We start from the raw sequence: 227307 nt of genomic DNA on the forward strand, positions 1-227307 counted from the left end.
CGCTGCCCTCCCCGGCGCTGTGCCTGCGGCCGGCGGGCTGGCCACTGCCCAGGCTCTGCAGGGAGCCAAGGCCCACGGGCGGGGGCGGGGGAGATGCGCGTCTCAAATGCCACCGTGATTTATAGACTGTGTTCCCGGGAAAGAGCAGAGATTTATTTCCCGGAGACAGGCTGTTTGTAAACACGCGCGCAGGTGGCTGTGTGGGTGCTGGGCGGTGCCGCCGGGCCGGGCGCCTGGCCGGAGGCAGAGCAGGGTGGGGCCGAGCTGGGGGCGCCTGGTGCCATCGGGCGCTGGTTTCCTGGCCCCCTGGAGCTGGGACTAGCCGATCGCCGCGCCTGACCCGCCCGCCGGGAGGCAGAGAGGAGGAAGCGGCGACACGAACCGTAAACGCGCTCGGAGGCTGGACCCGACTGCCGAGGTGCGGCGAGACGAGACCCCGAGGGGACCTGAGCCTGGGGCCCGGACGGCTGGGCCCGCCCGCACGAGGCCAGGATGGGGGCTGGGCACGTCGGGGCTCTCGGCACAGAACGCCGCCCGCCCAGCTCTGGCGGCAGGAGAGGGCCCCGCCTGGGCAGGGGACGCCCCTCAGCCCTCGGGAGCCCCGTCCTCACCGCAGAGACCCCACCGAAGCCCCACCTCAAAGCCAGACTCGCCACCAGCAAGGAACAACGCGGGAGAGAAGGTGGACCCCTCCTCGGGGACCCCGCACCCCGCCGCTCCAGCGGGCAGGGCACGCCGAGCGTGGCCCAGGACAAGACTCCCGCGGAAACCGGGCGCGGCCCTGGTCACGGGGCCCTCCCGGCGGCTCGGCGAGCAGCGCCCATGTCTGTGCACAGCAGGGGCCTCTCGGCCCTCCTCGCGCCAGGCCCGCGCGTGCCTGTGGGACTCCGCCTGACGCCCGCCGTCCGCACACCGGCTTTCCTCCCCCGAGTGACACGTGACTCGCCCGACACTGGACTTGCTCCTCCACTTTGAAAACGGCCCCGAGACCCCTCCCTGCTCCCCTCCCTGCTCCTGCTCGCGGGGCAGCTCCGCCCCCCAGGCCCTGCGGCCGCAGCGGGACGAGTCCTCTCGGCCTTCTGGAGGGGGCTGGGACGCCGCCCTGGGCCGGCCCTCGCTGCGCCTGCCCGGGGCCCGGGAGCCTGGGCCTGACCCTCTCCGCCACAGGCGCCAAGGAGATGCCCGGAGGGCGGCCTGGCCCTGGCACCCAGGGCTGCGGGGAGGTGGGGGGCGGCCCAAGGGCGGGTGTGGCAGGGCCGGGGGCAGCTCGCCCGGCGGGGGCTGAGAGGGCAGTGGGCAGAGGTGGGGGTGCCTGCTGGGGGCCCCTTCCTCCCCAACTCCAAACCTGGGTCCGGCCCAACCCGTCTGCCTGTTCCATTCCCTGCCCGGGCAGGGCAGCGCCAGGGCCGTCGGGGCTGAGCAATCACCGGGCCTCTCAGGCCCATTTTTCACGGTAACAAGTCATTACCGTGTGCCGGAGCCAGTCCTCGGCCTCAGCACGCGTGTTTATCAATCAATACCTAATTGATGTCTGCAAGGCGAGCGCGAGATCGGAGGTGAGCGCCGTGAGGCGAGCGGCCCCGCGGGTGGCGGCAGGACGGGCCAGCCGTGTCCACGACGCGCAGGACGGGCCGGCCGTGTCCACGGAGCAGGGCCCTCAGCCGCCCCCTGCTCCCCAGCGACCGCACCAGCATGTCCTCGTCCCCGCGAGCCTGTAAAACGGGCTCAGCCGGGCTCCGGGGCCGAGACCCCGCAGGATTGCTCGGCCGGTGCCGCCTCGGGGTGCCCGCTGTCCTTTGGAAGCGTGTGGACCTGACTGAAAGGAAGGCCAGGCTGTGCTGCCCGGCGTGGCACAGGGGCCAGGCAGGGCGGGCGCCCGGGGGTGCCCCTGCAGAGCAGCAAGCGGAGTCCAGGTTTGGGGGTTTGTGGGAACACAGGGGCGTGTCCAGGCCCGGATGGACGTGGCCATCTCTCAGGTGTCCGGGTGACCAGAGAGGCCTCGTCCTGCAGTCTCAGCCCCGCAGGAGGACCCCAGGATGGCCGGGTGCACAGGGACAGAACGCGGCCGAGCTCAGGCAGCTCCCGCGTCCTTTCTCTCTGGGACCCTCGTTCCAGGCGGAGCAGACCCCCACCCCGGGAGGAGCCGGCTTGACCCTTCCGGACCCCTGCCTGCTGCTCCGGCCACGCGGCTGCCCTGCCATCCCGGGCCAACCTGTTGGCGGACTGGGCATCCCCCGCCCCGCCAACCAGCCAGCGACAGCATAAACGGGGGGCCCGTGGATCCCGCAGCCGCGCGTGTGGCCGTGCTCCCATGACAGTGCCCCTGCCCAGCTGGGCCCCCGCGCGGCGCCTCGGTGCTTCAGCGCTGCGGCGGACGCTGTTGATGGATGTCTCCTCACCAGCCATCATTCTGGGATCTGTTTCGCCGTCAAGGAGGCCTCGCTGCGCTGGGCGGGGAGGGGCAGCGTGTGCTGAGGAAATGGCCGGGGCAGGGCGGGGAGAGGCTGCAGCCGCCGTCCTCTCCGTCTCTGTCCGCAGCGGCCGGCCCAGAAGCAGCCCAGGGCGACCGCCCAGCCGCCACGAGCGCCCATCCCCACAGGCCGCTGCCCTTTCTCCCATGCAGGCGGCCGGGCGCAAGGCTGAGCTGCAGGGCCTGAGGCTCCCTGCCTCCCCCGTGGGCTGCCCCACTCGGGATCGGGCTGTGTGGGCTGCTCCCAAGGCAGGGGCCGCATGGCCTCCCTGCGCCTCGGCACCGAGCACTCAGCCGCTCGATGCCCTCCAGGAATTCACACCAGAAACAACGCCGCCCTTCCTGGGGCCCGTGGACAGTGGCGGCAGGCCTAGCTGACCACGACCTGCCGGAGGAGGGACGGTGAGGGTGACGGGGCGCCCACGGCGTGTCCTAGAAGGCTCCGGCAGGGCGGTCGGGCCCCTCGGAGTGTAGGTGCGGGTGGGAAGCCGCAGCGGCAGGTACGGGGTGTGCACGGGCCGGGCTGGGCGGGGCCGCCTGGCCGCACAGGAGCGGGCCTCGCGGGCGGGTGGCGTGGACAGTCCTCCGCTCCAGCCAGCGGGCAGCGGCGGGAGGGCGTGGCCTGGGGCAGCTCCTGCTGCTGGTCTGCAGAGAGGCTCTTTCCAGAAACACACACACGGTTACAGACCAAAGCTCCCCCCACTGCCGCCGAGCAAAACCAGCCCCCAGCCCGAGCCGAGGTCAGAGCTGGCAGCAGGGAATGCACCGTGCCCAGCGCTGGCCTCGCGCGACCGCACTGACCCTCACGCCCGAGCACGTTTAGCTGCAGGCCCCAACGGCAGGGAGAAGGAGGAAGCTGCCCCCTCAGGCAGGCGTGCGGGCAGCCGAGGCCCCTGCTGGGCCGCTCCTGAGTTCGATGACGCCACGGCAGAGGCAATCAATCATCTTTATTGAATTAAGACAAATGGCTGGTTATTAATAGACTAAGACTTAATGAGGAATGCTCAGGGCACAGCGGGAAGGGAGGGCGCGCTCACAGCCTGCGCCCCCCGCTCCCGGCAAGGCCTGGGGGCGTCCTGACAAGGACAGAGGCTGGATGGCCCCAGGACATGCCGAGAGCACGGGGCCAAGCTCAGGCAGGCCTGGTCTGGCAGGTCGGGGTGACTGGCCTCTCCGAGGGGCCCCCTTCTCGGGGGTGCGTGGAGGTGCCAGGCAGCACAGGGCTCTGCTGGGTGGGGTTGAGGACAACGCCCCGGCCCCCGCGGCCAGCTGGGCAGCAGAAGGGGGTGGACGTGGCCTGCGGCAGAGTTGGGATGGGGTCTGGGGTGTCCCCGCAGCTCCAGCACTGCCCAACCAGGTAACCCCGCAGGCCACCTACCTGGGGCCCCAGGAGCCCCCGGGAGTGCTCAGGCCGCGGCACATGGAGCTGGTGCTGGTGGTGCTGCGGGAGCAGATGGTGTTGCTGGCGGAGGCGAGACCCAGCTGGGCGCTCCTGCGGCCTGTTAGCTCAAACCCACGCTCCGTCCATCTGCCCAGCAGGGAGCCCGGCCCCGCAGTGCAGCAGCCTGAGCCTCCGTAGGAGGGCAGGCAGCAGTCCCCAGAGGGGCATCCCCTGCCCCCATGGGGTCTTCTGCTGGGGGGTCCTGGGGGCCTCCCTGCAGTGGGGGTGCACTGGGGGAGCCGCACAGTGTGGGGGGCATGGCGGTGGGACGCGGGCTCAGTGGCCTTGGCCGGCCTCGTGGTGGCTGTGAGCCACCACAGCCAGAGCGTGGACAAGCAGACGGCCAGGAAGCGGGGCCGGCAGCCCATGGCCTCCCAAGAGTGACGGAGAGGCAGGACCGCGGGGCAGGCTGGCTTGGGGACGGGCACAGCCCCCATGGGCCCTAAAGATGGGAACGCATCTCCTGGCCAGCCCTCGGGGCGCGTGGTTGCCAGACCACAGAGCGAGTGCATCCCAGAGCCGTGCCCCACGAGACCTGCCCATGGGGAACCTGGTCCCGCCCCTCCCACCCCCGAGCCCTTCCCCAATGCACCTTCCCCCAGCCCGGAGGCTCCGTGGGCACCTCCCGTGGAGGGCGGCTGTTAGCCTCGGGGAAAGTTCCGGCCTCATCTCGCGTCCACAGGAGGGAGCGGCAGCCAGCAGGTGCACGTGATGTAAACCTGAGGCCAACGCCCTCCCCAGACCCGTGATGACCGGAGGACGTCACGACGGTGCTTCTCTCTGTCTTTGAAGACGCCTCTGAGAACATCCCTCATTGGACAGGAAAACGCGCGTCGTGAAATCCAGAGTCTCACACCTGCTCTGCTCAGGGCTCAGTCGTGTTTCTCGGAAACGACGCTGGGAATCCTGCCCGGCGCCTCCCACGGGGCCCTCACGGGACGAAAGTTCCGGCCGGCGCAACGGGCCGAAGCGAGTCCACCCAGACAGACACGAAGCGCCCCGACCGCAGGCCCGCGCTTCTCCGAGCCCGGAAAACTCAACACGCCAACCGCAAAGCGTACCCCGCAGAGCGACGCCGGCGGCCCGCGACCTGGCTCGGGCGGCCCACGCTCGCCCAGCATGTGAGAACCGGTTCCCACGGCCCTCGCATCGCAGGCCGAGGAGTCAGGGGGCGTCTCCGAGACGCAGGGAGCGTTCGCCAAAGGTGTCGCCAACTCACGGTTTAAAGCTCCTGGGAAGCCGCGTGGAGGCAGCTGCCAGCCCGCGGGGACGCTGTGGACGCGGCACCCGGGCGAGGCGCTGCGCTGCCAGCGGGGCCCGGTGGGGCTCTTCACCGCACGGCGCCTGCGTTCGCAGTAAGAACACAAACTGCCCCCCCAGTTTCAGCCTTCAGGAGAAGCGCACTCCCGGCCACGGCCCTGCTGGGGACGACGGTGGACAGACAGCACCTGGACGGCAGCGGGGCTCTGGGGCGCCGGGCCCTGGACAGCACACACAGGAGCGCGCTTGAGCGTGAGGGACTCGGGTCAGGTCTCGGCTCCTCCCGGGCTCATGAGCGCTTCGGATGTGGCAGCAGCTGCTCCTGGCCTCCAGCTCACCCGGGACTCGCTGCTGCTGCACTTGCCAGGAGCCCTGTGTCTGCGCTGGACACTGTCAGGAGCAGGCCCAAGGCAGGACGGCCGGCAGGCCCCGCAGCTCAGAACCAGGGGAGGCCCGGCTGGAAGCGGGATGGTGGCAGGGCCGGGCAGCGGCAGGGCCGGGCAAACCACCATCCACTCCGTCTCTCACTGACCGGCCACACCGGGCCCCCGCGGGCCCCCAGAGGGGGCTGCAGTGGAGGGGGTGGACGCCAGCACCGGTTTCCAGCTGCGGCTGGTTGGCTGGCGCCAGCGAAGATTCTGGAGCTGGACGGTGTCTGGGAAGGGCTAGGAGAAGGCGGGGCGGTGGCTCCAGAGCCTCGTCTCCTCTGCCGAGACGTCATCCCGAGTGAACGGACCTTCCGCAGAGGCGCGGGGAGGCCGGGAGCAGCAGGGCCGGGCGCGGGTCACAGCAGTTTTGTCACAAGCAGGCGGCTGCTGAGGGGGGCGCCCAGAAGTTTCTCTCAAACACCCGCTCGGGACAGTGGCCGGGCCCCACGTGGCTCGCGCCGCCCGACACTCACAGCTGCCCCTCGCCAAGGACAGGAGACCACCGAGCCCAGGCCCTGGAGGCAGCATTGTCGCTGGTGCCAGCTCAGGCCCCACTCTTGGCAGGGGTGCCCCGGCCTCCACACGCGACTGCGCCCTAGCAAGGCCTCACGGCGCTGCTGGGAGACTTGGTTTTGTCCAGCCCCTGCACGCACCCCTGAGCCCGGCCCGTGTGGCGGCCTCCCTGGCTAGTCCCGGGGGCCCTGCCCACTCCAGAGCCATTCCCCTGTGACCTGGGCAGGGACGGGCGGCAGGGCCAGGCCTCGGGGAGGGCTCAGAGCCTGAGGAGCTGGGGCTGGTCCACGGGACCTGTCCCCTCTGCGTGGGCAGTGTCCTGGCAGCATGTAGGGCAGAGGTCCGGGCGCCCTCCTCCGAGCCAGGGCAGGCTCTGTGGGCCCCTGGCCCGGCCCTAGTCTGCATGTGGGCCCGTCCAGGAGCGGCCGCCCTGCCCGCCCGCCCGCCCGCCCGCGTGGCTCTGCGCACGCCCGCGCCCGTCAGGCCGGGAACAGAACCGCCTGCTCTCCCGCCTCCCACAGTCGGCTCATCCATCAGCCACACCCCGGGGCCAGCTGCAGCTGTTTTGTGCAAACATCCATCCTTCCCTCTCGGAGCTGTGTTATCATCGTCCCGTGTCATGATTATTTTGACAGGATAATTTGAAAGATAACTTACTGAGCACTTAGTCATATTTGTCAAATAAACAATGGAAAACAGCCTGCTTCCTCTCAGTCACCGAGCACGCCGCCGCAGACGGGATCCACGCGGCCCGCGGTCGGGCCCGCCGCGTGGGCGAGGCCGGGGGCTGGTGCTGGCCGCAGGCGGCAGCCAAGAGAAGGCCTGACGTCCAGACGTGCCGTCCACCCTCCGGAGCCCGGCCCCGGCTCACTCGGCATTTCTGCTCGCGCTGGAGCCTGCTCCTCGCCCTGCTTAGCAGCCCAGCCCCGGCGGACACTCAGACCCCCGCCAGCCAGGCACTGGGCGGGCCTCGGTCACACCCACGGGGCAGGTCACACCCACCCAGCACCCCGCTCCCCGAGCCAGCACCCTCCACTCAGCGCCCAGCACACTCTGCCCCCTACCTCCAGGTGAGGAGCTGGGGCGAGGGGACAGTGGCCACTGTGTGCCACCCCTGGCTGGCCAGACGTCCACCGGGCACCTCCCAGACCCAAACAGCTCCTGCCCCTGCCAGGGGCGGCCAGCAGCAGCAGCATGTGCCATGAGAGTCCTCACCTGGTTCACAGGACGCTGCTCTCTCCTGCTCCCCCGTTTCTCCCCCGGCGGCCCCTCAGGCCCAGCTGCCACTCGGACTGGCCCGACCTCCTCTCTGTCCACACCAGCCGTCTCCTGTTCCTGCCAGCTGTGGGGGTGAGAGCCGGGACGGAACACGTCCAGGACTGGCCCCTGACCTTGAGACGGGCGCGTCCCCTCCCTGCCCGATTCCCAAAGGCACAGCCTGGACCCAGCCCCGGCTCCGGCCATCTCAGCAGGGCGGCAGTGCTGGGCCCTGACATTTGGGGCCTCCGGGCTCCTCGGCTCAGCGCCCCACATTCCCCTCGGCGGAGACCCCACCCGTGCCGGGCAGCAGGCCCTGGGCCATCCTCGCGGAACGGGCTGGGCACTGCACAGCGTGTGGAGCAGCTCCGGGCGGCGGGCTGACCCAGAAGCTGAAGCCAGGGGCACCGGAGGGACGTGATGGGAGGGGCGGGAGGGCCGGCGCGGACGCGGTGCTCTGCCTGCAGAGGGGGCTGAGCTGAGCTGGTGCGGCCAGCAGGGTGGCACCACCCTCTGTGTGCAGCCAGAGCCTGGCAGGGCGGCCCCAGCCCGCTGGGTGGCCACTAGAGCAACAGGGTGGGAAACCAGGGTGCTGGGACAGACGGGGTCACCCACCAGCCTCCACGTGACTCGATCTGCTCATCGGCCTCTCCCCTTCCCGCGTCTCGGCCCGCCCCGTGCTCCGGGCCAGTGCCGGGCCTGGCCCTCAGCGAGCCTCTCCTCACCCAGCTCCTGCCCCACCGGCAGGGCGAGGCAGCCGCGTCTCCTCCCCGCCCTGCCAGGACGGATGACGCGCTTCCCTTCATAAAGGCGTGGTCGAGCCCGTTCCTCCGTCCCCCCCAGTCGGTCCCCAAACGCCTTGGCCCAGCCTCTGCTGCAGCACCAGGAGGAACTGAGACCGATTCGTCCGTGTCCGCAGCCAGGACCTCGCCGGGCGCCCGTCCCAGCCGCCTCCTGTCCCCGGCTTCCCGCAGGCCCGGCCCCTAGGCGAGCTCAGTGGGTGTGCGCTGGCCTTGCCCGAGAGGCGGCAGGCGGGCGGGCGGGCAGGCGGGCGGGTGCATGGATGGGCAGGAGGGTGGGTGGATGGGCGGGCGGATGGGCGGGCGGGTGGGTGGGTGGACGGAAGGATGGGTGGGTGAGCGGGGTGGGCGGCCGGGACCCCACTCTCCAGCTTGAAGCGTTAGGCGTCTCTCGTTCCTGGACAGCTGGTCATACCCAAGGCTGCGGACGCGGAGCCCTTCCGGGCTCCGGAGAAGACGCCGAAGCCGGCGGGGCTGTATTCACAGGAAAGGGGAGTATGGATTGCCCTGAAAATTAATGAAACATATACAAAAAATTAATGATATGAAAAATGACTTATGAAAGCAGCAAATAGCTTCTATTGACCGCGTGCCGTGCGCGCTCGGCCTCCTGAATCCTAACAGCCGCTGCTCGGCGCCCCCACACCTGGGCAGGAGGCGCCGCGCCTGCCCCGGCCCGCCCTGGCCCAGCGCCCGCCCGGCACCCGCGGGCCGCAGACAGCGGTGCCCGCGCCGTCCGGGGGTCGGTCGGAAGATGAGCCGAGCTGCACCGTCCACAAGCTAACGTGACGTCGAGACACAAATCATGACTGTCAGACGCTGCTAGTTCAGTGTGAGCCGACACGGGGGGACCCACGCCCCAGGCGCGGCGTGTGGCTGAGGTGGCCCAAGACGCGGCCCGGCAGGCCACGGGCGAGCTCTCGGCGGGGGAGCCGCGTGGCCTCACGATGCCCTAGAAGCCACCACCTGAGCGAGGCTGGCGAGGCTGAGCCGGGCCTGGCGGGGTGTCCACAGCCACCCTCGTCCCGCGAGCTGCTGGCCCGCGGCGGTCTGTGCCGACAAATTTCTGATTAGAAAAATGATCGTCCAGGCTCTTCCCGGCCCTCCCGGCCCTCCCGGCCCTCACGGTCGCCGAGTCTCCTGCGAGAACCACAGCTGCCCTGGCCCGGCCCCTCGGGCCCACCCTGAGGCGCGGCCCGCCCTGGCCCTCGCAATCCCCCAAATGAAAAGCAAAACGAAACGAAGAACGCAGCGGGGTCCGAGCTGGGGCTCAGCCGCAGGGAGCGAGAGGAGCTCCTGGAAATTGAAACAGTCTCCAGCCGACAGACACCCAGGCAGAGCCCTGAGGAGACGCCCGCGGAGGACAAAAGGGCAAACCAGCCCCTTCCGGGTCCCGCCTCAGGGCCGAGGGCGCCGCCGCTGCCTGTGAAGCAGCCCGTCCCTCAGACAACGCAAACGAGCGCCGACACGTGGCGACCGGGGCCGGGCGCAGAGCGCACGGAGGAAAGAGGGGGCAGCCCCCCCGGAAGAGCCTGAGATGAGTCCCCGAGCCGGGGTGCGGGCGTGGCGGTGCCACCCTCGGGGGCCCGTGAACAGAAGCAGCGACGCCCACGGGGTCGCGGTGGCGTCTGTCTCACCGCCCGTGGGTTCCACAGCCGCTGCCCCGGCTAGAGGGACCCCGGGTCTCTGCCAGGCTCCCCGCCGTGGCCGGGCCGCGGCCTTGTCGCACCGTCACCTTTGTGCGTGCGGAGGCGGCACAGCCCCACCTGGGGACAGGGTGAGCCCGGGGCGCGGAGAAGGGAGATGCGCGGGCCCCGCGCAGGGGAGGAGCAGAGTCAGCGACGCGAGGAGAGCCCTGGCGGCGCGAGGGGTTGAGGCACAGCCTGTGGGGCTGTCCGCGGCCTCTGCAGCGCGAGTTCCATCCCCGGCCAGGGAGCCGCCCACAGGGCGCAGCAGACTCTCCTGTCGCCCGCGGCTCCCTCAGCAGTGGACTTCAGTGGATCCGCCTGTTCTGCTCCCCGCTCTGTCTCTGGGGAGTCCTCTGGCCTGTACCCCCACATCAATGGCCTGTACCCCAGCTCTTGTATGCATAAGTAAATAAATCTTTAAAAACAAATGTCTGTGCGGAAAGAGACAAACGGCGGAGACAGAGATGATGGCTGGATGGTGGGTGACAGACGACAGACGACAGACAGACGACAGACAGCCTTGCCTGGGGAGGGACGGGCACCTACGTCCCCACCGTGCGGGACGCGCCACAGCCGGAGCTGCCCGGGCCCTTCCCGCAGGGCGCGGCTGGCAGCGCTACCTGGCGCGCAGAGGCGAGGGGCAAGGTGGTTCCTCCCCCTGCCCTCCGCTCGAGCGCTGGTTTCCACGACAGGTGGTAATTTTACAATTTAAAACCAATTTACATTTCAAAATAATGACAGTATTTTAAAAACTGGAAAAGCTTAAATGCCCTACAACGGGAGACTGATGAGCTCCATTAGGACGCGCGGCAGCTGCAGGCGCTGACTCAGCCGCGGCGCGTCCCCGGGAGAGCGAGGGTGAGCCCCTGGGGCGCGGCGGCCTCGGGAGGGGCCCCTCGATCCCCTCCGCTGACCGAAAATCCTGCGGTGAGTAACGTTCCCCGGCGAGGAATTCTGGCATCAGGGAGCGGAAACCCAGCCAGCTCCGCCCAGCCCCGCCACTCGCCCGCCCCACAGCCCCGGCCCAGCCCCGGTGCCCGCCCTGCAGCCTGGACACGGCAGCCTGGACACGGCAGCCTGGACACAGGCAGCCTGGACACGGCAGCCTGGACACGGCAGCCTGGACACAGAAGCCTGGACACGGGCAGCCTGGACACGGGCAGCCTGGACACGGCAGCCTGGACACGGCAGCCTGGACACGGCAGCCTGGACACAGCAGCCTGGACACAGCAGCCTGGACACGGCAGCCTGGACACAGGCAGCCTGGCTGCCGCAACAAGAGGCCTGGTCCAGACCGTGACGCTGGGCGTGCCCCAGGCAAGCCCCTGGGAAACGAGGCCATCTGGTCCATGGACGTGCCGCGTGGACCCAGCCACCCTCCAAGGGGAGGTCTGCACCGGGCATCCAGAAGCCACTTCACCCGCATGGACGCAGCTAGAGAAGGGGACAGGCACCAGGGAGACGCCTCCGTCCTGGTCGGGCTGGCCCCACGCTGGCCACTGGAGACTGAGGGTGGATGAGACCCTGCGTGGAAGAAGGTTCCAGTCAGCAGCCCTGGCTCTGGGCAACAGCAGGTGCTCGTCCACAGTCCCGGATCAGAAGCCAAATTGGAGGGGTCAGCGCCGGCCCCTCTGGAGTCCCGGGGAGGTGCCTCCCTGCCCTCCGGCCGCTGCTGACCCGCGCCCTCTGGCCGTGGCCCCACCGGCCAGCCTCCCGCCTCCTCATGGCTTCCGTGCACTCAGACACTCCTCGTGGGGCCGAGGGCCCAGCCCAGCTGGTCTTGACGGGTCACATCTGCAAAGGCCCCATTTTCAAACAAGGCCCGTTTTGGGCATCCATAGGGCATGGACGTTTGAGGCATGTTCACCCCCAGGAGGTCTCCAAGTGCCAGGGAGCTGGAGCTGGAGCTGGTCGGTCGGCTGTCCAGGCGGGGACGCCGCCACAGAGGCCGGAGGAGGGACGAGGGTCAGTGGCCAGGCTTCCAGGCCCTTGTCCATTCTGTCCTCGAACGGAGCCTCCTCCCAGACACCCCCCTCCCACCCCGCATCCCCCAAAGCCCTGCCGGTCACTGTGGCCCCCAGGCAGGAGCTGCGGCAGCCCGGCCCCTGGCCTCAGAGGGACTGGGGTGGCCCGGATGTGCTCCTCCTCCAGGAGTCGCGAGCCGGCCGGCGCCCCCGCCGCCCGCTACTCTCCTGCATCACAAGGTGTCCCTGATCGGCAGAGCCGGGCGAGAGCCGTCCTTAATTTGAGGTTAATTATCGCTAACATTTCAAAGGCGGCAATCTCATTAATTTTGATTTGCTCCTAACCGTGCTGCGGCGCCCGGAAGACCACGTCCATTAACCGCGGGCAGGCGGCTCGGCCGCCACCACCGCACGCCCTGCTCCCCAGCCCCGAGGGGGCGCTGGAACCTGTCCAGAAACAGCAGCAGCCTCACGGAGGGTGCTGACCCCCGCCCAGGCTGGCCTCGCTGACCAGCGGGCGCGGCGGCGTGGGGTGAGCCGAGCAGGCCTGCCCGCAAGCCTGCCGCCACAGGGCCTTCTCCGGGGGTTCCTGACCCAGAAGCACAGAGCACGGCCCCATGAAGCAATGCGAGGGGTCCCCATGAAGCAATGCGAGGGGTCCCCTGGAAACCAGGCTCGGCTCCCCCTCCCTCCCGGACACACGCCCACAGTGGGGCCACGGCCACGGCCCCGGCGCTGAGGCCAGGCTGGGGTTTGCTGCCGACGCTCGGGGGTTTCCTCCGCGTGAGAAGCTCAGCCCTTGGGGTGCGGCGGCCCCGGAGCTGGCCACCTGGTCTAGTCAGGAGCTGAGGGTCGTGAGCGGGCCCCGGGGAGACTGAGGCAGGCACACGGACGGCGGCACCGTCGGCACGATGTCTGTGAGTGCACGGCCTGGAGAGAAGCTGTGACAGCAGCCGCCCTTCGGGGAGCACCAGCAGCAGACGCGTCCCAGTGGCCCCAGCCTGGACTCCCTGCGCCGGGGCCTCGAGCTCCCCTCCAGCGCCCCCCACGGGACCCCGGACGCCCGAAGCAAGGGCAGCCCCGGCCTCTGCTGCTGCTCCTGTCCTTGGGGGTGTCGGTGCTGGGGCCACACGGGGGCAGACCCAACAGGGCCCGCGTGGACGCTGCAGCGGGCGCCAAGGCCATCGGGGAGGTGCGGGGGGGGACAGGGCCGGACCTGCACTGTCAGGCTCCAACCTGCACCAGCCACGCCGGAGCCGCCTGGGGGGCTCCCCAGGGCCCGGGGGACCTGACACCGGGTGGAGGGGGCGCGTTTCCCTGGGGGGAGCACCCCACTGTGGGGCAGGGGCAGAGGGACGGAAGAGCCTGTGGCTTAAGGGGGGAGGACGTGGCTGCAGGACATGGAATCGGGGTTCCGGCCCCAGCCATGAGCAGCCGCGCTGACGACACACGGGGCGTCGCAGCAGCCCGGGCTCTCCCGAGAGACAGGACGGGGCGGGTGCCCAGGTAACGGGTGTTTCCGAGTCCGGGAGGGGAGGCTTTTGTTCCCCAACGAGCTCGGGTAATGAGGCGGCCGCTCGGGGGACGCGAGGCCGCGCTTTGCTCTCCCCTCAGAGGAGATCCCGGGCGCGCCGGGATCTAAAATGCTCCTGAAGGCTTAATTTGCAAGGCGGCCTTAACGGTTATTCTCCGTGCGGCAACGACACGTCGGGAACCCTGGCGAGCAGGCGCCGCCGTCTCTCCTGCGAGCTCCGTCACGGCCGCCCCGGGGGGACAGCAGGAGCCCTGAGGGACAGACAGCAGGACAGCAGGAGCCCCGAGGGACGGGCGGCAGGAGCCCCGAGGGACGGAGCCCGTCCAAGCTCGCGTGGAGCGGCCGGCGCCAGGGCCTCCTGTGTCCACAGAGCCCTGCCCACGTGGGGACAGGCAGACGCCCCAGGGCGAGAGGCCGGGCTTGCGTGGAGGGGCCTGTGGAGGCCGCCAGAGCCCAGGCGGCCGGGGGGAGCGAGGAGCCGCGGGGCTGGGCCGGCAGAGGGCGGCACCATCCTGGGCGGCCGGGGCTGGCTCGGCGCTGGGGCCGGGCACGCCGGCTGGGGCCCCGCTGGGCTGGGCGAGAGGGAGACGAGGCCCTGATCCGCCGGCCACAGAAGCCGCTGAGGCCACCTGAGCAGAGGCGAGGTCAGGGCCGGTCGTGCTGCGGGGCGGGGCGCGCTGGGGCGGGGCTGGGCGCCTGGATGGAGGCCGATACCCCCAAAGCCGCGTCCCCCGGCCTGCGCTGCCCAGATGCCCGTCAGCGGGCCTCAGCGAGCCGGCCCCCCTGAGCCCACAGCGGACAGCCCCGCCAGGCTCCCTGCCCCACCCGCAGAAGGCCGCCGGGAGGCAGTGGAGCCGGAGGAAGGCCCAGCGCAGGACGCTCCCACCCCGGCCCCCGGGAGGGCAAGGCCCTGCCGGCTCCAGCGCCGGACCCCACAGCCCCGCCCGGCCACCCACCGGGAGCCCCGAGAAACCCCGCACCCCGCAGCGGCTCCGCGCCCTGTCAGGCCTTGTCAGGCCGCACACGTGTCAGGTCCCTGGGCCCCGAAGGGCAGACGGGCTCAGCCCGCGGCTCCCGCGGCCGCTCAGGTCTGTGGTCTCCTGGCGCGGCTGTCAGGGGCCCCGAGCTGTGCCGCCCCCGCTGGGTTCCCCCGGCAGCCACAGGGGCGGCCTCCCCGAGGGGGCGGCGGCGGGTCCCGGGCCCGGGGAGCACAGGCGGGCTGCTCCCCCTGGGAGGTGCGGGCCTGCTGCCCAGACGCGCCCCTGCAGGCCGCACGCGCGGACGTTCCGTGTGGCCCCCCACAGCCTGCCTCCCGGCCGCCGCCCGCCTCGCGCATGTATGCACCCTGGAAAGTAGCCCCACCCCCCCCGGGCTGCAAACTGCTCATTCGCTTTTGTGGGCCTCGCGGTGAGTCTTCACGGTCGGTCAGTCGTCCGTCTTTCCTCTCACAATTAAAGATTCTTAATTGTCCAATAAATCACTTTTTAATCTCAGTCCTAAAGATCATTCACTTGCGTGTCGTGCCGCGAGCTTCGAGCTTCCGTTCCGCCAGGTCAGCGCTCGGCGCGGACGGCAACCTCCACGGCCACGTCCCGGCCGGACAGCTCGGCCTGGGCCCGCGCACCCAGCAGGTCCTTCTCGCCTCCTGCCCCGGCCCCTCCCGAGGGCCCGTCCCTCTCCGCCGAGCGCCCGCCCGCAGCACGGGAGCCGCCGAGGCCAGCCGGGCGGCTGAGACTTGGGGTCACTTCTCTGTCCGACCAAGTTTCCTCAAAGTGGTCTCCGGCCTGGGAGAGTCAACTGCCCCCTGCACAGGCCCGTCCCAGGTTGAGCGCGGGAAACCGTCCCCGCCTGATAAATGAACTGCTGCTTCGTGGGGAGGCGCAGCTGCCCCCCCTTTGCCTCAAGTGCGTCTCCAGGTCTCATCAGCGACACCCATTTCCCCCGTGGGGGCTCCCAGCGGCCCCCCACACTCCCCTTCCTGGTGCCCTTCTCTCTCTCCAGTCCCGACCCCAACATGCCAGCTGGTGCGGCCGAGGCCGGGGCAGGCGGGGCCCACGGCCGTTATTGGCGGGTGGATCAAGCTGGGGACAGCAGCCGGGAGGGTGTCCCGGTGGCCAGCGCTGGCAGCGTCCAGGCCTCCAGGCCCCCACCCCTCATCGCCGCCCCAGGGCCCAGTGTGGCCACCTGCCCCCTGGACAGAGGAGGCCTGGCTGAGGGTCAGGACGGGCTGGCCCACAGGGATGACTCCCTGAGCCGCGGGGAGCTGCCAGCACCCCGGACGGCCTGCCCTCGCCGCCCGCTCCTGCGGCCGGGGTGACACTGTCTCCCCGACCCCGCGCACGCCAACGCCAGGGAGTGGCGGCCCGGAAGCCGCCCTTTCTCCCCCGCGGAGCCGTCCACACGCACCCGGCGCCCTCGCGGCCTTTGCCGAGACGCGGGAGCTCAGTGTCTGCCGGTTTCTCGCTCCCCCACCAGGAGCACGGCCCGCTGCGCCCCCATGCTCCCCCGCGCTCCCCCGCTGGCAGCTGGCCGGGCCGTGGCGGCGGCGTCTGTGTCCGGGCTGCGGAAGCGGCTGCAGCGCACAGGCCCCGGCTGCTGACACCGGGCGCGTCTCCCCTGCGGCCCACGCGCCGTCTCGGCCAGAGTCCACACGACGGACCCGGGCTCTCCGCCTCCACTGGAGCTTTGTAAGCTCCCTCCACGCCGGCGCAAACCCTGCTCCCGGTGGGCGCTCTGCAAACCCGTCCTCCCGGCTGAGGCCTTTTCATCTCCCTAAGAGGCTCTTACACAGAGAAAAAGCTTTCAGTTGGGATGAATCATAAACACAGATCTCCTGCTTCGGTGCTCCTGGCCTCACAGCACAAGCCTCTACTCCTAGGTTCTCCTCCTCAAAATCGGGCCATTTTATTTTCATGTTTAGGTCCATGACTTTTTTTTGAGTTTTAATAGGACGTGTGAAGTCAGCTCCAGAGTCCTCTTGGGCCTATCAGGGTCCAGTTATCCCAGTACCACGGCTTGAGAAGACGCCCCTTGCTGCACAGCAAAGGTCACCCCATCGTTCTGGCCGACTCAAGCGCGTCTGTTCCTGCGCTTCCTAATCTGGTGGTTTTTCTTCCATTTGTTGCAGCGCCCCTCGCACTGTCTGAATCAGGCGTGGGGCTCCTTCCGGTGGGAGCAGTTTTGACTGTTCTAGTTCCTTCGGTTTTCCATGTTCATTTTTAAATTACCCAAAAGAGGGGCCCCCCTAGAGGCACAGGCCCCCCCTGAGCGCAGCGCTGTGAAGCTGCCCGGAGCCTCTGCAGCGCAGGTTCGATCCCGGCCAGCCGGGGAGGGTCCCATACAGCGCACAGACCTCTCCTGCCGCCCGCTGCTCCCCTCAGCAGTGTCCTTCGGTCCTTCTGCCTGCTCTGCTCCCCGCTCTGGCTCTGGTGAATTCTCTCACCCTCCCGCGCTTCTGACTGTGCCCAGTGCTTGTATAAACAAATAAATAAATCTTTAAAAAAAATAAAACAAATTACCCAAAAGCATGCCAACATTTTTTGTTGAAATTGTATTAAATCTATAGGTCCATTGATCAAGAATTTACATCTTGGTGACACTGAGTTTCCCATCCATGAATATGGCCTCTCCTTTTACTCAGGGCGTCTCGTTGTGTGCTCTGCCATATGCCGACTCCTGCTTTCTCACAGTCTAGTATTTCACTGTGTGTGGAACGATTTTATTTTATTATCTTTTAAAAGATTTATTTATTTATTTATACAAGCACTGGGTACAGTCAGAAGCGCGGGAGGGTGAGAGGATTCACCAGAGCCAGAGCGGGGAGCAGAGCAGGCAGAAGGACCGAAGGACACTGCTGAGGGGAGCAGCGGGCATGGCAGGAGAGGTCTGCGCGCCATGTGGGACCCTCCTCCGGTGGCCGGGGAGCAGCCGGGGATCGAACCGGCGCCGCAGAGGCTGCGGGCAGCTGCACAGCCCAGCGCTCAACCGCTGCGCCCCCGGGGAGGCCCGTGTGGAACTATTCTAAACACTAGTAATGCTACTCTCTTTAGCTCCTAATTATTCATTGCTAGAAGATAAAATGGGATTAAATCTGGGGCGCGGGCCTTGTAGCCTGCGTCTTCACTGAGCTCACTTAGTGACGTTTTGGCTGATTCTTGGCGTCTGCCTCGTGTGTGGGCACAGCACGCGTCTCCCTGCCCCAACGGGTCGCTCTGGGCTTCCGCCGTGAAGTCAGGCTCAGGTGCTGAAATGTGCCTTCTCGTCTTGCTGGGGACACGGAGTAAGGCTGTGCGGACTCCGCAGCTGTGGGCTTGGGAGTCGCCCTTTGTCAGGTGAAGGGGATTTCCTACTTTTCCTGGCTTGCTGAGAGGCTTCGTCATGAATGGGGTGAATTTTGTCGAATGTTTCCCCGGAAGAGCTTATGGGTTCATTCCGTCTTCTGTGCTTCCGCATCCTGGGTCCTATCAGCCGACCGGCTGTCCCGCAGCCACCCCAGGCCCACCGGTCACTGTGGCTCAGGCGGCTGAACGAGAAGCTCGGAGCCCTCGGCGTCGTCCCACAGGGTCTCAACAGTCCGCGGGGGAGACGGGCCAGCGGGAGACAGCAGCGCGGCCCCGGCGAGTCTGCACACGCTTGGCCCTGGGCGTCCCCTGGCAGCCGTGTCTGCCACCCCCCACGCCCGTGCCGCCTCCTCGCGGCCCCGCCTCCCGGCCGGGGCGCCCCCACACAGGCGACGCCGCGCGCAGGTGTCCCCCATCAGCCGCCTGCGTCCAGGACTGCAGGGGACGGCCCCAGAGTCCAGCAGGGCGGAGGCCTGACGTCTTCGGCCCCGAGTCGCCTTTCTGGTTTCACTCTCCAGGTGAGGCTCGGAGTGGGGAGGCGCCTCCGCAGCTCCCCGGGGAGACCCACGTGGAGGGGCCGGTCTCCTTCAAGGGCTTGATCCAGTTCACCCTGAGACCACCGCGGCCGGGGATTTGCTCCCCTTTTATCCTTGGGAAGACTTTAAACCACAAATTCAATCTCTTTGATAGATAAGGGCTCTTCAGGCGATCTCTTAATTCATCAGTGAACCGTGGCTGCTTGTGGCGCCAAGGGATTGATCCGCTTCATCAGAGCTGTCAAATTTATGTGTGTGAAGCCGCCCGCCGCACCTCGCCGGCCTGTCACCCTCAGTGCTTGAGGAGCAGGCGCCTCCCGCCCCCCGTCTGGCCAGAGGTGTGTCCGCTCCTGAGCCTTTCAAAACGCTCGTTTGGTTTCATTCCTGTTGTTTTCAGGTTTTTGCCTTCCCCTTCGCCTCACCTGAGCTTATTTTGCTCCATTCCCGGGGCCCGAAGGCCGGGGCCCCACTCCCGACGCCGACTCCTGCCTCGACGCTGGGCGCCCCCGCCCGCCCGCCGCACCTCACACGGCTCCCGCGGCCTGTGACGGCGTTTCCCCTTTTGTCTCATCCGGAGTCCCCCCGAGCCCATCAGACCCCGGGCCCGGCAGCTTTCCGAGCAGGGCGGGGTCCGGCTCAGCCCCCCACACCGGGGCGTCTCCTCATTACCAACTTCCAGGTCACTCCATTTTCTCGGGAACGTGCTTTCCTGTTGTCAGCTCTTTTAAGTTTGTAGAGATTTGTCCACGAGCAGGATAATCTGGACCGAACCTTGAGGGTGAGGGCGGAGTCTGCTGTGAGCACGCCCCTCACCCGCCCGCACCACCCCGGCCCCTCCAGCCTCCTCTCCTGCCGTCTGCGCCCTGGCCCGGCCACAGCCTCCGCACCTTGACTCCCCCAGAGCCGCCCCCGGCCTCTCTTCCCAGGTCTCCCCGAGGCCCTGGTGCCACCTGCTTTCCAGCCTCGTCCTGACCATTTCTGGCTCCAGCCTGGTCCCCACCGGGACAGGAAATCTCTCAGGACAGGTCAGGGGTGGCCATCGCCGAACCTCGGCCACCTGCACCGGCTGCCCACCCAGGTGCCCGGCGTCCAACACGCAGGCCTGAGCTCCTGTGAGAAACGGGCAGGAGCCGGAGGCCGCCGCTGGGAAAGCAACCACCTTTCGGTTTGTCTCCCGGGAGGGCCCAGAGCCCGAGGGAGACCCGGCCCTGGCCACAGGCTCACACGTCCACCTCTGCGCGCGGCAGGCCTCTGGCCCGCCCCGGCCCCTCGGCCCAGCCACCAGAGTCCACGAGGCTCCACTCGGGCCAGGCCCAGGGCCCCCCCACCTCCTAACAGACCCTCGCTCTGGTCTTGAGCAGGAGCCAGTCCTGCCCCCACAGCCGCAGCCCCTCCTGGGGTGGGGGGAGCCAGTGGTGGGCCCGGGCGCCATCCTGCAGGCGGCCCCCAGCCGGGCCCAGCCACCCGGGCCGCAGTTCCGGACCCCTGGATTCCAAGCAGGCGCCGAGCTTTGTGTTCCGTAAACAGGGTTTTTCTGGGTCAGGGCTCGGAGGAATGAAGCTTTCTGTGGCGCTACGGAGAGCAGTGGCTGGACGCCAGGGTCAGAGCCGGCCTGACGAGATAGCGGAGCCGCCTGGGGCTGTCTGCCTGCGGCTGATACGAGGGGCCGCACTGAGGGGCCGTGTGACCCTGAGCAGGCCCCTCCAACCCCCCGGGGGCACCCACATCCACAGGAGGTGCCAAGGCACGGTGCGGGCCTGGCGAGGTGTGTGCTCAGGGCGCGTGAGTGGGGGCCGCCCCGGGTATGTCCTCACCGCCGGGCGGGGCTCGCCTGCTGGCCAAGGCCCAGGGCAGGTGAGGGAGGGGCTCACCCCGGACACGCCGCTTCATCCGCAGGTGAGGGTGCCTGCAGGTGGGCGCAGTGCGGGCCAGGCCGTCCTCACCCGCAGCAGGGTCCAGGGGGCTCAGGAAGCAGGGGGCGCCCGGCCAGAGGAGCCGGGGGCCGCCAGGGCGTGTCTGGAGGGCGCTGGCCGGGCCCTGGGAGGACGCACGGGCCTCGGACAGTGAGGACCGAGAGGGCGCGGGACCTGGGAGCCGGCCCGAGCAGGGGTGTCTGGCGGAGGCAGGAAGGGGGGCGCAGCCTGGGCCTCCGGGAGGCCCCGCGCAGGCGTGGACGGGGAAGGAAGGGCCAAGAGGCGCAGGGAGGCGCGGGGGAGCCGCTCTGCCCAGCGGCGGGGTGACTCAGGGAGGCGCCGGCTCCCTCCTGCAGCCCCGGCGCCACCTGAATATAAATTCGCTGCTTTCCTTAATAACTGGAAGTAAAAGTTTGTGTAAACTCAATTGTCGGAGCACTAATAATGCGGCTCCTCTCGGCAGGTCAGTCCTCGGGGCTCCATCTATAAAACAAATGTTTGTCACCCCCCAGTAAGCACTTCTTAGGGATAAATAAATAACCAAGGAGCTAATCGAGTGTGCACCTTGCCACGCATTTGTGTATTCTTTCCTTTGCACATCAATAACCCACTGGAATTGGATTTATAAATTCAAATTATCTTCCCTATCTTTCTTCCAGTGGCAAAGCCAGCGGGGGGAGGGGAGAGGCGTGGGGGGTGCTCCCCGCCCCGCTTCAGACACGCCGGGTCCTCGCGCCCGCGCCGGCGGCTGCGTCCCACCAGCTCAGGGCCCAGGCTCCCCGCCTGTCTGCTTCTTCCAGAAATGAGGGGCCAGCATCATGGGGTAGGGGCGAGGAGAGGCAGGCACCCGGGCACCCCCTTCCCGGCCCAGGAGCCCACCCTGGCGCCCAGAGGGGCTGCAGCCTTGCGGGCAAGCTGAGCTCCGCCCCGGGTGGTGCCCCAGCTTCTTCGTCTCCTGTCCCGAGGAGCTGAGAGCCCAGCGGCTCTGGGGGGTTTGTTCCCAAGTCGCCAAATATTTCATTTGTGACGAGGACCCACTGGGGAGCGCGGGCCGGGCGAGACGGGGCGCCTGCCTGGAGGGTCAGTCGCTAAGGGCTGCAGGAAATGTGCAAAGGATGCTGGGAGCACAGAGATTTGGGGCTACTTCTGCCTAGAGAGAGAAGGTGAGGAGGAGGTGCAGGGAAGGGGTGGCCAAGAGGGAGGCAGCAGCCAGACACCGAGGGGCAGTGCTGGGGGCCCGAGCAGCAAGGACGGGCAGGAGCAGGTGCGAGGGCGGGTGCTGGGAGGGCAGGAGAGTGGGTCCTGCAAGGGCGGGGTCCAGGCGGGCCGCAGGCACGGGCACGTCCACCCGCAGTGAGTGACCGCTGGCATGGAGCCTGCTGGGGCCCTGCCGGGCCTGGGGCCTCGATGCCTCTCACAGCCCATCTGCACCCCTACGGGCGGCAGAGAAGGGGGCTCGGGTGGACGATGAGGCTGACAGCGTACGGGCACCACGCAGCGCCCAGCCGGGGTGGGCAGGATTGAAAACATTGACTGGGTGTTTTCTCCGGACCCCGGGGTGAGGAGATGAATTAGTCGTGGTGGAGACGGGCGGGCCTGGGCTGACCCCCACAAAGAGGGCGTCTGTGACAGCACAGGACGGGTGAGGGACACCTGGGCGGTGGCCACAGCCCCTGAAGTGGCCATGAGCACCAGTGACCCCGCCCCTAGAGGGGGGATCACGTAGCACGCACCACACACGAGACCGCTGCCGGCTGGCCGGGGGCGCAGGGCGGTGATGGGGCGGCGCAGCCGGCCTTGCCTCCTCGGACACGCACTGCCGGCCACCACGGGAGTGTCGGGGTGAGAGGCCGGTGCCGTGAGAGCCCTCGCTGGTCGCTGAGTGGACACCGACCCAGCCCTGGAGGCCCCGGAAGCCCTGTGCGTGCCAGCGTCGGTGGAGACCGGGGCCCCACCTGCGGGCTGTCAGATTTGGGCAGAGAGAGGTGCAGGCCGGGTGGGGGGACCCCCTCCCACCACCGCCCCCCCACACCCCCGGCAGCCCACACCCCTACAGCCGTGGCGAGGCCGAGGCCCGAGACAGTCACTCAGCAGCCGTAGCACACCTGAGCCCCCGGGGCGACCTGCTGGAGCAGCGATTGTGGGGGGCTGTGCCACGGACCCCCGGGCCAGAGGAGGTGGGAGGCCCCTCAGCCCCGGGCTGGAGCCCCGCCCCCCAGTCCTGGGCCGCACCCCGGGGCCGCGCGACGCCCGAGGCGCCTCACGTTGGATTAGCGGCAAGATGACAGCAAGGCGCTGCCCGGACGCATCTGCATGGTAATGGGGTTTTTTTCAATTTTATTTAGAGTTGCCGAGCGCTGACTCGAGCCGGGAAGAGGGAAGGCAAGTCCTCATCTCCCTCGGCGCTTCCTAATTTGTCCCACTGGGTGTTTTAATTTACAAGTCAGAGTTAATAAATAGCGGATGTGCAGCGACTCCCCGGCTCCAGCTCCCGCCCCCGGGCCGCGGCGCCGGCTCCCGGCACGGCTTGGCACAGCCGCTGGCCCGGCCTGCCCGGCCCCTCGCCCTCCCGCGGGCTCTGCTGGACACGCGCCCGCAGGCCCGGGGCGCGGACAAGCTCCGGCAGCCTGGCAGAACGGAGAGGGGACGCCGTCCGGAACCTGTCGAGGATGAGGATTAGCCACAGGCCCACGCCGGGCCGAGACCCCCCTCGCACACGCTCAGCGCCCCGGCGTGGCGGGGACCCCAGGGGGAGGCCCCTTGGGTCGCCGTGGGGGAGCCTGGGCCACAGAGCACCCAGTGGCCGAGCCGGGCTGGTCAGCCCCCGCCAGCCAGTGTCTGTCCCCCTCAGCCCGGAAGGCCGCGCTGGGCCGCCCCGGTGGGCCTGGGTCAGAACCGGCCTGCGAGGCTCTGGGGACGGCCGGCTGGAGCTGCTGTCCTCCCGCAGCGCCTGGTCTGAGTCTCCCTCCCCCCTCGTGGGGCCTGAGCAGTCCGTGAGGAGAGGACCCTCCTTCTCTAAGGGGCCGGGTGGCGGGCTGGAGACTCCCCTGCCGCGGGAGAGGAGACACAGCTGCCGAGGGCGCGCCCCGCGCCCGCCCCAAGGAGCTGCACCAGGGCCGACGCCCCGCCTCTCCTGCCCGTGTCCGCCTGGAAAATGCCCAGTCTGCTGCAGCTCTGGCCAAGTGTCACCGCCTCCAGGAAGCCTGCCTGGGCCTGGGCATGCCCGCCCTCCCCCGACCCCGGCCGCAGAGCCTACCCAGCCGGGTCCTCGTGGCTGATCTGCAGGCGCCTCCCGCGGCCCTGGGGGCGACCCCAGGGGGTCCAGCCTGCTCTGACCCCCACAGCCAGGGAAAGCCCAGGCCAGTCCCGATCTCGGGCCCTTGGCCCCTCGTGGCAGCGTCTAACCCTCTCCCGGTTCCCGTGCAAACCACCTGACCGAGGCGGCTCTGGGGGGACAGCAGGGCCGCTCGCGAAGCCAGACGCAGCCAGCTGTGGCCACCCCATCTCTGGGCTCCCTGGAGCCCCTGAATGCCCCCACACTTTTTGGAGAAATCAGGAGCTGGGGCCGAGGGGGAATCTGGCCGCACTGACCATCACTAGGACTCAGGAGCCACCTCCCCCGCCCGCCTTGACCAGGGTCAGGGTCGCTTCCTGGAGACCCTGCCCACGGGCCGCCCCGGGAGCCCCTGCGTCCTCAGGCACCGGGCGAGGGAGGCCGGACTCTGCAGGGCGGAGAGTGCACAGGCCGCTCACCATGGGGCAGAGCAGGCTGGCGCAGGACAGCCCTCGGGGTCTGGGACAGCCCCGGGGCCCGTCTCCGGCTCTGCGGCGCCCCCAGCGTCCTCCGGCCTCTCCCGGCACGCGCCTCCCCCCTTGGCCTCCGGCCGTTCCCGCGCTCGCTGTTGCATCATGAGAGCATGGGCGCAGGCCCACTCTCGGGGGGCCGGGGGGAGGCGTCGTCCAGCTCCCGCGCGGGGGTCTGCTGCCCGTGGCGGAGGCGGTCAGGAGGCCGGGGCCAGGGCGGCGGTCCGAGCACAGCAGCCTGAGCCGCGAGGCCAGTCAGCGGCCCTAAAGGGAGCGCGGCCCGGGCTCCCCTGCCCACGGCGGGACGGAGGGTGGGCGGCCTGAGCGCCGTCCACGCCTCGGGGAGCGGGCGCGGGCCAGAGTCGCCACAGCCCCTGGCTGGAGCCGCCTGCTCTCGCCGACAGCTGAGGGCGGCCCGGGGCGGTTTGATGGCAGCGATTTCTCCTCCTGGTGACCTTGGAGGCAGCCCTGTCCACGGCGGCACGTCCAGGGCGATGGGGTGCCCATGGGTTGCGGGAGGCCTAGAGAGAACTAGAAAGAGGGTGGTTCTCTCTGTTTGGGGTCCTCAAGAAAGCCCAGGCAGGGCTGGAGAATCGAAGGAGGTTTCCAGGGCTGCTGTGGCGGGAGAGAGGCCGGCGGAGGCTCTGGAGAGCTGGGGGCGCGGGGGGCTGGCAGGGCCCGCAGGGCCCGGGGCGTGGGCACCAATCGCGAGTGGGGGCAGCCGGCGCCCGAAGGCACCCCCAGCGCACAGATGCGATGGGATCTGCTTTTTCAAAGCCCCCTCAAGGCCGCCTGGCGGAGGAGTCACCGCAGGGGGAAGCCAGCAGGGAGGCTTGTCAGCCCCAGGCCCGGGGGACCCGCCCAAGGGGAACACAGCCTCATGGGTGCCGGGGCGGGGCCCAGGGAGAGCAGCTGAGTCTGGCGGGGAAGGAGGCACCTGGCCTAGCAGAGGCTGGGGCACCCGCACGCCCTCCTCCCGCAGAGCCACGGCGGGTGGCTTTGTTGGACTGGTCCACTGTCTGGGGGTCACGCTCAGCCTCCGCCCAGGGCTGTTCCGAGCAGAAGGGGACGAGGGAGGCAGAACCCGGGCTGACCCCCATGAGGCCCGGAGCCCACGGCCCCAGGACCCTCAGCCCTTCCGCCCCCACGGGGACCAACACCCTCCGCCAGTCTTTGCCCGTCCAGCCAGCGTCATCACCTCCGCTGCAAAAGCCACAGAATCCGAAGAAGTGAGCAAAGGCGGACACCACCCCCGCCCCCAGGGCCCATCGGGGCCGCTCACCCAGCACCTTCCCCTTAGCAGACCGCCCGACCGCGGCTGCCGGTGGAGGCCCCGGCTGAGCCGGGCAGCGGCCCAGACTCGAGGCTCCGGCGGCTCTGAGTGTTCGTGGACGTCCGGGGGGCCCTGGCCCCGCTCTGCCACGTGCCACGGAGGACACGGCCAGGCCCGAGCCCTGGAGGCCGTGCCCGTCCCGGGAGAAGCGACCTGGACATCAGACGGGCGCCCTGACCCTGGACGTCCTGGCCACGTGGCCTCCGGGGCCCCTGAGCCCCGCGTGGGGTGAAGCGCCGCCCCCCAGTGTTGCTCACGCTCGCCGCCCGGTCAGCTGGGAAGCAGTCGGAGGCCCAAGCTCACAAGTAAAACCCAACCCAGGAGCCTTTTAAAAAGTCCTCCCCCAGCAGGGACTCGGAGCGGCGGCGAGGCCATTTAACTTGTTGTGAAAATTGACTGTCCGCTCCGAGGCCGCTGCCGCTGGCTGGAAAGAGGCTGTGACCGGTGCTGCCGCGGGAGACGGCCCCACCGCAGGCCTGGCCCAGGGGGGCGTCTCCGGGAAGACACAGCCCCTCTGTCCAGCGGCAGTGGGGGGTGGGGGCGGGGGGAGGCCTGCTGTGAGGGCCCCACCGCCCTCCCGCCCCCCGCCGCCCTCCGGGCCCCGCCGCCCGCACCAGGGCTCCCGGGCGCCTCACACGGCCCAAGGCTCAGAGGGGCAGGAGCTCTCCCGCCGCCCGCAGCCCCGGTCCGACCAGCTGGACAGGACGGGGTGTCCGGGGCTTCTGCCGGGCAGCTGACCTGGAGCGGGGCGCCCTCTCAGGGTAAGAACCTCACCAAGGGCCGGTGCCCCAGCAGCAAGCGGGGCCAGGAGCCCCGAGGTGGGGACCAGGCTGGGGAGACCTGTTCCGACTTGGACCCCACGCTCCGGAGTCCTGCCGCATGGGGGCCACACTCGGGGGCAGCCTGGTGCTCTGTCCTGAGGTGGAGGGCGGGGTTTCCAGCCTCAGCCCTTGGCCGGCGGGCACCGTCCATGGGACACGGAGGCCACGGGGCCCCGCCCAGCGCTTTGCCAGGACCTGGCCTCGAGCTCCTGCGTGGCCTGAGCCAAGGACCAAGGAACCCCAAAGCCCGGAACCCCGGGGTGGGGCTGGGGCAGTGACAGCGGTTCCCTCTTGAGGGCAGCGGCTCCCTGGACAAGTGCTGGGCGTGGCGGCGCCGCGGGGGTGAGCTCGGACCACGAAACACGCCCCAGGGGCATCTTCCATCAGATGAGCTGGGGCAGGTCAGGGAAGCTGGGAGGGGGACTTCTGTGGGCGCGGGGGGGCTACCCCTCGAGGGCCGAGAGCTGCCCGACACCGTGGGGGGCGGCCACACGGGCTCAGGCCTTCGGTGAGCCCTGGGCCCGCTGGCTGCCCCGAGGAGGCCCACCCCATGCCCACCCCAGGCCGCTGTGCGCTCGGGCGGGACTGGCCCTGAGGCCGGCTGACCGAGGGAGGCCGTGCGGGCAGCGCGAGGGCCGCGGTGAGGCGAGGGGCTCCGTGGCTGGCCCCGGGCTCAGCTGTGGTGGCGCAAGCGTGGAGGCCGCTGCGGCGGGGCCGGGACCAGGGTCAGCCAGCAGAACGGAAGCAGGACGGTGCCTGAGTAATTAATTCCATCCAATTAATCATGATGCTGCTTTGGAAAACTCAGCTCCCTGCAGGAACCAGAATTCCACCCAGAGGTCAAACCGGAAATTCATGAGCAGAAGCCAGGGCTGGGGGGGACTGGGCCCTAGAGGCAGCCCAGCCCCCACCCCAGGGAGCCAGGGACCCCAGCAGGAGGGCAGCGGGCGGGCAGCGGGCAGGGAGGAGAGGCAGCCTGGCCTCCCGCTCCGCCGCAGGGGTCTCAGCCTGCGTGCGCCCCACGTTGCCTCCAGCCCCGTCCACAGTCCAGCCCATGGGGAGACACCCCAAGCTCCGCCAAGGCCCCAACTCTGCCGCCTGGGTCCTCGGGCCTGCCCGGCTCACCCAGCGGGCCTGGCCTCCTCTTCAAAAACAGCCAGAGGACGCAGCAAATCCCCCCTGCACCCGGAGCCCCCCTGAGGTCGCGCGCTGCCCCGGGGTGCAGGAGGGCCGTGATTGTCCCAACAGCCCCAGGCCCGACCCAGGGTCACCCCAGCCGGAAGGAGGCACAGAGCCGCAGGGCCCACGGAGCGGGGCTGACCCCGCGGGGCCTGGAGAAACGCAGGGCTGCGGGGCCGCTGGCCCTTTGCCCTGGACAGCAGGCCCCCACTCGAGCCGGCAGGGATCAGGCGTGGAGTGGCACCCCAGCGCCCAGGTTGCTGGACACTCAAGGGCAGCTGCCGTGGCCAGGGAGTCAACAGCAAACCAAACAAACCGGAGGGGCCGGGAGCTGAGGCCGAGGCGGGGCGGCCAGCAGGAGGGCGGACCACGGCCAGCGCGAGGTGCGGACACTCCCGGGACATAAATCAAACCAACGCCGGGGGGATCGGAGGCGCCAGCCCGTCTGTTTAGGGTTGATGAACGGCTCATTAATAGGAAACTTTGCTCCATTTAGCCTTTCTGATTGCCAATTAGAGCCGCCCCCACCGCGCTCGGCGAGATGGCGAGTGAGCGCTCACCTGTTTTCCTGGAACCGCGGGGCAGAGGCTCTGGGGGCAGCTCGGGCTGACCACGGACTCCGTGGGCGACTGCGGGGGAGCCCAGGCCACGCCGCTGGGGGCAGGGCCGAGGCCCCTCCCGCGCCCGCGCCAGGCCCCAGCGGCCGGGCAGCGAGTCTCCCTCCCGGAGATGAACGGCGTCCCGAGGTAAAGGACGGCGTGCGGGTGAGTCGTGGGCGGCAGAGCCGTCCCTGTCCCGGCCGAGCGGAGAGGGAGCCGTGTGGAGAGCGCGGGGCGGAGACGCCCTTTGTGCCTGGCCGTGGCTGTGGTCAGGGCTGGAAACCTGATAAAATGGAGCCGGTCTCAGCAGCCGCGGGGGCCCCCCCACCGCAGCCCCCCCACGCTGCAGAGCCCCAGAGCCGCAGCCCCCGGCTCCTGCGGGCTGGAGACAGGCGGCCGGTGGGCCTGGCCTGCCCCGACCCAGCCCCGACCCGGCCGGAGGCAGCAGGAAACGGGCTGGAGCTGTGCCGACCGGCCCTTCCCGCCAGGTCCCGGAGCTGGAGAGCGGGTGGCTCCAGGCGCTACCCACGTTGCCCTGTCGCAGCACCAGCGCCTGCCCCGGCACGGGCGAGACCGTGCCTGGGGGATGCCCTCCGACTGCACGCAGCGCCAGGCAGGCTCACCTGGGCGCCCGCGGGCCAGTGGGCAGCCCAGGCGCGGCCCGGCCCAGGCAGGGAGCGCCGGGGAGCACGAGGCGGGCAGCGGAGGGCCTGGGATGCCGGGGGGCGCCTCGGCCCCAGCAGAGGGGCAGCGGGCACAGCGTGGCCCTCACAGCCTCGGGTCTCCAGCAGCTCTGCCCACACCTGCCGCCGCCCAGGCCCCCAGGAAGCGGCTTCTGTGCCGGAAGCCAGGAAGGAAGCTTCCCCGGGTAGCTGCTCCCACAGTCGGGCCAGCACACCCCCCCACCCCAGGGTCTCCCCTGCGTCCCTGCCTGCCCCAATACACAGGCTGGTCCCCCAGGGGAGCAGAGCCGCCGGTGGGGGGCCGAGGACCGGGGTGAGAGCAGCTTCTGTGCGGGCTGGGCTCGGCAGCCTGCGATTTCGCGGCAGACCCGGCTAACAGCCGCCCCCCAGACGTTCCATCCAATTATTTAAATCCCAGCCTCTGTGCTTGCTCTGAAGATGGGACATTTATTAGCTAACTGAATGGCTGTAATAAGATAGCAAATCCAAAGGAGCAGAAAATTAAATGTTCCTGAGTTATCTTATTGAAATTTCCCTTCTACGGCTTTTATTGGAGGCGACAGCGCCAGAATTTCAAAGACGCATGTTAAGAGACTCCTTTATGGGGTTACCCCTCAACGTCCAAGGCCATCAGCGGAGGCGGCCGGCCGGCCAGGCTTCCGCCCCGACGTCCTGGCGGCTCCTCGGGCAGCTGCGCCCGGCCCCTCACCGCCCCGAGCTGAGCAGCCCGCGGGCCGCCCGGCGGAGGCGCTGCCCACGCAGACGCTGCACTGTTCAGGCGCGTCCACGCGTTGGTTCGTGGCGCTGTGATGGCTTATCGCCATAAGGAGACACACTGGTTCCTCCGCGCCGCAGGACAGGGCCACCAAGCTGCCCACCGCGGAGGGCGAGGCCTCCTTCCAGAAAGCAGGGTCCGCACGGGCGCCCGACGCAGCCACGGCGGGGTCGTTCGGGAAGACGTCCACGGCCTGGGGGGGTTGGCGAGGGGGCGCTGGGCGGCCCTCCGGCAGAGACCCCGCCCTGCCAGGCTCCCGGCCGCGTCCCCCTCTGGACAGCTCACCATACCCCCGGCTTGTGGACTTCCCGGAAGACGCAAGGTGGTAAAAGTCACCGTCACCCGTGGCCTGTGCCAGCGTGATTTGTGAAGGTGACTGACTGGGGTGCTGATGCCTTTGAGAGGAAACCGTAACCAGCAGCCCCCCAAAGGAGAGGCACGTCTCCCCCAGGGGAGTCCAGCGCAGGCCAGGGGGCAGAAGCGGAGCAGCCTCTCCTGGGGTTTCCGCTGGACGGAAGGGGTGGGGCGTGGTGAGCAGACTGGGCTGGTTTGAATAATGCCAACAGCCTCGGGGTGCAGAGGCGGCCCTGGTCAGGCCCATGGCCCCGTGACTGGGAGGGGGGTGTCTGCCACGCGGGCAGTCCGCTGTCTTCTGTCTCCAGGAATCCACTGGCCCCCGAGGGCACTATCTCCCCAGCCAGCCAGGTCCCCCAACTGTCGAAGGGAAAACAAGGACGGTGACCCCGCCCGGCCCGCGCCCTGCTCCCGGCGCGGCCTGGACACTGGGCTTCCGGGAAGGACGAGCTGGTCCTGCTTCTCCAGAGCGGGCGGGAAGCCCCTGGGGGGGCGGGGCGCGGGGCTCAAGGACGAGCTGGCAGCGGGGCGCCCCCCGCGCCCACGTCTGCTGAGGGCTGTAATGAAGCCGCCTCCATCTGACGCCCTCCGCGTTCTGCCGACGCCGCGAAATCCGCCCGCACGCGGCCGGGAGGAGTCGTTCCTGCGCCGGGAGGAGTCGTTCCTGCGCCGCGCATCACACGAGACATCTGTAAATTGGATACTCTTTTCCTCCCTTTAAAAAATAATTTCCCTCAACCACGATACACAGACAATTTTACACCGAGGAGCCCCGGCTGCGAGCCTGGAACTGCTGAGTGTGAGTGGAAAAGGCAGATGTGAAATGGTCCCCCAGCCACGGAGGTGCTTTCTGGAAAATGCAATCAAATACTTGATAACTTGCTAATGGTGTGGTTATTAAACAGGCTGCCGCGTCTTTCTCGGGGAGTGAGACAATGCACAGGAATTTGCAACGCAACGGGAAGGGGGAGAGGATGAAAAGGGGCCTCTCCGTGGGGACACTGGCAGCACCCTCCGTTCTGGAAGGCCCCCCGCCCTCCGCGGCCCCGGCCCCGCCCGGCTCCCGCGAGGCTCGATGCTGATGGTCCCCTGGCCTGGACCGGTCAGGACCGTGCTGCCCGGCCGCCCCTCCCGCCCCACACCCCTGCTCCTCCCTCCCCCGGTTGGGCAGTCAGGGCACCCCAGCAGCCAGGGACACTCAGGACCTGCCCTCAACCGGTTCTTGCCAGCCAGGGAGCCTCCTGACCCCCATCAAGGCAGCCAGCCTCCGTGTGCCTCAGTTTCCCTGTTGTGGAAGCAGCACCAGCTCCTCCAGCTGTGCTGGGTCAGGAGGTGCCTGGTGGCGGGTCTGGACGGAGGGCCTGCGCGTGACCATGCCAGCGGGAAGCTGGGTGCCTGGGTGGGGTCAAGTGCCATGCCATGCCATGCCAGCGGGAAGCCAGGGAGCCGTGGGGGGGTCAAGTGCGCTGGCGGGGGGCCAGGAGCCCTGTGGCAACTGCCAAGGGCCGGGGCAGCGGGAGGGAGGTGGGGGGCCCTGAGGTCTGGAGGCACATCCTCTTGCCATGTGCCGCCCACTCGCGCCTGCTCAGGGCCTCAGAGGTGCACCCAGTGCTGGGGCAGGGGGCAGTGCAGGCAGGCCCTGCCTGCCCCTCCCTCATTCCAAGGAGAGGCAAACGCAGGCCCCTGGGAGCTCCGGCCCCACCCGCCGCCACCTGACTCAAGCCCCACAGGCGGCTCCTCCCGGGGTCTGCCCCCTACACTCCCCCCAAGGGAAGCCCCGTGGCAGGGGCGCAGGCCGTGCTCAGGGTCAGCCCAGGGGCCGCGGACACAGAGGCAGGCCTCTTGCCAGCATGCCCCACTCCCCTGACCATCCCCTCCCCCGCGGCCCCACCCCCGCCCTGACCCCAGCCAGCTGCAGCCTCCAGGAGCAGCGGCCTCACCCCGGGTGTTGGCATGGCCCCTGCAATCTCCACGGCAACCCGGGACTCCCAGGGATGCCAGGGACAGTCAGAGGTGCCGCCGCCCCGCTTTGCAGGCGAGGAGACTGACGCTCGGCCAAAGCACCCCACCTCGCGCTAGCAGCCCTCCCGGGCTGGACACCGGAGGCAGCTTCCACCGGCCAGTCTCCGACCCCTGGGTGGGGGCGCTGGCGAGGGGGCGCTGCGGGGGGCCGCTCCTGCCACGTGGGGACGCAGGGACAAGCACGCACGTGTCTGCGGCTGCAGCCCCGTCTGCCCCACCGAGGGTCGGACATCCCAGGAGCAGGGAGCAATCTCGAGCCGGTCCCAACCCGGCCCCCTCGGAGGACCACGCACCTGGGACCCCGCAGGTTCCCGGCCTGGGGCAGGGGCAGCCGTGGAGGCGGAAACACCCGGACGAGCCAGGATGTGAGGAAAACTCGCGGAGTCACGGGGACACATCAAAGACCCAGAAGCAACGCCTGGCCCCAAGGCCTGCAGAACGACCCCCAGAGGACAATATATGAACAAGGGTGACCCTGAGAGACAGAAACTAGTGGGGGAGCCTAGCAGCGCCCCTCTGCGAGTCTGAGCGGGTTTCTAGGCCATGATCCCGGGGGTGCAGGGGCACAGCCAGGGTCTCCCTGCGTGGAGGAGACGGCAGGGTCTGGGGACACCGGGAGGCTGGACGCCACGGATAACGGAGAAGAGAGGACGGTGCAGAGAGCGGGGTCCTCTGCCGAGGCCCCCGCCACTCAGCCGACGGGCCTTCCCCGCCCGGAGAGGAGAGGACACAACCCGGGCCGGAGGAGCGGCGACGGCGGCTACAGCGGACGCGCCCGCCCGCCCCGCGGAAACGCTCCTCTCGCCAGCCGCGCCCCCAGAGGGGAGCGCCGTCCGCCGGACCCCGCTCCACTTCCCACCTAACAAGCCTTGAAAGCAGAGCCCGAAAAGAACAAACTGTTTCAAGTAATTTCACAGCATCCCAGAAAAAAACTCAAGGACATTTTTAGGAAGACGAGCGGCGCAGGCTCCAGCGAGGCGCGATCCGCAAGGCTTGGCGTCCAACCAAACGTTATCAGGCGCAAGACAAGTAGGAAAATGTGGCCCGGGGTGAAGAGATAATCAGTCGACACTAACCCGAAGCTGACGCGGAAAGCGGGAGGAGCGGAGAAGGCCTCGGAGCCGCCAGGACGGCTGCGTCCGTATGTTCCAGAAGCCGGCTCCATATGCTCGCCCAAGACAGAAACAAAATGTCCCAAATTGAACATTTACAGCGTGAGCTGGAAGCCACGACGCACGAGATGGAAGCACCGCGGAGGAGATTAAAGCAGAAGGAGAGATAGTAAACACGGAGCTGTGGCGGCAGCATCTACCCAAATTAACCACCAGGGAATAGAGGATTTTCAGAAAATGGAGCGCGGGGAGCCGCGGACAGCTCGGGCCGAGTCCCTGAGGAGAGGCCGGGAGAAGCGGGGGAGAATGTTCAGACAAACCCCGACCCCGCTGATGCAGACCCAGGGAGCCAAGGGGCTCACGCGCTCCGGCAAGAGAAGGACGGTGCGCGCAGGGGACACCCCGGGTCTGCGCACAGCGGCGGCCGCCTGGAGCATGTCACGCGCTGAGGAGCCGGGGGGCGGGGGGGTGGCAGAGCCTCCCCACAGAAGACGCGAGAGGGAGTCGCCTGTCAGAAGCGATGCGAGCGAGGAGACAGCGCCCTTCCGGAGCGCCGCGCCCACCCGGGGGGCCGTCAGAACTGGGGTTCTGTTCCCGCCACCCCCGTTTCACATCCATTGGCGAGTCGAGCCAGTGAGACAAGGCAAGAGAAGCAAAAGGCGTCCCATGAAGACGGCCGGGGGAGGGGGGCAGCCGAAGGCGGAGCCGTCAGATAAGAAGTGAGGTTGGGGCCTCCCCGGTGGCGCAGCGGTTGAGCGCTGGGTTGTGAAGCTGCCCGCGGCCTCTGCGGCGCTGGTTCGATCCCCGGCTGCTCCCCGGCCACCGGAGGAGGGTCCCACTTGGCACGCAGACCTCTCCTGCCGCCCGCTGCTCCCCTCAGCAGTGTCCTTCGGTCCTTCTGCCTGCTCTGCTCCCCGCTCTGGCTCTGGTGAATTCTCTCACCCTCCCGTGCTTCTGACTGTGCCCAGTGCTCGTATAAATAAATAAATAAATCTTTAAAAAAAAAAAAAAAACACCAAAGGCCCTCGAACAAACAACTCGAGCAAACAAACAAGAACAAAGCAGGGCAACAACATCCCGATTTCAAGACGCGCGACAAAGGGCCAGTCGTCAGGACAGCGTGGCGGGGACGCCAGCTGGACACACGGCCAGTGGAACAGGACGGAGCGTCCAGAAACAGACCCAGGGACCCACAGGCTGATGAACTGACGCGCTGTAAAGACCGAAGGATCCAGGCAGAGGGGACGACCGTCTGCAGCGACGGGGCGTGTTTTCCAGGCACCCTTGGCCGCCCCTGCATCCCACGTGCTCCTCCGGGTGGCCGTGACGCGCCGCCCATCGCACACGGGGCCTCCCCTTCCCTCGAAATGCCGTGGCCAGTGTGGCGCCTCGGCCGTGACGCCTGGGTCCGCACCCGCCGTGCCTCCCACCCGGCCTCGGGGCCACGCACGCCGGGGAGGCCGCGGCGCACGCTCGGGCGCCTCCTCCAGGGAGCGTGAGACTCCCACCCCCCTCGTTGCTCCCGTCTCGATGCGCTTCTTCCAAGCGTGTCATTCGTCACCCGAGTCTTCTGCGGCTCCTCTTCTTCCTCGGCCGTTTTGATTCTATTTAAGGCACGCGCTTGCCTGCATGTCATTCAGAATCCCTTTTTGTGATCTTCTCATGGGTTTGATCTCTTCAGCGAGGAATTCTTTGTTCCCGCATCTCCTTTCTGAGGCCCGCGCCTGCCTCTGCCTCTCGCCGACCTACTATCTCATTTAACGTTTCTAATGCGCTTGTTTTGAAGTCGTCGCCAGACAGCTCCTCGGGTCTGTCTCCTGCGCTGGCCCCGGGGCCCTGTCCTGCTCTTGCTTCTCCATCTTGTGCCGAGCTGCCCTCGCCTGCCAGGCCTGCGTCTCCTTATCTGCAGCTGCTTCTGCGTGTGTCGTGGTTGCGGCGCCGGAGAGCTTTGTCTGCTTCTTGGTTTACCCTGCGTGTGGGAAGCCGGAGGGGGCCTGGGGCCCTGTCTGGGTTTGAGGGCATCGTGGCCTCTGGTGTGGCCTGCAGTGACCCTGCGCCTCCTCCACCCCCCCCACTCCCTTCCCCCGAGGCCCTGGTGCATGACGCTTGGGCCCCCAGAGGGCAGGGCATTGTCGGGGCCACCAGCCCTCGAACAGGGAGGGTCAGCCCTGGCTCAGAGGCGGCGCCGTGCGTGTGGCGGGCACTGGTCGCCCACTGAGCCCTGCAGCCCGGCAGCCACCGCCCGGCCTCGCCTCTGCTCCGCTTCTGCCTGGCTGGGGTGTGCAGGCCCTTCGGTCTGCCTTCCCGGGGGCCTGTGGTCAGTCCTTGTTTCTCATGTTGGGCTTTTCATGGTGTCTGCCCGGCTTTTCTTTGACGTCCTCCGGGAGCGGCAGGGGAGGGCGCGTCCAGTGTCCACGCCGCCCGGCTGTGCGGTTCCCAATTTCCTGGGCCCGAGTCGGCCGAGCTCCCGCTGCTCCAGGGCTCACTCTCCTGTCGGGAAATTCCCCCACGGAGTTCCACTGTGTCCTGGGCCCCCAGTGTGGCTTGGGAAGTTGGCCCCCACCCGGACACACTCCCCCTCGCCTCCTCCTGGTCACCCCCCACCCCTCGGCGGCACCAGCCCTAGTCCTGACTTCCCCAGGAGCCCTGGGGCTGCAGAGCTGGTTTTGTTATAGGACAGGGAGAGGGACAGCCCAAACCCCGCAAACCTGCCTATTCTAAATGGGTTCTGCCATCCGCCGCATCAGCACAAAACATAGGAGACTTTAATGGGAAGGAACTTTAATAAAACTAGGAAACAATACAGGTAAGGCAAAGAGTCTAGTTTCTAAATGAAGCATCCAGAGTTACCCGTCCCCTCGTGGGTAAAAGTCCATCCAAATGGGATTGGCCCAGAGCAAGGCCCCAAGGCCTGCCACGAGTCTAAAGCATCTTCCAGTGGGACCCACAGAAAAGGGTCAGAAACAACCAGACAAGCCCGGAAGGAAAAGAGCAAAATCAACATCCAGATAAAAGCTGCCATTGTCACCTCCCCACGGGCCTCACCCACATCTGTGTCACCCAGTCCACGACCAAAAGACAAGCGCAGCTTCTTCACGTGTCTCTAGGCTCCATGCGCCTCCTCCAGGGCTCCTGGCTCCATCCTGCTTCCTTCCTCAGTCTCTTCTGCGGCTTCTCTTCCTGCTCAGCTCCACCCTCCCTTGGGTGGGGCAGGGAACCTCCCCCTTTCCTGGGGACCACCCTGTTACAGTTTGAAGCATCTGGATCTTCTGGGAGCACATATTGGCCTTTTTCTTAGTTATTTCGGGGGGCGGGGTCCCGCCTCTCTGCCGTGCTGTGGGGGGCATGCTCTGGGTAATCCCCACCGGCCTGTGAGGAGCAGGCTGAGGCCAGGGAGACAGATGGCCACCGCCACGCTCGGCTCCGCTGCGAGGCCCCTGGGTGGACGCCAGCGAGCCTCTCCTGATGGAGGGGGTCAGCTCCTCGCAGCGGGCTGGCTACCCAGCAGCAGCTGGCGGCCGGCCACGAAGGTTAGTGTCCTTAACAGCGGGGACATCAGCCTCACGGGGCCCCGACGTGACATGAGAAGCGCACGTGGTGACACCGGCCAGGGGATCTCGCACGACCGGTCAGCAGGCGCCGCACGAGATGGCCGGAGAGCTGAGACAGTCACCGAGGACGTGAAATCAAGGGAGGCCCGAGCAGCTGTTCCAGAAAGCCCCGAGGGGGACAGGACCCCGCAGCCTGCGGAACGTGCCTGGGGCGCTCGGAGAAGCGTCTTATTTTCGCCACCTTCCTTTTCTGTAACATTGAAGTTGCTTCAAAATGAAAAGGGGACGGGAGGGGAGAGGAGGCCCTGCTGGGGGAAGGCTGGCGGGAGGACGTGCGCGCGGCTCAGGGGGACGGGCGTTTCCGCCTCGCTCGGGCCCGTCCTCCGGCCCCGGGACTCATTAGGCCACGAGGCCCCGTTTAGACGCCTGGCCCGGGAGTCGCTGCGGCCCGTTAGGAAGCCGCTCAGCCGTAGGGGTCACGGCGCGGGGTGGGGAGAAGGCGTTGGGGGGACGGAGCCTCCGGAGGTCCCCGTTTTGCATATGGCTGTTAATAATGCAGCAGGAGTCTGTGGAGCTGAGAACAAGGTAACTGTGGCCGCGCAAGGACCATTATGCAAATTCAGGCAGAAGCAAGCTTTTTAAAATGCACATATTCAACTAGAGCGTCCAGAGTTCTGGTCATTAATTTCATTCAAAACTGTTCCCAAGAAGGCTTAGTTTGCACCAGCCGCCGGCGCCAGCGGGTGGGGAGGGTCTGCACCCGCTGGCCGCCCGGTGGCCGCGGTGGGCGCTGGTGTCGGCGCCGCCAAAGCCCCTTCAGCCCCAGTGACTGCCGTGAGGTTCCGGGCGGCGGGGCCGGGGGTGCCCTCGCGGGCTCGCCCCACCTGCGCCACCCACACCCGGGGCGCAGAGCCCGCGCCGCAGCCATGGAAACGGCTTCGGGAGAGCAATTAGAGCACAGGTGTGTGCTTTCGCGCTGTGATATTTTGAATTTATTTATAACTGTAAAAGCAATTAGTCTACATAATGAGCTAATCACTTGTTGGAATTTGGGGTTCTTTTGGATCTCCATGTAACACACATGTATCAAGTGAAATTTCGTTTTCTAAATGCTGATAATTAAATCAACTCCAATTTCATTTCAATTAGATCGAGCGCGACGGTCGTCGTAGATTCGAAAATTGCCGTGTGTTTCCCTCCCGCCCACCCGCGGGTTAAAAAAGTGACGCGCAGGGAGGAGGCGCCGGGAGGGTTTCTCCGGAGCCCCCGGGGAGCGCGGATCCACCACGTCTTACAGCACGAGGAGCTGCGGGCGAGGTCGGGGAACTTTGAGAATCGAGGCCTCTCATGAGCGAGTGGACACGCGGCACATCGGGAGGTCTGAGTCACGAGCGCCCACTACGTGCCTCGCGCGTCTCCGGAGGGAGACGCCTGGCCAGGGAAACCCCCGCAAGTCCTCCCCGGGCCGCGCAAGCCCACGTGTGGCTCTGCTGCTTCCGCGGGGCCCGGCGGGCAGGGAGCTGGGCCCACCCCGAGGGGAGCCGGGGGTGGGCGGTGGGAAGTGACCCTCCGGGTTTTGTCCAGGTAAGAGCAGGCCTGGCCTCCCGGCCCAGAGCTCGCCCCTCTGGACTCACGGTGCTGATGCCCAGGCAGGTGGGCCGCTCCCCGCCACCCACACTCATCGCCCGGCGGCCTCACCCGGGCCCGCGGCTCCCGCCACCTGCGTGCGCGTGAGCCACACGGACGCACCCCGCTTGGCAGCCCCAGCCCCGCGCCGGCCACAGGTGGGTCCGACCCCGCCGTGTCCGGCCTCCGCCGCGGCGCTCACGGCCTGTTCTTCCAGCGCCCCTGCGGGTCGGACACGCCCTTCGCTCCCGGCACCTCGCGCGCCACCCCGAGCCTGCCGGCCGGTCCTGTAGCCGCCTCCAACTTTGGAGGACGACGTCTCAACCGACCCCCTCTCGCCGCCCACCGCGGCCACTCGGGGCCAAGACGCACCTGCTCTTGTTCCCGCCACCTGCCCCTGGCCACGCCCTGGTTTCCACCTGCAGCCAGGGTGGCCTTAGACGTGCCCGGTCACGTGATGCCGCGAAACTGCCCCAGGCTTGGGCTTCAGACACGCGTGACCTGCCCCCTCACCTGCTCAGACCCCAGGGGGTCCCGCCCCCTCACCTCCCCTGCACCCCCGGCTGGCCTGTTTCTCTGGGCGGGGGCCGGCGGGAGCATCACACAGACCCCAGAGCGGACCGAGACAGGCACCGCCCGGGGCTGCTTGGAGCCGGGTGCTCGGCCGTCAGCAGGTGCCGCGGCCACTGCCTGAGCAGCTCTGGCTCTTGTCTTGTCTCGCTGTCCCAGCCCTGCGGGGCGGCCCCGAGAGAAATAGGGGGGCTGGGTCCACCTCCCCCCACACCCCGTGCCTAAAAATCCTCAGCACAAGACCCAAGGGCCGCACGCGGGAGGGTGATGCTAGGGCTCCTTACAAGCAGCCTGGGCCTGAAAAGAGGGGCAGAGAGAAGACTCTGGTGCTCAGCCAGCGCGTCCTGCCTGTGACGCCCCTGAGCCGGGACTGGGCGGTGAAGCCAAACCCAGCCCTGCAGTCCCGCCCTCCCTTCCCCAGGCCGCCTCAGCTGCACCCCCCACCTCCCCCCAGCAACCCCTTCAAGAAGTCAGGGGCCCGGCAGGTTCAGGGCGGAATGGGAGCTGCAGTCCTCGGCGGCGCCTGGGGTCTCTGCCTGGATGGGGTGCGTTCAGGGCACAGTCCCCCACAGAGCAACCAGCAAACACCAGGGCAGGTGCACCCCGCCGGGCTGCTCGAGGTGCCTGGGCGCTCCGGGAGCTGGGGTCGCAGCCCAGACCCCCGACACCCAGGCACTCATCCCCGCCGGGGGCAGGTGCACAGCGGGCTCACCCCGCCCTAAGAGAGGGGGTGTCCGCCTGCTGCCCTGCAGCCTCCGCAAGAACCACTTGCAGTCCCCGCTCCCCTGTTTGTACTCGTCACCCCATGGAGAGGAGAGGAGAGGCGTGCTGTGCTCTGGGACCCCCGCCAGTGCTCCCCGCACCCCAAGGGCCCTCAGCCCGTTTACTGCCTCCTGACCGCCGGCTCCGGGAGCCACGCTCACCCGGTTATTTAAACTCCAATAAAAGGTAAAATAAAAAAAGTTAATGGTCTAAAACTCGCTTTTTAGAACAACCTAATAGGACATTTTACTCATAAATGTGAGTCAGGAACAGGATTCCGTGTCTGGCTTGAGATAAATATCGGCCGAGCTCGGCGCTGTCAGGTGAGGGTGAGCGTCTCCGGAAACAGAGGACAGGCGAGTCCTCCGACTCGGGGACCTGACAAAAGGCAGCCCCTCGCGTTCCTTTTCTTGAAGATTTTATTTACTTAAAGATTTATCGGGCCTCCCTGATGGTGCAGTTGAGCGCAGCGCTGTGGAGCTGTCCGCGGCCTCTGCAGCACCAGTTCAAATCCCGGCCGGCCAGGGAGCTGCCCACAGGGCATGGCAGACCCCTCCGGACTCCCCGCGGCTCCCCTCAGCAGTGGGTTTCAGTCCCTCTGCCTGTCCTGCTCCCCGCTCTGTCTCTGGGGAGTCCTCTCACCCCCCCACACCTCTGGCCTGTGCCTCGGCTGGGTGCCGCCGCCGAGGCTGGGTCCTGCTGCCGGGCAGTGGCCTCCCAGGATTTCAAGAGAGGAGAGCGAGCGTTTCCCGCCTCGTCAGGGCTGCGGCAGGCAGGGACAGAGTCTCCGCGTCGCCGTCTGTGGGAAGCGTCACGGAGCGCCCAGCTGCTGGGGGCGCTGGTCAGCCCTGGCCCTGGGCGGGGGAGACCTCGCCCCGGGGAGGCCTCGCCCGTCTGAATCGTGGAGAGTGAACACCCCTCTCTGGAAATGCGCGGAGCCGCCGCGCAGCCTCTGCTCTCCCACAGGTGCGCCCAGCGCGGCAGCGGGGCCTGCCCATGCCCTGAGGCCGAGACCTCAACGGGTCAGCCCGGGACCAGCGGCCTCCTGCCTGCACGTCCTCCTTCGGGGCAAGCTTGTCTGCAGGCCCTGCCCTCCCCCCGGGGCTTGCGCTTGGAAATCTTTCGAGAACATTTTCTCACTCACTCTCCCAAAGGCCCACCCGAGAGGAGACGCGTCTGGCGAACGGGCAGCGACCGGGCAGCATTCAGAGGCGGTCGGTCTGGGTTTCTATCCGCATCCAGGTCTTTCTGAATTAATTCTGAATTCTTACTGGGCTTCCTAGTCATTAATTACAATTAACTCCATCAGTGGCCATGCCCCGGGCCTCGCCGGCCCTCCCGGCCCCTGGTCTGTCTGCACGATGGATGCGACCCCGGCTTGGCTCCTTGGCGGCCGGGCAGACAAGCGGGCGGAGCCCCGGGCACCCCGGCACTGGCCCCCGCGGCGCTGTCTTCCTGGAGCCCGAGAGGACGCAGCCTCAGGCGTGATCACGCCCCCGCCCGCTGCTCGGAGGCCCTGGGCTGACACGGTCACCCGCGCGGGCTCACAAGTCAGGGCCAGGAGGGAGGGACGCGGCCAGAGAAAGAGACCGCCTGGTAGCCAGCAGGATGCCAGGATTGGCCATCACGCCCCGGGGGAGCCCCCAGCCCGGCCCCGCGCAGGAACACGGTCTCCTGCCTCCCGGGACCTCCTCGCCAGGCTGGGGTGCCCGTTCGTGGGCCGAGGCGCCCGCGGTTCGCACCTGGACAGGCGAGCTCCGAATAGACACTCCGCCTGGCTCCGAGTCCCGCTACCCCGCTCCCTCGAAGATGCTAGATCCGCCCGGAGACTGGACAGGACGTCTGTCACGACCTCCCTCCCCACACGTGTCCGAGGCGAGAGCACACATCTCGCGTGGGCCCCGGACCCCGCCTTCGGGCGGAACCAAGGCCCCAGGACCTCTTCCCAATGACCGTGTTTTCCACTCCTGGACGCCCCTGTTTGGTTTCTGACTCTGTTCGCTCCACGATGTCCTATTTGCCGCCAGAGCCCCGGGCCTCCCGCCGGGTGAGCGGGTCAGCCCAGCCGTCTTCAGGCAGCTCCAGCAGGTGTGGCTCCTGGGGGCGCTGGGCCCGCGTCAAGCCCCCCCCCATGGAGGACTCGCACACACGCACGCTGCGCTCACCCTCGTGCGAGCACAGGCTGCCGGCGGCTGGACCCTCCCAGCCCCGCAGGACACGCTGCTCCGACTCCTGCCTGACCCAGCATGCTGGCCGCGTCCAGGGCTCGGTGCATTTGTGTTTGATGCTGCAGCGTGGATGACCCTTGAGGACGCTGTGCGGAGTGAAAGGGCCGTCGCCAATACCGCGAGACTCCACTTACGCGGGGCACGTCTGGGGCGGGGTACCCCGCGCACACGGGAGCCCCGTCAGTGGCGCGCACAGCGCAGAGCCCGGCTGGGGCAGGAGGCCGGTCCAGGGGGCGGTCACGCAAGTGAATCCCCGGGGACCTGCTGAGACTGGCCGGGCTCCACCCACGCAGCCGCCGGCGGCCCCGGAGGCTCGGCCCCCGCCGCGCCCCGGCCGGCCCGGGATGTGCAGCGCAGAGACGCTCTCAATCACGCTAATGAGCAGCCTCGGCGGCGGCGGCGTTGAGGGTGCGATTAGCAGCCCCGCAGTTACAGCCCAAATAAACTCCTCTTTAATGAGAATACTTCTCCTTCCATTATTTTATGGGCCGCTGGTTAGAGATGCTAAGTAAAAATCATTGAAAGCAGCAATAAGGCCCCGCGGCTGGCGGAGGGTGACGGCCGAGGGTCCTGGGCCTCCGTGGGCGCCGGGAACGCGCTGGAAGGAAGGGAGGCTCGGGTGGCAGCACGGGCGGGCCACGCCAGTTGGGGGTGCGGGTCCCGGGGGAGGCAGGAGACAGCGGGTCCAGCTGGGTGAGGCGGGGGAGGAAGGAGGCCCCGGGCCCCAGAGTCTGTGGGCAGAGCGAGGCCGGAGGGTGCGTGGCGGCAGCCCCGTGGGGCCGGCAGGGTGGTCAGGGGCCGAGGGCTGACAGGTAGCCATGACGGGGACCCCAAGGGTGACAGGAGCCCGCTCCCCGCAGCCACCCTCCAGCGCCGAGCCCCGCCGCACACCCACAAGCCCACAAACCCCATTGAGGGGAGATTACAAAGGAGCTTCCAGAAGATTCCAGGCACCAACCAGCCAGGCCTCTGTCAACCAAGTGCGTCTTCCCAACCGCGGCCCCAGGCTTCACGGGGAGGAGTCAGGTCCCCCAGGCGCCCTCCCCCAGAGCCCAGCACCCCGAGGCAGAGCGGGACAAGGGAGAGCCGCCTGGGCATTCCCGAGCGCCAGGACCGGCGGTGGCTGCGCTCAGCCTGGGCGTTTCTGGAGGCGCAAGACTCGCTTTTATGCAAACAACGTCACTGTCGCTCAGATGCTCTGGCCGCTGCCTCACGCCTGCAGTGAGAGCACGTCAGAGGCCTGGACCCCCGCAGAGCCGCGGTCTGCCCCGGGCCGTTAGAACCAGGCGGGCACCGGCCTGCCCTCCTCGGGCAGTCATCTGGGGGCACAGGGGCCGGCGGGCAGCCCTTTTCTGGATCCCCGCCCCCGCCAGCGAGGACAAATTGCCCAGACTGGCAGTGAGCGGGGCCGGCTCTCCAGATCATTCTGTGTTCCGGCTCCTCTGAACCAGGTGCAGCTGGACACGTGCTCTGTGCCCTGCCAGGCGGGCGCAGGGCCCGCTGCCCTGACAAGTGGGCGTGGCGGCCAGCATCCGCGCGTCCACAGGGCGTCCTGGTCACCAGCTCCCGGGCGTCACCCTAATTCAAAACCTCCCTGCTCCAAAGAGCTCCCCGCCTGCACCCTTCCCTGGAGGCAGAGCAGGGTAAAAGCCCCTGTTACCTGAGTCCCCGCCTGCCGCCCTCTAACCAGCGACCCCAGAACGAGAAAACGACACAGACCAGTCAAAATCTGCGCGTTCTTAGAGGAAAACACTCAATAGGTGCGCGGGGCGGTCACAGGGTCAGGTGCACGGTGCCAGGAAATGCCCCAAGGATTCAAAATAAAGGGGAGGCAACACTAATGATAAAGGACTGATCACAAAAATCTGCGAAGAGCTGATGAGACTCAACAACAACAAAGGAAATAATCCAGTCAAAAAATGGGCAGAAGAGCTAAAAAGAAACTTCTCTGAAGAGGAAATGCAAATGGCCAACAGGCATATGAAAAAATGTTCAACATCACTTGCAATCAGGGAAATGCAAATCAAAACTACCATGAGATACCATCTCACACCAGTGAGAATGGCACATAGTAAAAAAACCAGCAACAACAAATGTTGGCGAGGATGTGGAGAAAAAGGAACTCTCCTGCACTGCTGGTGGGAGTGCAAACTGGTCCAACCACTATGGAGAGCTGTGTGGAGATTTCTGGGCCTACTAAACATAGAGCTTCCATAGGATCCAGCAATTCCACTCCCAGGTATTTACCCAAAGGACACAGAAACATCCATTCCAAAGAACACCTGCACCCCTCTGTGTACAGCAGCACTGTTTACAATAGCTAAGCTTTGGAAACAGCCCAAATGCCCAAAAATAGATGATGGATCAAGAAGATGGGGTCCATATACACCATGGAATATTACTCAGCATTCAAAAAAGATAAACACATGCAGTTTGCAGCAACATGGGGAAGGGATCATGCTCAGCGAAATAAGCCAGAAAGAAAAAGAAAAATACCAGATGGTCTCACTCATAGCAGGAATCTAGAAAACTTAAACAAGGGACCAGGAAAATGAATATCTATAAGAAAGTGAAAATCAAAATCAACAAAAAACTATGAACCAGAGACACTTTTAGGGGGGCGGGGGCGGGAGGGGAGGGATTGGGGTCTGAATGGGGGGGCTGCAATTGTATGGGGAATATAACAATAAAATTTATAAAAAAAAAAAATAAAAATAAAGGGGCGGAAGGCAGCAGGGCGGGGGACGGCCTTGACCTTCAGGCATCTCCTGCCCCTCTGCCTCCGGGGCTAAACCCCAGGTGGTGCAAGGACAGGGGCCCCCAGGAAGCAGCAGCTCCAGGGACCAGGCGCAAAGCCCCCCAGGCGGGGAGTGAGCCCCACGTGGAAGACACTGGCACAGGCAGTGCCATCGGCACAGGCGCCCCGCGCGCCCCAGGGGGGCTCACCCCGGAAGGTGGCGAGCACCATAAATCAAGCCTTTCTTTCCCTTTTGTAGGGCGGCTGTTAATTCCTCACGGGCCCTGGTGGGTCCAGAGGCGGAGAGATGGGTGGGGAGGGCTTCGCAGACAGGACGCCCCCTGCTTGGGGCTGGAGCTCCCTTGCAGAGCCCCCCAGGCACCCGGGGGAGGACCATGGGTGGCGCCGCATCTGGGGCTGCATCTGGGACCCCCCCCACCCCACCCCGGCCCTCGCCTGTCGGGGAATCCAATGCCGGGGACTGGAGGGGCCAAGAGGCGCTTCCCACCAGGACTGAAGGAGGCGGCAGACAGACGGGACCCCCTGGCGAACCCCGAACCCCGCTGGAAGCAGCTGGAGAGAAGGGAAGGCAGCGCTGAGCTCCCTCCTCATGTGCAAGCGCTGCAGGGCTGGTTCTTTAACTGTTACAGGGAACGCGACGCAGCAGCCCTCCAAATTAAGGAAATAACTTCACAAACTCAAGTTTTACATTTTCTTATTTGAGAAACAGTCCTCCTCTCGTGTGTCCCTCCTCTGTGCTTATACAAAAGCATTTTTCTCTCCCGTTTGCCAATTTTTAATGATTTTTCTTCCTTCTGCTTACAACAAAGCAATCCTTCCGAATTAATTAAGTTTTCATTAAAATGTATTATTGCAACGTCCCAGGTACTGAGCCGCGATCTTGTTTCCGGGAGGCCAGGCCTGCAGAGAAACACCATCCATTTCGCAAGGAGACGTTCCAGCCCCTCCTTCCTCCAGCCTCTGGCTCGGCGCTGCTGCACACAGCAGGCGGCAAATAAACGCTTGCGTTAGCGCGGGAGCCGGCGTGGCCAGGAGAAGTGTCCGCACGGGGCTGGGGCAGCTGATGGCCACGCGCTTCCCCTCTGCGCCCTCCTCCGTGCGGCCCTCGGTGTTGGCTAATGAGAAACTGGGCGCCCGAGGGCCAGGTCATCCCGGGGTCTCTGGGACTCCAGATGCCTGGACCGGGGGCCGGGGGGCATATGGGGGAGGGGAGGGGGCACGGGCGAGTGGCGGGGGAGGGCCTGGGGAGCGGGGTGCTCTCCGAGGAAGCCCCGCCCGGAACCCCAGGCCACGGTCTTCCTCAGCTCCCAGCAGTGACCAGCCAGCTTGACTCCGAATCCGTCATTTCATGTTTAAGAATCTGGAGTTGCTCAGACAAGTTGAACCCCAAGGGGGACATAAAACTTTCCCAAGTAATTTGGAAAGAAGGAAACTGGCGTGGGACTCGAAGGCATTAACCCTCGGCTCTCTGGCCCTCAGGAGGAGCCGCTGCGCCAGGGTGGGCGGGTGCGGACAGTGCAGGGGCGTGTCCAGAGGCTTCTCAGAGGCCGCTCTTAGGTGGTGTCCGGGAGGCGTGCTCCCCACCCCCGCCACCCACCAGGTCAAGACCCCACAGCCCCTGGGCCCCGGCTCGGCACCCGGAGCAGCCAGCCCAAGTGTCAGGGCCGCAGGCCACGCTGGAACTGGCCGCCCGGGCCGGCAGGCTGCACTGCAGATGCCCCGCACCCTTGGAAGCAGGAGCTCGCGCCCGGAGGAGGCCCCAGGTTTATGCTCCTGGATCCCTGATGACGTTATTTAAATTGCCTCCGATTTATCACTAACTCAATACGCACTGTCATTTTTAAGTAATTACAGAAAATATTGTCATCTAAGTGCCATTACTGCAGAGCACAGCTCCGAGGAAACCCTGCCTCAGCCTTCAGCCCGCGGCGATAGGAATGGACAGGGACCCCTGGACAGGGCAGGCCAGAGCCCTGCTGGGCTGGGGCTGGGCTGGGGCTGGGCTGGGCTGGGCTGGGGCTGGGCTGGGCTGGGGCTGGGCTGGGCTGGGGCTGGGCTGGGGCTGGGCGGGGGCTGGCGAGGGCTGATGGGGGCAGGACTGGGCTGGGCCTGGGCTGGGTCTGGGCTGGGCAGGGACAAGGAGCAAGACTGGCTTCCCAAACCTCTCACCACCCCCTGGGGTCTCACGCAGCCTCCTAAGGGTGGGAGCCCCCCCATCTGCCCACCCTCCCCCGATGCTGAGCGTGCACCCTCCACCCCACTGGGGAGCACCGGCTTGAGCTCCATGCAGACCCGCGGCCTGCGCGTCCCTCGCCGCTGTGTTTGTTCCCGCGCCCGCTGCCGCGCACACGACGTTCGGGCGGCGCAGGAAGGGGCGCGGGCGCGGGAGGCCGGCAGCAGCCGGGGCGCGGCGACCAGGCCCTGCTCCGCCGTGAGGACTTCTCAGCTTCAGACAGACGCGAGGAATTCAGCGGCGGCTCGGGCCCGGCCTGTCACGCCTTATACATCCCCTGTTCCAATCCTGGGAAATCAGCCCCGGGTTCACATCTGCACGCAGCTGTTTGCAGGAGCTAAGACAACTGCCAAGCAGAGAGAGGGGCTTAGTCTAAAGGACTTGCATTACATTGGAAAGCTTCGTGTGGAATATTTATGTCTGGAAGTGTGAAGACAACCGCTGAGATGGTGTGATGACACAGCAGAGCCGCCCAGCCAGGGCCGGGGACGTGCAGGAAGCTCCCTTCAGCCAGGGGAGGACAGAAACCAGGGAACTACCAGAGACAGACCCGCAGGCGGCGTCTAGGGACGCAGGGATCCACCCCGGCCGCTCCCTCACGTCCTCAGTGACTGGATTCCCGGCTGCAGGAAACACGCTGACGGCGAATCACACAGACGCCTGCACGATAAGAGGCCGGGCGACGCGACGGTGCCCCGGCGTGCAAGGGAGGGGGCGAGCGGGCAGCAAAGAAGACCCGGGACGAAAGCTTGGGGGGGGGGTGAAAGACGGCCTCACGTCGCTCTCCGGGAGAGCAAACCAAAAATAATAAAAACTGTGAACTTGGAGGAAAATTTTCCAAATCCACAATTAGTATGAGAGCTTTTCCATCTATAGGAAATTCACTTCACAAGAGCTAATCAGGGTTGACGTGGACATGAGCCGGGGCAGAAGCCGCAGGCGTGCAGAGTCGGAGGACGGGGCAGACGGTGCTCGGTGATTTCGAGACTCGGTGCAAATCCAGTGATGGGGCGACGCGCGGTCAGCCCAAGGACGGGGGGGTCCGCGGGAGGAGGCCAGACGCCCCCCCAGGATGGGGCTTGATTTCTGACAACGGGGCAGAGGCATCGTGGAGCAGGAGCGTTTCCTCCCAGCGGGCAGGTGACGGCCGAGGGGAGGGGACTCGGCCCAACCTCAGGCTCTTGAGGGTTCCGATCCCCTGGAGGGCACAGCCCGCATTTCCCAGAGCCTGCCAAGGGGCATCCCTGCTGCCACGGCCCAGGGGACCAAGTTTTAGAAACAACACCCAGAGCACAAGCCACGTTGGTCAGGCTTCACGCAACTAAAGGCTTCTGCTCGGGCGAGACAGGCCAGGAGAAGGGAAAGCCAGGCCAGCCTGGGAGGAAAGGTTTGCAAATCGCAGGCCCAGCAAGGCGCGTCTCCGCAGTACTTGAAGAAGTAGCAGGAACGCGCGAGAGAAAACATCCCCGCGGGTGTGCAGGCTGGGGCGGCGCCACCTGGAAGAGCTGGTGGGCAGCTCTGTGCCGCTGTGGTCCGCAACGCCTTCCGCCCCAGTGCCTGGGGCCTTGGTGTAGGCAGGGGCTGTCCTAGTGCCCGGCACCTGCGCCCCCTGAGCCCATCTGGCACTGCTGCACCAGCAGCCCCTCCCCCTTCTCAGGACCGGGTACGGGTCCCAGGCGCCCGCAAGGACACATGGCATCCCAGGACCAGCATAGCCAGCCGCAGGGCCAGCCCCGCGGTGGCCCCTGTAGACCCTCGGGCCCCCCCACCCTGCATGCCAGTGTCCCGCCCGGCCACCCCTCAGATTCTGCTCTGCGCTCAGGTGGGCGGCTGGGCCCTGGCCCCGTAGGTAAGGTGCGCCCACCTCACGCTCCCGGCGCCAGGGTGAACTGCGCGCCCATGTCGGGGCAGGGGCCGGCCCACTTAGGCTGGCCGAGGCAGGGGCAGTGCTGGAACCAGCCGCCATGGGGTCAGGGTTCACGCCCCACGCCCAGGTCAAGGGCACGCGGGGGCTGCGTGGGCGTTGGGGGGGCAGAATTGACACTCAGAAGCCAGCTCCACGGGGACCACCAGCCTCGCCTGCCCGGGCAGCCTGGAGACAGGACCGCGTGGGGCCAAGGCGGCAAGGCCGGAGGCAGGCGGGGCTGGGCCATGAGCGGGACGGGGGGCCCGGCCCCCAGCCAGGTCCCCTCTGCAGCCACCGGGCCTGGGCAGCGGGGGGGTGAAAGGCAGAGGCCAGCCTCTGGGCAGGCGCCAGGCGTGTGAGCCGGACGACGGCCGCAGGTCAGCGGGCCTCACGGCCGGGGGATGTCCACACGTAGGGGTGAGACGCGAAAGAAGCGGCGGAAGGGTCCCGGCGTGGTGGCCGGCGTCCAAGGCCAGCAGCTCCGGGAAGGCGGGGGCCCCGCGCCCTCCGGGATCAGGGGCGCCGGGCATGTGGACAGCGGGTCCCCAGCCCTGCCCCCCGCCTGCGAAGACAGAGGAGGAAGGAAAGCAAACGAGGAGAGGCTCGGCTCACGCAGAAACCCTAACGACGGAGCCAACTGCGTTCGGAATTATGTAAGAAGGATAAACACATTATGACCTAATCTGCTCGTCCCCAGCATGCAGATTCATCTGCACATTAGCAAATCTATCAATGTAATTTGCCACATTAACAGATAATGGAGAAAAATCAAATGAGCATCTCAAAACATACAGAAACCGTCGGGTAGAAAATTCAATATTCGTTCATGACTTTGAAAAAAAGAAGGGAATCAATTTAGAAATAGAATAAAACGTCCTTAATCTGATCAACGGTGTCTTTAAAAACCCACACTAAGCGTCCGTGTCCAGCGCGGGCGCGGGGCCTCTGCGGCAGAGGGAGGACCGAGCCGCCCTCCCGCGTCCCCTGCCGCTCCCGCCGGACAGCCCAGAAGCAAAGCCCGGCCCCGGGGGGTGGCCGAGGGTCCCCCCGCCGCGGGGCCGCGTGACGCGCTCCCAGGGCACGTGGCCGCGTCCTGACGGCAGGTGTCTGAGCAACAGCGTCGGGAAATGAACCGAGCGTCGCTGTTCCCCTCGAGGGTGTGGCCCCCCCTCCCCGGCCCGCAGCGGGGGCCCCGCCAGGGTCAGCCCGGACGGCGCAGCCACTGCTCGCTCCGTCACGGGAGAAGCACTGAAGGGGCAGTTAGTGGCCGGGGGCGGCGTGGAGGGGGCGTCCCGCAGGCGAGGTCCCCGCGCCCTCCCAGGGCCACGCGGGACGATGCGCGGATTTGAGAAAAACTGGTTGAAACTTTTCTGATTTTGAGCAAACACATCAAGGACAGCCGCGAGCACCTCCACAAACCCCAACCGGAGAAACGCGAAGAGAGCCGTCGCCTGGGCAGCACCGGGGCAGCCAGCTGGAGAGGAAAGCAGGGGGGCCTTTAAATCAGCCACAGGTGTCCCCACTTGGGCGAGAAAGAAGAGCCGGCGTGGAACTTGCCTCCACGCGGGGAACGTTCGCGGTCCGGAAGGCGGCTGTCGCGCGGGGCCACGGGCCGGCCAGGGCTGCAGCCCCAGAAGCCAGCGAGGCCAGCCCGGCGGTCGCCAGCTCCCTCGGGGCAGAGCGTGGCCATCCCGGGGTGGCGAGGCGACGGGGGCGCGCGGGAGCCCGCAGAGCCTGAAACTGCAAGGCAGACCCCAGAGCGGGGCCGGGGAGCCCCCACGCGGCTCTGGGGAGCCTTGAGCGAGACACAGGCTGCCGCGTGCAGGTGAGACCCCCGGGGCGTCGCTGGGCACGGCAGGGGTGGAGGCCTCTGACCCCACCGCCCTGGAGCGGAGGACTCCGTGGAGCGCCTGGAGGGCCCCGGGGAGCTGGCTGTGCTGGGCAGCCGGGCGGCCGAACTTCTTCGACGCCACCTCAAGGCCAGGACCCGACCCACAGTAACTGTCTGTCTGTCTGTCTGTGCAAACCCCAATACCTGCTAAAGAAAGATGACGAACCTAAAAGGCTCCACAGCGTAAGCTTCAAACCGCCCGGGCTCAGGGAAGCTGGAAACGGCGCCCGCACAGGGACCAGAAGCAGCTGCTTCAGTTGTCCGAGTAGCCGAAGGGCAGCGCAGGCGCAGGGACGGAGAAGGGCCCAGAGCCCCGAGCATCACCCCGCAAATAGCGTCCCTGAGCGCAGCCAGCAAGACGCCGGCCCCGGACACGGAACTTGGTTAATTCAAACACGTGGCGGTTTAGAGTGCATGTGATCGAGACCCGGGAGGGGCGGGGCAGGAGAGTCCACAAAAGCAGGATGAGGTTAGAAATTATCCGCAGGAGGAGATTCTCCTCTGAACCCCAAACATGCGAAAGTTAAATCACACACATCCAAGCAACCCGTAGGTCAGAAGGAAATCCCAAAGAACGTGAGAAGATGTTTTCTGCTGCACAGTGCGCAGGAAATTATTGAAATTTGTGGGAAGCAGCTGATGCAGGGTGAAGAGAAAATTAAGAACGTTAAATGTTGATATTGGAAAATTGGAAAGCCTGAAGTCAAGAACCCGATTTTCACCTGAGAGGAGACGAGATGCAAAGTTCCGGAAGGAAAGAGGCTGCTGGGTGAAGAGCGCGCGCTGATGCGGTGGAAGCCGGACAAACAGCGAGAATCACGGAAAACCACCCCGGGCCCCAGGAGACCCTCGGAGGGGCGCTGAGCTGCTGGGGGCCAGGAGATGGAGGCCACTTGCCAGTGGGCGTGAGAGCTGCCCCTCGGGCGGATCTGCCACCCCCAAACGGACGCCCTAAAAGTGGTATAAGAATAGAATGAAAGGGCCTCCCCGGTGGCGCAGCGGTGGAGCGCTGGGTTGCGAGGCTGCCCGCGGCCTCTGCGGCGCCGGTTCGATCCCCGGCTGCTCCCCGGCCGCCGGAGGAGGGTCCCGCATGGCGCGCAGACCTCTCCTGCCGCCCGCTGCTCCCCTCAGCGGTGTCCTTCGGTCCTTCTGCCTGCTCTGCTCCCCGCTCTGGCTCTGGTGAATTCTCTCACCCTCCCGCGCTTCTGACTGTGCCCAGTGCTTGTGTAAATAAATTAATTAATTTTAAAAAAAGAATAGTATGAAAATGTTGTGCCGATATCGGCACCTGCGCGGATGAAATTGACGAATTCCTCGAAAACTCAAATGGTCAAAACTGACTCAAAAAGAAAAGGGGAATCTGAGTGACCCTATCACTAGGAGAGAAATTAAATTCACAATTAAAAATCTACCCGTGAAAAACTCCAGACGCAAATAACGTCAGGGAAGAATCACGGACACGTCAGGCGGGAGAGAGTGGAGCCGGCTCTCCGCAGAGACTTGCAGGAAACGGAGGGGCCGAGGCCCCGTCCATCTCATAGTCAGCATTGCCAGTGACCGAACCTGATTCAGACACGCCACGAAAATCATCAAAAACCTTGACAAGGGCCTCCCTGGGGCGCAGGGTTGAGGCTCAGCGCCATCAAGCTCTCGGGCCTCTGCAGCAGGAGTCCGACCCCCGGCCAGGAGCAGCCCCCAGGGCGCAGCAGACCCTCCTGTCTCCCGCAGACCCCGCAGCCGTGTCTTCTGTCCTTCTGCCTGTTCTGCTCCCCACTCTGTCTCTGGGGAATCCTCTCACCCCCGCACCTCTGGCCTGCACCCCAGCTCTTAGATGCATAAATGAATCTTTAAAAAATAAAAAACCTTAAAATCTTAGCTGACCAGATCTACCAACACATGAGATTTGATGAGCTCCAGGAAGGCAAGTTGTCCAGGCATTTAAACAGCGAGGTCGTCATGACGCTAACAGGCTGGGGCGGTGGGGGGGGGGGGCGGGCGGGGTCTCTCCCCAGCAGACCAGGAGCAGCAGTGGCCTGACCCCACCCATCCGCGTGACCAGTTCGCCTCAGGAGGGGACAGGGAGGGACTTCCACGGGGCCAGAAAAAGAACCTTCGAAGCCCCAGAGCTCACCGATCGCTCAGTCTGCCTCCGTCTGCAAACGCTGCGCCGCAGCCTGACCAGCGCAGAGGACCCCGCCTTGTTTCTACCCGACTGTCCCAGCAGCCGGGGAACGCCGAGGCCCTGGGGGCCCGAGAGATGAGAAGAATCCAGGTGGGGGGTCCCCCGGGAACAGCGGGCGCGTGTCCCAGGCGTTGCCTGAGGCGCATCGGAGCCACGTCAGTGCCAGGCCCGGCAGTCCCGGGGAGACCTCGGCCCCAGAGGCCGCAGCGGGCTTCGAGGTGCCCCAGGAGGAAGCGGCGCCATGAGGGGAAGCTGATGGGTCGGGCGTCCTCACCTTCCAAACAGCTGCTCCTCAAGACACGGTCCCCCAAAGCGACAGGCATGGGTGGTGGGGCCATTCGCGGCCTCCACCTCAGAGAGCTGGCGCCCGGAGCTTAAAGCACCCCGACAGCACCGTTCCAGGGACACGAGCACCCCTCACACAGAGATGAGACACGTCGCTGCCCGCGCGGACACCCGGGACAGGACTCAAAAGTCAGGCTTCCCCCCTGCACCCCGGAAAGGCCAAAGGTGACCAGGCGGGGAGCGCGGGGAGCGGCTGAGCTCCGGCCGGGAGCCTCTGGGAGTCGGGGGGCCGCGCACCCCACGCAGACCTTTCGCCCCACTGTTTGCAAGCACAAGAGGCAGCATTTGCTGGACCTGGATAAACATTCACAGGCGCAGGCAGGAAAGCAAACACCGGCCAAGGTGGGTGGTCTCTGGACCCAGGCGCTGGGTGAGAACTGCCAGATGCGACCACTGCCGCCCAAAGATGTGGGGGGCTGAGGGGCGCCCCATCCCCGTGTGGACGCACTGTGGGTACACCAGCCGACGACCCCAGCCCGCCACGGCAGGGATGGCGCCCCGGCCGCCGCAGCCGCTCCTCAAGTTGCTTTCACAGTGGATCAAAAACCGGACCCGGCCTCCCCGGTGGGCGCAGCGGTTGAGCGCTGGGTTGCGAAGCTGCCCGCGGCCTCTGCAGCGCCGGTTCGATCCCCGGCTGCTCCCCGGCCACCGGAGGAGGGTCCCCATGGCGCGCGGACCTCTCCTGGCCGCCCGCTGCTCCCCTCAGGCAGTGCCTTCGGCCTTCTGCCTGCTCTGCTCCCCGCTCTGGTTCTGGTGAATTCTCTCACCCTCCCGCGCTTCTGACTGTACCCAGTGCTTGTATACATAAATAAGTAAATAAATAAATCTTTAAAAAAAAAAAAAAAACGGACCAGCCGCTGCAGGAGACACAGGAGCGGCCAGCGGGCTGGGCACGCGCCCTCCCGGTCAGCAGGGACGCACGAGCACGAGGGACGGAGCGGCTCAGCCCTGTCTGGAGAGGCTGAAGTCAGCGTGGTGGAGAGCGGGAGCTGAGGGCGGGGGTCCCCAAACGTTGGTTTGGTGGGTGTGCGATGGGTTAGCAGCCCCACCTGGGCACATGGACACCCCATTTCTGGATAGTCACCCAGAGAGGGAGAGGCACCGCTCAGATGGTGACCGGCGCGTTGACGGCTTTGTTCGTCATGACCCAAATTAAACCAACCCCAAACCCGCCACGGGGATGATGCCTCGGGCGGGTTCACCCAGGGGCGCGCCTGGGGCAGGAAGGCGGAGCAGGCCCCGAGGGGTCAGCCGCAGGCGTGGAGACGAGCCGGGCCCGGAGCTCGAGCTGACGGGTCTGGTCTGCAGCGGGAGAGCGACAGCGGCCTCCCCCGGGCTGCGACAGCTGCAGGACCGAGCGCGGGGCGGCCACCGGGAGCTGCTACCCCAGGGCGCCGCGTCAGGCCTCACTGCCCCGCACTCTCGACTCTGCAAAACTCTCGTGTGCAAATCCCTCGACAGACCACGCAGGGGGGTGCACAGGAGCACCCGGAATCCTGAAGAAGAAACAAACCCAACCAGGATGAAAAGGCCTTTGTGCAGGACACTGTAGGACACTGAGAAGCTGAACGGGTCTCCTGCAAGCGGGGACAGGCCCGGCAGTGGTGGGGCGCCAGGGGAGCCGCAGACCCGTTCCCGTGGGAGCAGCTTCTCCACGATTCCCATCACACCCCAAAGACACGCGCGGTGGAGCTTGGCACTTGTTCTGACACTTCGTGAAAGCCAAAGAGCAAGAGAGACAGGACTCGGGGCCCGCCAGAGCCCAGGGGTAGGACGGCGCGCCAGGCCAGAGCTCCGGAGGGCACCCCAGGACCGGGGCAGAAGCCACGGCACCCTGAGCAGCCTCCTGGCGGGGTGAGGCCCAGACAGGCAGCGCGGGCACTTCACGGTGCTCTGGCGGGAGGACGTGACCTTCAGACGGGGGAGGTTTGTGGACAGGATTCAAAATGCAACCACCATAAAGTAGAAGCCGGATGACTGAGCCGCATAAAAGACAAGTGTTTCCGTTCACCTGAAAACACCAGCGAAGCAGCAGAAAGACAAGTCGAGGCGGGAGGCAGCAGCCCACGTCTCCTGCCTCCGTCTGCAACACGCTGCCCTGCCACAGCTCTGACCTCCGCAGAGGAGGGCGGCCCGGCCAGCCCAGACCAGGGAGGCCCCACGTGGTACGGGTGGGGAACGCCGAGGCCCCTTGGTGCTGACGGAGACAGACCTCAGGGAGAACCTGTGGGTGCAGCCCCGTGGGTGCGGGCCTGTGTGGGTGCAGCCCCGTGGGTGCAGGCCTACAGATGAGGGACAGTGGAGATGCAGCTAGACCAGCGCAGGGGTGAGTGAAGGAAGGCTTCCTGGAGGAAGAGGCATTTTATGAGCATTGGAGCGCGAATGAGCAGAGCCACGGCTCCTGGACCCAGGGGCTTCCCACCGGGATGCTGTTTCTGGGGCCACAGTCCCCCACAGGCACCTGACTGGGCCCAGAGGGTGGTCCAGCCATTGGGCAGGGCTCGGACCACAGGGCGGGTCCAGGGCTGCCCTCCAGGTGCAACAGGCCACGCGTGCAGAGGACAAGTCCTTCCCACGGTCCACCCCAGGCCTGTGGGCATGCCGTTCCCGGCCTGGGGAGGGTCCACAGGAATGTTCCAGAGCATCCCGGGCAGCACAACCAGCAGGGGCAGAAGCCCAAGACCAGAGGGAGCGTGCAAGTGGGTGCCGCCTGCAAGCGGGGCGGGGCACCAGGGGAGGCAGGGGAGCCAGACCCCAGGCCCTGGGGAGGTGGAGAGCCGAAGGGGTGCCCGTCGTCTCTGGGCTCCAGACCAGAAAGGCCTGTGTGTGTGCCCGGCCAAGGCCGCGTCGTCCACCCGGGGCTCCACCCCTGCGGAGCCCACCTCTGCGTCGTCCGCCTCTGCGGGGCCAGTCCGGGGCGGCCCTGTGGGTGTCGGGGAGGAGGCGCCGCACAGGGCGGGCAGGCGCGCCCGCACCGCCAGGGCCGGGAGCTGAGCTGACAGATCGGCCTTGGCAGGACGGCCTCTGGCTTCCTCCCAGCCAATTCCCAGCCCGCCCCCTTCCAGCCCCGCCGCCCCCCGTGGCAGGTACGAGCGGTAATTAACTCCCAAACCTCCGGTGGAAGCCAGTCGTCTTTGATTCTTGTTCAAATTCCTTTAATTATGGATCCCCACCGGCGGGCTCCGAGGCGCGGGCTGCGTGGCGCTGCCTTCGCGCGAGGTGTGAAGGGAAGAGTTTAATGAGCCCTGAATTCCAGCAAAGAAATGAACTTCATAAAACAGGCTGGCGCCGAGCCCCCGGAGCCCCGGGAGCCGCGTCCCTGGCCGGCCCGGCCCCAGGCTCCCGCCCCGGATCCAGGACCCCTGAGCTCCAGGGCCGGCCCCCCCTCCCGCCTGCACCCACAGTCACCGGGGGCTCCCCAGAGGAGGCGGTCTGCCCCCCCAACAGGGATGAGCAAGCCCTGGTCAAAAGAATTTGGCCAGCAGGGCACCGTGTGTCCACGCAGCCTGCGGGAGCAGCCCCCGCCCCCTCAGCCCCACCCCCGCAGCCCAGGCGAGGCCTGTGAGCAGCGCCCAGGCCCCCCGCCGACCTGCAGGTGCAGAGAGAGGCTCCCAGTTCCGCTGTTCCCTGCCCGGGTCCATCAGGGACCTCAGCGGGGGGCTCTGAGGGGGCGAGGTGAGGGGCCAGCCCAGGGCAGACGCCGCCCCAGGCCCCCGAGCCCCTGGGCTCTGTTTCAGGGCAGTGGCCTCCAGCCCAGGCCCAGGCCCACCTCCACTCAGGGAGACTGGGGACCCCGACTCCCGCACCACCCCCAGCTGCCCGGCTCCTCCTGACCAGCCCACCCGTCACGGCCCCCAGGCGGCGCCAGACCATCCTCTGACCCTCTGGGAGGGCCTCAGCTCTCCAGCTACGGCTCCACGGCCCCACCCCAGCGGCTGCCCCCACGGCGCCCAGGGGACGGTGCCCTCCACAGCCACAGACAGGACACCCCAGACTGGTGGGGGACGCCCGCCCCACCCCAGCCTCGGGGCCGCGTGGGTGCAGGGCACAGACAGGGCCCGCCCCAGACCCAGCGTTGTCCGCAGGCCCTCGCAAGCCCGCCCACCGCTGAACTGGAGGCCGTGAAGGTGGACTCCCGGCTGCCCGTCCGCCCGCCTGCCCAGGCCTGCGGGACTTGGGGGTGTGGACACGCCCCTTCCTGGCAGGATAATGAGGAGACAACCCTCAGCCTCTGCCTTATTGAAATTCACCCTGAACTCGGCCACCCACTGGGCTCGCTCCACGGCAGCTTCTGATCTCCGGTCACTGCTCACGCCAGGCTGGACCCGCTCCCCCGCTGCCCGACCCGCTCCCCCTGCCTGCTGCGCCCCCAGCCTCCCTGCACCCCATGGGCTCCCCTGACATCCACGTGGGGCGCAGGGCAGTGGTTTAACTGGCTGCCCCAACCCTTCCCATTGTTTTCTATCCAGTTCCTCTCAGCAGCCGAAGCAGCATCGGTATTAATCCGCCTCTGCGTCCCCTCCAGGGAGGGCACAGCCCTTCTCACAGGCTGGACGGCCCTGCGGGCGCTGAGGCACCTGCGGACTCCGGGCTCCTCCCCGCTCCTGGCCAGGGGAGCCGAAGCCGGCAGGACAGTCCGGGGTGTGGGGTGGGGTGTGCACCCCGCCCTGCCTTCGTCTGCACCTCAAAGGTTGAGGAGGGACGTGGGACGGTGGACAGTGGAGGCTGGCGGGGCCGGTGCTGGACCAGGAGGGTTCTCGGCAGCCCCAGCTCTGCTGACGAGAATCACCACAGCCCGCCCAGCACCGCCGGGACTGGCCAACGTGGGTGGACAAAGAGCAGCTCTCCTGCGAGCGCCCGCCCAGACGTGGGGTCCAGGCACCTCCTGGGTGTGAGGGGACGCGGCCGGGAGTATGCAGGGGCGGCGGAGCCGCCAGCAGGCGGGGTGGGGGGCAGGGCTGGGGGCGCAGGCCGTGGGCAGCGGGTGCTCTTGGTGGTCAGAGAGGACACCAGGCGGGCCGGGGACAGGGCGGATGTCCCCAAAGCTGGGGCGGACACTTCTCCAGAACCTTCCATCACTGGTTACAAAATCTGGCCCTCGGAGCCGCCTGCTCTAATTGCAGCAGCAATTACTCCCACCGTTTTGGGGCCAACAGCTGGGCTAAGCGGCCGTCCCCAAAACCCATTTCCTGCCTGGCTGGGCACAGAACGTTCTTCTCCTCTAAGTGAAATAAACAGGTCTGAACTCACTGGGCTTCTCTGCCCGCCGTCCACCAGGGCCTTCACGCCCTGGGTTTTCACACAACTGAGATTTATAGCGTCTGTTCTCCCCGGCGCAGAGTCCCCAGATAGTGTTAATAGATGGCGCGTTGGGCCAATAAATCCCTCCGGCAGCGGAGAGAAATATCTATTTCAGATGCGTCCTCGGAGCTAAGCCCACATTCCAGCTGGTGGCGGCTCTTGGGCTGCAGACGCGGCTCCAGGGGCGAGGCCACTGCGGCGGGGTCAGCGCGTCCGCCTCGCCCGTGTCCCAGCGCGCCGCGGGGGCCGCCCAGCCCCCCCTTCCCTGCCAGCGCCCGCGGGAGGCCAGAGGCCGCTCCTCCAGGAGGCTGCACGGCCTGGCCTCAGATGGACACACGTCCCCGGACGGCCGGGCCCCGACGAGGCTGCCTGCCCCCGCGGCCGCTTCCCGTCACTGCCAGCTATTAAATAAACGCCTCTGAACTGCAGATTTTCATCTGAAAATTGAGGTGGAAACAGCACTCCTGGCCATCCTGCGTGAGGCGCCCTCAGGCGGTGCCAGCACCCTCCAGGGGCCGGAGGAGAGGACCCCGGACGCGCTGGGCCCACGGCCCGCTGGTCTGTGAGGCGGGTGGGAGCTCCCCAGGGCTGGCTCCTCGGAGAGGACGGTCAAGCCTGGTGCCCAGGTGGGCAGGGGCGGGCAGACGCGGCTGTTCTTCACGGGGAGGGGCCCCTCTGGGCCCTGGCGCTCGCTGTTGGGCCCCCGCACCTGCCGCCCCCCACTGCCCCCCACATCCACCATCCACCCGCGTTGAGCTGTTTGCACGCTGAGCCCTGGTGCTCCCAGATGTGTCCACACGCGGGGCCAAACGACCCGGCCTTCCTCTCCCAAGCCAGGGTGTCCGGGGGCCCAGAGATGCCAGGGGGCCGCTGGGGCAGCCCTGGGTCCAAAACAGGGGCCCTGCAGCCTGGGGTGCCGCCTCACCGTGCCCCGCGCCCCCGCGTGACCACAGCCAGCAGGCGGGGGTCCCTCCGCCGTCGCGGCAGGCCGGGCTCGCGGCCTTGGCACAGCTGGCCGAGCGGCCACGGGTGATAGCTGCCGACAGGCGCGCCGAGGCCTGGGCGCTGGCAGAGCTACGAGGGCCGCGGGTGGGAAATGAGCAGCGGCAGAGCCTGATGTGCGATGCGGGGACGGAAACTCGCTCGGGGACAGACACCCCTCAGCCCGCCCGCGCCGGCCCGAAACCCGGGCGCTCCCGGCCTGGGCCGCAGGGGTGGCGACGGGGAGGGGCGCTGGGCTCCCCCACACACGTGGGACCGCGACCTGCTGTCTGCCCCCCTGACCCCACAGGCTGACCTTGGCGGGGAGAAAAGAAAACGAAGGAAAGACAGCGCAGGTGGACTCTTCCCTCATCAGGGCGCCGCCCGACTGGGGCCAGTGCCTGCCGCCCGCCCCCACCCCGGGCCACCGGGCCCCCCACCCCAACCCCAATGTCCCGCCCAGCGGGGTCCCGCGTCTGGCCCACTGTGCCTCTGCCCCGCGGGGCGGCCTCCCTCCTCCACGCAGTTCCCCGCTTCCGGGCGAGCGCGTGGCCCCCGCACAGCTGACCCCGCAGGCAGGAAGCCCCGTAGGTGCCCCGGGCCCCACAGGCGGGCCTGGGCCGGCGCTGCAGCGTGTGAGCGATCGTCCAGGTCATCACGGGCCCACGGAGGGAGCAGAGGCCGCCGCTCTCTGCCCCGACGCCACCCGCGGGGCCCGGGGCCTCCCCGCTCACCAGCCACGGCGCCGGGCTTGGGCCTGGAGACGCGGTCGGGCTCTGCGGCGGGCGGCCTCACCTCCAGGCTCCCGCCCTCAGCTCGACCCGTCCCACAGTCCTGCGGGGTCGTGCCGTCGGGGGCAGGGGCCTGGGGTCCCCCATGGGCCAGGCCTGAGCGGGCGCAGGTCTCCCCCAGCCTGTGGCCAAAGCCCTCCAGCCCCCACCCTCTTTGCCAAAGAGGCGTTTGTGCTGCTCTGCGGGCGCCCCTCCGCAGGGCCTGCCCCGACCCAGGAGCTAATGGTATTGACATTAACCTGCTTTAACAGGTCTGAAGTATCAATAAATCATTTTTTAGTAGCTCTTCCTATTACAGCACTTTGTTAATGTATTGCCCTAGAAGTGACAAATAGCCGGGAATCACCGCTTTCCTGCGATAGCCTTTGTCTTTGTAAGGCTTTTCTCCCCTCCTGGTAGCTCAGATACTTGCGAAGTTGATTTACAGGAGAGTGAGAACCAAGGCCAGGCCGGTGCTGGGCCCTGGCCTCATCCTCCATCACCTGGACAGCAGTCCCGGGCAGGGCCCCGCACCCGCCGCCTGGCCACGAGCAGCCGGAACTGGGTAATCTCCTGCTCTTGGCTTGTTTGTAGGGCACCGGGGGCTGCGTAGCCACAGACTTCTGGAAAGAGCCGGAATGGGATGTTCGGAAACCGCAAAATTCACAGGTGAGCAAAGAGATAAAAGGTGAAAAACTTCTGCTAATGGGCAGCTCTGAGCTTCCTGGCAGCCAGGGCGAAAAGAGAAATGCCCTTTGTACTCAATTTGTATTTGGAATGGCAGCGGAGCGGCTGGCACTCAGGCTCGGCGAACTCCTCCACGGCCTGGGTTCCACAAGGCACTACCCTGGGGTCCTCATGCAGAGCACCCCAGGGTCACCAGCCCTAGAGCTTCCTCCACGGGGGGCCCTGGGCCTGCTTGCAGCCACTGCATCATCCCTTGAGGCCCGCCAGAAGGCCAGGCCCTGGAGTCGAAGGGGCTGCCCGTCCCAGGTCTTCTGGTGGTCAGAGCTAGGGCTGGGCCTTGTGTCTGGGCACGAAGCAGGCGGCTGCCTGCCTGGCCCACAGCTGCAGAATGTCCCAGAAAATGCTTCAGAGTCTATAACGAGTGGATGATGGTGCCTTCAGCAGATGTGCGTGTGTCTGGGGTCCCTCAGATCTGAGATCCCTCCTTCAAATCCCCAAAGGACCGAAATTACTAAGGCCCACAAGACAAGGCTGTTTGTGCCGCAGACAGCAGAGGCGTGGCCATGCAGCGTGACAACCCCAGAGCCCTGGGTGCAACAGGAGAGGCCGGCTCTCGGGCCGAGGGACGCCAGGAGTCCCTGCTGCTTCAGGGCTGAACCTCCTCGACCAGCACAAGGCAGCACCTGCTGGACCGGGAACAGACGTGGCTCAGAGAGGTTGAATGCCTCGCCCAAGGTCACGCCGCACGGAGGTGGTGCCGGGACGTGACCCCGGGTCTGACTGTCGTCATGCAGCCACGACTTCCAAGCATCTGCCCACGCATTCTTCAAGGCCAGGTCTTGGGGCCTCTTGATCTCTGCCACAGCTGCCCAACGCTGCCATTCCAGAATGAAAGCAGCAGAGACCATATGCAATCAAATGAACAGGACTGTCCAATAAAACTTTATTGACAAAAGTAGACCGTGCTCGTCCCTCCACATGTGCGGCCTCTGTGGAAGGGTCCTGGCGTGGGGCCCAGAGGACCTGAAAACAAAGCAGAGTCAGGTGACAGGAGAGCCAGGAGCCATTTCAGGCCAGGTAGGCCAGAGAAGCCACTCTGAGAAGTTGCTGGAATCCCCCAAAGGGGAACAGAAGCTAATGGCTCAGCCAGCAGATTTAATAAATAGACTAAAAGTATTGTTCGGGGCCCTTGTGGCTGTGCAGGGCAGAATTTCAAGTCAAACCAGACTCAACAGCAACCACAGAGGATTCGCTGGCTCGTGTCTCTGGACCACTGATTCGGTGGGCGGCTTCAGGCATGGCTGGATCCAGCAGCTTGCCGACAGCGTGCCTCCCTTCTGCATCTCTCAGTCCCACTCCCCAGGGCCCACTGGGCTCTCTGCGCCGCAGTGACACTGACCGCCTGGAGCTACCTCGTCCCGTGAGCATTTTCAGTGACAGCAAATAGATTTTCGGGAACTGGGGTTTAAGAGGCCAGGGAACTTTCCACCCCTTTCAATGGTCCACCAAAATATCAATCGTGAGACATTTTAAGTTATAGGAGAACAGGAAAGAGACAGAGACAGTGTTGGAGCTGCAGAGCTTCCATGGCCAAATCTGAAGCCTCAGCCTGAAAACTTGAGAACCGACCGGACTGAGTGTAGTGGCCGCACACTGAGGGAACGTTCTGGAACCTGAGCCGAGAGGAGGGGTAACGGAAGTGCGGAGCACCAGGCAACAGCTGTGTGAAACGGGGAAACCCTGGCCGAGCGAGAGCACGAGGCTGGACCACGGCCTCACGCCGCGCGAGAGTTAACGCAGAGGGAACGTGGACGCTGAAGCCGCAGCCTCCCTGGAGGAAGACACGGGTGGGGGGCGCCGTCACATCCGCTCTGCTGCTTTTGATCTGACGCCAAAGCGAAGGCAACAAAAGCAGAAATCAAGCAGGAGGCCCACACGAGCCGCCCGCGTCTCCGCCGCAGAGCCGGCAGCTGCCGGGGGCAGGCGCCTCTGCGAAGCCCGAGCCGGGGCAGAGTCCATGCCCCCAACGCCGAGAAGTCACACGGCTCGGCAGCAGGACGCACGCGCTCCGGTGTCCGTGGGCGGATCTGGACAGACGCCTCCCGAGGACACCGCCGCGCGTGAGGAGCTGCCCGGCCCGCCCGTCACCCGGGCAGAGCAGACCCTCGCACCGCAGGACGCGCCTGTCCGGAGGTAGAGCCCAGGCCCGGGCCGCGCCGCTGGCGGGCGTGAGGCGGGGCCGCTGCTGTGGGGCGGGTATGGGGTTCCCGCACACGTCGGCCGCAGCGCGCCCCCACGGCGCCCGCGGGCCCTGGCCTGGGCGGGCTCCAGCCCCAGCTCACCCCGCGCCTCCTCCCGGGCACGCTGGTGGACCCGAGGGCCACTGCCCACCCAGAGCCGGCGGCCGCCTGACGGGACAGCCCTGGCCGCCCGCCTCCCCACGCGGCGTCCCGGCAGCAGCGCGCAGCACAGCAGGGACGGCCGGGCCGGTGGTTTCCGCCACGAAGCTGCCCGTTCAGGTCGTGTCTGTGTCCCGGCCCCTCACGAGCAGCCCCATGACGGGGCCCGAACGTCTCCAGGAATTCTGGTCCATTTCCAAATCAGCAGATCCACGGCGGGGACCGGCCCGGGCCCTTGGCCGCAGCCCGAAGCTCCTCCCCGGGAAAATCACTTCGGAAAACCAAGAATCACGATGACTCGAGGAAGAGGGTCCGATCTGTCATGACTGTCGATAGAATGCAAATGACGTGAAAATCTTAATGATGGCAACGTAACTAGGGACATCGCTGAAAGGAAGGCACGACGTGACTGTTCTGGGACCGCCGGGCGACTGTGACCCCCGCGCGCCGGCGCGGCCGTCCACCCGAGTCTCCCGGCCCCTCCGCGAGCCGCCGGGCTGCCGCCATCAGAGCGGAACTCGGGTCTCCCTGGTAGTTTGCCAGCCTTGCAGATAGCAACAACTAACCCGTCGTTGTATACGTCTTCTCAGTTCTGCCGTTACGAAGGTGTGTTTGTCAAGGCAGGCGCGACGGCAGCGACTAATCCAACTGAATTTCAGTTAGGGCGTGGGGAACGGGCTTCTCACCGAGCAGAGGTCATGGGGTACCAGAAAGGGGCGCGGGAGGGCGCCCCGCTGTGTCGGCGCTGGCCGGGGCCTCCCAGCTCAGCGGAGAGCAGGGGCTGGGGACGTGCCCCGCGCCCGGGTCTCACGCACGGTCGTGTGCGCCAGCTCAGCGCTGCCCGCCGTGAACGTTCGGAGACGAGGAACGCGAAGGTGCGCCCCGCTCTCCCCCCCGGGGCCCTCGCGTGGAGCCAGCGGAGCCGCATTTTTCTTTTTTAATGTCTCCGTCTTCCCATCCGTAATTTTGTGGGGTTGACATCAGCCTCTAAATGTAATTTTTTACCTTGTTTTTCTCACTTAATATGCCAGACATTTCCCGTGTTACAACAAACTCATTGTAAGCATCTTTGGCTGCATAATTTACTTAATCATTTCCTCATTACAAGGCATTTAGGCGGGCTCTAATTTTGCTCGCTCACAAATTACCCCAGATGAATAAACAGTGCTCCGCCCGACTCCGCCGCTCCCGTCTCTGCCCCGGTCGGCACCAGCCCGGGCCTCGGGACTCCCAGGGCGGCAGACAGGGCCGAGGAGGGCCCCGTCCACACCCGCGCCTGGCCTGGGCAGGCCGGCCTCTCGCCAGCGAGTCGAAGGCCGTGTGCGGTGCGGGCAGACGGTGGGGCCCGGCCCACGCGCATGCAGGTCGCAGCCTCAGGACGCGCACGCCCGCCTGGGCCGCCAAGCCGTGACAAAGAGGAGGAGCCGCCACCGCAGACCCGGGGCTGGAGAACGTACAGGCGACCGGAGGAGACGCCAGCGCCAGCCCAGGCCGCGCACAAAATGGCGACCAGCTAGAGCGCCTCCTCCCTGTCAGCCCCGAGAAGCCCCCAGGGCCGCCTCCGATGGGCCAGCCAGGCCCGTGTGCCCGCCTTGGAGTCAGTGACCATGGGCTCCGATTGGCCAGCCAGGTCTCTTCCAGGTCCCGAGGCGGGTGGACTTGGGGTCAGCCCTTCCTGGAGCACGAGGACTGAGCCCGTGTCCCTGGAAGGGACTCTGCTCCCGAGCGGCAGCGTCTGACCACAGGCGGTCAGACGGCCCTGGAGACTCGTCCCGGGGCGCTCGCGGGAGGGCAGGGCAGGACAGGTGCGGACACTGCGGGCTCGGAGAGGAGCGTGGAGGCCAGCAGGGACCGTGGGCCCGGACGTCCTCCCAGCCTGGGAGGCTGCATGTACAGGTAGGTTTAGGAGCAGGTGCAGGGCCCGGGTGCAGGGCCCAGGGCCAGGGCCTTGATGCCAGGAACGTCGCTGCCCAGCAGCCCCCCGCCCGGCTCCCGGCCTCCATCACATCCGGGCACACCTGGGTGCTGAGCTGCACCTGCCGGGACAGGGCTGGTCACCTCTCGGGGACTGGAGTCTGCGCTCCCGTCAGCTCTGGTCAGACACTGTGGGAAGGTCCCACCCAGCCGGCCAAGGAGCGCCCCAAAGTTGAAGACTGTTGGGGGCACTGGGGGCTCCTCCTGGGCCACACACGCTGGGCGGGGTCCTGGCACTCGGGTGGACCTGGCGACGGGTGGGCCAGCCCTCGGGGTTCGGGGCGTCAGGGAGCAGAGGGCAGGGCGGGCCCCTCCTGGCGGCCGCGGTGACTCCCGGGCGCCGTCCATTAAACGGCATTATTTAAACCCTGACAGTCACTCCGACTCGGAGCCGGCAGATTAATTTTATCTTAAATCTTAAGCCAGTGGGAATGTATCAAAATGCAGCTTTTTACAAGCAGACACAGTGACAAAACAGAAATTATATCTGTGTCTGCGCAGCGTCTGCAACGCGCCACCTGCCGAGGCCCTGCTGCGCCCTCCCTCTGCCGCCGCCCGGGGCGGGGGGCAGGGCCGGGCCGGCGCCCTCGCTGGGGACCGTGTGCTGGGGTGCAGGGGCCCGGTGAGGCAGGCAACGACCGGGGTCTCGGGAGACGCCCTGGCTCAGGGGCACCAGGGACAGAGCCAAGCGAGAAGGTGGGACCCCCAGGCCAGCGCTATGCCCAGGCCGGGGGCAGTCGGGACGCCCCGGGCATCCTGGGGGTGCAGGGAGACACCTGACCGCAAACCCCCCCCCCCGCTCCGGCCGTGCTGGGCCGGGCCCCAGGCCTCGCTCCTCCGTCTCGAGAAACCGCTGCATTCGGGAGGCGTCTGCACCTTCACCTCGAAATTCCAAAGTCCAGAGAGCTCCAAAGTCCAAAAGATCTTTCATAATTTATTTGGTAATAAAGCCTGAGCTGAATCTCGGGAGGCCGCTTCTCATCGCTGTTTACGGCCCGGTCAGCGCAGTCCCGGTTTGCTGCTAAAATAACCCATGTGATTCTGAAGAGCTTGCCCTGGCCCCGCCGCGGGCCGTGAACACGCAACCCCCGGCGCTGCCCACCCCGCGGAGCGCCGAGGGGCTGCGCCCGGGGCTCCTGCCTGAGGGGCGGCCGGAGACGTCGCTGGGCGGCGACCCCGCTGGCCGCCCGGTGCCGGGCACAGAGCTGGCCTCCACCCCCGCGGCCTCTCTCCGCCCGGCCTGGCCCCAGGGCCCCGGTGGCCCGGCTGGGGCAGAGGGAGCCGCTGAGGAGGACCCGGGACGCGGCTTCATCCCCGAGGGACGGGGACGGACCCCCGGGCTGTCTCCGGGGACCTCAGCCCTGGGTCTCGCGGCCCCTCGAAGCGGCGCCCCAGGCGGGCGGCAGAGCCAGGGGGCGCTGACTCCTCGCTCACCGCCAAGTTTAGTGAAAAGCAGGCTGGGTCTGCGGGGCCCGGCTGGAGAGCGCGCGACAGCCGGAGCCGGAACCGGAACCGGCACCGGAGGTCACTGCATCCCACGCGGCCCCTCTGCCGCTGAGGCAGGCGCCGGCGACAATGAAATCAGCGGAGAGGTGGGCGGCTGCGGCCCGGGCTCCCTGACTCAGCCGAGGGCGGGCCTGGCCGTGGGGCGGGGCGGGGGCGGCTCGGCCCACGCGGCCCGACCCCACCCAGCAAGGCCGCTGGCCACGCTGCTCCCCAGCGACCAGAACCTCGGATGGGCCGGGACGCCGCGTCCTGGCCGGGTGGCCGGGTGGCCCTGACGCTCGGCCGGCCCGGGAGCACCGGCTGGGAGGACGGCCCTGCGGCAGCCTGCACCCCTCCGACCTCCTGCCACCTCTGGGGGCGCCCGAGTGGGGGCCGGGACGCATCTCCGCTCTCCAGCCCCTCGGAGCTCAGTCCTCGTCACGGGGTGGGCCGGGGCTGCAGGGGCTCCAGGTTCAGGGGGGCCGCCCCGCCCCCTCCAGCCCCGCCTCCCCGCCGTGGAGGCCCTGGCCAGCCCCGGCGCGCTCTCGTGTCCAAGGCGCAGGACACGCGGACGCCGGGCAGCTGGCTCCGTCGCCTGCCTGGGAAACCCCGCTCCTCGCGCCGCTGCCCGCGCGGCCCCCCGCGAGCACAGGCCCCCTTGGCCCCGCAGGTAGAAATGAGCCTCCGGGACTATCAGGTGTTTTCAGTAAGACGCAAGCGGGCTCGGCGGGGCGTGATGAGCTCCAGGGCCCGCGGCTCCCGCTGGGTCTGCGCTCCCTGCAGGGGGAGGCCGGTGGGGCGCACGCGGGCCCCTCGGCCCGACTCCTGCAGCACGAGTGGCCGTGACAGGAGGTGAGTCTGGGCGTCCCCTGGCCTCGCTGTGCTCGCAGAGCGTGTCCCGGCCACAGCGTCCAGGCCGGAGGGGCCGGGGCTGGGGGAGGCGGGGAGCTGTCTCCGTTGCCCCTCCCACCCCCCCCAGGGGGCGCCACGCGTGTCCCTGCCCCTGGGTTTCCGCACCCGGGGCCCTGCTGGCGGCAGCTTCCAGGTCACCTCCTCCGAGGGCCAGCGGGCGTGTGTGCGACTCCTCTCTCCACGCCTCTGAGGTCAAGCGGCTCTGGCAGCGCCCTAAGACACTGACTTGGCCCAGAGATGGAATCAAGGGAGCATTCGAGGAAGGCTTCCTGGAGGGGGTGGACCTGACCAAGGCGAGGGACGAGGAGGGAGGCACTCAAGAGGGTGCTTCTGGAAGAGCCGGCCTCGCAGGCGAGGCCCGGGGGGGAGGCGGGGGGGGTGGCCATCACGCCCGGTTCAGGGAGGGCTGTTTTCCTGGGCCTGAGTTCTGAGAGGAGTGAGAAGTGACTGACCGGGGCTCCCGCGATGCCAGGGGCACATTTCCAAAGAAGCGGAGAGCCCCGGGGCTCCTGGGGGAGGCAGCGAGCAGGGCCGTGCTTCAGAGACTCATCAGAACCACAGATGAGCATTTGAAAAGGTTTTGACTCTTAAAAAATAATGAGACTCGGCCTCCCCGGGGGCGCAGCGGTTGGGCGCTGGGCTGGGAAGCTGCCCGCAGCCTCTGGGGGCCTGTTCGATCCCCGGCTGCTCCCCGGCCACCGGAGGAGGGTCCCCATGGCGCGCAGACCCCTCCTGCCGCCCGCTGCTCCCCTCAGCAGTGTCCTTCGGTCCTTCTGCCTGCTCTGCTCCCCGCTCTGGCTCTGGTGGATTCTCTCACCCTCCCGCGCCTCTGACCTGTACCCTGGCTCTTGTATAAATTAAAAAAATAATAATAATGAGACTCTAAGTGGAAACAATAATACGTCATTTCACATGAACTAAACCAGAGAACACTGGGGCCTGGTGCCAGCAGGTAGGGAGCAGGGCGCGGCCCAGGGCTCTGCTGTGGGGGATTCGCGGGCACTTGGCGGCTTGGCCTTGGCTGGAGACGGTCAGGCCCCACCAGGGCCCTGATAAGCATCAGGCGTCGCAGGGCAACTCCCCCTCCAGGGGCAAGGCTGGCCCGTCCCCAGCGGGATCCCAAACCAAACACGCCTAGAAGCAGCAGCGAGTCCACCCACAGGAGGGGACGCCCCACGAGCACCCTGCACCCTCCCAGGAACCCCACATCCCACCCAAGTCCTTTTCACACCCAGCGCGGGAAGGAACAGGACCATAAACCAAACCTCGCTCCTGGGGGTGCCACAAGAGGGGAGGGAGCCGGGCCGGCCCCTTCACCTGCGCTCCAGCCGCACCCCGGTAAACACAGCTGGGCCCTGGATGTTTAACCAAAAAAAAAAAAACGACAACAAAGAAAAAGGAACAAGAAAAACAGAATCATGGGGAGAGGGGCGGGGTCTCGAGCGCGGTTTTGTTTCATGTGTGGGAACCTGCCGGGTGGGGAACCTGCGTGTCCGAGACTCCGCCCCTCCCGCCCAGATGCAAACGCGTCGCCCCACAGGGTTCCGCACACCCCAGGCTGGTGCTCGCCTGTGCTTGCCTCCCCCTGCTCTCCCTGTGAGAACCCCCGGACAGCTGCCCTCGCAGGTGTGGGGTGCACACCCGGCGCCCCCCACCCGGCACAGCCAAGCTCTGCTCGGACTCGGCTCGCGGGATGGAATCTCGGGGATTCGGGGCTCAGTGGACAGAAAGGCGTGTTATTCAGTGTCACTCATGCCGTTCCTGAAAGGATTTGACGGCCCCCCAAACACACAAGCCAGCGCCGCCCTGTCCTTACCGGCCGCCCGGCCCGGAGGGGCTCAGGCTCTGGGGCTGCCCCGGCTTCCTCGAGGTCCCGCTGGGGTTCGAACTGCAGACACATACACGAGCGTCAGACGTGTCCACGCCTGCGTGATTTAAACGTCAGCGGCATCCACGGACCGATAAATTGGTTTTATGATGTTTGTGGGTCTCAAAGGGGGTTATTCAAACGCGCTTATTAAAAATAAATTTTAATTAAAAACTGAAAACACATCCACACGCATCAGAGCAACACGCTAGGAGCCTTTACATTATTATCTAAACATTGAAAACGAAAGGCGAGTGATTATTCTCGGGACAGATCTCCACACTTCAGGCACTTCCTCCTGTAAAGACCTTCACACCGTGTCGTGGTATTTTGCAGAAGAACGTATTTTTAATATGATTACGTGATCGTGAATCCTCCGCGCTCTGCTCGTGACGGCTCACATGCGTTCTTCCATTGCTCACACCGCGGCGGGCGCTGCTCGGAGGGCGCTGCCTTTCTTCTAGAAAACAGCATCTCGGCGGGAGCTCAAGGGCCAGGTACGCTCGCAGCACATTCTGTTCACTGGAGAGTATTTTCACGCGAAAGCCTCCGCCGCGAAGTGTGTAAATATTTCAGCAGCAGCCTTGTCGCGCCGTGGCCTCGAGTCACGGCTCCTTTGCTCACCACGGAGATTTTTTTCGCGACAAGACACGCCAAGCGGTTCTCTCCGCTCGCGATCCTGTTGAGCATTTCGCTGAGGGGAGAAGCCGCCGGGCCCTGGGCGCCTCCACCCGTCCCCTCCTGCCAGCGCGGGGCGGCCCCGGAAGCCCAGGCGCCTCCTCTGCGGATTCTCCGCGGGTGTCAAGACACCCCCAGGAGCAGGACGAAGCTCCCAGTGGGGGCTCCCGCGCTGCGCCCCGGAAGGTTCGGGTCCCGCCCCGCCCGGGAGGGACAAATCCCCCGGCCTCTGCCTGCAAGTTCTGTTTTCAATCATCGCGATTTGCCGAAGATGTTCACGGACACGCGCGGCCTCCCTCGTGGCGCGCCTCGGGGACCCACGGGCTGGCCGCGCACACCTCACGCAGCACGCGGGCGGCTTGTCCGGGGGAAGCTCAGCGCCTCAGCCCGGGGCCGCCGGGGAGGGCGAGGCCGCAGTGTCCGTGACGCCGGGAGTCTGCACCCCGCGGTGTTGGGGTGCGCTGGCGGGCGTGGCGTGCAGGCCCTGCGCCCCCCAATGCACAAAGCGCACGTTCTCGCTGCGAGGCCGACGTTGCCCAACTAACACGCGTGTTTCACGGCGACAGGACGCCAGCTGGACCTCGCCTCCCTCAACGAGGTGCAGACGCGCCAGCTGCGCTGGAAGCAACTGGTTTTCCTCTTTTAAGCACTTGGTGAAAATAAGGCCGCCGGCGGCGGGGCGCTGCTTCCGACCGCTCCGAGCAGAGCCCGCGGGGCCGCCGCCCCGGCCCCCGCTGTCCAGGCGCAGGCAGGCCGGACGCGCACACGCAGGTGGGAGCCGCCACCCGCCCGCCCGCCGCAGGAAGCCCCGGCCTGCCCCCAGCCCGGCGCCCAGAGCAGCAGGAGTGGCCGGTCCAGCGCACCCGCCAGCCCCGCCCCAATGCCCCAGACAGAGGGTCCGAGGCCGCACCAGCCCCTCCCCTGAGCAGGAGGTGCCGCAGTGTCCACCCGAGACCCTTCTCCCGTGACACCAAAGAGAAGGCGCCTCGCTGCCCAGAAGGCGGCCGGGAAGGGCAGGACGTCCTCCACGACGGATCCACGAGGCAAAGCCTCGTGCCAGGACAGGGCCCCTCGCAGAGGGGGGACATCTCCACCCCGGGGGCGCTGGCCCTGGCCAACAGCCACCCGGGCAGTCAGCCCCCCGTGACGCAGCAGGAGCCACGGGACTGAGTGGGTGCCCAGGCCCCGCCTGGCAGGTGCGGCTCAGGCCCCCCGGAGAGGCCGGCCTTGGCCCGGCGGTGACCCCGTGACGCCCTCCTGCACCTCAGTTTGTCTCCTGCACACGCTGACATCACCGCCCCAGAGCAGATGTGGGGCCGGAACGGAAGCAGGACGCGGGCCCTGGCTGGCCGGCGGCCACGGGCTTGGCGGCGGGCTCGGCTTGGATGCCGCGCCGTGAGAGAAGATGCTGTTTCAGACAAGAAGGGGCTGGTCCTTAATTGGTGCTTTAGCAGCCGGGACCAGAACCTAATTAATCTGTGTATCCAGCCGACATAAACACTCGCCACCGATAAATCCAACGCGCTGGAGGCAGCGGCGCTCTCAAGACCGTCTGGCGCTCAGCCCCCCGGAAGACGCGCACAGCCTGAAATGCCGCTGGCGGCCCAGCGTGTGGTGTGGGGTTGCCACACGCGTGCCGCCTCCTCCAGGAAGCCCTCCCTGGCCGCTCCTCCCCTAGACACGGCTTCAGCAGGACTCCGGCCCCGGTTTCGCGTCCGGGGTGGGGTCAGGGACGGGGCGAGCCCTCGGGGAGTCCGGGCCGCTGTGCCAGGGAGACGGAGCCCGCCGGGAGCCTCCGGGAGGCAGCAGGAGAGTCAGGAGGACGCAGAGGGGGAGGGGAGGAAACTGGGAGGCGCGGGGCAGAGGGCGGGGAGGGCAGAGAGGGGATGGGACAAGAGGGGGTGTACAGGCAGGAAGGGGGGAGTAGAGGGGGCAGCAGGGAGGGTGGGGCTGGGCCCTGAGCCCCAGGCGCGCTGGCTGGGCCCGGGGTGACCCTCCAGTCCCCTCTGCCGGACGGGGCTGCAGGCAGGGCCAGGGTTTGCGTCCTCAGCGCCCCCGGGGGCCGCGCGGCTCGGCCTGTGGGAACAGCGCGGAGCAGGCAGGCCCTGGCCCCCGGGCTGGTCACGTCTCACGCGCCTGGGCCCGCCCCACCGCGGGTCACATGCGCGCCCAACAAACACTCGAGGAGGAGGCTCGGGGCAGCCCACACGGCGCCCTCACACCGGGCGGCACCGGCAGCCCCGGCGGGAAGTAACCTCGAGGGCGCCTGGAGCCAGCCGGAGCCCACGGGAGCCGGCCACGCGCTGATGCCCCCAGACAGCAGCCCAGCAGTGCCGGACCCCGCGGGCCGGAGGCTCTTCTGCTCGAGGTGAATGAGGCCGAGCGGCGCGGCTGATGGGAGTGTGGCCAGCGGGTTGCGGTCAAGCCGCGTCCAGCGCCCGGGTCACCCCGTGGGAGCCAGCACGGAGCCACGCGGTGTCCGGCACGCCCGGGTCGCCCACGGGAGCCAGCACGGGCCACGCCGCTCAGCGGGAGCTGGGTTTGGCCAAGGCGCCGGCAGACGGACGAGTGCAGCCCCAGGTGTCTCCTCCAGCCCGGCCGCCTTAGTCCACGCAGAGGGGGCGTCCCGGCCGGGGCGTCTGCGCAGGACCCGGGTGCAGGGAGGTGTCCGGCGAGTCCAGCCACTGCCAGAGCCCGAGGCCCGGGTCCTCCCGCACCGCGAGGCCGGAAACCAGAGGCCACCTGGGCGGGTTGGACCAGACCCCCCAGCTGCCCGGTCTGCAGCAACATGACGTAACCCACGCTCTTTCCTGGGGAGCCTGTCTGCCTGCACCTGCTCACCTGTCCCTGCTCCTGCTCACCTGTCCCCGTCACCTGTACCTGCCTGAACAAGCCTTGCTTGGACCCCCGACTGCGGGTAACCCCAGCCGTGTGGGGCCCGGCCGCGCCGGTCCTGGAGCTCCCTCTGCAGGTCGGGGGCACGGCGGGCCCTGGGGCTCAGGCTGTCCCCACAGGAGTCACCCCAGCAGCTGGGCCACCCTCCCCCTTGGAAGCTGGCGGCTGGAGACGCTATTTTCGTGAACCCAGCTCTCCCCAACCCGGTGATGACTTTTTTTAAGTTTAAACAGCCATCATTTTCCCTTTATACCCTTGCATTTGTTTTCCGAGAAGATGATTACCCATTCATGGAGCATTAATGATCTATTAATATGGAAAGGCTGGGAGAGAGCTGGGTGGTGAGAGAACACATTTTTATTCAAATAAATTACATGGATTTTCGATTAAAATGCTCCACTTAGAACGGACACTTTGTCACAACCCTCGCTGGGCATCTGCCGCCCGCTCCCTCCTCATCACGGCCATGCTCAACAAAAGGCCTGTTCACACGCGAGCTATTTGCAAGCCCAGGATGCCCCCGCTCTCCGCGGTCTCCTGCTTGCTCATTTCGTACCTCTCGCCTCTCGAAGCTTCTCTGCAGAAATAGATCACCCTCGGCGCAGCCGGCAGGCTGGAGGAGACGCTCCTGCGGCGGGTGCTGCCTCCCCACAGCCGCCCCCGAGGCCGGACTCCTGCCGCCAGCGGCCTGCGCTCCCTCCCCTCTCACCAGACACCAGCGAGACTCCCGGTGGCCTCCATCTTGAGGGGGGCTGCTCCTCCCGGCCCTGCCTGGGCCACGCCCGCCGCGTCCTGCAGCGACAGTGCCACTGAAGCTGGCCAGGCCCCAGGGCCCACGGCTCCCCGGTCAGCTCAGGCCTCAGACTCGTCCAGCCCCTATGTCCTCCATACCGGGGACGCAGCCCCTGCGCAGCTGTGGTCGCCTCACAAGGAGCTGCGAGCACCACATAAAACCACAAAGGACACAGGGCCTCGTCCGTACTATCGTGGAAGTGTCAGGGCCAGGCGTCGCTTCTACTTCAGACCAGGGCAGAGGTGGCATCTCCCCGGGCAATGAGGACCCGGCGCCTGGAGACCACCCGGGCAGAGGAGGCTGGACGCCCCAGGGCGTGTCCCGCGGCTGCCCAGGCCCAGCTGCAGGCCCAGAGACAGGGCCCCCAGGCTGCCGCTGGGCTGGAGGAGAGGGGAGACCCCAAGGGCAGGAAGGGGTGCAGGCGGTGCTTCCTCAGCATGTGCATCGTGCTAGACACAACGTGAGCCCCGGCTCGAGCAGAGGGGACCCCGGGTGTTGAGGGTCCCGGGACAGCGTCCTTGCGGGCCCCCCGCGGCTCCGCGCTTGCCTCTGCGTGGCCGGGCGGCTGCCACCCTGGCTGGGAGGGCCCTCGGCTCAGGTCAGCTCACCCGACGGGACTCGTCCCCTGGTCTCCAGTTCCCAAAGCCCCACCACGGAGGAGTGCCCTGCCCGGCGGGCCTGCTGACCGCTCTGGGTCCACGAGGGCTGGTGAGGAGGGCGCTCCGCGGCAAGACGGGGGGCCAGTGAGATGGTGCGGGCAGGCACGTCCCGAGGGAGGCTGTGCGTCCAGAGGCGTCTGCGGGCAGCAGGCCGGGCGCGTCCGTGGACTCCGAGAGCCCTGGTGCCAGGCCCAGCTGCCCGCTCAGCCCTCAGCTCACTTGCAGGAGACGAATGGCGGGTTGGGGCGGCTCCATGGGCCAAAAAGTGTTCAAATGTAAAAATTAGGTCCTTCCTCCTGGCAGCCTGAGCGAGAGGCAGGTGGGTCAGGAGGGGAAGGAGCGAGGCCTCAGGTTCGGCCTCAGCGCTGCTGGCACGAGGGGCTCCAGCGTCTCCTCCAGCGGCCGGGTCTGGGGTGAACTGAAACTGCTCGGCTGTCGCTGCGCCCAGGCCGGGCCCGCCGGGTGAGGTCCGGGGCGGCCCTCGTGGCGGAGGCTGCCCGGGCGGCGGGCGGGCGGGCGGCGGGCAGGGAGAGGCGGGCGCAGCCTCCCGGGCTCGCGGGCGTGGGGATGGCCGAGCTGAACCAGGACCGGTCAGCAGCGAGGCCGGCGCGGCTCGGCCAGGCTCCTGGCGGACAAGGTGGCCGGGGACAAGAGGAGGAGGTGGGGGCCGAGGCGACACCCAGACGCCCGCGCGGAGGAGCGAGCGGACAGCAGCTCTGAATCTTGATGACCCGTTACTTAACGCGCTTCGAGAAAACACGCCCGGGCCATCCGAGCGCGCGGACCCGGCGGCTTGTCCAGGTCATCGCATCCCGCGCGCTCGGAGGGCCCCGAGAGGGCAAACCCGAGCCAAGCCGCACGAGGGCACACCCCCGTCCACCCCCGCCCACCCCGGCCACCCCCGCCCAGCCGCTGGCCCCCGCAGCCGAGCGGAAAGGCCGGCCAGGCGGGGACAGCGCTGCCCGGGCAGGGAGGAGCCGGAGGACGCGGCGTCCCCCCGGAGCCGTGAGGTGCCGAGACGGAGGATCGCGGCTTTGAGGTGCTGAAGGCGGAAGCGGGCGCCCACCTGGCCCCCGTTTCCGGCTTTCAAGACTGAGGGCAAAGTAAAGACACAGTTAGACCACGTCTGAGCCAACGCGTTGTCAGCAAACCCCCCTGGCCGGAGGGACGGGGCAGCCCCGTGGGGCGGGGGGAGATGCTCTGGGGAAGCCTCGGGTCCTCGGAAGTAACCGGTGACGCGGCGACCGCACAACAGAGCAAACCGAACCCGTCTCCGGAGGGTGACCGGCCACCCCAAGCCGCGAGTGGCCCAGTCCGGGAGGCGCGACGTGCAGATGTGAACCCCGAGACGGCGGGACTGAGTTCACGAGGCTCCCCTGGCCGTGATGTCCTCGCTTGGGGCTGGCGCGGGAGGCTGCCACGCGAGGGGCCGGGGTCGCTGCCGGACGCCCCTGCCAGGCCGAGAGCAGCCGCTTCAAAGAAAAGAGGGGCCGAAAAGCCAGGAGGACACGCGGCGGAAGACCAAACAGAGCAAAGCCGTCGGCCCGCGAGGCCGCCGCGAGACGGGGAGCAGGTGGCGGCGGAGAGTGGAAAGCACAAAGTGGATTTAAACTCGACTCCACCCGTCGTGTATTTACATGGAAATGGAGTCGGCGCTCCGGCGCACGCGATGGCGGCAAATCAAAGTGAGATCTCAGCCCGGCGCCCCCTGCACGCGTGGAGGGAGAACATGTTAACGAAGTAGGAGCAAATCAGCGCGGCGGCGCCTGCGGGTCAAGGCAACAGGCCTCGGCCCGGTGCGCGGGGGGCGTCCCGAGAACAGCAGAGGAGAGAAATATCATCATCTCAGTGGAGGCGGAGAAAACATGTGATACACCTCAGCACCGTTCGTGATGGGAAAAGAAAGCTCTGAGCGAAATGGAATGGAAGAAACTTCCGGAATCCAATAACGAGGCTCCACCCAGAACACCCTCCAGCTGGCGTCGGACTTAATGAGGAAATATCGAGCCCCCGCTCGGGGTGGCGGGCGGGCGGGCGGGGGCCCAGCGGTGGGGGGCAGGGCAAAAGGAGCCTCACCTCGGTGGGTGGACGCGACTGTCACGGAAATCCTAAGGGCCGAACAATTTTTTTCATTAGCCAGTGAGTGTAGCAAAATTGCACACACGTCGCAAGGTACAGAATGACTTTATTCCTCTGTGTTAGTCACGAGCAGTTGGGACGCGGGTATTTTAATTACCACAGGGGACCGGGCCGGACCCCATCAGACCCGGGGCCCAGCTGCCAGGACTCGGACGCCGCCCCGAGAGCTGCGAGGTGCTGTTGACGGAAATTAATTTTCAGGCGCGAGTCTAGACGCCACGTTCCCTGACCAGGAAACAGGGTCGCTGAGACGCCAGCTTTCTCCAAACGGACCCGCGGACCCCGAGCAACCCCTGCAGGCCTCCAGCAGAACTCACGGAGCCGTTTCACCTGGACGTGCAGGCTCCGCACCAGCCAAGAAAACCTCAGACAAAATTAAGTTGGAGGGAGCCCTGGTTCCAAGACGCTCCATGAGGAGCCGCGACGCTCGTGCGCAGACAGAGACGGGGGGCGGGAGCCCAGAAACCCACCCTCCCGCCCACGCACCAGGGGCCTCGACTGACAGGGAGAGGAAAGTGGGCGCCCGGGTGACCGTGTGGGAGTCGACCTTTGGCCCTTACCTGCCACCAGACCTAAATCTTAATTCAAGGTGCAGCATCAGCCAGAACATGGAAGATGGAACAATGACTCTGGGGGGCCGGGAAATACCCTTTAGGAAGAACACGGAGAAGTGATTACACGAAAAGCCACTCACAGGCTCGGAAAAATATGGAAGGTGCAGCACCTGACAAGAGCGCTCAGGTCCAATATAGAAAGAACCGCCAAGAATCAATAACAACAAGACAAGAGAAACCCCACCAACTGGGAGAACATTTTTGCACCCAACACTCATGATAAAGGACTGATCACAAAAATCTGCAAAGAACTGATCAGACTCAGCAACAACATAGAAAATAATCCAGTCAAAAAATGGGCAGAAGAGCTAAAAAGAAACTTCTCTGAAGAGGAAATGCAAATGGCCAACAGGCATATGAAAAAATGTTCAGCATCACTTGTAATCGGGGAAATGCAAATAAAACTACAATGAGATACCATCTCACACCAGTGAGAAGGGCACATATTAAAAAAACTAGCAACAACAAATGTTGGCGAGGGTGTGGAGAAAAAGGAACTCTCCTGCACTGCTGGTGGGAGTGCAAACTGGTCCAGCCACTATGGAGAGCTGTGTGGAGATTTCTGGACCTACTAAATGAGGGTAAACTTGCTGTAATTGGAGCTGCAGGTTGGAGCTGCATCTTGGCCTGGCCAGTCAGCTTAGAATGATAGCCGGGCAAAGTTGGAGAACTCATCCTTGTAGCCAATGAGTAACTGCCAGCATAATTTAACCTTATTAAAGACCCCTGCTTCCTTTGTTCGGGGCTCTCGGTATCTGCCACTGTGTTGGTAGGTGCCCTGAACCCGGACTCGAGTCTGAAATAAACTCCCTTTTGTGTTTGCATCAGCTGTCTTTGGGTTCTTGGAGGCTATGCTCGCCGAGTCTGCTGACCTTGGGCACAACATTTTGGGGGCTCGTCCGGGATCGGCTAGCACAGACCCCAACCACCAAACAGCTGAAGGGAGCCATTAAAGCGTGCACGACGGGTGGGTGCCAATACTCGCCCAGGTAAGATTTGTTTCTAGTCTGCAGACCTGTATTTGCATTGAGTACCTGTGGAGTAGCCGGAAAAGGCTCAGGTGGACGCACTGATAAGAGCCTCCGGCGTGGACAGCGGGAGACATCCCCGGACCACCAGATTGTTTAGAAGCTGTTTGTGCTCAGTACCTGTAGCAGGAGAGGCTCGGTGGATACACTAAAGAGAGCCTCTGGCGTGGACCGTGGGAGACGTCCCCGGACCACCTGATTGGCTATCCCCTGTGGGGCGGCACTGGGGTAGCATTTGTGTTTGTACTGAGTACCTGTAAGGGGCCTGTTTGAAAAATTTGTTTTTTGGTTCATTTCTTGTAACTTTGGTGTTTGTCTTTACCCAGGGACCTCTGGTTTTGTTCCTGGTGTTTGTTGTCCTTGTTGCATTTGTGTGTTCGTAATCATGGGTCAGGCAATGCCTACTCCACTGTCTTTGGTCACAGTCAAGGCTAAAAGTAAAATGCTGGGGACTAATAAGTAAAGGGGTCTACCACAGCTGACTGGTGAAAAAAACTGCCTCTGATCTCAATAAGCAGCTGCCTGGACATTTTCTCCAGTGTTGAGATCATTGGTATGTCTCTGCTGCCTTCCAGCTGTGGGGAAATTAGACTCTCCCTTTGTTCACCTTAAAAAAAAAAAAAAAAAAAAAAACTGCTGTGTTACTTTGCACTTGCTAACTGAAAGGTTTGGTGTGGTAAAAAAAAGGAGAGCCAGGCTGAATTTCTCAAGGAGAGAAAAATTTATTGCACCCCAGGCAGACCTCACATACCCAAGGTGGGGGTTAGCGAAGCTGCGTATGGCGGGAAAAAGTTTATAGGGCGGAGGGAGTTTCTTTGTCTGAACAACAACAACAACAACAACAAAAATTTGCCTTTTGTTTTAAAAATGTGCTTAGTCTCAGTGAGTCAGAACTAAAACAATGTGAAGCCAAATAATAATTACTTAAAAATACAAACTCAAAATGTTTTTCTTATTTAAGAAAGTTAGTACAAACTGCTTAACTTTAAAATTGTGGTCTTTGTTGGACTCTAGGTTTTAAAATAAGGGTTAAAAATTAAATACTTGTTCTATAAAAAAAATTCTAACTTCTATGTTATTAAAGACCTGCTTGATATAAAAAGGATATTAAAAACTTGCCTACATGGATGTGTCAAACTTTTAAAAAAAATTGTTATTAAAAAACTGGAGTTTACTAAATTGTAGTTTCTCAGTGTTTTTGCAAATATAGGTAAAAAATAACTGTTTCTTTAAAATTGCACGTGGCCAAAAATTTAAATAAATTAAGAGATCTCTTTGTTCTTGCTTTTTGCCTCCGGAGGATTAATTATAAATGGCGCCTATAGAAAATCCTAAATTTTAAAATCGTAATCTAAAATTGTGGTAAAAATAAACTAATTCAAAATTTAATGGTTTAAAGCATACATGCCTTAAGGTTTGAGTGTTAAAAAAATTTGGTGCTTTACTTTGTTTGAATGTGTTTACTTGTGCTATAGAAAAAAAATAATAATTAACCTGGCCTATGCTAACAAACAAACTTACTTCTAGGCTTTTATCTAAACTTCTCTTGATAAGATCTTGTTCCAGGAAGACTAATCTACTTGTCTTTTCCCCTTGGAAAAAACAACATATAGTCTCCCAGTAAATGACTAGGTTTCTTTACAAAATTCAAGGTAACACCTAAAGCCATATGGACAAGTTACTGGAAAAATGTACATGGTATTAGGTATCTATTTTTTTCTTTTCTTTCTTGCTTTTGTCAATCTATCTGTAACAGGGTGGTCCCCAGGAAAGGGGGAGGTTCCAGGTTCCCTACCCCACCCAAGGGAGGGAGGAAAAAAGCAGAATGAAAATCCAAAAAGAGACCTGAAGGAGGCGCATGGAGCCTAAAGACATGTGAAAAAACTGCGCTTGTCTTTTGGTCGTGGACTGGGTGACACAGACGTGGGTGAGACCCGTGGGGAGGTGACCATGGCAGCTTTTATCTTGATGTTGATTTTGCTCTTTTCCTTCCGGGCTTGTCCGGTTGTTTCTAACCCTTTTCTGTGGGTCCCCACTGGAAGATGCTTTAGACTTGTGGCAGGCTTTGGGGCCTTGCTCTGGGCCAATCCCATTTGGACGGAGTTTTACCCATGAAGAAACCGGTAACTTTGGGTGCATAATTTAGAAACTAAATTCTTTGCCTTTCCTGTGTTGTTTCCTAATTGGAGTAAAGTTCCTTCCATTAAAGTCTCATATGTTTTGTGTTGATGCAGCTAATGGCAAAACTATTTAGAACAGGCAGGTTTGCGGGGTCTGGGCTGCTCCTCTCCCTGCCCTGTAACATGTCTAGTGCTTGCCTAAAGAAAAAAAAAAAAAAAAAATTAAAAATATGTCTAAGTTGTGCAGTCCAAAGAGATAATAAACAGCTATTACGATGTTTTACAATGCAGAAATTAAAAACCAAAATGTAATAATTCTAAATACAAGTAAAAATAAAGGTAGTGCCTTATACTATTGTGTGTTTTTTTTTTTTTTTAAATTCTTTTCCCAGGAGTCCTGTATCTCTGTATTTTGGCTTTGACTCTATAAACTGTATAATGTAATAATTGTTTTTAATAGTCTAAACTCTGGTTAAAAATTAGTATAAAAATTTTAGCTTCTTAAGTAAATTTAAAAGTTTCAGTTTTGTATTTTATAAAATCCCTTGCCTTTTTGGTAATGCATTGCTGGATTTTGGTAATTGCCTATTCATTACTTGGTTAAAAAAAACCAACTCTTTTATCCCATGTGCCCCTGGCAAAGAGGTGTTATATGCAAAAGTGTGTATGTGAAAAATAGTAACATTTTAGACACAGGACAGGTAAACAAGGTAAAGTAAAATAATTTATATCAAACACCTGTTTTATAGTTAATGACAAAAATGATAAAAAACTAGTTAACTTGTTCACAAGAGAGGCAGCATGATAACTTTTGCATTTCCTGTATTTTTCTCTGCAGTATTATATGTACACACTGTGTAAAAAAAAAATGTTATAATGTTTAATTGTTCAGAATTGTAAAAATATTATTCACTGTTTTGGTGTCACTTAATATCCAAGTGGTCTCTGGTCTCTATTTTATAGAGACTGTATAAAACCTATAAAAATGCATAATTAAAATATGTATGTTTTAGCCAGCCTTGTTCTGACATCAGGTGCAGGCTCTGAAAACTAAATTAAGGGCCTAAAAAAAAAAAAAAAAAAAAAAAATCCTTTTAACACTTTTATTGGATATGGCCTTCAAGGCCTACAGTAATATGAAGAAGACTAGCTAGACTAAAAAAAAAAAAAAAAAAAAAGACAAAAAAGGGCCCAGTAGATGGCAGTTGCCATCACAGTGCTCTGCCACCTCAGATTCACCCAAGGCCCCATGCGCCCTAGGGCATTCGGGACCTCAACCTCTCATGGGCTGCCAGCTTGCATCCACTGCCAGCAACCAGGACACCTCAGCTGCAAGAAGCTGTCCCCAGGGCCATGCCTTCGGTGCCATCATACAGGGCACTGAAAAGAGGGACTGTCCCTCTCTCCAGAGAGGGAGGGGGCCAGCCCAAACCATGGGCCATTATGGGATGACAGGCTTGACGGTCAGCTGCCTCTGATGAAAAACCCAGTGCAGGAAAAGACCTTCTCTGAAAAAGCCCAGAGGTAAGACAAGCTCCCCTGTTTACTGTTTATATAAATAAGCCTCGGGTGACCCTAGAAGTGGCAGACAAAAAGATCATCTTTTTGGTAAATAAGGGGCCACTTGCTCTGCCTTACTCCAATTCTTTGGATTGACCTACTGGTCGACTGTCCCCCTCACTAGTACAAATGGCCAGACTGAGCCAAGACACTTTATAGCACTGCTACCTTGCTCGCTATGAAGCTACTTGTTTGTACATTTTCAGTGGTTAAATAAAATACAGAATGGCTTTGTATTTTTTGTCATTGACAAAATTGCACCAGAAATGTTTATACAGGTATATTTTTAAAACCGTTTTATAAAACATAAAAATATAATTGTAAAAAATTTTTGTTTGCATGATCATGGTTGGCCAGGTCTCATCGTGCATTAATGTTGAGCATCAATGCACAGGAACTGTTCATTGTAAATTTTGGTTGGTACCGGTGAGTCTGTGATTTGGCAACTTGTCTGTTCACGTTTGAAAAAATTATAATGTAAAATTTCCATTTTTCTGTAAAAATAGGTACAATAATAGTCAAAGTTTTAATGTCCTGAGTCTTCATCTTGAAGAATTACCTCATTATGTTAAAATTTAATATTTTATGTACTAACATTTAAAGGGCCACATTTTAATAACTAAAGTAAAATTAAGTATGTATAAAACCCTAAAGCCCTAGACCTATTAATGGCTAAAGTTAAAAAAATTGTGACCTCCTTACTCTTGAACTTCATCACTCTTGAACTAAAATCTTTTGTTTTTGTTTTTCTCTTGCTTGGGCCTTACATCCTCAGTGCCTTCGTTTAGGTCATTTCTCGCCTGGAGACCATCGAACTATGACTCTTCCACTGTCCTTTCGAGGTCCCTAAGATCGTCGCCCTGCGGTGGAGCCCTGACTGTTTCCCCTCATCGCCCACTTTCAGCAGGAAGCAGTTACTGATCAAAACGACGCCCCTTTCCCTGACTGCAGTTAAGGGTTCCATTCGCAGAAGGGGAGGACTAAGACATAGGACAAGTTAGGGTAATTAGGCAGTTTTAGGGACAGTGCAGGAGGGGACCTCTAAAGAGTTTAGGAAGGCTTCAGAGATAAAAACAACTAAAGAAATGTGTTAACGTTGGCCTTGGTTTCCTTCAAGTGATAATGGAAAGTGTTTTAATTAGAGCAGCAGACTCACCTATGCAAGGAGGAAATGAGAAGGGATTGGTATTAAGACTGGTGGCGGCAGCCTGTTTTATTCAATAACTGATGTTTAGTGACCAGATAAATAACTCTGTGACTGGCTAACTAAAAAAAAATCCCTTGTTTGAGCAGAGTAATTCTCATTTGTAACTGAAGATAATACCTCTTGCTGACTAGATAAATGATTTAGCGTCTGATTTTCAGAGGTCGTGGTCTGAAATGACCCAGGAAAAAAGTCAATGTTTTGTATAAAAATGACAATTTTTCAACTTTGCTGGACCTATAAACCTGTAAATGAACAATACATAGCACATTATGTGTGGCTGAACTTAACCATAATTTTGAGACTGACCTACTGATAAAAGGCTTGGTAGCTGTGTTATAAAATAAATTTGTGCTTGGCCTGATACTACAGAACTCTGGTTATGTAAAGGTTTGAAATGGCTTAGTGTTTGTACAGGAAAAATAATATTTTAAGGTCTGGGAATCTTAGTTAATGTTAGAACAGCTTTTTACTTCTGTAGTAAAAATGTTAGGGGAAAAAGACAACCTGTTTTATATCGGGGCTGCCCTATAACAGAAAAATACTCTGATAATGACATTGCAGATGAGTAAGACTGAGTAAGTTCCACTGAGACCTGTAAGAAATGCTGTGAACCAGTCAGCTGTGCCTAAATAGACTGGGTACCTGAAGGCCGCTGATGGTGTTTTGAGGCAGCAGTATCTGGCCTTACATCAATAAAAATCTCCTTAAAAAAAACATAATTGCAAACCATTCAGCTCATGGTCCTCCACTCCCGATGTGCTCCCCTCCCTCTTATTGATTCACATAGCTTTGCTTTGTAACAGTTCTTACCAAAAAAAAAAAAAAAAAAATGGGGAAATGTGAAACCAAGCATAAATATTCTTAGCCATTGCTTTGTCATTTTGTGTGTAACTGCCATTTTAGAATTTCAGGTCTTGCAGGTCTTGCTGTCCCAGGAAAAGACTGCATTCCAGAGATAGTTTGGACCCTCACTCCACCCTTACTCTCTGGTCACCAATGAGGGTAAACTTGCTGTAATTGGAGCTGCAGGTTGGAGCTGCATCTTGGCCTGGCCAGTCAGCTTAGAATGATAGCCGGGCAAAGTTGGAGAACTCATCCTTGTAGCCAATGAGTAACTGCCAGCATAATTTAACCTTATTAAAGACCCCTGCTTCCTTTGTTCGGGGCTCTCGGTATCTGCCACTGTGTTGGTAGGTGCCTTGAACCCGGACTCGAGTCTGAAATAAACTCCCTTTTGTGTTTGCATCAGCTGTCTTTGGGTTCTTGGAGGCTATGCTCGCCGAGTCTGCTGACCTTGGGCACAACACTAAACATAGAGCTTCCATAGGATCCAGCAATTCCACTCCTAGGTATTTACCCAAAGGACACAGAAACATCCATTCCAAAGAGCACCTGCACCCCTATGTTTATAGCAGCACTGTTTACAATAGCTAAGCTTTGGAAACAGCCCAAATGCCCAAAAATAGATGATGGATCAAGAAGATGTGGTACATATACACCATGGAATATTACTCAGCCATCAAAAAAGAAAAAAACATGCAGTTTGCAGCAACATGGATGGCGCTGGAAGGGATCATGCTCAGCGAAATAAGCCAGAAAGAAAAAGAAAAATACCGGAGGGTCTCACTCATAGCGGGAATCTAGAAAACGTAAATAAGGGACCAGGAAAATGAATATAAGAAAGTGAAAATCAAAATCAACAAAAAACTACGAACCAGAGACACTTTTTGGGGGGTGGGGGCGGGAGGGAAGGAATGGGGTCAGAATGGGGCGTTTGCAATTGTATGGGGGAATATAAAAATAAAATTTAAGAGAAAAAAATAAAAAAATAAAATTAAAATCATAAAATTAAAAAAAAAAAAAAGGGCAAGAGTTAAATAGGCGATTCACCGAGGCAGACACTCAAGGGCACCCCCGCTCTTAAGCTGACCAGTCATCAGGGAAGCGAAAATGAAAGCACAACGAGGCCCAACTCACACTCCCGGAAGAGCCGGCGAGGGGTGCTGGTGGGCCTGGGGTACAGGACCGTCACGTGCTGCAGCGGCAGCATAAAGTGGCCAGAGCGCGTCGGCGGGCGGGCCGGAGCATGTGCTAAAATCAAGTGCACGGGAGCTGCACGGTCCAGCAGCTCCACGCCTAGGGTTGTGCCAAGAGAAGGTCTGTGGCCACTGAAAAGAGAGAGAGTCACAGTAACTAGAATCTGGGAAAACCCGAACGTCTGTGGCGGGACGGGTAGGCCAAGCGCCGCGCGCCGTGCGGTGGAGACTGCGCCGGTGAACGGGACGCGCCTCCAGGGCTGGGCCCGGTCGTGCCTCCCAGACAGACCGCGAGCTCCGGAGGGTGTGAGGCAAGTCACCGCCACTGAGCCCGGAGCACCAGCGCCCCCGGGGTTCAGGGGGCCGTTCGGAAGGAGGCCTCAGGCGCTGACCCTCTGCACATGGGACGTGGGGTCCAGAGCGGGGCTGGAGGTTCCGCTGCTGGCCCCGCCCTCAGCTTCCTGGAACTAAAAGCGAAAGAGGAGGCGGGGCAGGGACGAGGCCAAATGCCCTTTTGCCAACACCCCCTCGCACCTGCTCCGGCCCGGCCCCTAGACACCTAAGGACATTCTGGCGCTGCAACCTGGGACTTGCCGTGAGCCCCGCCCTCGCCCTCACCCCTGAGGCCCAGCTCACCCTGCGGCCCGCAATGACCTGCAGCCCCATTTAACTGGCTCGCCAGACCCGCACCCCCGGCCCCGGGCCGTCTGGGTGGGAGCCAGCCCTGGTCCAAGCTGGGGGCCTCGCTCCCGCCGTCCCGCCCAGCGCCCCGCGGCTCCCCTGGTCTCGGGCACTCCCGGACCCGGGGCTGCGATTCATCTTTCTTTCAAGAAAGCGGATCTAAATGTATTTGCTGCTTGAAGGAGAAGGGGTGGGTGGGGCCGCTGGGGCGGGGCGGGGCTGGAACAAAAGGAGAAGCAAAGCCTGATCAATTGTTTCAATTTAAAGAGGCTGCAGTAAAATGGACAGAAGACGGAGTTATCTGCCTCCTGAAATGTGGCCATAAATAAGGGAAATCACCCAGAACAAATGGCGCCAGCTGCTCAGGCGGGCCGGGAGGTGTGACGGATGGACGTGCCCGGGACAGGCCGCGGGAGGGGGCGAGAGACACCCCACAGGTGCCCCGGCCCAGCGGGGAGGCCGGGGCGCAGACACTCTGGGGAAAGAGCACCAGGGCCCTCCACCCCCATGCTGGGGTGCCCTGGGACGGAGGGCCCCCCAAAGCCCCGAGCCACGAGGCCCCTTGGCCCTGCAGGGGTCTGCAGCCTGCCGGCCCCGGGGACGCTGAGGCGCCCCCCCACCTGGCTCCTGGGCGCTGTTGAAGCGATGCCCCCATGTGGAAGTGTGAGGGGTGAGACGTGCTCCCACCCGGCTCTGGGCAGGGCCTTGGGGGATGGAGCCCCGGGGTTGGCACCCACCTGACTGTGGCCCCGGACAAGGTGCCTAGTGGGCCTCGATTTCCCCGTCTGTGAAATGGAGACAAAGATGCCCCCGAAGGACAGGGCCACAGAGGCCCCCAAGCCCCGCCCCGGGACCGTGCCCCCGAGCCTTGACGGCACTCCCCGCGCGGAAGCCCAGCCCACCCCAGCCCTCGCCCAGAGCCGCCGACAAGGCTTTCTTCAAGTCAGGCCGACGGCCCCTACCCTGGCGCCGCCGCCGCCCGCCCGCAGCCGCCCCCTGCACACGGCCCTGCACGTCCAGCCCCGGCGCGTGCCGAAGACACACATTCAAGAGTCAGGCCCCCACGCGAGCCCGGGCGCGGCCCGTCCCGAGGCCCAGCGGGTTTCCCCACCGTCCTCTGCCCTCAGCAGAGCCGCCGGCACAAGGAGGCGCAGGCGGGCGCCCGCCCTGTCCCAACAAGCTACGGGCGCCAGACGAGCGCACCTGCCTCTCCACACCTCTGCACGCCGCTCCACGCCTCGGTCCCCACGGGGACAGCGGGAGGTGCCGGCTCGCGGCGCCTTGACGGGGACTGAATGAGCTAATTTAGGCGAAGTGCTTGGGTTGCGACTTGCGGAGAGTCGGCCCGTGGAACGGAGCCGTCGTCATCTTTACCGCCTGCACCTCCAGCACCACATCACCATCACCTCCCGCACCTCCAGCACCAGCACCTCCACCATCACCTCCTGCACCTCCAGCACCACATCACCATCACCTCCACCAGCACCTCCCACACCTCCAGCACCAGCACCTCCACCATCACCTCCTGCACCTCCAGCACCACATCACCATCACCTCCACCAGCACCTCCCGCACCTCCAGCACCATCACCTCCACCAGCACCTCCCGCACCTCCAGCACCAGCACCTCCACCATCACCTCCTGCACCTCCAGCACCACATCACCATCACCTCCACCAGCACCTCCCGCACCTCCAGCACCATCACCTCCACCAGCACCTCCCGCACCTCCAGCACCAGCACCTCCACCATCACCTCCTGCACCTCCAGCACCACATCACCATCACCTCCACCAGCACCTCCCGCACCTCCAGCACCATCACCTCCACCAGCACCTCCCGCACCTCCAGCACCAGCACCTCCACCATCACCTCCTGCACCTCCAGCACCACATCACCATCACCTCCACCAGCACCTCCCGCACCTCCAGCACCACATCACCATCACCTCCACCAGCACCTCCCGCACCTCCAGCACCAGCACCTCCACCATCACCTCCTGCACCTCCAGCACCACATCACCATCACCTCCACCAGCACCTGCACCTCCAGCACCAGCACCTCCACCAGCACCTCCACCACCACATACACCACCACCAGCACCAGCACCTCCAGCACCACCTCCAGCACCAGCACCTCCACCATGACCAGCACCTCCAGCACCACGACCCCCAATACCACATTCCTGACGACCGCCAGTTCCTGCTGTCGTCTCTCGGCCCCTCACGCGGGGCGGGGTGGGCGGGGCGGGGACCCTCTGGCACGGAGTTAGAGTCTCGGCCGCGCAGGTCGGCCACACGCTGCCGCCGCCAAGGGGTGCCGCGCTGCAGACCCCCGGCGCTCATCTGTCCGCAGCGTAATTGACCCAAACAGCCTTAATGAACTTGGCACCTCCGGATCCCGCCCTCGGGCTGGCCGGGCTGTTCCGGGCCTGCTCAGCCCTGACGCAACGGCCTTCCCCCGGCTCGGAGTCAGTCAGGAGGGCAGCGACTCACGACCCGGGGGCAACATTGATTAGGGCAGCCCCGCCCCGTGCCGCTGAACCCCGAGGCCGCTGCCCATCGGCTCTGCGCCCACCCTGTGCAGACAGGACAGCAGCGTCGGCATCCGAGGTTTCCATGGCAACCACCTGCCCATGTGTCCCCAGGCTTTGCCAGATGTTCTTCTTCACAGCCCGGGATCTGGCCCCGCACTGCCCAGTGCCCCCCCACCGGGGCCCCGCGCTCCTTTCTGGGCCACCATCACGCTGACGCCCCTGCACCTTCTAGCCCCGGGGCGCCCCCAGCTCCACCCTCCACACTGCCGCCGTCCCAGCGCGTCACCAGAGGCAGAGGTGACCCGCGAGCCAGGAGGCCTCTCAGCACAGCGCCCAAGCCTCTCCGTGCGAACCAGCAGCCCCACGGCCCCCGCCCCGCCGCCACCTCGGCCTCCGCGGGCCCTGCCAGGTCAGGCCCCTCCGCTCCCCTCCGACGGCCGGCGCACTCCTCCCCGGCCCACCACAGCCCGCGCCCAGCGTCCCGCAAGGCCTGGACCGCACGGCTCTGGCCTCAGGCCTCTCCTGACCCTCCACGCCACACCGGACGCAGCGGCTGCCGTTCACGGGCGTCCACGCCCAGGACACTGCGGAAGGCCCAGCGGCGAGCGGCGCGGCTGACCCCTCTCTGGACCCAGCGGCGCGGGTGCCCGGGAAGAAGGACAAGGTGGATGCACCGTGGCCGCGCTGATGGTGAGCGCGTGGTGGACGGCGCCGGGGGAGGAGGTAGGCGGGAGGACGGTCCCGCGTGGAGCGTGGGTGCCAGCACGGGTGGCCCGGCGGCGAGGAGTGGTCACGCTCGCCGCGCACACGGGGTGGGTCTTTAAAAGGGCCGGTGCTGGCGGGGGGGTGGGGCGTTGGAGAGCGGGCAGCGGAGGGTGGGAGTGGGGGGGTTGTGTGATGGACCGGCGGTGGGTGGACGTGCAGGGGAACACTCTCGGACCCGGCTTCCCTTCCGGGGACCCAGTGGAGACGCGGGCTCCGCTCCGTCTCTGCTGACACCGCCTGGGCTTGCGCCTATTTCTGGGATGAGAAGTGCCGGGGAGATGCGCCCCCCACTGGGGCTTTCCTTCTTGAGCAGAGACTTGACAGTACCGAGCACATCCGCCTCCGCGTGGCCAGAGGCGTCAGCTCCTCGTCTCCGTGGGCTGCAGACCGCAGGAGCCTTTATCTTGACTCCTTCCTTCAGGACAAGGATTGAATTCGCCTCTTTGGGGGGCCCCCTCTGCTGGGGCGGGGGACGCTGAGTGGCAGCGTCAGGCAGCCCAGGGCCCAGCCCAGCAGCCCAGGTCCTGGGTCGGGTGCACCGGCGCAGCCTCGGGCGCTGACACAGCAGCGGGTCTGCGGGCAGCAGACGCCCCTGGGCCGGGAAGGCCCCGCCGGCAGGTGAGCCTCGTTCCGGGCCGCCGGACTTCGCTATGGCAACGGCGCAAGCGGGACGCGCGCTGGGTAATTGAGGCTGTTTTTCTCGCTGCTGAAGCAGAGCGGCCGCGTCGCTGTGCCGGGGCAGGCGCGTCGGGGAGGAAGACCATGTTCTGCGAGACCAGCTCCGCCAGGAGCAGGGGCGCCTCGGGGGCCCCCCGCCCCGGCCTCCTGCACACACGCCTGGCCACGCGGCCCCGCGGCCACCCACGGAGAGCAGGGAGCCCGTTCATGGGTGGGAGGCGGGAGGGAGGGACGCACCCCAACCACAGCTGTTAACCAGCACCGTTTAAGCCAACTGGACACCCCCCAAAGTGGGCTCGCACTTGCCGCTCCTCCCAGGGCTTGCCACCGTGTCCTCCCTCGGTCACCGGCCCGGGGGGCTCTGGTGTACGAGCCTCGGCAAGCCAGCGCCTCACAAGCCCCAGGGGCGCCTGACACCACCTGCCTCGCTGGGGGCCCGTCCTGCGCCTGCAACACTCCCGTCCCCTTCCAGGGCACCTGCGGGCCCCATGTTTGCGTTGATGGAATCAGAGCTGCTCAAAGCGCAGGCCTCAGAGGAAGACCCCCGAAGGGAGGGACCAGCCTCGCTTCTTTCTGTGCAGGCACCACTCACCTTGGGGGTCTGAGAGGCACAGGAAGTGGGCGCAGCACAGGGGTGCAGGTCCAAGGCGGGAGGCGTGCTCGGGAGCCCTCCCTGCGGGCTGCTCTCGTCCCCAGCCGAGTCCCCATATCTGTGCTGGCTCTGGGAACCGGGGTGCAGAGCACACAGCTGTGGTCAGGGAGGGAGAGGAGGAATCTGGGAAAACAGAGGACGGGAAGGCAGAGCCAGGCAGGTTCCTGCTGGGATCCGGGCAGCAGAGCTTGGAGGCTGCGGGGTCCACCAGAAGGCTGGCCAGAGACGGAGCCTGGAGACTGCCCGGATCAAACCGAAGGCCAGTCCCAGCCCCAAGTCCAGCCTGGAAGCTGCCGTGGTCGACCAGAAGGCTGGACCCAGCCCAAGCCCCAGCCTAGAGGCTGCTGGGGTCGACCAAGAGTCCAGCCCCACCTCCAGCAGGGAGGCTGCCAGAGTTGACCAGAAGGCTGGCCTCATCCCCAGCCTGGAGGCTGCCAGGGTCAACAAGAAGACAGACCCCAGCCCCAGCATGGTGGCTGCCGGGGTCGACTAGAAGGCCAGTCCCAGCCCCGGCCCCAGCCTGGAGGCTGCAGGGTTGACCAGAAGGCGGGGCCCATCGCCAGCCCCAGCCTGGAAACTGCCAGGAACGAGTAGGAGGCCAACCCCAGCTATAGCCTGGACGCTCCCGAGGCTAACGAGAGGTTGGCCCTGCATAAACCTGCGGTGAGCACACCTGAAAGCCGGCGACATGTCCCCTAACTAAACTGCACGCTCCTGAACAGGAAGGTCAGGACAGCTCTAGCTCACAGTGTGTCCTGGGCTCAGTAGCTGAAGGCCCTGGTCTCAGCAGCACACTGGGGAGTCCTACCGCCATCCCGGCACATTCACCAGCGAAAAGGCTGCCGAGGTTGAGGAGCACAAAAGACAGGCCTCAGTCTAGGGGTGCCGACGTCACCCTGAAGGCCGGAGCCAGCCCAAACCTGGAGGTAGCCGAGTTTGACCAGAAGGCCGGCCCCATCCCCAGCATGGAGGCTCCTGCTACCGATCAGAGACCGACCTTGCATGACCTTATGGTGCCCAAATTTGAACTGCCGGCGGGTCCTGCTCCCTAACCCAACTCGCGCTCCTGAACTGAAAGGGCAGGACGGCTCCATTCCACAGCGGGCTCCGGGCTCCAGGAGCTGGTGCTCCCGGGCTCAGCAGCACACTGGGGAGTTTGACCACCAGCCTGGCACAGGGATCAGCACGGAGGCTGCCGAGGTTGACCAGCACCCAGCACTGGCCTCAGCACGGAGGCTGCCAGGGTCGACCAGAAGGCTGGCTCAGTCTCAGCCTGGAGTATGCTGAGGCCGACCAGAAGGGTCACCCCAGCCCTGTGCTGAGGCTCCCCGTGTAGACCAGAAGGCTGGCCTCAGCCCAAGGCTGACACTGCTGGGGTAGCCCTGAAGGACAGCCCCAGGGCCAACCTGGAGGTTTCCAGGGTCAACCGGAAGGCCATCCCCAGCCCAGCACGGAGGCTTTTCCAGTGAGATTCACAGTGATACTGGGAATCGTGGGTATGAACACACACAATACGCAGCCTACCAGCCCACCGTGGACACACACACCACACGCACACGCACAGCCTTGCAGGCCTCTCCAGGACGTGTCCCGCTTGAAACGTGGACCTTCTGTCCCCTGAAAGTGGCCACTGCACTGCCCGCCCCCCATGCTACTCTCTGCTCCTGTGAAGCCTCCGGGAGGGGCTCAGACAGCATCTGCCTTTTGTTGTTGGCTGATGTCACCTTGCCAGGGCCAGCCCTGCCGTTGTGAATTACAGCATTTCCTTCCCTTTGGGGGCTGAACACTACTCCACTGCATGGGCACCCCGCATTTGGGTCATCAATTCACCACTCAGTGGAAATCCACTGATTTCCTCTTGGCTTTGGTGTAGCACTGGCTGAGAGCGCGGGCGTGCGACGCCTCTTTGAGATCCTGACTTTCAGTACTTTAGGACAGACATGCCCAGGTAGGGCTGCTGAGTCCCAGGCTAGTTCTGTTTGATTGTTAAGGCGGGCCTCCCGGGTGGCGCAGCAGTTGAGCGCTGGGCTGCAAAGCTGCCCACAGCCTCTGCAGCGCCGGTTCGATCCCCGGCTGCTCCCCGGCCACCGGAGGAGGGTCCCGCATGGCGCGCAGACCTCTCCTGCCGCCCGCTGCTCCCCTCAGCAGTGTCCTTCGGTCCTTCTGCCTGCTCTGCTCCCCGCTCTGGCTCTGGTGAATCCTCTCACCCTCCCGCGCTTCTGACTGTGCCCAGTGCTTGTATAAATAAATAAATAAATCTTTTTTTAAAATTAAATTAAATTAAAATAAAAGGTTCCCATTTTAAAAATAAATAAATAGATAGATACATTGTTGAGGAGCCACCCTACTGTTGTCCAAAGCAGTCGCACCGTCTTATAATCCACCAATAATCCTTGCCAAAGCATTGTCATTTCCCCACCTCCTCGCCAACCCCTGGGCTTTCACCCTGTCTTTCAGCAGCCATCCCGGCGCCCGTAACTGGCGCCTCACTGCAGCCGGCCTCGGGTCCCCAGCACTCGTGACACTGAGCCTCTCAGCAACAATTTGTGGTTTTCAGTGTGCGAGTCCTCCGTCTCCTCGCCTAGGCTTAACAAATGTCATTTTTTGATCATGTGTAACGGAGCATGTCAATATTTGCATCATCTGCCTAACTTTGGGTCATTTTCCCAGTGACAAATGCACAGTGTTATGAAATCATAAGGGGGTAAAAAAATCCATCAAAATGCAAAATACACACATAAATGTTAAGGTAACGTCACACCAAAAAAGTCATCGGAATGGTTTGATTCCACAATGCAATTAACCTTTAAAAACTGCCAGAGAAGATCATCCACGATTATCTGAAAAGATTATTAAAGCTCGGAAATCTCCCTTTCCCGCGTGCGCATCCACCGGCTTTCCTCCAATTTGAAACAAACAACAAGTGACAACAGATTGGATGCGGAAGCAGATAGGAGAGTCCATCTGTCTTCTTAAGTCGAATACTGAAAAGATTTGCAAAAATGTAAAACAATGCCATTCTTGTGACCAAATTTTTCTTTATTTTGGAAATAGAGTTATTTTTCATGACCACGTTGCTGGCTCATTAAAGCGTGTGATGGGCTCATGACTGCACTTCCAATTAAACATACATATTCCCAAATGGATCACACGTTGTTTCTGACAGAGTAAGAATGGGCGGGCGCAGCCCACGACACAGAAGCTTTTTGAGGTCCTTGATGATTTTAAGAGTTGAGGGGACCCAGAAACCAAACACAGCGGCCTGAAGAAACGCAGCGTAATCATGAATAATCGTAATCATGAATAATCGCCAACCGCGTGCAGAGCCTGAGGCCGCAGTGAGCTCTGCACTGAGGCAGTTCTGTGCTGGCTGCACCGTGTGAATTTCACCTCAATTAAAAGAAATGCCCCTGGGCCTCCCCGGTGGCGCAGCGGTTGGGCGCTGGGCTGGGAAGCTGCCCGCAGCCTCTGCAGCGCCGGTTCGATCCCCGGCTGCTCCCCGGCCACCGGAGGAGGGTCCCACATGGCGCGCAGACCTCTCCTGCCGCCCGCTGCTCCCCTCAGCAGTGTCCTTCGGTCCTTCTGCCTGCTCTGCTCCCCGCTCTGGCTCTGGTGAATTCTCTCACCCTCCCGCGCTTCTGACTGTACCCAGTGCTTGTGTAAATAAATAAATGAATCTTTTAAAAAAATAAATAAATAAGAAAGGCACGTATCCTGCAGCGCTCTCTTTCCAAATCATCGGAATGAGCAGACACAGCCAGGGGTGGGGCTGCTCGCCCGTCGCCGGGCGGCCCGAGGACCCCCGGGAGGGCCTGAGGACGGCGCCCAAGGCCCAGAAGCCCCCGCCAGGCCAGGACGCTGCTCCCACCGCCATCCTGCCATTTTCCGCAGCTTCTGCGAATGTGTCAAAGAATAAAAGAGCCCCGACCGGTGTCGTGGCCGGGAAGGACGCTGCGCCCAGGCTTCACCTGCACGGTGGGCGCCCGCCCGGGAAAACCAGGGTGCGCCGCCCAGGGAAGCAGCAGCCCCCCGCGCCGCGACAGGCTGGCCGAGAGCCCAGGTCAGGTGAACGCTTGGCAAGCGGCTGCTTCCAGGGCAGGCCGGGGAGGCGCCTCCAAACAGCGAGGGTGGGAAGGGGAACAGCTTCTCACGGGAAACACCCGCGGCCACGGCAGCCGCTGCCCGTGTGAGGACACGACGCCCGACAGAGAAACTCCCGGGGGACGTGCGCCCGCTCTTGGACTTCAGAGAGCCGGGCTAGTTCCTGCCCAAGCCCTGATTTGAAAGAAGGGGACTCGCGCCTGTTCTGAGGAGCAGCCCGGGTGCCAGCGGGAGAGGGAGGTCCGGGGGGTTGGGGATCGAGGGGGGGTGAGGAGGGGCCCCCCACCAGCGGCGGACGCGTGGCCAGCCTCCCCAGCTGCGGCCTGTCGCGAGGGTGCGGAGTCGCGCCGCGGGGCCCGGGCTGCACGGCCGGCTGTGGGGGCTCGCGCGGGACGGGGAGACGCCGAAAGCGATCTCGGGGGTGACGGCTGCTGCACGCGGCGGCGAAATCAACCGGACGCCGCGGGGAGCCCTAGAGCGAGTCACGCGCCCCGAGCCCCACCCGCGCTGGGCCCTCAGGATGGCGCCGGCCCCTGCAGACTGAAAACACGAGAATAAGCCGGAGCCGGACACAGGGCGATGCTTCGCAGCTGGAAGTTCTGGGGCAACCCAGACCGCAAGGGGGTTTCCAGCCCGGAGGACTTGGGCTGGAAATAGGGCCACCCCGGATTCTGGGGAGGCCCCGCTGGAGCAGAGCGCTGCGGAAACAGGGGCTCGCTTCCCAGTAAGTCACCCCAACCCCGGGAGCGGGGAGCTCAAAGCTGGGGCCTCCAAGGCAGCGGAGAGAAGGCAGGTGCCGCCGTCCCCCAGGCTGGCAGCAGCTCCCGGCCCCCCGGGGCCCTGGAGAGAAGCTGGGGTGTCCCCCAAGGGCTCCCTCCCCGGGCGGCCCAGGGTCAGACCCACGGCTAGTGGTGTGGGGTTTTGTGAGTTTCTCCGACATTGGCCACACCCCCGGTTCCCACTCTGTCTACGCCGCCTTCCGACACCGTCTACACCGCCTTCCGGCCGCGGCAGCAGAGGTGGAGGCGGCCGGGCCGCTCGCCCCACGAAGCCGAGAGTGTTTGCACAAAAGTGCGGAGCCCTGAGTGAAGCAGCAGCACGGATGACGGTGGGGGGGGCCAGCCCCCCAGACACACGGGGACACGCACGCATCCGCGGGAGAGCAGTTCCCGGCCCAGGCACACCCCATCAATCGCATCTGCAGAGTGACCCGCTGGTCGGCTAATCCTCCATGAAACAGGACTGCGCGGAGCAGAAGAGCTTTTCAAATTTCTAATTAGCATCCAGAGAGGCTCCCGGAGGGGATCCGTGCCCGAAAGTGGCCGCTGCTTTTCAAAGAGGGATTAAAGCAGAAGAAAGAGATCCTGGAATCTGAAGGCTCCAGGACGCGCACAGTGACGCCCAGGAGGCGGGAGGCACCGCTGAGCCCCCGGCTGGGGAGGCACCAGCCCCCCAAGGCGCCTGAAGCTGGAGAGGGAGCTGGAAATCGCCAGCCCCGGGGGAGCAGGCGGCAGGAGGTGCAGGGGCCGGTCCCGCGGGGACCCCAGGCGAGGAGGAGAGAAGTCACTAAAGACATAAGAGAAGAAAATCGCCTCTGAGATGGGGAAGGCTGCGCCGGGACCCAGGGCGCGGCCACGGGGCGGACTCTCCTTAGTCCCACGAATTCTGGCCACGTTTATGACTCACGTGGCCGCAGAGAGCACGAAGGTCCCGCCCTCTGGCCACGCTCATCTGCGGCTGAGAAGAAAACAGCGGGGCCCACGCGTGCCGGCGCGAGGGCTCTCATCCAACCAAACCGAGATCTATTGTGAGGAAAATAAACGTATTTTCAAAATACTCAAAAATAAACTATTTTCAAGGCCTTGGAGAGTAGGTCACTCCATTGTCCTTGCTGGGAAATAACGATGGTGGGGTAACAACTCCGTGGAAGGAAAGAAAAATAACCAAGAGTGGCGCTGGGCATAATGAGCAACGGTGAGCAAATAGATGATTAAAATTTACAGTTATGTGGAAACAATTACTGAGAAAATGAGGCTTAATGTCACTGTTGGAAAATAATTCCCCCCACAGACAGGACATGATGCTCCTAGAGTAACGGACGGGGCGTGAAAGGGAAGTAGTAACATTCTGGAACCGAAACTCAGAACGAGCACAGGGAAAGGGCCTGCGTGTCCCCTGCCCGTCCAGTGCCGGCGTGTGGCCCCGCCACGCCGTGGCACGGACAGAGCGTGTTTTCCTGGGACTGATGAGACGCGGCCCGTCCTGAGAGACCCGGAGAGGCTGCGCCGCAGCAGGTGCACGCTGGGCACCACTGGACGTCCGGCTGGCTGGAAGTGGGGTGTGGATGTGCACCCGGTTTCGGGCACCCCCTGCTAGTGGACACCGCCCAGAGGAGCCCCTGCAGCGGCCTCAGCAGAGGGGGGCGGCTAGCCTGGGGACCCAGGAGGAGGCACAGACCCCACCCGGGGATACAGGGACGTCGGGCAGAAGGAGGGCGGTGCCCTGAGCCCCTCCAGGCAGGGTCCCCATAGTGGGGTGCCACGGCCAGGAGTGGGACCTCTGGGGGGTGGAGAAGCTCCGGAGCTTCCCCTGTGCCCGGCCCACGACCCAGCTTGAGAGGCCCGTGAATGGGGCGCACTGCAGAATCGGGGCGGCGGATGCACATGGGCCCTGCAGTCACCCTGGCAGCCACACGGCACGAGACAAAAGCCAGGACCGGAGAGACCCAGTGGGCACCATCCCTGCGGCCCCCCAGGAGCAGCCTCTGGAGGAGCAGCTGGACGCCCACGCACACCAGGCCCCCCGCCCCCCAACACCTCGACACTCGCTGCCTCAGGCACAGTTCAGGGTGCCTGGCTGGGGCCCCTGAGACCCCTGGTGCCTGACCTTGGCACCCCCATGCGGCGGGCAGGGCTGGGGAGGAGCCAGAGATGCCCACAGTGCGGGGGAGAGGCCACACCCAGCCACGCATGCACACCACACATACCCCACACACACCCCACACCACACACACTCCACACACACCCCCCCCACCACACACACCCCACACCCCACACCACACACCACACACCCCACATACCCCACACACCCCCACCACACACCCCCACCACACACCCCACACACCCCGCATACCTCATACACCACACACACCCCACACCACACACACACCACACAAAACATACCCCACACACCACACACACCACACACACACCCACACACCACACACCCCACACACCCCACACACCACACACACACACCCCCCACACCCACGGGGCGCGCCCCCGCCCCTGCTCCATGCCGACGCTCCAGGAGCGCGGGCGCAGCGCAGAGAGGCTGCAGGGGCGCTCACGTCCTGGCTCCGGGGAGCAGGGGCCAAGCCAGGCCATGCAGCAGCAGCGGGCCCTCCCTGGGCCCCACCCGGGCGGGGGGCCGGGCACCAGGAGGGTCAGGGCCAGGCGCTGGGGGCAGCCAGGGTCCCCAAGGAGGGCCCCGGCGAGTCCCCAGTGCCGGGCCCAGGCGGGGCTTTGCCAACCCTCAGGCCGCAGCCCCCGCCCCCCGGCCCCCCCCGACCCACGGGCTGGGGTGAGCAGACGCGCCGCCCTTGGGGGGTCAGCGTCCCACCCAAGCCGAGGCTCGTCGCCACCAGTCACCGGCGCACGATGAGGTGATTGCACGTCAGGGTGACGAGGACCTCTCGTCGAGAGCGTGACGACCCCAGGAAGACGTCCTAGCCCCCCAGCCTCGCGCCGGCGCAACGGCACCCCCGCGCCCGCCACGGGGCACGCAAGCAGTAACTTGGCAAATCCACGGGCTCTTTTGGGAGCAGGCAGCGGGCAGCGGGCGGGCAGCGCAGGGGTGAGTGGGGCAGCGGCCACGGCCAGCCAAGGGGTCACTGGTGGTCCCCCCAGCCAGTGGAGCCCCGTGGGGGGCACCCCAGGGGCCCGCACCCGCCCCTGGAGCACCCTACCACTGCTCCTCGCCGGTGGGTCCACCCTCGCGCCCAGCCAGCCTGGCCCGTGAGCCTGCCCGTCATGGACGCCCACCTCCCGCCACTGCCCGGGACAAGGCGAGGGCGTGGCGGACGCCCGCACCAGCTTGGGGTGCAGACGGGCCAGCCTGAGGGCCGCGCGGCCGGGGGCCCAGCCACGCTGGACGGACAGGCCGCGAGGGGGCGGTCGGCAGAGCCGGGAGGCGGCGGCTTCACGGGCACCGAGGGCGACACTGAGGCCCGGGGCGGCCAGGCCGGACAGCTCAGGAGCCAGCGCGGCTGCGGGAAGGCGCCCCAGAGCCTGACCCTGAGGGGGGCCGGCGTCCCTGCCCGCCACCCGCTGGGCGGGGCGTCTGCAGGCCCCGGGCAAGGGCGAGGGCCCCAAGGCTGGGGGCTCCAGCGGGCAGGGGTGGCGGGGCTGAGGCCACGGCCCCCCACGCCGCCTCCCCCCCGCCCCTCCCCCCAGCCCCGTCCCTGCGGGGCGCCCGGGTCATCAGTGGACCCACAAAATTAAATATCTGAAAGATGTTGGGAACGTGTCTCGGTTTCCACGGCAACGGGAGCATAATTCACATTCCGCAGCCGCCCGCAGCTCATCTCCCGGCGCGCGGGTGGCCAATTATTTCTAACAGCCAGTCTGGGCCGCCGGCCTGGGCCGTCCCCGCCAGCACCCGGGGGGGCCGTGCGGACGGCCCCGAGAGGTAACCCAGGCCCCCACCGGCGGGGTGCAGGGAGGCGCTCCCCCCGCTTGTCCCTCGGTGGGGGGCGGGAGGCGCCCAGGCCAGCCGCTGAGGGGTCAGGCAGGAGGGGGAGGGGGCGGGGGACCCCGCAAGGTCCTGCTGGCTGGGGCGCGAGGGCCTCAGGCCTGGCCAACCCCTGTCCAGGGCCGGCCCCGTGGGCCCCGCACCTCGCTCCAGGCCGGGGGCACCGCGCCGGGTCGGGCCCGCGGGCGAGGCTGCTCCCCGGGTCAGCCCCTCCCCACGCACCCTGGCCGCGGCCCCGTCTTTGTGTGGAGATGACAGAAAAGAAACATGTGACAGTCTCTTAAACAAACTGCGGAGAAATGTCACAGAAATGAAACTTTTGGAAACGGGGTGGGAGGCGGGTCGTGGCGCGGGGGCGTCCGGGGCAGCGCAGGGGGCAGCGGGGCAGCACGGGAGGCCGGGCCGGCGCCCACCGCTCTCCGAGGGCTTCAGGCGGGGCGAGCCTGGGGCTGGGGCCCGGCCCCCTCCCGGGACCGTGGCCTGAACAGCACCCTGGGGTGCCCCAGGCATCTCTGGGCCTCGGGCTTCTCTCAGCCGCCGGGGGGCGCGGAGGCACCCGGGGGGCTCAGGACATCCCACCTCTGCGCCCCGCTCCATCTCCAAAGCCCCCCCACCCAGCAGGGCCCCACCCCCCGCACAGGCCTGGGCCTTCCCTGGACCGGGCTGCCGAGGAGGGCGGCTCTCCGGACGCCCCACCCCGGCCCCCACGTTCCGCCCCCGCCCGCCTCCTGCTCGCTCCCGCGCTCTGGCCCCCACGGCCCAGGCTGCCGGGACACCCTCACTCAGGAGTCCGTGAGGACGGATTTCCGCTCTCGGGGTGAACGCCGAGGAGCCGGATCGCGTGGTGAGAAGCCGCCGCCCTCCCGTCCACGCGTGGGGCGTCCCTGGGCCTCGGCCGCAGGCGTGTCCTGGCGTCCGGCTTGTCCCCATGGCCTCTGCCGGGCGCTAGCCGCTGCCCGTCCTCCGGGTGAGGACTTGCTCGGTCTTCACCTTTTTTGCCGGGTTGCCCGTTGGCCTACGCGAGGCTGCAGTTTGGTGCGTTCTGGAAACAATCCTCTGCCGCGTGTCTCGCAAAAATGTCCTCCCCGGGCGGCTGCTCAAACGCTTGCTGTGGCATCTCTTCAGGGGCTCCCTGAGGCGCGGCAGGCTGAGCGCAGCGCTGTGAAGCCGTCCACAGCCTCCACAGCGTGGGTTCGGTTCCCGGCCGCCCGGGGAGCTCCGACACGGAGCAGCAGACTCTCCCGTCTCCCCGCGGCCCCCTCAGCAGTGGATCTCAGTGGATCCGCCTGTTCTGCTCCCCGCTCTGTCTCTGGGGAGTCCTCTGGCCTGTACCCCCACACCTCTGGCCTGCACCCCAGTTCTTGTGTGCATAAATATATCTTCAAAAATAGAACCCAGAAAGAAGCTCGGGACCTTCTGGTCCAGACCCTGCTGCCGGCAGCCCTCTGGGCCCAGGGCCGCCGCGGAGCCCCCTCGGTGGGCAGCTGCGGGCGGGCGGGGAATCCTCACCCACCGCTGAGGCACCGTGGCTGCGTCCAGCGCAGCCTCCCCTCTGGGTGACGGTGGCGTTTCTAGATCACCCCTCTTCTGTGGGCTGCACACCACCCGCGCCCCGCCGGCCGCGCCGACAGCCCACCCACCCCGCGCGCCGGCGCCGGGGGCCGCACCCGCACCCCTTGCTGGAGACAGACGCCAGCCGGGTCCCCAACCGCCCGACAGCGGCGGAGTCAGCTGCGCAGGTGCTCACAGGCGTCCCGGCGCCTGCCAGGGGCGCGTCTCCCCGGCCCGATGCTTTCGGTGGAAGCTTCCGGAGGCTGCGGGCCCAGCATGCGCAGGGCAGGGACCCGCTGGGAGACGCGCCCTCGCCCCCTCCTGCGGCTCACGGAGCTGCCGGCGCCGCGGAGGACCTGAACCCCTTGCCGAAGGCGCCGGCGAGCTGGCCCGCTGGCCGGAAAGCAGGCCTGAGGGTGGGGGGCACTCGGGACGGGGGGGCCGCGCCATCACCCACGCCCCACACCCCGCGGTCTCCGCACACCCACAGGCAGCCCGGCCCGGAGCGTGGGCGCTGACGGGGGTGCCGGGGAGCATGGTGTGACCGCGCCCCCCGCGACGGCCGCGCCCAGGGGCAGAAGCCGCCCTCCTGCCGGCCGGGGCAGGGCCCCCCACAGCCCTGCCGGCCGCCCCCTTCACTCATCCCTGCACTACGGCCTTCAGAGGGCAAATTTTAGGGTATTTTTACCTTTTTTTTTCCTTTCAACTGTCAGCGTTGCAGCGGCGCGGCCTGCAGCTCACCCGCCGTCAGAGCAGCGGCGCCGGCCCCAGGGCCGCAGGCGAGCGCGGAGGGGGGCCCGGGGAGCGGGCACCTGCTCATCGCCCCCTCAGGCTCGGCCCGCGAGGAGCCTCACGACCTCACACCGTGGGCGCGGCCTGCTCCCCACACCCCCAGGCCCGCCCGCCCGCCCCCCCCGAAGGCTTCTCCTGACGCCCCGGCCCAGCGGCTGCCGCGTGTTCCGGCGCGTTTCTGCCGTCAGCGCCCCGGAGGGGAGTAAACGCTTTCTAAAGAAATTTAAGTCGTATTTTCCAGAAGTGTGTTCTGGGATTTTAACCTTCGGGGATGCGAACGCTCCGGGCGCCACGCCGGCCGCCGTCTTCCCGGGGCGGCTCCCGAACCCCGAGTCTGCTGCACCCCCGGCTCCGCTGTGTCCTCGCCTCGCTCTTCTCCAGCCCCTCAGCTTCCTCCGCGCTTGCGCGCGCCCGGCGGGCTTTATTTCACATGTTCACCCTCATTTTTCCACCTTCTGAATTTCCATTTGTTTCCATCTTCTTGATCCTTCAGATGCGCTGAAGGGTTTGCCGTCTCCTCACAGGCCACGCCGAGGCTCCGCGTTCTCCCCTCGCTCCACGGCCGCAGCCCAGTCTTGGGCGCTCCTTCCCGGCCTCGCGCCGTGCCTGCCCCCCCCCCGCCACGGGGTGCACGCGCGTGTGCAGGCGCGGCACACACGGGCTCCGGCCCCACGCCCTCTCGGTGCCGCGGCCACCGCCCGCAGCGGCCGCCTCAGCCCGCACACGCCTCGCGGCTGGCGCTCCTGCCGGGCCGGCCGTCTGCAGACGCGCCTCGCGCGCCGGGGTCAACGCGCTCTGCTCGTGGGGAGCGACATTCCTTCCACGAAGAATTGAAGATCAGCCGCTCGCATCTGAATCTCTCGTAACCACCCACCCCCCCGCCCCGCCCCCCCCCCCCCCCCCCCCCGCCGCCACATGGCCACAGGCGAGCGAGCGGGCCTGTCCCGCTGTGCCGGGGCGGCCTGTCCCGCAGGGAAGCCCCTGCCAGCGTGCTGAGGGCAGGCCCCGGGGCCCCTTCCGCCAGGCGGCCCTCTGTCCTCGTGAACGCCCGCCGCACACCGCGCGGGGTCCGGCCACGCCCGGCCGGTTGTCTCCCTCACGCTGACCTTCCTCATCCTCTTGTCTCCGGCCTGAGCCCGAGCGAGGTTTCTCATATATGGTGCCGCCGCCGTCTACACAGCAGGGCGGCCGCCTCCGGGTGCGCGCAGGAGCGCGCTGTCACGCCCGGGCCTCCCTGGGCGCCTGCGGCCCCGCCGGCCCCCCCCCCCCCCCCCCCCCCGCCCCCCGGCTTCCCCGACTCGGCTGCTCTCTCCCGCTGCTTCCTTCCGCCGCTCTCCTGGAAGCCACGCGCCCATCTTTAAAATGTAGCCCCAGAATTTTATTTATTTTTATTTTATTTCTTTTTATCCCCAGAATTTTAAATTCTTAAGCTTATGTTTTCTAAGATGGTCCCAGGAAAATGGGCTGAGCTGCCCAGGCCCGAGGGCTGCGGCCACTCTGCGCTGCGGTCAGCGAGGGTGCTGGAGAAGCCCCCCCAGGCCCGGGGGACGCGCCCGGAAAGGCAGACGCGCCTCGCAGCCCCACAGCGACGGGAGAGGCGGAGGCCACCGCGCACAGCACGGGGACGCGCGGATCACGCTGGGCGCGCGGCGAGTAACACGCGGGCGTCAGTCAGGCTTTTCAGGAATTTTAATGTGAAAAAATGCCGAGGAATGAGCCCAACAAGACGCCCGAGGCAGGCCCCTTGCTGCCTGCTCCGGCAGCGGCAGGCAGGAGGCGCTGCCAGGGGGGCGCTGGGGCCCGCGGCCACACACGGCAGCTGGCCGGGCACAGCAGGGCGGGCGCCGAGGGCGTGGGGGGACCGGGACCCGCACACCCGTAAGTTTAAAATGGAAACCACTGTGGCAAACCCCGCGCCGGCCTGAGGGTGGCCGACACACCCCCACGGAATGCCACGTCTAGAGGAACACCCGAGAGGGCCCGTGTCCCGGGGGCAGCCCAAGTGCACCCCAGGAGCACGGCAGACCGCGAGCCCCTCCTGGGGGGATCCACGCCACAGAAAGGGACGAGAACGGCCACGGGCGCGAGGTCCTCCCCGCAGGACGGGCAGCCACCCCGCTGACACGGCAGAAGCAGGCAAGAGCAGACTACGGCTAAGAAGTCAGGTGCTGTGCCTGGGATGGGGCACCCGGAAGATTCGGGGTTCAACCTCTCCCTGGGCCCTGCTGGCTTTGCCGTCACCCATGGTCCTGAGGCCCCCGTGGGCTTCAGCAAGACCAAGCGTCCACCCCCGCCAGGCCTAGAGGCGGAGGGCAGCCTGAGCAAAGGCCAGAACTGAGACATGGCTGCCGCAGGGCTGGGCCAAGGCCCTGACTGCAGGCGGGCAGCCCCCGAAATCCTCTGCCCCCCAAAGGGGAGTCAGGGACGAGGGCCAAGCCGGCGGCTGCTCGGTCCCATCATGCCCGTGTCTCACACCTGCTCGGGCTCGGGTCGCCCACGCCTCACGCGGCCTTCGCCATTACGCTCGCAGGAGGGGCCCGGACCGCTCTGTGCTTCCGGGATCCCATCTGGAGAGCGAGTCGCCCCGACAGGCAGGCCTGCCGAGTCCCCGACATCGGGCTGCACGATGGGGGGTCACTCAGCCAACTGGGCGGAGCCCCAGGAGACTCTTGCTGGACGCCCAGGAGGGGGCTGATGGGTGCTGGTACAGGAGGCCCTGACCGGGGGGGAGGGGGTGAGTGGGGTGGGGGGGGCTGGCACCTGTGCTCGTGCCACACCCCACGGAATGGCCCAAGCCAAGAAGTGCTCACAAAAAGAGGCACCCCCGCCGTGCCCCCCCAGCCCCTCCTCCCTCTCTGGCAGCCGAGGCAGGAGACCCGAGAACAGCAGGGGTCAGGGCGGTGGCCATGACCCGAGGGCCATCCGGTCCCCGCCGGCCACACACCTGTGCCAGGCGCCCGCTGTGCAGGCGGGAGCCCCCATCTCCAGCACTGTGGGGGAGCCCCACGGTGCATGGGGGTGCGGTCCTGACAGGGCCCCTCGCTTGGGCCCAGCAACAGGCACTGGCCGTGGGGCCGCGGACGGCAGGGGTCGGGGGTCAGGCTGTGCCTCACATTTCAGTTTGTGTTTTATTCTCTTTCACTCAACAGAATAGAACTTTGCGTTGCAAAGCAGGCGCAAGGGGCTGCCCCGGCGGCCCGGCGGCAGGCAGCGGCCTCTCCAGCGGGCGCGCCCTCGGCCCCGGCGGGCGGAGGTGGTCATTTGGCAAGGCCTCTCCAGGGACCCGTCTCGGCCCACACGGCTGGGCCTCCCTGGCTCTCTTTGGTATCTCGGAAAACAGGCCGCCCGCCCGGCCAGGCCCTGGACCCCATCCGGGCCCCGCCTGGCCAGCTCCCGGCAGGCTGACCCCAGCCGCTCCGGCCGGCTCATCTCTTGTAGTGATTGGGGGCGTCGGCGAAGGCGAACTTCAGGCGGTAGGCCTCGGCCAGCAGCAGGCTGACGTCCTCGTCGCCCCAGTGGGCCGTGGGCAGGTTCTGCAGGAAGAGCAGCAGCTCCTGGGGAGAGAGAGGCCGGTGACTCACTGCGGGCACCGTGCGGCCCGGGGGGGGCCCGAGGGGCGACGGGGGCGGCGAGGCCTTGCAGCCGGGAGGGGCTCCAGACGGGCTCTCTCTGGAAGTCAGGGAGGCAGGGCAGCTCTCGGCGGTTCCGGAGCATCTGCCAGGCGCACCTGCGGCCTCTCCTTGCCCCTCCTCCCTCAGGCCAGGGCTGGGCACGGGGCAGGGGCTGGGGCTCTGGGCTGAGGTGCCGCCCTCCTCCACCCCACAGGTGGCAGAGACCAGCAGGCCCCACGGCGCCCCGCCTGCGGGACGCAGCAGCCCGCAGACCCTGCCCAGCCGCTCCTCGCAGCCTCCTCCCGGGTGTCCCGGGCAGCTGAGGGGGGCCCACCACCGTGCCCACCTCTGCCCTGGCCGTCTCTTGCCGTGGGGCCCCTCTGAGACCCCCACAGCCCATGTGGCTGGGAGGACCGCGGTGGCGCCCTGCACGGATGCAGGACGGCGGGGCGCGGGCCTCGGCTTCCTGGCGACAGGGCTCCTCGTTGCCACCTGGACTGCCAGGCCTGGCACGCGGGAGGTGGGCCCGCGTCAGGTGTGCTGCTCTCAACAGACGGACGCGTGCCGCCCACATGGGCCCTGCATCCCCCGCCCCGCCCCAGGCCGCCCCACTCCGCGGCCGCGCGCTGGGCCTGGCTTGATGCCCCGTCCTCGGTCCCATTTCCTTTTGCATTTTGGATACTTTCTGGGGCCTTTAAATTGAATTCACGGAGCAAATTTCACTGGCAGAGTGTCCCCGGGGACAGATCAGCATCAATCTGCTGTCTCTCACCATTAGAGGCGACTTACACGGTGCCAACCCAATTCTGGGCAGGTCGTAAATAAATACCGTTGGCTTTATTTTTAATCCACTTCGCTCCATATTATCACGACCTCGCTGCTTGCAAGGTGAGGAGCAATCCCCTCCCATTACGGCCACGCCGACTCCGCTGCACACTCAATTTCAGAATCTAATTTAGTCCCCGGGTTCCCTGCATGGAGGGAGAATAGAAATGCCCGGGCCTCGCAGCCCGCAATGCTAAAGAAGGAAAAATCTATCCGGATGACCTTTCCGGGAGGCAAGGAACACAGCCGAGCCCGCCCTGAGAGCCCGTTTCTCTCTGAAGAGGGCTGCCCGGCCCGCGCGCGGGCTACACGTCTGCACGCCTCAGCGCGCCGGCAGGGCCGCCGGGAACACCCGGGGACGGCCAGGATGGAGGGAGGGCCCGGCCGGCCCCAGCCCCGTCCAGCCAAGAGGAGGGGCCGTTCCTCCGAAACCTTAACCTCCCCCAACACCGGCAGGACGGAATGAAGGACCCGCCCCAGACTGGAGGAGACCCGAGGCCCCGCCCTGCGTGCGGGAGATGCGGCCTTAGGCCGGGCGGCCGGAGGAGGAGACGCTCCTGCACGCGCCAGGCCTCGCCCCGGGGCCACGAACCCGTCCTGGTCACAAGCTGGGGGACCTATCCCGTCTGCCTTCACGGGATGAACAGGCCCCGAGCACCCCGGCCGCGGCGGCTGGAGTTCTGGGGCCAGAGGCTCCTCGTGGCCTGGTCAGTCCACAGAGGTCTTCGCAGAGCAGAGTCTCCCCAGCGCCGGCAGGGTGGGCGCTGCCAGCTCCTGCTCCCAGCAGGGGTGGGGAGGGGGCTCCGGTCCCGGACCCGTCCCCAGGAGACAGAAGGGGCCCTACCGGGCCACGGCCAAGGTCGGGCTCTCTCCCCGCACCTTCTCCCAGACCCGTCGCCCAGGGGACAGCGCGTGGGGGGACAGCGCCCGGGCGGAGCGTGCAGGAGCAGCCCTGGCACGTCTGTCCGCTGGGCTAGCTCCAGGCGCGAACCCAGGCGAGCCCACCTCGGCCCCATGCGGCACCTCCAGGCCCCAGCGTCTGATCACGGGGCGCAAGGGCCCCCCTCAGCGCAGCGATGAGGATAACAGGCCCGGAGCACCTGTGTCCTGCGTTCACGGCGGCCGGAGAGACTGCCGCGCCGGCCCAGGGCAGACGCTGAGCCCCAGTGGGCTGCTGGCAGGGACGGGGCTCGGCGGGCTGGGGAGTCCCCGTGGGGGTGCCCGGGCCAGAGGTTCTCGAGCTGCCTGGCCCTATGGGGAGGTCCCGGCGCCCTGCAGAAGGGCACGAGGACCGGTGCGCGTGCCTGGCATGGCAACACCACACCAGGCGGACACATGAGCTGCGCCCACGCCCAGTCTGGCTGGGCCAACGACCCTCGCTGAGAATTCGACACACAAATGAGAGAAGAGCAAAGATATTTTCTTTGCATGAGGAATTAAAAGATCAGTGCAACGGCCTCTGTGTGCTTTACCTCAAAAAACAAACACCCCAAAATTGAATAGAGAAATCCTATCTTGTTTGCCCTGAAAATCCTCAAACTAATTAGGGTAACAGAATGAACACCCCGCGCGCACGAGGGCTTTCTGGGTGGAACGTGGGGCGTGAGGCGGCACCTTCCCTCACCCCCTCCTCTCGTTTCACTCTCGGGGGCATCAGGGTGGAGACGAGCCAAGGATCCTCACCTCCTGCTGGGGCCCTGGGGGCGGGCGCGGGGAGGTTGGTCCAGGCACCCGCAGGGACCTGGTCTGGGGGCTTTGGAGGGAAGGGACAGTGCACCCTTGGCCATCGCCTCCTGGGTAAGGGTGGCCCCACGCCAAGGCCCACAGGCACTGCCCCGGCCCCTCTATTGCGGTCTCGCCCGGAGACCAGCTGCTGCTGAACAAGCCCGCAGCAGGGACACAGGGGTGTGGGCACTCGGGCAGGCTGCGGGGCAGGGGCTGCAGAATGGAGGCTTCTGAGGGGGCCAGAGCCCCCCGGGTGGGAGGGCCGGTCTCCAGGAAACGGGGGCTTTTTGCGGCCACCCAGCCTCCTACCTCCTGCTTGAATGCACCTCCAGGGCCGGCAGTGCCCGGGGCCGGAGCCGTGAGGGGCACACAGGTCAGTGGGCAGGAGGTGGGCGAGCGGGAGGCGGCATTCTAACGAGGCGGGGATGCAATTACGCTTCTTGGGGGAGGGAACAGATGAGGCTCTCCAAGCCGATCTGCCTTAGGTATCAAACACCAGTAATGAGGTAATAAGGGCCTTTCAATTAATGACTTGAGTGGAGGGATCACCTTAACAGCAAGACGAATTCCCAGGCAGAAACGCACAGGGAGAGACGCTGCCAAGGCCTGGCTCCGGCTGCCCCGGGCGTCACCTCCGGGCAGGCTGGCCCGATGGAGACCTCTGGGAGGATCGGGAAGCCGCGGGCGCCAGGCCAGAGGAGCAGGGCTGAGCAGAGAGGCCACCTCCCAGCAGGCAGAACAGGCCACCTTGGTGCAGCACAGGAGCTGTGGCCGCCACAGCACAGGCCAGGGTACAGCGTGGGCATGGTGGCACCGGCCACCTGGAGCTGCTGCCCACCCCTGCACCACGGCCAGACCCCACCCCTCCCAGCCCTGTAGCCAGCAGGGGGCGCCTGGTCAGAGGCCGGCCACAAGGCACGTCCTGGAAGGGCCTGTCCATCCTGCAGGTTGACATGTCCCCCAAAAAGCCAGCCTGCAGGGCCAGGGTCTGTGCATCCCATGGGGACACGAGGTGGAGAGGCAGCCCGCGCCAAGCGCTGACAGCGTGCAGCACGCACGCCCAGCCAGGGCCACGCCTGCCACATGGGAGGCAGCCACCACCAGCACAGCAGCAGAACCACCGCAGCCCGCAGGAGGAAGGGCTGGTTCTTCAGAGAGCAAAACAGGACAGGATCAGGCCTTTCTGTTGCCTGTTCCGCAGAGTCTGAGGGCAAGTGTGCGCGTGTGCATGTGTGTGCATGCGTGTGTGTGCGTGTGTGCCCATGTGTATGCAGCAACAGCAGCTGCAGCAAGCCCTCCCCTTCCGTCATCTCAAGGGCCAGCCCCGCCCTTGAGGGCCCTCCCCCCGCAGGGTAATAAGCACCAGCGCCCCCTCATGCTCCCCCTCCTCTTTCAGGGTCCTGAGGGGTCCCCTGGGTGCCCCCAGCCTAGAGAGCACACGGGCCCCCCGGTGTCCTCAGGCAGTGTGGCTAGCACCCTCTGGGCGGCGGCCCCAGACCTGGACACTGGCCCCGGGCCTGCGCTCCAGGCCGCCCGGACAGACGCCTGTGGTCACTGTGCTCCCTCGCCGGTGCCTGAGCTGGCAGGGCCAGGCGAGGCTGCTGCAGCAATGAGGCTCTGGGTTACGAGCAGATGGACAGATGGACAAAGGGAGCAGAGCGCGCCTCCCAGGCCGCAGAGGAGCGGGCTCCACACTGAGACCAGCCTGCGGGCAGCACCCGCGGCAGACTCCCGCCGCCCACCGCAGAGCGGGAAGGGTCACTGCCAAGCCACCAGTGCTGTCCGGGCAGCCACTTGGAGGGGCGGGGCTTCTCGAGGAAGAGACCTGGCTGCCCTCTGACACGACAGGCCCTGTTCTCTGAGCCTCAGCCCCGCACCCCGAGAAGGCCCCTTGGAGAAAGTCGGGGCCCCCGGGGGCACTGGGGCAGCAGGGAGGAGCCTGCGCAGCCCCCTGCAGAAAGAGGGGTTGGCCAGAACCCCAAGGGTGGGCTTCTCCTGTCTCTGACCCCCAGCCCCCGCGGCCCTCCCACCTGCCAGAGGCAGCAGTCAGGCCACCTGCGCCTCTGGCCTTGGCTGGAGTCCAGAGGAGCCCAGAGGGGCCGGCCCCGCTGCTCTCTGCCAGGCAGCGCCAGGCCTCCCCGTTCCTCTGTGAGCGCACCCCCAAGGAGGAACCTCCAGCCTGAGTCAAAGCCCAGTGGCCCCGCGAGGCCCTGCCAGACCTCAGGCGGCAGCAGTGAGGGTCCTGGGTGTGGCAGGTCAGAGCAGCCGTGGGGCCGCACTGACCAGCCTCTCAGAGGCATTGATGCCCCCCACAGCCCAGCCTGCCCCTGCCTGCAGGCTCTGCTACCCACATGTCCCCTGCTGGGCAGGCCCCTCTCCTGAGAAGCTCGGGACGCACGCTGGGCTGCAGGAGGCCGGGGCGGGCCCTCCGAGCGATGGCCACAGCAGGCTCGAGCGGCCAGTAGGTCCCGCAGACACGCAGCCCCCGGGCCAGCAAGCGGAGGGGCGCTCAGAGCACACGGAGGCACAATAACCCGCTTAGAGATTAGCTGCCAATTGACCCAATTTTGTCTTTGAAATGTCTTACAATGGTAAAGATGATTGATCTCTGCCTTGGCATTTCGTGACATTTGCTGCCAAAGGAACCAGAGCACACAGGCCGAGGCAGCCCCGCAGAACCCCACCGAAGGCGCCTGCACCACCGCCGCCGGGCCACGGGCCTCGGACACCGCCCCTGCGGCCCACACCCCAAGCTAGCCATGGACACCGCGTGCTGACCCGCACAGCCCCACATGCCGCCGCCCGGGCCGACGCAGGCGCAGCCCGGGCCTCCGTGCGCCGCAGGAGGGTGGCAGTGAACACAGCGGCGCCCCCCAAAATCTCCCATCATCACCCCACGAGCTAAATCCTAGTAAACATCTCTCCACGGAGAACCGAGCCGCTCTTACCTGGAAATCCCTCTCCTGCAGGATGTCTCTCCTCCAGCGCACGAGGAAGGCGGCGCAGACGTACAGGTGGAAGCGGGAGAAGCCCTCGGGCTCGGCCTGTGGGGAGAGCGAGACGGGAGGCGTGGGCGAGGGTCCCGCCCCGGCCACAGGCCCTCGGAAGGCCCAGGCCGCTGGCCCTCAAGACTCGTCCCACGGACGCCGCCCGGTCAGGCCAGCCGCTGGCACAGGCGAGTGGGCAGACGGCCCCGGCGCGACCCCAAGCGCCACCTCCTCCAGACGGCCGAGGCGGGGCCCCGGGGACGCAGGCCAGACCTGGCCAACCACGTTTAGTAGCCGACGCCGCCTGCGGCCAGAAGCTGCTTGAAAACGCGCGGCTGTTCCTGCGGGGAGCCCGCGCGGCCCCTCGGCCCGCAGCGGCCAGCGGGTCCCCAGAGCCGGGGCGGCCAGGCCGAGTCCTGTCGCGCTGACTGCGGCCGATCTCGCAGCCCGGGGCCCTCCACCCCGATATGACCACGTGAGGCCTGCTCGGCCTCCCTCGCCCGTCCGCGCAGCGGCCCGCTCATCTGCGGGCCGCTCCCGCCTGCGCCGGCCCTGGGGCCACGGCAGCTTGAGCCCCGCCCACTCTTGGGGGCACGCCCCGCTGGCACTCACGCTCCTTGGGACTTTGTTGCCGACCTGCCTTGAGGCTTGTGCCAGAGGTGGTTTTCTTTAGGGGAAAACTGCATTTATTTCTGCCAGTGCTGCGGGCACTGCCCCCAAGCCTGCTCCAAACGACATCTCCTGCTTGGTTTTCCCAGGACGAATGAGAAATGCCCACTGGGGCGCCAAACCCACGTGGGCGCAGACGAGGCTGGACGCGAGGGAGCCTCCTGGGCCACCCGCCTCCGCCCCGCGGCCCAGCTGCACCTGCTCTTCCAGCTCTCGAAGCCAGAAGCGGCAGCCAGCCCCAGAGACAGGGCGCCGTGGCGTGCGGCGGCCACGCCGGGTTCAGATTCTCCTCATTTCCAACAAAACTCCAAGCAGGCCTGTGCCGTGGAAGGCGATGCGTGCGCTAAAGTCGGTCTTGTGGAACAGACCAGAACGGCATGAGAAGCCCGAGGACAGGGAGGGGTGCGGGCGCACAGGACTCGCGGCACCCGGTGGGGGGGGGCGGGGGGCGCTGGGCACAAGGCCCCCACTCCGTCCTGACTCAGCCGGCCGGCAAGTCCACACACGCCCGAGCCGCGTGGCAAACACACCCCAGAGCCCTCCCTCGTGCCGCACAGCCCGGGGGCGGGGTAGCGGGGCGGGGGGGGGGGGGGGGGATCGGGACACGGCGTGCGAAAGCCAGACCCAAAGCGTCAGGCGGGAAATGTGAAACTCGGCAGCCCTGACGACAGACGGTGCGGCACTCGCGTGACCAAAGGCTGAGCGCACGCGCGGGCGCCGGGGCCAGCCCGGGGCCGGGGCAGAGTCTGTGCACCCCGAGGACCGACACGAGAAACTATCCAAGCGAAAGGACAAGTTGGCAGGCAGAGCCGAGCGTGGCCGGGGAAAGTGGCCACACCCCAGCAACAGGACGAAGTGCGCGGGTGTGCCAGGCCCAACCCGGGCCAAGAGGAGCTGGGGGCGGGTCCGCAGGGCCCGGGGCCCCAGGGCTCTGCGCGGGTGGGGGCGCGGCGGTGGCACCGGATGCTCCCCACGCGTGACCCAGGAGCGCGGGTGCCGGTGGGAGACGGACGGCTGAGCGCGAGCCGGGAACCGCAGCGGCCGCCGTGCCCCTCCAGCCCGGCGCCTCGCACACAAGGGAGCGCGGCTCGTCCACCCGGCCCGGCGCCGGCAGGGCACGTGAGCGAAGCCATCCAGCGGGCCGCGAAGGCGCGTCAGCGCGCCGCCTGCACAAAGCCGGAGGCCCTTCGCGTGACTCCAGCCGTCCGTGCAAACGCGCCAGCCAGCGGCGGCCGCAGACACGAACCGCGTGGGCGGGAGGGTGGCCCGTGCAGAGGGAGGGCGCTGCAGCGGCGACATAAATCTTAATTTCTAAATAAGAAATCAACAGAAGTGCTGAAGCAAGACGGCAAACAAAGCTGCAGACTCGGCGGAGTCTGGTCGTGGCAAAGTGACAGGAGCGACTTCGCTTCGCGCAGCAGCTCGTCGGCGCGTTGAGGGTTTTTCGTAAAGAAAAAGAAAACCCCTGGGGGCTGATCTGATCTTTCCTGAGATGTGTCGCGCGGAGGGGCCGGTCACGTCTGGGGCCCGGCTCCAGCCCCATCGCTTCCTCGTCAATCGGGTCCCGGGCGCAGGCGCAAGGCAGCCCCTGTCCCCACCCACCCCGAGGCCCGGGGCACCCCCATCTCAGAGCTGGCCCGCCCCCCACGGAGCGGGGCTGTTGGGGCAGGACGCCCCCGAGGCCCTGCGCCCCCCACTGTGGCGGAGGCAGCCCCCGGCCTCCAGGGCACCGTCTCGGGCACCGGCCTGCATCAGGTGCCGCAGCGGAACTGGTTTTGTTCACGGAATGACAGCCCGTGGGCCCAGGACCACTCCGCGGTTAGCTGGAGGCAAATTCCTTCTGTGTGACGCACTTTCTGGACTGCAGGAAGCCGGGCAAAGGAACAGCTCCCTCCTCGCTTTCATAATAGAGAAATTGTGATAAAAGGAACAATTTTTCACCTTTAATTGCGCCATTAAGCTTTCCTTGTAATTTCTGGCACTGAAATAAAAACCAACGGCCTCTGGCACCGGCGCGGGTCCGGCCTCGGGTGCGTGCAGCTGGGCTCTGGGCCGCTCGGGCGGGAACCGCCGCCTCTGCCGGGATCAGGAGCGCCGGCTCGGCCGTGCAAGCAAAGCCTCTGCTGTGATTTCCTGAGGAACGACGCCGGGCCGCCGGGCCGCACAGAGCGGGGGCCAGGAAGGCAGAGCCGGGGCGCGCAGAGCCAGACAGCAGCCCCGTAGGGACCAGCAGGCGCGGGACTGTGACCTGCACGCCGCAGAGCAGCCTGGGCCGGGGACAGCCGGCGGGTCGGCCACGCAGAGGCAGAGGCAGCACCTGGACCGGACCGCGAGCTCCTGCCCTTGAGGGCGGCCTGGGCTTCGGCGTGTCAGTGATCCCCACCCGCAGCGGCCCAGGGACGGTCGCTGTGGTCCGAGGAAAGACCAGCTGTGCGGCAGACCAGCACTGGACAGGGAAGGGGTCAGTGGTGTGGACCTGGCTCGGGAACCACAACGACCACTTCACAACGAGCCTGTTTCCCCGAGGAAGCGTCCCGCATCGCCTGCTTCCAGCGCCTCCGGAGTTGTCATGGAGACGTCGCCAACGGGAAGCCCCCGGCGCGGGGTCCCTTCTCCCAAGGCCTCCTGAGGTGTGGCGGCTGGCCTGGGCGAGGGCAGAGCCGGGCTTTGGGGCCTGGTCTCCGCACCCCCACAGGGCTGGGCTGGCTCCCCGGGAGGGGCAGGGCCCGGGGCCTCGTCGGCTCTGGGCCTCTCCATCCCTGCGCTGGGGTCAACCCAAGCGTCAGAACACGCATCGCTTCTGAGCAGCCGCACGGAATGGCGTCCAAAAGCACCCGATGGGACAGAGTCGCTGGCCCCCAGGGGCTTCGGGCTGTCCAGGGGGCGTCAACGCACGGCGCCCCCGCGGGTACCCGGCCACGCCCGTGTGGGGCAGACTCCTCTGGGCACGTGTGGGTCCGCCCAGCGACAGCTCGGCCGCCAGCGGCTTCCCCGCGTGCTCCCGGGAGGCCCGGCGCTGCAGGAGCTCGGGGCAGACGCGACTGCGGAGCGAGGACACCGGTGTCCCTCGGCCGGGCAGGCCGCGCGGGGCGGCCCCCACGGAGGACGCCATTTCCCGTCTCCTCGTCGGTTCTCCAGCCGCATCTGTCTCCGCCGGGCCAGCGCTCCTGCTCTGACAGCTACAAGAGTCTTTCAATATCGTTTTCCCTGGAATAATTTGTGATCCATCATTTTTATGGCAGCATTAAATTTTAAGAGAGAATTGAGAGGGACAGAAAATTCCTGCATGTTCCAGCCCCAAAGAAAGCCCTTAACAAATTCAGGATTTTCACTTTTACATTCAAACCTCACCCTGGACCCCACAGTGGCCTGAGCATCCGTCCCTCAGCAGGGCGGAGGGGCTGGCCTGCGGGGTGGGGGCGCTGCCGCCCGTGGAACCCCGACACGTGCCACCAGGAAGGACGGTGCCGCGCTCCCCTCACCCGAACAAGACATGGCGGGGGCCCGCGACTCACCGGCAGCACCCAGCGGGCGCCGGGCACAGAGCCCAGCCGGGCTGCCCACTCCCCGGGCCTCCTGGCCGTAGTGCAGCCACGCAGCCCAGGAGCGGGAGCCGGACCCCCGGGAGCGGGAAGCGGCCTGTGTCCCGCCCCTCCCCCCCACCCGCGGGACCAGGCGCTGCCACGGGAAGAGGGTCTGCCGGGAAGCGTGAGGCCGCCTCGCAAAGCCCTGGGCAGCTGCCCTCTGGGCCAGCCTCTCCACCTCTGGCCGCCGGACGCTCCGAGGCCCCACAGCCCCTGTGAGCACAACCCTAGGGCTAAGAGAAAGGGGCTCCAGCCTCGGGAACTGAGGGTTCCCCCAGGACGCAGAAAGGCCAAGGGGACAGCTGCTCCCCACGTGCGGTGCACAGCCAGGGGCGCCGGAGGGCAGGGGGTGCCGGCCCCACACACGCACCCACGCGCTCCCGGGCCCGCACCCACCCAGGGCGCTGCTCCCGCCTCCGAGGCCGACGGTCCCTGCAGCCGATGGGATCAGAAAGCCAGCGGGAAAGCCACGCCCGCACACCAGGGCCGGCTGCTGCCCCGCAAGGTGCCGCGCGGCTGCGCGGGCTGACGGAGCAGTCGCTGGACACCGGCGGACAGTCCCTCGGGCGAGGCAAGGACAGAGCTGGCGCTGGGCCTCGCCCCGGCCCCATGCTAACTCCCGTTTCACCTCTGACTGGAAAAGCACAGACGCAAAGTGGGTGCAGCCGACTTCTGGGCCGGAAAGCCTGGGGGGGCCGGGGCCCCCAGCCTCCAGGGCCCAGGGGACAAAGGGCTGCTGAACAGGGACCTGGGGCCCCGGGGGTGGAGCGCACCTCTCCCCTGAGCCTCAGGAGCCCCCTACAAACCGGGGTGGCCCCAGCCTTGGACCAGACGGGGCAGCCAGACGAACTGGTGCAAAGCACTGATGGCGGACAGCAGGCAGTGCCCACACGCCCGTCAGTCACAGCAGCAGAAGCCACCCCCGGGCTCCCCGGCGCGGCCTCGGCAGCTGGCCACGCCCGAGATGCCTGCGGAGCTGCTGGCGTCTCCAGGACAGAGTCCGGGTGACAGGGAGTCACAGCCCGCGACCGGCACTCTGGCCCCGGCCGCACCGGACCAGGGGCCACAGCGGCGGGCACCAGGCCGGGCCGCCCAGGGCGGCTGGCAGCGGGGACGGCTCTGCACACAGCTGTGCCCAGCGCCCCAGCCGGCAGGGCCGGGCGGAGGCCCCGAAGCACGCCTCCCAGCGGGGGGGCCACCCCAGCATCCGCGGGACCCAACTCACAACTAAAGTGCCACAAGCCTGTAGCGTCTTCGCTGAAACTCTGCCAGTTTGGTCTAAACACCCAGGACTTCAGTGGGTGATTTAGTCAAATGAACTCCCTTTAAAACTTGCTTTTGCAACTTTTGTTGTATTATTAGACTTTTGCCATCGGACTTATTTAAACAATGTACAATATAATTAGCCACTTAATGTCATCCACAAAATTTATGAGCCTCTATCAGTTGAAAAACCACCCCAACTGGCATTTACTCGCTCTCCAGGACTAAAAATAGGGTCCCACTGCCTCAGTGAACCACACTTAAAAAAAAAAGGTACAGTCACAAATAATATGTCTAATTATGTATTAAACTAATTCTCGCCTTCACCTTTTGAATTTCTAAACTTCTTACCTCATGTATCATTTTAATTATTTTTCTAGTTCATTCCCAGGGAAACTGGCTGATGGGGAATTAATTAATGGGTCCAATAAAGAGGCTGCTGCATTGTTCCCACCGAATCTGAGCCCTGGCCTCATTTGCATGTCTCCTTTTGTTCTAAACAATAGCACTGCTGAGATTTCAGCATGAAATTGTTAGCTCATTAAAGAGGATACAATCATATCCATTTCCACAGATATTCATCAATTATCACATTTCGCTGCTAACACGGCCGTGACTGGCGCAGCCCCCGGGGTTCCGGCCCTGGGGGAGGGGGCGGGGGCAGTGCAGGCGCCTCAGTGCCCGCCACAGGCGCGCCTGACGGGAGGGCTGGGCGGCCAGGCCCGGGGGAGGGCCTGCTGGGAGGGGGCACCGCCGAGCACCCTGAAGGGCCCCTCGTCTGGCGGTGCACCCCGCCCAGCTGCTGAGCAGGCCTCCAAGGGCCAGCGCCCACCGCGACGCGCGGCGGGTAATGCCGCCAGGGCGGAGGGCAGGGCATGGGCAGCAGGTCGACTCCCAGACAGCGGGCCACACAGAGGCGTGGCGAGGTCCGAGGGCTCTGGTGCCACAAGCAGGTACCGTCCCTGGCGAGACAGGCCTGGCAAAGCGGGCAGCTTGGTACCCCACTGGCACCCGACTTCTGCCCATCAGTTCCCCCACTGCTGGCCCGACCAGAAAACAAAAGCCAGGGCTCCGGCAGCCGGCTTGGGGCTGTGACAGCTAAGCCCCCCTCCCCAGGGTCCCTGCCTGGGCCTACTGGCCAAGGGTGCCCGCTGTGACCCCCTTGGGGATGACAGGCTCCCGGGCCAGCTCTCTCGGGAGGACCCGGGCAGCGGGGGCTCTCCCTGGCTTTGAAAGTCCAGCAGGAACAAGCAGCGCTGAGACAGCCACACAGGCGCCCGAGGAGCAAGCAAGCACGGATGGACAATGGACACACGGACAGATGGACAGGTGGGCCGTGTGCAGCAGGGAGAGGACCCGGCAGACGTCCCCCCACAGTGCAGGTGAGCTGGGGGGGCACCGATCTGCTTCTCTCAAGTTACTATTTCAAGTTATTAGAGAACAGGCTCCGGCCTGAGCTCTGACCCCCGAGGATGCCACACCCCTCCCTGCTCCCAGCCCCTGACCCCACCCCCAGGATGAGCCTCACCCCTAAGCCTGAGCCGTGACCTCCAAGGAGGAGCCCTGACCTTCCCCGGCTGAGGATGAGCCGATCCTGAGGATGCACACACACCCGTCCCGGGGGCCTGACCCCCAGGGCACAGCCGCCTGACAGTACCACCCCCGCCCCCCGCACCTCCGGGCATCTGCCTCGGCTCCTGCCCAGGCGGAGTGCAGGCAGGCTCCCACGGAGGGGCCTTCTTCAGGAGGAGAGAGGCCCGCCAGGCCCAGTGTGAGGGCCGTCCCCTGCTGCCCCTGGGCTCCCGCCCACCAGCCTGAACAAAGGCGGCGGCAGGATGTATTCATCTGCACACAATGCCTGAGCGAGCTGGCACTGAACCCATTACCCGGCTTTCTCCTGCCTCTAAGTCCTGGGGAGAGGCAGTGGCTGGCGTGAGCTTTTTAAAGGGCGGCACCTGGCAGGCCAGCGGGCCAGACGCAGGAGGGGGCTGCAGGAATCACATCTTTTTATTATCAGCACTGCCCAATCCAGAAAACCCACAACAGCTTTGCCTTCAGATTGGACGGAGCCAGCAGAGGAGCGGGGCGGGTGGCGGCCTCCGTGGGGCCGTCTGTCCTCTGACTGTAGGGCCCGGCCAGGCGGCCACAGCAGCAGCCCAAAGACTAAGGCCCAGCAGAAGCCGCGTCTGGGCCGGCACAGCTCCGAGCTGGGGGCAGGACTCGAACTTCCACCGAGGGAGCAGAAGCCAAAGACACGCCAAAGAACCTGAACTCGTAACAGAGCCTCCCTCCTTCAAGAAAACACGGACACTCCTCTCAGACGCCGGCTCCTCCTCAGGCGCAGACTCAAGCGCACAGCAAGCTCGTTGTTCTAAAAGCACCGTCAGCTGCAGAGGCGGCGAAGACAACTTTAGAGCAAATGTTTGTTCCGAGACGTCATTAAAGCAGCTCGCTCCTGACACTGTCCACGCGGGGCAGGGGAAGGAGAGAGTCTGGGGTGGTGGGTGCCCAGGTGCTCCCAGTGACTGCCCCACGGGCCTGAGGACGGCAGGCTGGCCGTGCCCCACTGCAGGCAGGGCCAAGCCCACGGGGCCACGAGCCACGGAGGCCGCCCACGACCGCGCAGCCGCAGCTCTGTGCGGAGGACGCGAACTCCCACTTCTGCACGTCAGGCAGACGCCACCCGACACAGACCCGGCTGGGTCACCTGTCTCCCAAGGGCGTGGTCCGGACACCCCACAGGGACCTGGCTCTGCTCGTCCTGTTCTCTGGAGCACAGCGACCTTCAGGGCACGCGGCCAGCCCAGAGCGGCAGGGCCGCCTCCTCGTGCTGACCAGGGCCCGTCTGAAGCCCAGGCCTGCAGCGGCTCACAGAGTGCAGCCCCACGTGCGCCGGAGAGCTGTGGGTTTCACCGCACCCCCCGCAAACCTTCAGGCCTGAACCCCAGCGGGCCCTGTGAACACGAGCTCAGGGCCTGGGGTCTCGCAGACACGGTGAGACCGCGGGGAGGCCCTGCAGAGAGCAGAGGCGCTGCGCTGCACCCGAGGGCCCTGGCGGCAGGAAGCCGGGAGAGGTCCAGAAGCCTCCGCCAGTGCCGGAGCCAGGGGCAAGACAGGCAGAATGTGCTCCCAGAGCCCCTGTGCAGGCAGGTCCCCACTAGACAGCACCCGAGTTTTTCTTGGACACTGTGCTCCCTGTTCTTTCAGGGGCCCCAGGAGGGCCTGTCACGCAGGCTCAGTGGAACTGGTGACCCTCTGGGCATCTCCGGAGCCCTCGGCGGCTGTCAGCCATGGGCTCTGGGAACGGGCTGAACCCGGTGCCACGCCCGCCTCCCGAGCTGTCCTGTCAGACTGAGCAGGCCACGGCCTCAGGGTGGAGGGACACAGCCTCGCGAGCCCAGCCGAGGGCCCTTCCAGGCGCGTCAGGCAGAAGGGGTGCCAGAGCAGGCGCTGGGACATCGGGATGCTGCAGACCTGGCCAGAGAAGACACGTGGGCCTGGCCAGCCCTGGGCAGCGGTGTGCACGGGCACCTGGGCCACGGTGCCAGGAGGCGAGAGGCCAGCACATGCAGCCAGCCACACACCCAGGAAGGGGCGTCAGGTCAGGCCCCAACCCCACCAGTGAGGGGACGGAGGGGCACCGCCCTGTCCCATCCCAAGACCCCACGGTGAGCAGGGCCGGGCCCCTAGGGCTGCCCTCCCAGCAGCTGCAGCAGCCCCAGCCCTGCAGCCCCACACAAGGCCAACCAAGGGCCTCGCAGGCAGCCTGGGGGTGCAAGGACAGGAGAGTTGGGCCCTGGAGACTTCAGGCACAAAGCCTGGCTCTGAGGTCAGGCAGAAGGCGGGCCACACTGCGCCCCGGAGGCCCCCACCCCAGGGGAGGCGGCCTTCAGGGCACACATCAGCTGGCTGAAAGGTTAGCCGGGCTGATTAAACCGCATTTGCATATGTATGCCCCTTTTTAATAGTCAAAAAATAAAAACTGACAATACTTTCTAAAAAATAACCTGGGCTTAATGCATATTGAGCTATTTCTTTGTGTGCAGCCACTTCTTTGCTGTTGGGTGGAGGAGTCAGACGCCTGGGGGGGCGCGGCCCCGCAGGGCAGCGCCTGGCCGCAGCTGAAGGAGAGAAACACCCGCTGCGTCTCACGCACTCCCTGGGACCAGGGGCCACACGCCTGCTCGGCCCCACCCCCTCAGAAGTGAGGGTCACCTCCCAGCCAGTGTGGCCCGCAGAGCGCAGGCGGGTGGCAGAAACCTCCCGGCACCTGGGGGCAGCGGGACACACACAGGGACAGCGGCAAGGGCGTCGTCCAGGACCCAGGACGGGGCATCAAGCCCGGCAGAGGGAGGCCACCCTGAGGTACCAGCGACCGCCCTGCCCGCAAGTGCCGAGGACGCTCCGGGTCACAGGCTTCAGGCAGTGCCGCGGGGAAGGAGATTTCACTGGGCTACCCCGTCCTGCCTGCAGGTCAGCAGGGCCTGGGCACAGCTGGCCTGGCTCTGGGGCCCAGACCGGGCACCCGGGTGGGCTGGGGGGCCAAGACAGGGGCAGCGAGGTGGGTCGGAGGCACCGCTCACCGGCGGGCGCGTAGTGTGGGGAGCACCACCACCTGTCCCGCGGGAGCACCGCTGCGTGGGCCCTGGGGCTGCTCAAACCCAGCCTGACGGCAACACCAGGAAGGAAGGTCAGCAAGGACGGCGGCGTTGCCTTTAAATGCTGCATGGAGGACAGGCCCCGGCTCTGGGGAGACACGTCCCTCTCGCGCCGCCCTGGAACAGCCACGCGGCGGCCTGCTGAATCTTCTGGCTTCTGAGTCCTTCCCGGCTGACAGTGATCTATGTCTGCTTCCTGCAGGAGGCGGGCGCGAAGCCTAGCGCCTCAGCGCTTAATGGGCTTATGAAAAAGCATGTTGTAAGGAGACCTGCTTCTCCGGTTTATTAGATTAGCCCAATCCATCAGCTTCAGCGCCGCCTGCTTCACAGAGAGCGGTGCTGTGGCGCCTGGGAGGGGTCGCCAGCACAGGGCATGGGCTGGTGGTGCTGCCCTGCTGTGCGCCCGGCCCGCCCGCGTCGGGGTCACACTCCTGCAGCGACCCGCAGGGTGACGGCGCAGCAGCCCGCCAGGGGCCAGGGAAGCGAGGGCAGAACAGGCCCGGAGAGCGGCCCCCAGCAGGCGGCGGCAGACACGGGACCATGGCCCGGGCAGGGGACACTCTCCCAGGGCTGCGCCCGCATCCCTGCACCAGGCCCACCTGGCAGGGAGCCCGCACACCTTAGGGCCGCCGCCCGGCTGGGTGCCTCTGTGCCAGGGCGCCGCCTCAGGCCTGTGCCGGCGAGCCACAGCCTCGAGGAGCCGCCCCACACGGGGCCTGGACAAACGGAGGCTTCTCAACGGGTCTGGAGGCCCCGTGTCCCGAGCAGGGCTTGAGGAGCCCTTGGAGCCGGCAGGTCCTACTCACAGACACCCCGTTCAGAGCAGAGGGCGCCAGCGGCCTCTCTGCGGTCCCGACACGAAGGCCCGGCCTTCGAGACATGAAAAGGGTCACGACCAGGGTGCTGTCCGCTCCAAAATGGGGCTGGGCATGGTGAGTCAACTCATGACCAATCTTAACTCCAGGAGGGTCAGCGCCCCAGAGCCGCCACCACCGGGTTGACGTAGCACCTCGACCTGGCTCAGGGCCCCGGGGCTCACCCACCCTCCGGCTCCTCAAGCTGCGACTCACCCAGCACCTCACTGGCCCCCACCCGGGGGTTCACAAGGGAGCCTGTTCAGTAAGGCTGGGCGCCAAGGCCGACCCAACACAAACGGGGAGCCACACCGAGGGCGCCGCACCCACCTGCAGCCACAGGGGGCTCTGGCCTGGTGGCGCAGCCTCGGGCAGGCTGGACAGCGGTCACAGAGGGCTTCCCTTTCCACATCTGAGGGCCGGGGCCGCCCTGGAGGCTGGGGCCGCCCTGGAGGCTGGGGCCGTGGGTGCCACCATGTCTGTCGTGCAGGGGCACGCTCAGCAGACAACTGTGTCCACTGGGACAGCCCCCAGCGCCAGACTCCCAGCTGTGATGCCGCCTGGAGGCACCAACGGCCTGCCCAGTGCGGACGAGGCGGCAGAGGCCAGCGTGCGCTCCAGCGCCGCGGGCTCCCTGGGAAGGGGCGCAGCTCCAGGCAGCAGCTCTGGAGGCGCAGGGGAAAAGCAGCGGGATCAGCACCCTGTGCTCCCGGCCCCACCTGGCCCGGGGCCCCACAGGCCGGCAGAGACCCTGGGCACCACTTGGGGCCAGCGGCAGCTGGGGACGCCCCAGCGAGGGCTCCAAGGCTGAGGTCTGGCACTGCCACGGCCTCCACGTGGCTGCCCCACTAGGCCATGAGGGTCGGCGCTGGCCACACAAAGACCCGCCTCCGGAGCATGGCGTGAAGCGACCTGCGTGGGATGCGCGCCGATCACCGGGCCCAAGCACCTGCTTCCGCCAGCGAGGGGGAGACCGGGCGTCACCCGCTGCGCGGCCTCCGTCTCGGCCGACGAGATGAAAAGGTGCTAGAATAAGCAGTGGGACACTCGAGGGAGCAAAGGTCGTTGTTCCAGAAGAAATGAGCCCCAGCAACACTGGCAGTGAGGAGCTTTCACGTCGCACAGGACACGTCCGTGTTTCTGAAAGTCTCTACCGCAAGCAAGTCGGGACACAGACGACGTGGGCGTCCCGAGGCGGCGGCTGGGGTGGCGGCAGCCAGACACAGGGCCACAGGCTCCCAAGAGACCCGGGGTGCCACCCCCGGCCAGGGACACCACGCCAAGGGAACGGAGTGCACCCTCTGCCCTCACGCCTGCTCCGGCGATGGGCGGCGAGACGTGGGCACTGGGGGAGGGAAACGCAGGGCGGAGCAGGGACTCACCTGGTAGGTGTCCCACAGGCGCACGGTGCAGCGGAGGGGCAGCTCCCTCATCAGCAGGTTGTTCATCCAGCGGAAGGCGAACTGCAGGTAGCGCACCTCGTGCTGGTCCAGGTGCCGGTGCACGTGCTCTGCGGGACAGACAGCACAGGCCCGGCCGTCAGGAGCGCCCTCGGGGCCCGAGAACACCCACCTCTCCCACCCAGGGGCCCCCAGCAACGCCCCGGGGGGCACAGACGGCACCGTCTTCACAGACCAGGAGCTTGAAGGCTGCACATCCTCCAGGGAGACGGACGGCCTGCTGGGGCCCGCGCCCAGCCCCTCCCGCCATCTGCAGGTCTCCATCAGAGCCTTCCAGGTAGGGGCTGAGGAACTGGTCTATGCAGCTCCCAGAACACACTGCCCTGCCAGCCACACGCCCGCACGTGGCTCCCAGAGGCCGGGACAGGCTCCGCCCAGCCACTTACCTGCCTTCCTCTACCTGACCGGGACATTAACGCGTGTGCTTCTTAAATAAACTACACAAAGTGTCGCTACACGAAGGACCCCCCTTGCGCAAGCGGAGGGTCCCTGCAGGCAGGCGGCCGGGCACAACCGGGCCACCGGCCCCCTTGGAAGCACGCCCGGGAGACCAGCCTCAGCCGGGTCCCGCCTGCAGCAAGGGGCGCAGCGGCCTCGACATGGCGGGCCTGGCGGGCGGCCGTCCAGTCTTGGTCCCTGCCAGGACCCTGCAGTTCGAGTATCGCGCACACCTGCAAACTGGCTATTCGGGAAATGACTAGTTACAGAAAAGGCTTTTCACACATAAAAAGGAAGACCCAGCCTCGTGGACACGCAGCCCACGCTGGGACAAGCAGGCAGGCGGGACGGCACCCCGCACGGAGCATGGCCTCGGGGAGCCTCCCGGGACGGCGGCCGGCCCCCGGCTCCTGTCTGGCCAGCCACGAGGACATGGTCCCCACATGGGGCAGCATCAGCGCCCGGCCCAGGGCTTGCCAAGTTGCCAGCACTGGCCGCAGGCCCCACGGACAGCAGCCGGTGGGAGGAAAAACGTTACTGGCTTGGAGTCAGAGTGCTGAACAGGTCACCGCACTACTGGGGTCCACTCACACCCGCTCCCCGTCCTTCCGCACAGTGGCAGTGACTGGGTGAGCTAAGAGGAGCAGGCAAGCGGACGGAATGAGGAACGGAACACGTATGTCTGGGACACCTGCCAGCGACGGGGGCGCCCAGCAGCGACAGGCACCTCTGCTCTTGGGTGGAGGGGGACCCGCCTGAGCACGGCCGGCAGGGGCTGGGTGCAGTGAGGTACAGGAGGGGGCAAGCTCCCCTGACCCCCACATGTGGACAGAGGCGACCCCCAGCTCAGGCCTGGCCAGAGAAGATGAGGCAGCCAGAGTGACACGGCCAGCGCCCCGCCGGCTGCCCGCTAGCCCCTCCCCCACGCCTGTGGACTCAGGACGGCCCCGCCCCGCCTCCTCCCGCCCTCTGGGACGCGCCTGCATCTCTGGGGCCAGCACCCTGGGCACAGCCACGCTGCCTCCACTGAGGGAGCCCGTGCGGGAGCACACGGGGCCCAGCCACAGCTCCCGCGGGGAGACTGTCGGGGCTCTGCAGCCGCAGGGCCGGGGTGAGGGGGGCAGCTACGGGAAGGACCTGTGACTGGGAGGGACTCTGGCCTTGAGCCTCGGTGTGTCTGCCACCTCTGAGCGCCCCAGCGCCCAGCCGGTCTTCGGCCCAGAGCAGCGGCCTGGGGTCCGGAGGGAGTGACAGGCAGGACCGCGTCCACCGGCGGGTGAGCCCGGGCCGAGGCAGCGTGTGGGCTGGGCGGGGCCCCGGGCCAGAGCTCATGGGCAGCCCCGCGCCGGGCGCCCCTCGTGGGAACACCCCCTAGAACAAGGTGGGCCCGCGGGGTGGCCCTCGGCAGGAGGCAATGAGGAGTGGGGGTGGGCGCCGCCAGCTCTCTGACCACCTCCCAGCCCAGCGCCTGGCGGGCACCGCGCCCAGCACGTTGAAGACGAGCTACTCAACTCCAGGCGTCCCTTCCAGCTCATACCCACGGAGCTGCGGCAGCTGCGAGCAGACGTGCTCTCACTGATAAGGTAGTTTGCTTAGCAATATTTTTGGTTTTGAAATTTCCATTTCACTGGAAGGCGCGCCCAGATGATGGACGAGCCGGCAGGTGTAATTACCGTCATCTCTCAGGCTGCCGCGGCGTCTGTGCTCACGCACATGGGCTGGGCGGCGCGCGTCACAGGAAGCCCCGCAAGCGGGCAGGCCCCTCAGGGCGGGTGCTCAGCCCGGATGCCGCAGGGACGTCCTGTCACCTCGACTGAGGTTGACAATGAGCCACGCAGCCGCGTGTCCCAGGACGCAGTGAGCCGGGGGGCCTGTACCCACAGACCCGGCGGAGGGACACTCAGCGCGATGCAGGGCTGGGCACCGCTGGGGCCGCCCGCCCAGAGGCACAGCTGCTCCACACGGACACCGCAGTGGGAGCGAGGGCCCTCCCTGGCCCGCGCAGACGGGACACGCAGGCCTGCGCCGGGCAGGGCCAAGTGGCTCTGACGAGGGAAGGCCTCAATTCCTGCATCAGAGCACAATCAAACAGCACAAGAGCCCACGAGCCCGTGAACACCTGCCCCCAGAGGTCCCTGGCTGGGCCCACCCACTTGTCTGCTCCCAAGGAGGGGCAGGGCCAAGCTGCCCCATGGCTGGAGGCCCCAACCCTGTGTGCAGAGGGCAGGACAAGCAGGAAGAAGGAGCAGGTGCAGGGCAGGGCAGGGCTGGACCACGCTGGGTGGCCACGCGCGCAGGAAGCAGAGCGGGGGAGAAGACGCGCGAGCCTTTGGCCATGGGGAGGCCAGCCCCGGGCCAGGGTCCAGAGTGCACAGGGGTGGGGGCCGGTGCCCACTCGCTGCCGCCAGACGCAGGCCAGCGGGCACGGGCAGAGGCCACGCAGGGCCACACGCCAGGGCAGGGGTGCCCCAGCCGGGGCTGCGGCAGGCATGGGCGACAGCGACAGCAGACGCGACGGCACCCCCATGTCTCCAGCGCGGGCAGGGGGCGCTGGCAGTGACACATCCTAGAACACAAGCTCCCGGAGCGACACGGAAGCGCGGCCACGGAGAACCAAGTCATGCTCACCCACAGGGTGCTCACCTGCTCCGACCCACAGACGGCCCCAGGCGCGTCCCCGCGAGGGAGCTGCATCCCCTCTCCCGGATCAAAGGGAGCAGTAGGCACAGTGCCAGCGTCCCGGGCGCCCAGGCCTCCAGGGGCACCAACTGCTCTGGGCCACTGGCTCGGCCCGGCCGAGGCTACGGCAGGTCACCGCAGGTCAAGCCCGAGTCACTGCCCCGCCCAAGAGCTTCCTCCTGTCCTGTCCCCCTGCGTCCCGTCGCAAGAACACACCGCGCCGCGGTCTCCCGCGAGAACCTGTCCCCGCGTCACCCTTGGTTCTTCGCACGTGACGGCCCTTTCTCCCGCAGCTACACGCGGCGTTGTCTCTGATTACGGTTTGCAGCACCTCGACGACGCGCCTGGTCTTGTTCCGGCTCCCGGATCTGTGGGCTCCCTGCTTCCACGCACTGTGGGGAACGAGCCAGGACTTCCTCTCCGCGTCCTCTGTAGCGCCAACTGCCCGCCGAGGCCGTCGGATGGCCGGCAGCTCGCCGACCCCGCCGGCGACTCTGCTGTCTCCGTCTTGCATCCCAAAAAGCTTCTACTGCTGCGTCCCCAGTTCAGGATCTCTCCTGCTCCAGGCCCCGCGTGCTGCACCCCAACACTGGCCCCGGTGGCCCTTAGAGCTCTGCAGCTCCCCGCCCAGGGCCGGCCTGGGCCACGCCCACTCCCCCACCTTTGGATTCTAAATTTTGGGAACGTGTCCCTGTGGGATAAACGTGGTGTTTCACATTCCTGTAAACGAGTTGGAACATTTTACGGGACACAGTTAAGCAGTCTGGGACTCCTTTAATCCTTGTGGGTCTTGCTTTGAGGCATGGATGACACTTCATGTGGGGTCAGTGCGCCCCACTACTGTGGCCGAACCCTCTGAGCTCCCTCCTGGATGCTCAGGTGGAATGGCTCCACTCCGGCCCTGGGAGCAGACCCGCTGCCTGGTCCCACGAGTGCCGCGGGCCTCACGGTGTGGCCGCCCCTCCCCCACCCCGAGACCCCAGTGATCCCGGGGGTCCCCACACCGCCTTCTCCCCGCCCTCAGCCCAGCCACCTGGGTCTCCCCAAACCAGCTCAGCAAAACTTCCAGGGCCCTCCTGTGCACGCCCTCAGAGACACCCCGGTCTCCATCCCCAGGAGGCCCCTGGCAGCGAGGGCGTCAGGGGGCGGTGGGCAGAGCCACCCACAGGCACTGCACGGGCCTGACTCCCTCGAGTCCGGGAAGGAGAAGGGCCCGTGGGCTCCCTCTGGCCTGCACGCCGCTCCCTGCTGCTGCGTGACCAGCTGCCACAGACGAGCACCTGACCGGCACCAGCCACGTCCCAGTCTCAGGCCCAAAGGGCCAGGCAGGACACAGCAGGGCCCTCCCCTCGGGGCTTCCCTGGCTGCAATTAAGGCCACGTTCTCGTCCAAAGGCTCAACCCAGGAAGAAGCCGCTTCCAAGGGCTTCCAGTGCCGGCCGCACTCACACCCCTCAGATGGGAGGCTGAGGCCGGCCCCGGCGTGGAGGCTGGAGGGCCCAGGCCCACGCCTCCGGGCCCTCTGTGGCAGCTCATGCTGGGCCAGCTGCAGGTTGGGGGGGTTTGGGGGGGCCCAGGGGCCCGTGAGGTGCGAGCACCGGCCTCCCCAAGCGTCTGCCTAGGCAGGAGGCGCGGACACCCCCCCCCCCCCGATCCATCCTGTCGCACAGAGTAGGCTACAGGCCAGGCACACCCCGGACCAGCTCCTTTCAGGCAGGGGCGGAGGCGAAGGGCCAGCTCCTAGCTGCGGGCACACGGGGGCCCAGGAACCGCTGCCAGCCTTCTGTCAACAGCCGCGCCCCAAATGTGTAACAAACTGGAAGCATCCCCCTCCCTGATGCTCTGAGGACAAAGGATTAGGATGAAAGCATCTGAGTTCTGGCCCTGCCGTGGCCCTCCCGGGGCCGGGCACCGGGCGCGCAGGTGGGGGCGGGGGTGGGGCTAAGGAGGTGAGCGTCGAGGGTCGGCAGGAGGATGGACAGGGCCGCGCGTGAGTGCGTGGACAGCGGCAAGGAGAGAAGCCGCCGCGACAGGCAGCCTGAGGCCGGGCAGAGCGCTCTGGGGAGTGATCTCCAAGCCAGACCTGAGGCCTTGATTCAAAACCCACCCGCCGCGCCTCTGCCGGCAAGCCGCTTTCTCTGGAGCCTCCGCCACACCTCGTCGGCTACCCTCGCGTTGGCAGTAAACCCAAACAACACTCGAGAATGGAGTCACCGAGGCCGTCGCGGGAGGAAGCGTGTGACCCGGTGGGGAGCCTGCCCCCCATCATGCGCCAGGCCCCTCCTGGGAAAAGCACAGATTGCGGGTGGCAGGGACGCTGAGGGGGAGCCCCGCGGCGGGGCCCGAGCGGCTGGCAGGGCGCCCACACGGCCCGGCCACGTCACGTCACGGCCGGCGCCGCTGCAGACGTGCTCGCGGCGGGGCTGGGAGGGTCCCTGGCTGGCTGGCCCGCCCCGGCCGCGCTGATTTATTCTCTGCACTCGACAGCTAACCTCGTAGCAGCAATAAAAATATTTTCACTTGGGTGGTAATAAAGCGGAATCTAGTTTACCGGCTGTAACTGAATTCGACTTTGAAAGAATAAGTCAATTTTAACCTTACAATGGAGTCAAGGCAGCTTTCAGAGAAATTTCATTAAAACCACATTTAACCTAAATTAAGCAGCACCGGAAGGGGCGCGTGCAGGCAGTGCCCAGGTGCCCCGGGGCACGGGGTGCTCTGCAGGGGCACAGTGCAGGCCCAGGGGCGGGGGGTGCCAGTGATGCCGCCATGCAGGGATCGGGTGGCCCTCCACGGCCCAAGGCCCGGCGGCCCACAGGGCCACTCTGGCAGTGCTACTGGCTGCGAGCCGAGTGCTACCCGGGCCCCAAGGGAGTGGAGAGGGCCCCACCTAGCTGCAGGCAGCACGTGCTGCCACCCATTAGCCCCACCGTCCCTGGCAGGTAGGGGGACCCTCGCAGGCCAGGCTCGGCCCACACCCCCGGCGCCTCCCCCATCAGGGTCAGCCCAACTCGGGTTCTGGCATGTCCAGTCACAGTCCACAGCCTCCTCCCCCGGCGAGGGGCAGACCCACACGTCCGTGCCCTCGGCTAGGCTGCTGGACCCATCCGGCCCCGGGAGCTGCCCACGGCGCTCCCAGCCCAGGGCCGCGGCCCCGAGGCCCCACCGCGTCACAGCCAGCCCCCTCCAGCCCCTCCAGCCCCTCCCGGTCTCCCGTTTCCGCTCCGGCTGGGTCTGACTCATGAGCCTGTCCGCCAACTGATTCTGATGATCAGATTTTTTTTAATTCCAAGCGTCCTATCCGTTCATTTTTGAAATCTTTTGTGCACAGATACACTGTTCCCTCTTCCCTGCAGACATTTCAACTTACTTTTATTATTGCTCTGACATCACAGGGATAATTACCGAAGCGCAGCATCTCGAGGGCCTGTGTCTGCTTGACCCCGCCGCAGGCGTCCGGCCTCGACTGCCCGACTGCACGCGGGGCCGTCCGTGTGGAGAAAGGGCCTTCTGACAGAAGCTCGCTCCTCGAGCACTCGAGGGCCCCGGGAGTGAGGCCCGCCCAGCCCAGGTCCCAGGAACCAGGCCACAGGCCCTGCCCGCGCGCCCCAGCTCTCTCTCTGGCTCGTCCTTTCTGGGCTGGCAGCTGCCTTTGGTGCTGGGCGCATCCCCGGGTCCAGCACCCGCCTCAAAGGCGGCTCAGGGAGCTCTGGTTTCTTGTGAGCAGCTCCATGTTTCCCGGCGCCGTCCTGTCTCCTGCCTTCCTCACGCCTCTTTCCTCCTGTCCCCACTGCTCCCGCTCCTTCGTGGCTGGCTTTAAAAGCTCACACGCGGGTCCTTCAGGCACCCCCCTTGGCCCTCCAGCCTGCAGGCCCAAGTTGCTCCTCCTCTCATCTTCTCACTCCAAACCCTGGCTCCCGTCTCCAGCTCTCACCCCACGGAAGTGCTGCAGCCTCTGCCCGGAGCACAGGGCAGTTCCGGGGCAGTGCCCGGCCAGCTCAGAGCACTGTCTCACATGCCATCTCCCCACATGGGCGCCCTGCCCTGCCCGGCCAGCCCACCATCTTCCTGCCTCCACGTGGCCCCATCGGCGCAGCAGGCCCAGGGGCCCAGAGGGCCGCGGCACAGCCCACACACGAGCTCTCGCTCAGCACGCCCCTGAGGAGCCCCAGCCAGCCCCTCGCGAGGGAAGGAGCCGTGGGAACGGGTCACCTGGCGCCTGCCCGCATGTCCCTGGTGCTCGCAGCACCTCACCCCAGTCAGGCCCACAAGCCCAAACGTCTCCATCAAAGCCGCGAAGGCACGTCCCCTCGCCAAGGCGCACGAGCCTCTGTGGAAAGCGCTGCCCTTCCCCTGAAGTACAGAATAATTTTCTTAAAGCAATTTTTTCTTCTTAGCACATCCTGCTTCCCTAGAACATTTACAGTCCCGCAAGGATGCAGGCCCACGAGTTCTTCCTACGGGAGGTGACTCGAGGGAAGGGGCTCCAGGGCGGAAGCCGTGGACATTCCTGCCCGGGGCGCGGGGGGCGGCCGGGAGCCCGCACTCTGGCCACACGCCCTGCGGGGGAGCCGGGCACGCGTGTGTTCAGGGCGGCTCGCAGTCGCGCAAGGTCTCGTTAGAAGAACAGTCACCAACGGGCTGCACAGTTTAACCCGCTGCGAGGAAGGTTCTCTGTGGTGAGGAACTGACCCTTTCGCCCTTTCGACAGAACAGCGGGGCAGAAACGCCCTCCTCAGAAGCCGCACTGGAAATAGAAACGTGATTTACGGAGCGGCACGGGCGGCGGCCTTCCTCGCGCGGCTGCGGCTGCGGCTGCTGCTCTTTTAAACAATCAGCCAGCCAATCCGCAATGTGCTTCCTTCTCGGCCGCAGCCCTGGGGAAAATCAATTCCAGCATTTCCCAAACTGCAGCGCTGGAACAAATGAACACTAAGCGCAACTTCTACCCTCCACGAAAATATAAAATATGCCTTCTAAGGGGCACAAGAGAGAGAAGACGGCGCTCCGAAAGTGTAATTCGCATCCACTGCAAGCCGTATTTCAAAGAGCTAAATGAGACTGGGGAACCGTCGTGAAACTGCTGGAGGGAAAAAACCCAACATCAGAAACAGATCTCGCCGCAAAGTTAACAATAAATGTTCATAAAGGCAGTTACATAAGCAAAAACCACTATTTTGAATAGACAGTTTGAAAAACGGCTAAATATAATCCCGAAGCAAATAAAGCATTATTGGAAGCGCAGAGTGAAGCTTCATGCTGTGGAAACCGGGTGAGAAGCAGGAGACACCCTCGGAGCCAGGCCCCAACAGCCACGAAACAGTTTCTGATTCGCGTGGCTCCCCGTCACCCGTCCTCCGCCAGCCCCCACCACGCACGTGGACAGGCGCGGCGGGGGTAGGCAGCAGGGGCAGCACGGGGCGCAGGGGGCGCCCGGGGCAGGCGGCGTCCCCTGGAGCCAGCCCAGCGCGCAGGCTCAGGGATGCCAGGCCCCAGCTCCGCCTCTCCCTGCTGCCTGCCGAGCCGCACCCACTTTCCGAGCGGCTCTGGGCTGGTCTCCGTTCACCGGCCGTTGCGGATGGAGGTGGAAGTCTTCCCGGCCCCCCTCAAACAGGAAAGCACACCCTGAAGTCACCGAGCACCTGCTGCCATTCTCCTGTCATGAAGACGTTAGTTCTAGACTGGCATGGATGTGCTCCACGGAGAAGCCACGCCGGCACCGGGCAGCAGGACGGCCACAGAGGCAGGAGGAGAGGGCCAGCGGTCAGCAAGCGGCTGCCCAGATCACGGCCGTCCCTGGCTGACAGGAGCGCCCACCCACATTGGGGGCATCAATGAGTGCAGAAGGCCCCACTGTGGACAGAGAGCGCCTGCCCGCATTAGCCGGGCACACCCCGCTCCCACCCTGTCCCCTCACCCCTGCCCACGGGAGAGGGCGCCCGCAGCTGGCTTACCATCGATCCGGCTCACAAGCTCTTCTAGCATCTTCACCTTCATCTGAATCCCGGGTTGGGCAAAGGTGTAGTTGTCCTAGAGAAAACAGAACATGCGTCAGATGCCCGCGTCCAGCGCAGGGCAAGTGAACTGCGAGTGAACAGCCCGACGGCAGGACGCAGCTGAGCGTGGGCGCGGCAGGGCCGAGCAGGCCACCGGGGGCACACGGCACTGCAGGACGCTCACGCTGGCTCCTGACTGAGCTGCGTCCAGCTGCGCAGCTCCACAGAGCGGAGGGCGGAGAATAAACCGGAGAGCGACTGCGGCCTTACGGAGGGACCCTGCGGGTTACTTAATTGAAGTTCGATCCTTACAAACTTCAGAGCCGCTGCAAGTGCATCTCCGCCTCTGGGACACCCTTGGGCTGCAGGAGCAACCGCAGGGGAGGAGCCCCGGGCTGGGCCAGCCAGGCTGGCCGGGAGCCGATGGCTGTGCAAACAGCCAGCTGCAGGACTAGGGGGCAACACTCCCCAGTCCTGGGCTCTGCCTCCACACGGGGGTCGGTGAGCCACCCCAGAATATCCTCTCCCCCAAGACACTCACCCCTGGAAAGTAACTCTGCTCCCACCTCTCGGCCAGCTGAGCCCCAGAAGGACCCCGGGAAGGCTGTTCTCTCCAGGAAACCTGCTTCCCGGGAAGGCTGCTCCCCAGGGAAAGTTACCCCCAGGAATAATTGCTCCCTTGGGGAAGGCTGCTCCCCAAAAACTGCTTTTCACACCCCCAGACAGGCAGCCGTACAAAGACTCCCCCCGGGGAGACTGACCACCCCGGCTCTGCGCGTAAGGGTGGGTGGGCAGGAGTAATCCCGCGCTCCGCCAGCCAGTTTATTTGGCTCTCACGCCAAGAAAGGACTCAAGCTTTTCATTTAGAAGAAATAAAAGTTATTCTTCGGTCTCCATCTGCCCCTATTTTGTTTTATTTCTCAATTTGCTCAAATCCCAGGTAGGGATGATGGGTTTTCTCAGAAACTCAAACAATGAGAAAACAATGACATCTGAGCGCCACAGAAAAAAGGCCCAAATGACTGTCAGGTGTGACCTTGGCGTCTGGACAGAGGCTCGGGAAGCGGAGACGGCCTCCGACCCGCTGCAGGGGCCTGGCGGCCAGGGAGCCGCGAAGGGCACCCAAGGACACTGCCGCTCGCGGGCTGGGGAGAAGGTGGAGCAGCCGTGCTGGGCCCTCCCGGGCGGCACCTGACCCCACCTGAGTCTGCCCGCGTGAGCACAAACCCCGCGCCCCGCCCAGCGGCAGCACCAGCAGCACCGGCCCCTTCACGACAAGGAGAAGTCCCTGTTCTCTCAAAGCGGGTTTGATCTTGGGGCTCTGAAGACCGGACCGCACAGCCAGGGTGTGGGGGCCGGGGACACGGCCGCAGGACCTGTCTTGCTGAGGGGTCCGTCTTGGCCAAACAACATCAAAGCAGCGCCTTGGGGCTGCCTCCGCGCCACGCCGACCTCCCACGCCACAAGCTGCGCCTCCTCTGCTCTTAGGAGGCAAGTCGGGTCCATTTCTCAAAGGCGCAGACAGAGGAGAACTGAGAACAGAGCGTCACCGGCTTGGCCGTGGCCCAGAGCACCCCTGCGAGCGCCCGCAGCCCGAGGACTCAGGACCAGCCTGCACCGGGGCCGCAGAGCCACCCTCACCTGCCCCGGCCCGGCCAGCACCCCCTCCCCCCGACACAGCTTCCTTCTGCTGCAGCCTAACCCCCGCCGCCGGCGCGCCTCGGAGCCCTTCCTGCCACAAGGGTCTGACAGATGCCCGTCTCCTCCAGCCCTGCCGGCCCCCAGGGCACAGGGCCACAGCCCTGCCCCGGCCTGGGCCTCCTGGCCACACAGAGGACCCAGGCCTCGGCGCCCCCGCCACAGTCGCGCCCAGTCTCGTGCGGTAACACCCGAAGGCAGAGCACCGAGGCCTGGGCGGGCCCAGACACGGGCCGAGCAGAGGGGCGGGAGGGGGCGCTGCTCCGGGCAGGGGGTGTGCCCTCAGCTGGCGACCGGGCGCTGATCTTCGGGAGGCCTCTGGCCCTGCCTCACTGATAGCTGAGCCACTCCACAACGGGGTTCATGCCGCACCCCACTTTCCCTCGGGGAGTCTGGGTCTGGTGCGCACTCGGCAGAGAGAGCTCATATAAACAGCGCTGGCCACAGCCCCTGCCAGCTCCCGGGGACACTTCACCCACACCCCAGAACTCTACTCTGGGGGGACACTTGACACACCCCACGACTCTGCTCAGGGGGCACTTCACGCACACCCCATGACTCTACTCCGGGGGGACACTTGACACACCCCATGACTCCGCTCAGGGGGCACTTCACGTGCACCCCACGACTCCACTCCAGGGGCTGGGGGCTGGGGCGGGGCTTGCCTGCGCCTTCTGCCTCTGGACCCCCATGAGGTGAGCCAGGGTGTGAAAACAGCTAGAAAAGCTCAGCCCTGGAAATCACTCAACCTGGGTGGTCCTAGGGTCCCCCGACACAGACAGGAGAAAACAGGGCCCTTCTGGCCACACCAGGACAGTCTGGCCGTGAGGCCAGTGTCCTCACAGGGGCGGGAGGCGCACACCGGGCCGTCTGGGACCCTGGGCCGAAGGGGACGGGGACTGGCCCTGGCCCGGCACAGAGGCCGAGGCAGCGGAGCGGGGGCCCCCGGGGGACAGTGCACGCCCAGCTGCCCGCGGCAGGTGCAGAAGGCCACAGGCAAAGGAAGGCCCCGTGGCTCGCGGGGCAGTGACCAAGCAGGAGGCCAGAGGCCGTCCTGGGCGGTCCTGGAGGGAAGGGCCGAGCAGAGAAGAACCTCGGGTGGGACGGTGACGTCAGCCTCCACGGCGAGGGCTGCGCTTCGAGGATCACCGGGGCTGCAGAGGCACAGCGGAGCCGACAGACGAGGGACGCAGGCCCTCCCGAGCTGCCCGCGGCCCCGTCAGCAGCCGCGTCCCTGGGCCCCAGCACAGGCCTTTCGTTTGCTCCCACCGGCCCACCCGCGACGGCTCCAGCCAGCTCCGCGGAGTCCTGATCGCGTCGTCCAGCACGTCAGCTGCTCAGCGCGAAGCCCGCACTGCAGCGTCCTCCTCACGTCCTGGGGGAGGGAGAAGAACGGGGCCAAGGGCCACTGGCGCGAGACGGGCTGGGGGTCGTGAGTCAGGCTGGCTCCAGGCTCCTGCCCGCCAGGGTCACGGTTCTGGTCTGGAGAAGGGGCGAGGGCAGCTCCGTCAGAAGCAACTGGGCCGTGCCAGTGGGAGGCCTGCCGAGTGCGAGCCTGGGAAGGAGGCGGGGGGGGGGGGGCGGGGTGGGGACAATAAGCCAAAGGGAAGTGAAACAAGGAGACTTTCTCCAAAGCTCTGGGGGAAGACACAGCGGTGACGGCTCCAAGGGCTCCCGCGTGTGTTTACCTGCGGAGCCCACAGAACAACCACGCAGCCCACGGAAGCACGCGCTCCAGCAGCAGCAGCAGCAGCAGCGAGGGGCCGCCGACCGGCCAGCGGGGCTCACCACACTGAGGGCGGGAGCAGCGTGTGTCTGCCCGAGGGGCGAGGGGCGCAGCCGGCCCCTGCACCACCTGCTCAGCCCTTCTGTAAACCCAAACCTCTTTGAAAAACAAGGCCCTGGGCCTCCCCAGTGGTGCAGTGGTTGGGCCCTGGGCTGCGAAGCTGCCCGCGGCCTCTGCAGCGCCGGTTCGATCCCCGGCCCCCGGGGGAGGGTCCCACCTGGCGCGCAGACCTCTCCTGCCGCCCGCTGCTCCCCTCAGCAGTGTCCTTCGGTCCTTCTGCCTGCTCTGCTCCCCGCTCCGGCTCTGGTGAATCCTCTCACCCTCCCGCGCTTCTGACTGTGCCCGGTGCTTGTATAAATAAATAAATAAATGTTTTAAAAAAAAAAAAAAAAAAGAAAGAAAATCAAGGCCCTTTGATTAAAAAGCACTTGATTCATCTGGGAAAAGTTAAGAAAAAAAGGAGAAAATAAGAAAAGCTGAAACGAAAGTAATAAACGACAGCCCAGCTCGCAGCCACGGAAGCGATGGCTCCGGGGACGCCGCCCCCCACACACGTGGACGCACCGCGAGGGCCGGAGCGCCTCAAGCAGGACGCGGACAGAGAAACGCGGAGAGACAGGAAAGACGCACCGGAAGGCTGCGGGGCACGGGGTCTGGGGCGGAGCCAAGGGCAGAGAGGCTGCTCCCCGCAGAACACCGCGCAGACGCGACCCCAGCCCAAGGCTCGGCGCCTCTGGGCCCGGGACCCCACCGCGGAGCAGGCGCCGCTAGGCTACGAGGAGACGCTGGCAGTTTGTCCCCTTGGCAGACGGGAGACACCCACGGCGACCGCAGGCAGCAGAGACGGCATGGGGGCTCGGGTGCGCCCCAACACGGAGGGCGCCCCACTCTTCAAGGCCACGCGGGACTCACAGGAGAGACCAGGCAGGCCGCAGGGACGCCAGGAGAGGGGCTGGCTGCCGCGCCGCAGGGCACACAGCGGAAGGGCAGGCGGCGGCGCGGACGCGCAGCAAATGAGGCAAACCTGGAGCCCCCCGGCCCCGCCCCCCGCAGCAGCTGAACTCCACCCGCTCTGAAGACCGCAGGGCGAAGGCGCAACGCCGGCTGGGACCACCGCAGCCAGGGCCGCCGCAGCTGGGGACCGGGACAGGCCAGAAACACGCGCCTCTGGTTTTCGGAAAAGCAGACAAGCGACCTGTTCTGGAACGAGAGCCGCTTGCCAGCAGCCGTCCGGCGCTCAGCGCTGCGAGCCGGCCGCGCCGCACAGAGAAGCCGCCACGCCGGGCCCGGGGCCGCACGGGAGGCCAGGCGCGGAGCCTCAAGCGCGAGACGCGGAGACCACGGCGCCCGAGGGGCGGGGGAGGAACGTCAAAAAACTGCACCACGAGAGGGAAAAAATAAATCAGTTTCATCAAAACCAAATGTTTCTGCGCGTGAGAAGACACTGCTCAGCGGGCGGCAAGTCGCGAGCGTGAGGGAGGCATTTCACCGGCACGACAAGTCCCGGCAGAGGCCTGCGGTCGGAGCCGCGGGCAGGGAACCGGAACGGCCACCCGCGGGCACCGCGGCAGCGTCAGACAGCCCCGGCCGGGCCATGGCACACAGCAGGAGCCGGGGAGACCCCGCTCGGGCGCAAGGGCACCGCGGCGGGAGGCCTGGCAACCTTGGCACCGCCGCGCGGACCGTGGGCGGCCGGAGGGAGTGGACGGCTTACCCAGGCAGGACGTGGCTTGTACTTGCCACGCCACGGTAAAGTGAACGTTTCTGATTTTCCTTTTAAATCGCTTGCGCTGCATGGCTCACTGGCGATGACTCTGCGGCGGCCGGACCTAACACTCTCGCCCGCACAATCAGCTCTCCACGGCGTCGCCAGGGGCCTCGAGTCCACCAACTGGCAGTGCGATGGCTGCGCCCAAGAGCCCGCCAGGCACAGCATGGCGCAGGGGGCACGGGCCCGGCCGCTGCCTCCTTCCCCATCCAGCCGCGGGCCTGCTCTGCAGCCGGCAGTGAGGGTCACGCTGCCCTTGGAGGGGACAGGGACAGGGTGAGCTTGTCCCGCTGCCCCGCCGGCAGTCCCTGCTCTTCCACCCACGCGCAGGTGGGAGAGGACCACGCGGGGCTCACACCCAGCCTCCGGCCCCCAGCCTCGCTGCGGGCTGCGGGCGGCCTGGCCGGCGGGCCTTCCAGAACAGGACCCTCCCCGCGCGCCACGGGCCGCTCGCTCCACCGGCCTCCCAGCCTCTCCCAGGCCGCTGACGTGCTCCGTGGGAAGGGCCTCCCGCATCCCGGCACGAGACGCCACCAGCAGCTCTCAGAGCTGAGTGATCCTTCCCCGGGGACAGGGAATGCAAATGACTGATTGTGAAGGCAGCGGCTCCCCCCAACAGGCTGTCCTCTTAGGTAATGAACCCAGGAGTAACAGCCTGACTGCAGGGCAGGCGCACGCGAGCCGAGGCCCCGGCCTGCGTTGCTAGTGAGACCGGAGCCCGGCAGGGGCACAGGATCCCCCCGTAAAAGCCGAAGAGGCCCCCGCAGCCCTAGTCTCTGGCTGCGACCTTCCTAGTGCCCTCGAGGAAAAAGCCCCCTCCCCATGCTGAGGCCCGCGCGGGCCTGCTCGGCCAAGATGCCTGACCCGGCTCGCTCGCCCGCTGGCACCAGGCCGGGCAGGGCCCCCCGCGGGCAGCGCAGGAGGGCTCAGCGCGCAGACTCGGGGACAGAGACCAGCGCTGACGGGAAGAGGAAGGGAGAAGCGAGCACCCGCAAGCTGAACTTCCAGATGCGCGTCCACGGGAAGGAGCCCGGGCAGCTCCGCCAAGCTGGACGGACACACAGGAACTGGGCCGTGGCCTCCTCGCTCAGGGTCACCCCGCGGGGGCGTCCTCCCGCCCCCGCTGCCCCTGCCTCCAGGCAGGCCTCCGCGCCCTCCCGCTTCCCAGCACTTGCCTGCCGAGCGCGAGCACGTCCATGCGGGGAGGAGGCCAAGAGGGGAGGCCGGCGGGGAGGAGGGGGCGAGAGGAGGCGGCCGCTGCCAGCCAGCCTCCCACTCGGGTGCCGCAGCCCCCGGACTTCCAGTCTTGCCCTCCCTCTGAAACGCCCTCACCCTCCCCTCCGGATACCCACAGCTTCCGTCCGGCGCCACCTCGCGGCCCGGGAAGCGCCGGGAAGGCGGCTGGGAGTGCGCCGAGCCGGGCCTCTCGAGGACACGCGAGGTGAGCCCGTGAGCTGGGAGCTGCTGCTCGACCCCAAACAAGCGCCCCTCGGCCGGGACGTGAGCACTAGGCAGCGTCCGTCCCTCCGGGCAGCTGGGAAATGGACAGGGCCGTCAGCTGCGGCGGAGGAAAACCACCGAGGCAGGTGCTGCCGGTAACACCCGAGCGCCGAAGCCAACATCTGAGCCGGGGGTAACATCCCCCACCGCACAGGCACAGGCTTGCCCGTCGCTCCCGGGAGCGGAGGTCACCCGCCGCACGTGGGCACGGACGCCGTGAAGACCCACAGGGGTCGGCGCTCAAGCCACCCGCCCGACACGCCCAGGTGCCCGACGTCCGCGGGCAGAGACAGGCACGGGCCGGACGCACGCAGAGCGCAGGCCGGGGGAGCTGAGCGACAGAGTGTGCGACGCTGACTGCGAGAAGCCCGGGGAGCCCCCCACGCGGCCCCAGCACCCACGGCTGGGGGTGAAGGGGAGGCCGTCGTGAGCATGTCAGCTCCTGGACGGCCGCCGGGGCCCCGCGTGCAGACACACCCCCGCCGTGTCAGGACGGCCCCCGGCACAGCAAACCCGGCTGGGGCCAGCGCACACAGGAGTTGGCCCCGTCGGGGCACGCGGTGATCCCGTGTGACCGCAGGCGCCGTGGTCGGAGAAACGGCATTTGAAACCCCCAGTTTCACGTCATGGTTCAATCTTTCTTCGAAGAGACTGAAGAGTCTTAAGATTTGGGTAAAACAATAAACACGGGACGGTCAAGAAGGCCAGGGGCAGGGGCAGCTGAGCTGGGCCCGCACACGCCCGCGGCGGCACACGTCCCCGCGACACCCCAGGGGCCCCCAGCCACGCGGCCCGCCGGGCCTTGCCCAACGAGCCTTCCACACAACCAGCTCGGCTCATTGTTCGGGCTGAACCTCAGCACCTCCCTCCTGAGGCCACGCCCTGTGAAGCCCGCGGCGGACGCCCAGCGGCGAGGGCCAGAATGAGCCAGGCCCGCGGGGCCGCAGGACGCGCCCACACGGAGCCCACTCGGGCTGCCGCCCTCTCCCGGGCCCGCTTCGGCCCACACCAGGCAGGCCTCCTCCTGGCGCTTCCCGCTGGCACCAGGCACGCTGTGTCCAGCAGGGGAGCCCACAGATGAGGCGCAGCCCTGAATCGGACGCCCTGGAGGGGCAGGTTCCCGCACGTCTCAGCCTCGGCTGCCAGCACCACACCACCGGGTCCCGCCCCGGACCGGGGGCAGCGCTCCGGGGGAAAGGCGTCGGGGGGGGGGGGGGGGGCAGACAGCAACTGCAGACACCCGCCCCGGCCCCGCGCCGGCCCTCGCAGGCCCCGACTGCGCCCAGGAGGCTGCGCGCACGCGCCCCGGGGGCCCGGCCCACGCGGGCGCTCACCTGGATGCCGTCCAGCAGCCTGCTCATGCACCAGAACGTGTCGGCCTCCACGTTGCGCAGCACCTCCGCGGGCACGCGGGAGACGTCGGCAGCGTCCACGTCGTCGTCCTCTGCGCCGGCGGGGAAGAGACAGCACAGTTAGCATGAGGGACAGTCAGGGCGCCCGCGCCGCCTTCCTGCTCTCCCGGGGTGACACGGGTCGCTGCCACGCGAGGCTCGCGCGCCAACCCGCTGCCGTCAGGCGAGGTCAGGGTCCGTGCCCGCTAATCCTCACGATTAACAAATGGCAGCTCGTGGCCCCGTGGGCACTCACGCTCCAGCAGGCAACACCCGGCCACAGGCGGGCGTCCTCACGGGGCCCGCAAGGGCTAAGGCCGCCTCTGAGCCCCTGCTTCCAAGGTCAGCGCCCCCGCGCTTGGCTCAGACACCCCGGGAAGAGGAGCACAATAGGCGGCGGAGCTCAGAGTCATTTCCTCCCGGTACAAAACGCCTAATGAGAAAAGTAACTTAAAAAGCTTTAAAATACACAACAGATGCCTAATTGAAATGGCCTCTCAGACATTTGAAAAAGCCAATTTTAGATTCTTAAATCCAAAGCAGAAAGTCGCTATCACCCTGTACAGCAATCACGAATGCGTTGGGAAAACTGTTCCCCATTTTCTTTAATTTCGTTTACGTTCGTTCTGTATCCAACGGACACGGCCTCTCTCCAAAGGCAAACGTCCAGCAAGGGCCATTCTTGCCTGAACAGAGCAGGAAGCGCGAAGGGGCGAGACGCAGGTGCTCTATTAAAATCACCCCGTGCCCCTGTGGAGTCAGGGTGCAAAAAAGGCGGGCCAGGAGCGTGCAGCTGAGGCATGCCCGGCACCAGCAGGGAGCCCTGGCAAAGCCAGCCTTGGCCACATGCCCCCGGTGATCCAGCCTGGCCGTGGGCGGGGGAGCAGGCGCCCACAAACCCCGCTTTGTAGCTGAGGGTCCCCGCGGCATCCGCAGCGCCGTGGGTCTGGCCAGCCCCGCAAGGCACGAAGGCTGCCGCCCCGGCAGGGAGCAGAGATGGGGCGGGGCAGATGTCAGGACGCCGCCATCACCCGCGCCAAACCCCGCGGCCAGCCTCACGCCATCAGGCCTTGGCGGGCGTCGGGAACGTTCTCGTGTCAGAGGCGGCGGGAGGCTCCACGGCCTCGCCCTCCGCACCACCTGCCTCGGGGGCTTGACGTCTGCAGCCCCGACGCCCCGCCCGGGACGCCAGCGCTGGCTACAGGGCGGGCCCCGAGGCACAGGGGGAGCCCGGCCCGGGGAGGGTGGCTCACAGCTCAGGACTATAAATTCACAAAACTCCTGGGCTCAGCAAAATCAACCGATGTTATGATCAAGTTGCTTTTAGCAGGAGGAATGTTTAATTCTAAAATAAATACTGTTCGCTCCAAGGTTACGGATGACACCGCAATCTCGGCTCTGGCTTCTGTGGCGGGGCTGGGGCCTGCGCGGCGGCCAGGGGGACGCGTGACCGGCTCACACCCGCCAACCTACGGCCCGAGCTGGGGGCCCAAGCTCTCTCACAAGCAGCACCCCGAGCACACCCCAATCAGGGGCTCCAACCCCACAAAGACACGGCCGGGCGGAGGCTCGGGGGACAGGACAGTGTGGGTGAGCAGCCCCCGACGCCGTGGCCCTCACCACCCCCGACAGCATCCGGAGGGCAGCCACGCTGGCTCAGGTCCCGGGGACGCGTGAAGGGAAATTTCTGGATCTTTGGGTCCTTGTTTTCATGCCATTTTTGCAGAAAAAATGTAGACTCTCATCTGACTTGGCTGGATCTTTGGTATTTTAATAACGCTGTGAGTAGGAGTTTTTGTTAATAGGAACGTTATTTGTTGAAATACTGATGGATTCGATTAACACACATCCAGCACCGATACGTGCAGGGCATGGTGGGGTGGGAGGGAGGCGAAGCCGAAGGAAGCAGCAGCGTGAGGCCCAGAGGGAGGGACTAAGGGCCCCCCCCACCTCCCCTCCCCGCCCACTCACGCTGAGCCTCGCCGGCTCCCCGGGCTCCGCGCGTCCACCCTCATCAGCACCTGTGCACACACGTAGCTCCCGCAGAGGCAACTCCCAGGCATGTCTGCGGGGGGCAGTGGGTGGTGGGTGAGCGTGGGGGCAGGCATAGGCAGCCTCGGAGGGCCCGGCCTCTGGAGAGGCCTCGGCAGGGGAGAGGCGGCACTGGAGCCGAAACTGGAGGACAGCAGGACCGGGCAGTGACGAGAAGGCCACTGAGGAGGGTGGACAGCACCCGAAGGCGGGGCTGGGGGACATTGCTGTGGCTGAGGGGAGAGCCCGGGAGGCCACGGTGAGGCCCCAGTGCCAGGCTCCGGGCTGATGCCTCCCAGGAGCACAGGTCCCTCAAGCCCCGGCAGCCCGGACGCGAGGCTGCACCGAAGGAGGCCCGGCTTCCCCGTGGGAAGGAGTGGCCACGCCCTGCTCCTGAAGCCCGCTGTCCAGCGGGGAGATGCTGGCAGCCGCCAGGGCTCAGCGGCCACGAGCGGAAAGTGAGTCTGCTCTCCCGAGCGGTGGAGACCCGGGCGTGCAAACTGATCACGAATCAATCCGTCAAATTGATTTACTCCCTTTATCTAATTAAGTCAAAAATAATTCCTCAAAGGGTAAGCGAGTCTTTAAATCAATCAGCAGAGTGCTCCCTCACTCAAATCACTGACAAGCAACCAAGGGGAGACAGAGGAGCCGGCCGGCCTGGGCGCCGCACCAAAGGCATGAAGCGGGCGGACGGGCAGGACGTGGTGGGCGGAGGGCCCGGGTGGGCAGGCCCGGGAGGACAGGCAGGGCGGGGGCGGCGGCACACGGGGGGCCACAGTTCACGTGAAAAAGCAGAAAGTGAGGCAGCCCGGGGGACACCGGACATACCACAGGCCACGGTGACCGCAGCCTCGCCCCGCAGCGCAAGAAGGCGCGGGCGGCCCCTGGGAAGGCCGAGGTCCCCCACGAAGAGCAGCCGGAGCCAGAGCGAGCAGACTCCAGGGGAGCCGGGCCCCACGGCTTTCCATGCGTAATTTCTGCGCAGCCGAGCTTTCTCCAGCCCCCGCCGAACTTGAGCCCATGGGCGCGCCGAACCCGCGTGGCAGCTCCAGCCGGTGCCGTGATGGGGAGGCCCACCCCCATGGGAAAGCCGGCCGCCGGGGCAGAGGCCAGCACGCGGCGCCCCTCCCGGCCCAGCCACGGCCGCACCCACAGCGAAGGAGCCGGCAGCTTCTGGGGGAGACACACGGACACTGAGCCCCAGACCCGATGGCACCCACAGGCCTGGGCGACTCTCTCCCTCCCCAGGCTGACCAGCGAGCTGGCCGGGCACACGGCGCCCGTGTGAGCGAGACAACACATGTGTGGCCGTCCGTCCCCTCTGCTGCCCGCCCGTGCCCTGGCTGGGCCCTCCGGAGGCCTGGGCAAAGGGTCAGGCACCGAGTCCTGGGGAAAAGGTCGCAGAACGCAGGGGCCGGGCACCAGACGTCTAGTCACCAGGGCTCCAGTCACCGAACTGTGTGGAAAATGGCTGGGCGTCCCCCTCCAGGCCTGGGCCGGCACTGCACGGCGAGGGGCAGCAGCAGGCCCGCTGGACACTCCAGCCCCGCTCGCGACCGCTGTCTGCTCGCGGCGGCTCCCGACGGAGGCAGGCGGGGTCTTCGGGGCAGCGCGCCACTACAACGCGTGCCTCTTGGGGAGAATTCGGGGACCACAGGAAACTACAGAAGGAAAAGCAACGCGCCCACAGCGGCTTGTGCAGGCGCAGTGTCCCCCAAGGGACCGTGTCCACGCCCCACTGCGGCCGCCGTCACGGTGCCCGGCACTCAGGCCTGGACTGCAGATGGGTCTCGGCCGCGCTCACGGGCAGCTTCTGGGAGCGTCTGCGTCCTCGTCTCCCCTCCACGAGGACCCCGCCCGCCCCAGAGCCCCGTCACTGCCCTCGGCGCCTGGGGAAGACCCCACCCGCAGGCAATACCGCGTCCTAAGCTTCTGCGGTTCGGAGTCCGACGTGCAGACTTGGGGGACGCCACGTGCGCGGGTCTCAGTAAAGCAGCCGAGAGCGCCGAGGGGTTGTGCCCACGGCTGTCGCCTCGCGGGGCGGGGCGGGGCGGGGCGGCACGAGACGAGGTAAAAATGACTCAAGTCCCAGCAGCGAAAGAGACCCAGAGGCCCGCGCGGCCCCTCCCCGCGGCAAGGCTCACTTCATCTGGGGTCAGAGTCAGGGACGGTGGGCGAGTCTGGAGGGATGTGGGGGGGGGCGCGCCTGGTGGGGATGTGGGGGGGGTGCATGGCAGAGCCGGGGGAGAGCGCAGGGGCTGTTGCCTGGGGGGCTGTTGTCGCTGCGATGGAAACGGCCCGTCTACTGCCTGTTAACGCTGAACTTCGCGCCAAGGTGGCCGCGCAGGTGATGCTCACCTGGCCGAGCGTCTGCCTGCTGGTTTCGGCAGATGTGCTCGAACCAAGAGTCCCGTCCCGATGAGAGGCTCCCTGCCTGGCCCTACGTTAGCTTAATAATCAGCAGATCCTTTGGGCGTCAGAAAACATCCCAAGAACAAGGGGGGCTGGGGGACCCCACACAAGTCCCCGCGCAGCCCCGGCACTCGCAGGGGACTTCCCATGAGACCGCGCCCCGGGCCAGACGTCTGGAGCCAGGCGCCCCCCAACAAAGGCGCGGGCAGCCTTGGAGGCCAGGGCGCCCGTGCGCAGAGCGCCAGCGCCGCCAGAGCCAGCTCCACCCGGGGGCGCAGGCGCCGGCCGCGCCCCACCTGACGGGCGCCACCACCTTGCTTCATCTCTGCTAATTTGATAGACAAGAATAAACCGCGTTATTGGCTCAATTTGCATTCGCAGTGCTGGCGAAGGCCGCTTTTTTTCAATTAGTCCCTTGTGTTTCCTCCTTTGCATCCCCTCTGCTTGTGCCAAAAAGACGTTTTCAAGCATACGCTCGCTTTCCACAGCACAGGCGAGGGTCAGAGACCGGCGCTCGGAGGACGCGCACCCGCGCCCTCTGGACACACCGGGCAGCAAACGCGGCTGTCCACGTGCACGCAAGAGCCGGTCTCGGCGCCATCCCGGAGCGGGCGGCGACTCGTTTCTTTTGTCGGCCTTTCCTATTCCGTTCAACACTGGTGTACTTCCAGTGCAATCTCTCGATACGTGCTCATCAACCCTGCTTCGGATGAGTCAAAATTAACAAACCACTTCAATAAATCAGAAAGCCACAATTGATACTTTAATTTTTTATAAGTAACCTACCGTGGAAGGCGAGGCTGAGCGCCGCAGCGCACCGCGTAATCACACCACAACACACCCCACCCCATCCTTCACGCGCGCATTAGACCCACGGAGTCTGCTTCCAAAATGAGAAAAAATAGCTGTCAAGAGCTGCATCTTATTATTCAACTATTAAACTTTCTTAATCATCAATCAGTTTAATTGCTCTTGACACAGGTTATAAATAACATTCTGCGGTTCAGTAGAACCCTATGCGGATAACCCCTTCGCTCCCACAGATGCCGGGAAAGCCCCTGGCGTTCCAGGAAGACGGACACGTCCCTCGGGGGCGCCGTCGTGCCCCGGCAGGTGGAGGGACTCTCGGGCCGTGTGAGGCGCCTGGTGGTCTCCAGGGGGTCTCGGGGGTGCCGGGTCCAGAGGGCCCGCAGGGGTCTGCGCAGGCACAGCCCAGAGACCCTCTCTCGGGGACTTCGCGGGAGAGGAGCGCTAGGATGCAGGACACGGCCGGGCCCGGGCCCCTTCCCGCAGCCGCCCGACCCGGGGGCACAGCCACGGGACCCTGCGCCTCGCCGCGCAGCGCCCGGGCTCACGGAACGGCGAGGAGGGTGCGCGCTCTGCTTCTCCCGGTGCTGTTCTGTGACCCCTGCACCGCAGCTGTGCACGTCTGAGTTAACGTCGGCCTTTCCTGAGGGCGCACAGGCCTAAAAGGCTGAGGGCGTGACCCCCAACACAGTGTCCCCAAGAGGAGCCCAAGACTCCCTGGCAGGGGCCGGGGGACAAGCAGCCCGCAGGGCCTGGCGGGGAGAGGCACAGCACCCCAGCCTCCGGGGAGGGGCCACCCCGCCTGGGCAGAGAGGGGCCCAGGACAGCTCAGAGGGGGCCCGACTGACCGGTCACAAGTGACTGGTCTCGCAGACAAGCAGGAACAAGCCTGTCTTTCCCGTATTTCTGGAACGTCCCCTTGTTTCACAGGTCTGTCTTCTTGCACCCCAAGGAGAAGGGAGTTACAGCAGTTGTTGAAAAAACCGCCCCAGGCCCGCAGCCCCCCGAAAGGTGTGTCTCCCAGACAACACGGGGCTCCCAGCACCTCGCTTATGCTGGGGCACACAGCGGGCGCCCTCCCTCACGGCCGGCCAGGCCATCCCCCGGGGCCAGGGTTCCAGAAGCCCTGGCGAGAGCAAGAGCCAAACCACCACGTTCTCCACATTGTGACCTCGGGCAAGAGAAGTTCATTTAAAAGGCAGAAGTGTGGCGAGTGCACGGGCCCCAACGCCAGCGAAAGGGACTCTAGTCTGGGAGGCTTCGCACGGATCCGGCTGCGTCAACGGAGGCCTCGCCACACACAAAGAGAAGACCCGTGCGTGGAACACGCGGGCCCTTGTCTGTCGCGGCGGGCCCAGGGGACCTCGGGGAGACACCACCACAGCGGCGGCGCCACGAGGACAGACCTGGGCCTCCCAGCTGTGCCCACGGCCGCGTGGCACACAGTGGTGTCCCTGAGACGTCCAGTCCGGCAGGGCCTGAGGAGCGGCAGGCACCGGTGGCTCCGGGGCCGCAGGCGGTGGGGGCTGGCGCCTGACAGACACAGGGCTTCCTCCTGAGGTGGAAAAGGTTCTGGAGTCGCAGCCACGGCCCACCCCGTGGACACGCTAAAAAGCCGGACTCGCACATGCTGGCAGGCGGGCAGCGCTTACGGGACAGGGGCAGGCGGTGGGCGGCCGGGGGTCATGCAGAGCCAGTGCTGGGAGCCGGCTGGTGCTGCGCTCAGCCCTGCCACCCGCAGGCCCCGCTGCCTTGTCCGTCGCCCTGGCGGCCGGGCGTGCAGGCCTGGGCAGGGGACAGGCCCCGCGGCTCCTGCGTCCACTCAGTGAGATGCACCCAAGCCGCGCCTACCTGTGGCCGGCCCTGGCCGGGCGTGTGGGTAGACAGGCCTGGTGACGGGGCAGAAGCCCACGGGCTACCGCACGGACTCGGAGCACACCGCGCCCTCCTGCCCCATCACACTCGGGGCTGGCCCCGCCAAGGCCCCGGCCACCTCCCACACCACTCCCTCCCACCGCTCCCGGCTGCCGCTCACGCACGCCCTGGGGGCCCAGCAGCGGCCGGGCGGGCCCAGCCTGCGTTCCAGGTGAGGGCACCTGCGTGCCCTCGCGCCCGAGCTCGCCGTCCGCCAACCCGCATCTCACAGCGAAATTAATTTCTCTCGTATTCAACCCTGAAATGAAGTTACTGATGACAGGGACTTCATTTCTTCCTCATAATTCATTCACCCTTAAGGAAAAGTTTCATAAGTAATTAAATTGATTTTCCTCTCTACACGGGACACAGATCTATTTAGAACCGCCAAGCCACGGAGAGGCTGTCGGGCGCGGCGCGGTGGGGCGGCCCCGCGTGGCAGCCGGGCCGGGAGCCAGCACCGCCCGCTCATTGCCATGTGCTGCAAGCGCCAGCGCCGGGCCCAGGCGCCCGAGCCGCAGGGGCGCGCACACAGGGATGCGGGCCGCAGCCTCCGTGGAGCTGCCTCATTCTCCCACCGAGGCACAGTCGGCATCTGGTGGCGACGCGCCGCTGAGCCGCGGAGGACGCAGCCGAACAGCCTCTCTAATCCCCGTGAGAGGCCGGAAGCCCCGACACAAGCAGCCGTGCGGGAGCCAAGCCCGCGTTTTCGTTAAGCCGCACTTCTTAGCCAAATAAGATCAGATTTTTTCCCACTTGTCTCCAGTGGTGGAGCCGCCCTGGCTCTGGCGCCGGCCTCCAAAGCAGCCCTTTGAGATCGCCGCGCCCGCGACCTTCAGAGGCGTCTGCGGCCGAGGCGCGTCGCCCACAGGCTGACGCCGGCAGCTGGACAACCGAGCGGGTCTTCGCTGCTCCCAGCCCCTCCTCGCCTGCCCCTCGGCTGCGTCCCCCCACAGACACGAGCCGGGCCCTTCCTGCCGGGCGGCCAGCTGCACCGTCCTCCTGCTGTCCTCCGCCGCGGGGCTGGGGTTCGCTCGCTGGCCCCGAGTCCAGCACGCCCATCGGCCGCGCGGCTGAAGACGCCGCCGTCCTCTCGCCGTCGCACCGCCTGCGCCTGCGCCTGCGCCTCCGTCGTTAGGCAGAAAATAACAAATTTCAAACTCTCTGCTGTGTTCCGTGAAAGGCTGAGAAAGAACAAGGACTCCAACAAAGCACCCCGGGCCTCCCAGGGCTTCCTGAGCACAACGCGGCGCTGGGAGACTCGGGGAGAACACGGGACCACGGAAAGATGGGGCGCCGCTGCAACGTGGCTCCCCCGAACCCGCATCTAGTGGATTGCCCACCCACCCTCGCCGGCCCAGGGCCTTCCCCCTCCGGTCACATATTTGTGACATTTTTGCCGCCGTCGGGAATAGCTGACACGTGACGATGACACCCACGTGGTGAGCTGGCAAAACGTTTAAGACACGGAAACGGCTGATCCGTCAGGCGTCGGCAAGTTACAGGACGGCCCGAGGGGCCCACACACGTGGCAGCTGCAAGACCCGGTGGACTTTATCCTGTTTTTCAAAACCAAAGCGGAACCTGGGCCTGGAGAGCAGAACAGCGTTACCCACTCCCCTCCCGCGCCTGGAAGCCCAAGCGCCAGATGCAGGGCCCGCAGCTGGGTCGGGCGGGCGGGGGCTGCCGGGAGTCCTGGGTCTGATGGCGGCGCTGGACAGGGCACTGCACGCTCAGAAGCCGGGTCTTGCTCTGGTCTCCCGCCACCGCGCCAGACTCGCTGATCAGCGCCCAGAGAGCTTCGGTCACGCCTCTGGGTTTTCTGCGCACAGACCGGGCCCGGGCCACCCCGCACGCCGCCGCGGCATCTCCTGGTTGCGGCCCCGGCGAGCTGGGAAGATGCTGGCGCGACGTGCTGAGGGCAGACACCTCGTCTGGCTCCTGCCCTCAGGGGAGAAAGCTCTGCGTGTCCGCCGCGAAGCTAACCGTGAGCTTTCGTGGATGGCTCCCCTGGACAAGAGGCGCCTGGACTCTCGCACCATGACGGGGTGAGCTTTGTCCAACGATTTTTCTGTGTCGACTGAGGTGATTATGCGGATTTTGTCCTTTATTCTGTTAACATAGTGTATTACGCTGATTGATTTTCATACGCTCAACCAACCTCGTTTTCCTGGAGTGAATCCTATTTGTCACGAAGCATAATCCTTTTAATATGCTGCTCTGTGAGTATTTTGTTGAGGGTTGTTGGTCACATCTCTCTTCGCAAGGCACACCGGCCTGTGGTTTTCTTTCCTTGTGATGTCTCTGTCTCATTTTGGTATCAGGACAACACGGGCCTCATGGAATGAGCTGGAAGGCACGCCTCCCTCCTCTCCTGTTCTTGGAAGCAACAGGGAAGGAGGGGTGGTAATTCCTTGTTAGGTGTCTGGTAGAATTCACCGGTGACATTACCTGGTCCTAGGCTTTTCTTTGTGAGAATTTTTGAAATGAGTAACTCGGGGTCTTATACACGCTGTCTCGTGTACGGATTGACTTGCTTCAACTGCATACACACACAGACAACCTCAGCGTGTATCCACGTCTACATACTGAGAGAGGGAGAATGCGGAAATTGGGTTATGCCATGACGGGCACTGGCCAGTCTGAACTTACAGGACAGGCCAGCAGGCTGGACACCTACACAGGGCTGTGTGTCTTAGTGAGAATCTCTTCTTCAGGAAATCTCCATCTATTCTTGGGGCCTTCCCCTGATGAGAGGTGGCCCACACACATTGTGGAGGAAAATCTGCCTTATTCAACGGCCACTGGCTTAAATGTTACATCTAAAATCTGCCCTCACGGCAATACCTAAATTGGTGTTTGACCAAACCACTGAGCCCTAGAGCTTAGCCAATCCAGCACGGAATAAACTACCGTCGTCAGTTTTGGTGACTTCAGTGTTTGGGGAACAGCCCCTTTTCATCTGCACGGCCCAATCTGGAGCATCACCCATGGAATTCCCTAACGCGGCTCATCCCGAAACCGCACACGATGGCTGAGCCGCCGGCCGGGCACGCACGCACATTCTCCGCGCCCCGCTCTCCCTGTCCAGCTGCAGGTTTGGAAAACTTGCTGGCATTTTTGAAGAATCAAGTTTGATTTTTCTGATCTTCTCAGTCCTTTTTCTATTCGCTACTTCATTTATTTCTGCTCCAGTCTTGATTTCTTTCATGCTTCTTTTGGCTTTAGTTGGCTCTTCTTTTTCTGGTTTCTGAAATTGAAATTGCTTACACGATGCATTTCCCTCCAGGCACTGCCATAGCCGCATTCCACGACTTCTGGTGTGCTGTGGTTCTAATTTTGCCTGTAATCTCTTCTTTCCTTATTTAGGGCTGTGATCTAAAATCTCAACATGCTTGTCAACTGCTTCACATTTCCCTCTGTCAGTGGTAACTAACCTAACATCACCGCGACCAGGGAGCGCTGCATGATTTCCGCCCGAGTGTGGCCGCTACTGCCGCTGCTGGGTGGGCGCTGGGTCAAGGGCAGAGCGTCTGGCTAGTTCTCCGCGTGCTCAGTCTCTCTCGCTCCTTGCTGTTCCGTCCAGCTTTCTGATGCGCTATTGTGAAAAAGCCACTTGCAAAACGTTTTAAAAGCCACTTGCAAAACGTTCAATGGTTTTGGAAAAGGCTGAGCTATTAAACACAAGGCGGTATTAAAATGTACCTGCGTAACATAATTACCACCACGTCCAAAAGAGCAGAGACAAAAGGCCAGAAGGAAATCAGCAGAATTTCCCAGGATGCTCTTGGGGTATGGAGCCACACTTGACTGAATTTCCCCATTTTTTTAACAATGAGCCCATCATCATCAATTACTTCAACATCAAAACGTTGTTCAAAAGAAGAGCGAGTTCACTGAGAGGCGGGCTACGCAGGGATGGCGCCCGCACCGTCACACCACACTGCACCAGGGTCGCAGCCCACACGCTCCCGCACCCGGGAGCCCGCCACTCCCCACGCCCCGCGTTCAGGGGGCTGCCGTGGGTAGCCCCCTACGCAGACGCCCCACGCTTCACCTGCATAATGCGCGCAACTTCCTGCGGCCCCAGGGCCCCGCTGGATGAGAACCCGCGCTGGAGCCACGCAGAAGGTTCCCGGTTTATGTAACAGGGAAAAGACAAAGTGCGGCGTGGCAAACGCAAACGGAAGCAAGGACGGTTAAGACGACAGACGTGCGAACTGCAGTCACTCGACGAGAAGCCAGACCGCTCTTCTTCGCCTCAGGCACTCAGGACCCAATGACACCGGGACAGCGGAGAGGCGAGCAGCGCGGCACCACAGGGCCCGGCCAGCGCGCTGCTGCGGCCACCTGCACCTGGCGGGGGGGGGCAGGCGGCTCACCCCTCGCTGGTCCCACTCTGGCTACCACTCCGGTGCCCCACACGGCCCAACTGTGCCCTAACACGCCTTCTGCGCGCCGGGGTCGTGCCGACAACAGCCTGTGCTGGGAGATTCTGACTCACAAACAGGAATGTAGAAGCCAACGTCCTTCGCATTCAGAAGAACACGCTACGACGTTATTAAACTCGTTCTCTACCCCAGGCCCTCCCACCTCTGCTCTCCAGAGGGATGGAGAGAAAATGGCAGGGAAAACCCGGTCAATATGGGCTGACACCGGCTGACCGTGAAGCCGGCCTGAACCAGCCCTCGCCTCCCTGTGACGCCGGCCCGCGGTCGGGCAACCACCCCGAGCCAGCCTTTGGGCCGGTCGGAACCATGTGCACCCCAAAGAGCATCAAGGAGGTGGGAGAGCGTCTTTATTTCTTGACACGCTAAAAATATTGAATTAAACCAAAATAGAATTGTCTGCGTAAATTGTGTGATTCAAGGTGATAGACTAATGGCTCTTAATTTTAAATCCAATTTAACATTCTTGAAAGGAATATGACAGTCACTGCTGGAGATACAGGCTTTACTTAAAAATTACAACGTGCCTTGGGGGGGCTAGAAAAAGCCACTGCGGCATGGTTTCATGAATTATGCTGCATTATCTCAACAGAACATGACGTGCAGGAGGTAGAAACGATCTTCACAAAGATTTCTTAACGTCGGGGAAAGCTGATGTTCTAAGGTTAAACGGGAAAAAAAGCATGAAACGGAATTTGATGCATGACATAAATGCCCGGGAGGACAGGAAGACAACACGCGGGTAAGAGGATTCCCCTCCACCGCCCGGGGTTCCCGCCGGAACCCCACACCCCGGGGCTGCTTCACCTGCAGGTAAGGGGGGCTGCTTCCTGAGCTCAGCTAGAAAGGCCACGAAAACCCAAGGAGCAGACAGGCTTGGCCCCCGGGAGCCACGAGGCCCTCAGGGGGCGGGCGGCCCCGTGCACCTGCACTCCGGGGCCTCGAGCGCTGCGGTGGACCCCGGGCCTGGCCCCAGCACCCGACCCCACACTTGGCCTGTGCTCGAAGCCCCTGCGTCCTCTTGATAACATGAGTATCTAATGTACTGCAATTCTTAATTACTTGTATAAAGCCTGTCTTCCGTGACAACCACAAGCTCCCGGAAGGCAGAACAGGCCGCCCCTCACGGGCCTGTGCCCACGGAGGCCCGGAGCCCTCGGCAACACCCGCGGACGCGCTGCCGGCTCCTCTCCCCAGCGCTATGCACTGGAGGGGGACGGGAGGGTCGGGAAGGTGGGCAGGGGGCAGACGCCTGCCGAGACAGCAGGAGCGGCCTGGCGGACTAGACACACGGGGCGCCCGCGTGCCCAAGGTCACCCGAGCTGGAGGCAAGGACTCAGCGCCCAGCCCATGCGCACATCTGAAACCAGGCACCAAAGACAACCACTGGTTATTAATCACAAGGTCAACAGCCAGAACACAGCGGGGCCACTCACACCAACGCTTCTGAGCCCCAGGGTGCATCCACAGTGCACGCGTCTCCCTGTGTGTGCACGCGTGGTCGGGTGGGGGTGGGCATGTGCACGCGCGGGGGGCTGCAGGAGCGCCAGGAGGGCCTGCCGGGGCCCACGGAGCCCCCACTTGAAGAAGATAGAGGCTGCTTTCTCCACTGTTTCTGCACAATTACTCCACGGCCGTGTCCTCCGTCCTGGCTGGCTGGTGACGCAGGCGGACGCGTTAAGCATCGCTTGGGTCCTTACAACGTACGTTGGTGGTAAAGCAGTTAAGACAAACTTATTTACCACATTAATTAAATGGTCTATTTAACATGGAATATCAATTCTCTAATCACATCTCAGTTGAACTTCTTCTTTCAATTAACAGCTCCGAGGTCTGCTGACAGAGGTCCTACTGTTCTCGGGTCATTAAGAGCAGTTTCATTATCTGTCAAATGAGGGAGGAAGAGGCAGAACCCGAGGCTCAGCGGGCTCCCCGCTCAGGCTGACAGGGCGCGCGGCCGTTCTCGTTAGTTGCCTAGCGATGGGCGGGCCGCCTGAGACTGCGAGACCGAGCGCAAGCGGCTGCAGGAGACTCGCCAAGTGGCCGCCCGCACCGCAGGGGTCGGCCCAGAAGCCGCCCAGATGGCAGCAGCCAGGCCCGGGGGTGGGGAGGACCCAGCCGTGAACACAGACGGCCCCGCAGGAGACAAACTGAAATCAGTTTTGAATAAAAATGGAGCAACTGAGGCTCCATCGGGCCTTCTGTTCATGTCCAGTTTGTGCTCACAGACGAGTCAAGAAGCAGCTCCCCTGGCTAGAATTCTTAAAGAGCGTAAAGCGTGTTCACAGCGCGTGAAGCTACGGCACAGCCGACTGGGGCAGCGCCACGCAAGGAAGCCAGTGCCCGCCAGAGACAGAGCATGGTGACCCGCCCGCCCGCCCGCCAGGGACAGTGCGGGCCTCTGCAGGCCCGAGACGCCCCAGCCCGTCAGGGGGGAAGGCGGGGAGCGCAGCACAAACAGCGTGAAAGAAGGTTTGACCTCAGTGCGAGCCGCACGCCCAGTGGCTCCGCCCCGGCTCCCCTCGGCTCTGCTGCCTCCCCAGCACACTGTGCTTCGCTCGGGGGTGGGAGGGAGACGCTGCTAAGCCGGGACCTCGCCTGCCCAGCCGCCGGCATGGGCATGGCCACGAGGAGGCTGGGCTGGGGCCAGGGTCACAGCCACACGCCACAGCAGCCTCCAGCTCTGCTCGCACCACGCCGTGCCACGGCAAGGCCACCAGGGCCGCGTCTACCTCGTGAGGAAAGGCACGTGCAATGCTTACCTATGTGCTCGCAAATGAAGACCACAAAGAAAGGAGTGACAAGGTCATTTATCCCCTGGACGTACCCGCTGGCAGGGTGACGGATGGCCCAGATAAATAATATCCTTTCGAAAATCTGAAAGAAAACGGAACACTGGTGAGACAGACCACAGACACCCAGCGCGTCACAGGGAAGGCGCCCCTGAGCAGGCACGCAGCACACGCCGGCGCTGCCACGAGAACACAGACACACACACCAAGCGCTGCCTGGTCTTTTCCATGAAGTTCCACATATCTTCACTTTTTTTATTGACTGGATCAAAAGGCCGTGTTTCACCAACCCCTGGGCTCAGCCCTGACGCACGAGCCGGCTCTCAGGAAAAGAGGCTCTCCGCTGCCCAGGCCCGGTCCACGGGCTGCTCAGGGGCTGGGCAGGCTGGCAAAGCCCCGGGCATCAGCGATGGAGGACGATACACCAGGATGACCGAGGAGTAGGGATTGCGGACACTTGGATGGAAGGGGGCGGGGCAGGTGGCGCGAGAACGGATGCTCCGAATTCACCCAGACGGCACCGAGACTTCGTGTTCGTCACTCCAAAGCCATCGCGTCCAGAAGACCCGCTCCGCGCTCTGCCTGCACAAACCACAGAGCCCGCAGCTGCCCAGGCCGGAAACGCGGGAGCGCTCAGCCTCTCCTCGCTCCGAAAACACGTGCGGCTGTGGGGCCATCACCCACAGCCCCCCATAGTACTCACGGGAGGTGTGTCACCGAGCACAAGCCCGCCCTGCGCCCGGGCCCACGTGGCGCACACTCAAACACACGCGCGACTGCCAGGCGCCCAGCCCGTCTCCCACAGTCAGCACCCTGCGCGCACGGCACAGACCCTTCTGTCTGCCCTTCCTCCCAGCCGGGCCCCGCCCTGCAGCCTCCCGGGAGCTGCCCACGCTGCTGCCCCTACCACCTGCCACCGCGGCTGCCGAGCGGTCATGGGTCCTCAAGCAACAGGCCCTCGATGAAGACCCTGCTGGGGCGGGGGTTAAGAAACAAAAGACCATGGCCCCATTCTGGCCTTTTGGGGGGTCCACCCAGAGCCCCTCTGGTCCCTTCTGCTGGGCGCAGCCCCTACAGAGCCTGACCACGTCGCATGGGAGGCATCAGCACCTGCTCCAGCCTGAGCCGGGGGCTCTGCCGCCGCAGCGGGGTCTCCGGTCCCCCCGCTCACACTAATGCACTGCAGGCTGGATGGTGGCGGCTCAAACCAGGATGCGTGACGTCGGCCCCAAACACGCCTCCTCGCACAGCCCCATCTGTCCCGAGCAGGCCATCCCACACCCCTAACTATCACTGAGCTGGCAGCCTGAGCCCCCACACACCCCGAAGCTACAGAGGATGGGCCGGGCCTATGGGTGAGTTTCTTGGCCCAGAGCCGACAGCCAGCTGGCGGGGAAGCTGGCCCGCGGGGGACACCTTCCACGGCTGTTCCGAATGACCTGCGCGGCCACCACGCCGCCCCGCGCACCGCGGCACGCACCTGTAACCCAGGGGGCACCCGGTAAATATTTGTCGAAATACATTCAAACGCAGGTTTTCACGCACGATTTTCATTTTAAGTCAATAGCTTTCCTGCGAGAACTGAATTTTTAAACAAGACCAAAGACCAGAACGGCTCGACAAGGGGCCCTGCCGCGCTCTCGGCACGGACGCATAGCCCGCAGGGGGCCGCAGGGGGCTGGGGCGGCGCGAGACGAGCCAGTACAGTGGGCGGCCCCCACAGCCCCAGAGGAGAGACAGGGAGAGGGCTCCACAGGAAAGGCCCCTCAGGGACCCCAGGAGGTCCTGGAGCCGGCGGGCCACCAAGGCCGCGGGGCCGGCTGCCCTGCACCAGCAGGAGGGCGGCCCTGCACCAGCAGCAGGAGCCCAGAGGCCCGGCCGCCCCCAGAGCCTCCCGGTCGGGCCAGGGAGCTGCAGTCAGAGCAGGAGAGGCAGGGCCTGCAGCGCATGGGAGCGGCACGAGCAAGGAGCCTGCTCTCTCTTGTGCTCAGAGAAGAGCCGTGCCCGGGGAAGAGCCGGCCAGCGTCACCCCCTGACATGGGCTGGTGAGGAGTTCACGTTGCGGGACTCAGCAGGATGCGCTGACGCAGACAGAGCACAGCGCAGGGAACAGCACGGCGCCAGCCGTGAGCACAGCACGACATCACGAACAACACGTAGCACGACTGGCAGGTTCTGCACCAACAGGGTGAAGTGCTGACCAAAGCGCAGGCCCCCCCAGCCTGCTACACGGTCCCGGACCTGAGGCCCAGGGCCGAGGCAAGGGGCGGAGATGGGATTGGCCAGCTCTGGCCGTGGCCCCGGCTGCAGAGGGGCCGGGAGAGACATGCCGAGGGTGCAGGAAAGCAGGGAGGGGCATGGAGGGCAGGGGCCACGGAAGGCGGAGCCGCTGGGTGACCTCCTGCTGCTGGACCTGCCTGGGCCCATGGGCACTGCCAGTAAGGGTGAGAACCGCAGCCAACATCGCACGCAGGCACTCCCGAGCGCCCTCAGCTGATGCGCCTGCGCCTCCCAGAAACTCTGGGGCAGGAGCATCACCGTCCCATTTCCCGGAGAGGCAGCAGCAGGCCAAGGCAGCCGGCCAGCCCGTCCCAAGGCGAGGACCAGAGGCCCGGCTCTGCCAGGGCCAGTCTATTCCAGAGCGGACACAGGTGTTGGGGCCAGGTGACGCGAGCGGACACACGATGGGCCCCAGGCCCGGGGCCGCACGAAGGCCTGCGGGCCAGGACACCCAGCTGCCAGGGCGCAGGCAGGGATTGGACGGCAGCCCCGGCAGAGCCACCTAACCACGTGGGACAGGTGTGGAGGGGCGGGTCGGCTCCCCCACCCACACCCGAGCTCACACTTCCACGGGGACAGCCTCGTAACTGCCTCTGGGCCCTGGCGCCTCGGCCGGCCGCTGGGCAGGGCTCTGCTCAGCGCCCACACACAGCCGCAGATGCGGCTCGGCTCAGAGTGCGGATCACCCACCAGCACGGAGAGCTGCCGGCCAGGCAGGGTGTTTAGATTTAACTCCACTTAATCTCTCCAAATAGCCTGAATGTGGTATTTTTAAGACTTTAATCCCAAAAACATGTAAATAAAGGGGCAGGTAGCTCAGGAATAAAACAGACGGCTTCCAGCCAGGCTGCCAGCTGACGGGCAGCGGCGCCGTCCCAGAGGCTGGCCCGGGCATCGCGCAGCCACGGAGTCTGCAAGGAACAGCGACGCCTGTGCCGCCGGGGCAGCCTCCAGACAGCCCACTCCACTGCCTCCAGCCCATCCTGGCCCCACCAGGCACTGGCCAGCATCCCTGCACACGCCCACCACAGGCCAGGGACAGCGCGGGCAGCCACAGACCCATCCACCATCCACCCCGCCACCCCAGGACACAAGAAACAAATGCAGACTCGGCCTGAGCTGCCCCCACGCCCACCCCTCGTCCAGCTCAGGGCCTTTGCACTGACCCTCTCTCCCGGAACGCCCTCCCAAGCGTCCCGCGGCCCCATCTCCTGAGAGACGCCTCCCCTTCCACCACGCCGAGCCTGCAGCCGGAAGCCACCCGCACACGGCCTGAAAGGTCGTCCTGTCTGTCCCACCCAGCCGGGCCCTGCCGGGTCCTGCTGGAACAGCCGCGTGGAGGGTCAGGCTGGACCCGTCTGCCAGGCCCCCACCCCCACTGTCCTCTGCTCCGCGCTGTGTGTCAGGCGAGCACCAGCCCTTCCTGTCCCGGCACCTGCAGGCGCACCGCCCCTGGGTGTCCTAGGCCCCAGCCTCGGCCGTCTGCTGGTCTCAGCCTGGTGGCACCCCAGAGCCGGCTCCCTGGTTCCCACCGGCCAGGGCCCGGGGCACCTGTCTGAGAGGGAAACACGTCCGGGGGGGGAGCTGGGAGCGAGCGCGTGCCTGGCCGTGCTGCGTCCCAGGTGAGAACGCTGCTCATCACCGAGGCTGCGGGCCCCAGCCAGGGCACCGGGAGAGCCACTGAGGGTCAGCGCCGGCACCCGCCAGCCTCAGCTCAGGGCACCCGCCGCGGCCATCCCTGGGGCCCTGGGTGGGGGCTCCGCTGCCGTCCCAAGGGTCCCCTCCTCAGGGGCGAGGGCAGGGTCACAGCCGAGAGTCCCTTCTGCAGACCCTTCTGTGTCCACAGCAGTGACGAAAACAGCCGCCACCACCTCAGCCGGGCTGAGCGCGAGGGGCCGCAGGCCGGCCCAGGCTGCCCGCCGATCCAGCTCAGTTTCCTGCCTTGTCTGTGCCGTGTGCGGGCCTGACTGTGCGCAAAAGCATTTCATGCGAGGTCAACAAATGGCCGGGAGGCCCGAACACAGCGACCTCCGCCAACAAGGGACACATCGCTTAGCAGGGTCTGCAGCCCACAGCCAGGCCCCTCCAGGGGCCACCTCCCACGTGGCCCGCGGCGTGCCCACACCAAGCCCAAGCCTGCTGACTCTCCAGGAGCAGCTCTCACGGACAGAAGGCGCAGCCGTGCAAGGGTGAAAGCCCACGCGACTCAGCGGGGTCTCTGGTGGACAGCAGCCGGCCTCGCTCCCACAGAAGGGCCTTCGCCCTCCCCCGCACCTCTCCCCAGACGGGCCGCACTTGGGGGGCCAGCTACACGCCCACTGGCAGGGAGGCGGCCGGCGTGGGCAGGTCTGTGCTCCCCCGTGACCGGCCTGCACATCACGCCCATCCCAGGGCCCCGGCGCTCAGCAGCCAGCCGCCGCCGTGCATAAATGACGCGCGGTATAAGCTGGCACGTCCCGTCGTCTTCCACGTCCACGTAATGAGCGTCGCTTCTCCGCGGGTAACTGGAAAAGCATCTTCTTCCCCTCATTTGTGAAACTGCTCTCAGAAGCTGATCCCCAGGGGCAGGTGGCACAGTCGCCCGGGAGATGATGAACTTACCGGGACGAGGCCGGCTCCGCCCGCACGTCCTCCTGGGGGCCGCAGGCCCTGCGGGCACAACCGTCCCTTCCCAGGGCCTCGACCGAGGGCCCGACACTGGACGGGAGGAAAAGGGTGAGGCCCGGAAAGCTGTGACGTGGACTCTCCGTCAACAACGTCAGCCGCTCGCTTCAGTAAGACCGAAGGCCCTGGGGTCTCAGGCCCCCAGAGACGGACGGGTGGGGCGGGGGGCAAGGGGAGTCGCTCGGCCACCGGGACCCGGGAGTGCACGCTTGGTCTCTGCCAGGCACGGCGCGAGGCAGGAGCCAGGGCCACACAGGGCGTGCAGAAGACCTGCTCGGGCGAGTGAGGAGACGCCTGCATCCTTGGCCAGCAAGGAAAGCAACTCAGGAGGTGCCCCCGCACACCCACAAAAGCAAGCTACGGCAGAAAGGTGGCACCAAGTGTAGCAGGACGTGGGCCAGCCACTCTCAGCTCAGCCGGCGGCGGCAGCGCCAGGGAGCAGCAGCTCAGGCGCAACCTTACCCCGACCCGGCCCGCTGCAGGGCCCTGACCAGAGGGGGCACGGATGCCCGCACTAGAGTCTGACATGAGGGCGCAAAGCTAACTTATTTTGTGACAGCCCCAAACCGTATGGCTGCGTCTGCCAGCTGGAGGGCGGGTGACGCTGCGTGCACGATGCAGCCACGGAGCAGCGGGCCCAGGGACACACGTCAGAGGCGCGCACGTCTGTGACCCCACGAGCGCACACGTGTCAAGTCCTACAGACCACGAGCAGAGGCAGGCCAGAGCAGAGCGGCCGGGCAGGGGAGCAGAGGGACAGAGGCTGACCGCAGAGGGACACGAGGTCCTCGGCTGACGGACGCGCTCCCCAGCCTGAGCGGGTGGCCACCGCACCCCGACGTGCCGGTGGACGAGGGGGCCTGCTACGCATGGGGGTCCCTGGGAGAGGCTGGCAGGTGGCAAGGGTGGTGGACAGCAGCAGGCCTCGCTGTGCATGAGCAGCCAGCGCACGGGCAGACTGTGTGGCACGGAGCCCTTCCTCCCGAGAAGCCCAGGCTGGGCACTGGCCCCTCACAGACGCGCCAGCCCCGGGGCAGGAAGCAGTGCGGCGCCAGCAGCCCACAGACAGCCTCAAAGACGTGGTGCAGGGTCCCCACTGTGGACACATGTGTGGTGCGGGGAGCAGGCAGCTGCCTCAGAGCACAAGGTGAGAGCCCCCCCACAGGTGAGGTGTGACGGACACCATGACTGGCCTCACTGCCCACTGCGGGCACCTCTGAGCCCCTTCACGGCCCCAGACACACAACATGGCTGCGCCTGCCGGCAGCCAAAGCAGCCTCTCAGGCTAACCCCACCGGCCCTGCTGCCACTGCCCAAGGGCCAGGCTGCCTGGGATGGGCCTGGGCAGGCCCTGCCCCCGGGAGAGCACAGGGCTGGGGAGAAGCTGCGCAGGAGGCGCACCCACAGGGTCAAGCCCACGGGAGGCCACGGGCGCCCCAACCCATACCAACCACGGGCCGGGCCACCTCTGGACCCAAATGGCCCAGGAACTCAGGCTGCGGGGAGCGGCCAAGCAGAAGACACAGGCAGGCGCGGCTCCGGGCTCCTGGCTCCAACCCGCCACCTGCAGCATCTCGTTTCCAGACACAGGAGGACAGCGGGGCTCCCCCTGCCCCGTCGTCCTGCGATCTCTCCGTCCTTGCGCTCTGATAATCCCAGCGGCTTCTAAACACGCTTCCTGCACAACGAGGCGCAGACGCCCAGCCAGTCACAGCAGCAGCCGCGGCGCAGAGCCAGCAGCTCAGCAGCAGCAGCAGTCCATGGCGAAGGCCGCGCTTCACGGCCACAGCAGAAATACAACCAAGACTGGCTCTGCTTCTAAGGCTTCACTCCAGGCGTTGAAATGGGCTAAACGCGGGGGTCCGGCTCCTGGAAACAGCCAGGTGGCAGAAAGAGGCCAGTTCCCGGCACAGCCAAGTCGGGTCAGAGCCACAGGCTGGGAAGATGGACGAAGGCCACGTCCACCGGCCCTGAGGGGGGGCGTCCGCCCAACGGTCACCTCACAGGGCAGTCTCGGGTACGGTGTGAGGGGGAGACCCGGATAAGGGACAAAGAAGGCAAGACCAGACCTTCCAGAAGGTGAGTGGCGAGAACCCCATGACGGGGCAGATGGGGGACAAGGGGGGTGGGGGGCTGCCTGGCAAGGGGCGCACGGCCGCTGGGTGCGTGAGGCCACGGCACCCCCGCAGACCAGCGTCTGGAGGGCGGCTCCCTGAGGGCGCAGGAGGCTGTGATGTGCCCAGTGCTAGCCACGCTGGAGGGCTCGCCAGGCCCAAGCACCTCGAAACGGAGCCGGTCAGAGAGAGGCTGGAGGCGCGGACAGCAGACAGCAAGGCCCGCGCCCCGGGGGACAGGTGAGACGGGGGAAGCCTCCCAGAGAAGGGGCTGCGGGGGACCCGCACCCACACAGGATGCGCCCTCCTCGGAGACCAGAGGAGGCTTCAGGGCCGGAGGGAAACAAGACCGCTGTGGACGGGGAGCCCCGGGGGCGGCCGAGGGAGCGGGACCCTCCGAGAACCCTGGTGTCACGTTGTTCATGAGCCAGGCTCGGGCCGCGCCTCAACGCGTGATTTTCTTGAGCAGACAACAGAGCCCCGCTGCGCCCGCCCCACGCCAGCCTCCTGCTCCGGCGATCCCACCTCACCTCCCAGGCCCGCCAGCTCCCGCTGCTCTCGGGGTGCACCCATCTCCCCACTTAATTTTCTCCTGGCTTCCCAGGGCTCCTTTTGCCGTTGGAGGCCGCTGCGGGTGTGGCGCCAGCGTGAGCGGCCTGGGGCGCGTGGTGTTCCCTTCTGTTGAAAGCCATTTAGAGCAGGCAGGTTCGGAGTGTGGGCGCCCCTCCTCCTGCCCCATAACACGCCACCCGGGACACCCGGGACACCCGGCGGTCGCAGCCTCCTGTGCCCCGGCAGGAGTGAAGGGTCACGGATGCCGTTCTCCCCCCACTTTCTTCAGCCCCCTGTTCACTGGACAGGCGGAGGCCACGGGGCCTGTGGGACCTGCCCCTCCCTGGGGCTCTCTGCGGCCTCCAGGTTCCCGGCCCAGGCTGGAGAGGCGCTGAGGTATTATTTTTTAAACAAAGCATCGACCCCAGCAGCTGCGAGCCGACGCTGAGCCCTTCCATTGGGCTTCTCAGCTCAGTTCTCGAATTCTTTACGTCCACGCTCTCGAGGACGCGTTCTCGTATTTTGCCTACCCTTGTTCCCCGACTGTTTTTCTCATTTCCACCAGAGTAGTTAGGACTGTCGCTTTAAACCCTTGCTCAGTGAGTTCCCTAGTCCTGGTGGATTCAGATTTCCCAGAGGGCTTCTGGGCCATCTGCACGATCCTCTGTGTCTTCATGTTCATTCTCGTGGGTTCAGCTAAACAGCCCCTCCCCCTCACGCCGTGTGCTGGCCTTCCACGAAGATGGCAGGTTGCAGGCTGTAGCCTGGGCTGTGTGCCCAGGACCCCGGGGTGTACGGCTGCCAGGCTGAGGCCGCTGCACCTGTTCGGGGAGCGGGGCTGGGGCAGGTGGAGGGTAGGAACCAGCAGCAGGGGTCGGGAGGCTGTGTGTGCTAAGGAGGATGAGCGTCCAAGACGCCACAGCTGCAGGCGCTTCTGCAGAAGGGACCAGGGTCAACCCCTCTGCAGGGTCAGGGCCCATCCTCCCCGAGAACCCCAGACTAGCACTGACCCGGCAGCCATGGTCCAGCTCCAGTGTGTAGGATCTGGGCCAGTAGTGTCCCCCAGGGGTGCAGGCGGGAGCAGAATGAACTGGGAGCTGCTGGCTCAGCTGTGGGCAGGCTGCAGCTCTGACTGAGGCGTAGGAGGAGGAGCAGGTGTTTCTCGGGCCTGTTGGTGTTGCACGGGGACCCTCCGCCCTCGATGCCCAGCCCCAGGCCCACGAGCTGCCTGCAGGCAGAGCAGGCATGGGGGGGTGGCATTCTACGCCCTCCAGCGGGGCCCGAGGGCTCAGGCAGCAGCAGCGCCGGCTGTGGTGGTGGGCAGCAATGGTGGCCCTGCCGCGCCCCAGGCCAGGAAGGCCTGGGTCAGGTCTGCGGGGAGGAGCATGGGCCCCACCTGGCCAGCTCCGGCACCGCCTCCTCCAGCTGCAGGCCCTGGAGAGGCCCCTGGACTTGGTGCAGGGATCCTAGAAGGGACAATGCGGTGCGAGCCATGAGCTGATTGGTAAATGGTCCAGCGTAGGCCCGAAACAGTCCAATCGGAATTGCGGGTGGGCCTTGCGGAGGAGATAAGGTGGTGCAGCGCCAGCTCGGCTCTCGGATGCGGTTCCGGGCCGGGCCAGGCCGCAACCGACTCAAAGACGGGAGAGGCGCTGACAAACTTTACAGAAAGCCTCACAGAGGCCGGGGCACCGCCCTTGGGCGGCTCTGCCGCTGCCTGAAAGGAGCACTGAGGCCCGGCCGGGGGCTCAGGAGTGTCTGCTGTTCGTGTGGGCCAGTGGCTCACAAGGAGCTGGCAACACGGTGTTTCTGACACTGCTGCCTCCTGGTGACCGGAGCTACCAGCCAGTGCTGCCCTGCCTGCTGATGGCTGACCAGCACCGTCCAGCCACCCCTGAGGGTTGCAAACCATCCAGCGCCGCCTCCTGGTGCTGCTGCCTCCACTGCCGGTCCAGCGTGCGGCACTGTCCATGCCGACCTTCTGAGGTTGGACCCTGGCCCGCTGCTTGCCGGCTGTGAAGCACTACAGGCTCTTGTTGAGGGGACAGCGCCATCCTGGATGAGTAGCCTTGTGCTTAGGACTTCGGGATGCTGTGGACACTACCTGAGGCGAGCTGGACACCACCCACGGCCTTAAGAACTCTGTTTCCCCAGTTGCTGTTCCTGCGCCTGCATGGGTGAGAGCCCACAGAGGGCGTCTGTCCTATTGGCCCCGTCCCTGGACGGCGAGCGCCCCGTGATCGCTGTCTCAGCGTCATTTGTGGAAGACAGGCTCCCCTAGGCCCCTCCCAATCCTGACTCCAGGCTTGTGGCCGAGGGGTGCCCCTGGGGCACACGTGGCTAGGGTCCGCTCCCGGTGGTTCCCCTGACTGGGCCTGCCCGAGGCGCAAGCGCTGGCTGCCAGGGCCCAGGGCCCTGAGTCCTGCCCGAGGTGCAAGCACAAAGGGGAAGGTTATCCAGGCAAGGGCCCCGGGGTGGGGGCAGAAGGGAAGGGCCGGACAGGTGTTTCACCTAACACCGCGGCTCTTGTGTGGAGTAGCCGCTACAGGAGGCCGCAGGACCTGCCACCTCCACCGGGCGCCGCAGGCCCAGCCCATTGGTGGCCGCCGTGGTGAGCGTCACACCGGTAGCCGCGGGGCCTGTGGGGCGGCCTCGAGCACCCTGCGCAGGTGTCTCCTGGCGACCACACAGTGTGGACGTGGCCTCCTCTGCCAGCGTGGGGTCGTCCCCGAGGAGGGCCTGTTTCCCATGCCAGTTGGGGGCAGCCGCCCTGTAAGGCAGCCCCAGGTTCTAAGACCCCAGTGTGGGCCCGAGCCCTGCAGTCACCAACAAGACCTGGCGCCACCCTTGCAGCTGCCCCGGCTCGGCTGCACCGTCCCAGTGTGTTCTGAGCGGAATCACATCGCAACGCCCCACCCTCTTCCCAGTCGCCTTTCCTTGGGCAAACGGTGCTCCTCCAGCGCCCTCCAGGACCGCCTCCGCGAGGGTTCCACAGCGCGTGTGTGGAAGAGGTGGGCCTGGCCTCTTCAGTCTTCCACCATTTTGCTGGACTCCTGACATACCTTAAAGTGGGCAGGCTCAGGCCCAACTAAGCCACTCCACTGGCGCCCAGGAGGGCACCCACCCTTGGGTACCAGGCAACCCTTCCTGGCGGCAAAGCGCCACCAGGCGCCCAAATGTCAAAGCGGGGGTTGAAGTAGCAAGCAGCACGCAAGGAGACGCCAGCCCCGCCGAACCTTAGGGAATGATGGAAAACAAGAGCGCAGGCACCCGCCGAACGAGGAAGGACACGGCTCTGCCAGGGGGCGCGCGCGGAGGTCACCGGGCATCCCGAGCACCGAGTCCCAGGAAGAGGCTGGGTGGGGAGAACACAGCACATCCACCACCTCTCGCCCTAATGCGGGGTGGGCTGGTGCACAGAAGCAACACACACACACACACACACACACACACACACACGTTACCTACACTGTCTTGGGCGTCAGTATCACACACAAACAGTTTCAGAGCCATCAGCGGCTCCTGTGGGCGGTTACATCCCCAGGGCAGCCCCGCCACACCAACTGTCCTGCCAGGCCGGCAGGCGTCCGGGCGCTGACAGAGGCAGGCCCTCTGCGGGAATTTCCCGTGCCAGCTCTTACCTCCGTCACTTTGGGTTGAAGAATTAATGCTTCGGGACTCATCCGAGGGATGTCTATGTGGATCTGGGGTGGGGAGAAAGACACGTCCGGTTACAAGGTGACAAGCATTATACGGCCTGGTGACTAAAACGGGGACACTTAACAATGGCCACGGAGTTCCTCTGGCCAGGCCCTGCTCTCCCCAGAGAGAGGCGGGGCGTGGGCCGCACAGGCTGGGGGACCAGCGCCCAGCCCTCGGAGACGGGCAGCGCGGTTGCCGGGCAACGAGGCCCGCAGCAGGCCCTCAGCTATTTAGTAACGTAATCCATAGCAATTAGTAAACATTGATTCCCAGCCTCTGACACGGCAGCAATTCCAGCACGTCAATATGTACAAGTTCTTGCTGTGACAGCTGCTTCTCGGAACCAGGCCCCGTCTTTCCCGCCACGTCCTCGGAGAACCTGGCGCTTTTCAGAGGAAGCCTTTAAAGATCTCTGCTGGCGTGGGCGGCTCCCCACTGGGCCTCCTGTCTGGCACAAGTCTCAATAAAGCCCCACGCCGCAAAGGGCCACACTTGGGGGTCAGCAAGTGGCCATGCAGGCACCCAGGGCTCCCCGTGAGCAGTGCCCGTGGCCAGCGCCACCCCCACCCATGTGTACCAGCAAATAGCCCAAACCGGCTCAGGAAGACACGCAGACCTTAGTGCCCAGAAGTGGGGGGCGGTCCACATCCCTCCCCCATCCTTGCACCTGGTACCCAGGGGCCCAGGACTCCGCCTGGCAAGGCCCCACAGTGCCGGGACCTGGGTAGGTGGGGCCAGGTGAGACCCTGGGCTCGAAGCCCGCCACCCTTCGTGGGGCACTTAAGGGGAAGATCAAGTGAGGTGGTGGCTGAATAGCCCGGAGCCGTCACACATGGCGCCAGACTCAGGGGGCGGCTGCTACACTCCCAGGTTCCCCTAAGCTCCTGCCACCAGCACTCCAGCCTGTGTGTTGCCAAGCGGAGAGGGCGGTGGCACCTCGGCCACACCTGCCGGCTCATGTGTCCTGAGGCGGCCCATCGTGAGCAGCTCCCAGCCCTGCCCAGGCCACCCCCGAGTGGGCCTGGGTGACCAGGGAGGCCCGAGTGCTGCAGAGCGCCTTAGAGGGCGACACACCACATGGGCCTGTAACGCCGCCCGGCTCCCCCGCGTTGTCAGCAAAGGCGTAATGATGCTTAAAGATCAGATGAACGGGCACAAAGGGGGAGGGGAAGCAGGCCACGGCCCCCCAAGGGTCCCAGGGGGCCAGCAATGGGCCCCAGGGCCACTCCCTGCGGCAGGCGGCAAGGAGGCCCAGGGCCGCCGGCAGAGCCAGGCCTGCCACGGGCACAGCCTGCCGTACGGCCGCGCTCCGCTCTACCCACGTGGAGACGCTGGGGATTCGTGATCACGTGGAGGCTTTTTATTACCTATCACGGTAACTGAATAAAGATGTATGCAGCCCGTTTTTAATTAACTTTCCCTCAAGAAATTCACAGCAGAATACAGCCTAGTAAATCCTGTGAGAGATGCCAACGTTCCCCTGCAGAAGCCTTTCCTGTGAGGGAAAATACAGCAAAAACATGGTCGAAACAAGCCCAACTCCACCCATTTCCTGAAACGAGTGACGTGGGGCGTGAACCGGGCACACTGGCAGGCGGCCGGGCACTGCAGGGCGGCCACGGGCACAGGGCAGGCTCCGTGGGCACCGGCGGGGCACCGGGTCCACCTTGAGGGCGTGGTGTGGGGATCCACGGAGCTCAAAAGCCTCAGATTATCCATCAGAGACAAGGCTCTTCTCCGGGCTGTTTAACGGCTCTGCAGCAAGCCCACAAGGGCGGCGGCGGCCCCGCACCTGGGGCAGGCCAACCCCTTCACCTGAGGCAGGGCTCCCAGGAGGGCCCCCAGCCCGCCGCGGCCCCTGACAGCCAGGCGCCAGCTCCAGGAACGCGGCGGCCCCAGTGTCCACGTCACAGAGATGCCGGGGTCTGAGCTCGCGGGGCTGTCCCAGCGGCGAGTTCTGGGCGCCGGAGCTGTGGGTCAGCCCGGAGGGCCCCTCCCGTCACGCTCGCCCGGCCGGCAGACTCCAGAAGTGCGATCACACCACCCCACAGTCAGCTACACAGCACACGACGCCCACTGCGCCTTCGGCTCTTGGGCTGCGGGCTGAACTATGTCCCCCAAATCAAGGGGCGCAGAGGAGCACTCTCAGGACGCACCCCGACTGCCAAGCGCCCGGGCTGTGGGCGCAGAGTGGGCCAGGCGGCAGGGCCAGCCCGCCACCCTCCTCGGGAGCTGCCCCGGGAGGCGGAGCCCCGGGAGCTGTCGAGGCTGCAGCTTCGCCCCGGGAGGCGGGCCTGGGAGAAGACAGCGCGCCGAGGAGCGCTTCGCCTTGCTGCTTTGCAACACTTTCCATTTATTAGAAAGTTAAAACCTGTGACCCATCAGGGAGGTGTCGGGGGAGACAGCCGCCCCCGAGCCCGCGCCAAGGCGCAGCCAGGTGACGGAGGCAGGCGCCCACCTGTCGGTACGTGTCCCGGTGCGCCTCATCATCGCGAGAGCCGTAGTAGCGCTCGACGAACGTGAAGTACTCCCTTTGCTTCCGCTGCAGGGTGGCCGGCCTGCGCTCGGCGTTGGCGGGGAGGTAGCCCTGGGGAGGAAGAACAGGGTCGACGCGGTCAGCGGCAGCACTGCTGGGTGTCTGCAACAGAAGCTCCAGGCCTCACAGGGCCGGCCGTGCTGCGACCCCCGCGGGGGTGGGGAGGGGGGCACCACATCACCAGGGACGAGGGGCAGGCTGCTCCCAGACCCTGCAGCCTGACCGCGCGGGGCACCCGCTCCCGCAGCCGCCAACGGATCTCGCTCCTCGGACACAGGACGGGAGAGCGCGCTCGCCCCCGCCCCCACGGCCCTGCACGGGCCCCGCGCACCATGTGGGAGCAGAATCTAACGGGTGTCAACTCCAGCACAAACCACCACACGTGTGGGCGTGTGTTCCAGGCACACAGCAGCAGACACGTGTGTGCACGGGGCCCGTGTGTGCGCACACACGCTCCTAGGCGGATGCCCGCCTCTCTCCCACGGCTCCGGGGCTTGGGGCTGCGCCAGTCCTGATTCGGAAGGCGGACACGGCGGCAGAGAGGGCGGGCGCCGGGGCCGAGAGGCACTCAGAGGCCAGTGCTTTCTAAATCGACGTCACTGAAGTCCCGGATCAAACACGCAGGCCTGTCCACGTACACGGCCCAAGACGGGGCAGGGCCGACAGCCATGCACCGCTGAGCCCAGGGGACGGGGCCTCGCCCCACCCCAGAGCTCCCTGGGGACGGGCCACTCACTGCAGGGCACCCGCACTCCCTGGCCACAGCAGCGAGGCCCCCGCGCCGCTGCCCCACACGCAGCCCCTGCTCCTCTGAGCAGAACCCAGCGGTAGAGCGGCTCCTTGGCCAGTCGAGCGCGAGGCTCTGGGGGTTCCAGCTGGGGCTACACGGACACAGCTGGTCAAGGGCCTTCTGGCCCAGAGCTCGCCGTGCTCTGGCTTCCCAGGGTGCACACCAGGAGCAGTCTCGGTCACAACGCAGCCCAGGGGGCCAATCTCGGCAGGTCCGTTCCCAGGGATGATACCACGGGCACCAGCTCAGGCACAGGAGGTGGGCGGAAGCGTGGCCAGGTCCCGGCAGCTGCCCGGTCAGCCCCTCTGTGACTCCACCCCCAGGGCTCCTGCTGCTGCGCGGCCTGTCCCCCTGGCTCCTCCCTGGCGAAGTGTCCAAATCTCCTGCCACTTCTCAGTCGGGCCGCCTGGCCTACTGGTGAGGGCCACGAGCTCGGGAGACGGGAGCCCCGAGCTGCCACGGCTCCAACGTCAGGGCTTAAATTGTCCCGAATTCCAGCTAACAAAGGCCGTTCTTTCATACTTCCCGCCACTGTCTCCCTGGTTTGTCCTACCTGGCCGCCCCTCCTCACCCCAGGGGGCCTCCTCCCAGGACACCTCTCAGTGGCCCGAAGCCGGACCGGTCAGTCAGTGCTCAGGGGGCTCTGGCTCAAGGCTTCCGCACGGCAGGCACCCCACGCCTGCTGGGTGAGTTCAGGCGTGCGCAAGTGAGTGATGAACACGCCTGCGGGGCGGCCTGCTGTCCAGGGCACCTGGGGCCGCGGCAGACCTCCTGTGCCCCCCTCGCCCACGCCCCCGCCACCCCACCCCATTCTCACCCTCGGCCAGCAGTGGTGGGACCGCCCACCCCAGGCCACAGCCCGCCAGCCCCACACAGGCCTAAGGCCCACCCAACCCTCTGCTGTGCGGGGCACCAGGATCATGTGGACGGCAGGGCGGGGGGCCACCCGTGGCCACGCAGGGATGCCAGGGGAGGGGCTGTGTGCCTGCAAGGCACAGACGTTCCCGCGCGTTCCTGGCACCTCCACCAGCATCTGCTGTGCTGCAGGCGACTCACACGTGACTCCACATACGCTCACGCTGTTGGAGCTGCTTTTCAATGGGCACAGACCGAGGAGCGTGTGCGCACCCACAGCAGGCTGGCTCCCCTGACGGGCCGGCTGGCCACGGGGCCTCCATCCCCCCCACACCCCGGCTGTGACCCAGCAAACGCGGTCCCATCCCGATCTCACCAGGGAGCACCTCCTTGGCCGGCTGCTGGCACGCGGGCTAGAGTGCGGGGGCCACCCCGGGGCTGCGTGGGGTGGTGGCTCCCACCATCACACACGACGTCCACGCACAGCCCATCTGCGTCCACCCAGGGAGCCAGCCCTGCCACCCACGCTCCCGCCCAGCAGGACCCACAGGGTGCTGGGATCACTGTGTCCAGACCCTTCCGAGGGAGAGTGCTCCCTGGGCGCGGGAGCACGGCCCATCTGCGCCTTCCGCTCCCCATCAACCAGCTTCCCTGCACACCCTGAGGGCAGGGGCCCTGCGAGACGCAACTTCTGATCTGCACCCAGAGTGACGCCGGCCCACGCCCTCCGCACAGCCGCCCCACACCTCCCCACGAGGCCCCGCACTCGCGCCTGCGCACACCGGCCAGCCGCCCTCACAGTCCAGGCTCGGCCGCGGCACCAAGAGCCTCCCTCCCGCCCGCCCAGCCGCGCCGCCACCGCCCTGCGCAGGGTTCTGAGCGCGCGGCCTGAGCACCACTGGTTTTCTTGAGGCGCGCGCACGCTCGGCAGTGATCCGTGAGCCCAAAGGGCATGGGGACGGTCCCAGGTTCTCAGTGCTATTTCCCGGTCGCCCAGGCGAGGCAGCCGGCACACCTTCACAAGTGGGGTGTCTCCGTGAAAAGCGGGAGTCCCGTGAGGCTCATCCCTTCGCCAAGCAAGGTGAGGCCACTGCCGCACTGGCCCGGAGAACGCGCCGTCCACAGGGCACCCCTGGCGTGGGAAGCAGCAGCGCACCTAAGGCAGCCGAGCACCCCGGGGCCCGCCGGCCCTCCCCACCGAGCAGGGCTGGCCTCGCCCCTCGCTCGCGCACACAACCCCTCGGCCTCTCCTGAGCCCCTGGGCCTCTGCCTGGGCCCCTCCGCGCTCGGGACCCTCGGAACCTCGGGGGCCAGCAGGGGAATGGCGGCGCCCTGAGGAAGGTCACACCACCACAGGGGGCGTCCCGCAACAGCCTGGCCCCTGGGGGGCAGAGGCGCAGGGCAGCAGCCCAGGGAGAGCGGCCTTCAACCAGGGCAGTGGGCCCCACGGAGGGAAGCCAGGAAGACTGCGGGCCGTTTACAGGGTGCTGGGGGACAAGGACCCAGAAATTCTCCCTGTCCCCAAATTTTGATGCAACGTGCCGAAGCGGTAATCCCAGAAGGCAAGCGTGTGAGGACGGGCGCACAGGCGAGGAAAAGCCCACACGGACTCCTGACACGCCCGTCCCCGAAGGAAAACACACAGACGCGAGTCGAGGCCTTTCGATAATTAAGCAAGACTAGAAATTATGCAAATGAAATAGATTCGAGTGTGCGATGAATTTTAAATGACAGAACTACAGAAACCTTAATTGCTGTATTAGCATGCTACAAAAACACCAATCATAAATGTAAAACAACGCACGCACACACCGACGCGGAAGCCGTCCCGGGACGCAGGCATCGAGGGGCCCCCGCCCCGCACCCGCGCGCCCCCCGTGCTGGGAGCGGCCGCACGACGCCGAGCTGCGCGTCATTTCCAACCATCCCAGGCGCCGTCGCAAACGCGGGTGTTTAGTTAGCGTAGTTCAAAGTGTCTGCAATAGTCACTTACAAAAGAGCCAGAAATGTGATTCTCTACAGCACTAATTTTAAACCCTTCCTGCCACGCCCGCTTGGGAATGAACTGCGAAGCGGCACGAGGAGGCTCAACGACACGTTCTAGACAGAGTAGCTGTGGCTCCGGAACGACGAGAGCCAGTCTCGTCTCTGCTCGTCAAGGGGCGCTTCCCACTCAGCCAGTTGGCGGGGCGCGGCCGGTGGGAGAGGAGGGTCCTCACGCTGCCTCCGCTCGCTGGCCCAGGAGGTCCTCTGGCCCCTGCGCCCCAGCCTCGGCCGCGGCCTGGAAGGAGTGGCTGGGACACCCTGCCCCACCCCGCCCTCGATGAGCCCACCAGGACCTGGCCCAGGCCCCATGTGCCGCCCCCAGGGGGTCCCCCGCCCTGGAAGCCCCTGGGAGGGGGTGCCGGGAGCGCCCGCGGCCCTGCTGCTCAGCCAGGGTAGGCGCTCGCTGACCTGCAGAAACGCTGAGGGCCAGTACCCCGAGACGCTGACTGGCTTTGTGGGGCCAGGTGTCAGGCTCTGCAGAAGCCCCCAGGGACTGGGAATAAAGCAGGGCTGAGCACCCACCGCAGAGACGAGCTGAGGGGCAGCCCCGTGGGGAGGCCCGTTCTCTGCACCCTCGCCCTGAGCACCTGCTGGCCCTTCTCCCCCACTTCCCCCAAGATACTTCGAGCGAGGCGCCTGAGGGAGGCGTGAGAAACATGTGCTGAAGCAGGGCTGCGTGACGAGCACCCTGCACAGTGCTCCCCAAAACCTCTGTCAGAGAGACAGTGGAGGCCGCTGTGCAGGCACTGGCCGTGTGTGAGAGACAAAAGACCCCACCCTACTCCCCTGCTCGGAGACCCCCAGAAGGACACACATGGACACATTCATTTACTCCATGGAAGGCCAACGGGCCATCTGTCACCCCCTCATCCGGGGTCTCGGCGCCACGACCTGCAGGGACTGAGAACAAAGGGAGAAACAGCAGGACAAAGCGAGGCCCCGGGGCCGTTCAGGAACGCAGAACTCAGCAGAGGGCTGGGGCGTAATCGCCCAAGCATCCCACAAGCCACCCCCAAAAACTTGCACCCTATCTCGGAGGACACCAGCAAAACTGGTTATAAACATTTAAAATTAAAAACCCCAAACAAAAATACAAGCGATTGCGGCAGGTCTAATTTTAATTGCATGAGAATATTTGATCAATAAATATTCACCGCTCAGAGCCGCATCTGCATTCTGGATTACGAGGCACTAAGCTGCAAATTTATTAAGACTCATTAGCAAGAAGTCTTTTAAATACTGAAAGTCAGACCCAATTTAGAGTAAATGCTCCGAGCTCCCTATTGACTGAGCTCCAGAAATCATTAAAAAGGCAGAGGAGACTGTCGATGGCCAGCTGACACCTCAGCAGCGCCAGCTCCGCACCACCAGCCCAGGCCCAGCGCCCACCCAGCCCGCTCCGGGGTCCCGGGGACGCGGCCGGCCGGGGCCACCCCCTCGGCCACAGAAACAGGCCGCTCTGAAGTGGGCCCGGACCCAAGCTCGTTCCTTGTCACCATTTCTTAAAACCCGCGGTCAGATATATGTCTTGCTATTGATTCCTCGGAGTTGAAATGTTCTGTGCCGGAATCCTTCTATATCACAGTTTGAAAATATTACAAAGATTTGCTTTTAGTAACAAAAACAAAGAAAAGGGAGCATTTCCGCCCCCGCCCCCCCCCCCCCCAGCCTTGTAAACCAAGCTCCAAGCACAGGAAGGGCGATGGGCCGTGTCTCCGGCCTCCACCGGGCAAAGGCCCACCCGGGTGCGGGCTGGGGGGTGGGTCGGGCGCCCCGGGGAGCCCGCGACGCCAAGGGGCCCAGAGTCACTTACTGAGAGCAGCTTCCAGGTCATCGGACGAACCGGCTTGGGGATTCCCGACCAACTCAACTTCCGCAATTCCTCTGTCAACAAAAAGACGACAGTCGTTAGCAAACTCCCCAAGAGCCTGAGCCTCTTCCGCCGCATTGTGGGGCAGTGAGCCCCATAAATTAACCGGAACAAACCTGAAGGTAAGCAGCTCGGGCAACGGCCGTGCTGAAGGGACGCAGTTGCTAGCATCACGCTCCACCCAGCTCTGGCCCTCGACAGCAGCGGTTTGCCAAGGGCACCCGTGACCCTGCACACCCTTTCCCGGGGTCTGCTCCTCCCCAGCTCCCCCCGCCCGTTCCCCAGCTGAACCACCTGCAGGGGGCTCCCCCTCTCCCCAGAGGCTGGCCCTCGCCAGCTGGAGAACCCCACGGCAGGTCTGGCGCTCACGGGGACGTGTGCCGAGACGGGGCTGAGGAGGCCGGGACCGTATCACGCTCAAGGGCACCAAGTCGGCTGCTCAACAGAGGCCGACAGGCAGGAGGCCGAGAGGACACAGCTGAGGGCGAGGGTGAGACGCCCCCGATTGCGCCTGACCGTCCGCGTGACCCTGGCTGGCTGGAGAACAGTGCCACGTGCAGGAGCAGCGACGCCCGGCCAGCCCCCCGGGGCGGAGACGGAGGCTCCTTTCCTTCAAGTCGGGGACCCCCCATTAGGTGCTTGTCCCAGAGCCTGGAGCCATGATGAATGCCAGGCGCGAAGGGGATGATTAAAGAGAGGACTTTGGTAATACAATCAAGAAAATACAAAGTCCTGACATCTCATCTTTTTCCAATTACTAAAGTCTAAGTAAAATAAGTGCAGAATAATTGGGCCATAGTTCCAGCAATAACTCGCATTTTACAGCAATCTCAGAAAATATCAAATCTTCCCTGGCTCCCTGAGGATATTATGAAAAGCAAGCACCTAATATCTGAACACCAATAACGTGGTGTTTACCAGCCCCGGCCCCTGCCTCCCGGCTGCGGAGTCTGCTTTTCTGACGACGGCTCGGGAAGGAGGCGGCAAGGGCCCTGCGCGGGAATGTTCTCTGGGCCTGTGCCCCCAGGAAGAGCCGCACGAGCGGGGCCTGAACGAACACCGCGGCGGGGCCGGCTCTCCACGGGCTCCCGAGTCTGCAGAGCGCGCGTGCACCTGCCCCTCCAGGCGACGGGAGCTGCCAGGGCGCTAGCCCCGCTGGGAAAATGCGGGGCGCTCTGGGCGAGGCCAGGCGACAGTGCCCTGCACCCCGTCTTCCCACCCACCGGCTCCCACTGTTAAAAAGGCTTCTCGTGACGCAGGCACCTGTGGCCCGCACGGACAGGGCCGGCGGGGAAGCCCAGCAGATCGGAACCCGCGCTCCTCGGGCGGGGCCCCCAGGGGCGTCGGCCTCCAGAGGCGCGGGGTGAGGATGGAGCGTGTCCGCGGCCAGCTAGACGACACCAATCAGGCAGGTTTCTAAATACTAACAGTCACACTCGCCAAAAAAGCCCCTCGACTATCTACACAGGCCGTGCGAGCCGGCCGCGGCACGGAGGCCCGGGCAGGGGAAAGGCCGGCGCCCGGCCGCTCTGCAGGGAGGCTCGTGGGTGCGGGCGCGGGCGCGAGCCAGGTGTGCGGGGCGTCCCTTCGAGGCAGCACGGCCAGAAACCACCCGAGGTCAGGGAGTGACCGCACCCCGGGCGCCATGCCCATGGGAACACAGCCTCGCCTGGGTGGCCGGGGCCAAACAGCGCTCAATTCTGCAGCAAAAGGAGCAGTAAGCAGCGCGGGCCGAAGCACCCAGGAATCCGACGCACCACCGGGTGGGGCCAGGGGATGGCTCGAGGACAAGCCTCGCCTGGCAGGGGGCCTGCAGTGTGACCACAAAGCTCAGGACCCGCAGTCTCTCCCTTCACCTCCGATGCTTCACCCACCGAGCCAGCTTGGCCAGAGGGGCGCCCCCCCACACCCCACCCTGCACACTCCACCCTGGCGTCAGAGGAACCACCTAGGAGTGCCCCAACCTGGGCCAGGTCAGGAGCCCAACTCGTTGCCGGAGGGGCAGAGCCCAGGGCTCTGCTCGACTGTCCTGCCAGTGCCGCGCATTGACCAGGGGGTGCGCACGGAGAGAAGCCGGACAGTCTCCCCGCGGCCTTGGTGAGCAGGCTGTCCTTTAATGGGGGGGCATGTTTCCTCCCTGACCTGTGACGGATGCAGAGCATGGTGAGTGCCCCAGTGGGACGCATGCACAGCCTCTCCCTTTGCTGGGAGAGCGCACCCTGCTGCCACCTGTACCCCAGCAGGCGTCTGCTGGTGAGGCCTGCGCACCTGGCGCCGGCTGCTCCCCAGTGAGCACAGCTGGGAGCGCAGGTATCAACACAGTCAGCTGCTCGCAGACACCTGGGTCCTATCTACACTCCCGCTACAGCAGCTGCTGGAACAATCCCAGGGCCGGCGCCTGGTGGGGCGGGACAGCCGTCCGAGGGGTCGTGCGCCACACGCTGCCCTCCACACGCCCTCCACACGCCGCAGAGCCCAGGGCCGCCCACGCCCAGCGTCACCCCCCCAGGACTGAAACGGTCCCTCGTCGCAGCATAACGAGCAATTGTATAGAGACGAAAGACGCCGAGCGCGGAACAGATTTTCATGTGCTCATCGGCCGTTTCTGCACCTTTTATGAAGTTTATGTTTGACTCTTTTACCCACCTTTTTATTGGATTGTTCATAATTTTATTATCAATCCGTGGGTCTGTTTCTAGTGATTGATTTTTCCTCTGATTCGGGGTGACATTTTCCTGTTTCACTATGTGCCTGTTACGCTTTTATTGAATGCCAGATGCACCAGTTATCAGTTTACTGCCTCTGTGATCACGGCCCTGGGCCCTGTAAATATTTCTCCTTGGCCAGCTGGCACGATGTTGCCCTCTCCGTGGTGAGGGAAGGGGCACGGGGAAGGAGACAGGGACTGCGCCAGGTCTTCTGCCCAGCACAGCCCCGGGAGCACCATCCAGCTCAGCTCCTGCAGCCCGCGGCTCGCTCCCGGCACGGCCCCTCTGGGGTGACGTCCCCGCCCCGCCCTGCGATGCCCCTCCTCCGAGGGCAGGCCGGGCCGGGGCTTCTCCAATGTCCAGCCACTAGAGAGCGGGGCTCCCTGTCCCCCGGCCTGCGGCACGCGACGGCCACTCTCAGCAGCCGTGGGAGTGGGCACTGTCGGCTCGCTGCCTCCTGGGCCCCCTGCCCCGGCTCGCAGCATCGAATCAGCACCGCAGTCTCCAGGGGCCACTCCGCAGACCCCTGCGGCTCCAGCTCCGCAGCCCTCGCCCGGCACTCCCACCGCCCTGTCTCCACCTCCCGCGGCCCACCCGATGGCTCAGCTCCACGGGACTCGGGGGCAGGCAGGCTCCGGTGCCACAGCCTGGAAGCTGCCCCCGTGAGTGGAGCTGACCCAAAGCCCCGCACGTCCCCTCCCCTCAGGGCCTGTCCCGCACGCCCGCCCGCCCGCTGTCATCTGAAAGCGCTGCTTCAGGGCCTGGCCAGGCGTCCAGCTGATGGGGCAGGAGCGAATGCCCGCAGCTGACCCTCCGGGGCACAGCGAGGCCACGACCCCGCCACGCTGGTGGAGAGCGCTGTCCGCCTGTGGGGCTCTGCCTCCGCGGCCTTCTCTCTTCCTCACGACATCTCTGCGAGGCTCTGGCATCACCGTCACGTTGCCGCAATAAAATGAGTTGAGGGTGCTTCCTCTTCCTCTTTCCCAAAAAAGAATTTTCAGGAAACCGTCATCATTCTTAAACGTCTGCAGAGACGCCGCTGGCCCTTGGCTCCTGAGGTGAAGGCTTCCTCGCAGACTTTTTTTTTAAGATTTATTTCTTTATGCACACAAGAGCTGGGGTGCAGGCCAGAGGTGGGGGTTGGGGGGTAAGAGGTTTCACCAGAGACAGAGCGGGGAGCAGAACAGGCAGACTGACTGAAATCCACTGCTGAGGGGAGCAGCGGGAGAGGCAGGAGAGGTCTGCTGCGCCATGTGGTAACTCCCTGGCTGGCCGGGAATCGAACTCGTGCTGCAGAGGCTGCAGACAGCTCCACAGGGTTGTGCTAAACCCCATGCACCACCAGGGAGGTCCTTCCTTGCAGATATAAATTTTAGACTCAACAAGAGAGCAGAGCCCACCGTGTGCTCTCAGGCCGTGTCTTCAGAGCACAGTCCGTGCCCGGCAAGCCCGTGACCCAACGAGAGGCTGAGGCCCGGCCTGGCCACCCTGTGCGGCATGGGCTGCGGCTCCACTGCGCTCCTGCTGCTGGCCACGGTCCCTCTTCCTCGCCACTGGCCAGATGGACGTAGGTGTTTCCACTGATCATTTCAAAGAACTGATTTTGCATTTTGTTGATTCTTGCTCTTCTTTATCCATTTACCAGTGTATTGATTTCCAGTCTTACTTCATTTCCCTTCTTCCAGTAGGTTTCGTTTAATTTCCTCCACTTTTCCTAACTTCCTAAGGTGGCAGCTGTGATCACCGATTTAAAACACTCCTTCCTCTCTGACATGGCATTGGAAAGTACAGATTCCCCCAGCACTGGCTGAGACGCACCACACCGGTTCTGATGTGTGCTGTCATCCCCATTCGGTTCAAAATATATTTTCATTTTCTGCGTGATTTCTTCGATTCCTGAGTTGCTTAGAAGCACGGTTCTAGTGCCCAAGCGCCTGAGTGCTCCCTGGGCATCATGCTCTGGATCGAGCCTGACCCGGGGCTGGGCAGACGACAGTGACCTCTGTCCTCCGGGGCCTACTTGGTGACGGCGCCACGTCCGTGCAAGGAAGGCAGCTGCCTCGGGCTGGATGGGGCCCTTACCAGTGGGCTCCAGCTGCTGGTGTGGTCAATCACAGCTTCGAGACACACCGGCCGATCTTTACATTCACTTACTCTCTCAATTACTCCGGGGAGGGGGGAGGGAGGCGGGTAAATTGTCTGCCTATGAGGTGACTGGGGCAGAGACATTCAGGGGAGACAGGCCGACTGAGGGATTTGACCCGTCTAGCCTGAGCATCACGCCCCACTCCTAGCAGCGCCCTGTCGCCCCCACGCCCACACTGCGCTGTCACAGCAGGCCGCTCTCCACAGTCTGAGTCTCGGCGCAGAACGCCCGAGTCTGGCTTCCCTGGCAGAGCTTGGGCCTGTGGACACTGGCTCCGCTGCAGTCACCAGGCCTCTAAAAAGCTAAACTGTGAGGAGTTTAATGAGCAGAAAGCGAACGTCGTGCATGGCTCTCCTTCAACAAGAGTGGACGTGCTTTCTGAAAAATAAAAATTTGAAATATCTCATGAAAACAACACCAACATCACAATTCCGTGCTCAGCGGCGCTACGAAGGCTTAGCGTCTCCAGGAATTCCCCTGGGAACTCCTCCCCGGGGAAGGAACCGTGGGGATGGTCCAGGAGGCTGCGTGGCGAGGGGGCGCAGTGGCCGGGAGGCGAGGGGCCTGCTTTGAGGCGCACAGGGCCGCGACCAGCTGCGGGGCCGGGACAGCCCGGCTCTCTGGCGCTGAGTCCCCTCCTCTGGAACAGGTCACAGGGCTTTGCGGGAACAGCACAGCACCGAGGGGGCGTCCCCGGCGGGACACTCGCTGCAGCGGCTGAGCCCGGCTCTGCAGCCCTTGCCATGTCCCAGCAGCACAGTCCGACCCACCCGCAAGGCTCCGCGCTCACTCGCCCCAGCTGCGTGTGGGCTCACGTCGCGGCTGAACCAGACATTGTCATGGGATGGCGTGTGCAGGAGCTTGTTTGTGCAGGAGCTTGTCGTTATAGGCAACTTTTTTTCCAAAAACCAGGAACAACAGAAAAATCAACCCATAATTTAAGGGTGTTTCCCAGCGCTCCTCTCTTTTCACTAGCTTTAATTCTAATTTTTTGAAAATTTTTATTAAAAAATCTGCCAGAAGCCCTGACAACAAGCGCGCGTCCGGCCCACCTGCTCCGAGCGAACCCACGGGACGGCAGAGGCTGCGGGCCGGGAGGGTCGGCGAGCTAGGCCGCGCGCGGCGGGAGCTCATCAATCACCCGTCTGCCAGCACCGCCCCGGGGGCCGCGCCACTTACCTGGCCCAGAGGCGCCAGCGCGGCTGCCCACACAGCTGCAGGCCAGATGGGCGTGGACCCCTCCTCTCCCAGGGCAAGGCCTGTCCCCATGCCCAGGGCTCACGGGCGAGGGAGGACGGTCACGGCGGGAGCAGTGCTGAGGACGGGAGGGGGACCAGGCCAGGCTCCCGGGGCCGCAGCTGGAGCGGCGCCTTCTCTCCGCTGCCCAACCTCACCAGCACAGCGCAGCAGCACCGGCCAGCCAGGACGGGGCACGGAGAGGAGCAAGGGCAGTGGGCGAGGGCGCCAGCCTCGGGGAAGGCGCGGGCGCTGGCTGGAAGCAGCCCGTGGAGGGCAGGACCCCGGAGGGCTGGGGGCGCTGCGGGCGCTGCGGGCAGGAGACTCCCTCCGGGGAGGCCGGAGGCCCCACCCCCAGAGCCAGCGTTACCCCAGGTGAGCAGCCCCGACGAGTCTCACACCACCTGAGCGGTCCCTGGGGTGCCGAGTCCTGAGTGACGACGGCCTTTCCACCCCGGGCTCCCGGAACCCTGTGATGGGCAGGAGACCCGACTAAGACAAAGGCGCAAGGTTCAGGCCGAGGGGCCACGGCTCGCGGGTACGCGCAGCTCAGACACACTGGTGCAAGCGGGGGTCTACCCCAGGCACACGGGGTACAGCGGGGGTCTACCCCAGGGGCGCAGCCCGGGCGGGGGTCGGCTCCACAGTCTAACCAGTCCACAGCGGCTTCCCTGCTGGCCCTACACCTCCAGGCTGGTCCTCACGGCAGCCAGCTAGGAAAACAGACACGATAGAGAGTGGAGAGTCTGGGAAATCAATAATAAAAAATACAAACAACCCAATTAAAAATGGGCCGACGACTCAAAGCAGATGTTTCTTCAGAGAAGACAGCCCGGCAGGCGGCGGGCGCGCGGAAGGACGCTGGCTTCACGGGAGGCCGGAAGCGCCGCGCCCGGTGCACCGCGCGAGAGGGGCTCAGGGCACGGGGGCGACAGCTCGGGGGAGGTCCCAGCTCATCGCCTCCTTACTGGAAATCCTCACCCCCTCTGAGCCAACAACTTCGTGTCTGGAAATCTGCCCCAAGATATAGCCCCAGGGTGAGCCAGCACCTCTGCCTCAAGACGCACGCAGCCCCGTGCTCGCACTTCGGGAGACGCTCTGACGCCCAACGGGGCGGAAAATCCACGGAAATGCTGAAGGGGACACGGGGTCTTGAACCTGCGTCGAGAAGCCAAGTACAAGCAGCCCCAGGAGCTGCACAGGCCCGGGGAGGAGCCCCCTCCCGTGAGCCACTTCTCCAGGCCCAATTACACTGTTTTCCCTTCAATACCATCGATCCCGGCCAGCGCTTCGTGGCATTTAATTAATGGCAAGACTGCTCCTATTTCATGCTAAAAATCCAAATCCTTTCAAGCAAATGAGAAGCTGGAGGTCTGCACCTTTGCTCTCCAGAAGGACCCGCGGAGCACAGCCCTCGGTGTCCCACAATTTCAGCGCTTAAAGCAAATAAATCGGTGCACACGGGGCGTATGCCCGCCGGGGACTCTGCCTCCTGACAGGAGAGTGTGACAGGTCGGGTCGGCAAGGGCAGTCGTGCTGAAGCGCGCCGTCACGTCCACGGGGCCACGCCCTGGAGAAGGCCGTGTATGCCTTGGCCGGACCCCGGGCTGGCCAAGCCTTGCCCGCACCAGCCAATCGGGGGTGGCCCGGGCCCACCCACAGGCCCTCACTGCCCCGTGCCCCTCAGTGTGGGGGTGTGAGCATCAGAGCTGAAGCCCAACACAGGCCCAGGCCAGGCCCCACTCGGGTCTCCGAAGCAGGGAGGGGCCGCTACGGCGTGTGTTTCTGGACTCCGGGCCTTGCCTGTCCCAATCAGCCAGAGTCGCCATGTCCCTGACTCCAGGGCAGGCGCCCCGGGCCCCGGGCCTGGCTCTAGAACCCCAGCGGGGAAGCACCTGCCAGGAGGGCTCCGTGAGTGCCGTGATCTTAAAACAGCAGCACTGTGGGGCCTCTCCAGAAAACACTGAAGCAGAGGCCCGGGCGTGGTGTCTGGGGCTTGCTGTGGAATGCTGCAGCCGAGGGACGGGCACGGGGACAGTGGAGATGACAGGCAGGACCCCAGCCCGGCTAGGGGTGGGCGGCTTCAGGTCTGGCCCTCACACCCCCCATGTGGCCTGAGCTCTCATAACACGACTGTTCCGAGCACAAGAGAAGGCGAAGGAGGCGCAGACCCGCTGACGTGACAGGCTGCCATCCTGCCTGGGGCCGGCGCTGCGATGAGCCCTCACCCCAGCCTCGAGTGGCGCCCCCACCCCCGCAGCGGGCTCCCCACAGGCCTCCAGCCCAGGCGGCGGCTGTCACCAGGCCCCCGTGAACATCCCAAGGGGCTGCTCGCACCCCCCATCACTGACAGTCTGGCCTCCACCCTTACAGGGCAGCGCTGGGTGCGTGCAGTGCCCGGTGGAGCCAGAGGAGGGCCAGGAAGCCTGGGGCACTCCCCAGCACCGCTCCCCGCTCCCCCCGCCCAGTGCCCAGCTCCCACCATGGTGCCCAGGGGCCAGATAGCCACTTCCTGCTGGGCAGGTGGATGCCTTTTTAACATGTGTTTTCCCCCAAGCTGGTGCCCAGAGCCCTCGGCAACAGCCCGCTGCGGCCAGCCCGCTCTGCCATCCAGGCAGCCCTTGAGCTGATGCCGCAGCCTCGGCGGTCCCCTCCTCAGAGCTGGGACCCAAAGGCACGGTGCCGCCAGCTCTGAAGCCCCCGCCTGCCACCAGCACATGATCATCGTTCTATCACTTTCCAATAAAAGAGCCTAATATTTTGAGCATAATGATTTTAAGGAGCTCAACAATTTCTTTGCATGCATTATTCATTTTGTGACACAAAACTGTTATTTCGCTGAGATTACTGTAAATCGCTACGTGAAGAGCCAGCTTGCATGAACAATTAAATGATAGATATGATAAACTAGATTTATAAGCTTTATGTGCCTGTAACATAAATTCCTTGAGTGATTTAACTCGGCAGAGCTAGAAACTTCCTCCCAGAGCCCCGCTCGCGGAGCCGCAGCTCCCCCACCAGCACGTCACAGAAACTGACTGAGGCCTGCAAGAAAAATATTTAATTAAAGGCTTAATATTACTATGGTAACCACAGCAACTTGTTTCAAAAATGAATAATAGCTCTGTTAGGTGCTTCATTAAAATTTTTTCAACCAAACACTGCCCTTAATCTTCTCAATGGAACAAAGGTGCGCTGGGAGGGCGTGCCGGAGCAGCAGGGGCAGCAGCCCCGCGCATGGCGCAGACGCCCCACCTCTGCAGCCGGGAGAGGGGTCTCGGCGGCGAGGAGGAAGCGGGTATTTATCCTAGAGGAGCCGATCAGAACGCTCAGCACCCAGCCGCCCTGCTTGGTTCTCCACCCTCCACAGAGCGACCCCGCATCACGGCCGGCCAGCCTGAGGTCCACTCCAGGGCAGGCCGCCAGAGCCCGGCAGCCAAGATGGCGACAGAGACCCCGAACCACCTCTGGTGACCTGGGAGGCCCCAGGCGGCCTGGACACCCAGCCCACTGTCCCCCTGCCCTCCCTCGGGGGCAGCGTCGCGCTCACAGGGCAGCCTCCGGGCTGGGCCATCAGCTGGGCCAGGACCAGTAAGGTCATCGCAAGCGCCCCCGTGACCGCTCAGCACAGGACTGCCTCGGCCATCCCTCCGCCGGGGCCCCCTGGCTGTGCAGCACTCCTGGCCGGCCCATCGCCCCGGGCAGCCCCAGCCCAGCTCCCAGAGGCACGGCCCTCCCTGGTGTGGGCCCAGCACAGCCACCGGCCACAGCTCACTCGCTGGCTCTGCGCGGGCGCCACTGCACGCCGACTGGGACGGGCTGTCACCACTGCACGCCTAGGGCCTTCGCAACAGCAGGGCGAGAGGAGCAACGCAGCCCACAGGCGCCCTGTCTGGGCAGTGGCTGACGGCGGACTCACTGAGCTCTGCTGACCGCGGACACTGGCACGGCCAGGAGACACTTGTGGGCAGCCCCCCTGGAGCAGACACACCGAGTGGTTCCCAAAGGAAGCACCAGGCCCGGAGTGTCCACAGAGCAGCCGGCCAGCCCCGCCCCACAGTGCTGGGAACAGAGACCGTGTGGCTGGGCCAAGACTGGGCAGCCCAAACAGGTGGCCTGGGCTGCAAGGCCCTCGGGGTCACGCAGCACGCCAAGGGCGAGACAGGCAGGAAGCAGCCACGGGTGCTGTGGTGGGCCTCGTCCTCCAGAGGACTGGGCACCGGCTGCTCTCCATGGGGCGCCCTGTTCTCAGAGGCAGCTCCGCTTAGAACACGACGCGGTTGCCCCATCAGACAGAGGGCGCCTGCGCCCAGAGGACGGGTGCCCGGCCCCCACAGGCCCGGTGCGCGCCCAGCTGCCCTCTCCAACGGATCCTGGCGCCGGTGCCCTCCACACCGTTACCTGAGATGGCTCCTCCACAGAACTTTCCAGAAGAGTCCCCAGCGGAGGGGTGAGCCCCTCCCGGCCGAGGACTGCTGAACAGCACAGGCCGCCCCCGGCACCGCAGCCACACAGGGCTCGCGCACGCAGGCCGCGCAGTAAGGGCGGCGACTGCTGCCCGGGGAGTCCCAGAGCAGCCACGGCGCGTCTCTGTGCCTGTCACGCGCAGCCAGAGCATCTTCATCCGCAGAGAAGCTGTCATCACCATGGAAATGAAGGGAAGGAGAACCCGCACCACAGGGCCGCGGAGGGGCCTGCGGGGGCTCCACGCCGCTGAGGACTCCGCCAGCCGAGCACGCCTGGCTGACAGAAGCCTGGCCCGGCCCTCCCCCGGGCAGCCCTGCCGGGGCCCGGGCGCACAGGGCTCCACACGGGCGCCACAGAAGGCACCGGCAGGACCCTCCGGGCGAGGGCTGCGCCTGACCAGAGCTGGGGTCACACAGGTCATGCGCTTGTCAAAACTCACCCTGCTGGACTGCCATGAGGTGTGTGCATTTCAGGGGGTAAACTGTGCCTCTAAAACAAGCAAACCCGGGCAGCGGTGTGCACGCCTGAGTCTCCACGGGCAAAGTGACATTTGTAACTGACTTTAAAACGCATTTTCTTAAAAAGATAGATCGATGGGAGGACAGCGAGCGCGGGCCCTCGGCGGGGACGCACTGGCCGGCCGCCCGCTGCCTGCGCAGCGGACACACTGTGCAACCAAACGGCAAGAGTGCGGCCTCAGCCCCAGGGGCCCAACGTCAAAGGACGGGCCGCCTCAGACTAGCCACGCCGCCCCTCAGCGCCTCTCAAGGGCCCCCACGAAAGCAGCCTGGGCGGCTTATGGCTGTGTCAGGAAATGCAAGCCGCGGGCTGGCCAAGCTGCAAGGTCTATCCCGTCACTTAGAGCTGTCCCTGCTCGTTTCGTATCACGGAGCCACGTTACAACGCGGCGTCATCTGCGAGGGGACAGGGACACCTGAACGCAGATTAAGTAAAAGGCCACTGGAGGGCCTCCCCGGTGGCGCAGCGGTGGAGCGCTGGGTTGCGAGGCTGCCCGCGGCCTCTGCGGCGCCGGTTCAATCCCCGGCTGCTCCCCGGCCACCTGAGGAGGGTCCCGCATGGCGCGCAGACCTCTCCTGCCGCCCGCTGCTCCCCTCAGCAGTGTCCTTCGGTCCTTCTGCCTGCTCTGCTCCCCGCTCTGGCTCTGGTGAATCCTCTCACCCTCCCACGCTTCTGACTGTACCCAGTGCTTATATGCATGAATAAACAATCAAATAGATAAATAAATCTTTAAAAAAAAAAAAAAAGGCCACTGGACATTCGCAGAGCACGTGGCAGAGCGAGTGAGGGCAGAGGCCTGGCCCTCCCTGTGGCCGCAGCCTGCACCCTGCCCCAGGCCCTGGCCACTAGCAGGCAGCAGCTATCGCACCCACACGCGGCCCACCCAGCAGCTGACCCCTGCGCCTTGGGACATTCTCCAGGCCAGCCCCCACACTGCTACCCTCCTCTGGGCATTCCACTTCCCACATGCTCGGGGGCACCCCCAGCTCGAGCAGGGTGGGGGGGGGCTGAGCACTGGCAGGCGCCCCCAGCACAAGAGCCCAGGCCTCCGGGCAGCACCGGCACAAGGATGCAGCCTGCGGTGGGGGAGCTGGCCTCTACACTACCGGGGCCGCCGCTGTCCTCTGGCCCACCCGAGAAGGGGCTGGCCCCACGCCTCCTCCACCCACAGGTCAGGAGGCAGGGCCTCTGCGCACTGGCCTGGGCGCATCCCACCCAGTGAGAGGGTGCCTGCCTTCAGCGCGTTCTCCGTCGCCCGTCAGCTTCCAGAATCAGCACCACCACCCTCGTGGGCTTCAGCAGAATCAGCGCAGAGACGAGTAGCTGCTTGTAAGTGACCGCTCCCTCGAGCAGCCGTGCTGGTCAGGGGACCCCACTTGGATGGCAGTAACTGGGGAGCACAGCTGGAGGGTAAGCGGACGGGGGCTTCCCCGAGGAGGGCACAGGCGCCTCTCTGGACCCGCCCCACCCACGGCCTCCGGCCTGGCCATTCCTGAACATGGTTACGCGGGCGTCCTGCTCAGACGCGGCCTCCCTCGGGGTGCCCCTGTCACCCAAGACACGAGTCCGGGACAGCCACGGGCAGGCGCGGGCAGCGGGTCCTGCTGCAGGAAGCTCTGCCCGCTCTGCCCGCTCTGCCGCAGTGCCCGGGACCGGCCTCCGAGGGGCACGATCAGCGTTTTATCGGGGATTTCCTCTAAAAGGCAAAATGGAGGTTCCCGCAACATGACCGTGTCCATGAATTCTGATTTCATGTGCAGCTTCTGCCCAGAGCCCAGCGGGCGCAGGCAGCCATGAACCGAGGCCCACAGGCACGGCGCCACCGGGGCGCGCCTGGGAAGCGCCGATGCGAGTGCTAAGGACCTTCGCTGTCAGCACGTGGGTGTGGCTCGCCTGAAACACCGCCTAAGACAAAGTTTCACCCTCTCCCAGACGGGATCTCGAGCCGGAGGTCGGGAGGCGTGGCCCCACAGCAACACCCCGGCCTGGCAGACCCCACCAGGGCAGACCCCACCGATCGCTGGAGCCCGGGCAAGGGCTCTACCCTCTGGGAGCCTCCGCTCCCGCCACCAGTCAACAAAATGGCAGACAGAGTATCCACCTCGGAGTCTGCCTGGCAGGCCCTGTACCAGGCCGTCCGCTGCTCTCGAAGGCCGCGGCCTGACGTGGACACCGGGGCCCCGGCTAGCCCCTCCTGCCGCTGCCCTGCCTCTCTCCCACAAGCCACGGCATGGACCCGTTGCTGGCCCGGTCCTAGAGATGCTCACGTCTCTTACATCTGTGCTGCCCTCACCAGGATGGCTGGACTCTTGGCATGTCTTGCATGGACCCAGTGTGGCCCCTGCACACCACCTTCCCCGTGGCCACCAGAACAGACTTTCTAGGAAGCATCGACGCCTGGCTAGCCACTATCTTGTGCCCAGAGGACAGGCTTCCCAATAAGGGAGCCAAGGTGGGCAGAGCTGGGGCACCACCCTCCGGTGCAACATGGCGCCCTGCCACAGCTCCAAGGGCACCGGGAGCCACCCCCACCCGGCGGCCACCAGCACCTGGAGCACAGCACAGACAGCGTGTCCGCGCGGGGCCTGCCCTCCAGGAGCACAGCCACAGCCCCTCAGCCCGGCACGGAGGGCAAGGCTGGGCTGCATGGGCACGAGGCGTGTGTGCACCTGCCTGTCGTGCAGCGGGGCCTCCCACCACCCGCCCTGCCCACTCCACATTGGGCCCGGCCTCTCCAGGGCAGGCAAGCCACAGCCTGTCTCTCCAGAGACGGCTGCCCCTGAGGAACAGGCTCCCGTCCCATTGCACCCCGCGCCCCTCACATGCCGCGCAGAGCCGGCGCTCGGTCTGCCTCTGGCCATTGCTGGTTTTGTTCCAAAGCAGTGACACAGTCAGTCCTTGTCAAACCGTTTCCGTCTGAATTCGTACAGTGACCTTCCGAGCGCCGGCCCCGAGCAGGAAGAGAGCCGGTTCCGTAGGGCAAGCTGGAGACGAGCGCGCAGCCCAGGAGGTGGCCGGGCAGAGCCTGGGGACGCAGGCCACCGCCGGCGCTGAGCACTCCCCCCACAGCACGGGCCCCTGAGGTGCTCCTTTTATGGCTCGGCCACTCATACATCGTGCAGGAAGACGGTCCAGCTTGGCTCCCTCCGGCCTTGAGGACGCCGTATTCATCTGGCCACACTGCTAACTGGACAAGCCCCTCACCCGGCGGGACGCACTCTGGCTGGAGATGCAGGAGTCCGCTTCTGACGTCACAGCGCCGCCCTTTTTGCAGGACCCCACTCACGGGGCTCAAGCGGGGCCCCTGGGATCTCTGGTGCAGGAGAGGGAGCCGCAGACCTCAGGACGGGGAGAGGAGCTCCCTCTGGCCTGGGAGGTAGAGAGCACACTGGATGGGCAGGGGAATCCGGGGGGGTCAGGAGAACCCCAGCTGCAAGAGGGGAAGCAAGGAAGCTGCAGGCTGGGCGCCAGGGCAGAGGGGTATACCAGGAACCCCAGCTCCCTCCCTGCTCTGGGGAGATGGTGGGCACCACCCTGGGTCCGCCTGGGCCCTGGTTCCAGCCACTTGGCCTCACTGCTCGGCGTGAAGAGCAGCTTGTGCTGGGCGGCGGTGGCAGGGTCTGTGTGGCGGGCAGCACCCAGAGCAGGCCGGGGTAGTGGGCACGTGTCTACTGCGTGGGGCTCTTGTGTGGGCACACGTGTGCACATCTGTGCACCTGCAAGGCACAGTCAAAGGACGGAGGTGAGCCCACATGGCAGCTAAGGCCAGGCAGGAAGCCTTTGGCCTCGTGTCCCTGGCTAGGAGGCTAAACTTTGCACCCCAGCTCCTGGAAGCCGGCGGGAGCCTGTGTCAGCCAGGCCGCACGAAGAACCACAGCGCAGCCGACTTTGCCCACAGCCCCCACGTTCAGTGGGCGAAGGGAAGCAGCCTGCGCATCTGGGCCCCAGGGCCTGGTCTGGCCCAAGGCCACTGCGCCAGTCACCTTCCAAGAGCCCCCGGAGCAGAGACCCCCCATGCACGGCCACGCACCCTGAGCATAGGTGACCAGGGCGACAGGGTCTCAGTCGGTGGCTCTGCCCTCCAGGCCAGTCGCCTCTGCCACCCAAGGCCGTGGCAGCCCTCAGATTCAACACGCTGCTGCTTGGGAGCACCCGGGACGCGTCCAAGTATAATGGGGGTCCCCAGGAAAAGAGGAGGTTCCAGCTTCCCTGCCCCACCCAAGGGAGGGTGGGGCTGAACAGGGAGGAGAAGCAGCCGGAGAGGCGCCTGGGGGAGGAAGGAAGAGGAGGGAGAGCAAGAAGGGCCTGAGGAGGCACGAGGGGCAGAGAGACGTGAGGGAGCAGCGCTGGCTCCTGGGTCCCGGCCTGGGGGAAGCAGACGGGGTGAGAGACGCGTGGGGAGGTGGCAAAGGCAGCGTTGATCTTGATTTTGCTCTTTCCCTCCCAGACCTGGCTGGCTGTTTCTGACCCTCTTCTGCGGGTCCCTGCCGGAAGGTGCTCTAGACTGAGGCAGCTTTCGGGCCTCGCTCTGGGTGAGCCCTGTTTGCTGGACTTTCACCCACGAGGGGACGGGCAACTCTGGGTGCCAGATTTGGAGACTCTATCCTCCCCTCGTCTGTGCTGCACGATGACTGTACTACAGTTCCTTCCCGCTAAAGGCCTATGTTTTGCCTTGATGCAGCAAATGGTAGACCTATTTAGAGCAAGCAGGCTTTGGGGTTCTGGGGTGCCCTCTAACAGAAGTGCTGTCCCTGGCAGGGGAGGGCGGCCAGGGCGAGTCCCGGGGCTGAGGGGTAGCATGGACGGGGGATGGTCCACTTCAATGCGCCACCGGCACCACGGCACAAGGCCCACGGCCTTCTGAGGGAGGCACGAGGCAGAGTGGGGGGCACGCCCCCTCCCCTAAGGTCACCAGTCCCAGCCGCACCCACCCTCCAGGCAGGGCAGGAGGCGCAGGGCGGCACAAAGCATCACTGCACAGTGCCCTATAAATAGATCCTGAAGAACATTTTAACATAATTTGCTTTCCAGGCACAAAGAACATGTCAATCACCCCCACAACACGATAAAGGCAAGAGTCCCTGTTGACGGCTTTCTGGCCGAGAAGAAAAACAGATTTCACAGTGAGCTAATCCGTCTCTCGCAAAGAGGGGCCACCGAAGCTGGTCTGCGCTCTCGTGAATTCATTCAACAACCACCTGAGTGCCAGCACACGGCACAGTCAGACACGGCCCCCCCTTCACTGCAGCCCGGGCGGTGGGGAGTCTCCCGTGGACTGACAGAGGCCGGGGTCAGCAGTGTGCAGGGCGCAGCACCCACCCGTTGCCTGCACGGGACAGGCCGTGCCAAGGCCTGCTCGGCCTCCACATTGCCACTCGCACGTGGACCACAGGCCAGAGAGTCTGACTCACAGAAAGATCGCTGTGTCCTCAGAGCCAGCGCCAGAGATGCTGAAGAAATGTTCTCCAAATAGGGCCTCCCCGGTGGTGCAGCGGTTGAGCGCTGGGTTGTGAAGCTGCCCGCAGCCTCTGCAGCGTCGGTTCGATCCCCAGCTGCTCCCCGGCCACCGGGCGAGGGTCCCACACGGCGCACAGACCTCTCCTGCCGCCCGCTGCTCCCCTCAGCAGTGTGCTTCGGTCCTTCTGCCTGCTCTGCTCCCCGCTCTGGCTCTGGTGAACCCTCTCACCCTCCCGCGCTTCTGACAGTGGCCAGTGCTTGTGTAAATAAATAAATGATTCTTTAAAAAAAAAAAAAAAAAGAAATGTTCTCCAAATAAATGAATAAATCAATGAGTGTATGGCCGAGTTAATGAGCTACAGAAAAAAATGAATAATTAGACTAAGAAATGGCTGTCACCTTGTTAAAAGTGCCCACTGACCTCAGAAGACTCCAGAAAAGCCTGAGCAGAAAGACCTCGGCCAAGCAAGCCAGGGTGGGGCGCAGCAGCTTCAGGGGCCAGAGTGGTGACTGCACTCCAGGCAGGACGAGACCAAGGGTGCGGTGGCGTCCGGTCAGCAGCCACCAGCACCAGCGCTCGCGGCTGGGCCCCAACGTGTGACACGAGGCGGCAAAAGCAGGGAGCGGGCTCGGGCCCACAGAGGCGCCGGGACTCGCTGGACATGCCCGGGGCAAGGCAGGGCAGAGCTGCTCCTGATCCCCCAGCCCCTCCGCAGCCCCAGCTTCCCGAGCCGGGGTCCTGCGGGGAGGAGAGCAAAGGGGCTGCATGACGATCTCACAAGACCCTTCTCCACAGACCTGGTACCATTCCAAAGAGTTGAACATTCTGGAGAAAAACTATAAACGTGCAGTCCCCAGAGGGAACCCTGTCCCCACTGCGGGGGGGAATGGTGGCACCCCACCCACCGAGAGGCTCAGGGAAAAGGCGCACGTGCACGCACGCACACGCATGTGCACGCACACACACTCGCACACGCTGAGTGAGGAAGCGTGCAGAACGCAGATGTGGTGAGTCCGGTTAAAGGCCGATCGGAACTGCTGGTGTTAACCTTACAGCTGCTCTGTAAATCTGAAATTTTATCAAAATGCAAATTGAACAAAACTATGGATGAACCATCTCTGGGGGAGGCTGGGGAGAGCAAAGGGCCTCCCCGTTCTGTGACTCAGAGGCTGCAAAACGTGCACCAGCAAAACGCAAGTGCGCCTCAGAAGAGTGGCCACGGGGAGGCCCAGCCTGGACCCGGCCGCCCTGGGCTCCCAGCCGTGCGCCTCACGCGCCACCTGCTGGCCGAGCGGGGCCCCGTGCTTGGCCCAGGCCTCCCCTCCAGAGCAGGCCCCGGCCCAGGGCCCCAGGACCTGGCCGCGTCCACCCTCCTGAGCCCTCAGCAGCCAACAAAAGGCCGGCACGGAGGGGCCCAGACCAAGGTGAGGCGGGACTGGGTGAACGGGGGCCGCGGAGGGTGTCCCTCAGCACCAGGCCCAGAGGAGCGCGGGTGTCCCAGTGCTCCACACCAGCCGGCCAGCCAGGCAGGAAGGCCCCGAGGTCGGCGTGAGGTCACGGGTCCCAGCCCCGGGACCACCAGGGAGCAAGGACACCCGGGCAGCCCCGAGGGGCTTGCCGAAGGGCACGAGACTGCCAGAGGGCACACGTGGGATTCAGGAGCGACAGAGCGGACAGCTGGGCAGGCGGCTCCGAGGGGGTGACCGCACCAGCGCCTCTGGCAGCGACCGTAATGACGAGCGGGCCGGTCCCAGCAAGCCACTGGGCAGCGCGAGGGTGGAGGCCGAGTCGAGAACAGGTCTCTCCTGGACACCAGACGGCCACGCGCGCCCTGCCCCGGGACTCACCGAGGTCCGTGTTGGGGCCAGCAAGCAGCTGCCTGAACTTGTCCAGCCGAGAGGCCACTCTCTCGCTCGCTGCTGAGCTGCTGCCGGCGCTGGGGTCGGACGGCCCTCCCAGGGCAACGGTGGCCGAGTGCGGGAGCGACTGGGACCTGTGCAGCGGGGCGGCGCCATGGGCGCTCTCTGTGGGAGAACAGAGGGTGAAGCCCTGACCACGGCCCCGCTCAGCCTGCTCCCGTGGGCACCCTCCCGGGCACTTGGGCCTGACTATGGGCAAAGGGGTGACACCGGCCACTGCTGCAGGCTGGGCAGTTTCTTGCCTAGTGAGACAGGCAGGCCCATGGGAGCAGGCTGTAGCGACCCCAGTCCCCGTGGGGTGGGTGTCCTCAGGCCCTCGGGCGTTGGGAGGGGAGGGCGTGCGGCGCTGGGTCCCCCGGGGCGGAAGGTGGAGGGGTCCACCGAGGCGGGTGAGAGGTGAAGCGGGTCTGAACCTCCAGCTCTCCCGGGGTCCCGTGAGGGGGAGCTCGCAGCCGCCTGAGCCCCAGGACTCAAAGGAAGCCAGAGGCCGGCAGAGAGATGGCCCACGCCCGCCGCGACAGCCCGCCCACCTGCGGGACAGGTCGCGTGGATCTCGCTGACCGACTTCACCAGCCGCAGGTCCCCACTCGGGGCGGCAGGGGGTTCTGCCGGGGGCGTGGGCTCCAGCGCGGGCTCAGGCAAGGGCTCCGGCTCAGGGGCCCCCTGCAGCCGCTGCTCCTGCCGCTGGCTGTGGTTGCGCAGGACGCGGTGGGCCGTCTCCATGACCACCTCACTGTTAAGGCTCTCGGTCGCCATGGCCAGGAGCTCGTCGTCATCCTCGCCCACGTCCCAGGCATCGCTGGTGTTGCTCTCGAACTCCTGGAAGGTGCTGACTCTCTTGGCCTTGACCGGCGTGGCGGGAGCCTTGGGCGGGGCCCTGAGCAGCCTGCAGGCAGAGGCAGCTGTGACTCGGGAGGCCAGGCAGGCCGTGCGCACCCCAGTCAGTCAACGCCAAAGCCTGAAGACGTAGCCGCTATGAACCCCCCTCCTGAGCAGGCCTGAAGACGCGCACCGGCGTCCGCACGGGAGCGACGCGCGTGAGGACCAGCGGCGGCAGGTGCGTCCCCAGGGACCCCCCTCGTTCTGCCTAGGGCCAGGACACCAAGTTCCCCCACAGCTGGCTGGGAAATACAGCCCGGGAGGACGAGTCACCACACTGGGCCCCCAGGGTCCACTTGCCCGTCCAAAGATGCATCCCGAGGGCCGCACGGCGCTCGCTGGCCTGGCGGAGGGGCCAGACACGGGGAGAGTGCAGCAGAGGCGAGGGAGGCAGACCAGGTGACCTTAGCAGGCCCCAGGGCCGCCGGCTTGGGGTGACCTGCTCTCCGCTCAGGCTCCCCGCCAGCTGGGGCGGCCCGTCCACTGACAAGTGTGGAACGAAAGGGCCCCCCCCCACACAAGAAGCCCAGGGAGCTGGGGTCACCTCAGCCCGCCCCCAGCCCAGCTTGAGCAGCCGGGAGCACGCCGAGGCCTCACTTACGTGCCATGCAGCAGCGGATCAAAGGGGGGGTGCTGGGCGCCATACACGTGCTGGATGCTGTGGAGAAAGGGAAGACGAGTCACGCTGTGGTCAGCTTCCCCGCAGGCCCACTGCTGGGAAAGGCCCCAGTCCCTCAGGCGACTGGGGAGCGGCCCTCCGTCGGGGGCCACAGCCGCTGCCACCAAGCCGGGGTCCCGAGACCCATGTGGAGGGGGCGAATGGCACCCCAAGGCGGTTCAGCCCTTCCTGCGAGGGCCCAGGCGCCTCCACAGAGCGCAGGCACGCCCGCCGGGGCCACTCCGCGCCACCGCAGCTCACCCCGCGTGCGGACGGCCGGCCACGGGCAGGACTGGAAACGACAAAAGCGAAAGGTCTGCCCCGACTGCCCCCGAGCCACACATCTGAGGACGGAACGAAGACACGACTCCTAGAGGCTGCGGGGGGCTGCCCTGGACGTCCACGCGCCGGCACGTCCGGGCCAGTGGCGTGTCCGCCAAGCGGCTGCTCTGCCCTCGCCCTCCTCGCGGCGGACGTGGGGCCGAGACGGCGCGCCGGGAGCCGCGAAGGCGCCGGGCCCGGCAGGGGCAGGCCGCGAGTCCGCGAGCAGGAGGCGCGCCGGCAAAGCCCGGGTGCAGACTGAAAGAGCAGGGCCACCGGAGCGCCGCGAGGGGCCCGGCGCAGCCTCGCCGGGAAGGGGGACTCCTGCGGATCCTGGGGCCTCTCAGCTTGAGCTCGGAGCCTCGACCCCGAGCCCGCTCCGAAGACAAGGCTGACGGCACACACAGGACCAGCGCGTGTCTGGTTTTGACGAAAGGGTCGGCAACAGCGGGCGGGCACAGCCGTGAGCGAAACGGGGACGAGCGCGCAAAGCCTCAGAGGAAACGCACCCTCGGCGGCGTCCTCGGCGGCACAGAGACGTGAAGCAGCACGTCGCCGCGCGGACGACAGCGCCCCATCCCGGCTGTGTGACGTCACAGGCGGCGGCGCCGTGCACAGCCCCCGCCGTCCTCCCGGAGCGACGCCGCAGGACGCCCCCTCGCGCTCAGGGCCGTTTTCTGAACCAGAACTAGGCCGGTGACTGACCGCCCGGCCACTGGCCTCGACCTGACACATACGGGCGCGCCCAGATGTGCAAATAAGTTTCCCCAGCAACTCAGAGGCCTCCGGAGAAGGAATGAACGCTTCTACTGTGCCCTCCGCCACCGCCTCACCCCGCCCGCCCCGTCAGCGGCTCTCTCGCCACCCACCCGAAGAAGTGCCCAAAGGCAAGACGAGCTTTAAGGAGTGGCCTGGCCCACGCCGCCTGGACGCAGCCCACCCCCCACTGCACGGAGATCAGGCCCTGGCAGGTCCACGGAGGCGCCTGTACCAGGCCCCCTCGGGCTCACCCTTGCACCCCCGGGCTGGCCTGCTGACAGGGTGCACCCGCGATTCAAACGCAGCTACCCTCCCTGCCACTCCTCTCGCGCAGACAGCTGAGCAACGGGCCTTTGAACTCAGGAGTCAGGTTCCAGAGGCGGACACGCCTCTCCCGTCCAGATGCAGGAGCCGACGGCCTCTCCCTGGCCTCGCCGGGCCAGGCTGGCAGAGCTGGCTGTGACATCACGCTTGGCTGACACAGGCAACGCCAGTGCGCAAGTGGCTGGTCCTGGGACAGAAAACCAGCCCAGACCGAGACCAGCTCCAAAGGGAAGACACAACGGCTGCCGAGGCCAACGAGCCCTCCCACCGTCCCGGGCAAGGCAGGTCCTGCCCACCAAGCGCCAGGCAGCACCACCCACCAAGCTGAGAGGCGACCACACAGCGCCAGGGGCCCGAGAAGGGGCGGCCTGTGGGCTCTCCCTCCGCCTGGTGAAGCCGGTCCCGACGACCCGACAGGAGGGAAGCACCGGCCTGGGCTCGCTATAGCTGCAGAACGGCCTGCTCTCCTCACCCCGCCGGCCAGAGCCCCCCCCACCGGCCTCACCACCTGCAAACGTGCTCACATGGGAAAGCGAGGCGGGTGGCGGGGTGCTCTCCAGGGCTGCCGTGTCTCCAAGGACTGCAGGAACGTGGAGGGACCATGCCTGCCTCGCCACACTGGTCACACCCACATCCTCGGCCCTGACCAGCGGCTGAGGCTTTCGGCGGCGGTCCAGAGCCCACCCACAAGACAGGAATGGGCATCCCTTGTCACGCCTGCGCTAAGCCCAGAGGCAGCAAGCCTCGCCGCGGCTGCAGACTGCAGAGATGTTTCCAGAGAGTAGGCGCGGGTCAGAACCTGCATCACGGCGCAGGAGAGAGCCGGGCCCAGCCAGGGCTGACCGTGGAGGTCAGACCCAGCAAAGTCAAGCCCAAGCGCCGTCTAGCCAGAAGGCAGGTGGTGGGCAGTGACCATGCCAGCCCGGCCGGGACCCATGCCAAGGCAGGCCAGACCCTGGCAGCGCCGGTGTACGCCAGACCTGGGAGGCGGGAGGCGGGCCCGAGGGTGAGCTAGAGCTAAGCGGGCCTGCCGTGGGCCAGACACTCGCGCGGGGCTGTGGTTTTGGGCAGGGGCCTGGGCCGCGCTGCTGCTGCTGAGAAGCCGCCCCGGGAGGCATCCACAGAGCTGGCATGGGCAGGCCCGCACCCCCAGGTGGGAAGGGCATCCATGCTGTGGGCCTGCCAAAGCCCCTGGCGCTGCAGGCACCTCCCCACCAGAGCGCTCAGGCTGGAGTTTCCACGTGAGCCCCTAGGAGGAGGAAATTAGGAGCAAACCAGCTGGATACTCAGAAGTCCCGCAAAGCACAGGGCCCTGGAAGTGGGACAGGCCCGGCTGCCCTGTCCCCGGGGCCCGAGTCCTCTGTGGGGAGGGAACGCCGGGGTGAACCCAGGAGAAGCGCCTCGTCTCACCTAGGAAGTCCCAGGACACAGGATCAGGGGCACAGCGCTGCAGTCCCCCACCCCGGCTGCAGTCCCCCACCCCGGCCCGGCAGGCGGCCCGAGCTGCACGAGCCCAGGCCCGGCCCGGGGGGTGTGCACCACTGGGCCGCACCTCGGCTCGGCGTAAGCCCCCGTCTGTGAAGGCGGCCACGTGGCACCCAGGCGCCGTGCAGACTGAGCGGGTGGATGCCCGCGAAGAGCCAGGCGCAGGGGAGACAGGACACCGTGGCGAGGATGTCACCACGAGGCCTGCGCCACCTCAATTCTGGGGTGCAGCACGAACACTTACCCTGGACCCCCACTCACAGCCCTCCCCAAATCCCTGGACCCCCGAGAGAACCACGGGGCTATAGGGGTCGGCGCGCCCGGGGCCGAGCCTGGTGGCGGGGCCCTCCCCACCCTGTCTACAGGACCCTGGGTACCTCCAAGTGCGGAGCAGGTTCTGCGTCCCTGCTGCACCCCAAAGGGCTGCACAGGGCCAGCCCCCACACCACCCGGGTGGACCCAGGAGCGGACGCCGAGCGGCAGCCAGGGCACAGCAGAGCCGGCCCACCAGGGGTCACCGCCTCGTCCCAGCTCGTGCAGGCCGGGCCGGGCCCTGGCACTTCGGAAGGGGCGCGGGCTCCCGGGGCGGCCCCTCAGCTCCCCCGCGGGCTCCGCCCTCGCCCTCAGAGCCCGGGAGGCGGGCGCACCGGCCGCTCCCACTGTGCAGAGCAGCCTTCCGGGGAGCCGCGTCGCTGCCTCCGCCCCCATTTAGAGTTAGCCCGGCAGAGTCCAGACCCGCGGCGCCGACAGACCCGTGAGACGGAAAATGTGACTTTTAATTTTATTTTATTTTAAAATAAAGTAGCTTATTTTAGAAAGTCTCCAGGCACAGCGAAGGGCACTTAACAACGTGAGGAAACCGAGCCCGCAGTGACGGCCGCGGGCACAGCACGACCGTGTCCCCGACACGGCCCCCCACAAACCCAAGTCAGCGCAGGAGCACTCCTGGGCCCCCCGGGACGCGGAAAAGCGGAAGGGCCGACACCGACTCTCACCCCACTGAACAACAAAACCCGCGCGAGGAGGCAGGCGAGGCTCGGGGACGCCCGCGCGTGGGGCGACAGCCGGCCCTGCGGACGCTGGGCCCTCAGTCCAGCCCAGTCCCTGGGGACGGCAGGCACCTGGCAGAGGTGACGGTGAGGGGCGGCCCACCTGCGGAGACGCAGGAGGCCCGGCCAGGGGCAGGCTGCAGCCCTCCCCTCGGACGGGCCTGGGGGCGCCGCAGAGCAGCGAGCGCAGACTGAGCAGCGCGTGTGCGCACACACGCACACACACACACGCACACACACAACCAAGTCTTTGTCTTAAAGCCGTGGGTCAGGAGCCTGGCTGGGCGGCGGGCTGGAGTCCAGGTGTGGCCAGCTGCGCTATTTCCGGAGGCCATTCTGAGGAGGCCGCACTTCCTGCTCACGCGGGCGTCAGCGGAAGTTTCTGGTCATTGTGGGACCAAGATCCCTGTACACAGGTCAGCTTCCGGGTGTCCCTGGTCCCCAGCGGGGTCCCACCTCCATCCTGGAAGCCACCGTCAGAGGGGTCCACCTCACGCCGACTCTCTGAGCGCTTCTAAGTGCTCACAGGGTGACACAGCCACCAGCCGAGCTGGGACAGCCTCTCCAGGGCAGCTGGCCGGCCCTTAGTCCAGCTGCAACCTAACCCCGCTTCCTCACAGGTCCTGAGGCTTACAGGTCACAGGGGCCCCAGGACACGAACACTGCAGGGCCATGACTCTGCCTCCCGCACCCCATCCCTCAAGCCAGCCCCTGGTGACCACCTGGCACAGGTGAGGCCCACCAGTTCCCAGAGCCCAGCCCCACAGCCCCAGCTGCCTCACCTCCGCCCTCCCATGCCCCCCACCCCCAGCACAGAGGATGGGCAGGACCAGGGGATTACCCCACAGGACCCTGAAGACCCAGTCTCTGCGGCCTCTTGAGTCCGGCTTGCACCTCCCAGAGCCTCCCAGACACTCCCTGGCCTGCCACCTGCCCCAGCCCGCCCGGCCCACCTGTGTTCCACAACGCACGCCTGGCTCCGCCGCGGGCCCTGGCGCCTCGCTCCTAAAGGAACGACCGTCCCCTCACTCCCATCATCAGCTGATGGCAGAGGGCGGCCCTCCGAGTCCACGGGAGGGGGGGCTGCCCCGGCAGCCCTGCCAGCTGGAAGCTGAGGGCTGTGGCGACACGGGGACTGGCCTCTGGCCAGCTGGCCCCCACACCCCAGCCTCGCCACATTCAAACCGGGCCTCTCTGGCCGCTGTCCCACCTACAAACTCTTCCCACACCTGGCTGCGGCCGCCCCCAGGTAAAGCTGCGCCCAAAGGCCCGCGTCCTCACACCCCGTGGGCGAGGGCTCCAGCTGGGCCCTGAAAGGGGCGTGTGGCAAGAACACTAGCGCAGCCGCAGTAGCCGCAGCAGCCACAGCCCTCGGGAGCCGGCCGTCCACACAGGAGCCAGCCCTCTCCTGGCCCTCGCCATCCTGTCGTCTCCGTGACACGCCCAAAATCCAGCGGCTTCTCGCCACACTGGTGCAGGCCACCAGGCCCTCACAACCTCCTAGCAGGCCTTGGGGGCGCTGCCCCTGGGCCTGCCGAGCCTGGAGCCAAGGCTCACCAGCTAAACACCAACGTGTGACCGCCGACCACCCCAGGAAGGTCACATACAGGCTGACTGGAAAAAGGCCATCCTGTGAGCTCCCCAGCCGCCCCAAGCAGCAGCACGGCCGAGACAAGACCCCAGGAGGCCAGGGCACTCGAAGCAGCAATGCAAGTCTGTCTGGTGGCCTGACCCCTCTCTTTGCCCCACCGCCTTCAGGAACGGCCTCGAGCAGGTCTCCAAGACTCCACTCAAACCCTTACCCACAACCTAGGAGTTGCTCTCAAAACACCTAAGACACAGCACATGGTCAAAAGCAAAGGGAAAACAAAGCCTGTCTCTGCGGACGCGGGCTCTCAGAGAACAGTCAAGGCCAGTATGAGTTCCCTGTGGCTGTGGTAACAAATGGCCACAAACCTAACGGCTAAAAATAAGAGAATTTACCCTCCCTCGGCTCTGGGAGCCAGAAGTCCAAAATCAAGGTGCTGGCAGCCCATGCTCCTCCTGGAGTCTCCAGGGAGAGCCCCTCTTGGCCCTCTAGCTTCTACTCCCGGGGCGCCATAGCCATCCTCTATACCTTGCCCATACCCTGCTCCAATGACGGGCCCTGTCGTCACGTGCCATCTCCCGTCTGCCTCACCACCCACATTTCACTCTTCTAAGATCCCCAGTTGCTGGACTCGAGCCCCCAACTCAAGTACAACCTCCCTCACCATGAGCCCCCGGCTGACCACATCTTGCAAAGACCCTAGTTCCCAACAAGATCATAAATGTCCAGGCAGAAGTGAATGGGGGGAACACATCACCCCAAAGCAGTCGCCAACCCGAAGTTCAGTCCACTGTACGTCACACGGCGGCTCAAGTCTTCCATCTCAGCTACTTGTTCAAAATGAAAGTTTATCTAGACAGAGGAGGCACCAAAACCCCAAAATCTGAATGCAACACACAGAATCTCTACCGCCATGTGTGCCTATGCTGGGGGCACCTGCTGCTGTCCCCACTAGGACCTCCTATCTTGGCTGTTCCCGAGCTGTCACATCTTCTTGGACCACGGCAGGGGTTTTGACATTGGTTTTGATGAAAGCATCCATCGTCCCTCATTCACAATCCTGCGGAGTAAAGGGGGACCTTTGGAGGCCCCCTCCAGTCTCAAAGTCACCTACTAACTCCCGGACCACTCAGAAAATTAAAGGTTTCTGTTTTGACGCAACGAGATCCAAAGCGTGAGAGTCTACCATTCAAGCGAGGCTGTTTATCAAGCAATACTTAGGAATTCACGGGGTTTATGAATGATTCTCCTCGAAGTCACTGCAGTTACAGCAATTCTTCATTCTCAGCACTGCACACTTCAGTTTATAACACTGCGTTTAGAAATCCTGGAACTTGTTTATCACTGATCTACTTTCACCAGCGCTGATTTTATCCTCCGTGTTTTCCTTCTGACGCCTCCTTGTCCCCTGTGGCCTGGTCAGGGTTCTGCAGTGCCAATCAGATGAGGACTTTGGAGCTGTAAAGCTTGCAGGGTCATTGCAAGCATTTAACTTAAAAAAAAAAAAAAGTAACTTGTTTCCTGCTGCTTACTCGAGATAGGAGTTGGCTTTGAGGACGGAAAGTGGCAACTCACAAGAGCCTCAAATCCTTCCCCTGCCTCGAGGCAAGAGCTGCGGCCGCGAAGAACAAGACGGCGAATCAAGTGGGCCGGAGCCGCCACACCCCCTCCGGGAAGCCGACTCCCCGCCGCTCGCTCCCCCCCAACTCCTGACCCCACGGAACCCCCGACGCGCGACTCGGCCAGACGCCCCCCGCGTCCCCAGGGAGCCCGGGGCGCAGTGGACCCGCGGGGTCGGCACAGCCCTGCCGGGCTGCTCCTCCCGCCCGGGCCCCGCGGCCGGCCGGCCACCCCCGCCCCCGACGCCTCTCCCCCCCCCCCCGGCCCGCAGCCTCCTCCGCGCCCCGGCTCGCCCCCCGGACCCCGACGCCACCCCCCGCCCGCGGGGCGACGCGCCCCCCTGACCTCCGACCCCTGACCCCGGCCTGGCCCTCCCCGGCACACCCACCTGCCCGGGACCTTGCTGTTGCTGCGCTTCCAGAACTGCTTCCTGGCCCCGTCGCTGGCCATGGCCCCTCTTCATCCCTCAGGCCCGCGGCCCCGGCGCCCCAGTGCGGCCGGCCGGCCCCGGCGGCGCTCTCCGTGCCCCGGGCGGCCCCTCAGCGGTCCCGGGACTCCCGAGCGCACAGCCCAGAGGCGCTTCCGCCTCCCTCCGGAAGTTGTGCCTCCGCGCGCCCGGAAGTCCCGCCTCCGACCCAGGCGCGCGTGGCGCAGGGCGCGGGCGTGACGACATGAGCGCGCGACGGGGCGCGCTGGGCGGGGCGGCGGGGGCGGGGCGGCGGGGCGCCGGTGTGGGCGGGACACCGGGGAGGCCCCCCAGAACCCGGTGCTCAGCCCGCCTCCTGCCGAGGCCCCCTGTGTGGTGCGGGGGGAGAAGACAGCGGGTTTCGGAGACTTCATGCTGGGCGACCCAGGGGTAACCTGGGGACCCCCAAAACGTGCACCGGTAAAATGGGGTCCTGCACCCCAGCACAAAGGCAAGCAGACTCCTAGTATTAATATGAAGGAACTTTAATAGAAATGACGTGCAGAGAGAGGGAGGGAGAGAGGATATTTTTCCCAGTAAATCACCCAAAGCCGCCCATGCCGTCGTGGCCCCCCCAACATTTAGGGGGCGCCAAGCAGCCGCTGGGGCCTGGAAACTGACGCCAGGCTAGGGCACTTTCTGGCCGGGAAACACTGAAGGAGGCGGCCAGGCAAGCCTGGGGGGGAGAGCAAAATCAGACACGTGAAGATAACTGCCGCCAGCCGTCGCCCCCGCCCCGCCGCCCGGGCCCTGCAGGACCAGGGGCTGCCCCCGCCCTGCTCTGGGCCTTCCCCTGGCCAGTCAGCGCGCCCCCGCTCCCCAGCAGCCAGTCCTGGGCACACCTGCCAGTTCTCTTTTGAAATAAACATCTGCTGTTAGCCTCTGGCTAAGCGTCTCCGGGCCGGGTTGGTGCTGACAGGCGGCAGTGGCCAGCACTCGCCCAGGCAGGCGTCCCTCGGGGGCCTGCGCCTGGGCCCAGCTGTGTCTGCCTCAGCACACAGCTGGTGAGACTGCAGGCAGGACCAGTGTCTTACCCCCCACCCCAGCCCCGCTGGTCACTAGAGGAGGTTGTGCCAGCCTCAGGGAGTCCTGCTCCGACACCCGAGCCCCTGCGCCCGAGAGCTCCCGTGGCCCCTCTTCCCAGTGCCCTTGCGTCCCCCAAGCCACGGGCATCACATCACCCCCTGTAAACCTTACCTAGTGGGTGGGACTTAGCTAGGAACTCCTATGCCCTAACAGGGCACTTGCTATTCTGCACCCACCCTCAGTGTCAGGGGCGCCCTCTGAGCGCAGGGGACACAGCAGCAGGCGGCGAGGTGCACCCTGTGTGCTGGTGGCCTGGAAGAGGCAGGTGCTCCTCAGGGCAAGATGTACACAGGGAGGTGCTGGGGACAGCCTGGGCCTGCGGGCAGGGCATCCTCCAGGTCCTGCCCCAGTGTTTTCTGCAGTGCAGTCACCCACCTGCCCGCTGGCTAAGCTTAGCTTGGAGTCAAGCCTTGGAGCAAGGCCTGGCTGCAGATCCCCTGCTCTTGCCCAGCCCATGAGCACCTGCGGGACTGACTCTTGCCTCTTGCTAGCTTGGGAGGGAGAGAGGAGACGCTGCCTGTTCCCGGCTGCTCCGTCACCTGCGTCTCTAGGTGGCGCAGAGAGACACAGAGACAGGGTCTGGCAGGCAGGAACCAGCCTTGGTCAGGCATAAACACAGAAGGCCATGGGGAGGAGCCTGGCCCACAGGGCGCCTCAGAGTCTGAGCCGAGACACGGGACACCTGGACAGCCTGGGAACCTGGGAGCGCCCCGCCTCAGGCCGCCGGCACCAATCTCAGTTTCCCAGCAGCTGGCCCTGTGCCCTGGGTGGGGCGACCAGGGAGCCCAAGGTGGCGGTCAGTGTCAAGCAGGGGCAGAGGCCCAGGCCAGACAAGGTGGACAGTCTCTGCAGGGGTCCCTGACGCCAGGCAACTCCCAGTCGCCGTGGCTGGCAGCACCCACACTGCCCAGATGCCTGCTGAGGGCCGTGCTGGGGCAAGGGGCCCCACCCCAGTGACCCGGCCACCTCTGAGCCACTTGGTGAGCGGCAGGCTGGGTCTCAGGACATACTTGTCAAAGGAGGTAGAAATGACTGGAAAGAAATGGAGACATGGAAGCCGGGCTGCCTTGCCCCAGAGGGCTGTGCGGGGCCGGAACCCTGGGGCGCTGCTGGGCCAGCCTGGCAGGGCTCACCATCGAGGGCGGGACCCGTCTCTGCAGCTGGGCTTTCAGAACAAGCCTCGCACCCAGAGCGTCTCCACTGGGGAAGGCCTGAGGCCCAGACACGTCCTGTTCCCTGACCAACGTGCTCAGAGGGGTGTGGGAGGCAGGGGCAGTGGCTGAGCGAGTCCCAGCCCACTCGGGTGTCACCTTGCCCATCTGTGAAGCGGGGCGGTGTTCACCATCCTCGAAGACGGGGGGCAGGTGGGATAGGAGTGGAGGGAGAGGGGCACAGGGGAGCTGACGGTCCTCCCCCGATTTCAAGCCCCAGCTGGGCTGCAGAAGCCCCTAGAAGCTGCCGTGGGGTCCCCGCCCAGCTCACTGGAGCTGTCAGAGACCACAGCGGCTCCGGGCTCCCGGCCAAGGTCAGGGCTCCGAGCACCTGTCGCTGGCCCCGCGCCCGCCACCCCGCCCGCTGTTTCCGCATTTCCTCGTTTGCTCTTGTCCGTCGCTGACCCCAGACGCTCCCCCACGGCTGCCCGCCTCGGCCACACCCGGCGTCCGACCAGCGGGCATGCTGCCAGGGCGGGCAGCAGCTGTGGGCACCAGATGGGCCTGAGTCACCACTCCCGCCCCCGGGGAAGGCCGGGCAGACAGGACTCAGAGGTGTCGGCAATCAGAGGGCCCAGCAGCGCGGAAAGAGGAACTGGCCACGGTCTCCCGCAAGGAGGAAGATGTCAGAGCTTCCCCAGCCCCCCTCGACACTGACAGACGCAGGGCCGGCCCCGGGGAGCCCTGCTCCAGGCAGCCCCTGCCCCTGCGTGCTCCCACGGCTCCTCGCCCCGTGCCCTTGCGTGCCCCAAGTCACAGGCATCACGTCACCCCCCTGTAAACCTGGGGACGGGGTGGGGATGGTCAGCACAGGCCCCAGCTCCCCTCTGGGCCTCCCCTTCTGTGAAATGGGGCGAGAGGTGGGGTGGTAAGCAGGGCCCGTGTTGTTGGGGATCATGGGGCTAAAAGCTCAGCCTCTTCCTTGCCGTGCAGGCAGGGTGGGAAGTTCCGAGCAGATGAGGGGCCCAGGGTCACCCTGGGAACCAGACCTGGACCTGGCAGATGGGGCCCAAGTGATTGTCGCTGAGACCAGGCCCTTCCGCCCACCCCGTGGCCTTTAAGGCCGAGGGTCATTCCCGAGGCAGGACGCTTCCAGCCCAGCACTTGGCCTGCGCAGCCCGCTCCTGCCTCCCAGGCAGCCCTCGGCCCAGGGAACAGGCAGCCGAGGCCTCCCCGCTGGCCCGGCCCGCCCCTCGAGCAGGTGCCCAGCAACTCTGCCTTCCCGCTCTCCACGCCCTCCCCAGTGGGCTCCCCCACCCCCGAGAAGGCCAGTGTCCCTCCCGGCTCCCCAGAGACCAAAGGCGGCCTTCACGAGCGTGGCCTCCCCAAGACGCAAGCCTGGCTGCGACGATGGCTTCCCATTTTATTAGTTTGGGACCAAGGTCGTCCTGCACTGCACCCTGCTCACTTCTGGCCTGGACCTGCCTCCGTGGGGGTCAGGGGCATCTGTAGGGAACCCCCGAGACCCTCCAGGAGTACTTGGAAAGTCAGTTTACGCAGCTGGGAAGCCCCACCCCACTTCTCAGCCAGCTTGCGCCCTCAGGCCCACGGTCCCAGGTGTGCTCCTGCCTGGCCAGACTGCCTGGGGCCAGACCCTGCCCCTCCTCCAGGGTGACTGGGAGGGGGCGGCCTGGCTAAGAAGCAGCCCTTAAACATCCCCCCAGAGCTCGTCCCACTGCTGGTGGGCTTGCCTGCAAGGCCTGCTCCTCCAGGAGGGGGGCTGAAGGGGGGTTCCCTGGGGAGACAAAGCGAGCTCTGTGCCTCTTGAACCCAGCCGCCCAGTTCTGCTGGGTCCACGTGTCCCCGGAACAGAAGCAGCACGCGCGAGAGGGCCGCGGGCGCCTGGCGTGGCCCTTCTGCACCCACTTGTGCGAGGCAGGCTGAGGCCTAGAAACGCTCCACAGCCCAGCCCCCAAGCCCCAGCTAGTGAGTTCAGTGGCGGGAAGCAGCCCCCAAGGGGAAAGAGGGAGGCCCGAGGGAGGCTCAGAAACAGGGGCCTGCAGGGAGCCTCTCTGGACACTCCTCTCCCCCTGGGCCCAGGTGCCAGGCCAGGCCTACTGTGGGCAGCAGGGCACGGAGCCCGGGAGGGGCCAGCGTCCTGCTCTGCCTCCCTGCTGTTGCCCATGGGGAAGCACACTGCCCCGGCCTGGCCACTGGCCTGGACCCCTCTTCAAATGTGGGGGCCGCACGCCTGCTGCCCCGCGCCAGCAGGAAAGACCATCTGCCACCACCGTTTACGTTCAAGGGACGCAGGACTGAGGTGAGGGAGTGGCCCGCGCCCCCCCAGGCTGGCCTCGGGCCTGGCCTGGGCTCTGCTTCCTCCCACAGTGTCTGCAAGGCTGGATTCGGGGTGCACAGAGCGGCTGAGGCAGGTTGACCGCAGCCCCATGCTGACGGTTCTAGGCCAGGCCCGGGTCAGACCCCTGCCCCTCAGCCAGCACCAGGTGCCCCAGGCGCAGGTGCAGAGTAGCTGCAGGCCCTGGACCCCTGACCGCAGGGGACAGCTGAGTCAGGGCCTCACCACGCGCCCCCGCACAATGCCGGGTCCACCTGTATCCAGAACTCCCGGGGAGTGTGGGAGCCCACAAGGCCTCCCTGCCCACGCCACCCTGCTGACCCAGCGTCTCCGGGGTCCCTGGCACTCTGCCCCAAATGCTCTGGCTCCTGGCCTGTGGACCAGCAAGAGGCAAGGCTGGGTGTGGCCCCAGGAGCAGGAACCTGCCCGCAGCCCCTCCCCCAGCGGGGAGCCTCACGGTGGAATTTTCCATGGCAGTGATTTCCGCAGGGAGGCCGTGGCCGACTTGCTGGCCCCGGCTGGGCTCGGCCTCCTCGGCACCTGCTAATTGGCGCTACTGTTCTATTTCTGCTCCAGGCCCAAATGAGGTCACCCACAGGGTGTCGCCTGCGGTGAGCCAGCGCGGGGAGCAGGCCCAGCTGCTGCTCCCTGCCCGGAGCTCCGGGAAACACGCGCTGAGATGTCTGAGTGGACAGACTCCCAGGGCTTGGGGCCACGGTGCCCACGTCGGGGGGGCCTGAGCGGGCCGGGCAGCTCCTGGCTGAGCTGGCTTTGGGTGTCCTCCGCCACCCGGGGCAGGCCCAGGCCAGCACAGAAGCCCGTCCTCGGGGCCTCCAGCGTGCCGGGCCACAGCCTTGCAGCTGCCGCTGGCTTCCAGGCTTCCAGCGTAAAAACTGCCAGCGACACGCTTACACCTGTCTGTCCGTCCCACGTGCCCACCCAGCACGGGGCCTCTGGGGGCATCGTCCAGGGGCCATCTTGTTCTTGGGCTGGTCGACCCCCCACGGAGGCTGGTCTCTAATCAACGTACAAGTCACACCATTTACAGCTGTTTGGCTTCAGCTGGTTTTGGACTCGGCGCTCGTCCACTTGCTGAGGGCCTGCAGCGGCTTGTCCACTGTGCTAAGGGCCTGTTGCTGCTGTGTCCGTCCCACAGAGGGTGCGCCCCACCTCCAAGCAGGCCGCAGCGCCCCCGGCTGGGCCCAGGCCTGGCCCTCCTGCCTGCTCCCTCCCTGGGCCGAGTCAGGTGGGCCTGGCTCCTGGGCCTTGGCTAGTTCTTTTGTTTTTTAATTGATCTCAAATATAAAAAGGCAAATAAACCCACCAAGAAGAGCGACCAGCCTTCCCGCAGTCTCAAAATCGGTTTGTAGCTCCTCCTGCGCGGCGGTCACCTCCACGTGTCCCAGCAGCCCGGGCACAGGCTGGTCTCCCTGCCCCACTGTCCCACCCCACACACTAGGGTGGGTAAAGGCCTCCTGCTGGGTCATGGCTGACACGTGGACGGGGGCCTCCCAGGGCACCGTTCCCCCAAGCCTCCAAAGCAGGACGCAGCAGCCCCCCACCGAAGAGAGACAGGACCGCGGGCCAAGCCAGCGGTGCATGCCTCCCACAGCCTCCCTGCAGGGCCAGGTCCCCTGCCCTGGCAACCTCAGAGGCTCCGCACTGGGATGCTCTGTCTGGCCATCGCCCCTCCAGCCGCAGGGGCCAGGAGACGGGGTACGCCCCTCCCCCCCGAGCTGCCCCAGATTCACCCAACAGGAATAGGTCTCTGCCCCACGAGAACAACACCCCGGGCACCGCAGACCAGCCTGCTCCCCAGCTGGAGAGGCAACCCAGAATGTGGCACCCCTACAGCCAGCAGTGGAGGCAGCCCTGGGAGTCCTGCGGGCCACGGGCAGGGTCCACGCCAAACCCCAGCCAGGCTTGGGCCTCCCGGGGGTGGCACAGCCCACGGCTCCCAGGTGTGCCAGCAGCCTGACAGGGCCCCTTCATGTCATCGGGGCTAACCCCACCTGACCGGCCCTGCCAGCTGGAGCCACTGCCCCTGAGGACCTCCCTCCACTGTGCAGGGCCCAGGGCCGTCCCACCTGGGCAGGTGAGGCCTCTGGCCTCCAGCAGTGCTTCTGGGTGGGGCAGCATGTCCTCCTACAAGAGCAGGACAGGCCCTTGTGTCCGGAGGATGGAACACCGGGTCCTGGGGTGGGGTGTGGGCAGGGCCCGCTGAGGGCACAGGTTGCAGCTTGTGCATCTCTGGTCTTACGCTGCAGCCCCTGCGCCCCCTGTGCCTGGCTGTATGATGTGAGCCGTCAGGTTGGCTCTTGGCCTCCATCTTTCCACCTGTGAAAGGGGCAAGCGATGCCCGCGCCCGGCTGTTTGTGGCCACCCACGCGGGGGGGACCGAGGGAGCCAGCCATGCCGGGACCTGTCAGAGGCTCTCCTCGTGGAAGGCGGAGGGCGGCATCCCTGGCAGCTGGGCAGGCGCCCTCCCACCCCACCCGGCAGCGTTCTGACGTCAAGTCGCGCAGCTGACTTCCTGGGCAGGAAGCCGGGGGAGTTGAGGGGGGCCATCCAGCCAACCAGGCCAGGGAAAGTAGGCCAGAGGCCACGGAGAGGCCGGGGCCTGCGGCGCTCTGTGGGCAGGAAGGGCCTCTGGGCACGGATGACCCAGGGGGGCGGGTGGGTATTGGGTGGCTAGACTGTGGCCTAGACAGCACCTTGGGGTCCAGGCAGACCGGGGTGGGCACAGCGCAGGGCAGTGGTGCCAGCTCACACAAGTTGGCCAGGCCACGGGAGGCCTCCAGCCAGCAGACTGGACCCAGAGGGGAGCAGGTGGCAGGGAGGGCCTGACTGATCGGGGCTCCAGGCCGCTGGACCGTGTTCGTGCCGACCTGGCAGCCCGGCAAGTCCAGGTGCTGTGGAGGACTGGGCCAGCTGTGTGCACCAGGCTGGCGGCAGCCGGGCACCCCAGCCTCTGCAGCACCGCAGGTGGCAGCAAGGCCGGGCACAGGGCAGCCCGGGGGAAGCCCCACCAGGGAGCTGCCAGGGCGTGTGGCGACACCGAGGATTAGGCCAGGAGAGGTTTCCAAGGAAGACACATGGGAAGGGCACCGTGGCCAGAGACCGGCCAGGCAGTCTGGCCGGGCAGAGTGTGAGGTGGCCAGGGGGCCCCGGGGAGCAGGGCACACAGAGGCTGTCGTCCCGGGGCCCCTGGAAGGCTCGGGTTGGCCTTTGCTACTTCCAGCGGGCCCCAGGCAGGCCCGGCCCGGCCCCCCGCAGAGGAGAGCGGTGGCCTCTTTCTTCCGGCACCCCAGGGCCGGACCCCGCCCAGCCCTGTCCCCCGACCCGGCTGCAGGAAGCCTGTGTCCTAGAAACAGCGTGCGCTTCCCGGCCCTCTCCCGGGACACGAGGGCGCGGGCCTGAGGCGGCCCCCAGCAGAGCCCAGGGCTACAGGCCTCCCTGGGCAGGGGCCCCCGCGCTGTCGCGAGGTGCTGAGTCCCAGGGGTTCCTTTCCTGGGTTCTGGTTCACAGAGGCGGGCGGGACCCCAGGGCACGCGCCGGCAGGTCTGGCTCCTCCGAGGCCTTGGCCGTGGCCCGCGGGGGCTGCCTTCTTGCCGCCTCTGCGGTCACTGCACCCGCGGGCTCCTGTCCAGCTGCCCTCTGCTGGAAGGCCCTTAATTCGAGGGGGTAGGGCTCCCCCATTTAGCCTCATTGTAACTTGTAAGAACTTCAAATTCAGGCACATTCTGAAGTCCTGGGGTCGGGGCTCCAACGTGCGACTTTTAGGGGCCCCAAATTCAGCCCTCACGGCCCCAGACGCCGGCCGCGGACAGCGGCCCGCAGGACGGTGAGGGCGGCTGAGCTCGGCCCTGACCGGCGTCGTGGAGGGAAAGGCGGGTGCGCCCCGGGCCCCCCGCTGCCGCGGGCGGCGTGAGCGGATCTGGCGGCGGCTTCGTGGCGGGTCAGCAGCGGGCGAGCGAGAGGGACGCGCGGGAGCCTCCCGGGCCCACCCGCCTGTGCCCCCCGGCGCCCCGACTGCCCAGCAGCGGGGCCTCCCCGGCCCGGCCTCCCGCTCAAGGCCGCCCAGGCCTCCTGCGCCCCGGCAGACGGCGGGAGGGGAGGCCGGGGAGGCCGGGAGGCGCGCCCAGGGTGGAGCAGCCCCCGGCCCGGCCCGGCCCGGCCCGCCCCGCCTCACCGGCCCGGGCCCGGAGCAGCGGCTCGCGGCACGGGGGCTGAGACACGACGGCCCCCCAGGCCAGGCCCACCCTGCGCCGGGGCAGGAGGCCCGCGGGGCGCGGGGCCGGGCGGGGGGCCGGGCGGGCTGGGCCTCCGCGGGTGCCCGGCGCGGCCACACGGCTCTGGCCTCGCTGCCGAGTCCCGGCGCCTGGACCGGCCTGGGGGTCCCCAGCTCCCGGGGACGCGGGGACGCGGGCTCTCCACGCCCGGGGGGCCCGGCCTGGGGGTGCAGCCCGCGCCCCGCGCTGGGCTCCGCGCTGGGGGCAGCCGAGGGGCGCGGCCGGGGGCGCCCAGGGCCGGGTGGCTCCCGAGGCTGCGTCCGGCCGGGGAGGCGCCGCCCCGGGCCGTGGGGGGACCAGGCAGGCCCCGCCCCCCGGGGCGCCCCGAGCCCCGCGAGCAGGACCCGCGCCCCCCGCGCCCGCCCCGGGGTCCCCGCCCCCCCCGCCCCTCCGAGCGGCCCCTTCCCCGCGCTTCCGGCGGCCCCGCGGGTGCCCCGAACCCCGCGCCGCGCCCCCCCGCCGGGCCCCCCCTCACCCCCCGACTCCCCCGCCCCCGCGTACGGGGTGACGCAGCCGCCGCCGCGCGCCCGCCCCGCCCCGCGCCCGACGCCGCCGCCGCGACCGGCTCCGGGGCCGCTAACGGTCCCGCGCCCCGCGCCCCGCGCCCCGCGCCCCGCCCCGGCCCCCCCAGCCCCCCCGCCCCCCGCCGGCCCCGCCATGGGGGCGGCCGAGCCGCTGCGCGCCGCGCTGTGGGTGAAGCGCCGCCGCTGCGCCGTGAGCCTGGAGCCCCCGGACCCCCGGACCCCGCGCGCGCGCTGCTGCGCTGGTGGCCGAGCCCGGGGCCCGCGGGCGGCGCGGACGGCGCGGGTGAGTGGCGGGGGGCGCGGGGTCCCCTCACCCCAGGCGCGCGCCCCACCGCCCTGCGGCCCAGGCCGGAGCCGCCGCGGGCGCGGGGACCCCTGGGAGTCGGGGCGGCGGGGAAGGTCGCTGGGGGAGGGGGAGACACCCCGCCCCGCAGGCGCAGGGGGGCGGGGGGCTGCAGGCTCGGGCCCGCGTGGGGGGGGCCGCGCCCTGGGGTGGGGGTCAGGGTGGCCTGGGCCGGCGCGTGGGGCTTGGCGGTACCGCAGCCCGGCCGGTGCTGTGACCCAGCGCCCGCTCCCCCAGCCCGTCCCCTTTGGGGGGCCACCCCGGGGTGCCGCGCGCAGCTGCCAGGGAGAATAGCCAGGCCAGGAGGTGGCGCTGGCCGGGCTGGCACGGGGGCTCCGCGCTGCTCTTGCCCGGGGGGGGGGGGGTGGGTGGCCTTCCCGGAGACCAGGGAGACCGGCGCCGCCGGGAGGGGTCCTGGGGGCCGCCAGCAGGTCAGAGGCCACTCCCTGCCGCGGTCTCCCTGTCAGCCTCCCGGCGGGTGACGCGCTCCACCCCGGACGCCTCTGCGGGCACCGCCGGCCTCTGCGTCACGCTCGCCCAGGAGGGCTCATGCCCGCCGGGCAGCTGCGCCGGGATGCGACCAGGGAAGAGGCCGAGCCCGGGAGCTTCCGTCACTGCCCCCGCAGGGGGTGGAGCTTGGTGGGTCCATCTCCAGCCGCCGGGTCGGGCAGCGTTGCCTCCTGCAGGCCCGAGGGGCTGCGTGGACGCTGGACAGACCCACCGGCCAGCTGGGGAGGCCACCGCTTCTGATTCCCGGTCGCCGACCACGTAGGAGGCCGCAGCGCGGCTGGGCTGGCCTCTGGCTCTCGCTGGCTGCCGGTGTCCGGCGGGGGCCCTGTCACCCCAGCCTTGAAGGGGCTTTAGTGGAGCCTCCCTGGGCCTGCTGACTGGCGGAGGGCAGTGCGGGAGCCTGCTGGGGCGCCTCCGCCCGAGAGCGGCCGCCGGGCCTCCATGCTCTCTGGGTAGCATGGGGGGACACCGCTGCACCCCAGGCAGCCAGGCCCGATGCCGGGTGCACTGTGGCTGGAGGGGGCTGGGCCAAGGGCTGCTGAGAAGGCCTGGGAAGGGTGGGGAAGGCGGCCGGGTGCATGGGCGGGTGAGGCGTGGCCCCTGGGTCCCCGCTGTCTGGGCAAAGTCATACCTGTTCTCCGCCGTGAGACCTGCAAGCGTGAGCCCATAGCTGGCGAGGCGGGTGAGGTGCCGGGCAGGCTGCACCCCAGCCAGGCCCCCTCCTCCCTCGGCGGCCCACACGTGCCGGGGCTCAGCCTGCAGGAGTGAGGGGGAGCACGTGTGTGCACGTGTGCGGCGGACAGTGAGTTCCGTGTGCAGGACACTGCCGGGTTTAGCAAGCGTGTCACCGTTCCAGCGACACTTCCAAGTCACAGGCGGCTCCAAGGTTGTTCCTTTCTACTCACAGGAATAATTCTTTTTTTTTTTTTGTTTGGCATTGAAGGACTGGGGTGCAGGCCAGGGATGCGGGGGGGTGAGAGGATCCACCAGAGGCAGAGCGGGGAGCAGAGCAGGCGGATCCACTGAAATCCACCGCGGAGGGGCGCAGCGGGGAGACAGGAGGGTCTGCCCCGCCCTGTGGGCAGCTCCCTGGCAGGGATCGAGCTCAGGCCGTAGGGGTGACAGCCTGAAACTCAACCCCTCGGCCCCCGGGAGGCCCTCACAGAAGCAGTTGGTGTTGATTTAATCGAATTGAGAAACACAGGAAAGGCACGGGAAGCCGAGCCCAGCCTTCCACCGTGTACAGGCGTGAGGAGGTTGGGGAGACACACCCCGCTTCCCTGTTGCTCTGAGACAGGCCTTGGGAAGTGGGCGGGTGGAGGCGTGACCCCGGGACTCAGCCCCCGCCTCGCTCACCCACCAGCCTGACCCGGGGGCCTGTGAAGGGCCTGGAGGGGGACCCGTCTGTGTCCTGCCTCCTGGTCTCGCTCCGGTTTGGGGCCTGCTCACCGCGTGTCCGCGGTGCCTTCCTGGGCCAGTGACGTCGCCCCGTGGGCCGGCGCCCGCCCGGAGCCTGCCGCAGGGCTGCCCGGGAGGGTCCTGCAGCGCCTGGTCTGCGCAGACCCCGGGGTGGGGTGGGGCGTGTCAGCGGCGCTGCAGGCACCTGGCTGAAGGCGGTGAAAGCGCCTCAGAACGGAATCAGACGGACTCGGGATTTTTCAGGTTAAAAATTATTTTTTGCAGAGTGTCGGGGAGCGTGCCGGCTCGCAGCGGGAGACGTCCCCGGGTCGTGTGGCCGCAGAAGCTTCTCGCGTGTGATGCCCTGGCGAGGGTGCCGAGGGCGCTGCGGCCGGCCGCGTCGGGGGGTGGAGGAGCCGGGCCAGGCAGGGTCCCCCGCCCACCGGGCCTGGCTGCTGGCGGCCGCTCCGCCTGGGCCCCGTCTTGGACTTCGGTGAAGCTCTGCCGCTCGCCGTGACTCCCCCCACTTTGGCTGTGGGTCCCCTTCTCTCTGCTTCTGGTCTCTGCCTCGTCGCCCCAGCGGCCCCTGGGGCGGAATCGGCGTCTGGCCGGGGTCGCGGTCCCCTCCTCCCGCCGTCCGTGAGCCTGGCCGCGCCGAGCGTGGTGAGGGGACGAGTGTGGGGCGCCGGGCGCGTCCGGGCCCCTTGCCAGGGCCTGCGGGTGACTCCTGTGCCTGCCCCGCCCTGCCCGGCCCCCTGGCGCGCGGCGGGCTCCTGTGCCGCTGGGGAAGGAGCGCTGTGCTCTCTCAGGCTTGCGCCCCGGGGTGGCTGGAAGCTGGGTAGTTTGTGGCGGGGCCCTAAATGCTGCCTGATCCAGACACCAATCCCACCAATGCTGGAGGGCTGAGCGTCGGGGGCCCGGCTGCTGGGGTGCGCCCTGTCTGTGCCCGTTACGAAGCCGGGGCTGCGCGGCCGCCCTGCCCGCCGGCCAGCTGGCACCCATGTTCGTGTGCGCTTGTCGCAGGACGCCTGGCCAGTCCCGCTCCGGGGCTCAGGAGAGGGGACCCCGGGTTTGCGCCCCAGTCGCCACAGCAGTGGGCGGTCGGGCGGTGCTCGTCAGGTGGCTGGCAGCGTGGCCGCGCACCGGCCTAGGGACTGTAAACGTTCCAGATCGTTCCAAGGTTAATTACTGGTTCCTCTAAAGTAGGTCAGCAAACTTTCTTAAAGGGCCAGGCGGAGACTGGCCTGGGCCTGAGGGCCGCGCCTGCCCAGCCCCCCTGCGAGGCCGGGAGCGGCCTCCGGCGGGGGTCACCGCGGTGGGGGGCTGCGTGCAGCGCCAGCTCAGCTCACAAAGCAGCTGTGGCCACACCGGCTGCGGCGTCCCTACCCTCCCCCCCACGCTAGAGCTCCGTGAAGGCGTAGCAGAGTCGTGCGCTGTAAAAGCAGCCGGTCCAGATGGTTAAAGATACTTTGACCTTCAGAACAAACCTAGCCGGTGCCCCGGAAGGTGGTTGCTGCCATCCCGGGAGCCCCGCGTCGGGCTCTCTCCCGGGCACCCGGCGCAGGAAGCCGGCTCGCAGGGCGGCTGTGCACCTGCTCCTCCGCGCAGCGGGCGCCGGAGCTGGCCTTGGGCCGGGCTCCCCCCTGCAGCCGTCTCGGAGCCGTCGGCCCGCGTCAGCCGAGCCTGGACGACTGCAGCGGGGGAGCAGTGCGGGTGCTGTGCCGCGGCCCGGGCGGAGGCCGGGGGAGGCCGGACCCCAAAGGTCGGTGCGCAGCGCTGGTGAGCGGGACGTGGCGCCCGCCCTGCCCTGCGCTGAGACCCGCCTCCCTTGCTCCGTGGGCTCTGCTTGATCCCGGGTTGCTAAGCACGGCCGGCCCGGCAGCTCCCTCGGGGCCTTGTCCCCAGCACCGGCCTCCGGGCTGGCATGGTGGACAAAGGCGCCGCGGGGCGGGCAGTGTGGCTGTGCTGGGGTCAGGCGGGGCGGCAGCTGCCGCCCCAGAGGGGCCCGGCGTGTTCGGGGGTTTGCCTCCACCCCCGGCCCCTGGGAAGCCGCCCGTGTTCAGGGCAGCTCTGCGGTCTCCCGCCTCTCGGGGCCGGCCCGCAGGACACCTCCACCGGCCTCCAGTCTCACACGCAGGGCGGGCGGGAAGCCACGCGAGGCTGACGCGGGGAGCAGCCGGAGGCGAACACGTCCACAGCCCCGGGTCAGGCGTGGCGAGGGGCCGCCCAGGGGCCCTGCAGGCCTGGCCTGCCCTGCCCGGCATGGTGGTGGCTGTCCCGCCCGGCGTGGTGGGCTCAGGCCGTGCACGCATGGACGCCTCTCCCCGCGGGCACATGCGGGGTGGCCTCATGTTACCCGCAGAGGCCCCTGGTGGCCCCCCTGTGCCCCGGGAGCCGGCTGAGGGGAGGGCGCTGGTGCCTGGAGGCTGGTGGGTCTCGTGGTCTGGGGGGCCCTTGGCCCCCCGGGAGGTCGGGGCACGATGTGGTGTGAGCGTGGAGCAGGCTCCGGGGAGCAGGTGGCGGGGGGCCGGATGCACAGGCAGTGCCCGGACCCTCCCACGGCTGCGGCCCCCAGACATGTCGTGGGGGATGTTGCGCTTCCCTAGCTCGAGTCTGAGCCCCGCAGGCAGCGTGGCCTGTGGCTCTAGCGCATGGACAGGCTGGGCGGGGGCAGCGCCTGACCGGGCGAGCGCTGTCTACACAGACGCCTGCTCAGTGCCCGTGTCTGAGATCATCACCGTGGAGGAGACGGACAGGCATGGCTGGCGGCGCGGCGGCAAGAGGTGGCAGCGGATGGGAACCCCGTACGCCTTCACAGGTGACCCCCGGCCTGCCCCACGGGGGCTCGCAGAGGGGCTTCGGGGCCACCTGCGTCCAGGGTGGGCCTTTCCAGAAACCGCCCTCTGCTGCTTCCCCCAGTTCTGCTTTCACGGCTGGTCGTTTGGGGCTTGGTCGTTTCCTCTGCTTGGGGGGCAGCCCTGGGAGGCGGGGTCTTCTAACGCACCCCGGGAACAGCAGCTGGGAGCCCCGCGGGCGGGCGCCTGCGTCGGGCCTGTGCTGATCGGACGTGGCTCCCCACAGTGCACTGCGTGAAGAGGGCGCGGCAGCACCGCTGGAAGTGGGCCCAGGTGACCTTCTGCTGTGCCGAGGAGCAGCTGTGCCAGCTGTGGCTGCAGACCCTGCGGGAGCTGCTGGACAAGCTGAGTACGTGCGGCCGCGCTCCGCCCCCTCCCGTGCGGCCTGCGCCCGGGCCGCCGCCCCGCCTGTCTCCCTCAGGGGTGGCTCTGGAGGCTCAGAGTCCGGGGGACGGTTCTCGGCCGTAGGCGCCTCCCTGCGGCTTTGAGTAGTTCATGACACTTGTTTCGGGACGGGTCAGCGTCTGCTCGGACTGAGCAAAACAGAAACGAGGACATCAATGCGGGGAGAACGCGCGTGGCCAGGGCCTGCGCTGGTGCCCCAGGGCGCTGGGGAGCTGGGAGCCGACCCTTCCGCCCTCGCCCGCGGGGTCCAGCTGCCCCGCCCTCGGCGAGGGGCCGTCACCGCTCCCTGCGTGGGGAGGGCACGCGTTAGCACTGCGCTGTGTCCACGGCCCCTGCCCAGGTGGTGCCGGCGGCCGCGCTCCCGCCCGCCCGCCTTGACCTCGGGTTACGTCCGCTGCCCTTGACACGCGCTCGCTCGCTCTCGCCCTTGCAGCGTCCAGGCCCAGGCGCCTGCTGGTGTTCATCAACCCCCGGGGCGGGAAGGGCAGAGGCAAGCGCATCTACGAGCGGAAGGTGGCGCCCCTGTTTGCGCTGGCCGCCGTCAGCACGGAGGTGATCGGTGAGGGCGTCTGCCAGCCGGGGGCAGCGGGTTGGGCGTGGCGCGGAGATACCCAGGGGGTTTTACCCGCAGGAAGGTTTTTAAGCCAAATACAGGGCGTTTGTTTTTCCACCAAGCCCGCCCGAGAAGAGCAAGAGAAGGATTCAGTCTTTTCTAGCCAAGTCTTAGCGTAGACGGTCTCCAAGGAAACAGCCAGGAAACGAAAAGGCAGAGATGGCGGGAGAAGCCCTCGCGGGAAGAGACACGAGGGCTGACTAGGACTTAGAGGTCGTCCCGTCAACAGGCGCTGTCGCCGCAGAGGGTGCGCGTGCACCCGCGTCCCGGGCCGGCCTGCAGGGGCCTCGGGCAGCCTCCCCAGGGAGCCCGGCCTCGCGGCTCCAGAGGGGCGGCCCCTCCCGGTCCCCCGCGTCTCCCTGGGGAGGCAGCCCGAGGCGCACAGGGTGACGCTCGCCGCCGCCCACCGCCGCTCTCGCCCGGCAGACGCGGGAGCCCCTGCACCCACAGTCAGGAGCGGGAGGCGGCCGCCCTCCGGGGCTCCCGGGCTGTCCCCGCGGCCCCTGCGGTGGGGGCGGAAGGGCACAGCGCCGCGTTTCTGCAGCGCCCGCTCGGGGCAACCGTGGCTCTGTGGCTCCTGCCGCGGCCGCGAGCTCCCACTTTTGTTTACATTTTGTTGTTTTCTCAAGTGCTCGAGGCGACCAGGCCGTAAGGAAAGGCTGTAAAAGCTGCCCCGGCCCAAAAAGCCGCCAATGGCCGGCAGCTCAGTCCCACCACGCGGTGGCTTTGCGGCCCGGCCGAGGGGTCAAGTGGGGGTGGGGGGGCCCTCATGGGAACCCCCTGAAGACCGCGGCCGCCTCGCCACTAAGCGAGGACTCTCAGGGCCGACCCAGCTCTACAGCTGGACCTTGTCCCCCCAGTCACCGACCGCGCCAACCACGCGAAGGAGATGCTGGACGAGGTCAGCCTGGACAGCTACGACGGGTGAGTCGCGGGCTCTGCTCCGGGGGCGAGCTCGGGCCCAGCGTCCCCGCGGCATCTCCACGCCGTGAAAGGAAACACACTCTTGTGGACCGTGAGGGGCAGCGAGTCGGGGAGTCACGCGCGCCGCCTCCTCAGGGATGACCTTCCCGTGGGAAATAGCCGCGTGCTCAGGTGGTCACTTCCGAGTCCTTCAAACCCGCGGTGCAAGCGCCACCCCCTCTCGGCCCTAAGTATTTCAACATGTTTCCCCAAAACAAGGCCGTTCTCCTGGGAGACAGACAAGGCCTGGGCCAGAGCCACCCGACGGACCCCGGGGGCGGCTCTGGGGTTAGCCCTGGTTAGCCGCAGGAGGACTGCAGTCTCCCCGCCGCGAGTGGCCTCCAGCACGTGACCACAGCGCTGGGCTCCCGGGAGAGGAGAGGCCCTGGAGGGCGGGAGGGCAGGTCCAGAGCGGCGGGCTGGGGACGCGAGGCCCGCTGAGCGGGGAGGGCAGGGACGGCTGCGGGGTCCAGCTGCGGGCAGAGGAGCAGGGCCCGGTCTCCGCGTGCTGGGGACTGAACACCCCGGCAGGGCCCGGGCCAGAAAGGGGGACGCGTGGAGGGGCCGGGATTGGGGGCAGCGCAGCCCCTGGTGTGGCCACGGTGGGCCGTGTTGGGTCAGGAGCGGCGGCCACTGACGAGGCGGCCAGCGCGTGGGAGCAGGTGGGGCCTCACCGCGCTCCCTCCGCAGGGTCGTCTGCGTGGGCGGGGACGGCATGTTCAGCGAGGTCTTGCACGGCCTGATCGGCAGAACGCAGAGGAGCGCGGGCGTGGACCAGAACCACCCGCGGGCCTCGCTGGTGCCCAGCCCGCTCCGCATCGGCATCATCCCCGCCGGTAGGCCCCCCAGCGCTGCGCGAGCCGCCCCGGAAGCCCCGGCCCGCCGGGTGATGTGACACGCGGGGCTCTCTCCGCCTCAGGGTCCACGGACTGCGTGTGCTACTCCACGGTGGGCACCATTGACGTGGAGACGTCGGCTCTGCACATCATCGTGGGTGGGTCCCGCGTGGGGTCCCCCCGGAGGGCGGCCCAGTCCTGGGGAGCAGCCCCTGCCCCGTGCCGGGGGCCCGTCCCGAGGTCCCTGTCTCGGTGTTCCCCGTCCCGCCCGTGCACTCCGTCCACACTCGGCCCGGGCGGCGGCAGAGGCGGTGCCGCGGGCGGGCGTGGACGTGCGCCTCTCCGCAGGGGACTCGCTGTCCATGGACGTCTGCTCGGTGCACCACAACGGCTCGCTGCTGCGCTACTCGGCGTCCCTGCTGGGCTACGGCTTCTACGGGGACATCATCAAGGACAGCGAGAAGAACCGCTGGATGGGGCTGGCCAGATACGACTTCTCAGGTGCTCCGGGGGCCGCCGGGTGGGCACGCAGGGCCCCGGGCGGGGCGGGGGAGGGGCGGCCGGGCGCCCCGCAGCCTCCCTCCCGCAGGCCCTTCGCCCCACACGTGGGCTTGCTCGGCTGCCCCCAGGACGGCCGCGACGCCCCCGCCCCGCGCTCTGTTCCAGGCTTGAAGACCTTCCTCTCTCACCACTGCTACGAGGGCTCCGTGGCCTTCCTGCCCGCCCGGCACACGGTGGGGTCTCCGCGGGACGGGAAGCCCTGCCGGGCGGGGTGAGTCTGCGGCGCTGTGTCCCCAGGGCAGTGCCGGGGTCCGCGCTCAGCGGCTGAGGTCTGTGGGGGCTCGGGGACTCTCGGGCGCCCCCCCGCCACGATGAGTCTGTGGGGCTCGGAGGGGACCCGAGGGGCCGGGCGTCAGCTCGAGGCCACCTTGTCCGCTCGGGTGAGGGTGGCGTGGCGACGGGAGGCTGGGATGTTCTCTGAAGCCCTGTCCCCGCCCCGCTGGAGCCCCTGCCCAGTTAGCCCTAGCTCCGCGTGGGCGCTCCCTCAGCTTTGAAGGCCCAGCCGCTTCCCCGTGCACCCCGCAGAGGGGGCAGGACAGCCGGGCGGGGGTGCCGAGGAGAGGGGTGCCCAGCGGGAGCCTGGGGGCCACGGTCTCCCTCCACCGTCCTCTGCTGCGGGGGCCCGGGGTGACAGGCCGCAGCCCCCCTCAGTGCCCCGCGCCCAGTACGCGGGACAGGAACCCAAGATGGCCTTGGGACGCGCCATCCAGGGCCACCGGCCCAGGCTGTGGCTTGTCCCCGGCAGTGCCGGGCGCCTCCCTGGTTCCTCTTCCGCGTGAAGATGGAGGCCCTGGGCTCAGACGCTCAGGGCCGAGGTGGGCACTTGCTGCCGCGCGGGCTGGGCTGGGCTGGGGCTGCCCGGCGGGACCCCCTCCCCCCCCCCCAGTGTCCATCGCTGTTCCTCGGCGGCAGGGGGTCTCCGCTGACCCACCCGGCCCCGGGGCGTCCTCGCTAGCCCGACTCCGGGCTCAGGCAGGGCTTCCGCGCGCTCTGCACCAGCGGGCCTGACCGTGCGCGTCGCTCGGAGCGCAGAGGAGATGCTCGGTGCGCGCGTCTGTGAGAGCCGGCCCGCCGCGGCCAGGGACCGAGCTGCCTCCTGGCGCAGGGGTCTCGCCCTCGGGCCGCCATGGTCAGGGGCCTCTTGCCTTCCAGGTGCTTCGTCTGCAGGCAGAGCAGGCAGCAGCTGGAGGAGGAGCAGAAGAAGTCGCTGTACGGCCTGGAGAACGCGGGTCAGTCCCCGGGCCCCTCCCCCTGATCCCCATGCCCAGGGCTCGCCCGGCCCCCAGACCGGCCGCCCCACGCTCAGGAGCCACCAGTGGAGGCCGCTGGCCAGGCCGTGGGGCGGGGCGGGTGGAGGGGCGGTGCCGTCCCCCGAGCCAAGGCCGAGGCGCTCCCGCCCGGTGTCTGGTGGGGGGGGTCGCAGGCTCAGAGCCACGTCCAGGCCGGCGGCGGCGCAGCCCAGGGGGAGCCGCGTGTGTGGACCCGGCGTGGGCTCCCCGGCGCGCCCTCGGCCGCAGGCGCCGCCCTCCTCCGGGTGGTCTCTCGGGCCGAGCCCACGGCCACCGAGGAGCAGGCGGGGCCGATGTGACGCGTCTGGGCCGCAGCCCGGGGTCCCCGGCGGGGGGTGGCGGCGGTCCCCTCGCCCCGCTGACGGGGTCTGCGCTGCAGAGGAGGAGGAGGAGTGGAAGGTGGTCTGCGGGAAGTTCCTGGCCATCAACGCCACCAACATGTGCTGCGCGTGCCCCCGCTGCCCCCGCGGCCTGTCCCCCTGCGCCCACCTGGGAGACGGGTCGGCGGACCTCATCCTCACCCGGGAGTGCTCCCGGCTCAGCTTCCTGCGCTTCCTCATCCGGCACAGCAGCCCGCGGGACCAGGTGGGCCCACCCCGGCGGGGCTGCTCCGCGGGGCGTCCCCGGGGCGTGAGCGGAGGCGCGTGCCCCAGCCCGCTCCCGGCCTTGCGCACGGCCTCGCGGCACCGGCAGGCGCCCGGCCCCGGCCCCCGGCCCCCCCACCACCTCCCAGAGCCCCTCCCCTTGCACGCCTGCCCGTGGGGACACAGTCCCGGAGCACAGGGGCCCCGAGGCCTCGCGTCCTCCGTCTCCGTCGCTCTCGTATAAACCCCCGGCGGGACAGTTTCTTTCCTCACGCAGCCAGGCCGGAGGGCCCCGGCTCCCGAACGCCTCTACCAGGCGCCCGCCGCGGAGCCGGACAGCCCAGCCGCCGCCCGGCCGCGGTCTTAGAAAAATTTGGGTTTTCTGCCTTCAGCTGAAGGCGCGGTCGGGGGGCTGCGTGGCGCTGCAGAGCGCGCTCGGGGGCGTGGCGGCCCTGGGCGCCGCTCGTGGACGGGCTCGGGCCAGTCGAGCTGGTCCCGGGCCGTCCCGTGCTGCTGCCGGGGCCGCGGGGACAGGCGCCCCCAGCTCAGCCCTCCCGCACCCCTCGTCCCCCGCAGTTCGACTTCGCCTTCGTGGAGGTGCACCGCGTGCGGAAGTTCCAGTTCACGTCCAGGCCGCTGCCCGAGGAGGACGGCAGCAGCCACTTCCGGGAGCGGGGCAAGACGCGGCTCGGGCAGATCTGCAGCGACCCCGCGCCCTGCTGCCGCGCCGCGGCCCACAGCTCCTGGAACTGCGACGGGGAGGTGCTGGACGGCGCCACCCTGGAGGTCAGGTGAGCGGCGCCGCGGCTGCGGGCGACACGCGTCACTCGGGGCACGCCCAGGGCCGCCGCTTCTCTGGTCCCGAAGCCCCTCGGCCCGCGCCCCGACGTTCCAGGCGGTGTCGGCCCCGCTCCCGCCCCCCAGGCGGAGGGACTGTGGGAGGCACCTGGCTCTGGCTGGCGTCCGGCCTACGGGTCCTGCACGCCGAGCATCTAGTGTCCGGGCGGCAGCGGGAGGACGCCCTGTCCCCGCCGCCCCGACACTCCCTCTGGTCCCGCCTGTCGTCACGCTACTCGTCCTCTCCCTGCCGCCAAGGACGCTTGCCTCCTGGCCCTGTGCGCCCCCTCAGCATGCCCCCCGCCCCCGCTCCAGGCGTCTACCCTCCGCCCTGCGCCCGCCGCTTCCTGCTTAGCACAATCGGGGCGGCAGTGACGGCCACCGAGGCCAGTGGCGCAGAAGCCCAATAGTTCATCTGCCCCGTAGCGTGTCCCGCACCCCTCACAGTCATGGGGGTCCCGCACAGACGCCTCCGTGTGCTCCCGCTGCTGGGGCGGCAGAGCGCATCCAGGCGGCTTTCTCCGCTCGCGGCGACGGGGTGCTGGGCGGAGAACGGGTCTGCTGAGGCCCGCGGGGCCGCCAGCCCCTAAACAAAGCAGCCCCTGAGGTGCCGAGCGCTGGCCACTGCCCCTCTGCCGTGACCGCCGCGGGCCGGGCGCCTGGGACACGCGGGCCTAACCGCGCCCCTTGCTCTGGGCAGGGTCCACTGCCAGCTGGTTCGCCTCTTTGCGCGAGGAATCGAGGAGCCTCAGAAGCCAGAGCCGCAGAGCTGAGCCGCCCCGCGCCGGGCCCGCGAGCTCCTTACGGCGCGACCGGTTGTGCTGACATACACCTTTGAATTCAGACGTCTATTTTTGATAGCTGGATCTTATTTTAGAGAAAAACTCCCTTGTCCACACTTGGGTGAGCAAACGCGGCGTCTCCAGGCCCGGGAGTCGCCGGGCCTTTCGCTGGCTTGTTCTCGGCAGGGGGCGCGTTTATTTTGGGGTGCTGGCCTCTTAGATTATAACGACGCCGACAGCACGGATTTCCGAGTGGCCCGGGGGGCTCGTGCAGCAGCGCAGGGACGGCACCTAGCGCGGGGCCAGGCTGCGCCACCCGGCGGGCGGGGTCAGGCCGACAGCTCCGCGGGCGCCCAGTCCTTGGCCTGTTCCGGGAGCGCTGGGTCCTCCGCCTTCGCTCAACCGTCACCCCGATTTACCTTGAGGGCATTGCCGCTCGGTCCGTCCGGCATCTGCAGCACAGCAGCCTGCTCATGGCGCTGGAGCGCGCGGAAGCCCTCGGCCGCGAGCCTCAGCCGGCACCGAGGGTCTGAGACCGTCCGCGGGCAGCGGGGTGGGGCCTGGGCCTGCACGCTGGCAGCTTGGCCCACGTGGCTGGAGTTTACTGTCGAAGCCGATGCCCGCAGCGGTGGGCGCCCGGCCCACAGGGACCCCTTGGCAGCAGCCTGTGAGTTGGTGGGCGCGCTCCGGCCAGTCCCCACACAGGCCCAGGCGTCCCTGCTGGCCGGCGCGGACTCTGGACTTGCTGGCTCTGCCCTTCGCAGCCACAGCCGCGGCGCCCTCCTGCCCGTGTCCCTTCGCTTTCCGCGGGAGGGGGGGCTGCACCCGGGCCTCCGCGGCGCTGTCCTGCTGTGCCTGCTTCGACGGCTTCCGGCAGCTTTCCCAGAGCTGAGAAGCTCCTCCTCGGCGGGCAGGGGCGGCGGGGCTTCAGCATTTGTCAGGCCTAGTCCTGAAAAGCTAGGATTTGCTCATAGCGGTTCCTGTTATGACGTATTCATGAAATTCCTTATTTATCATTCAGTCCCACCTGGGGCAGAGACGGGCAGTTTTTAATCGTTATTTGGGCTGCTGTGCCAGTTGTAGGGCTTAATGGTAGGTAGCTGGAGGGAAAGTGGGTGCAGAGAAGAGCCCACATGGGGCCTCTGTTCTGTTTGCTCCTGGCGGGGCAGGGCCGGGGTCCGTGGGGGCTGCTTCTGGAGCCTTCCTGCAGCCTGCACCCCTGGGATGTTTCTGGAGTCAGCCAGGAACCCCCTGCAGCCTCGGGAAGCAGCTGGCGCCACAGGGAGCCTGGCCCTGGGGCTCGGCTGGCAGGCGGCGCTGCTGGGGCCGGGGGCTCCTGGGACCCTGAGTAGTGGCCGACGACCCCCACAAGGCCCCGGCGCATGGAGGGATCAACCGAGACACCAGGACGGGGTTAAGAAACCAGAACGCTGCCGGCTTGTGCCCCCAGCTGCGTAGGAGGGGCCTGAGGCCGTCTGGGGAGCAGGGGCAGGGGCAGGGGCTGGGCCTGCAGGCAGCGGGGGGGTGTGGGGACCATGCTACTGGGGGGAGCGGGCGGCCGGCGGTGCCCTCCACGGGACCCGGTGCCATCTCCTTTCTGATCTTGCTGGATTCAAGATTGGAAAATGGCATATTTGACCTGAGATGTTTGAAAAAACAAGAATAAAGTCACTTTGGGAAGAACGTAGCTTTCATTTTTTACACAGATTCCTGTTACCGCCTCAGCAGGTGCAGCGGGGGAGCAGGCACTGGGCCGGAGGCAACCAGCCCCCACGGCTCCCGCTCCTCCCGGCTCGCTCGGGTGCTGGGGCCGTCTCATGGCCCGGCCCTCCGGCCGTCGGCTGCTCGTCCGCCTTTCCCCACCTCGGGCCCAGGTGCGCCCGCTCGGCTCACCCACCCCTGCTCGCGGCGTCCTCGGGGCGGTGGCCGCGCCCGCGCCAAGCACCGCCTGCTCCAGCGGTCGGGGCCGCACGTGCTGGCCTTGGAGGCCCGCGGTGCAGAGCCGGGTTTACCCTGCAGTGGGGGAGGGGCCGGGGGGGCAGCTGCAGAGTTTAGAGAAGGAGCAAAATGAGTGAAGGCCGAGGCCCCAGCACCTGCACCCGGGCCCAGCTTGACCCCCGCCCCCCAGAGGCCGCCCCGCACTGTGCCCGCGAGCAGGGCTCAGAATAAGCCCCCAGTGCTGCTCTGGCCTGAGGGTTGTGTTGAGCTGAAGACAATTAAGCAGCAAATGCTGGGCCCTGACCGCTCACCTGGAAGCAGCTTGCAGGTCCCCTGGGGGTGCCCCCAGCTGCCTGGACGGAGAATACTCTCAGTCACCACTCGGCCCCCGGAGGGTCGGCGCCCGTGGGCCTCCCCGAGATAGCCCTGACTCCCGCCAGGCCGCCCCACAGAAGCCCCCACAAGCCTGGGCGGCGTCACCCTCAGGACACACCCCTTCCTTGCCCGTCTCCCTGACAGACGTGCCCCTGGGGACGGCAGGTCCGTCCCGTCGGCTGCCCGGGTCTTCACGGGGGTCTTGCCAAGCCCGGTGCAGGGCAGCGCCCCCTACAGGCAGGCCCCTGTGGTGCATCCTGGCTCACTGGCACCCTGAGGCGGGCCTAGGCGCGAGGACACCCCCCCCCTCAGGCGCCGCCTGGTTTGCTCCGCCCTGAGGGCCCCACTGAGGGTTCCCCCGACTGGCTCGTGGTCTTTCTGCGCATTCTGAGGAGCTTGCCCTCGTGACAGTCCCTCAGCACAGGCGTCCCTGAGCCTAGAGCCCCTCAGCAGCCCCCGGCTTTCCCCTCCCCTCAACTTCAGGTTTCTTAAGTCTCCTATTCCAGTCTCTACCATGTACCAGCTGGGTGCCGTGCTGTCGGGGCGCCCACCCATGGCCCGGGCCACCCCCCCAGCAGCTGGCGGGGAGGCGGCGAAGCTCCCCAAGTGCAGGGCCGAGTCCCCCGCCCAAGGTGGGTCTTCCGGGCCCCCCACGGCAGTCCCTTGCCACCAGTAGGCAGTGCAGGGCAGCAGGACGGCCCGGCCACATCCTCCCATCTGTCCACTTCAGTCCATTCCCAAACGCGGCTGGGCAGGGCACACGACACCCAGCTCAGGGCTCCCGAGCAGCCTCCGCGCCCTCTCCCCACACCCTGCCCAGACTGGCACGGGGTGGGGGCTACCAGAGCCCCTCAACGGGGCTTACGTCACTTCCACAGCCGTTGGGGGTCAGCGTGGCCTCAGACAATGAGCACCTCGAGCGCTGGGGCTGGCCAGGAACCCCGCCTGGCCCCTCTCGCCCCCCTACCCCCACCCCGGCTGACCCTGGGCCGGCGCGTGGGCTGTCGGGTAAAGGGGAGCAGGAAGTTTATTTTGGTGAGAAAACCGCAGCCCGGGGCTCAGTCACGAGCGCTGGGGGCGGGGACGTGAGGGGCGCCGGCTCCCGGGCCCGTGTGCCTTCACCGCCGCGTATGTCCAGCTCCTCGGTCGGCCAGGTGGACAACGGATGACGCCACCCAGGAGGCCACAGGCTGGGAGTAGAGCTGGCTCCGGGTCGCGCTCCCGTCTGCTCCCCAAGGGGCCTTGGGGCTTCGGGCAATGCCAGGACCTGCACCCCAAATGCAGCGGGGGCTGCTTCTGCCTCACCTCTGGGCTCCTAACTCACCCCCAGGGGTGACGGCCTGCTCCCCATGGCCACCCAGTCAGGCCCCGGAGGCCTCTCCCTGCCGCCGGCCTCCTGTCTTCTGGCCCCAGGACCGGCCCCGCTCCCAGCCCACGCCCCAGCGCCCCGTGGCTCTCCAGCGCAGCGACCTGGCCCCGGTGGGGGCTGCCCGCCGGGGTGAGCCAGGAAAGCCGAGGGCCCCCGCCTTAGCACAAAGCATTTCAGGTTTATTTAAATAAAAATTATAATTTATACAAGACTTTTCTCTAAACAAACAAGGTTTCTTAAAAAAGTCACGGTCGCCCTCGTCAGCTCTGCGCGCGGTGCGGCCGCGGGGGCTATTTACACGTCCCGGACGCTGAACGCCGGCCATGCCGCCCAGCGCCGCGATCAGGGGCAGAAACCGCGTCTGCCCAGATGGACACGCTCGGTCAAACGCAGGGGCTCACCCGCGGGCGCGGCCTCACTCCCCCCGCAGAGGCCCTGGCTT

General features: G+C 65.8%; 2 protein-coding genes across 2 annotated transcripts; one reads left to right on the forward strand and one right to left on the reverse strand.

The window, feature by feature from the left end:
• Nucleotides 1–104298: 104298 nt before the first annotated feature.
• On the reverse strand, nucleotides 104299–201824 carry TBC1D22A (TBC1 domain family member 22A). Its single transcript, XM_037513374.2, has 13 exons — nucleotides 201721–201824; nucleotides 194130–194186; nucleotides 193180–193535; nucleotides 192578–192754; nucleotides 174140–174210; nucleotides 168558–168686; nucleotides 166039–166101; nucleotides 154758–154872; nucleotides 140324–140433; nucleotides 132196–132271; nucleotides 123048–123175; nucleotides 110599–110694; nucleotides 104299–105043 (listed from the first exon to the last, which is right to left on the reverse strand). The coding sequence occupies exons 1-13, from the start codon at nucleotides 201780–201782 to the stop codon at nucleotides 104915–104917; spliced, it is 1569 nt and encodes a 522-aa protein (XP_037369271.1). The 5' UTR covers nucleotides 201783–201824; the 3' UTR covers nucleotides 104299–104914.
• A 9516-nt stretch (nucleotides 201825–211340) lies between these two features.
• On the forward strand, nucleotides 211341–224675 carry CERK (ceramide kinase). Its single transcript, XM_037515145.1, is given in 14 exon segments — nucleotides 211341–211409; nucleotides 211412–211490; nucleotides 216163–216276; nucleotides 216540–216662; nucleotides 217152–217277; nucleotides 218192–218255; nucleotides 218985–219130; nucleotides 219214–219288; nucleotides 219479–219631; nucleotides 219797–219902; nucleotides 220844–220920; nucleotides 221360–221565; nucleotides 222141–222355; nucleotides 223102–224675. Coding segments are annotated over 14 exon segments (1626 nt in total). The 3' UTR covers nucleotides 223175–224675.
• The last annotated feature ends 2632 nt before the right edge of the window (nucleotides 224676–227307 follow it).

The sequence above is a fragment of the Talpa occidentalis genome, unplaced genomic scaffold, assembly GCF_014898055.3.
Source record: "Talpa occidentalis isolate TD23 unplaced genomic scaffold, MPIMG_talOcc4v2.1 talOcc4.16, whole genome shotgun sequence".
Taxonomy (NCBI): Eukaryota; Metazoa; Chordata; class Mammalia; order Eulipotyphla; family Talpidae; genus Talpa; species Talpa occidentalis.

Bases quoted from the DNA above. Each gene is read 5' to 3' on its own strand.
- TBC1D22A (XM_037513374.2), bottom strand. From the start codon at position 201,782: ATGGCCAGCGACGGGGCCAGGAAGCAGTTCTGGAAGCGCAGCAACAGC. The intron at 193,536-194,129 runs GTAAGTGAGGCC...CTCTGCCTGCAG, and splicing joins GATCCGCTGCTGCATGGCAC to GCTGCTCAGGGCCCCGCCCA. The intron at 166,102-168,557 runs GTGGGCGCCTGC...TCCCCACCCCAG, and splicing joins ACCGGGACACGTACCGACAG to ATCCACATAGACATCCCTCG.